The sequence below is a fragment of the Mauremys mutica genome, chromosome 2, assembly GCF_020497125.1.
Source record: "Mauremys mutica isolate MM-2020 ecotype Southern chromosome 2, ASM2049712v1, whole genome shotgun sequence".
Taxonomy (NCBI): Eukaryota; Metazoa; Chordata; order Testudines; family Geoemydidae; genus Mauremys; species Mauremys mutica.
This window is the reverse complement of record NC_059073.1, coordinates 284,572,895-284,861,252: the sequence shown is the minus strand read 5'-3', so window position 1 is coordinate 284,861,252 and position 288,358 is coordinate 284,572,895. Positions and strand designations below refer to the sequence as shown.

Genomic DNA, 288,358 nt, shown 5'->3' with positions numbered 1-288,358 from the left:
CATGGGCAATCCCATGTGAAAAGGCCTGTTAGCTAGAAGAGCTGAGTAGCATAGTCATAGATGAAGTTTTGCTGGGGGGCGGCGGGGCAGGGGGTTGTTACATTATTTGCTTATTTTTTAAAACAATTTATAGAATCCCGCAGAAGAGAAATCGTTTGGTTACATTCTATATTTTTAGACTAATTGTTACAGAATCCTATTGGTTTAATGTCTTGAAAATTCTATAGGACTATTCTATGGGGGGGTAGAACCCCATTTTCAAAGCTGGGCCCCTAGCTCAGTATTTAGACACACAAAATAGGGATTCGGGTGCCCAAGTTTAGGTGCTCAGGTTTGGAAATTGGCCCTTTAAGCTCTCGTGAGCATCCCTTTTTGCAGCAGTAAAATGGGGCTGCTTATATTTACAGACACTGTAGCTAAGCAATGTTTGTATGGACAGGATGTCAGTGCAATACCAATGGCAGCAGAATTTATGACTTCATATCTGCTAGGCCGGTACTTTATCAACTAGACCACCTGGCTTTTGGAAGGCCTGAGCCTCCATCTCCTCACTTTATCAAAATTCACACCTGACTGTTCAAGGCGTTCAGAGGTAGCTCAATTAGCAGGTCCCTGACTTGGCTGCAGGCCCTGATTCCTGACAGAGGGGGGCAGCTCTGAGGTCCATGCACCATATAAGTCCTACTTAAATCCTCAAAATACTGATCGAAGGAAATATGCTTTACTCAAAGCAGAATCAGCCTGCGGAACTCATAGTCACAAGAGATTGAAGCTAAGAGCTTAGCTGGATTCCAAAAAGAATTGGATATTTCTTTGGATAGCAAGAATATCCAGAGCGTAGGCAGATTATCCCATAACCATCTCCAACAAGTTTGTTTGCACCTGCCTCTAAAGCAACGGGTTCAGGCCACTGATGGGCACAAGAGATTGGCTAGAGATAACACTGGTCTGACCAGGTGTGACCATTCTTAGCATCTTAAGTGCCTAGTGCTGGTCCACTGGAGTCTTTATTTAGGTGACTTCCAGCCTTGGTATTGTTCAGTGCCTAGGAAATTAATGTTATTTTTAATATTAATTTGAGAAATAAATACGCGCTCAGCCTCACTCTGGGAAAGCTCCTTCCATCGCTCTTTTCTCTACAGTGTAGATTTTACTTCTAAAAACATGGAGCCAAATTTACCCTTGGGGCAACTCACCTGGAGTGGGGTGTGAATCATTTGGCCCATAGACGTTTCTGGTCTTTCTGTTGCAAGGAGTCACCTTCCCTCCCTAGACCGACGTTTCTGGGGTGCTACTGAGCCATAGGTCCCGCCTTGCAGAAATCACTTGCCACATTCATTAAAGGCAGCAGCAAAGATGTGAATTTTACCTCCCACTGTATCCCCTCCCTAGATCTCCAGAGCCCACAGGGAACTAGCTAATCCCCACAGGCTGTCACCCAGGGACTGGCTAGTTTTCTGAGGCTGGGTGGCCACTTGGCTGGGCTGTAGCAGGCAGAAGTGAGGACCTGGGATACTGAGAGGGAGCCCCAGGTACGGACTCTTGCCTGCAGTGCATATTGTCTGGTCGCATCTGCTCCTCCTTCCAGCCTATCTCCGTATTGTTCCCAGCATCCTCCCATGGCTGGGTCTTCTCCTGCTCAGCTGCCAAAAAGACGCAGTGGGTGGGCCACGTGCTTCAGCAGCAGCGGCTGGGCTTCCCAGAGTGGCTCTGTGGAGGAGCTGCCAGGACCACCATCAGATGAGTGCCCCGAGGAGCTGGAGAGGACTTTTGGACAACAGAGCCCTACACCCACACTGTGGTAGGAAGTAGCCCAGGGGAACCAGACTTTAGTCCAGTTCTGCTGCTGCAGAGGGAGTCAGCGTGTTTCGGGAGGATCCCTACTGACACAGTGGAGGACCCATCTGCCACTCTTAGGGCCCTGGACTAGGAGGGGACCTAGTGGAGTAGGGTGGGTCCAGGTCCCCCTAATTCCCCTGCCACTGACCCCACCCCTCGGGTGGCAGCCAAACCTCCTCTTTTTGGCCTGGGATGTGTTGTGGGCTTGCTCCCAGCCAGAAGGCTGGCTGTGGAGCCATAGACTATTTGTGCTCTGTCCCACGCAGAGGGCTGTAGTTTCCCCTATAGACTATTCCTTGCTGTCTGCCTGTAGTGAGGTGGAGTGGCCTCCCTCACCACTTGAGAGCGAGGAACCACTACAGATGCATACAAACATGGGGCTGTGGCATCCTTTGAATTAGAGCATAAAATATTACTGATGTGTCCTTATTAACCAATGGCTTCTCCATTCCTGTTCCTGGAGATCACACCTTCCAGGCTTTGCACCCTTCCCAGCAGCCTCAGGGTTTCCTCGCCATTTTCATCCCTATTCCCAGTTAGCCCGGTGTCACTTTCCCACTGAGACTGCTGCCCCGAAAGCCCGTGGCCTGTTCCACCACTGACGGTGTCGCAGACGTAGCATGTGAAACCGATTAGAAAGGAGCGGCTCTTCGAAGCGTCTGCAGAATTTTTCATTGCAGATTCCCAGCTGCACTTTCCTGCTAGCCTTGCATTCCTGCAGTGGCTGAGCAGCAAAGCGGGATGGAACGTTTGCACAGAAAATGTATTACACATCCTCCCAGCTACTCCCCCACGCCAGAAAATATTTCCTGCAGCCTTCCACCCAAAAAAGGCCAAAATCCAACTGTTGTTTTTCCATAATACAGAGTTAAACCTTTTGTGAACCGCTCTTCAAAGCTTGCATTTCATCGGCGAGTTTGTATCAGTCTTGAGTGGCTTGAGACAGCCCATACGATTATCAGTGAACATTTGCATTATGGTAGCACTCAGAGGCCTCAATCCAGTCAGGATCTCACTGTAAGAGGCACCGTACAGACACAGAGTAAACAACAGTCTCTGCCTCAAGGAGGTAAGAATCTAAACAACAAGATTGTAAAAAGCAGGCAGACAAACACGTGGCCCAGAATAGGGGGACAGCAGTAAGGACGGGATGTTTTAGCCCAGCCCAGCTGCGTAGCCAATCAGTAGCAGTGCCGTAACAAGGGCAAGGCAAGTGAGGCACTTGCCTCAGGTGCGCAAAGCGGAGGGGCGCAGCTCCCCCACCCAAGCAGGGCAGGGCAGGGGGGGGAAGCCACGATCGGCAGCAATTCGGCGGCAGGTCCCTCAGTCCCTCTCGGAGGGAAGGACCCGCCGCTGAATTGTCACCGCCGCTTCATTCATTCTTCGACGGCAATTCAGCGGCGGGTCCTTTCCTCCAAGAGGGACTGAGCGACCCGCCGCCGAATTGCTGCCGAAAAGCCTGGACCCGGCCCTTGCCTTGGGCGCAAAAATTCCTTGTTACAGCTCTGATCAGTAGCAATCCCAACTCATGCTCTGGCTAGACTTTGTCAGGTGGCTGTTTCCCTTAGGCATCATGAGAAAGGCAGTAGTTGAAGTAGATTGAAGGAGGAGTTCTCCCAGCCCCACCCATGGAGGGTGGGGAGATGTGCTGATGTAACCCACACACCTCCAGGGTGGGGTGTTCTGTCCCATCTAGTGGCACTGAGACCACTTAGCGAGATAAATGAGTCTGCTCTATAGCCTTAGCTAGCAACCATGTAGCTTTTTAGCTCATGCTCTAAGCTCCAGAGGTCCCAGGTTCAGTCCCACCTGCCGACAACCAGGGTCTATCAGCGTTACAGTTACCCAAAGGAGAGCCTGGACAGGGTGGTCTCCCTCTGCTTTCAGCTGTACTCCTCCTTACATTAAACTCTGGAGAGAGGCAACTTGCAAGGAAGGACTGAGAGGAGGATACAACTCCTCAAACGTCGGGCAGCTGCTGGGCTCAGTGACTGCCTGTCACACTGACCAATGTAATCTCATTAGAACAAAGGACTGGAAGGGACCTCCTGGGTCACTGAAACCAGTTCCCAGCAACCCCGGCATACAACCCCATTCATAAATGTAGCAAGCTCCATCTTCTAACTAGTCTGGCTTCTTGCCCCCACTACTGCTATTAGGAGGCTGTTCCAGAACATCTCACGCCTCTGATGGTTAGAAACCTTCTTCTAATTTCCAGTTTAGATTCACTCATGGCCTGTTTATTCCCATTTGCTCTTGTGCCAGATGTTTCCTGGTGCTCTCCAGGCTGCCTGCATCCAACTGTTGTGTCTTGTCTTATACTAAGATCACAAGCTCTTTGGGGCAGGGACCATCTGTTTAGTTTGTGTTTGTTCAGTGCCTATAGGATCCTGGTCCATGACTGGGACTCCTAGTCAGGTGTGGCTCCCGCACTACAAATGTTAAATGCTAATGATGAACTGGTGCCTTTACAGATATTGATGGGGAGGTTTTCTCATATATATTGGAGGGGTGTAGGAGAAAGTGCAACGTCTTAGCAGGAGAAACAAACAGGTGGGACAACGAAGCTGGAATTGCTGCAGGCCCCAGGCAGGAGTTGACATCATGATAAGAGAAGAAGATGGATGGATAGGGCAGGGCTGAGTTGAGAAGGGATTTGAAGGTTACAGGCTTCACTGATTTGCCGTGCCCTCCCCAAGTTGTAATCATACACTGATGTTCTATTGCACCCTCCATTCCAGTTAGAGCATGTTATGAACACGCATCCATTAACAGAGCCTCACAACACCCCCACGCTCTCGGGATAAGGCGGTGGTGGTATCCCCATTTTACATACCGGCAAGCTGAGGCCAGGTCTCCACTAGAAAAGGTTTGCCTGAATAGCTATGGCAGCAAATTCTCCTAGCGGAGACACAGCTTATACGGGTAAAAAACTGCTTTTGCTGATTTCGGTTATCCTGGTTCCCTGACTGAAATAAGCTGTTAGTACCGGGAGAAGATTCTGATGCATACCTGCCCTCAAATAAAGGGAAGTGACTTGCCCACAGTCATAGAACAAGTCAGCAGGGAATGGAAACCAGGGGCTTTGACAGTCATTTACACCAGTGCAAAATGTAAAATGGCCCTGACCCCCAATGACAAAGTCACGCAGCCCTGGTTTCATTGCAGAGTTGCCCCTAGCAGTTCAGACTCCACAGGGGCAATGCTGCCCACACTCTGGCCTGTTGCCTGCACGCAGCAACGGTGTCCCATTGCTAGTTCCTGCACTGAGTGCTGGCATTCCTTCAGCCCGGCTGAGTCACTCCTCTCGCTCGCTGCCCGTTGATATGCTCTTTAAATTCCTACGTGTTGTGAATAAACAGCAGATGGCCTAATGCACCGTGGGATGGATTCTTTACGGGCACAGGGCCACGGCATCCCACCCAGGCACACTGGCACTGGATCGTGGATGATGGTTAGTTGGCAGTACCGTGAGAGGCGCTCGGGTTAAAAGCTCTCCTGGAGAGGGGGCAGGTCGGGGAGAAGATTTGCTTCTCCCTTAAACTCAGCCCACTCCAACTACATGTAACCCACCGCCTCATACACATTGTGCCTGCGTTTGGCCCACCCTGGCTAACTGACACGCAGGGAATCTAAGCGGCTGTAATGTCCATGTCAAAGGGCCAGAAGAGAGGAAAACAACTAACAGGAGAATGCGAGGAAGGGTCACTTAGATTAAAGGGCAATCAGCCCCTACTCAATTTTCCCCTTCTTCCAGCTTCTTCGCACACAGCTTACAGTGTAGACTCATCTAAATTCAGTGCTCCACCCCCCGACCCCAGACAGGAGGTTGGGTGGGGAGGGACAGCTGACTTGAAGACGTCTTTGCACCTCCTCAGGGGGGACCACATCAATTCTTCATCCGCTCTATTTCCCCAACCCCCACATCTACCCCACTTCCTGACTTTGTAGCCTGCTTAGGCTTCTGTGCAGTGCCACGGGCACAGCCTTCCTAAAGTTACGGTATTCTTTTCTTCCTGGCTTATGCGCTACGTTCTTTGGGGCCGCACCAGCGCCCTCCGAATTTAAAGGCAGAATTCTGCATTGACCTCAATAGGAGCTGCTTTGTGAGGGCCCCATCCTGCAGTGTGTTGAGTGCTTTGCAATCCCCTTGAAATCAGTGGGAGTGAAGGGTACTTTGCTCCAGGCAGAGTCAAGCCCTTTGGCGTGACTGATCTCTCATTAATGCGTCCGTGCTCTCAGGGCTGAGAGCTATTTTGTGACACCGCACGCCAAACACAATGAAACAGAAAATGCAGTTGGATATGGGATGATGTCAATTAATGGTGGTGATGGCCTGAATACATAAAAAGTGTGCTTCACTCTGAAACTAAACTGATACTTAATTAAAAGATAAGACCAGTATTTTTTTTTAATCCCCAAATGATTTATAGTAAAGAACTAGCCTGCTTAGCAACTGCAGTCACTCTTCTAAATGACTGCACAGTTTCACACCAGCTGTAACCTCATCTGACAAGCCAGGGTGGGCCAGTGCTTGGATAGACTTACTAGGAGTCACAAGTGACTTCCCCCACTTCGGTACTTGGTCAGTGCCCCAGCATAGTTAGAAAGCGTTTGTGAAATGGTGCCATCTTTCCGATGAAATGTGAATTTACTACCCTGACTGTAATGTAAAGATCCTCTGGTACTGTCTTACTAGGGTACAGCTATCATCCTTAAGATCCTGGAGAGCATAGCTGCTACTTCCCCATCCCATGTACAGTGGGGAAGAACCCTGGTTTTGCCTCTTATGAACCAGCCAACAAAGCTGAGCTCCATATGGGATAGGGTACTAGTAATTTGCAGGTTACTTTCCCCAGGGAAGGGTCATGATATATGTAAACAGTCCTAAACAGCTACAAAAAAAACAGAAACAGGCTCCCACATAGCTTCAGTTCCAGCTTTGGCTCCCTTGTTTACCAGGGACTTTACACAGCAGACAGAGACTCCTAGTGGTTGACTAATAAACTGCAAGTAAACCTATATCATTGAAGGGAGCAAGGAAGGAAATTCTTACACAGGACTGTGCCACAAGACACGATCTAACCTCAGCCTGGACCAATCTACACGGGAGGTCCACTTCCTAGACACCACAGTGCAAATAAGTGATGGTCACATTAACACCACCCTATACTGAAAACCTACCGACCGCTATGCCTACCTTCATGCCTCCAGCTTCCATCTCGGGCACACCACACGATCCATTGTCTACAGCCAAGCACTGAGGTACAACCGCATCTGCTCTAACCCCTCAGACAGAGACCAACACCTACAAAATCTCCACCAAGCATTCTCAAAACTACAATACCCGCACGAGGAAATAAGGAAACAGATCAACAGAGCCAGACGTGTACCCAGAAGCATCCTACTGCAAGACAAACCCAAGAAAGAAACCAACAGGACTCCACTGGCCATCACATACAGTCCCCAGCTAAAACCCCTCCAACGCATCATCAGGGATCTACAACCCATCCTGGACAATGATCCCACACTTTCACAGGCCTTGGGTGGCAGGCCAGTCCTCGCCCACAGACAACCTGCCAACCTGAAGCATATTCTCACCAGCAACTGCACACCGCACCATAGTAACTCTAGCTCAGGAACCAATCCATGCAACAAACCTCGATGCCAACTCTGCCCACATATCTACACCAGCAACACCATCACAAGACCTAACCAGATCAGCCACACCATCACCGGTTCATTCACCTGCACATCCACCAATGTAATATACGCCATCATATGCCAGCAATGCGCCTCTGCTATGTACATCGGCCAAACTGGACAGTCTCTACGGAAAAGGATAAATGGACACAAATCAGATATTAGGAATGGCAATATACAAAAACCTGTAGGAGAACACTTCAACCTCCCTGGCCACACAATAGCAGATCTTAAGGTGGCCATCCTGCAGCAAAAAAACTTCAGGACCAGACTTCAAAGAGAAACTGCTGAGCTTCAGTTCATCTGCAAATTTGACACCATCAGCTCAGGATTAAACAAAGACTGTGAATGGCTTGCCAACTACAAAACCATTTTCTCCTCCCTTGGTTTTCACACCTCAGCTGCCAGAAGAGGGCCTCATCCTCCCTGATTGAACTAACCTCATTATCTCTAGCCTGCTTCTTGCTTGCATATATATACCTGCCCCTGTAAATTTCCACTACATGCATCCGATGAAGTGGGTATTCACCCACGAAAGCTCATGCTCCAAAACGTCTGTTAGTCTATAAGGTGCCACAGGACTCTTTGCTGCTTTTACAGATCCAGACTAACACGGCTACCCCTCTGATAATCTAACCCAAAGGCTTCTGAAGCAGGAAGTAATGAAATACAGTTAATTCCCCTCTCCTACTGCCTGAGCACTCTCTCCACTAACTTGAACTGAGCAGCATCTCATTTACACAAGTGTGAGAGGATACTCAGGCCCAGCAATGTAATTTTCCCTTGATAAGCCCAAAACTTCCCCTCCACTGGTTGACTCACTCAGGAAGCTGATGCCTCATTATCAAAATGTTGCTTCTCAGCTGAGGCATTTTATAGGCTGTTTTGCTGCATTCCAATCAAGTATTTGTAAGGCATCCCCACCAAACAGAAAACCTAAGTGGAAGGTTCCATAGTATAGTGATTATCCCAGCTCCTTTACACAGAAGGTCCTGGGTCCAAGCCCCAGTTAAACCAGCAACTTTCTGTTTATCAAGATTGGCTCTTTTTCTAAAAGATCTGCTCCAGAAATTATTTCAGGGCAGTTCTCTGGCCTGTGGTATTCAGAAGTTCAGACCTGATGATCACAGAGGCCCTTTTTGACCTATGAAAAACCTACGGCACAGCTACCGTATCCGGGTCTGATTCTCTTCTTGTCACCCTGATTGGACAGTGGTGCAATACCGTGGACTTAAATGGAATTACTCCTGATTTACACTGGTGCAACTAAATGGAGACTCGGGCCTTTTCTCTTTATGATCTCACCAGGCACAAGTGTCTGCAGGTTTCCGTTGCTTCTCCATGAGAAGTAAGGCTACTGCATGACACTGATTTGGGCTTTGCTGGGTACGGTCCTAAAAAAAAGACTCTGGTCATAAATATTATGTAACAAAATGGCCTGTGCTGTTTGACATATTCCTCTGTGATGAAAACGGCTGTATCTGCCCATGCAATTAATTGCACAGTGCAATATTGTGATACTTCATGGATCTGCATTATCAATTTATGGTTCAGCTGCAAGCTTGGGAATAGTAATTGTAACAGAATTTCACTGCTTAACATCATGTTTTTATGTATTTCATTACAGCTGTTCTAAAAGTCCAATTATTTTTTAAACATTTCCTTTCAGCTCCAAAAGTACATTGCAATAAATAGAATTTAGTTAGTAGAGAGGCTGTATTTTTTTCTTCTTCACTTGCAAATTTTTTAATACTTTTAATTAAGGACCTATCTGTCCTCAACTGTAAAGCTTTTATGGTATAGCAATAAAGAGAATTAGAATAGATATTCAAAGTTTATCAGCCCATGTGGATTTTTTTTTTACACCTTCTAGTTTGGAAATTAAAAGTCACACTATTTTATAAGATATATGGTTAAAAAACGCTTGGCTTAAGTGTGTCAGAAATTCCAAAGGGAAAAATTACAGAGCTGGGCTAAAAAGTCATAGGAAACATTTATAAAGTTATCTTCCTGAAAATGCTATAGATTTGATTTGGGACAATTATTTGCTGTGGGAGTCTTGTGGGGTTTTTTAAACTGAAAACACTAAGTTGTTTCCTTTGGGCCCCATTTTGCAATACTTGATTTTAATGGCAATGTGGCCTGAGCAAAGACTGCGAGATCAAGAGCTCTTAATTTTTTAAAATGATTTTAACAGAGGAATGTGTGGTTTTCAGAGGCAGCTGTGGTCTAGCGGTCTGTGTTTGGGGTGAGGCGCCAGAACTACTTGAGTTCTCAGCCTGGATTTACTGCTTACTTGCTGGAGGCCTTGGGCTAGTCGATCCTGAATTCCCTGCCTTTACAAAGTGGACAATCATTATTCCTAGCCCCCTGGGGAGGTGGTGTGGATTAGCTCGTGTTTGTACCTTGCTTTGGAAAAATAGCGGTGCTAAGTGTTATTTTTAGTTTTTAAAAAAATAGGTCAAACTCTGGTAACTTGACTGCTTCTGGGATTGTTTATAACCAAGCTTTTTCATGATGCGGCATGTTGTTAATCAGAAGGGAAACGCTGGAAGCTCTCATTCAGAATGAAGTTTACTACCAATTAAGAAATGGCTGACAGAGACAAATAAAGTCAACTGCCCAGGAGCCGGAGAGGTAACTTGGCTGTCCTGGGTGGCACTCAGAAAGCCAGATGGAGGACTAGGGTGGCCTTTTATTACCAATTACTTGGGGACAAAGATGGTACGATAGCGGCTAACGCTAAGGACTAAGCATCAACAGTGAAGTTGCTTGGCTCTACTCAAACTAAATGAGCTATTGACTTAGGGACTGATCCAAAACCCTCTGGAGTCCAGGCACTTTGGTCAGGCCCTCTCTATGATTGTGTTAGTCTGGCTCCTTGAATAGTTCTTCTGTCCATCTGGCCCAGGGAGAAGACTGCAGAAGAAAGGCAAGACAAAATTCCCCGAAACATGCTTCCTGATTCTTGGGTCTGGTCATGCTGGGGTCAGCTAAGGACCCAACAGGGGAATAAAGGAAGCTTTATGCTATCTTGGTTTTTCAATCCAGAGGCCAGCTAGAGGGTTGGATCAGCACTGGCTGAAATTAGAGCAGGCACAGGGTGGGATCCACAAAGAGAAAGGAAAAGGAAAGCATCTAGGGAATACAGAAGGACTTAAAGAGGAGGGCGTATCAGGCAACAGCAGGAAAGAGGGAACCATCAGAGAAGGGCTGGGTGGGTTTAAAATTTTAAATTGTCTATTTTTTTTAATTAGTAATTTAAGGAACAGATTTTTGGTCCCCAGATAGGCCTGCGGGCAAATACACACTAACCTGAACATGCACATGAATTCCTGATCCGTACGCACCCAGGGCTAGGTAGTTGTGTGCGTCTAGCCACGTGCATCCATAACTAGGGATTTGCAGACACACACAGGGGTGCAAAATGGGTGTGACCACCAGAGAGCTGAAAAGCAGGAGACATATGCACATTTACTAATAACGTGACACTGGACAGAAAAAAATCCCTGTGAACTATAAATTGCAACATTACCAACATTAAATACCAATCCCCTACTACAGTACGACTTTGGAGACATGCTTTATTAATAAACCGGCTTTTAAAACAGTCTGTGTGTTTTATGGCATGTCCCCTTTAAGAAAGCCCTGACAGCAGGCACTGTGACTAGGGAATGCTGGGATCATGGGTGTGGTGAGAGAGGACTGCAAGCGGAGCGCTCTTACTTTCTTCCCCCTCCCCCATGTTACCTACCAGGGAGCCTCACCTGCCCCAAAATAACCACTGACTCAGGAGGTGGGAAGCTAATTCTGTCAAGGCTCCGACTTCTCGGTGTAATGCCAATTTCTACTTCCCTGGTGACTGCCAACGAGCGATCGCACATTACTCTGGCTGTCAGAAAAAAATATCTTGTCCTTCTTCCAAACCATAGTCAGTTACCCCAGTGATTGTCCGGTAGTTTATAGAGTTTACATTTATGTGCCGGAGGGTGCTCCCCATGGCTCCGCCACAGGCTCCACCTCAATCCTGCCTCTTCCCGCCCCTGTTCCACCCCACACCCCACCTCTTCCTGTCCCCTCCTCCGAGCATGCCTGGCCTTCGCTCCTGCCCCGTTCCTCCTCCCAGCGCCTCCTGCACGCCGCAGAAGAGCTGATCACGGCGGGTGGGAGGTGCTGCGGGGAGGAGGAGGCACAGATAAGGGGGGCTGCCAGTGGAATGCTCCATGAATTCTTTCCCCATGAATGCTCCAGCACCCACGAAGTCAGCATCTATGCCTGTGGCCAATACCAAGCCTGGAGGGGGACAAAAAGAAGAGAGCCTGGCTCAGTTCAGGGCTGACTGGTGAGGAAGGAGGACAGAGCTCTGCCTCTCTGAGTGAAGGGAGCTTTGCTGGTGGAGAAACAGGTCTGTTAGCCAGGGCAGCCACTGGGAGAGAAGCACTCGGCCCCCAGGAGAGAGCGACACTCAACTAAGAAACTGTTCAGGAGACTGGGGATGACTTAGTAGGGAGCTGACTTTACTTTCTGGCTTGGGAACATTTTGGGGCTAAGCCCCTCCAGCCCCCTGCCCCTGAAGGGGTTAAGCCTGCAGGAACTGCATGCTGGACACATGAGACAGAGACTTCCCTCTCCCTACCCCCAGGAGCCCCACACCCATGCCAGGGTGCTGAGAAGGTCCACAAGGAGCCGCTACCCCAGCCATGCCATTACTATACATCACACACACATATATACACACGTATCAATCAACGTACCAGCCCCCCTTTAGGGCATTTATTGCGTATCCGTAACAGATCAGATCAGGTCACAGCTTGAGCATCCACGGACGCTCTAGCTATGTGGCATTAAGTGACTGCCTGAGCCATTTTGAAATGCTATTGTTACAATCGCTACGGCAGCCTTTAAACACACTTCTCAAGCCTTCTCAGTGCTGCCGCAGCTCTCACATGGAGCCCAGGGGACTGGTTCCATTTAGCAGGATTTTATGCATAAAGCAAGAGAGCGCTGTAGGGCAAAATGACAACAGAGCCCCTTCTCATTACCAGCCAGTGCGGGATGGGTCTCGGGAGATTTCCAGGCACATTTGTTTCAATGCCTTTGCAGCAGCCTCGTTTCAGGGAAGGAGATAGGGAGGGGAAGTTGTTAGTGTCTCATCGTATTACTTTGTAGAATGATTGCTTACAGCAGGTAGCTTAAAAAATGGCCAGGTAAACCCAGTAGGCAGAAGACAGATGAGGTGGTCACCATTAAAGAGACAATATTGCCCACAGTTACCTGATAATGGTACTTAAGGCCCTGATCATGCAAACAGGTCCATGGAGTCCCACTGAAGTCACTGATAGATTTTTTTAAGGCCTGAAGGGACCACGATTATCTCATCTGACCTCCTGCATAGCACAGGCCATAGAATTTCTCCCAATTACTCTTGCACTGAGCCCAGCAACCTGTGGTTGGACTGGAACATATCTTTCAGAAGGACATCCAGTCTTGATTTAAAGACTACATGTTAGAGAATTTATCCCATCTCCCAGTAATCTTCCAGTGGTGGATCAGCCTCATTGCATCTTATTTCTTTTGAGAACGTTGCTGACTTTAACTCTTGATAGGAGTCAATAGGACTTCCCGCAGCTACAGTGATCCATATTACTGGATCCCAAAGCCGAATCCAGGCCTAAATGATGGCAGTTTTCCCCCTCTGCGTTGAGCAGGAAGTTGCTGTGATATCTCAGATACTGCTCTGTGCTACGCCAAAACTTTTTAGTGGCAACTACTATAGATCCAGAAGATTAATGGCCGTGATTCTCCACTCCCTTGCATCTTGTGTTGTCATTGATAGCTGAGTTAAGTGATTGCAATGTGGGCATAAAATACGACCAAGCCAGAATGATTATATTTTAGATCCACTTTGCACAGATCAAAATAACTCCTCAGCATGGAAGGCCGTGGGGAGTCAGGCCATTAACAAAAAGGTTATATATTTATTTTAATTTTATTTATTTATTTTTGCAAAATGTTTTATTTCTATGCAGTTGGTTGTATTATATTTTCTATCAAAATAGAATTCGTATTTTAATTTTGTTATTGCATTTTATATCACTATACAAAACTTCAGGCAATTTTTCTATAGATGTTTTGTGAATCCTTCTGCGATTTCAGTTTGCCCATTTTCTCATTCCATCCGTGTTTCATATTTCAGTGTAATTTTGTGAACATGGTAATTTGGCTGCAAAAGCATACAAGATCAGAAAATGGTGCATGTTTTCGCAATGAAAACAATTTCACTCAAAAATGGACCCAGGTTGGTATCAAACCCTGAAAACAACTTTCAGGTGGTTTTGTGTTTCACAGTGAATGGATTGCACACGTTTGGTGAGCATGGGCTTGTCTACACATGGAGTTATTCCTGAATAGCTATTCCTGACTAACTCCAGGTGTGGACACTTTTACTCCAGAACATGCCTTGTTCCTGTTTAGCTTATCCTAGAAGAGTTGGTCAGGAAGAGTTAGAGTGCTTTAAACTCATTTCCTACCTTAATTGGCGTCAACTTTCAAATGTAGACAAGACCTTACCTCACTTTGGAAGCAGATTAACATAAAGTGGAGAAAGGCACCCTTATTCTGGAATAAGAATCCTCACAAGGAGTTATTTCAATAGCTAGTCCACTTTAAATTCACACCCTGCCTTAATCTGGAATGACTGTCGTGTAGACAAGCAATGATGTGATTCCCCAGGCAAGAGGCAAATAGAAGAGTGGTAGCAAAGACATTATCACTGAAATGATATTGGGATACTCCAAACATGCTCTACTATAAATATAGCCCCTTACCCTCACTGCATTGCTGGGGAGAAGGCCCTTTTGGTATAGCTGTTGTTAGGCTGGAATTGGCCAGTTTTAGGGGGCCAGTAAGTTTCCAGGAAGGCTATACTGATTAGCCAGCATTTGGTTGGTTTAGACTGCCGTGAGCATGCTCAGTAGAATAAGGATAAAAACCCATAGCTATTTTATTAAGGACAATTGCAGTTCTATTAGGCACATCCAGTGGGAGAATGTCTGCGTGTGATGGTCCATATCATGTGTACTGACAGTGCCAAACTTAGCAGTCCATGGTTGTTTGCTCAGCTGTCCCTATAAATACAATTGGCAAGAGATCTGCTGAGAGAAAGAAAGAAATTTAAAGCTATTTGTCTTATCTGCTTAAATGGCCCCCATTCCCATAGTATCTGAGCACCACAATCTCTAATGTAATCATCCTCACAGGTAGGGAGGTGCTATTATTCCCATTTGAAAGAAGAGAAATTGAGGCACGGATCAGCTAAGTGACTTGCCCAACATCATCTAGGAAATCAGGGGTGGAGCAAGGATTTGCTCCCATGTCTCCAAGTCCTAAACTAGTGGTCTGACCACTGGCCCAGCCCTCCTTCCTACAGGTTCACAAGTTTCAACCCATGGTGAAAGGGTAGACCACAGAAAAGCAACACATTTCCAGACTCAAAGGAAAATCTCCCACTGTTTCAGAGAGCACGAATCCCCACCCAAGCACAACATACGGATCTTCTCTTCCCTCTGGTACAAAGGCAGCTCCACTCAACTTCAGCTCTTTGGGTTCACTTCTATCAGAGCCCCAACCCGCCAAGACCTGCTAAAGCATGTTGATTGCAAAAAGCAAAGAAGCTGAGTGAAAACACTTGGTAGAAAAGCGACCCCGGTGGGGATGAGACGGCTTCTGCACAACTTCCCACATCAAATATTTATCTCGCTGCTTCAGATATTCTCCCTCTCACTCCCACTGCCAAATGGCAGCACAGCAGAGCTCGTACTGAGATAGGTGAACAGGAGGTTGAGGAAGGAGACATTCTGCATTGTCACAGCTCAACAGCATGAGGCACCGGTAGCATTGCAGCTATTGCACCCATATCATGTCATACCATAGGGCCATACTTCGGTATTGCCAGTGGGTTCAGCATGGCAAGTGAAGCCCATTTCATGGCAGTCTCTGACCTGAGGGTCTTGCAGCTAAAAGTCAGATGAGAAAGACAAGGTATGCTGGAAGAGGCAGAGAAGGAGCTACCAAAGGTCCTGATTCCGCAAAGCACTTAAGCATCTTACCAAGAGCTGACATGAGCCAGGTGCCCCACAGAGCAGGCTCAATTCAGGTTTCACAGAATACCAATTAACACTGAACTCAAAATACCCACCTGGGCATTAAAGTCCAGAACATAAGCAGCAGTTCTTACACAGGCAAGTACTGTCAAGGTTAGGCCCCGCAAGGCCCAGATTACTTGGGTTAAATCAGGGAGAGCCTTCCTTCCCTGTCCTGGCTTTGCCCACAGTTGGCCCTTAGCAAAAGCTACCAGGCCTTTTTATTTGGCCTGCTGGACCCTGATTGGCCTCAATCTGCTCCTGGCCCTTCTAGGCACTGGAGAACCAACTCTCACTGGTTCTGCTTGGAGCTGATCATGGGAGGCCTCTCTAGGCAAACCCTGGAGGTCCAAACTCACTAATCTGCCCTTCCCTCTTAGGGGGCAAGAAGGTGGCAGGGCCTCTGACACCAGGCAACAAATGCCTAATGCACACTTAACTTTAAACGTGTGTGTAAATCCCATTAAAATCAACAGGACCTAAAAATGTTCTGCAGAATAGGAGCCATCATTATTTTCCCCCTTCTAAAAAAGATCAACCAGCCCAATAGTAGCAGAAATTATTGCCTTTCATCTACAGTCATACTCCAGGCCAGAAGATATTACTGGTTTCCAAAGACAGTATATTGAGCCACTATTTTTATTGTGACCAAAAACCAACCCTTAGTGAAACACCAACATATTAGCCTGGGAACCCACAAGATTCCCTTCCAAGCAGGACATCTGCCCTTTGCCTCATATTTATGATAGGATAGGCATCAAAGTCAGACATGGGACCTACTTCAGCACTGGCTTTAGTAGATGCAGTCACCCTGGGAAATGCATGTACTTATTTGCTGAATTTGCTCCTTAATGTGAGCTCCCTCCCCAGGAGAATGCATCGTTCTTCTCCAGAAAATGGAGTTTGCTCTGGGACTGAGGAGCAGCGCATGACTCTCTTGTTAGCACTGTTTCTGGGCTTGGTATCATCCCCATCACTGTCACCTCTGTTGCTACACAGGGACACTGGGAACACCAGACCTTATGAGGGATGGCTGAAAGACCCCCCTGGAACAGGACACTGGGCCTTAGTGTGCTTGTTAGAGGCCTTGGGCCCTTTAAAATGGGGAGCTATAGCTGCAGGTCTGCGAAGGCATCTGCTCTCCCACAGGGGCCGCCTGGTAGTTAGGTGAGGGCAGGACAGGCAATTTTCTGTCTTGGCACCCCCTGTTGATAGCCACTCCGGCCCTGCAGTCCTTCTGTGACTCAGCCATTGGCTGGGTCACAAATAGGGTCCACCCATTCCAGGGTATGTAAAAAGTTCCACAAAGTTCCAGTGCTTGGCAGGGAGCTTTAGGCTTCACCTGCTCAAAGTCCCAGAAGCATGACTTTCTGGGATATGGGGTTTTCCTAGTCCTGAAACTCTGGTTATCAGGGTTAGGCTTTTTGCCTCCTGCCCCGTCAAGGGACAGCTAGGAGAACCCAGACTCACCCTCTCCACCAGGTTCCAATCCAGAGCCCAAAGGTAGGTGGATGAGTCCTGCACCCTGGGGTGTTATGTGGCTGCCTCCCTGGATCACTTCCTACCGGCCGCCCGACTCAAGAAGGACACCCCATCACAAGGTCACATGCTTGCGCCTAGTCCTGTGTGCTACAGGAAGGCTTCTGGCCTCTGAGGCACAGTAGTAGATGGAAGAGGGTCTGGGCTACCGAGGGATGGGGGTGTGGGACGGCCTTTCCCCAACCTGCTGGCTAAGAATCATAGGCTCATAGGACTGGAAGGGATCTCGAGAAGTCATCTAGTCCAGTCCCCTGCACTCATGGCAGGACTAACTATTATCTGGACCATCCCTGACAAGTGGTTGTCTAAACTGCTCTTAAAAATATTCAATGATGCAGGTTCCACAATCTCCCTGGGCAATTTATTCCAGTGCTTAACCACCCTGGCAGTTAGGAAGTTTTTCCGAATGTCCAACCTAACTCTTGCTGCAATTTAAGCCCATTGCTTCTTGTCCTACCCTGAGAGGTTATGGAGAACATTTTTTCTCCCTCCTCCCTGTAACAACCTTTTTATGTATTTGAAAACTGTTATCATGTCCACTCTCAGTCTTCTCTTTTCCAGACTAAACAAACCCAATTTTTTCAATCTTCCCTCATAGATCATGCTTTCTAGACTTTTAATCATTTTTGCTGCTCTTCTCTGGACTTTCTCCAATTTGTCCACATCTTTCCTGAAATGTGGGGCCCAGAAACGGACACAATACTCCAGTTGAGACTGTATCAGCGCAGAGTAGGGTGGAAGAATGACTTCTCATGCTTATTGTGACGATGCTGCCCTTGGGAGCCAGCTGAGGTCACTCAGTTAGGGTGAACTGCAAACAAAACGGGGCAGATAAACCCCAAAAGCTGGTGGATATTCCAATACTTAGATTTACCAAGCCAGCACAAACCAGCTCCTGTATTATCTCACTGGTTACTCAGAAGTCCAAACAACGCAGTTCCCTTAAAATGCCCAGCCTCAGGCCTCCATCCAGACACACATGTCCGATATGGTGATAATTACTGAAAATCTTATCTCATCATATAAAAGAAAAGGTTCTTCCAATCCCAAAGGATCAGCCACACACCCAGGTCCAATTATAACTTAGATCTTACCTTACCCAAAATACACACTTATAGCCAATTCTTATTACCTAAACTAAAATTTATTTAGAAAGAAAAGAGAGAGTGTGTTGGTTAAAAGATCAATATACATACAGACTTGAATTCAATTATTGAGGTTCAGGTACATAGCAGAGATCAGTTTGTAGTTGCTAAAAGTCCTTTTAGATATAGTCCATAGGTTATAGTCCAATGTCCATATTCAGGGTGACTCTAGTCAGTGACTGGGGACCTCAATCCTTGTGGTTTAAGGTTTCCCCCTCTTGAAACCCAAAGCAGATCTGAGATGAAGAAGGATTGTGTCCCAGGGTTTTTATACATTTCCTGCAGCCTTTTGGCCTGAGAAAACAATAGGCTTAACTTTCCTTCTCCTAAACATCATGGCAATTAGCACAGGATAATTTAACCATTAAACAGTTCAGCTACAGGGTACCACAACCTTCAAAGAGACATATAGACAATAAGACTATTTCACTCAAGTGTCTTCCTAAATGTTAATATTCCTTTTTTGATCTTTGAATCAAAGCTATAGCAATAGACAAGACTTGTTTGCTTACATCACAAGACCTGAGCAAACAGCTACCCTTCTGTCTCTAACAATGCAGACTTGCATCTCAAAACTGTACTAATTTACATATCTTCCTAAGCAGTCTCTAAAGTTTGGCCATGGGTCAGGTCCATCTGTGAGTTGATTAAATCTTTCTGGCCCTGTCACCTTTCAATGAGATATTATATTACACTCATAACGTCACATTTACAACACTCCTGCTAATACGTCCTAGAACGATGTTTGCTTTTTTTGCAACAGTGGAGTGAAGCTGCAAAAGTCTCTGGTGGTTGGGACCTATTACTCTTAGTGACTTTGTTTAGTCATTGCTAAAATAAAGCTAGTCTAGCAGAATGGGTTCTGGACTGGATGTTGTTGGGGATGTCTTCTACCTTTATGACTGGTGAGAAGAACAGAGAATATGGAAAATGAGCTATCCTGAAAAAGAATCTGGCATTTGTGGGCAATACAGGAGTGGAAAAGCATGAAGATCTAGATTGTCTCACTCTTCTCCTTACACACAGCAGGTTGTTTCTAAACACAGTTGGTTGTTTTTTTGATGCTGGCGGTGCTTAGTTGCTCCTAAGGTAGAAAAATGTGGATACCTTTGGATCAGTTTTGGGGTCTTCCTCAAAGTCTTGAGATATGCCCATCACTGCATAGTATGAATGTGTTTTTAATACAGATGTAACTAAACTATAACATTTATTCATGGGGACTTCGCCATACAGATGACGACCACATACAAATAAGGTGACATTCTGAAACAGCACAGAGTGAAACGCATTTCATATGTTGAATGCTCAATAGGAAATGGTTCCAAATGCCAGGGATAAGCATATTGCCCTTAGCTTACTGCAGGAGAGATGTGGGAGAGAAGAGACTGGAAATTTCCTGCATGAGTCACCACTGTAACCACCCTTAATTTATTAAATCTCCTTTAGTTTCACAGAGCAGCAGAAGACAACTAAAACCTCCTAATGTCCAACCACCATGCATAATGGCCACTTGCTTTGAAATTAGCATTTTCTGTTAAAGCCCTTATGTCCTTCATTAGCATTTCACAAGATTTCTTTGATGTTTTGCTTAATGACCTGGGTATACACTGCGTAAATGTTTGTTGTTACATTACAAGAACAGATAAGTGAAAACAATACAAGTACCACTCCACTAGTTCTCATTAAGTTTAAACATCTGAATACACACTTATCCATTACTCACTTTGATCTCTATTAATACACCAGTGAATTGGCCTTGGGTTCTGACCTGAGCTGGCACCCAGTTTGCCAGTGTCACAACGATCATTTCAGCGGATGTGTTTTAATTTCTTGGCACTTGTCCTCAGGGTTTAGCTTTATACCCCCATCGTGATCCGACACAGGACTGACAAGGAGGGTATCAGAGGCAGAGACATTGTAAGCCAGCCCCATGCAGGGAGCTACTATGTGGCATCAGGCCAAATCCTTTCATATAAAATGGCAGCGTGCCAGACGCCCTGCGAGCTCACAAGCCCTACCAGGGGTGTCATTTCCTGTGAAGCAAGGGGGAAGTCCCCCCCCCGACCTTGGCTGGTACACAGCCCCAACTTTTCATAGGTCGATATGCTCCACTTTGTGTCCTCCCTCCCCCACTTTTCAGGACACAATATAATCACATGTAGCATGACGGATGGTGACACAACTTCCCCACACCCCCAAATATTTCGAAATGATGCCCCCTGGGCCATAAAAACAACAGGCACCTCTAGCCCGTGCGGATTTCCTAATAAACACTCCCTAACACGTAGGAATAAGGGGATCGCCTAGGGCTGGCAGCAAGGAAAGGGGGCAAAGGCCCCATGTCCCCGTGGGGCAGGCCTGTAGGAGGCCGCAGGACTATCCTTGCCCTTCGAGGTATCGCCTGCCCGGCCTCCCTATGTGAAATAGCTCCCTCGAGCGCACTGGCGTACGGTTCAATTCAAATTCCCCTCTGTGCCGGAGAGCTGATCCCCAGCTGACATAGCCTCTGTATCACAGGCCTGGTCTATTCACCAGCCAACGAGACTCCTGCAATTCCTGCTCCTTTAAGGATCCTCCCAGCTCCTGGCCCCTTAAAGGGGATGCAGGGGGCTGTCCCTGCTCTAGAGCCCTGCCTCCCTTTTGCCTGCACCATTTGGCCCCGCCTCCCTTTTGCCTGCACCATTTGGCCCCGCCTCCTTTTTGCCTGCACCATTTGACTCTATCCTCTTGGACTTCTGTCCCCTGCCCTCCCAGCCTCTGCTCGGGCTGCCCTGTCCTCCAGCTGGTGCTGCCGTCCTCCCCTGGAGATTTGCGGTTCTTTATGCCTCCTGTGCCCCTCTTGCGGCTGTTCAGCTGCCTCAGCTCACAGGGTCACATTAGTCTGCTCCTTGGGTCTGTCTCAGCAAGGCCATGCGGCAGCACAGGTTGCTCCCTGCTAGACTGGTCTCATCTTCCCAGCTCTGCACTTGTCCAACTCACAGTCACTCCGCCCAGCTTTCAGGGCCTGCTCCTTCCACCCCAAACTTCCCCACAGTGTCCCCATACCGGGTCCTCAGTTCCTGCCCTCCCGTTGCAACCAGGTCTCAAACTTCTGCCTACGCAGCACCACTTTCATTTCCCTACTTGCTATGGGTCGCACACAGTGCCCTCTGTGGCCTAGGCCCTGGCCGGTGTCTCTGCCCCACCAGTGGCCCTGCCCCCACCCAATGGGTCATCCTGAAATGTGAGGAAGAGGAGAACAAAGCAGAGGACGTGCAGATTATTATGGCATTGTTCTAAATGGGACTGGAGCTGTCCACTGTGATGTGAGAGCTGCAAAGAAAGCATATAGTCCCCTTTATAGCATGATGTGGGCTAAGCGTAGGAGGAACCCAGTTTGGTGTGGCACCCGGGGCTCAGCAAGGCAGGCTGCTGGTGGCTGCTACCTGACAAGCACAGGCCTCTCCGCATGTAGCACTAGCTCCTATGTGTGCTCAGTAAACCAGTCTGCCTGCTCACTGCATCACTTATCGCTGACAAAACAACCCCTTGGTGGGCAAAATGCAAAGAGAGAAGCAGAGGTACAAATGCAGCTCCTGGGGGTATAGTTTCCTCCTGTGCAGCTCTCTCTCTACTCCTGGAGAGAAGAAAATGTTCCCTGCAATTATGGATACACCCAGAGGCTCAGCCAAGCAAGCTTAACACAGAATTAACAGCCAGCTGATCTCAAGCTGTCAGGACTCAAGCAGGAAAGGCAGGGAGGATATTTTTTCCCCTCCCAGTTCAGTGAGTAGGTTGACAGTGAGGCATCCTGTGTAAGGTGTCACATGCAAGTCACTTAACCCAAATGGCCTAAATACCCTCACTAAGATTATTTAAAAGGAAAAGATTCTTTGTAATCCAGCATTTTCAGTATAAATGAGACAGAGCAGCAAAGTTTGCATACAGATTGGAACTCCCTCAAGTCTTGGATATGGGAAATTTTGGTTTGGTCCAATATAGAGTTACACGCCACTCACATAGTTCAGATCCAGATCGGATCTGATTACAAAATGCCCCAGGGTTCAACAGACTTCAGATGGGGAGTTTTGGGTCAGGCCCACCCCTAATTTTGAAAGAAGAATATTAATGCTGTTAATTGCATCAGTTCCAGGAGTTATGCCAGCTCTAGGAAGCATCCAAGAAAGTGCCAAGCAGGATCTAGGACAAAAGCCAGACCGAAAAATTATAATGCTTATCTCTGCAATAATGACCACACAATGGTCATGTTAGGAACTGTCCAACAGCCATCAGCTTCAGATCACGGGGGTTCATGGCATCTTTTGTTTCCATTTGTGTGAGTTGACCTTAATTTTGCTTTGCATTTTGCATGCAAAAGAACCAAAAACTCAATGCAAAAATTCAACCCAAACTAGTTATTGGGAGAAAACAAGGCAAAATCACCTATTTTCCACCCAAAACCATAAATCATCATAGCCTTGTTCAAAGCTCAGTCCAGGCTCATTGAAAGCTTTGTGATATTCTGCAAAACATTCTGGAAACCTGGGTCAAGTTTCGTATTTGCATTAAAACAGGCAGGTTTCGCCTGGTTTCATTAACTAAGCTGCACACAATAATCATAATGAAGTATCATGAGTGTAGTTATGAAATCTCATTGCTTTTATTTTCAGCTACCAATTTTCCAATTCTAAGAACTCTGCTCGTGTGCATATGTAACCCTTCTGCCAGGCCGAATTGATAGCAGCAAGGGCTGGGTTCAGTACATAGGGGTTCCTTCCCTACAATGTAATGAAAAACCAGCTCGAGCCCCCACCCAGTGACCTGGGAAAATCCCCCCCGCCCCCCCTGGGTGCCTCAAAGAGGCAATACTTCCCCTCTTGCAAGCACAGAGTCTTGGTGTAGCAGAAAATGGTTAATAACATGAGATAAACAACATGAGTATTAAATTGGGAAAACACCTCAACTATAATTCATAGACCAAACCATGAGCAAAGACCCATCCCAGGAAATTGGGCCGTGTCCTTTTCCCTGGGCTCTTGAGTCCAGCAACCCCAAAATCACCCCAAGACTCCAAAGTCCAATATCCCAAATGTCCCTAGAGTCCGGCAACCCAAAAATCACCCACAGTCCCAAAAGTCCCGCAACCCAAAAGTCTCTGTCCTGGGTCAGTACAGCCCCAGAGTTCAAGAGTCTATCTGCAGGGTTCCGCCCCCTCCCCAGCCTGGGTAGAAAGGGGCACCTTACATGGTCCAGGGCCAACTACCCTGCCTCTCCGTGGGGTTCTGCTTCTGCCTTCTCCATGAACTGCTCTGCTCTACCAGCCACTTCGCTCTGCTCCTCCAGCCATCCCCACAAACTGCTCAGCTCCGCTCCGCCAGCTGCTCTGCTCCACCAGCCGTCCCGTGATCTGCTCCAGCCATCCTGCAAACTGCTCGGCTCTGCTCACTCCGTGGGCCGCTCCAACCGTCCCACCAACTGCTCTGCTCTGCAATATAGCTTCAGGCTCCCCCACTAGTTAGCACAGCACTCAGTGATCTCAGCTCAGTAATTTTAGCTCTTTAGTGATTTCAGCTCATAGTAGGGGAGCCCCAGTGCCAGCACACCATTAGCCCAAAGTGAGTTCAACTCAGTAACCTGTAACTAGATTCTTAATGGAATCAAAAATCAGCTCTGACATGCAACAGTAGAGGGGGGAGGAGGAGAAAGTGCAATTGGTGCTTCTGGCTCACACAAGGTGCCCACACCATCAGATACAGATATCTGCCCCCAGCCTCTCTCAATTCACTGGGTTTTGGAACCCATGTCCCTTGTCTAGCGAGTGCTACTTAGTTGATGGTGAGGCCCTCTGTCATAAAACAGTTTCATAGTTCCTCATTCACATAATCAGGGTGACAACACTTTATTCCTCCTGCCCCAATAACAGAGAAATTGGGGATCCCACAGCTGTCAAAGTGACCATCTTAGGCTGCCGTGGGCTATACTAGGTGGGGTGGGTGTGCCTATGCAAGCAAGATCAGCCTCTGAAATTCTTTTCCACACTCGTTATAATTCACCACCAGATGTCAGGGTAGAGCTCATCCTGACTATGCTTACACATACATAGCAGACAATTTGTTCTCTGAGTTCCTGGAGCCCATCAGAAAGCAGATACACGAGCACTGTGCAACCTCATGGAGACTTCAGTAAAGGAACAAGGAAGAACAAGATTCGTTTTCATTGTTATTTCCCTTAACCAAAAACAAAAGCTATTTGAGGCTAAACCTATATGGTTGGTTGTTGTCGCAGTGTTGCCAACACTTGCCTTTTTATTGCGTTTCATGATATTTGATGAGGCTTTTTATAGGATCAGCTCTTGGAGTCAAGGCAAATAATTCTCCCACGTACATTTATTATTTTAAAATCTTATGGCTTTTATGCCAATTTCATGATTTTTGGAGGGGTGCACTCATGATTTTTGAATGCTAGGATCTGATGATGCTGTCTGTACCTGACAAACGTAATGTGATGAACTTCCTTCACTGTGGTTTCTGAGCTCTGTAAAAAATGTTCATCTCACCAACTCTCTTCCTCTCTCCTTTAACTTCCTGTTCTCCTTCCTCCATTTCCTTTCTGAACCTTAGGGGGGATCCTGGGATATGTAGTTCCATGCTTGCTCTCTGTAATAAAGTAGCCATAACAGCACTCTTTTGAAGCAGAGGTCTGCAAAATGCAGATGTCAAACAATTCCCCTAAGAAGAGGGAAAGGAATTGACAGAGGCCATGATACCATTTGAAAAGCCCTTATGTTCAGTTCAGGCCTGGCAGTGGAATGTTAGCAATTCTCCGGCAGCGAGAAGCCACACAACCTTTATGAAAAAGCAGGGTATTTTTAGTATACTAAGTATACCTTATTCATATTGAAATACATTAAAATTATAGTAATTATGCCACCTTTTCATGAGGGATTTGAGGCTTGCTGGATTCTCACCTTTGGAGAAACTCATTTACAAAACAGAATTGCAATTTCCATGTTTTATTGATGAGATACTCTTGTACCATTAATATTTTATAAGTTAATAGAGGCCTCTGTTTCATATCATGCCGCTCATACTCAAGTGGCAGCAGCTCAGATCTCGCACGACCTGAGAGCGCAGATCAGCGCTGATGGCCTAGGCCCTTTTGGAAGATTTTGTTTCCATGCTCCTGGAATTGAGGGGTTGCACATTCAAATTAGGCCGACATCTTCCTCACATTGTTACATATTTAACTTTTGAATCATTGATATTTTCCTTGAAATGTTGCATTAAAGGTGAACAGCAAAGTGAAAGTTGACACTGAGTTCTGCCCAGATTCCTCTGCTGAATAGCCTAGTAATTAGGCAGTGACAGGAAGCGTTCAACAGAAAACAGAGCTGCTTCAAAAATACCAAGGGGTTTTTTTTTTGAGAAAAACCATTTTTTTCTACCAAAATCCAAAGAAGTCACATTTTTTTATTGAAAAAACAGGAAAATGTTGAATGAAACAAATATTTCCCATAAAAAAATTCCTGTTTAAAACCCCCTGTGTTATGGGGTATACAAACCCTGCACTGGACCAGAAGGGGTTAAAGGACAGCACTGATCCCAGGTAGCCATGCCCCTCCAGCTCTGCAGGAGAAGGGGTTGAAAAGGGAGCAACCCAGCTCAGAATGGGGAGGCTGGGGATGAGAGGAGGACAGATCTACTCTGAAGGCTCCTGAGAAGGATGCCGGAGAAGCCTCCCTGTGGGAGTGAGGCTGTATGCTGAGCCGGGTTGGGGTTCACAGTTTGACTGCCTTTTCTTTCTACGTTATACTGGACTGGAAGCTGGGAGAGAACAGCAGACAGTAGGAAGTGACCCAAAGTCCATCCAGCCCTTCCCAGGAAGTTTCGGGACCCCCTCTTGGGCAGAACATCCCGTTCATTTGCTGGATCAGACAGCAGGCCCTGCATCAGTTAACAAAGTATAGAAAAGGAGAATATTTGAGAGGAAAAAAAAGAATACATGGGGGGTGGGAGGGAGGACAGTATTAATTTAATTAAAGTAAATTTGAGAAAAACCAAGCGGCAATCAGATATCATAGTGACGATTGTGAGACAGATAGATTGATAGCTGTCACTCACATGAGAATTAACCCTGTTTGGAGCCACATCAATGTCCTAAGCATCAAAGCAAAGGTTAGTTTGGTTAAATAATTGTAAGGATCACAAAGATTTGAAGAGGTGACAGCAAATTTTTAGCCAGATGGGAAGGAATGAGCATCATTGTTTGTTTTGTGGTCAGGGAAAGCAAAGATGATCAGCAATGTTTAAATACTGAGAGGAGATAATGGCGCTGATTGAAAGGTGAGCCACCAAGGGCTGGAATGAGTCCCACACAATGGGCTAAATGGGAGGCAATTTGAGCAGAAATAAGTTTTAATTTGCCTTTGAGTGAAAGTCTCTTTGAAATTCTCCATGAATTTCTCCACCAGTTTTTCTGTGGTCATAAGATGCCCCAGAATCCCTCCTGCTGGAATCAAATCTGTGTTCTTGGGCCGAACCCATCGCCATGATGCCACGGTGCTTTATAAAGGTAGGGCTCAGCTGTGGCTTTCCCACTTGCCGGGAGTAAGGGGCATTCTGACAGCAATGGCAATTGCCTGCAATATCTTTGGGAGATCCCACTGCATTACGTTTCTGTCATATTGTGAGCCAAGGACTGTTTGTATTTCCACAGGGGAAAGTGACCACAGCCTTCCAGGAACTAAGACTAATGCCAGGTGATTAGGCAAATTCATTCATGCTGTACCGTCAGGAAAGGCTCACATACGTTGGATCAAACCGCATTCTCCAGCAGACAAAGAAAGGACTTGCCGATAATTAGCCTGAGTTTATTTCTTTCTCTTCTCCCTCTGCCCTATATATATATGTATATGCTGATTTCCATTAATACAAGCTGCATGGCCCATAAATTTCAATTGTGTAACTGACAGCTTGAACCTGGACACAAAGTGCAGCTGTTTGAACTCGACGGGTAACTGTTTCCAATGCTTAGCTGCACATCTGCCGGAGGAAGGAAATACTTTGTGTAACACTGGAAAAACAAAGCTGCCTGGATTTCCACCCCACCCCCTCCCGTCACAGGTGATGATGTTCGTCGTTCAGATGTTTGGGGGGAGAGGGGGGGTTCATTCTGGACACGAATGGCAATGTGGCCAGTGTTGCCGCTGCTCCTTCCCTCCAGCTGCTGGGCCAGCGCATTCAGCCACTGAAGTCAGTACAGGCAGAGGTGAAAGTAAGCCGGTACGCCCTGGTACGGCATACCAGCAAGAGACGGTGCACCATAGCAAGGCGAATCAGCTTCCCCGGCAGGAATTTAAATGGTCTGGGACTCCCAGCAGCGGCTGGAGCCCCGGGCCCTTTAAATAGCCACTGGAGCCCCGCCGCCACTACCCCAAAGCTACTGCAGCAGAACCCCGGGCCCTTTAAAGCTCCACCAGAGGCCTGGGCCCCCTCTGATGGTGATTTAAAGGGCCCAGGGCTCCACTGCAGTAGCAGCAGCTGGAGCCCCGGACCCTTTAAATCACCCCTGGGGCTCCCAACTGCCTCTGCAGCTGGTAACTCCAGAGGTGATTTAAAAGGCCTGGGGCTCTCAGCTGCTGCTACCACAGCCCCAGCCCCTTTAAATCCTGATTTAAGTGCCTGGGGATTTAAAGACCCCGCCTCTTCTGGTAGAGGCCACGCCTCTTCCAGTTGAGTCCCCACCCCCTCCTAAGGACTCCGGAGTACCAGTAAGTCCTTAAAGTTACTTTCACCCCTGAGTACAGGGTAGGGAAGTGTTCCTCTGAGTATGCCTGGTTCATCAGGTATCAGCCCACTGCCTAATTAAAAACTAGATGAGCAGCCGCCATCACTGAGTCTACACCCGGCCAGGCCAGTAGCTCTGAGTTAGAGCATATAAGCCACAGGGCAGATATTATGTATAGCAAGCAACGTGCGTTCCCATGCTGGGCCACGTTGTGCCCTTGGATGCTTGCTGTGGTAATGGGTACCTAGATAGGAGGCATGAGGCTCCCACTCACGTCCTATGTGGTCCTTGGGGTAGAATCTAGCCCAGTACTTAAAGCATAGGGTGACCAGACAGCAAATGTGAAAAATTGGGAAGAGGGTGGGAGGTAATAGGAGCCTATATAAGAAAAACATCCAAAAATCGGGACTGTCTCTATAAAATCGGGACATCTGGTAACCTTATTAAAGCATCACCGAGGAAGTGGCCAGATAAGGGTTAAAAAAGGTAGGTTGTGTTCTGGATCTCCCAACTCTTCAGGGTGAGCCTTATCACAGAGGGAAATGCTACCCATGGATGTGCTCCAGAGGGGTGTCTCTTTTTTCAGCCTTAGCTTCTGTTTCCTCCCCAGCCAGCAGCCCCTCCTCTTTGGGGATCCTGGAGGCGTGATGGGAGGGATGCAATCCACCCCATTTTTGTGACAGCAGCAGGGCCCCTGGCCAAATCTCCACGGGGTCCACTTCACCGAGCTTGAACATTCACACTCTCCAGCACTGTGCACCTCAGAGCGCATTGCCTGCCCCAAAGCACATGAGACGGACGCCAGTATTCAGCCACTGTTAGAGCCCAGCAGATCAGCGAAGGCTGTCTTCAGTGTGTGAGCTGCACATATACCTCCAAGAGCAGAATCTGGCTCTTGGCAAAGAAAACAGAGTCCTATTCTAAAGTGAGGCAGAGAAGGAAGGGGATGCGGGGGAGGATACTTTCCCCACTGTTTCACTGGCCTGAGTTTAAACAAATGCTAAAACTCAAAAGTGAAACTTCCAAGTTTTCCATGGCTCAGGGCCTGAACCATGCAAACCCGTTGGAGTGTTACGTGATTTCTACCCCAATCAGAGCTGATTCTCTCCAGGGCCTCAGCTGAACCTGCCCTGAAGTGTGACACAGCTTTCAGCCCCTGCAAAATCTACTGTGAAATGCAGTGGACAATACTGATTTGGTCCTTCCTATGGGCCTCGTGGGAGACCTGACCAAGCCACTGCTTTCTCTCATGCCAGGCTCTCGGCCCCAGAGTGGGAGATTTCATCAGAAATAGCTGAAATCGTTCATCTGTTTCTTCCCAGCTGAGAGGAGATTTCTGATCTAGGTTAAAACAATAAAACTTCTTTTACCAAATGTGCCCAAAGGTGACTGCTAACAACATGTTCTTGTAACTGGTTAACCAAAGGCGAAGAGCAATTCAGCCCACCCGAGCACATATTTGCACTTAATAATTGTGCACCTTGTGACCTCCCAAAGCGTGAATAGGCCTTTTACTTCCCTCCGTATTACTAATAAGTTTCATGTTGATTTTCCCTCTCACAATAGTTGTCATCGGGTCTAAAACCTTGTTCCCAATGGGCCTGATTTTCAGAATGAAACTGCTGTCTATTTTGTGGGCCTAATTTTGCACCCACTCTTGATTGCACCCACAGTGTTAGCAACTGCAAAACTAAGCACCTCGTTTCTGATTTTGGTTCAGAAACGTAATCCTTCTCGACGGGATACATCTACACGTTGGGTCGGATCCACTTTGGCAATTCTTACGTGGCTGACATTTTACAAGAACAGTTGGTCTCCTGAGATTTCCATCGCACAGGGCCAGCCTTGCCAAAGAAAGTCTGCTTGGCCAGATTTTCAAATGAGTTCAGCACCCAACTGCTCCCATTCCCGTTCTCAGTTGAAACTCCTGGATACTGAGCACTGCTTAAACTCTCACCATTCTCATAGGCTCCAACAAGGGCACTGAGTTCTTTTGAAAAGCTGGCTCCAGCTCTGACAGCTGAACATGCTGGCTTTAGGGGCGGAAATCTGACCGGGTCACCCTGTAATCGGTGCCGTATGATCAGAAGCCAACAGCTCACCTGGAGTCAGCCTCAAATCCACGCTCTGAACTCTAGTCTGAATTCAGTCTGGATCTACAGCCAAGCACTCTCTCTCCACCCCATCGCCGCTTCCAGGGAACACAGACGGCATGTGGGATATTCCCTTATTGTAGCAACTGGACAATCAGAATTGTTGTGTTTGGTCTCCTCTTCGCTCTCAGCAAAAATGAGTTTGCTTTCAACAGTGCAGAGTTGTATAATACATTTACAAGGGCTCCCCTGCCTGTCTCTTTCAGACGCTGAGCAGGGCTCAGAAAGACACAACGGGGGAAGGAGTGGAACTGTTTTAATGTGCTGACTGGTCTCATGGCCCACATGGCAAATTATTTATGTGTCTGTTTGTATCCTAGAGTAAAAATACACAAACAAAACCCTTTCTTTGACACAGAACCCTCAATTTAAGCACATGGCTGATGTAACCACCCTTTCAATCTATTTAGACGTCGCTGTGTCTGACCAATTGATCACTGATCACTTGATCATTACCTGTTAGGTTCACTCCCTCTGGGGCACCTGGCATTGGCCACTGTCGGCAGACAGGATACTGGGCTGGATGGACCTTTGGTCTGACCCAGTAGGGCCATTCTTATGTTCTTAATTCTCAAGTACTTAGGCATCAACTGTGATAGAGAGAAATATTATTATCCCTATTATTGCAGAGGGGGAACTGAGGCACAAAGACTATTCAACTTGCCTAAGGTCAAGAGACTATAGCGGGGCAGGAACTGAAACCAGCTTACCCAAGTCCTACGTTAGCGAATTAACCCCCAAAGCACCTTCCTATGGGTAGCCTGTATCCGTTTGTAGTGTCGAGACTGCAAGCTCACTGGAGCAGGGACTGTCTCTTGCAACATACTTGAAAAGAGCTGAGCACAGTGAGTCCCTGATCCTGAATGGGGTCACTAACTTGCTACCCCCCTGTAACGGGGGAAATTAGAGGTTGGTAGGAAGGGGTTAACTCTCCACCGTTGGCTAGAAGGCCCTCAGTGGTCTGCCATAAGTTTGAAAGGGCAGCAGACCCAGGCAAGTGGTAAGGCTGTAATTAATATCTCCTCACCCCAGCACAATATGCGAGGGACGTGCTGGGACCAGTGGGCTGAGTCTGGCCCCGGGGGCGGGATATTCCACAACTGAAAGGAGAACTAGGGCCCATCTTCTGCTCCTCCACTTCTCCACTGGACCTTGGCTGCAGGGAGCCCCACTTCAGACCTGTGCTTTGAACCTGGCTACCGGAAGCCCGGTGGTATTGCTGCTTGACTCTTAAAGGGCCAGGCCACCTTCTACACAGAGTTTTGCTTTTTAAATAAGAACCACCCCTGCAAAGGTGTTTAAGCTCTGGCTAGGAGGGCTGAATCCTCCTCTATTTTGGCTAGCTTGCCAGGCCTCAAGCCTGAGCACACATCAGGAGGTGTGTAGGTCTCTATTTAGGAGAGGGTGTGGGGTCTATGCTGACAAACGCAGGTTGGATGAGTGGGGAGGGGAGTTTTTCCCGGTGTTCCCTAATATGGATTACTCATAAACTCAATTAGGATAATGCAGTTTATTGGATGAGAAGACTTCAGATCTAATGGTAGCACTGCCGCACACAATCCTGCTGTAGTGCATAGGGGCACTTGACGTAAGTCTCTTCCTCAGAAAGCACACCTGCATTCCTGAATGAAGAAACCAAAGGACCTTTGGCTCCTGCACTATATCTTGGTCCCTCTGTCAATAGCCCCTTCATACCAAGTTACCTGTTGGTTCTGTACCCCACGAGGCTTGACAAGAATGCATGTTCTTTATTTTGCATTTCCAGTCCCTTCACTGTAATTGCCAAGATTAAATGGTGCATTAATTTCCCACAGGCATCAGCTCACAATTCAGCTCTGCATCAGCTAATCACCGTGCTATTTCTGTAATTCACAGAATGGCTTTCCATAGCTTTGCCGTTTCAGATCATTCTAGGCTGCACAGGTGAGGCTCGGGTCCTATAGCATCAAAGCCAGTTCCTATATAACTGTCAAAAAGTATTTTTATATATATAGTAAACAGGACTTACTGCAGAAAGAGTTTCCTGGGGAATCTGTCCCTGCTAATTGAGGTCGGCATGAAGGACTCCTAGTGCAGAAACAGAAACAAAGCTGCCCTAATGCCAGGCGATCAAGCCGATCCTTTATTGTGGGGGTCTCTCCAGTGCTGTAAAGTCATGACAGCCTCATCCCATTCTTGCACTTAGCCTAGGAGATGTGTCTGGAGAAAAGGGGTGTAGCGGGTATCCCTGCCCTTTGGCAATCCCCAGTTGCTGAAACAGCCCAGGGGGACTACTGTATGTGGTGGTGTTGTAGCCGTGTTGGTCCCAGGATATCAGAGACAAAGTGTGTGAGGTAATATCTTTTATTGGTCCCACTGGATTATTGGCAGCTGGCACAGTTTACAGCAGCGTTTAGGCTGCTATAAATTCCACCCAGAGTCCCACTCAGCACCTAGCAAGCCAAGTACCAGAGACCACTCAGGACCCAGAGCCACTTTCCCCCATCCCATCTCTGCTTTAAGAGTCAAGCATCAAAATTGTGAGAATTGGCAACCCTGGCGAGTCTCTTTTGCTGTCTCGCTTCCTCTTTTCCCGTGTCCAGATGCCCTGTCCTCTAAAGATACAGAACCGTTGATGAAATCTGACAGAGAATTGACCCAGTGTTTTATATGAATGGCTTTCCCTATACCTTGTAACCTACATTTTCTACCTGAGTTTCTCCTATTATGTTTCAGCCATAGTCACTGTAAATAGTGTCAAATAAATGCTACATTAGGTATATCCATGATGCCATTAGATTGCACTTCATTTCAAGGGAAATTCCCTCAAGACATTTCTTGAAGGCCTGCTACCAAAGTGTGCCTCACGTGGGCAGGTCTGATAGTTTCCCATAAGAGTACAAAGCCCCAGTGTGGACAAAATCCTCCTGTTTTAAGTTTCTGACAAACCGGTGAGTTTTGCAATGCTGTGTCTGATGGAGCACCTGCCCCACGCTGGGTTCTAAGGGGTGAATAGAGCCTTAGGGAGGCTCTGCAGGAGGCAGCCAATCAGAGAAGGGCTGAAGGGAGCAGCCAGTCAGGGCCAAGCAGGCCCATATGAAAAGGGAGCTGCAGGGCAGAGGAAGGCAGTTCTCTGCTGGGAGCTCAGGGAGGAAGGACTGTGTCTCTGGAGAGCTGAGAGAACTGCCAGCACCCTGGACAGAGCAGTGCTGCTAGCAGGGACTGGGGGAGGGAGAGACAGCTCCTGGCTGGCTGCTGGGGCTTGCAGGCAGAGGCCCTGAGGCAAAGGCAAAGAGGATACTGGGGCCACGAGGAAGTGGCCAGACAATTTGCTGCAGTAGCCGCTAAGGGAAGTGGCTGAACAGCGGAATGCAGGACCACCGGAAGGGGGGAGCAGAGTGTTGGCCATGGCCGGAGGGCTGTATTGTTGAAGAGGATGCTGAAGTCTTTGGAGAGACGTAGGTCCTAGAGCAGGAGTGACGGCAGTGAGGCACCACCTGAAGAGGGCGCACTAACACACAGCGCTAATTCCCAAGATAGCCAGCAGGAGGCACCAGAGTGGAGCACGCACCCCGTTACAGACATTGAAGTTTGTACCGCAGTGTAAGATTTCACGGTGCTTCCTAGGAGTGAACCCTGACCTGATACAAGACTGGGGCATTTGATTGAGAAGCCGGTGACACTCTTCCAGCATAGATCATCTTTGGAGTCTATAGCGCAGTCCAGCAAGTGCGCAGGAGGCTGCATCTGACTCCACATTGGTAGGGTGCTAATTGGGCCCGTATGTGAAGACTCTCTCTATGGCTGGATGGTAGCCAAGGACCTTCAGAATCAATATCTGGCTACTGGCATGGAACAAAAGTTTACAGGGCAAAAATGTACCATAAACGTTTTAAGCTTTTTGCCCCATGGACCATCTGTTTGTACAGCACCTAGCACAATGGGGTCCTGGTCCAGGACTAGTGCTTCCAGGTGCTACTGGAATACAAATAATACCAAATTGTTCATTGCTAAAACTCTACTAAGCTATGGGAAATGATCATAACAATTTCTGCCTTGGCAATGATGGGTGAGGGTCCAAAATTCTCCTTAAGACCATCAGGTCCCTGCCAGCTGATGACTCTGGCGAAGACCATTATGTCTCCTTTTCTGGACATGCCATCCTGGGCAGCAGCCACTGTTGTTGGCACCATGCCCCTGATGGGCAGGCTGTGGAGAAGGTGAAGATGGTCAATACTTGGCTACCTGCTGATCAGGATGGAGTTCACACGTTCACCATTTATAAAACCCATCTCCAGGCTGAGCAGAGGCTGCCAAGAACCACCACTTTTTTCTCTTTGGGATGTGCTATGGCTTTTCAAAATTTGTTCAAAGCATGTTGGGTGCCTGGTCCTTCTCGTAGTGCAGTTGCTTCCCAGAGATTTTGAAAGCAGATAATCTGGTACTAGCTCCTATAGGAGGATCTAGGAATTACAGTATCAGTGTAGACCAATGATTCACCTACTGAAAAACAAGAGGGTTCTGAAGCTAAATCTCTTTGTTCCTAACAAGGGTTAGTATCCACTGGCTTCAGCAGGTTACCATTAGAGGGTCCACCCCACTGATGTCATGTTTGAGCTGAGTATTAAACCATTTCCACCCATAAACACTTGAATGAATGAGAGGCTGCCATGACTATAACTCACAGGGCTCGACTGGCATTCAAGCAGGCAGCTGTCAGAACCCAAAGAACTCCCGTGGGTGGAAGTGAACCCGTTTGAACAGCTTGCTACCACCAGGAAGCCAGGCTGAGCGCAAAAAACATATGGCAGGATGTGTGAGCCCTCAGTTCACTCCTCTCAACAGCCGCTGGCTCATGGTTTAACCCCAGAATGTTGTAAAGCCTGACCTCCATTTATGGGTCTCAGACCTGGAAACTTGTCAGCACTGGGTATGGTCCATGGATAGCCTGAAGCACAAGGGAGAAATGCAAGTGATTGCTCCATGCACACTGTATCACACAGACCAGCTGCTGAGCCCCATCTCCAGCAGCAGGACTCAGAACGACACCATTTCTTCTCTGTCTTCAGCACCTGTCCCCGTTGAGTTCAATGAGCTACCTACTGTGCATAAAGTTATTCATATGCTTAAGTGTTTGCAGACTCCCTCAAAGAGAGAGAGCTCTCCCTGGACAAAAGGATTGACTGGCTGACCCTGTGGTTGTTGTGCTGAATTGCTTCTCTGTCTTACCGTAAGAGACATAAAATGTTAATTAATAACCCAAAGATACTCGCATAAGACATTATTTACAGCCTAGGGCTCTAGCCATTCAGAAGCAGATCTATCCTCATCTACCCAGATGCATATGCTCTCCCAAAAATATACATCATGGACCAGAGATTCAGACAAGCATCTCACGTTCAAAAGACATGAGTGCAACTGTGTGGCTAAGTTGCGTGCACAATTAGTGTAATTGCACATGCTGGCATGGCAACTGCACACACAAAGGGTCATTTGCATGCACAGCTGATGGCACGTAATTGTCAGGTTTGTGTACGCCACTGCAATAACAGCACAGGCAAATTAGCCATACAACTGCACAAGCAAACACACTCAGGCTTTGTTGAAAACCTGAGCCCGTAAGTGTAATATCTCAAAATGCCTTCAGTGCTTTTATTCATCTGTTCCTTCATACTGATTCAGCTGAATATTAATACAAGCATGTTCAGAGCCAGCTCTGCCTCCATGATTTTTTTGGGACTAATCCAACACTTTAATCCAGGCAGTGTAGGTACTGGGTACCAGGGATCAAAAGCATTTTGAAATAGTCTTGCTAACTGATCAACACTGATAGAGTAAATTAAGGCCTGCAGTCTTTCCTGCAGAGCAAGACAGCTCTACTGGGCCTGTCTTTAATGAGCAGATTCCTATCCCCTTAATATTCCCTAACACCTTCCAGAGGAAATGAACCTCAGGGAGAATTTTGGGGTGGAATGAAGAGAATGCAGATTGCTGGCTGCCTGCTGCTTTCGCAGCCCTGGGGCTAAATAGCCAGTGCTTTCCCTTGTAAGCTGATTACTCACTACTGACATGTTGTATGTCTAAGGGACAGTGGGTTTCTTGGAGTAGCAAATTCCTGCCAAACATCCCATGAGCATGACCTCTCCCTTGGCCAACATCCCAGCCAATGGCATTCATGTCAAGGAAGGCTTTTTGCTGACAAAGGCTGGGTTTATCCCTGTCCATGCTAGCTACCCCCTGGCATAATGTATTCATTGTCCAGGTATGTTTACTAGCACTCATCAGGGGGATGTGCAATACCCTCTGGATACAATTTAATGGCCTTGCTTAGAGTTTCAAGATAACTGCCAGGCTGTTTAAGCATTAACCAAAATCCCAGGGAGACTGCTTAAATATCTCTAGCTGGCGGTGAAGCTTGGTCCACCTTGGACCTGATTCTCCTCTCCCACCCGTGTAAATCAGAAGCAGCTCCACTGAAGCTCATGGAATTACTGTTGTGTCTTTGCTCTCTGCACAACATTAAGAACACGAGGCAACCACGCGGGCACAGCTGAATTCCATAACCCCAGTTATTGACATACCAGGCCCTGCCACAGAGCTACACTGCTGTTCTGTTGGGTTCTAGTGGCTACTGCAATAGAAGACATGGAAGTCCACTAGAGGGCTCCCAAACTATTTGAAGGGATACTACCCAGTTCCTACTCACTACAGTTACCCGGGCATGGATATAGCATGAGAGGTGAATTAAATCCTGCCATGGAATCTGATGACTGATCTGTATATTCAGTTTAGACATAGGGTTCCCAGGAAGCTATGGAAACAGAGGCAACTCTAAGCACATCAGGCTGTGAGCACCCTACTCTTCCCATGAGAACAAAGGAGTAAGAAGGAGAGAGGCAGATTTAAAAATCAAGAGTCCATGCGCTGGTGGGATCATGAGCCGAACGGCAACCAGCACAATTATTTCTGAAGACAGAACAAGCAGCACGTTCCACGAAGCCTCCATGACACACATTCCTCTCTGGCTGACAACAGAAATAAAACGAAATGTATGGGGGTTTTGTCCACAGGCAGCAAAGATGGCTATCGATTCCAGCAAGGCTCTTACATGCGAGTAATTCATAACCCTCTTCAGTTCTGAAGGCAAACTCTAATTTAATATCATTATGTCTTCATACCCTTACACATTCCAACTGTCTCATTCACTGAGCTTTTATTGGGCTCTGGATAATTTACGGCTAGATAGGCTGTCTTTTATCGGACCTATTTTTAGCTATTCTCGCTTTTTTACATATTTTTTTCTCTCCCATCACAACTGGCAATTAAAGTAAAAAGGTTTTTAAAAAAAAAATAAATCTTCACTATACGATGCCATCCTGCTTGCAAAGCTGCATTTAAAAGAGACATCAACCTTTATTTGTCCTCCTTAATGTACTGGGGGATGCATTTGTTATTGGCATGGCATTGAAAGAATGTGAGTTAATGATGAAAAATAACCCCCCCTCGGTTATACCCGTCTTTCTTCTCTATGTACACAGTAAAGTCACAGTCCCTCACCTGTGACCTTAAGCTCAAATCTGCTACAGCACAGAGTGAAGACTGCAAGGCCTGGTTTATTTCAATGCTGTGGGTCACCTGCAGCTTCCGCTGAAGTCGAGTGGAGCTTCAAGAATTCAGCACCTCTGCAAGTGAGGCCCACAGATCTTAGTGGGCCTGATCCCACAAGATTGTGAGTGCCCGCTAAAGTCAGCGTGATTTATAGGTGCTCAGCACCACTCAGGATTGGGCCCAATTTGTGTATGCTCTTTGGTCAGAGGAGAAGGTTGTACCTGTTAATGTTATGTGATACGGTAATGAGAGACCCTTACTGGACGTGTGCAAAGTGGAAGGGTCAAGGTTGCTCTGGGAATCTTACTTCTGAAGTTCCTGGTTTCTCGAGGGTTAAAATCTTAGCATGAGCACTTGCATGGTTTTTGCACTAGATAAGTGTGAGCCAAATCTTAGCTTGGCTTGTACCTTGTGCAAGCCCATTGAAAGCAACAGGCCTGCTTCTGATCTCCCTTATGCACCTGTAAATCCTGAGTAATTGCGTTCAAGTCAGTGTGATATGAGAATCGGGCTACTGTGGGTCACAGTGTGTGCAGTGAGTAGGTAGGTTAGAGAGAACACACAGGCCTATGCCAGGGCCACCCAGAGGGAGGGGCAAGTGGGGCAATTTGCCCCGGGCCCTGCAGGGGCCCCCATGAGAATATACTATTCTATAGTATTGCAACTTTTTCTTATGGAAGGGGCCCCCAGAATTGCTTTGCCCCAAGCCCCCTGAATCCTCTGGGCAGGCCTGGCCTATGCCACGGGCCTTATTCCACTCTGTAAGGTCCCAGGTTGATGTTGGTGTAACTATTAAAATCAGGGGAGTCACAGTGGTGTAGAACTAGAGTGAATCAGGCCCCATACTTGACTGTGGAGTCATTTGATAAATTAGGGACGCATGGGATACAATAACATTTGTCGTGAACCTTTGGCCATCTCTGCCACTACATTTTGCAGGGACACCTGCTAATGCTGCAAACACCTATGGCCTGTTTTCAGGTAGGCCATGGTTATTAAAAACCGAACACTATATATTGCTTCCCACCCCCACTCAAATCTAGAATTCCTCCCCCCCACCACCAAAAAATTAGACTGGGTCGCTTGTGCAGAACGAGCAAAGTTCAGTCCTGCATCCGTGACAAGTTTAAGGCGTGGGCTTTGGCATGCTATGAGGGTACAGACCATTAGATGGTGTAAATCAGTGGTGTTGTTCCACTGACTTCAATGCTGCTTTGCTCATTTATGCCGGCTGATGAGCCAGGAAATGTATCCCATTGGAAAGGAGTTAGGCTAGGCATCCCCCCTTTAATTGTTGAGTGAAATCAGTGCTCAAACTGGGCGTTTAGACCAACATTTAATTCTGTCATTTGAGGACCTGACATTGTTTCCAACACAGAAAATACCTTTGAGTTTCTTTAACTCCCTGCTAATGTTGAGTGTCTCCCTTACCCACAGGGCTAGACAGGGAGGTGTCAGTGTTTACTCCCTGGGGGTTTTACTTCTTGTGAAAGATCTGACAGCAGAGATAAATGAGGGCAAGAAATCTTATCTGCCATGGCTGCTGGCCATTCCCCGCCAAGGAGACTGATAAAAGCCCTCCAGACCTGAATTCCAGCCACAACAGGGGTTACAATTATACCTGGGCCAGGATGGGACTCATTCAGGGATTTCCTAGTCGGGGCCATAAATAGAGCTGAGCCAGCCCGGTTGGTGGGATTGATTTATGAGGGAAGATTAAAAGGCCTGATGGGGTTCACTGTTGTCACCCGTAAACTGAGAAGAGCTGCTAGCCCCGGGGGGAGTGCAGGGTTAACTGCCTCCACGCTGCAGTGAGGAGGATCCTCTGTTAAATGGAAGCCTTTGTCCGCGTTCCATGAAAGACACTCTGCCCTCAGTTACACCAGCGTGACACACCGGGCAATGCCACGCAAGGCAGCAGGAGCTGCAGGGTCAATGGTTTAGCTCTGGGCACCCTGAAGTAATGGAGGGCAGATCCTGGCTCTATGGAGTGTAAACAGGAAATCCTGTAGTTAAGGCACTTGGATGAGATTTAGGAGACGTGTCCAGTTCCCAGCTCAGCCAGACGGCCTGTGTGGCCTTGGGGCACATTGCTTTGTCTACGCTGTGCATCAGGTCCCCATCTATAAAGTGGGGGTGGTAGGTCCTTTACTCGCAGGGGTGCTGGGACGATAACACCCAGGAATGATTGTGAGGCACCCACATACTAGGGGGGGATGAACATGGTATAAAAACTTATATGGAATAAAAGAGAGGGCAGTCGTTTAAGGTCACTAAACAGGTACACTCTGACCAGACAGTCAATAACCCTATGAACTATTACTTTAAACTAGAGCCGGTCACATTTTTTGAATGAAAAATTTTCCGATTGGAAACTGGGGTTTTGTTGAAACTGAAATTTTCCACAGGGGCATGTTGAGTTTGACACTTTCCTGCAGGGGACATCTTGTCTTTTCGTGGTTTTGTTTTAGTTTTTGGAAACTTTTTTTTTTAAAACCTTTTCTGCCTTTTTTCCACTTCCAAAAATCAAAACGTTGAAACATTTCATTTCGACATTTCCAATTCTCAGTGTTTCTGAACTTTTTTTTTATTTGCAAGAAGTTTTATATTTCAACTTTCTGGCCTGACTTGGAACAAAAACAAACATTGAAAATCGACTTGTCCCATGGGATGAAAATTCCATTTTCTAACTCGCTGTTCTTATAACCATATTTTGTCCATAATTATTGGTTTGTCTCTATGTTGTATATTCAGGACCTAGCCTCCACTGTCTACTTCCTTGGTGCTTTCTTCTCCTGAACTCCTTCATTTTGCTTTACAGAGAAACTGAAGCAACCACCAAGGAAGTAGGCAGTGGAGGCTAGGTCCTGAATATACAACATAGAGACATTTGAAGCTCTTATGAGAGGTGGACCTGAAATGAATCTACCTTGGACTTATGAGACCTACGTTCAAATTCCCTGCTCTGACACAGACTTCCTGTATGACCTTGGGAAAGTCACTTAGCTTCTCTGTGCCTTAGTTCTCTATCTGTAATGGGGATCATAGCACTGCCCTGCCTCACAAGGATGCTGTGAGCATAACTATATTGAAGATTATGAGGCGTTCAGATACTACGGTAATGGTGGCCATAGATCTACTTTGGATGGAGGGATAGCTCAGTGGTTTGAGAATTGACCTGCTAAACCCAGGGTTGTGAGTTTAATCCTTGAGGAGACCACTTAGGGATCTGGGGCAAAAATTGGTCCTGCTAGTGAAGGCAGGGGGCTGGACTTGATGACCTTCAAGGTCCCTTCCAGTTCTAGGAGATTGGTATATCTCCAATTATTACCAAGACTTGCATTTGTATGAGGCGCCTGACCTTGTATACTGAGACCTGGCTGGGTGACTGCACCAGTCCCGCCATGACACAGCTTGCTTATGATTCTTGGTTCATCAGAAGGGGAAGGCAGGGGCAGTAGCCATGTTCTGTGCATCTGACCTGAGATGCAGAAAAGGTCTCCCATCAGTTTATACAAATAGGCAAGCCCTGGAACACCGCCAGTGTGGGATTCCTGCAGATAAACAGATGGCCGCATGGCTTTGTTTGCTGCCTGCCAGGGTTAACAGAGCTGCTGCCCAGACCTGGCAAAAGTGCCTCCAAATACATTCAGCTTGTGAAACTTCAATATAGGCAAGGGACCTACGTTCCATTTACACCAGCTGAGGATATGCCCTGTAACACCCATCACAATATTGCCTCCCTCAAGCATTCAAAAATCAAGCCTCAGGCCCCCCAAATCACGAGACCGGCTCAAAAAGTCACAAGGAGTTTTTAAAATAACAGATTGTGGGTTCTTTTCAATAGTTGAGCCTCAGAGCTCAGGTTTTCACGCTTTCTTCTGCAACCATGAGGGCTGGAAGCTGAGAGTCCCCACATCATCACAGGACACCGGGCGCTGGGTCTTTATGAAAAACACCAAATATCATAAGAGTGCATGACAGTGTCATGGAAGTTACAGACGTGTAGAAAGTGACACACAACTGAGCCCTTTCGTAAAAATAAATAAATAAATGAAAATCCTAATGCCAACGCTTTCATTTCATAATATTATAACATAAGGAAATTATGTGGCAACATCCTGTGGCTCAGCCTGCCTGTTTATTGTATTTACGTTCCCTCGTTGTGCTGTAGATTGCTCTGTGCATTGTGATAGGCCTGTGCCGAGAACCTTAGGAAATGCCTTTGATAGCTAGGATAGTCAGCAGAAACATCTTACATAAATAATGTGTTAAAAAAATACAGTCTTAAACTATCTGATGCCATCTGATTAAACCAAGCAGGAGCTGTACTTACAAATAGAAGTACTTTGCTGCAGGGAGAAAGGGGAACATCTCATTAAAAGAAAAAAATCCCTAGCAGTTTTCTCTTCCTAAAATAAATACATCAAGGCATCATGCATGTGCAAAGATTCATTTACCCCAGGATGCAGTAAAGAGCTGGTCAGTCCTTGTGTTAGATTGCTGGTTGGCTGAGAAGCCTGTGTCTGAAAACAGACATAACTAACAGCTGCCACTTAGGCTTTGTCTACACTGGACTTTCATCGGTAAAATTTTTGTCATTCAGGGATGTGAAAAAAAACACACACCACCGAACGGCAAAAGTTTTGCTGACAAAAAGCACTGGTGTGAACAGCGCTTTGTTGGCGGGAGAGCTCTCCTGCTGACAAAGCTACCGCCGCTGGTTGGGGCTGGAAGTTTTATGTCGGCGGGAGAGCTCTCTCCTGCCGACAAACAGCAGCTACACTGCGTGCCTTTCAGCGGCACGGCTGTAGCGGCACAGCCATGTTGCTAAAAAGTGCAGTGTAGAAATAGCCTTACTTAGGATATTTGGTCTGGGGGACTAGAAGTGACTTGGTCTTCAAAGATGCTGTGCACTTCCCAGTCCCAGTCAGTGGGATTTGTGAATGTTTTGTATTTCTGAAAATTAGGCCAGTTAAAATTTAGCAGCCTAACTATGGCCTGGGGAGCCTGACTTTAGGCAGTCAGGTTCAAGTGTGTTGCCCGCAGATCACAGTAGTCTGAAATAGGAGAGACAACTTATATCAAGTCCATCCCCTCTCTGTCTGTCTGACTTGGGCATTTATTCTGTGCTCATTGCTATGGCATCTTCCTCACACAACCCACAAGGACTCGATATATTCCCCCAATCAGAGAACCACAAGTGTTCTCACCACATCTTGTGTTTTATTACAGTTCATAAACCAACAGGATATTTTATACTTTGTAATTAAAAATGTGCTTGCCTGTAATGTCCCACGCACACCTATGACAGGTGTGACAAAGTTCCTCCTTTACCTTGGTGGGTCCTGTGCTTATTGGCGGATTTGCTCGCCTCACAGATTCGCCCTGTGGATCAGGAAAATAGCCCAGAGACCTTCCCCTCTGGTAGAAGTCACAGTCCAGGTCAATTCCTCCTGTGTCTGATCAGGAGTTGGGAGGTTTGGGGGGAACCCAGGCCCACCCTCTTCTCCGGGTTCCAGCCCAGGGCCCTATGGACTGCAGCTGCCTAGAGTGCCTCCTGGAACAGCTGCACGACAGCTACAACTCCCTGGGCTACTTCCCCATGGCCTCCTCCCAACACCTTCTTTATCCTCACCACCGGACCTTCCTCCTGATGTCTGGTAATGCTTGTACTCCTCAGTCCTCCAGCAGGATGCCTACTCGCTCTCAGCTTCTCGCACGCCTCTTGCTCCCAGTTCCTTGCACACACTTTCTCTCCTCTGGCTCCCTCTGGCCTGACTGGAGTGAGCCCTTTTATAGCATCAGAGGGGCCTTAATTAGAGTCAGGTGCTTAACAGCCTCACCTGACTCTTAGCAGGTTCATTGGAGTCAGGTGTTCTCATTAGCCTGGAGCAGCCCCTGCTCTGGTCACTCAAGGAACAGAAAACTGCTTATCCAGTGGCCAGTATATCTCCCTTCTACTACTCTGCTGTTCCCAACTGGCCTGCGTCTATCACACAGGGTATAAATAATATATACAAATAATAATTTATCAGCATGATGGGACTCAGCTGGTTTAGTATTAATCTCTCTTGAAAAACCCTTTTCTTAGAGATGAAAGGGAATATTTTCCTTACTTTCATGCGGGCTGTTAATTACTTTTAAAATAGATCAATATCAAATGGCCTAGCAAAATAACTCACTAGCAAGGTTTAAAGTCAAAGTACAATGTGATTTTCCTACAATGGGATGTTTTAGGTTCTATTCTCATCTCTAGGAGGGGGGTAATATACACCACAATATACCTCTACCCTGATATAACGCTGTCCTCGGGAGCCAGAAAATCTTACCGCATTATAGGTGAAACCGCATTATATCGAACTTGCTTTGATCTGCCGGAGTGCACAGCCCCGCCCCCCTGGAGCACTGCTTTACCGCGTTCTATCCGAATTCGTGTTATATCGGGTCGCATTATATCAGGGTAGAGGTGTAACTAATTTGGAATTTACACAGAACACTTTGTAATCCCTAATTTAAGCCTTATAGACCTTTGTGGGTAGATTGAGTGAGAGGAACATGTAGCATACCTTAATTGTCGTCTTGGGCGTTTATTAGTATTATTGATTTGTGCCATAGTAGCACTTAGAGGCTCAAACCCATTGTGCTAGCCCCAGTGCACACAGATAGCAAGAGCCCCAAAGAGCTCACTGTCTACACAGACAAGAGAAGCAAAGGAGGGGATTGGAAAGGACAGGGTGATGGTCACATCAGTAGCAGAGCTGGGGAGAGAACACAGCAACCCCCATGTCCTAAGCCAGTGCTTTACCACTGGACCACACTGCCTCTCTTTGTGTTTGTTTGTCTTGCTTTATGTAGGCCTCAGGGCTGCAATACCTGTGCACATGCTCAACTCTACAACCACCAGCAGTGCCACTGAGTTCAACCGAACTACTGGCGGGGGTAAGGTTAAGCACATGCGTTAATTGTTTGCAGGATCAGGGCCTTAGATTGTAGGCTTTTCAGGGCAGGGAATACTATCTGTGGCCTCAATCCTCAAAGACTCATGCACCTGCTTCACTCTAAGCACATGACTGACTCCAGTGGGTCCTCTCGTGTGTTTACTGTTATGTGCAAGTCTTTGCAGCATCTAGGCCTAAGTTTGTAAAGCACAGTATCAGTGCATGCTCCTATATGAGGACCTGACAATGGGAGAACTTCTATTGAGTACTCACTAGAGCAGGATCTGGTCCTAAATGGTTAAGAATAGCATTTCCCCAGCCACTTCTGTAAACAGCTACGCTGGTTGTTTAACACCACGTCAGCACTACATTGGAGCTGATGGAAGGAAGACGAATACCTTGTCTAAATGGAACTGCAGGGGAATGGAGATAGGTCGAATGTAATGATCCATGCTGGAATTTGGCCAGAACGCTGAAGTAGAATCAGTAAGGAGACATTAATTTACAAACAGGCACTGGATGGGGTCTGCTCCCCTTATGCACCGGGGCCTGTCTGGACCATGGCTGAGCTAGGAGGGTTTAGACTCAGCTTCCAGCTGAGAAAGCAGGAATTTAAGGACAGTGGTCAGTAGCAGCTGGGGCTTGTTAGCTTCCCTGAAACCCAGCCCGGAGCAGTTGTAAGGAAGAGGAGTCAGTTTATAGCAGCAGATAGAACAACACGCAAGGTCAAGGAGTCTGATGTGAGTTGTAAGTGTGTTTTGTTTGTCTTCCTTCTAGGACAAGAGGTCGGGGTTAGGGGAAGCTGACTTCCATAGATTTTAAGGCCAGAAGGGACAATTATGATTTCCTAGGCTGGCCTCTGTCATAAAACAGGCTGTAGATTTTCACCCAATAACTTCTGCACCAAGCCCAGAGCTTCTATTTGAGTGATAGCTTATCTTTTAGCAAGTTTTGATTTACAGGGCTGGAGAATCCATCAGATCCCTAGGTCAGTTGTTCCAATAGTTAATTACCCTCACTGTTAAAAGCTTGCACCGTATTTCTAGTCTGGGTTTGTCTAACTTCCGCTTTTAGCCATTTGCTCATGTTATACCTTTTTCCGCTAGATTAAAGAGCTGTCTGCTATCAGAAATGTCTCCCCTCAGGTAGACTGATTTAATCACCCCTTAACCATCTCTTGGTTAAATTCAATAGACTAGTATTCGTACGTCTCTATTTCTGTTCTAGAGCACAGAGGGGTTGACAGACTGTGCTTTGGTTCTGTCCAGGGACTGACCAGGTGTGTCCTTTAGCTTTGCTTATTTAGCCTGCCCAAGGGCGCAATGGTCTTCTTCAAGGTGAAGACCCAAGGGCCGTGGCCATTTTCCAGCCTATGAGGGCTTTAAATATCCTCCTTAAAGGAAGATACTTGGGGTTGTGACAAATGATTGTAATCTGTGCTGTAGCTGGGGCTGCCCCTACCAGCTGAGCATGTGGTGATTAGGGAAAGAGGAAGTTGTCTTGGGAGTACAGGAAGTTGGGAAGGGCAGACTACTGCTGTGTCCCAGGGCCTGAGATTAGAATACCAAGGCCCAGGCTCGGATGAATTTCCCTCCTTCCTCTGGTTTGGTGGAACCATGGGACGGCTCCCATCATGAGCGGTATGTCCAGTAGCATAATATCTTATAGCGCTGTGTGCGTGATTCAGCACTGACTCAGGGGGAAGAGTGCTACCTACTGGACTGCCTAGCCACTTCTTGAACTACGAGGGTGACCAGATGTTCCAATTTTATAGGGACAGACCTGATATTCAGGGCTTTGTATAAGTGTCTATTACCCCCTGTCCCAATTTTTCACACTTGCTGTCAGGTCACCCTATGCACGACCAAAGTTTTCCTTGAGATCTACCTTCAAATAGTAGTGTATTCTGAGCTTATGAAGGCGGGTCAGTTTCTGTTCTATGTAACGCAGCAGCAGGATATGTAACATACACAGCCAAGCAAACTCTTCTCCCTGCCTGGCTGAAACGCCAGGTCCGCTGTCCCTCAGTGAGTTGAGTTTTGCTTACAGCATCACTTGATCTCTTACACAACCAGCACTGTGATAACAGGTGGCAAATTCACAAACACAGCACTTGGACATTGCTTAGTGCTGTCTATGAACAGGCTACAAGCCCTTTGGACTGTGAAGAAGAGGCCTGTGTTGCTTGCGTGCCTTCTGTTTCTAAGCAGAGCAAAAAGTTCAGCCACAATTGCAAAATAGACGCTAAAGAGACCCCCATATTCTGGAACTATCTCTAGTTTCCAATGTCTGTGCCAGATTTTCTGCTGCTCTGCATCATGTGTGGTCACTGGCTCTTGTCTAGACTAGAATTGGTGCTCCCGCTGTGAATTCATTTGACAATGGAGTGAACTAGCACCTTTGTAAATGCTGATCTGGACACTCAGCAAACATTTGTTCCAGGACACGACTGTTTGTGGCTTATCGGAGTCTGAGCTGTAACGTACGAGGCAAATGTTTGCATCCCAGCAGTTACTGAAGCAGCTAGAGAGCTCTTCTAAACTATAACGTCTGCCAACAGCACCCCAGGAGCCACTCTGGAAAACAAGAATAACTGCGGTGCCAGCTGTGCCCTCCGCAATCAGACAGTAGCACGGAGGGTGGCATACCTTTTGGCAGGGGCGGCGCCAGGCACCAGCACGCCAAGCGTGTGCCTGGGGCGGCAAGCCGCGGGGGGCACTCTGCCAGTCGCCACGAGGGCGGCAGGCAGGTTGCCTTCAGCAGCATGCCTGCGGAGTGTCCACTGGTCCCGCGGCTTCGGCGGACCTCCCGCAGGCATGCTGCCGAATCCGCGGGACTGGGGACCTCCCGCAGGCAAGCCGCCGAAGGCAGCCTGCCTGCCGTGCTTGGGGCGGCAAAATACCTAGAGCCGCCCCTGCCTTTTGGGTATACAGGGACGGGCAGGCCTATGGGGGGGGTGTATATGTAGCCATCATGGTGACTCCACTCCATCTTAGAGTCTTCCTGGTGGGGGGACTTCCTCAAGAGGCTGGAATCACTTGATTTAAATCTGCTTTATGCCTGGAGACCTGCGCAAAGCAAACGGACTACACTGGAAGATCAGGGTGTTTGCCCAGCAAAAATGAGAGATGAGGCCCAAACTGTGGAGTTCAGAGGCAGAGACCAACTCTGAACTCTCTCAGAACTGGGGTTTGGCTTCAGATCTAGGGTTCTGGTTTGGGCTGACCTCTGGCAAAGACGTCAGGCATGTTGGGTAAAGACCCAGCTTACCTCTTTCATGTGCAATGATGCAGTCTGTCGAATCTGTAACTGACTACAGAGGCATGAGATTATTAACGTGATTTACTCTTTTCAGAAACGTGCACATAACCCCTGCCAGTTAGATAGAAGTTAGAAAGCTTTTAATACCTGCAGTGGGAGAATGAATTTAGTGGCCTTCTGATTACAAATTACCATAGCATAAATTGCAAATAATGGACGTTTAGACTTAACTCAGACAAGAGAAGGTGAAGTGAATTGCACGGGTTGCTACTGAGCACAAAGGACTCAGATTTGCGGGTATAGAAGGAACTGGCAGGCCCTGTGGCCCCATGAAGAGCATGGCAGCCTGGGAGTTAGGAGACCTGACTGCTATTCCCTGCCAAATGTAGTTCCTTTAAATGAAAGCAAGTTGCTAACTTCCTCATTTTATATCCACAATCTTAAAGGGGTGGAGTAGCCCAAAATAAAGACCTCCATTGCTCATTATATAATTTCTTAGAACATTTCAAAGGCAACATTTTCTTAGGCATTTCAAAGGGTAAATGAGGGCTGTCTGGGGCCAAGAGGCTCATGGATACTATGGTAGTTAGATACTCCAGCCCAGACACTGGGTAGTATTCCTGCCCTTTGTGCTGCATAAAGGGGCCAGAAAGCAGCTGGATTTAGCCAGATGAGAATTTTTCCCCCAGCATGGGGAAGCTCTCAAATACCGCAGAACTGGCAACCTGTCTGCTCTGCCAACTAATCTCTGACTCAGAGTGTATTAAGGGAAATGGCTAATCTCAGCTGGTATAAATTAGAGCAGCCCCCAGGCTGCTCTAACCCACACTGAGGTTTAGAACCGTGCAGATTCATTTTGAGAATGGGGAAAGATGTAACTGGCTGCCTGATTTGGAATGTGTGTGTCTGTAGCCCAAACCCTAGATGCAGTAAGGGCAGTAAGGGGGTACTTTAGAAATGCAAGTGGACAAAAGCAGATCTAATTACATAGGGAGGGAAAGCTTTGGGATCACTGGAATATTGGCCCAAAGTTTGCTTGAAGCTTTTTATTTTGACACTATTGTATCTTCATGTTCTTCAGCAGAGCTGTACAAAACACTTGATACACGGTGCAGCCACTTGGCATCCCAGTCTGCCAACCATACAGGGTCCATTACGTGCCTCTAAAAATCAAACATATGAATTTTGCATTTCAATTTATCCAAGAGCTGGATTTTTTTTATGGAACTGGACTTGAGAACATAAAAAGGCAGCAATTCTAAGCTCTGGCTAGGCTTTCCTGAACACCCCCTTTTAAAACCCAAATGCAAGAATGACAAATTGCAAGTGCAAGAGCCTGACGAGTGACGTTAGGGCTGGCTCCTGCCCCTCACCTCCCAGCATTTCCTTAAATGCAAGAGATTGTCCATTCTGGGGTAAAAATAACGGCTGGCTCAAGCAAAGTGCCATGCAGCCTAATGCAGAATGTAATATGCAACTCTGCAAAGGAAGAGGAAGACATATGATGTCTTGTTCTGCACATGAAGTCATTCCAAGTCAAAAACTGGCTTGGTAAACTGAGCCCCCTCTTTCAGATATCCTGGCTCTGAATCCATCTTGCTCCATCTGTTGTGTTTACTATTTTGTTGGGCACCACGACTGCTGTTGCTAGGAAATGTTCAAGGCAAAATTAAATATCCCTAGGGAAAGAGCAGCATAGGATGCTGCTTTATACAGGTTGATTGACTAGGACATCCACAAAGTGTATTGGTGATGTGACATGCAAACACAGAGTCCTTCACCTAGGTCCCTGGTTCCGATCTAGCCCATCTAGCTGGTGGCTTTTTGGTTGCCTGTGTGGAAAAAGGTTGGTGCTCAGTCCCGGTCCCAAAAGACAGCTGTCCACATCAAGAAAACCAGCACACCATGACCTATGATACCTGTGTTGGCGTACTCAGCAGAGAGGCTAAGGACTGAATGGGACATGAAGCCTTAATAGAGACAACAGTGATGGATGCCCACGATATGCCTAGACAGAGCAGCTCTCTTCATGGTATGGTTCAGGTGACACATTAGGCCAAAACAATGGTTGTAAGAGCTGCTGGAGTGCTAGGGTTAGGGGAACCGTCTCGCATGACAGCAGAGGGAGGAGACGCTATGTGAAAGGCATAATGCCTCCCGCGGTGCTGGGGAAATCTTAAAAGGCTTGTCCTGTGCTCCTCCCAGCACTGTACTGACAGCTCTTATCAGAGCATGAGTCAGTGAGACAGGTTCCTTCTGGGCGCAGTCAGACATGCCAGCAACACTAGCCAGCCCTCCCCCGAGGCATAGGGAGAGCTCCCTCAGACAACCTGTCTCTTCCCTGCCCAGGAGCACTGGGGGTTGGGGCATCTTCCCCAATGACTACCGCCGCGGTGCACACCCAGGCATCATCTGGCTGTGGCAGAGTTGCTGCCCCAACACACCCCTACTGGTTGGATATGGTGTTGCTGCACCTTTTGCTTCGGTTTCCTCCACAGGAGCAGCCAGGCCATTTTAGGGTCCAGGGCCTTAGGCTTTTACCAAAGTCCAACCAAACCTATGAAAACAAACAACCCTTCAGCCCAGCCAGGCTCAGCAGGCCCCTTCTACCTCACAGCCTCTATTCATAGAATCATAGAATCATAGAATTCAAGATCAGAAGGGACCATTATGATCATCTAGTCTGACCTCCTGCAAGATGCAGGCCACATAAGCCGATCCACCCACTCCTTTAGCAAGCGACCCCTGCCCCATGCTTCGGAGGAAGGCGAAAAACCTCCAGGGCCACTGCCAATCTACCCTGGAGGAAAATTCCTTCCCGACCCCAAATATGGCGGTCAGCTGAACCCCGAGCATGCGGGCAAGACTCTCCAGCCATACCCTCTGGAAAAAGGCTAACAATATCCTATCATTGACCCATTGTACTAATTACCAGTGTGGCACTTTCCTCATGCCTCCAACAACCCCCCAGTCCAGGGGCTGGGGCACTCTCCTGCTTTCTCAGGGGTCCCGGCAGGCTAGGGCTGCCAACTTTCTACTCGCACAAACCCCAGCACCCTTGCCCCGCACCTGCTCCGCCTCTCCTCCAAGACCCCGCCCCTTCTTCATCCCCCCTCCCTCTGTTGCTCAGTCTCCACACCCTCACTCACTCGCTCGTTTTCACCGGGCTGGCTCAGGAGGTTGGGGTGCAGGAGGGGGTCAGGGTTGCAGGCTCCAGGCGGCGTTTACCTCAAGCAGCTCCCACACAGAGGCACAGCTAGGCGGCTCTGCGTGTTGCCCCATCCACAGGCACCGCCCCCACAGCTCCGATTGGCCACGGTTCCCGGTCAATGGGAGCTGCGGATCTGGCACTTGGGGCAGGGGCAGCATGCGGAGCCCCCTAGCTGCCCCTACGTGTAAGAGCTGGAAGAGGGACATGCTGCTGCTTCTGGGAGCTGTGCGGAGGCACGGCAGGCAGGGAGCCTGCCTTAGCCCCACTGCGCCGCTGACAGGAATTTTAATGGCCCAGTCAGCGGTGCCAACTAGAGCCACCAGTGCCCAAAACCAAACACCTGACAACCCTTTGGCAGACTCCAGCTAGGCCTCCACCTTGCTCTGGGAGAAGTCTGTCTGGTCTTCTCCCCTTTCTTCAGGCTGTTTCTCCGAGAGAAGGAACTCCCCCTGCCCATCTCCTCCAGCTTTCCTGCTCTTTCTAGCCCCAGAGCGTGACTGCAGACTCTGTCCCTGCAATCTCTTTTCTTTCTCTCTCTCTCTCTCTCTCTCTCTCTTTTTTCTCATGGCAAAGCAGATTTGATCCTCCTTTCTGCTCTGAACTTCCCTCCTTTATAGTCACCGCCCAGCTCTTTTCCCAGCTGGCTTTTGTCATCAGTTAAGCATGAGCCCACTTTCCGCATGCAGCCAGGGAACATAACTGGCATCTCAGGCCCACATGTTCCAGCCTGTGTGGGGTACACACCTCATCCCACCATTGGCGGGAGCTGATTTGAGTGAGGGAACATTTGCATTGGAGGATACGTCTACATAGCCAGTGGCAGCCCATGGCAGTGAGCCCCTTCTCCGAGGCCCCCACCCTCCGTGAGGGCTCTGGCTGGGGCTGTGAGCTCTGGGGTGGGGTCCCGGAGGTGCTTATCTTGGCTCTGAGGAAGCAGCCGCCACGTCCCTTCGGCCTCTAGTTGAATGGGCGGCCAGGCAGCTCTGTGCAATGCCCGCAGGCATCACCCCCTGCAGCTCCCATTGGTCATGGTTCCCAGCCAATGGGAGCTGCAGAGCCGGTACTCGGGGCAGGGGCAGCATGTGGAGCCTCCCAGTTCCTGGCTGCCCCAGTGCCTGGCGGCCGCTTCCAGCAGCAATGCGGAGCTAGGGCAGGGAGGGAGCCTGCCTTAGCCCCAGGTCCCCACTGCGCCGCCAACTGGACTTTTAACGGCCCAGTCAGCAGTGCTAACCGGAGTTGCCAGGGTCCCTTTTTGACCGGGTGTTCTAGTCGAAAACCAGACACCTGGCAACCCTAGTTGACAGATGTGCAGCTCGCACTACTGCATTAATAAGAGCTGTGTAGACAGTGCTTTTAGGTTGCAGCTTGGGCTGGCGCTCGGGCTCTGAAGACGGGGGAGCAGGGTGGGCGTCAGAGCCCCATCTCCAGCCCAAGCCACAGCGTCTACACAGCTCTTCTTAGTACAGCAGCGTGAACCCGTGTCTGTTAACCTGGGCATGGAGGCTTGCTGCCAGGGGCTGCAGAGACATGCCCGCGGTGTCCATGCTGTACGTAAAGGGGCAAGGCCGGCCCCTGTACTGGCACAGAGTGCTGTGGGCACGAAGGGTGCGGAGGCTGCAGAGGAGTAGAGGGGGGCAGAGATGCCCATTGCCCCGCTTGGTGTCGTGGGGGCATGGAACTCACACAAGGGCTGGAGGAGCAGCTGCACTGTGGCCTTGCTAAAACACCGCCTCTAAATCCCAATCGCAGCCATAGGTCCCTGTGACCGAATTGGAAGGAAAACTTTGGATTCCCCAGCAGCAAGTCTCCATTACCTCATTAAGGCCCAATCCTGACTTCCACGGAGTCTGGCCTAAGTAAGGACACCAGGACAAGGCCCTATATTGGCATTATGGACCCAGACTGCCAAAGCCTCGTCTGGATTTTGAATGCTACAGAATTCCAAACTCTGAACCCAGGGCCTGTTTTGCTTGGACCTCTCTCCAATAACTAACTCGCGCCTGTGTTTATTGGAAGTAGTCAGGAGATGCCTTCCGCATAGAAGCCGAAGAGCTGTGCTTCCACGGGCTCAGCTACAGGTTTAGACGGCGAACATTTCTCGAGCAGACAAGTCTCTCCCTGCACCATAATCCTCAAGGTGAAAAAAACAAATGGCTATTGATAATAGCTGGTCCTATGACATGTATAATTTGCATAAGACCTTCGCTAGATAATCACTCGTCTAATGCGACCACTGAATTTAAAAGGGACTTGGCTCTTGTCTGTTGGTTTGATCTCAAAATGGCACACAGGGCAAATGACTGAGCATCTACATGAGCAAAACATTTTTTTTTAAACTCTATTCAGTTGGTCCCTTAGTTTGTCTTTAATACAGGGCTTGCTCATTATTAGTCACTTGCACGACTGTGCCAGATTTGAGACTAGCTCGCTGATATACGCAGCTCTCCCAAATTGATCACTACACTGCATCTGGACACCTGCGGCTGGCCCAGGCCAGCTGACTGTGGCTCCTGGGGCTCGGGCAAAGGGGCTGTTTAACTGTCGTGTAGATGGGACCCTCCCACCTCAGAAGGTGCCAGTCCAGACAAACACTAGGATTCCTGGTAGACATGGTACATTTGGGAGTGTTGAGACACTTAAGGCTTGCGTCTCCATTCTCTTGCACCCTGCAATCACTCACACCCATGCGGCATCGATGTAATAACAAAAAAGCTACCATTCAGCCGAGGCAATGTGTTATGCCCTCGTTGCACAGCTGTGAATGATACTAGACAGCGGAGAATGAGACTCCCTGGGATTCTGACTTTCCATGAGGTAACTTCCCCGTTCTTGTGTTAACATTTAGTGGGGGTAGTTAGCAGTCCCTTTACTGCAAAGCTGCACTGTGGCAGTCTGTATAGAAAAGCCCATGTTCCTTGACTACTTTGGGGGGCTTCTCTTCTATTGGATGCATATTTGGCTTGCGCTTTGGAAATGCTAAATCATGCACTTTGGGTTTTGGCCTGAGTAAAGCATATCTTCCAGAAAGTAATCCGTCTTCATTTGAAGACCTCCAGAGATGGAGACTCCATCACTTTCCTTGGCAGTTTGTTCCAGTGGTGAATCATCCTCGCTGTTAAAAATCAGTGCCTTATTTCTAATCTGAGTTTGCTGGGCTTCAGCTTCCAGCCATTGCTTTCTGGTATGTCTTTCTCAGCTAGGATTAAAGAGCCCTGTAAATAGTACCTTGTATTTTGTCCCTCTGAAAGTACTTAGACACTGTAATCAAGTCACGTCTCAATCTTCTTTTTGATAAACTAAACAGATTGAGCTCTTTGAAAGGTACATGAGAACGGCCATACTGGGTCAGACCAATGGTCCATCTAGCCCAGTATCCTGTCTTCCGACAGTGGCTAATGCCAGGTGCTGCAGAGGGAATGAACAGAACAGGTGATCATCAAGTGATCCAGCCGCTGTTGCCCCTTCCCAGCTTCTGGAAAACAGAGGCTAGGGGCACCATCCCTGTCCATCCTGGCTTAATAGTCATTGATGGACCTATGCTCCATGAACTTATCTAGTTCTTTTTTGAACCCTGTTATAGTCTTGGCCTTCCCAACATCCTCTGGCAAGGAGTTCCACAGGTTGACTGTGTGTTGTGTGAAGAAATACTTCCTTTTGCCCTTCTGCCTAATAATTTCATTTGGTGACCCCTAGTTCTTGTGTTATGTGAAGGAGTAAATAACACTTCCTTATTTACTTTCTCCACACCAGTCATGATTTTATAGACCTCTTATATCCCCCCTCAGTCATCTCTTTTCCCAACTGAAAAGTCCCCATCTTTTTACTCTCTCCTCATACCCCTAATCATTTTTGTTGCCCTTTTCTGAACCTTTTTCCATTTCCAATATATCTTTTTTGAGATGTGACCACCAGATCTGCAGGCAGTATTCACGGAGGTGTGATTGCAGCGCAGTTATGTCTACCTGAGCTAGCGTTATCTAGCTAGCACGGCTAGAGATAGCAGTGAAGATGCGGTGGCATGGGTTTCAGGGAAGGTTGTACAAGCCCGACTGGAGCCCTGGGTCTGTACTTGCATTTTACTAGTCCATGCCACTCTGTCTCCATTACTATTTTTAGCCATGCTAGCTAGATGAAAGCTAGCACAGGTATGTCTGCCCAACCTGCAATCACACCTCTAACTGCAGCACAGACATACTGACTGTAAGGCATTTTCTCTAGCCCTTCTATGATTGTTATGGCTCTGTTCTGCACACTCTTTAAATGTGGACACCAGAGCTGGATACAGTATTCTGGTATCGATCTCACCAATGCTGTATACACCTTTTAATCAGCTGGGTCACTTTCAGTGCAGGGTCAAGAGTGTGAATGTCTGGAACCAGGTTGGTCTTAGTGAATGGCCTGCTACCCTGGAATTCACATCCCTCCCCCATTGATCTAAGGATCAGGCTCTGTCAGAGCACATCTGTTTTCTCATGCTCTCTCCTGAGGGCCAGAGGAGTAGGTGTCTCATAGCCTTGGAAATTCTATCTAAGGCAGACGTTGGTTTTGTAGTTTGATTTCAAACCACGCAAATGCTCTGAGTGAATGCATGATGGGCACATTTTATGAATCTAAATATAACCCAATATATGTGCAACTAATTCTGCCTCACTTCTGACTCTGCAAAGGGGAGAGCTGGACCTAGGCCTCTTGAGGCTCACCAGAATCCATGCAGGGACAAATGTCTACGCCATAGTTTTCTGGGGATGGCAGAAGATATTCCAAGAATACAGCCTGGAGTGATTAGACATTTATAATGAGCATTGTGTTCTCACCAGCTCTGTTCTCTTTGTATCCCTTTGCAGTCAGTGGATTCCACCCAGGAATCAGACTAGACATGAAATCTTGCACGAGTCCTACAAGACATTCTGATGCAAACAGAGTAGAAAATGAACAAATGACACTCTGATTCTTGGCTTTCTTCTTCTACAAGAGTGGGGCGAAAAGTGCAATTATGAGCCATCTGTGGTGACAGCCTATCCCTCTTTTAGCATTCAGAAAGTGCTGCTTGCTGCTGTATGGGCACAGTCACAGTTTTCTGAACTTGGCGTCGTGCTGCATCATAACTTCACAAAAAAAATATTGGGGCTTGATTCTGCCTCCCTTACTCACACCGAACAGGCCCTTACTGCAAAAGTAGCCTCATTGAAATAAACGGTGCTACTTGGGGGGGGGGGAGGTGCTAATTGGTGTGAGGAGAGGTGGCGGACTGGCCCTAATGAACTCTACCGATCTTCATGCAAACAATCGCATTGTCCCCTGCACTGTACGTCTAATCGGAGATGACTTCCTCAGCCTCTAGGAAGACCAGTCCACTGTTGTACATGGGATTGCAAATGTGGGCAAGTTTGCATGGCTTTGCAGGGCACAGTGCTACTGCAATAGCAAAGTAGAAAACACTGGAGCTCCTTATTACGGATCAGGGCTTTTCCAGTGCTTTCCTAGCATGGGCCACACCTTCAGAGACTGTTTAATGGATACCTCACTTCTCATGAGTGACTGCATGAGCCACTTCCCCCATATGTCATGGGAGATCCCCAGGAAGCTGGCTTTGCGGCTGTCTTGCTCTGTCAGCAGCATCTGACGTTGAGGATCTAGCCCTTTACAATACAGTCAAAAGTGCTAAAGTTAAGTTGGGTGCTTTGGAGTAAACTGTTCTGTTACACCCGTGTAGATTGGGAATTTCCCCATTAACGTCTGTTGACTTACTACGGATTTACAATTATACACTGGGGGCCTCAAGACTGTGTAAAAAGTCGAAGCTGCTGCAGAAACTTGTCCAGAGTTTACACACTTCGGCTAAAGCTAATGGAACCAGAAAGGGAATATTTAAAAGCTGCCTTTTGTGCTACAATCAAGAAAACTACAGTGAAAGTGACAACAGTCAGGAAGTCATTGAAAATAAACCCAGCAGTAAAAACTCCTGTGGGTTTGGAATGCGTGTGGGAGTTGAAGGTTTACACCCAAGGAGTAACAGGCTCAGACATTTTCTAAAACCAAAATCCTCTCTCTCTTTATCGGTGGAGAGAGCATTCCAGATGCTGGGCTCCCAACAGGGAACAACACTGGCCTTTGCTGAGTCAGAGATGTGTCTGGAGAAATATTTCTCATTATTTTTAAGCACGTCTGTTGGCCTCATCAACATAGCCCCTGAATGTCTTACACATATTAACAGACAAGTCTTTGCACTTCCTTCTTTTTAGAGGACTGTTGTTAGCCACAATTCACTGATGGGGAAACTGAAGATGAAAGGTTAATTGACTTGCCCAAGGTCACCACAAGAATCATGGGGCAGATCTAGGAGGAGAACCCAGATCTGCTGTCTCTTGCAGCTGCTCCTTTACCAGCAAGATCAGCTCCTTTCTCTATTATCTTACTGGTTATAGATAAGAAGGCGAGGAGCTTAATTTAAGATCCTGAAAGAGGCTTTCCATAGCAGTTTGTGTGTATATATAATAGTATGGCATACTTGAGAGTATATCAAGCATATACTTGATAGTTTAATAGCTTTATTAGCATGAGTTTAAGATTGGGAAAGGTTGATTACTCACCAGTGGTAAAGCGAGAATAATGTGACTCACTCTAAACGAATGCTGATAAAAATCTTCTAGTCCCTGCTCTACGCATACCTAGTTGGAATTCTATTCCACTCCATCATGCGTTCTGCAAAGGCCACATGTTAAAGAAACTGTTTCAGGAATCTTTGAGGTTTTTAAAATCTTTTTTATTGGGACCATTAAAAAGCCAGATGCTTGAGTTACCATTCGTCCAACTGGACAAGGCTCAGAGGGAGCCTTATAAATCTCTAAAAATAACCCAAATCACTTTTCTAAAATTAAAATGGTCACCACTTTAAAGTCTAATATCTCAGGCCCTGCCCCACCCCCCTCACTCAGCTCAGTGGCTGCATGGTACTAATAGCCCTTAAGAGTTACTGGCCAGTGCATAAAATTCAGCTGTGTGATTGTTCATGCGCGTTAATGATAAACAGCTAAAATGCCACTCAGATAAATAAGACTCTCTCCAAGTATTCCTCCAGAACCAAAGTACTAGCCGGACAGTGGGCTCAGTCCTGAAGCACATACTTAGGAGTCATTGGGGGTCTTCCCTAAGACAAGCCAACCCCCATGTAGCCTCTCTCTGGATTTTCCTTACTGCTTCTGGAGGCAATCCCCATTGTGACCCCGTGTCCTTGTCTTTCTGGGACGTACACATGACATCTGCTATGTCCAGTTCAGTGATGGCGTTGCCAGCTCTCCTGATCTTATTGTGAGTCTTCGATAGTTGGTTTTCTTCAAGCTCCAGCCCCTGGAGGAGCACAATTATTCAAGAATCTCAGCCTTCACTCTTTAAAGTTTCTAGCTCCCCTGGCTGTGGAGAAAAGCCTGAAAACAAAAGAAGCCTAACGGCTCCAACTAGAATGCAAATGAAAAGAACCCCAAATTTTATTTGGCTTAAAAATCATGAGGTTTTGGTTCAGGGCCATTTCTAAATACAGCCCAGTATCATTATCTTCATTTGACAGATGGAGAAACTGAGGCACATGGCAGTGACGTGACTTGCCCAAGGTCACCAAGCAAGCCAGGGGCAGAGCTGGGAATAGACCCTAGGTCTCCTAGGTGTCAGTTGGGCACGATGGGCATAGTCTGCTCTCAGCTACACCTGTTCACCCCCTTGAAGTCAAAAGGGTATACGGGTGTAACTGAGCACACTGTTTGTCCCCCTTCTCTGTATCTTGTATCCTGCAATGACTTGTTCACTTTTAACGTGTAAATACTGGGACTGTCCTTTCTTGGCTGACGACACGTCTTGTAATGGTGCTCTAGAAGTGCAAAGTGTTACCAGAGCCCTGCTGCTAATTATGCTCGTCAACATTCTGCAGGAACCTCCCGCTACCTTATTACAGTGGTGTCCCTGAGCCTAGACACAATTCCTGATCCTGCGCTTAATTCATTCAGCACCCTTCAGGCTCAGGTCAAAGCCAGGCAGTTTTGGATCAGAGGATCCAAATGAATTTTTACATTTAATTTCAGCTTGTGTGGTTTCAGCAAACCATTGAGTTGTGCTATACCCCGGAAGCTTTATAAGCCACCAAATTTCACATTGCTTTATCTGAAAGCTAAAGATGGCCAATGTATCTTCAGTCTTTCACCAAAAAAAAATACTATTTTTCCCCCCTTTTCCCCATGTGTTTCCCAACCAGCTCTCTCTCAAGCTGGTCAAAATTTTTGAAACATGAGAAATGTTGGATTTCTTTTTCATTAAGCATTTAACAATTTTTTTTCATAAAAAGATGTTCCACCATTTCTGCTTGAAGTCTTACATCAGCAATGGGTCACAGAAAGATCCGTGAGGAACTATCCACCATTGATTGAACCTGGGCTGAATTTACAGTTTGTAATGAAACCCTGAAACAAGATGAGTTTCTCTTAGTCCTGTGCTTCGTGATGAAGGCTTTGTGCATCCCTGCTTTGAAACCAAATCACAGCTCTGACCCACCAGCCACTTTGTACATAGAATTCCCATCTAAGTCAATGGAGAGTTTTAATTATACAGCAAGCAGAACGTATCTCCACAAACTACGTTCAATGTGGCTGGAGGATTAGAGATATGGTTTGTACGTAGAAGTCCAATCAACCTCAACACGAGGTTCTAGATATGGAGTTGAAGAATCACTTATTTGTTATTGGCAGGCAGCTCAGCCCCATAGTTAAATGGACTACTAGTGGATAGTAAAATGAAAAGTGAAACTATCTCTCTCCACATGTTAAGAGGATATTATAGGTCTTTCCCCCATGTTTTGACAGGGTAGCAACTTCCTCTCATACAGCTACTATATTTGCAGAAGCAAAAAACCAGCAGAATAAGCCTCTATGGGCTTGTCTTCACTACAAAAAAGAAAAAATGTGTTCTTAACTTGAGTTAAAATCCTATGGAACACAAGGCAGTTGTAGTTTTAACATGAGTTAATATGTTGAGATAAACCCCTGGCTTCCCTATTGTTCTTGGCTAGGGCCTGGTCTACACTACAGAATTAGGTCAAGCAAGGCAGCTTATGTCAACCTATCTCTGTAAGCATCTACATTAAAATGTAGCTCCCACTGATGTAACTTGCCCACTACACCAACTTAATAATTCCACCTCTACGAGAGGTGTAGCACTTAGGTCGATGTAGTTAGGGCGATGCAGCGCCAGTGTAAACACTGCATTGCTTAAGTTGACTGTTGCTGGCTTTCAGAAGCCATCCCACAGTGCCCCACACTGACAGATAAATCAGTGCAAGGGCTCCTTTTGAGGACGCACACTGCCGACACAAGGGGCGTAGTGTGGACTTGCAAAAGCCATTTAATTTCTGTGGTGGGTGTACGTCGACGTACTTAGGTTGACATAATTTTGCAGTGCAAATATACCCTAGGTCTGGGGTAGTCAATAGGTGGACCACGGGCCAAATCCAGACCACCAGATGATTTTGGATGGACCACATTATTAACGGTTTTATTATTATCATTTTTGTTATTGTGGTGTGAAAAATGTTTCTCTGGAGTCCGGACCTTGACTATACCTTGACCAAGAAATGTGGACCTTGACAAAAAATAATTGACTACCCCTGCCTAGGTCTCCACTGCTGGAAAAAGGTGTTATTTTGCAGAAAGATAACTGGTGCATATTAGTTGGTCCACTAGGATTTTACAGTGAGCTAAGAAGCTGGTAGTTTTTACTGCAATGTTGCTAGGGGAGGTCAACACTATACACCACCTCACCTGCAACTGGCCTCCCTTAGTTATATCATGGTAAACTGCCCATGTCTTGTCTCCACTAGGATTTTACAGCAAGATAACTAAGGTGCATGAGCTGCCTCACTGTAAAAACACCACCTTTCTTAACAGTGACTACACAGCTTTTAACTTGGCCTGCTAACTCATGTTAAAACTACAAGTGTCTCATCTTAACTCGAGTTAAAATCCTAGTGAAGAACACCCCTTTTTTGTGATGAAGACAAGGCCTGTTTCCACAGAGGCTCTTTCAGAACAGCACACTGATCCCAATCCTAAACATGGGATTAAAGTTAAGACCCAGTCTGGGTCTGCTCGTAAGTTTAAAGTGATTTGTTGGATCAAGGCCACTCTTTCTGTGTGAGTGACAAATCCCTGTTTCCATAGATATTTAATTCATTTCTTTCACTGAAGGATTAGAAAACTTTCAAAAACCAATAAATTCCCACAGGTTTTCTATGAGAGGGGAAAAACAACCCCAACAGGCTATGCATCATTGCAACCCAGCACTAAGCAGTGTTTTATTGGTAACAGTATTGTGGGTCACCACTCCTGGATGGAAACAATTACAATTTACAGGAGCTACCAAAAACCAGATACCCTATGAGGTGCCTTAAGGAAAGCTTTCCTAGTCGTCTTGCTTTGGTCTTTAGCGCATGCAGCCAAAAAGGATGGTTGACTACATGAAGCAGAATTCCAAATTATGAGAGTTGAGCTAATGAAGCCCACAAATGAAATCCTACGGTCCTTACTCAAGCAAATGGTCATGGACTCAGTATCGCCAGTTTATGCGGGCGAAATTCCATTGACTGAGAACAGACTAAAAATTCAGGTTCTGATTCAGGAAGGGACATCTCTGTCTATCTCAGGTGCATTACTATACACTCCAAGTGCCTCCCACTCTTTAATCTTCATAGCACCTAATTTACTGATGGGGAACTGAGGCACAGACAGAGAGAGTAAGGCTCACATCCTCGAAGGTTCCCACTGAAGGAAATGAGGAGCCTAAATACCTTCGAGGATCTTGGCTTCAGTGACTTCCCCAAGGTCAGACACAGGGAGTTTGGAGCAAGAAGTTCAAGTAACTTGAGCTGCGTCACTGGACCCTCCTTCCTCAACCCACCCTTGCTCTTCAAGACAATGCTTAAGCACATCCCATTGGCTTAAATTTCCTTCTCTCTTGACTTTTTCGAAAATATTTGCCAGTGAATGGTTTAATGAAAAGTTGGCTAGCCATTTTCATATTAAGTTTGAAAACCTTCTTAAATTTTGGGGTTCATTTTGAATCTTAGTGAGCAAAAAAATTCAGAATGTTGAACATCTTATTCTAACCCATTCTGCTGTTGAGTGAACATTAGAGCCAGAGGTTAAACTGCAAAAAGTCTGGAGGTTATTCAGTCCATACTGGAGGCTGGAAACCAAGCCCCCCTGGCACATTTCTGGCTTGCTAGGCCCCTATCCCCAGCAGCCCAGTCCAGGCGGGGAGAGGAGAGAGCGGGCTGCCACCACCTCTGCAGCCTGGCTCTCTCTTTCAGGCAGAGAGGCAGTGACCCGGAGCAGCCACCTTCAGCCAATGTAAGAAGCGGTTCCATACTGCTCCCCGGCCGGGCCTGGATGCCCCTCATGGACACAGCTGCGTCTGCACTGAGAGTTACGTGGGCATATAGGCACCAACTCCATGGGTGCTCCAGGAGCACCCACCGGCAGCTCCCATATCAGCTCTCCCCTACCCCCCAGTGCCTCCTGCCCGCTGGCAGGCCCTGCATATCAGTGCCTCCACCCCCCTGCCCGCGCCTCCCGCCTGCCACAATCAGCTGTTTCACGGCATTAAGGAGGCTCGGGGGAGGGGAGGGGGAAGGAACACAGACAGCGCACTTGGGGGAGGGGGCGGAACTGGGCGGGAAGAGGCAGGGTGGGGCTGGAGCAGGAGTGGGAAGAGGCAGGGTGGAGTGGAGGCAGGGCCTGGAGCAGAGCCAGGGCTCAAGCACCCCTCCCCCCCAGCATTTTGGAAAGTTGGCGCCTGTGTGTGGGCACAGCTATGTTGGTTAAGGGCGTGGTTTATTCTGACATAGCTGTGCCAACAGAACTTTCAAATGTAGATCAAGGCTCGACGATTCTCTTTCCTGTCAGAGCTCTTGCTCAGAGCGTTGGCTACATCTAGGATGACCAGATAGCAAGTGTGGAAAATCAGGACAGGGGGTGGGGAGGTAATAGGGGCCTATATAAGAAAAAGCCCCAAAAATCGGGACTGTCCCTGTAAAACTGGGACCTCTGGTCACCGTAGCTACATCTACTGAACTGCCTAGTGACAGGAAGGCCCCTGCCCAGGACTCATTTGTGGAAGGTAGCACAAGTGGATGATGTGGAAAGAATTTAATGGCACACACCCAGAAATGGGACCCACAAGGAGGAGGGCCCATTGAGGTTCACTGCCAACACTTCTGTGAATGGAAGTTCCCAGAGGCAAACACGTTGCTTATCAGTTGAAATGGGCAGTTCCACCCTCTGCATCTGATATTCTCAGCTTATTCAAACCCCTTCAGTGCATGCCCGATACGAGTTTGGACATACACACAGAAGCTCAGTTACTTATAACTCTGCTGACTGTGCCAGACACAATTAGGAAGGCACTTAGCTCAGTCATTAGATGTTCCTGAGCATATGTAGTAGACACTCCTGTTTACATGCAAACTTCTGATCCTGGCCAGGGCACTGTATTACACACTTTAAACATGGATATTTCAGCATTTGCCGTCCCTCCTCTGCAATCTGCTGATTTGGAAACTGTTTGAAAATTCCAGCTTCCGAGACCCCATTGGTCTCCGCTTGTGTGTAAAGTGAGGTGTGCATAATCCACACAAAGCAGAAGTCCTCACATCTGTGGAGAGCTGACGGACCGTAGGATGCTGGCTCCCCTTCTTGGCTTCCAGCTGCCTCCATGGAGATCCAGCCTCTTCGTTGTGCGAATGGCAATTAAAAATATGTTAAATGCTTTCCTGACGTTCCTTTCAGACGCCAGCTATTGCTGGGGCTGGCGCAGGATGCTGTTGTGATTAATTATTTGCATTATGGTAGGGCCTAACAGCCTCCCCTGAGCTTAGTGCCCCAGTATGCTGGGCACTGCGCATTCACAAAGGAAGCAGCTACACGCTAAATAGAAAAGACAAAGGAAGTAGCACTGGTCCATTGTGCTCCCCTGTCTGCTTTACGTAGCCACCTCTTGTCTTTTCTCTTATGCTTAAACTGCAAGCTTTGTGGGACGTGGACCTTCCTGTGGTTGTACAGTGCCTAGCACAATGGGGCCCTGACGCAGGGCTGGGGTGACTAAGGGCTACTGTCATACAAACACTGTAATTATACCCATTTTATAGCTGGGGCATTGAGGAGCAGCCGTTCTATGGCAGAGACAAGAATTGAACTCAGTTCACTAAGGCCCAGACCAGCGTTTTAGTCACAAGATGAGCCTGCCTCTCTTTGAATTGCCAATGGGAGGGGAGGTGGGTGACACTCCTTGGGCTGGGGCTTTAAGGAAAAGGCCACATATCACAAGACGTGAAAAACAAAGCCTAAGCTCTGGCAGCGCTGAGATGGCCACGCAAAAATGACTGGCCTGACCACCAGTGCAATACGCATTCACGCCTGTTTTTGTCACACGCACTCTCTCTCCGTAAACATGAATTCCTCGGACAAGAACTCAGTCAAACAAACAGTCACAAATCCATTTGTTTGAATGGTATTTCCCCAGCTCTGCTCAAGACATTTTCCCAATACAGGGCCCTGGAAATGAAGGTCAGAGCTATTTGGTATCCTCTGATGTTGGCAAATGAAAGGGTGTCGCCTGCTGTGCCGTCCTCTAAAAATATCGTGCACATTCTGAGTGACTTAGCTTGACCGTGTGCAAGGATGCAGCATTGTAAATGATGGGAGGGGACTCTGAAGAGGGAAACCGCCAAGGAAAGGGGAGCGATATCCAACAGAGCATGGCCTTTTTTTAGGCACTGCGTGCACATTTCCTCCTCGACAGGCAGAGCTCTCAGCAATGAGGGAGAGTGTGTGTGTGTACACGGGGGAGGAGAGACACCTAGGAAAACTTTACAATCTATCGTTGGTAGAGTGCCCACAAGTTTCTGCAAGATGCAGTCCCTCAGAACAAAGCATGTGGGCCTGATTTGGGACTGTTTTCCAGCTGGAGGATCCGGTTGCAGATGGGAGGGTTGTGTGGCGTTCTGCAGGCCTTCCGTCCCGATTTATAATACACTGGCTTGGCACTGCTACTCTGTGGAAACTGGCATGCAATTAGAGAGCAGGCACCATGCCACTTTGACAGATGGTGGTTAGGGTTGGCGTGCTGGAGGAAGAGCATGCACATCTCCTTTGAGTGGGGAAGGAGGGGTCCAGTGGCTGTCCATGAATATCTAAACAGTAGCTTGCACCTCATGCCAAGGGGCTCCAGGCTTGAATAACTGCAAAGCTAAGAACAGCTTCCATCACCATGTCAGGAGAGTTTCTGGCTCTGTTGAGTCAAGCTTAGTATAGGGTCGTGGGGTGAATGCCTAGTGTGATGGGGTGTGTACCCCACGCAGGCGCTGGAGGGGTGAATGAGGGCCTGAGAGGCCAATTAACATACCTAGCAGCACCTGTGAGAGAAAAAGCCAGGCTCCACTGATAATGAAGACAAGCTGGGCCAGGGTTGGGTGGAAGTTTGTAGTAGAGTCTGTACTCACTCTCTGGGAGACAGAAGAGTAGGAAGAGGTCCAGGGAGGCAGTAAGGACTAGACCTTGGGGTCACTGGAGTGGAACCCAAAGGGCAAAGAAGGTCTGGGTTCCCTTACAGCCACTGAGGAATGTGAGGGAAGGGTTGTAAGGACCCCGGAGCCTAGAGAGAGATGGAAGACCTGCTGCAAGGTCATTGGACTATCGCTGGGTTGGAGTCTCCGTTACCCCAGAAGGGATGGTCTAAAGCATGACCCGGCTGGAGGGCCAAAGTGCAGGAAGAGAGACCACTGCAACGATGGAGTGACCATTGGCAGGGGGCATCATATATGGGTAGGCAGCTGCTGTGCCACCCCTGGGCACAAGGAAGTGCTCCTGTGGTAAGTGAACCCCTTTAGAGTGGGTGTTTCATTCCTGCTGGAGAGAGCCCATATCAAAGTGAAAGAAGGGGGTGATTTAGTTTTGGTTAACTCCTTCAGTGCTGAACAAGATGCTAGGCAGGGTCTGTGATGCAGGCTACTCTGTTGTGGCCAATCACATGATCTTGGCATCACCTTGTTCATTTGAATTCTGCAACTGTGTAGTTAGTGCGTAGCCAAGAATAAAATTTGGGCCATTGTCCGTACCTCTATCATTGGCTCTCTCCAGTGATATGTTTTCTCAAGGGGGAAGGATGGTCTTGTGGTTCAAGTGCTTCATGGGGAGGCAGATGATCTTTGGTAGTGCTGGGAACTGAACAGAGATTTCCCATATGACCTTGAATAAGTCACTTTACCTCTCTGTGCCTCAGTTCCCCATCTGTAAGAGGGATAATAGGATTCTTCCTTTGTCTCACATTTAGCTGAGGTCCTGGCCCAGTTTTTTCAAAGCTATGCCAGGGACAAGGCAGAACAAAATGAAAATACAATTCTGCGCAGGATGAACAGCAGAGAGAAAAGCAGTAAGAAGATGATGGCTGAGTCTTAGTCTCAACAGCTGAGACTGTAGCTGGTGGTTCCTGCAGAGCAGTCTTGTTATAAGAATATATGAGAGGCATCTGGCATGAAGGAATAATAAAGTACAGTGCCATGCTTACTGAGTGAGATCTAGGGAACGATATTGGTCACGGACATAAATCTCTGAGAAGGTGAAGGTAGTGAATGATGATGATGTTAAATAAGGTGAAGGTAAATCCGAATTCCTTTAATATGCCATTCCTCAGATGGGAGAGAGCAAGCCACATGATATATTTTGGAGGCAACTGATGCATGAGAGAGTAAGAGATTCTCCCATCCCCCCCTCATTTGAGGAGGCTGGAAAGCAAATTCACCATGGATTTTTAGATCCTCAACATGAGCAAAACAAAGAAGAGGAGAGTAAATGGTGTTATAAAAACGGCATGAGAGATCTGCTGTTTGTGTGTGTGTGTGTGTGTGTATTCTCCCGCCCCCCGCCGCCCCCCAGTGCCCTCCCAGAATACATTGTTTACCCACACCTTGGATGAACAAGTGCAAGCCATCTGGAGTGGTAGATCAAAGGTTTCTGAGAGCACATTCACTAGAATAAATCGGAGACTGACACACAGGCCGTGCCTACATGACAGTTTTGTTTACAAAAGTCAGGTTTCATCGACAAAACAGTGGGGGTGGGCACACAACAATGCTCCTACACTGACATCATAAAACCACTTTGACGTGCAGCATAAAGCTTTTTGTGACAAAGTTAGAGCAACACAATGTCCGTGTCAGCGTGCTTGTTTCTGTCACCCTAAGTAGCCTCCGGGAGGTGTCCCACAATGCCCATCATGTCACATGTCACATGATGTCACATGTCAGCAGTTTCTACTCTGCTGCCCTGCAGCCAGGTACACAGGCATGCACCCCTCCCCCTTTAAAGCCTTGGGAATTTTGGAAATTCCACTTTCTGTTTGCTCGGCATGGAAAGCTCACGTCACCTCTTCCCAGCTGACCATGCCAGCTTTCTGCAGCAAATTCCCTGTCTGCAATACACCGGAGTTGCTGGATCTGTTGGGTCTGTGGGGAGAGGAGGTGGCGTAGTCGCAGCTCCAATCCACCCGTAGGAACTTTGATACCTACGACCAGATTGCTCATGGCATAGAGGAGAAGGGGCACAAAAGGGACACGCAGCAGTGCCGTGCTAAGATCAAGGAGCTGAGGCAGGCATACTGGAAGGCAAGGGAGGCCAACAGTCTCTTTGGTGTGGCACCAAATGCATGCCGCTTCTACAAGGAACTGTATACCATCCTCGGCAACGACCCCACCTCTACCACCCAGAGCCCTGTGGATACTTCAGGGGGACTGGAGGCAGCAGCCAGCGGAGTCAACCCAGAGAATGAAGTGATGGACGAGGAGGTAGAGTTGGAGGAGGATGTGGGACAGGAAACAGGGACATCCGGTGGTGTGGCAAACCGGGACCTCTTTTTGACTCCGGAGGGGTCTAGCCAGTGCCAGCGCTCTGGCGTGCCTGAAGCGGGAAAGGGGGAACTTCGGTAAGTACTCGTTTTGCTTTGATACTACACGGTTACATGAGGTAGAAGTGTCCTTTATTTTGTTACATGGTGCATGTCGGAGAAGGGACAGAAACTAACAACACTAGTTACTGTTTTCAATAGACAGTGATTCTTTGTTTGTGACCTACATATGACAGTCGCAGCAAAAATTCATACACAGTGGCAATCGGCACATTTGCAGGCTACAATTAACGCTTAGACAGGAATTATTGCAGAGTCATTCAAGGTGGCAAGTAAACAATGTCTGGCTGAATGCTTTACAGAAAGATGCATTTCTGGGGCTCATTGTTAAAATGCTGCTTCAAAGCCTCTTTGATTTGAATAGCCCTGTCTTGAGTCCCTCTAATAGGCCTGGTGTCTGGCTGCTCAAAATCAGCCACCAGGTGATCCACCTCAATGCTCCATCCTGGGGAAACTTTTCCCCCTTGGCTTCACAAAAGTTACGCGGAGCACAGCAGGCTGCTATAACCCTGGGAATATTTTCCTCATTGGGGGTCTAGCCTGCCAAAAAGGCAGCGCCGGCGACACTTTAATCGCCAAACACACATTCTACGGTCATTCTGCACCTGCTGAGCTTGTTGTTGAAGCGAACCTTGCTGCTGTGAAGGTTTCTGTGTAAGGTTTCATGAACCACGGGAATAAGGGTTGGCGGAGTTTCCCAGGATCACTATGAGCATTTTCACATAACCTATTGGAATCTTCTCGTCTGGAAAGAAAGTCCCTGCGTGCAGCTTTCTATACAGGCCAGTGTTCCTGAAGATGCGTGCATTGTGCACCTTCCCTGACCATCCCACATTGATGTCAGTGAAATGACACCAGTGGTCTACCAGCAGCTGCAATAACATAGAGAAGTAGCCCTTTCTGTTGATGAACTCTACCACAAGATGGTCTGGGACCAAAACTGGGATAGGCATACCATCTATCGCCTCACTGCAGTTAATCCCATTGCCACAAAGCCATCCGCTGTTTCCTGAACATTGCCCAGAGTCACGGTCCTTCGTAGCAAGAGGCAATTAATGGCCCTTCACACTTGCATTACCACAACCCCCACAGTAGATTTCCTAACCCCAAACTGATTCATGACTGACTGGTAGCGGTCTGGAGTTGCCAGCTTCCACACAGCAATCGTCACATGCTTTTCCAGCATGAGGGAAGCTCTCATTTTGGTGTCCTTATGCCTCAGGTCGGAAGGGGGGAGATGCTCCACACACAGTTCAAGGTAGGTGGCCTTGCACATGTAACCCTTCTGACCATCTGACTTGGCAGCAACAGGGCCGGGTTCAGTATCCAGGGGTTCCGTTTCAATAACACAATGCAAAACCGGCTAGAGTCCCCACCCAGTGACCTGGGACAATTACTTACCACCCCCCGGGCATCTCTAGGAGGCAATACTTCCCCTCTGGCAAGCACGGAGCCTGAGTGTAGCAAAATCCTTTTAATAATGGAGGGAAACAACATGGCATTATGTTGGGGAAACACCACAAACAGGATTCATAACGCAAACCATGAGCAAAACACACACCCCCAAGTAAGTTTGGCAGTGTCCATTTCCCCTCGGGGTCTTAAGTCTAACCACCCAAAAGATCACCCCAAAGTCCCAAAAGTCCAACACCTCAAAAGTTTCTTGAGTCCAGCAACCCAAAAATCCCCCAAAAGTCCAACAACCCAAAAGTCTCTGTGTGCAGCCCCAGAGTTCAAAAGTTTATCTGTAGTTATACACCCCCGCCCCCCATCTGGGTGGAAATGGGGGGGAGAAAGGGGCACACGGGGTGTTAAGAGGCACCTTATGTGGTCCGAGGCCAACTGCCCCGCCTCTCCATGGGGTTCTGCTGCAGCCTTCACCACAAGCCACTCCACTCCACTAGCCATCCCGTGAGCTGCTCCAGCCATCCCACAAACTGCTCCGCACCACATCACTTCACTCCATTCACCATCCCATGGGCTGCTCCAACCAACCCACAAACTACTGCGCTCTGCCAGCTGCTTAGCAATATAGCTTCAGGCTCTCCCACTAGTTAACACAGCACTCAGTGATCTTAGCTCTTAGTGATTTCTGTTTGTAGTAGAGGAACCCCTGGTGCACCATTAGCCCATCGTGAATTCAGCACAACAACCTGTAACTAGACTCTTAATAGAAGCAAAAATTGCTTTGCTATTCAGCAGTGGAGAAAGTAGCATTAGTGGTTTCTAGCCCTCAAAGGTGGGCTCATGCCATCAGGTACAAATACCCATCCCCAACCTCCCTTAATTCACTGGGTTTTGGAACCCATGTCCCTTGTCTAGGGAGTCCTACTTAGTTTATGGTGAGACCCTCTGTCATAAAACAGTTTCATTGTCTTTGATTCACATAATCAGGGTAACAACACTTTATTCCTCCTGCCCCAATAACAGAGAAACTGGAGATCTCACAGCAGCCAAAGTGACCATTTTGGGCTGCTGTAGGCTCATGCTAGGCAGGGTGGGTGTGCCTATGCAAACAAGATCGGCCCCTGAAGTTCTTTTCCACAACTCGCCACAATTCACCACCAGATGTCAGGGTAGAGCTCATCCTGACTCTGCTTACACACATACAAAAGTTCTTCAGCCACTGCTCATCATCCCATACCTGCATCACAATTTGATCCCACCACTCAGTGCTTGTTTTCCAAGTCCAAAAGCAATGGTCCACCTCGGCAGTTGCTTCATGAATGCCAACATCAATCTTAAATTGTTTCTTTCCATGGCACACAGCAGGGCAGGCACCACTGATTCCTGTTCAGATTTGCAGCTCATGAAATACTACAGGATCAGCTGCATTGTGTTCATAATGGTCATCACAAGCTGGAAAGCAGCGCAGGATCCATGCTTTCAGGCAGAGATGGCAGGCACAAAGTTTACAGGGGCAGCTGAAAAACAGTGTGAAATATAGTTGGAAGCCCTTGGAATTATGGGACGGAGAAAACTGCATCATGGGGCAGTGAGCTCACCCCCATGATGCACTGCAATCCATTCCCAGAACTCCTAGCAGGAGAAGGTGGTGACGTGCACAGTGAATAGCTACCCATGGTGCACTGCTCTCTCTGTTCGTGCTAGAGCATCAACTGTGGATGCACTCTGCCGACACAAGGAGCGTTGGGTGAACATGCACAAGCGATGTAATTACAGGAGTGTATGAGCTTAACTCTGTAGTGTAGACATGCACTTATTCATAAAGAAACTGAACATCATTCACATACACCAGCCTAGGCGCTGACTTCGTGGGTGCTCCAGGGCTGAGCATCCACTGGCAGCCAAGCTCCCCCCTCTCCCTCCCCCGAGCACCTCCCCAACACTGGCAGCCCCACTGATCACTCTTCCCCCTCCCTCCCAGCACCTCCCGCTCACAGCAAATAGCTGTTTCGCAGTGTGCAGGTCGGCTCCGGGAGGGAGGGGGAGGAGCGGGGAGGAGGTGCATTCGGGGGTGATGGAAAGAGGTGGGGAAGAGGCGAGGTGGGAGCAGAGCAGGGGTGTGAAGAGGCGGGGCAGGGGCTTGGGGGAAGGGGTGGAGCTGGGGTGGGGAAGGGGTGGAGTAGAGGCAGGGCGAGGGCTTGGGGGAAGGGGTGGAGTGGGGGCAGGGTCCGGGGGGGGTCAAGCCCCCCCCCCGGTAAAGGGGAAGTCTGCGCCTATGTACACAAGGCCAGACTGCGGCTAATGACACAGACCCCTCTTTAAGGCACATGAAGTGCTCTGTATAAGAGCTAGGTATTCATTATTATTGTGAACCCCCTCTGAGCACGTCTGCCTGGAGCAGGGATCCAATGGGCCAACCTGCTCCCAGCCCCCTCTCTGCTAGGTAGGGAGACCAGACAGCAAGTGTGAAAAATCAGGACAGGGGGTGGGAGGTAATAGGAGCCTATATAAGAAAAAGACCCCAAAATCGGGACTGTCCCTATAAAATTGGGACTTCTGGTCACCCTACTGCTAGGGATGGAACCACAAGTAAGACCCTACTCCATTCACACCAGCTGAAATCTGGCCCAGAGCACTGTAGCCTGGTTCTAAATGGGGTTCCAAAGAATTTCCATCTCCCATTTGGAGTAAGCCAGGGTTTTTCAAAACTTCCCTGACTCGGTTTCTTTTAAAATCAAACAAAGAAATACATTTAGTTCTTTTTGGCCCATCTCCTACGTAGCGGGGCGGTAACCTAGACCGTGCCCTTGATCTGGATTCAGTCAGCCAGGAGAGCACCAGCAGCCAGTGAGAACTAGAGGACAGAATGAAAGGAAAGTGTGATTGATAACTGAAGGGTGTTGAACGTCGCGTGTTTTCCCCTTAATCTTTCACATCACAAACCATTTCCACGCTGTTTGAAAGATTTAAACAAAAGGAATAATGGGGGTGATGCAGAGCTGTGATTTTTTTCCTCTCCTCCTCGCTTCCCTCATCGGTGTTGTTACAAATAAGTGAAGAAGAAAGGCAGGGGAGACAGTAGATACCCAGACAGAGACTTTATATAGGTATGGGAGCCAAAGCCCTCTGAAAGCAATGAGAGAGTATTCACTGGGGTTTGGGTCTGGGCCATAGTGTGTTTTTATTAGCCAGCAGGAACTGTCTGGTTCTGGTTAGAAGACTGTACACAAGATCCCAATCCCTGGGCTCTGGGGACTCTTGGGTCCAGAGAGGGACTTGGCAAATTGGGCTTCCCTTTCTTTAAAAGGGCCAAACCAGACACACAAGCCAAAGAATAACTTTGGGAGAGTCGGAGGTCAGTCTTGAATCCATATGTTAGTCCTTGTTCATTTCCAGTTCTGATTTCAGAGCCCACTTGGTCACATAAACCAGAGTAAGACTTTTTGGTGGCATGATGGGGGGAGTTACATCCCACTGTGAATTCAGTTAGGCTGCCTTGGGGAGGATTATTCAGCACAGAGATGAATAGAACCCCCAGTCATGTACCAGGGAGCACCACAATTGGGCATCAGGGGACCTGAGTTCTATTCCTCTCTTCTCTACTGACTCACTTAAGTTTTGTGCCTCAGTTTCCCCATCTATAAATTGAGAGTAGCTATACTTATGAAACTATGTAAAGTTCTTTGAGATCTGCCATTGACAAGCATTATACAAGGGCTGAATGTGATTAAACACTGTAGGTGGATTCAACTGGATACACTTATGACCAGCAACAAAGCTATTTATTGTGGTATGTGCTAAGACACCAATGATCAAATATCATGCTTCAGGACATAAACTGAGAGCCAAAGAAGTCAGGCAGTAATTTTTTTTTAAATCTGCGCCCTGCATTATACAATTAATTGCTCAGCTATATTGTGGTGGATCTTCACCTTGAAACATCATGTACTGGCCACTTGCAAAGCAGGATACCTGACTTGATGGTCCAACAGTCTGGTCTACTTCACAAAACCCATCCTCTCATCAGACAGTATGTGCTGCTGGAAACCATTTCCTTACATTATGTACGGAAAAGAAAGCCAGCCGGAGGAGGAAATACAAGCCCTGCAGATAGAAATACATTTTACAATGAGCTGTGCGCACTTACAACACAAATACAAAAGCTTAATAATAATAATTAGTGGCAACATTAGGTTGGAATATGCACATGTCCCTCATATGGGTTATAGCTTTAAAATTAGGGTAATTTAGTGGATGGAGGACTACATGAGACATCCAGTGACGCCAGCATATGGGTTGCATGCATACCTCAGACCAGACCTGAGTATCACCCATGATGGGGGGCCCAGGTGCTCCTTGATTCAAAAGAGCCATTATAAAAATCAGAGCTGAAAAGCTGTTATAACGTGCAACCATAATGAAATTAAGGAGACTTTTACATGGCATTATCAATCATTACATTTGTCAGATCTCACCACTTAATGGTTCGAGATTAATGCTTTTCTTAGCTGTATTTCCAGTCATTGACTTGACATTTCAAGCACAAAGAAAGAAATTAAGTTAAAGATCTTTCAGGTGGGAATATTGTACCCTCCTGCCCTACATTTAAATGTGACTGGGCCATGGGAGAAGATGGAAATGCAGCAGGAATGTGGCTTTATGTGCACCAACTATTTTGGCCTTGATTCAATCAGAAGTTTGACTCCATGGTAGGGCAACCATCTCTCAGATGCCCATTGACTTCAATGGGGCCACTTGTGGTAGGGTTCGGGGTGGCTAACAATATCAGAGTCTGGCCCGTGGTTGGGGAAAAGCAAGCTGTACAATCCATTTCAATTCACCATGTAGTGTGAAGGCTTGTGTCAACCAGGCCTCAAGCGGAAACCTGAAGGCTTGTGATTCCTGATGATCTCACCGAGTAGGATGCGCTTCTCACATCTGAAGTTAATTGGTTAAGAAATACACCTCTCTGGCCTCCTCAAGATCCCAGCAGGAACAACTCCATGATCTTACTTCTGGGTTTACATCCTCCCCCTCCGGGAACACAACTCCCACCCCACATACATCAGCAGATCTTTCCTGAATGGAAGCTTGAGAAGCTTGGCTGCTATCAGCCGACAAAAGGAGCCAGCGTTTTGAGTCCTGGCTTGCCAGAACCCATAAGGTGTCCACCCACCCAAACACCCATGGACATTCCCTGGCATAGGAGCCCATCTGATTTTAATAGAAAGCCTTCTCTTCTCAGAGTGTGATTTCTGTGAGTCTTTCTGCCCTAGATACCCATAAAAATCATTAGCAAACCTGACCTAAATAGAATAACCATGTTTAGTTCTGAGGGACAGGGACTGTTACTCTATTTATTCAACACCTGGCACCATGGGGCCGTGCTCCAGATGCTGCTGCAATACACGTAATAACAAGTAAATAAAATAATAAGGGACCCCAACGCCTCACTTCCAGAAGGCCTGGGCACCTGCAGCTCTCACTACCTTCCATCTGGAGCTGCAGAATGATCAGGCCCAAGATTTCCCAGGCTGGGTGGCCCCCGACCAGAAAAAAAAAATATTGAATGATTAGGCACTTTTGGTCTAAGTGACTTGCCCAAGGTCACACAGAAAATCTAGGGTAGAGCAGGGACTTGATCCAAGGTCTCCAACAACACAAGCTAGTACATTCCCCATGGGGTTGCCCATTCTGCAATTGAGGCATGTACTCCTCTGGCTACATGTGTGTACATTTTCACTTTCCAAACCTGCAGGATGGCAATAAGTGACACATTTCCCAAGGGCTCAATCCTGCTCCCTTTGAAGTTAATGGGGATTTTGATATTGGCTGCATTGACAGCAGGAACAAGCCTGTCCAATTTCAACAATAAGAAACACATGAAAGTAAGAGGAAATCACCTTCATTTTTGCAATTACAAAGAGAAGTCTATGATCTATAGGCTTCTTTACTGCATGTCACTCCATTCCTGCAGGTGATGGCAATTTTTATGCCATTTCTGATTCACCATATGGGATTTTTTTTTATTACAATACTTCTTCTGAAAAGTTTCATTGTTTCCCAGAATCCTGATGTGGGGGACTATATAATTCAGATCACTTTCTCATAGAAGATGCAACGGATTATGCAATACCAATGTATATTAATATGCTAATGTAGCTTGGCAGTGCTGCCCTGTGAAAAGCAGGGAAAGAGCTATAGATATCATTACAGAGTTAGCTGCACTGGGCCACTGGAGAAGTACTTTATAAGAAGCCAAATAGTTTATCGTGTGGGGAGGAAGCAGCAGCTTTATTAGCCAAAATCTATAGAGCAGCGGGAGGGACCTTGCCATGGTTATTGACTTACTGAGTGAGTGTGACGGCATTTGGTTACCTTAATGCTTTTGGCATTCGTTGACATCAGGGAAGTTAACCAACAGCGGGCCAGATCCTGAGGCACATGCCCAGTCTTTACTGAGCCACAACACATACTGAGCCAGAGTCTCAGATGGTGTCTGTTGGTGTAACTCCACTGATTGTAATGCTGATCTATGCCACCTGGGAATCTGGTCCCATGGCACCATATAGCTTGATTAAGGGCCTCCAGACTTGGTCCAATACACTGTAACATGTAAAAAAATGACTTACGGTGGCCCACTAACCGCCCTTTTGCTGTGGGCTGCAGGTTGGTGAACATGCTGATCACAACAGGAGTGGAGCCCTCTGCTGGAGAGGCAGTAGCAAAGGGAATGGAATGGTTTGCCACTAAGCAAAAGGGGGCTGTGAGCAGACCCTTCCATCCCCACTGTGATGCAGCCATCTGACCTCAATATGCAAAACCGTGCTGGAGTCAGAGATTCAGCGCAGAGATGTCTGCACACATCTGGGGCTAGACAACCTCTCAGGTAACTGAAAATGCTATGCATTACTCACCTACAGGGTCAGAGCCAGCATGGCACTGCACCCATCACTCATTTTCCCAGCCTAAAGAAGTTGTTGGTCTTCCATGCAAGTGTTCAATACAAACCTGCCTTTACAATAGTGTGAGAGACTCCTTTTGAGCCCATGGAGCATTGGAGATACTTCTGTGTGAGAAACTGCAACACCTGGAACCCAGGCTGGCAACATCTTCAATGCATCAATCTGTCAGTACAGCTACCACCTAGATCCCAGTGTCACAGACAATCCCACCCCCCTCCTAGAGCAATAATCACAGATCCATTGGTACAGGTCAGAAACCTAGTTGGAGTATAACCCTGTCTCCAATCTCCCCCTTTAGGCAAAGTCTTAGAACACGTTGCAGTGAACAAACCCCCTTGTTACTTGTCTTCTGCCAGTGCCCTGAGTCCCTACCACTCAGCTTCTGGCACAGTCAGTGGGTCTTACACACTCCCAATGATAAGGGGCTGTGCTGACCCACACACCTCCCAGAACTCAATGGAGTGGAGCTAGGATGACTCCAAGCTCCTCCCCATAAGGGGGAACCCGAAGGATCATGACGGCCCTGCAAGCCACCCTCTGGCAGGGTAAGTCATTGGAACATGTTGACAGAACATTTCCTTTCCACATTATTTTATTTTAACCTGCTCCCAAAGCCAGCAAAGCTACGTGTACTCTCATGGGTTGTTCCAGACACTCTTCAGAGGAATCATTCTAGATATAGGGGGGGAAAGTTAGAAAATGCAACATAAGAAAATAGATTTACTTGCCTCTTCTTCTACAACGGGCTACCCAGATGGCCTCCCCCATTCTAGGTCTCTACCTAGTCTGTGGGAAGGGTATTTATATACCCCTCCGATTACCCCGCAGGCCTGGTCAAAAGTTATGACTAGAAAAATGGCTGCCCCCGTGGACTACAGTTCCCACCATGCTTTGCAGTCCTAGATCCAAGAGAAGCCAGCAGGGAACTACTAAGAGCCATATTTGGCTAACCCCTGAGGAGAGGTTGGAGTTCTAGTACATCATGACATTCAGTGTGCAGGCCTTTTACATTTGGAATTAGGAATATTTAATGCATAGTGTGTTTCTGCACAGAAGTACTCCAGTGTTGCCCATATGCTCTGTTATGTTAGTTCTTTCTATATAGCAGGCTCATTGTCTTAGCTGTGAAAAGGCAAGAAAAGCCTCTAGCAGGGTGTCCATTTCTCAAGTAGTTTGTTTTCCATCTAGTCTGATGGGACTTTGTTTGAATACAATATACTGTACAATGTATTCCAGACTCATCCTTACATAGTACTGCATAAGGTAGTTCTCTGAAAACATCCGCTCAGTGTGCAACGGCAGTCAAAAAAGCGAACAGAATGTTAGGAACAGTTAGGAAAGGGATAGATAAGACAGAAAAAATCATAATTACACAATATAAAGCCATGGTACACCCACATCTTGAATACTGCGTGCAGTTCTGGTCACCTTTTCCCAAGAGAGATATTAGAAATGGAAAAAGTACGGAGAAGGGCAGCAAAATTGTTTAGGGATATGGATCAGCTTCCATATGAGGAGAGGTTTAAAAGACTGGGATTTTTCAGCTTGGAAAAGAGATAAATAAGGGGGGAGGGAAGGGGATCTGATAGAGGTCTATAAAATCATGAATGGTGTGGAGAATGTGAATAAGGAAGTGTTATTTACCCCTCACATAACACAAGAACCAGAGGTCACACAATTAAATTAATAGGCAGCGGGTTTAAAACAAACAAAAGGAAGTCCTTGTTCACACAACACAATCACCCCACAGAACTCATTGCCAGGGGATGTTGTGAAGGCCAAAAGTATAACTGGATTCAAAAAAATTTAGATAAGTTCAAGGAGGATAGATCCATCAATGGCTATTAGCCAAAATGGTCAGGGATGCAACCCTGGATGTCCCTAAGCCTCTGACTGCCTGATGCTGAGACTGGATGACAGGGAATGAATCATTTGAGAATTGCCCTGTTCTATTCGTTCCCTCTGAAACATCTGGCATTGGCTACTGATGAAAGACAGAATACTGGACTAGATGGACCACTGCATGGCCATTCTTATGTTCTGTAGCAGGGATCACAACCTTTGGCATGCAGCCTGTCAGGGAACTCTGCTGGCGGGCTGGGACAGTTTGTTTACCTGCAGGATTTGCAGGTTCAGCTTATTGCAGCTCCCACTGGCCATGGTCCGCCTTTCCAGGCGAATGGGGGCTACGGGAAGCAGCGTGGGCTGAGGGATGTGCTGGCCTGGAACAGAAAACTGCGGCCAGTGGGAGCTGTGATCAGCTGATCCTGCAAACTCTGCAGGTAAACAAACTGTCCCAGCCAGCCAGCAGCTTTCCCTGACAGTCCGTGTGCCAAAGGTTGCCGATCCCTGTTCTACAGAAATATCATATGCATTTCTGTGACTTACCTGAATGATCAACTAACAGGTTAAACTTGGAGCTGTTTTTTACTTTTGTTTAATCAGTATTTTCTCCTATCTTCACTGCCAATTGAGTTGTTAGACCACTGCATAAGTTACTCCGTTGAATAAGCACATATTGATATACTTCTGTTAGATCAATGTATGCTAGCTGTAGCTGAAGTTGTAATGTTTGCCTTCAAGCTGATGTGTGATGTCTGATGTGTGATGTCTCCAGTATATGCCTTCTAAGATTGTCGCTACAAGTGACATCACCATAGCAGGGCACTCACTGTGAGACTCTTACATTAACCCTTTCATAAACACTACAAGCCTAAGGTGCAATATTTGGACCTGCAACTTTCTCAGAGTTTTGGTTCAGCCCGCTGTAGAGATGGGAGACCGCTGCAAAGTTCAGATCTATTATTACTTTCATAGATTCGAAGGCCAGAAGGGGCCATTTTGATTATCTAGTCTGACCTCCTGTGTAACACAGGCTGTAGAACTTCCCCAAAATAATTCCTGTAGCAGATCTTTTAGAAAAATATCCCATCTTGATTTAAAAATTGTCAATGATGGAAAATCCACCATTGTTCCAATGGTTAATTACTCTCATCATTAGAAATTTACACCTAATTTCCAGTCTGAATTTGTCTAGCTTCTACTTCCAGCCATTGGCTCATGTTATACCTTCCTCTGCCTATATTATTGTAGGGCCTATAGGCCCCAATTGAGATCATGGCACCACTGTGCTAGGCACTGTACAAACACATAGGAAGAGACAGTCCTTGCACAGAAAGGTTTATAAGCTAACTAGACAAGGGAAGTCTTATCATCCTCAGAGGGAACTGAGATACGGAGAGATGATGTGCCAGATTTTCCAAAGGTATTTAGGCACCTAAATATACAGATAGGTGCTTAATTGGCATTGAAATCAATGGGAGTTAGTCACCTAACTGGCTTTGGTGCTTTCGAAAATCCCACTATAGCCCAGATCCTCACAGGCATCTAACACCCATTGATGTTTAGATTTATTATTTCAATGGTAGTTAGGAACCTTTGAGGATCTGGGTCTGTCTGCATCGTGAGGCATCTAAAATCCCTTTGAAAATCTGGCACTGAATGACTTGCCTATGGTCATACAGGCAGTCGGTGGCAGAAACGGGACTTGAACACAGATCTCCTGAGTCCTGGTCCTGTGTGTTAATGACAAGGACAGCCTGTCTCAAACAGTTCTATCTGTGAGCCCCCACTATGTTATCTGAGCATCTGTATCCAGTGCCATAGCCAGTTCTGGATTCAGGCGATTCCAATACAGGGTTTTAGTTCTAGGCCCACCCATCGCTCCTTGTTTACTGCAGCAGCTGGCATTTGATCCTTCTCTAGTGGAAAAGCAGGGACAGAACAGTCTCGGTAACAGCAAAACTCTGAGCCTGAGCGTCTCGCCAGGAGCCTCTGCGCAGCACGCACGGTCCACAACCCGCAAGCTTTGCACGGCGCCTTTGTTCAGGCCCTGGCAAAACGTTCCCGTCTCAGGCCATCATCTCCAGTGTTTGCAGAAAGGATGCATGTTTCTGAAAACACTCAGAGCCTTGGAACGGAATGTCACATCGCGCCTAGCTGAAGAAAACTGCTCCAAGCATAATAGGGCTTCTGTTCGAGACTTCCTTTGCTATTTTTTTGTTCATTAAGTATAATGGGCCCTTTTTAAAAATTATTTTAAGGCACTAGAGACACACTGGCAACGGGCGGGAAGGGAAAAAAGCAGCACGGTGACTGAAAAAAATCCATCGCCCGTGGTGAATATTAGAGGAGTTATTTAGTCTTGCTACTGCAAACCACCTTGTACTGCCTACAGCCGGACAACCTCTGTGCTGGGTTTTAAAAAACAAACAAACCAGAAGTGGACGTGACTCAGAGGCGGATGAGGCAAAGGTTGCAAATGACCCCCATGGTCGAGCCTAGAGCACGGTGAGCGAGGACGGCTCTACTGTGACAATCTGCTGTTCTCATCAGGAACAGGTAGTTCAGCAGCGGCAAATTTATTTCCTCGCTTTGGAAGTGTTACTCTTTAGCCAGATATTACGTTAACTCTTCCCACCCACCCCCCTGCTAGGATGGAGGGGGCGGGGAGGTTGGCTTGTGCTATTGTTCAATGCTGATTCAGAGCTTCCCTCTGGATTTCAGGCCCTCCCAGGCTGGTTGTGAAAAGCACCAAAATAGCCTGCCCTCTGAACGCTCCATAAGGAGCTACGGAACCTTTTCATTATAAGGAGCCTGCTTCTTTTTGACCTTTTCCAGATTGCTCCTTTCCCTTATCAAGGTAGGATAAGGAGCAGGGGCTATATCGCAGCTTGGCCAGCATCCAATAGAGCCCCAAATCAGGTACCAAATCTGAAAATAGTGTTATTTTTTGTTAGCTTGCTTAATAATTGAGTAGAATCAGTTACAGTCACATCTTTCTTTCCAAAGGCATCGCTTCTACTCATCACTGGCATGCAGCCACCTCTGGGGCAGGATGCAGCAGCTGTTCAACGCTGCACAGGAATTCTTAAGCAACAACACTTAAAAGACAGAGGCCCTGATTTCCCCTTCCCATTGGTGTTACACTCCAGCGTAAAACCATTGTCTCCAGTGGAGTTACTCCTGATTCACATCAGCACGAGAGAAGTGCCAGGTCCAGGAAGTAAAAAAGAATACTATATGCAGGTGAATCTACAGGGAGAATTTAAGGAAGCAAGTAGGTAAACACCCATATTGAAATTTGGCCAGGATGCAGGGGCTAATATCTCTTCTCCCTCATTAAAAAACTGGGTAACGTTCTTTAATGACCCCCTTACAACAGGGTCCTATCCACACTACCACCCTTTTGCCAGTGGTGCATGTCCTCACCAGGAGCACTTCAACCAACTGAAGAGGGGTGGGGTGGGGGGGAGGGGGCTGAGAGCCCAGCCCCCAGCTCCCCACCTGGAGCCCGGCTGCTCCCCAAGGCTATTGGCTTCCTGCTCCCCACCTCCGGGAGACCAGCTATCCCCCCTGGGAGCCTCAGGGCAGCACGTGGGCTCCCAGCAGAGCTCAGGGCACAGCCTGGCTGGGAGCAGGAGGTGGGGAGCTGGGAGCGGGGAGCTCAGGCAGCAGCCAGGCTCGGGGAGCTGGCACCTGGGGGACAGACCAGCAGAGAGCAGGGAGCCCGGGGCAGCCAGGCTCTAGCTGGAGCCCTGCACCTGCACCAGGTGACAACCTGGCTTTCTTATCAACTGGAGGTGTAGCAGGACTCTTACATCGGCAGGAGCAAGTGTGTGCACTGACATCAAGTCAAAGTAAGCGGCCTTACATTGACCTAACACGCAGTGTAGACCAAGCCTCTGCCTCACATTAAGTTAGAACTGAACTGCAAGAATGTCAGCGTTTAATATTCCTCATGGCCGTGGTCACTCCACGGTAACAGCACCTTGCTACCATTTTGTTTGGATTGTAACCGCTGTGAGCATAAGCTCTGTGGGCCAGGGCGTTAGGGTGACAGTTGGGGGTTAGGTCTGTGTCCCAGGCTGATTGTGCGGAAGACATGTTGTGTTTCAGCCTCCATTTTGTGCGTAACAGTGATTGTGTCCTTCACTGTACTGTTATGGTTTAAACCCCATTGAAACTGGTTAGCAGCACAGCCCCCTTTCCATTCAGGCTAAATGAGGGTGCAGTTAAATGCCCCTTTCTTTAGTAAAAGCTGAAACAACGGAGTCCAGCATCCAAAATGCAGATCTCCTTGGCAAGGCTGAGCAAAAGCCAAGGCATTTCCCAGGGACTCAGACAGGAGCTAGGGCGTTGACTGGTGGAGCTATGTGTGCCCATGTGTTTGAGAGAAACAGGAGAAAACACCAGAGAGCAGAGGTGGAAAAGCCAAGGACGCAGTCAGAACAAGCACTAGGAACATGGCGCTGAGAAAAGCTAAGAAAGCTTTTGGGCTATGTGCTGACTGGAAAAGGGCTTGGCACTGTGAGCAAAGACACCATCTCTTGTTCGATTCCTGCTTTGCTCAGGGAAATGGGACTTTGTACATTCTGTGAGTAACTTTAGCACCCTCGTCGCCAAGATGGAGTCTGCTCTGCAGGCAGCTTTGGCCAAGAGACGGCGCGCGCAGGAATGCAGCAGGAGAAATCCCTTCCACCCCAGGGGCACCTGTTCCAAACCCCCCAGAGTGAACACACCCACCCACAGGAAAAGTACAATGGATGTAACAAAGGGAGATATTTATTTACTTTCTCCAACAAACCCCTCCGGTGCCTCTTCTGCCGCTCTCTGCAAAGCCCCACAGAGCGACCACCTCCCCACTTAACTAGCTACAGCCTCTCTCCTTATTCCCAGTGCAGAGTCACAAGCCCCAGTACTCACAGCCCCACGCAGCTCTGGGCAGCCGTGATACTGGGTCCAGCTCCGGCCTGTCCTTCTGGGGCGATTCCCCCCGGCACAGGGCTCCTCCTGGCTCCTGTCCTTGGGGGTCCCCGATCGGCCACCCCGTCCTTCCCAGGCTTCAGGCAGGTTCTCTGCTGCTTCCTTTGGGAGGTCCTGCGGGCTGCAGCCCCTCTCTCCCCCAGAGCCACACCCCCGAGTTTCCCTCCTTTCTTCCACTGCTCCCCCTCCTCCCTAGGAAAAAAGATTTGAAGGGGCCATGCTCTCTAAACCCCAAAGGGGTCACATGTGTAAACAAACAGAATTGCCTGACTCCATCACCGAGATGGGACCGAAGCTGGGGGTTGAGGCAGGGAGCTGGCGCCCCAGCACAGGGCCTGCAGCCAGAGTCAGCAGCAGGGGCCAGGAGCGGAGCTGGATGGCACTCCCTAGTCCCTCCCGACCCCCTGTGGGGGCTGGCCCGGCCCCAGCCGCACCCCCCCAAACAGTCCTCTGCATCCCCCTAGGAGGCGGTGCCCCACAGTTTGGGGACCTCTGTATTACAGGCTGCTTTTAAAAAGAGACATGCTCCCCAGCAAGGGGGGGCATACCATTGCCAGAAGGGCAACTGAACAGGAGGAGAGGAGACGGGACACTTTGAAGGACATTGCCCAAGACCTAACAGGCTCTCACAAGTGAGGAGGAAATGGAGGGAGGGGTTTGCATGTAGGTGTTCGTTGGTTTCTCCATAGATCTGTAACTCTCTGGTGCTTTTCTAGGAGTCAAATGTGTGTGTGTGTGTGTTTAAGAAGTTCCTTTTCAAAGCCTGCATCTTCCTGACTGTAACTGTTGTGTGGTTCCTAAAGGGTTAAACTAAACTGGCGTGCCCACAAGGGAGGGGCTCTGGGGACAGCATGCATAAGCTATTGGGGAGACTTGTGGGAGGGGGGTTTCAGCACTGGTTTTGGGGCCTAGGGCAGCTGGACCACAGGGTCCCACTGCCCGAGAAGGGGTACCAGACTAGGGAATTCGCAGCCTGGGAGCATGCCTGAGGGGTCAGACTTAGAGATAGCATCTAGACACTGCTGAGACCCAGAGAGCTCAGAAGCATGTGGGATCCAGAAGCTGGGATCCCACAAGGGGGAACTCAGGGCTTGTCGTCACTTACAGTGCAGCATCAGTGCAGCTGCACCGCTGTAGCACTTAGTGAAGACACTATCTACACCAAAGGAGAGCTTCTCCGTCAGCGTAGGTACTCAACCTCCCCGAGAGGCAGTAGCTATTATGTCAATGGGAGAAACTCTCCGGTTGACGTAGCACTGTCTACACCTGGAGTTCGGTCAGTATAAATGCATCACTGAGCGATGTAATTATACCTCTGTAAGTTTGTAGCGTAGACCAGGGCTCAGCCAGGGCTGTCACAAACCTTGCCTTCCTTCCATTTGTAGGGTGCCTCACACACTTCGGGCAATGAATAAATAATTATGAACATCTGTCTGTAACAACAGCACAGAAGGAAACGGCATTGCCACGGCATTGTCGGCTTAATTCTCTTGTGCTGTGAGGTCCGTTTCTTTGTAAGATCCCTCTGATGCCCTGTTAACCCAAGCACTAAAGGTCACTTACTCATTTCTGATGTCACTAGAATGGGTTCGTTGAAGTCAGTGCTGCAGAGTGATCATTCAAACAAACAAAACAGAGGTTTCAGCCCTCCCAGTGAGGGGTGTTTTGTGTGGGTTTAAACACAGTTCATGAAAGCAGCAAGCATCACACCCCCTGCAAGCTAAAATACTGTACTTACTTATACAGCATAGGCAGCTAAAAGCATATTTTCCCCACCAACCTATCCCATCTTAACCTGAAGGTACATTCAGACTAGAAATAGGGGGCACATTTTTAACCACTGGGACCATGACGCTGTCTGGACTGGTTCACGACAGTGAATGCCAATGTCAGGGCAGACTGTCAGAAAACAGGGCAGGAACCCCCAAACTGGGGTGTGTTCTATAATTAGATTTCACCAACCCTGTAACAAAGGTGAACTCCTGAAGCGCTATACCAGTCTTACCATGGAGTCACAGACAGTCCCCTTGGGCACTCCAGTCTATACTGCCACCCAGGCAAGCTGGACTTAGTGATACATGGTCACTTACACCAACGATAGCAAAACATTCAGGTTGCTTCCAATCCCAAGAGACCAGTCACTTACCCCAGATCAATTTGTGCCTTAAATCTCATACCAAAGACAATGCTGGTGGCCAATCCTATACTAAACTAACTAAGGCTTTACTAACTAAGACAAGAAATGAGAGAGATATTTACAGGTTAAAGCAAGCAAACATACACACAAAAAGGAGTTTACGGTCCACGGTTCCAAAAAATGACAGAGTTGTAGTAATCTGTCAGTTCAAAACGTCTTCCAAGGAGGACCCAGGGCTAACCCTGGGGATCTCTGCTTCAGTTTCGTGTCTCTGGCCCCGGGAGATTTCAAATAGCAAAGAGAGAACTATCTCTTCGTGTGAGCATCTATATATGCCCTTCCCCCAGAGTTCAAACCAATGGGGTGAGCACTTCTGCACATAACTTCCTCATGGGTGGATGGGGCAACCAACAACATTTTTGTCCTACAATGGCCCATTTAGTTTTGATAGTCCTTCTTGATGGGCGGGAGAACCACTCTTCCTGCCTAGGTTCACAAGTTCAGAGCAGGCACTTTTACAGTTATAAAGCAAACTTATATTTTACCTTGTAGCGTGGGATAGAGACATTACAAGTAAGATTAATGCATGCAGCATCTTCCAAACATTTTATAGAGTCTAAACACTAAACACAGTCTTACACGTCTAACACCTAGCTTGAACAATACTAATATACAGGTGAGCTTGTCTGGCTTCCAGCTATGAATTTGTCAGTGCTCAGCTGACATCTACATCCTTGGTTTGCCAATGTCACAGGGACACCATCCCAAGGGACATGGTGGATTCTCCATCACTTGAAGTCTTTAAATCAAAGATGTCTTATTAAAAGATATGCTGTAGCTCAAACAGAAGATAAGGCTTGATGCACGAATTACTGAATGAGGTTCTATGGCCTATGTTATCACAGAATCATAGAATCATAGGGTTAGAAGGGGCTGCAAGGGTTATCTACTGATCTAACCCCCAGGAGGTCAGACTAGTTGATCAATATGTCCCTTCTGGGCTTAAAAATCTATCATCTCCCTGTCTGTTCAGTCTTTGGGCTCTGTACCAGTTATGTTGTGGACATTACAGTATGTATCTGGGACTGGGCTGAGACCACCACTTCATTTCATGTAAGGTGAAATTCACACAGTGATGAGGGCATAGATCTCGAGTCCCACCAATGGTCACTAAGGGCCCTATGGTTCCCTGAACAAAACCCCATACACCTCTTAAGCCCTTTACCTAGTTTTAAATTGACACTTGGAAAGGTTTATTGCTTGTGCCATATGCTGGGTAATACCAGGAAAGGACTCCATGCCTGTAAAACCACATGGGCTCTTTGTTAAGAGAGCTGTTTACAGAGATGTCATAACTCCTGCTAACATTCCAGACCACGTGCACACAGACTGACTTCCTCCTGCCTCCTCAAACTTTTCCCTCCAAGTTCCATGCAGGTAGCTACATTGATTAAAGGAGTCTTCAATGGGCTTTGGACTGGACCGTACACACACGCTGGGGTCAGAGGGACCCAGGGGACTCCAGAAACATCTACTAGTGCATCAATACTTTACTCACCAACAATAGCCAAAGGCACCACTCCTCCCAAAACTTGCCAGATTTAGAATGTTTGGGGTTTATAGGCCAAGCCATTTCAGGAGATTAGAGCCAAGATGAAAGTAAATTAGGAAAATAGCCCAGAAGCCAAACCCAGCTGAATTTTTCAACCTCCATTATCTTCCTAATGCCTTGTTCAAGTTGCCCAGAATGTTTCAGAAAAATTATCCCCAAGGGTGAGACCCATCATGTGTAACTGCTGGCAGATTGGATGGGTTTTAGCAAAGGCCTGGGGAGCCAGCATTTGGTTTATAATGAGAACCTTATCTCAGTTACATCTGGTTTAAATCCAGGATAATTCCACTGCCGTTACACTGATGTCAAACTAAGATTAGAATCAGACCCAAGTGACAGTACATGTGTGAGCCGCACTAGTCCCCTGTGAGGGGACATCAGCATGAGGAGATTGAGAAGGGAGGTTGAGTGACTTGCCCAAAGAAATCTGTGCAGGGAGAAGAGCTCCCTTTCCTACCTCAGAGCTCTTGACCTTTTTTATAGATCTTCCTTCTTCTCTCGGGCTTTGTTCACTCAAAATCCCCCCCATCGCTCTCACATTCGAAGCACTATCTGCTCTGTCACTTTTACGCCACTATTGCTGTAATGGGAGTGCGGAGCCGGTGCTCGGGGCAGGGGGCAGTGCGCAGAGCCCTGTGCCCTCCCCGCCCCCACCTAGGAGCTGGACCTGCTGCCTGCTTCCAGGGCGCAGCGCGATGCCAGGACAGGTAGGGACTAGCCTGCCTTAGCGCCGCAGCTCCGCCGACTGGACCTTTAACGGTCTAGTCAGCGGTGCTGACTGGAGCTGGCAGGGTCCCTTTTCGACCGGGTGTTCCGGTCTAAACTGGACACCTGGTCTCCCTATGTTGCTGAGCTCTACTAACGCTCCTTTTGAAATTGTTTTTCTTGGCAGGACCCTCTCCTGCCCCCAAAACAAGAGTTTAACCTGACTAGGGCCAACGTGTGCTTATACAACCAACAATTCCCCAGGAGTGCCCCAGCCAAAGCGTTGTGGCTCACAAAGAGATACGATGCCTACCCAGTTATCTGCTGTCAATTCATTCCAGTGGCAGATCACTAGCCCCACTCCTGTGCTGCCTCCTGTGCCCCCCAACCCCATAGGCTCCACTCATTCATCTCTTCCCACTCTCCACCCACCTGTTCAGGGAGGTACCAATGGTGCAGGCCTTACTGACCCTGCCTCCAGCAGAGATATGGAGAGACCCTTATACCCCTGCACCACTGCACGATCTCATCCTAAGAGCATTCCTTCTTTCTGATGCAAATTTTGAAGAAAAAAAAATCTGCTTGTCTAGTCCTTTCCTCAGTGTTTTAAGAGAGTTTTGGGAATCAAATTCAAATCCACATCTTGCCAGCGGTCTTATTTCCCCCATCCCCACTTTGATGACCTAAACAAGAATGCAGATAAATCACTTTGATCTGATGTTAAACTCTAGGACTTGGAAGAGACATACTAAACATAAGGAAACAGCAGGTGAAGACATCATATTATTACAGTTAAATACCTAGGTCTTACATGTTGTTTGCAGTATTGTCATCGTTACGTTGGCCCCAGGCTATGAGAGAGACAAGGCGGGTGAGATCAAATCTTTCACTGGAACAACTTCTGTTGGTGGAAGAGACAGAGACAAAGTTTTGAGCTACACAGAGCTCTTCTTCAGGTCTGGGAAACGTACAAAGAGTCTCACATCTAGAAACAAGGTGGACATGGGCGGCGGGGATAATAGGCATGGGGTGGTTAGGGTGACCAGATGTCCCAATTTTATAGGGACAATCCCAATATTTGGGGCTTTTTCCTATATAGGCTCCTATTACCCCCACCCCGTCCTGATTTTTCACACTTGCTGTCTGGTCACCCTACCCCAAACCCAGGCCATGGCCCTGCCCACGCTCCACCTTGAGGTTCTGCCCTCACTCCCCCTCTCCCCCAATGCCAGCAGGGGCTCGGCTTGGGGCTCGGCTGGGTGGGGGCCCAGAGTGGCTGGGGCTGGCTGGCGGCCAGGGACAGCTGGGGACAGCCGGCGGCCCAGGGCTCAGGGCAGCTGGTGTCGGCAATCTGGGGCTTGAGGAGGCCAGCGCAGCTGGGACAGGCCAACCAGCAACCTGGGGCTTGGGGTGGCTGGGGCAGGCGGGCTGATGCTCAGGGCAGTTCAGCCAGGGCTCCTCCAGCTGTGGGGGCGGGGGGACTCAGGGTTCTGGCGAGATAGGGCCGGAAGGGGCGGGATAGGGGCGGGCCTCAGGCAGAAGAGTCTGGGATGCAGGGCTAGCCTCCCCGAAGGGGGGGGTTCATATGCTGCCCATGAAGGTGGAACAGATTGTTAAGCATAGGAGTTAACATGTGGTGCAAGGGAGCATTCAAAATGAATTTTCGTGACCTTTCCCAGACCTGAAGAATGAGGTCTATGTAAGATTGAAAGCTTGTCTCTGTGTCTGCCACCAAGAGATGCTAGTCCAGTAAAATACATGATCTCACCCACCTTGTCTAGCTCTTATGTAGTTCTCATCATCAGTAGATCTCAAAGCACTTTACAAGACGAGGTATTATTATTCCCAATTTACAGATAGTGAAACTGAGGCACAGAGCACAGAACCCACTTGCCAAATGTCTCACAGCAGCCTAGTGGCCAGGCCAGGAATAGCACCCACAAATAGCTCTCCTGAGTTCCAGCCCACTACTCTATCCACACTACACCACAAGTCTAAATGCAGGAGGTGGTAACATTGTGAAATCTGCAATGAGCAACACAGATTGCTTAGCGCAGGTGTTCCTTTCGTTTGATACATTCAGGCAACTGAGCTCCACTCACAAACAGTGCTTCCTGGCTTTTGAACAGGGCTGCTGATTATTTTTAATGAGTTTTAGTTTTCGTGCGGTTTGGTTTGTATTTATTGCGTGGGCAGTCTCAGAGCCACCGTCAGGGAGGAAGGTTTATGGTGGCCCATATGCTACCATCAGTCACCTGGCAGCGGAGAGAAGCAATTTATAGTGAGATACAGCAAACTCAGGAAATAAATGCCCTGCCCACGTTACAAATGGATCCAGTCCACTCCCAGCATCAGGCTTGAGTCACTGAGGAACCAGGGCTACAACGCCCTTAGAAAGAGGCCATCCAGTGCTCCCTCCACTCTTGTCCTGCTGACACTAGGCAATGCACAGGGCAGCGGCCCCGCTCCAGGAAGTCACAGGGCCTTTGGGGCATGTAGTGTTGCCTACCTCATCAGCTGGCCACAGCAAGATTATGGCTGCCTTTGGGGAGGGTCCATCCATTATGGTAAGCAGGAGAAGGGTCCCTTAGCCCTCTAATGTACCCCAATGGGCCAGCCTTAAATCTGTCCTTGCCAGCTCCCTAAGCTGCATTTGGGGCAGTATAGGCCTGATTAGGGTTGCCAGTTTTGGCTGGACATATTCCTGGAGGTTTCATCACATGACCATAATCTTTAATTAAAAATTAATCTTTAATCTCTGGAGACTCCGGGATAATCCTGGAGGGTTGGCAACCCCTAGGCCTGATCCAATGCCCACTGAAGTCAATGGAAAGGCTCCCATTGCTTTCCATAGTCACTGGATCAGGCCCTAACCACACAGGTAAATTTAACAGGATTTGAGCCTTACAGAAAAGCTCATAGTAATAGCCCAAGACCCTAAAGTAACAGTATTGGGTGACCCCACTTGGGGTTTGCCAGCTCCTGGAGCACCCGACCGAGCCCCTAGGGGGCAAAAGAACCATGGAGCCCGTCTCAGGTCAATAGGAGGTCATCTGGACGAGCAGTTCATGGGACCAATGACAAGCCACGGCTGCACTGCACCCAGGGAGGGGACGGGCTGCCTTCACAGAGAGGGGGAGCCGTTTCCATTTGGGAGAGAGGCAGCCTCACAGCGTCCCTGCTAAACTCCTACTCCCCCCACAGGGAGGTGTGGCCCTGCTGGGAGATCCAGCTGCGTGGACCAGGCAGCTCCAGCACGGCAGTGACCAGCGTGTAGAGAGGGAGAAAGCCGACCTGGCTCCAGATCGCAGCAGGACTGCAGACCTGGAGAACCAGAGTCACGAGAGGTCCCTGCCCCATCCGGGGGTGAAGATAAAGTCAAGGTGACTTTTGTTTAAGCTGGCTCGTGCCACAGAGCTGCAACGCTCCATCTCAGGCCACACAACCTCGGCCACGCCATCCGCCTTGGGGAGGTGCCAGGCAGGGAAGTGGGGTTGGAGGAGGTTGTGAGCATTGGGGGAGGGGGAATCGCTTATTAATTAATGGTTATTATTTATTGGTTAACCTTAACTCCTTCCTTCCCCAGATCCGATTCGCCTGGTCCCAATAAAGTCCCCCCTCTGTTATTTTGGATGTGTTGTTCCCTTGCTGGCGTATGCTTTATTTACATCATTGTCCCCCGTGCACTGGACTTTACACTCCCTGCCAGCTAGTAGAACTGATTTTCTCAAGCGACAGTACCTTTGTGTATCCCGCACAGTGAGGAGTCACCTTGGAGGGAGGCACCAGGTGCCAGAACAGAGCATAGGACCCAACTCATGCCAAAAGAGGGGAGCAGCAGCACCAGGGAGAGAGAAATGAAGAGGCTCAAGTCACACCACGGGAGAGGGGTTACTATTGCAAGCGGCCATAGCTCAGATCTCGTTGGAATACTGCAGTGCTTTATTTTATATGGGCCATTCCATACGATAGCTGTGTGATTCATTATTTCACTCCACGACTTAGTGAAAGGCTTTTAAATATTCTGAAGCACCGGCACACAGTGAATACCCCATTGAAGCCTGTTACACGTCTCTATTTCGCTTTACACTCGCTGCATTTACTTTTTCCTGATAAATTATTTAAACAGATGGCAGAGTTTGATATTAATACAAGTATTTCAACATTTGCATAGAGCATCTGTTATGAAAAGGGTTGGGGGGGGTTTTGTTTCTGGTTTTTGTTTTTTTTGTTTTTGCAGCCTCAGATCAAGTTCCAAGAACTCAAAAAGACGCAAACCACGTCCAAGAATGGATAAAGCCTTCATTTATATACTGCTAAGATGTCACTCTGCTAAAATGTCCTTCATTTGTCGATTTAGATGATCAGGGCAGGAGGGAGCATATAAATTACAGAGCTGGTCAAAAAACTGAAAATTTGAAATGAAAAAGGAACCGCTGAGGAAAATGTTCACTTTTTTGCTGCTGTAATAATTTAAGGCCAGATTCTTCCACTCTTACTCATATTAAGTAGTACCTTACTCCTCGAGTAACCCCACTGGGGAGAAGGACCTTACTACTAGAGTATCCTCTTACTTTGATTTACACTGGTGCAAGAGACTTTTGTAGCTAATACAAATAGAATCTGCATTCTGTATACAGCATCAGTCCGTGTACTTCCATCATGTGGCTGGAAGCCATTTATTATAAGGCAAGGCTTAGGCTCGTCTGCACTAGAATTTTAGGTTGACCCAGCTATGTCCCTCAGGGAGGCAGTTAAGCTGACCGCAGCCCTGGTGTAGACAGCACTTGGTCACCAGAAGAATTCTTCCATTGACGTAGTTACTGCCTCTTGGAGAAGTGGATTTACTACAGTGTTGGAGCAACCCCTTCTGTCACTTTAGTAAGTATCTACACCGCAGCACTACAGGGGTGCAGTTCATGGGCGGCAGGTATCGCAGGCTAGGGGAGGCTAACACCCCCACCCTGCCAGGAGTGGCCCCGCCCACGCTCCGCCCTGAGGCTCCCTCCTACTTCCCGCTCTTCCCCCGTGGCCCCAGCCCAGGCTGCTCCTCTTCCCCAAAGCAGGGGGGGGTTGGGGCTGGGGCTAGAGCAGGCCATCAGTCAGGAATGTCAGAAGCTCCCTAAAAGTGGAGGAGCCACCAGCGCATAAAACGTGGTGCTTTGCCCCCATGATGCCCCTGCTCCCTGAGGCCCCCTGTCGCCCCTTGCCCCCGAGTGTTACCAGCTTTGCCCGTTACTTTGGGGTACACTCATTTATTAGGGTTATTCTTCTGGGGAGGATTCTGCACTTCTATCAATGTACTGCTTGGGTCACTTGTGTTCTCATACGGAGCTCAACTTCTCCCTACTCCAAGTTCCTGCCCAATGGAGCTATCCTGCAGGACCTCGGTTCCTCAGGGCTGGGTTCTTCCAGCCCCAGAAGATGAACACACACACACACATTAACAGACCGTGTCTGAGAGGAGCAGGTTAATTAGCACTCCCAAGCTGACCCCTTATATGGCCCTTGGACTCAGTAGGCTGGGTCAAGCAGCACTTCCAAGCTGTCACCCTCATAACCCCGTGGACTCAGTAGGCTGGGTCGAGCAGCATCTCCAAGCTATCAAGCTACCACCCTCATATGCCATGGGCAACGCACATCTCTACCTTCACTTTCATTTTACAATTGTTCTGGTAGTAACCCACTTGACGAGCAAACCCCACAGGATTTTTCGGCGCCACAGGGATCTTTTAGCTTAGGTACGAGCAGGGCCGGCGCTTCCATTAGGCGACCCTAGGCGGTCGCCTAGGGCGCGAGGATTCAGGGGGGCGGCATTTTGTGCGCTCCCCAAAGGGCTCACAGGAGCTTCCAGTTCCGCTCCCGTCATGCCGCCGAAGAAGGACCTTCTGCCAACGTGCTGCGGAAAACAGCGGCAGGCAATTGAGCAGCTCAATAACTGCCGCTGTCGCCTGCGGCATTTCGGTGGAGAGTCCTTCTTCGGTGGTGCGATGGGAGTGGAACCAGAAGCTCTCGCACACCCCGTGGGGAGCGCACAAAATGCCGCCTCTCTAATTCTGCCTAGGGCGCCAGAAACTCTGGCGCCGCTCCTGGGTACGAGGAGCATTGCTGCAGAGCAAATGAGGAAACCAAAAAACACCCACGGAGTGGAGGAGGGGAGAGAGAGAGAGGGAGAGAGATGCAACTAGCTTAATCATGAAAGTTATTTATTGCCAGGTAATCATAGAATCATAGAAGGTTAGGGTTAGAGGAGACCTCAGGAGGTCACCTAGTCCAACCCCCTGCTCAAAGCAGGACCAACACCAACTAAATCATCCCAGCCAGGGCTTTGTCAAGCCGGGCCTTAAAAACCTCTAAGGATGGGATTCCACCACCTCCCCAGGTAACCCATTCCAGTGTTTCACCTCCCTCCTAGTGAAATAGTGTTTTCTAATATCCAACCTAGACCTCCCCCACTCAGGGCCGGCCCCAGGGTTTTTGCCGCCCCAAGCGTCGGGAAAAAAAAAGCTGCAATCGCGATCCGCAGCACGTCAGCAGCAGCTCCACCGCGCCGCTTTCTTCTTCGGCAGCACTTCGGCAGCAGGTTCTTCCCGAGGACTGAGGGACCCGCCGCCAAAATGCTGCAGAAGAGCTGGACATGCCGTCCCTTCCCCTTGGCTGCCCCAAGCACCTGCATGCTGCGCTGGTGCCTGGAGCTGGCCCTGCCCCCACTGCAACTTGAGACCACTGCTTCTTGTTCTGTCATCTAAGAACAGCCAAGCTCCATCCTCTTTGGAACCCCCCTTCAGGTAGTTGAAGGTTGCTATCAAAACCCCCCTCACTCTTCTCTTCTGCAGACTAAATAAGTCCAGTTCCCTCAGCCTCTCCTTGTAAGTCATGTGCCCTAACCCCCTGATCACTTTTGTTGCCCCACACTGGACTCTCTCCAATTTGTGCACATCCTTTCTGTAGTGGGAGGCCCAAAACTGGATGCAATACTCCAGGTGTGGCCTCACCAGTGCCAAATAGAGGGGAATAATCACTTCCCTCGATCTGCTGGCAATGCTCCTACTAATACAGCCCAATATGCCGTTAGCCTTCTTAGCAACAAGGGCACACTGCTGACTCATATCCAGCTTCTCATCCATTGTAATCCCCAGGTCCTTTTCTGCAGAACTGCTGCTTAGCCAGTCGGTCCCCAGCCTGTAGTGGTGCATGGCATTCTTCCATCCTAAGTGCAGGACTCTGCACTTGTCCTTGTTGAACCTCATCAGATTTCTTTTGGCCCAATCCTCCAATATGTCTAGGTCACCCTGGACCCTATCCCTACCCTCCAGCGTATCTACCTCTCCCCCGAGCTTAGTGTCGTCTGCGAACTTGCTAGGGCTGGAATCCATCCCATCATCCAGATCATTAACAAAGATGTTGAACAAAACTGGCCCCAGGACAGACCCCTGTGGCACTCCACTTGATGCCAACTGCTAGCTAGACATCGAGCCGTTGATCACTACCCATTAAGCCCAACAATCTAGCTAGCTTTCTAGTCACCTTATAGTCCATTCATCCAGTCCATACTTTTTTAACTTGCTGGCAAGAATACTGTGGGAGACCATATCAAAAGCTTTGCTTAAGTCAAGATATATCACGTCCACTGCTTTCCCCATATCCACAGAGCCAGTTATCTCATCATAGAAGGCAATCAGGTTGGTCAGGCATGACTTGCCGTTGGTGAATCCATGTTGACTGTTCCTGATCATCTTCCTCTCATCTAAGTGCTTCAAAATGGTTTCCTTGAGGACCTGCTCCATGTTTTTTCCAAGGACTGAGGTGAGGCTGACCGGTCTGTAGTTCCCCAGGTTCTCCTTCCTCCCTTTTTTAAAGATGGGCACTATATTTGCCTTTTTCCAATCATCTGGGATCTCCCCAGATAGCCATGAGTTTTCGAAGATAATGGCCAATGGCTCTGCAATCACATCAGCCAACTCCCTCAGCACCCTCAGATGCATTAGAACTGGACCCCTGGACTTGTGTATGTCCAACTTTTCTAAATAGTCCTTAACCTGTTCTTTCACCACTGAGGGCTGCTCACCTCCGCATCATACTGTGCTGCCCAGTGCAGCAGTCTGGGAGCTGATCTTGTCTGTGAAGACCAAGGCAAAAAACGCATTGAGTAGTTCAGCTTTTTCCACATTAGCTGTCACTAGGTTGCCTCCCCCATTCAGTAAGGGTTCCACACTTTCCCTGACCTTTTTGTTGTTGCTAACATACCTGTAGAAACCCTTCTTGTTACCCTTCACATTCCTTGATAGCTACAACTCCAGTTATGTTTTGGCCTTCCCGATTACACCTCTGCATGTTCTAGCAATATTTTGATACTCTTCCCTAGTCATCTGTCCAAGTTTCCACTTCTTGTAAGCTTCCTTTTTGTGTTTAAGCTCACCGAAGATTTCACTGTTAAGCCAAGATGGTCGCCTGCCATATTTGCCATTCTTTCTGCACATCGGGATGGTTTCTTCCTGCGCCCTCAATAAGGCTTCTTTAAAACACAGCCAGCTCTCCTGGACTCCTTTCCCCTCATATTAGCCTCCCAGGGGTAATAACCATAGGGGAGCCAAACAAACAAAACAGTTATCATAATAAATCTAATTTAAACTTGATTATTAAAGTCACGTTTAGAAAACTGGAACTGATCACACAAATTCAGGGTCAAAAGGCTACACCTGGAGAGAGAGAGAGAGAGATGGGTTCTCACCACTTCATGAAGCGTGAATTGATCAGGGGTCCCTGGTGGTGATGGTGGTGGCTGAGGGTCCGGAGCGCTGGAGACAGGCAAAGCCCCCAGCACGATCAGTCAGAAGAAGATGAAGTCCCAATGGAACTGATGCAGATTTTGGATCCAGGTATCCGAACACTTACTTGAGCGTGGGTAGGGGTTTTTGTAGAGAAGCAACAATGGTTCAAAGGAGGACACTAGATTTGTTTATGTGTAAACAAAGGGAGAATACCAAAGTTGTTTTGTTCAGGCTAGACATGGGAGCTGATGATTCCTGGCTATGGGCGGTGCTCCTTGGAGGGAGCTCATAATGCAATTAGGGAGCTTCACTATTTTGGATACCGGTAAAGGATTTATTACTAGAATTGGTCTAATAACTACTGAGCTGGTGTGTGCAGGTGTGGGTTCATTAACATCTGGAGCAGAGATCCCCCAGCATGCACTGCTTCCCTGCTTTTCTGGTCCCAGAGTTCCATGCAGAGTTCTTACATTGGAATCTCTGTTCTCCATTCTGTATGCTACTGGAGATGCCTCCCTGTCCCATCTTCCATGCAAATGAGGCTAGAGGAGTTTCCTTAATCCTGTCACCCTTATCCTAGGGGTGTAGGTGTGTCTCCCACTGCCTTTTCATTGCTTTTTGTAAGTCTTCCTTCTGATGCAGATTTGGTTCAAGCAGAGGCAGCAGTGGGGAAGGTCTTTCAGGAGTCAGACAGGCTGGGTACTGCACTCTAGTTCCCCAAGAACACAGAGCTGCTAGGTAACAGAGCCCCCGCCCCCACGCTGCCCCTTCCCCCAAGGTCCCATTCCCCACTCGCTCCTCTCCACTCCCTCTCCCCCGTCGCTTGCCCTTACGGATGGTAAAAAGCGGGAAAGCATAGGGCTCCCACTTTTAAAAGTGATGGGGCCATGGCCACCCTGGTCCAGCACCCCTGGCTGCAGTAGTGTTGCTTGTGTAGTCACAGCCCGACTGCATAGCACTAGCCTGAGGGCTTAGTGCAATGAGATGCTTGGGGCCTTCATGTGATAACAAAGGGTCTGTCTACACAGCAAAGAAAAACCTGTGTCTGGCCCATGCCAGCTGACTCAGGCTTAGGCTGCAGGGCTGTTTCATTTCTGTGTAGACTTCCGAGCTTGGGCTCGACCCCAGGTTCTAGGACCCTGTGAGGTGGGAGCCCAGAAGTCTACACTGCAGTAAAACAGCCCTGCAACCCCAAGTTGGCTGGCACTGGCCAGCCGCAGGTTTTTCTTTGCTGTGTAGACAGACCCTAAGGGCCCTGTGACTCTGTTCTCTCTTCCTTCTAGTTGTGCAGAGGTGCCTCTCAGCTTGACTGCTACTATGGAAATTAAAACAACCGAACACAAGACTACACATCTGTTTTTCAACTAGAGCTAATATAGCAAACACAGCCACGGAGGCCCCAGTCTCATGTCCCATCCCCTCTGCACCATGGTAACTCAATTTATCACTTGGAACAAACCCTACTGGAAGGGTTTCAGCTCAGCCGGGGTGATAAAACGTATCGCCAGAGCAGAGGCAATGCTAAAAATATTTGGCATAAATCACATCTTTCAGGGACACAGGTAACGAGGCTGTGATTTAGCTCCCCTTGCACATGGGGATTTTTTTTTCATAGTGTTTTCCTTTTTAATGACCCACTTAACCCATTTCTGAAGATTTAATTTATGGTTCCACATTCTTAACAGAGGGTTAGCGGTCTTGGCGCATCAGCTTCGGCGGCCTTATCGCTCGATTCATTCCACACGGTTTTGCATGACAGCACAAGGGCTCAGTGCGCTGACTGGTATGCAGATAAAACAGGGGAGAAAAGCTTTCACTCACAGCCAGGCACTCGCAGCAGCTGTGGAGTAGCTAAGCGGGTGTGTTTGGGGAAGCTGTGAATGGCTGAGCATGCTGTGATGGATGCGGCATCTCGGCTGCTTTGCTGGAGTCTCTGAATGAGAGTGAGATGGGTTTTCCTCACACCCAGTTTGAGCCTGGCGTTGTTGGAAATGAAGGGCCGGATTCCACCCAGAAGGCACCGACTGCAGGAAATCAGTGCCCTGGGGATGAGGACCGATGGGGTTATAGCCTGTTGCCTGTGCTTAGGGAAATCAGGCAGAAGACAGCTGTAAAGGCGCGAGCCTTTAGCCCAAGAGGCAGGATGGCCCAGTGGTTATGGGGCTAGCCCAGGCAGGGCCATCCCCATATGGTGTCCTACACCCTAGGCCTGTGTGTGGCCCCAGGCCTCCATGGGGGGCAGTGGGGGGGGGGGACTGGCCCCAGGCCTCCATAGGGGATGTGGGGAAAGGGGGGCTGTCCACTTCCTGCAGGAAGTGGAGTGACCTGACCCCAGCCTGCTCTGCTCCCCTGGCTCCCAGGCTTGGGGGGAGGAGGGATCCGCCCCCACAGCACTCGCCGGTGGCGCCACTGGGAGCCAGGGGAGCGGAGCAGGCTGGGGCCGGGTCTCTCCACTTACTGGTGAGTGCTGACCTGACCGCTTCTGGAGTCCTTAGGGGTGTGGGGGCGGAGTGGGGCGGGGGCGGGAAGAGGTGGGGTGGGGAAGACGCAGGGCAGTGCGGGGCAGAGCAGGGGCAGGGGCCCTGGGAAAGAGCCAGAGCAGGGGCTGGTGCAGCACGCAGCTGTGCAGGGCACCAGGAAATGCGGTGCCCCAAATTTCCTGGCGCCCTATGCAGCTGCGTACTTTGCGTATGGGTAAGGACAGCCCTGTGCCCAGGACTTGAGAGGCAGGAGTTCAATTCCCTGCTCCATCACAGACTTCTTGTGTGACACGGGATGAGTCACTGAGCGCTTCAGTTCCCCTGCTGTAAAATGGGGCTGACAGCACTGCTGGACCACACAGGGGTGTGTGAGGTGCTCAGATACCCTGGTAATGGGGGGCAGATAAATACCTAGGACAGATTCTGCTGCTTAGGTTGAAGCAACTTAGGTTGAAGCAACTCACTGAGCTGTGCCTCCTCCCAGCCAGCTCTGTCTACTTCGGGGGCGGGGTGCTAGGCCCATGCTCCCTGGGCTAGACAGGTTGCTGCCGTTTCTCACCATTGCAGCCTTCACCCTTCCTCAAACAGACTTTCCAGCCCCCCAGTTCTGTGCTGGCGGGAGCCACAGCTGACCCTGCTGTAAGTCATGGCCCCTGCCTAGGAAGGTGCAAGAAGAAGCCAGTTGGCTTTCCCTTCATCGGTGGCTGCAAAGTGAAAACATGCCTCCTCCTATTGTTTTTTGCGAGCGGGGGGGGGGAGGAAGAATTCCTGCCTACTTTGCCACGTTCCTCCGAACTGACTTCATTGAAATGCCATGTGCTATATTTAGATCTTGGAGATGAGAGGTAATGAGAGGTAGGGTTGACACAGCAAAGAGAACAGGATTGTTTCCAGCTGCAATGTATAATGTGGAGCAGAGAGACGGAGCTTTAGGACGACTGGTCTTGCTGCAGACTGATCCCGGGGGCACATCTCTTTGTGTGGGGAGGAATGTGATGGGTCAAGCTACATTCTCATGGGTAGGGCCCCACCAGTTTCACGGCCATGAAAATCGTGTCACGGACCAGGAAATCAGCCCTTCCCTGTGAAATCGGATCTCCCCATGCTGCTGGGTGCCAGGGGCTCCTAGCTGCTGCTCTGGCGGGTTGGGGAGGGACAGGAGTTGACCTTCCCCTGTATGGCAACTCTTGGTGGGGAGATCAGAGTCACCTCCAGAGGCACGTCCTCTTCTGCGCCACCCTAGAGCTGGGCTCCGGCCTTCCGCTCGCCCCCGCCCTCTGCAGCTCCTGCCATGGCTCCAAGTGCCAGGCTCAGCACTTCCACCCCAGTTTCCCCGCTTACCTTAGCACAGGGTATCTACATACCACTACAACTGGACTCTACCTCTGAGCTCCACCTGCCTGCTCTTTCTCCCACTCCTGAATCCTGGGGCTTCCTCCTTAATAGGACAGCCCACTAACCCCTAATGACAAACACCTGGCAGCAGTTAGCTGCTCTACACCTCCATGCACGGACCACAAGGCCCAGATGCTGTACTAGCGTTGCCAACTTTCTAACTGCTGAAAACCGGACCCACCTGCCCCGACTCTTCCCCCAAGGCCTCGCCCCTACCCTGCCTCTTGCCTCTAGGCCTCGCCCCCTACCCTGTCTCTTGCCTCTAGGCCTTGCCCCCTACCCTGTCTCTTGCCCTGAGGCCTCGCCCCTACCCTGCCTCTTGCCCTGAGGCCTCGCCCCCTACTCTGCCTCTTCCCTCTAGGCCTCGCCCCCTACCCTGCCTCTTGCCCCGAGGCCTCGCCCCCTACCCTGCCTCTTGCCCCGAGGCCTCGCCCCCTACCCTGTCTCTTGCCTCTAGGCCTCGCCCCCCTACCCTGCCTCTTGCCCCTAGCCCTCGCCCCCTACTCTGCCTCTTCCCTCTAGGTCTCACCCCCTACCCTGTCTCTTGCCCTGAGGCCTCGCCCCCTACCCTGCCTCTTGCCCCGAGGCCTCGCCCCCTACCCTGTCTCTTGCCCCGAAGCCTCGCCCCCTACCCTGCCCCTTGCCCCAAGGCCTCGCCCCCTACCCTGTCTCTTCCCCCTAGGCCTCACCCCTACCCTGTCTCTTGCCTCGAGGCCTCGCCCCCTACTCTGCCTCTTGCCCCGAGGCTTCACCCCCTGCCTCGCCTCCTCTTCCCCCTGCCTGCCCATCAGTCACTGCTCTCCACCTCCCTCCATCCCCCAACTGGGCTCTCTCTGCTCTAGGGCTGAGACAGGAGCTGCAGCCCCTGATGCAAAGCCTGACTGATCAGGGGCTGGTGCGGGTTGATGACCCGGTGCCTCCCCCCACCCCCATGCCCACGATAACCAAATTTTTGGTGTCTGGTCACTACATCTGGCCAGACACTGCACAGGTCCCCTTTTGACCAGACTTTCCTGTCAAAAACTGGACACTGGGAACCCTGTGCTCTACACTTTTACTCAACAGACGACAAGGATTGAAGACATATGCTTTAATCCAGCTCTGCTATCAGCCGATCATGTACCTTTCCTTCCCGAAGCCCTTATAAACAATGCAACGGAAAGGCCATAGCATGCACACACAGCTTTAATGCAGAGACAAGGTTTCGCACTGTTAATGTTTCCAACATGTCTGTGCAGGATCCATGTATTACAGCCCAGGTTAATGTGGAAGTCTCTGAGCTAACAGGAGCCCAAGAACGATTGCAATTGAGAAGGAAGTTTGGTTCATCAGGGAGCTCAAGCAGTGGGGGTGCTCCCCCCCTCCCCCCAAATGACAGATGCTGCAATTTAGCACAGCGGGCACTGCAGGCAGAGTGTCCTGGATTTCAAAGAATATCACATCTGTGCACTAAACCATGTGCTTTTTCCAGCCCTTATGAATATTCTAAAGCAGGTGCAGGCTGGTGAGACAGCGCAGTGCTGAATCCTATTGTGATAACTGACAAGGTACTGAAGGAGCTACGGTAGCTTTTATGCATCTGAATGAGAGACAGGCCTAGACTAGAAAGTCAGATCGGAGCACTCCCAGGGTACGGCTGGTGGCTATAGCCCATCTCTGAGCTGCACGTAAAGAATCCCCAGCTCATCACATCGAATTCAGCGAGTTCTCCAAAAGGGCATGGCGAGATTCAGGAAGTGGTGGCAGTCTCCAGATGCAGAGTGGTCGACAGTGAGTTGAGTGCGTGGGAGCACGGAGGAGTGATGGGGAAAAGGAAGCAGAGTGGTTATGTCAAGGGAGGCAACATGGGAGAGGTACCTGGATATATGAGTCCATTCTTCAGACTCATTCAATCCTTGGCCTCTGAGACGCCAGCGAGGCTACGAGACTTCTTAGTGCCACAGCACCCTGCAAGCGGCTTCTGTGCCGCCCGACCCAGGGCTTCAGTTCAGTTCTCTCCGGCAGAGGACAGAGCTGCCTCTTCAAGGGGCGGATGGGGCAGAGAGTGAGTCAAAGTTGCTGACTGTCTCGCCAAAGTAACGGCAGCGTGGCATGACAGCTGTCTCACAGGGTGAACTCCATTTTACATGGCCACCTCCATCTCGGATTGAGTCCTTCATTTAATAGGTGGGATTATAGCATCCGTTCTGGACAGGCTCCTGGCAGCTCGTGGAATGACTGTAGCTGAGAAGCCATCATGGAGCCATCTCCGGCCATCGACTCGGATTGTCTCTCAACTACCGGCCCATCGCCATGAAACTAGGGACTCTCCACTGCACCTGGCTGAAGGGAGGGACGGGAATTTCTCAGCTGGGACACGTGGGCAAAAAAGGGACAGAGACTGTATTTAAGAGGAGGTTTCTCTGAGCGTGAGGCCCTCCACTGCCACATGCCAGAAGCCCAGGCGGAAGAGAGAGAGAGGGACTTTGCCTGGCCTGAAACACTCACCAGACCCCAGACTCACAGAAGGGGCCGTATCAAACTCAGAGGGGTTTGGCAGGGGCGAGACACTGGTTTCGGGCTCTAAGGCAGCCAGACTGCGGAGTCCCATGTCCTAAGGAAAGAGGCAGACACGAGGTCTGCCCCTGGGAGTGTGCCTTGGAGATCCAAAGCTAGGGACACTGGCTGGGCTCTACCCAGACCCAAGGGGCTGAGAAGCCTGTAGGATGCAGCAGTTGGTTCCACTCACAACAGACTAGTGTCCATCCAGAGAGGAAGGCTGGTCTAGTTGTGACATAAGGGACAATGGCACCTTCGTACTCAGCATATCTGCATCTCCAAGTCATATCTGGTTACCTCGCTGTGACCACAACCAGGTTTTTAGTCCTGGTAGCTGCAGCTGGGCAGGGGTGCGAGGAGGAGGTGGAGGAGGAGACAGGGCTGCAGCCAATCCCCTCTCCATTCCCAAGCACTCGCCCTGCATGCTGGGAGCTCCAGAAGTGATTGTACTTCAGGAGGCCCAATGCTACCCTGCAATATTTGCCTTGGCAATACAGCGCCTCACCGCTCCCAGCTAGAAGCCTGGGTCTGTCTGGCCCAACCGGGCTCTTAGCGATTGTTTCTCTCAGTATTTGTTCTACTCAGTAGGAGAGGAGAGGTAGGGGTTGGAACTCAGGAAGGACTGATCCCTACTGGGTGATAACTGCCATTAAAGAGTTGCCAGACTCTCATTTTAGGAAGACTCGTATCACCTTTGGTTCCTCCCAGCCCATCTTCTGGTGCCACCACAGTCCTATAACTGTTCAGTATTAACTGGCATTAGTTTGGTCAGTTAGCCCGTTCCTTTCACAACGATCTAGGACCTATGATTTCTATACTGGCAGTTGGTTTGTGTTAAGATTTTCAAGCATTCCCTTATTTGATCTTTATCACTTCCAGACCATATAAACTTACTCCGTTTTTCTTACTGAAGACAGATTTAAAAAAAAAACAAAAACCCTTCAGTATCTCAATGAACATTGCCCTTCCATGACCCTAAATTCTCCCTGTCCTTTGTGTTACCCCCTGGAAGGGTATGTGGAGGTTTATTCCGCTCCACACCCCTGTGGCTGTCCATTAGCAAAGCTATATGTATTTATCTCTTCCTCAGAAGTCAGTCGCTCCGGCTACCCAGTCACCATAGCTGGATTCACTTGTCACACTTCACTTCGGCATTTCTCCTGGATGGAGATGTTATTTATTGCCTATTGCACGCTAGCTACACGGGAAGCTGCCTGTCCCCAGATTCACTGCACAACTCGACAGTTAAAGTCTCTCCGCTTTCCATACTCAGTTGTGAACCACTGTTGCCAATTAAGTTAATTTCAAGTGGCCAGTCCTCAGCGGAGATGAGCTATGATCACAAATCAAGCAGAATCTGCAATGTTTAGCCGTCTCTCCTCCGGAGACCTAGCACTGAAATAGTGTAAGGGAGAGTCTGAATCACGCCGCACACCAAGCAGGAGGTCAAGATTGATGTTAATTACTGGAAGTGCAGTAGTGCAGGGGGAGCTTGCACTGCAGCAGTTAACAATAAAGCTGGGAATAGCTCATGGATTCATTTCCAAAGGCTGCTAGCAGCTCCCTGATTTCCACTCAGAATCTCCTGAAGTTCCTTATGTGGCTAGATATGGCAGAGAGTTACCGGGGATTTGTAGGGCAAGGGTCTTGTCAGGAGTGTGACAGCTAGAATAGGATCACATGGAAAATCTCTCCCTCCTCTCCTTTGCTTCTTCTCTCTCCTCTTTTCTTCTCTGCTGTTTTGGATTTTGTCAATGCAAGAGCTGAATGGAAGGCAGCGGGTAAAGCCCCAGCCCCATTGAAGCTAATGGGAGTTTTGCCACTGACATCAATGAGGCCAAGATTTCCCCCTGTCAGATTTGCGGGTGATGGTAATCGTTGGCAGGAGTGAGAGCCAAAGCACTGGTCCCTTTGCCCAGAATGTCCCGCTTCCCCCTCTCACGCGCTCCGCTCTTGAGTTGGCGAGCGCCGTCCTGGTGAGGAACATGGGTGATCGGGTGAGGCTGGTTGCCTCCATGGAAGATCTTGCAGAATAACGCCAAGACACTGCATTTGGCCTGGTCTTGTATAGGGAGGCAGAGCAGGGGCTAATGGAAGCTTTGTTTTTAAAGTGCTCATCCCTATGCACAGTGAATTGGTGCATCCCGGCTCAAAGGTCACAAAGACAAAAGCCAGCATGGCCAGTTCCATGTTCATTAAGATGAGGGGTGCAGTCTTCTGCCTCGCTGGAGGTGAAAGAACGGTAGCTTTTGGTGTTGCCACGTGCCTAACAGGAGCAGGAAGCTTTAGGTTATGGATCAGCCTGTCAACATGGGAGCAGCCCCCTTAGATGGAGAACAAGGCAACGGGGATTCAAAGCGCTTCCCATCTTCCCACCAAGATCGGCTCTTTCCTCCCCGGGTTCATCACCAGCCAGCTGCCTTGTTTTCGGGGGCTGCTCTGGATGCTCTGTGCCAAAGGTAGAGGGGTTAGTGAATAACAGCAGCCAGTTTGAAAAAGAACTGGAGGTTTATTTGCTACGAAGTATTCAAACCCTTGCAAACAAGTAGACCGCGGCCTCTTAGCGGGTAATCCGCAGACAGGACGAAGGGCTAAATCTCTCAGAAAGCACCATTCAACCAGCTCTACAAGCTGCCTAGCTTTTAGGAGCTCCCAGTAACCAGTGACACGGCCATGTTTTAAGGAGGTGCTAACTCTTGTGACTGGGTGGGGCAGGCATGGACTTTTGGGCAGGGCCGGCTCTAGGGGTTTTGCCGCCCCAAGTGGCAGGAAAAAAAAAAAAGCCGCGATTGGCGGCACTTCAGCGGAAGCTCCACCACGCTGCTTCCTTCTTCTGCGGCATTTCGGTGGCAGGTCCTTCCCTCTGAGAGGGACCAAGGGACACGCCGCCAAATTGCCGCCGAAGAGCCAGACATGCCACCCCTTCCCCTTGGCCACCCCAAGCACCTGCTTGCTGCGCTGGTGCCTGGAACCAGCCCTGCTTTTGGGCTCTCACCCCTGATGTCTCTCAGATGCAGAGAGGAGACACCACTGTCCCACAGAGCAGCCTCACAGCTGTGTTTCCTGCCATTTCAAGATAGTTCCTCCAGCACATTGGAAACTGCTCAGAGCTACTGATTGCCTCCAAACAGCCTTCGGAAAGTGTCATTGGCTGGCTTCTCAGCTCTTCTCCACTCACTGACTACATCCCAGGACAGGGCAGCGGGGAGAATAAGGAGGCAGCAGTGCAGGACAGTGGCTCAGCACCGCAACGCGGAGAGGTTTGGCTGTAGTAGGGAAGTATGGCAATTTGAGGCCACTCCCACACATTGTAGAAAGAAGATTTGGAAATTTGAATGTGACTTTGGATTCAGATTTTGCAGCTGGACCCAGTGGCTCTCCTGGACTGGTTCAAACCCCTCGATGTTCCAAACCCAGATCTAACCCCTCTCTAGGTGTGGCACATGAGACTGTGGCTGTCCCTAAAATAGAGATTTCCTACTGGAACTTGTATACTAGCACCTCACGTGAACATGTTTAGTTTTTTCCAGTATTATCAGGGGAAAATATCATCCTGGAGGCATAATTATATCTCAGGTTCTCCTTTTCATGGGGCTTTTTAAGCAATTGTTTTGTTTCATTCTTCTCCTTTTCTATTTTCAGATTACAGCATGTGCAGAAACAGGAGGAAGATGACAGTTAACACAAGAGAAAAGCTGTGGGTGTTTGAGCTCCTCTGTGTGTGTGTGAAATGAACACTCCAGAAGAAAGCAGCACAGATCCAGCTTCAGGATGTTAATATCAGTACTGGCTTTCAAGGAGGTGTTTCCTAATCTCTGATTACATTAGGTACAGGGATATAGGATTAATTCAGATGGATGGGGCCATTGGGTCCTGTAATGGGACTTTTGGGTGCTCAAGGAGCCCCAGATTGGGTTTTCAGGCCCAAATTCTCCAACATGATCTCCTAAGTTGGGAGCCTCCATTTTTTGGGTGCCCATCTCGAAGCATCTACAAGGACCTGGTGCTTCACAGCAGCAACTCCAGTCAAATCAATGGGATCTGTGGGGGTTCAACATTTCTGAAAACTGGGCCTACAGGTGTCAAGTTGGGCACCCAGCACTTGAAGCACCCAAATTAGCCTTATCGACCTATCAAGATTCGCTCATACCCCATCACAGTAGCCTCCGAGTACCCGCCCCCCAACATTAATAGTTACTAGTTGATTAATCAGTAATCATTAATTAGTAGACACTTGAAATTTGTGGCTTTAGACTATTATTTGACAGACATATCTCTACTGCTACAATGATCAGCACCCCCCACAGCACACCTTACAAGATCCGTGGGTCCTACACATGCCTATCACAATATGAGGTGTATCTCATCCTGTGCACTAAATGTCCTGATAACAGCTATGTGTGTGAAACCAGACAATCACTGCGCTCTCAAACAGGGGTGGCTCTAGGCATTTTGCCGCCCCAAGCACGGCAGGCAGGCTGCCTTGGGCGGCATGCCTGCGGAGGGTCCGCCGAAGCCACGGGACCTCGCGGCGACCGGCAGAGCACCCCCGGTGGCTTGCTGCCCCAAGCACGCGCTTGGCGTGCTGGTGCCTGGAGCCGCCCCTGCTCTCAAAGGAACTCACACAGAAAAATGATAAAAGACAAAAACACCACATCACCTGTGGGTGAACACTTTTCACAAAGGGATCACTAGATCTGACCTCTTGGTTCTCATCCTCAAAGGGAACCTGTAGAACACCTTCAAAAGATACACCTGGGAACTTCAATTCATAACTTTGCTAGACACTAAAAATCATGAACTTCATAAAGACACTGGATTTATGGTTTATTACAACAATGTGTAACTGACTAACTCCCCTGCTTGTTTTGACTGATGACTGCAGAGGTGTTAGCTGGCCACTTCACTGTGAATGGTCTCCTACAATATGTGTTAACTTCTTGTGCTAAGGAATCTGTTCCACCTCCTATTTAGCTGTGACGCTCTGAGTACATTTCCCAGACCTGAAGAAGAGCTCTGTGTTAGCTCAAAAGCTTCTCTCTCTCACCAACAGAAGTTGGTCTAATAAAACATATTACCTCGCCCACTTTGTCTCTCTTATATTAAACGTCTACATTTAAGACCCTCCTCCATCCCTGATCAAAATTTAAAGGGTCCGTTCAAATTAGCTCCCCAATTTAGGGTGCGTCAAAACAAAATGTTACAAAATCTCTTACTATTTGAAAAGGGCCCGATCCTGACCCCAGTGAAGTCAGTGTGTCACCTTCCATCGCAGATCTTCAGCTTGGGGTAGATTGTCATGGCTCTGTGGAAGTCAGTAGAATTATGACAATTTACCCCAGCTCGGATTCTTCCCCAAGGTGTTTGACCAGTAAGTAGGCAGCCAGATGAAATGTTGATTCGATTTAAAAAAATTTTTTGGTGTTAATAACCGGTGGTGGTGTGATAACAGCATTGCAAACCTCAAGCCTTCAAAAATCATGGATCAGGCCCCTGAAAGGCATCAGACTGAGTGAAAAATCAGGAGATTTTAAAATATAACTACTTCGGAGTACTTCTTTAGCTTGTGATTTCAGAGCCTTTAAGGTCCTTTTAGGGTGATGTCTGCAAGCTTTTCTCTAAAACTATGAGGGCTAGAAACGTAGGCTATGTCTACACTGCACACCTTACAACGGTGCCATTGTGCCGCTGCAGCTGCTCCGTTGAAAGGTGTGCTGTGTAGCCGCTCACAAAACCAAACCACCTCCAATGAGGGACGGTAGCTTCGTCACCGGGAGCAAGGCACCTGCCAACGAAGTGCTGACACACCCCTGAGCGATAAAAGTTTTAATAAAAAGAACAGGAGTACTTGTGGCACCTTAGAGACTAACAAATTTAATGACAAACGTACCAGTGTAGACATAGTCTTCCTATTTTAAAAAAAGAAAAAGCTGAGATTTTCACGCAAGCACCTCCTGATTCCAGCAGCTGGGGATTTAAGAAAAAACACTAAATTTTGCAAGGCTTATGGTTAAATCATAAGAGGTGGCAACACTGTTCTCCGTAACATAAGGGATTGGATGCTACTCTTCTTAAGCTGACAGTGTCCCTAAAGCACATCCTCTCACACAAGATTTCAGCCAATTGAAGCTAATAGACAGGCTCCCTTGATTTGAATGGACTTTGGTTCACATCCACAGCACGCAGAATATATTTCCTTGTGAGGCCTGGTCTACACTACAGGGTTAGGCCGAATTTAGCTGCATTAGGTCGATTTAAAAATGAATGCGTCCACACGACCAACCCCATTCCGTCAACCTAAAGGGCTCTTAAAATGAACTTCTGTACTCCTCCCCGGCGAGGGGAATAGTGCTAAAATCGATTTTTCTGGGTCGAATTTGGGGTAGTGTGGACGCAAATCGATGGTATTGGCCTCCAGCAGCTATCACAGAGTGCTCCATTGTGACCGCTTTGGACAGCACTTTGAACTCTGATGCACTAGTCAGGTACACAGGAAAAGCCCTGGGAACTTTTGAATTTCATTTCCTGTTTGGTCAGCGTGATGAACTCAGCAGCACAGGTGACCATGCAGTCCCCCTAGAATCGTAGAGCATAGAATGTTTCTACACTCTCCCTATCATCTCCGGCCCTGAGGTTACCACAGATTAGAAGGCAAAAAAACCACACTCGTGATTACATGATTTCCGAGCTCATGCAGTCCTCCTGCACTGGTAGGGCACAGCTTAATGCATGGAGGCATTCAGTGGCAGAGGCCAAGAAAGAATTAAGTGAGTGCAAAAAGCAGAGGCAGGATGTGATGCTGAGGCTAATCGGGGAGCAAACGGACATGATGAAGTGTCTGTTGGAGCTGCAGGAAAGCCAACAAGAGCACAGACCCCCACTGAATCCACTGTATAACCCCTACCCTCCTCCCCATGTTCCATAGCCTCCTCACCCAGATGCCCAAGAACGAGGGAGGGTGAGGCTCCGGGCACCCAGCCACTCCACTCCAGAGGATGGCCCAAGCAACAGAAGGCTGTCATTCAAACAGTTTGATTTTTAGTGTGGCTACAATAAGCAATGTGGCCTTGTCCTTCCGTCCTCCCCCACCCCACCCGGGCTACTTGTCCGTTATTTTTTTTTAATTAATAAAGAAAGAATTCATTGTTTCAAAACAATTGTTACTTTATTTCGAAGGGAGGAGGGTGGTTGGCTTACAGGGAATTAAAATCAACAAAGGGGGCAGATTGCATCAAGGAGAAACACACACAACTGTCACACCGAAGCCTGGCCAGTCATGAAACTGGTTTTCAAAACCTCTCTGATGTGCAGCGCGTCTTGGTGTGCTCTTCTAATCGCCCTGGTGTCTGGCTGCTCAAAATCGGATGCTAGGCCATTTGCCTCAACCTCCCACCCCACCATAAACGTCTCCCCCTTACTCTCACAGATATCGTGGAGCACACTGCAAGCAGCAATAACAATGGGAATGTTGGTTGCACTGAGGTCTGACCAACAGCGCCAGCGAGCTTTTAAACGTCCAAAGGCACATTCTACCACCCTTCTGCACTTGCTCAGCCTATAGTTGAACTCCTCTTTACTACTGTCCAGGCTTCATGAATGGATCCCCTGAGCTCATTGCTGGGGAGCAGGAGAGCAGAGTTGCAGGGGAAGTGATGGAGCTATACACAGTGCCCTGGAGGTTGCTAGGCGCGGGGCAGGGAAGACGTTCCCAGAATCCCCGGCCAAGCTACATGTCCGATGAGGACGATTATCAGTCCTACTGCACAGTCTGCTGCCAGCAGCACCCAGGAGGACCAGTACGGATTCCCGAGCTCGTCACTGGGGAGCAGGAGAGCAGAGTTGCAGAGGAAGTGGTGGATGACGATGGTTAGCAGTCCTACTACACCGTCTGCTGCGAAGGCAAGGAGCCGCTTCTGTGTAGCAATGCCAGCTGCTGCAGGTGCTTCTGTGTCGAATGCTTGGAGGTCTGGGTAGGGCAAGGTACCTCGGCCAAGGCAGAAGAGCAAGAGCCCTGGAGCTGCTACATGTGTCAACCACAGAAGTGCTATGGGGTGTTACAGCGCCAACCGGACTGGAATGTACAGCTGCCAGACTTCCTCACCAGCGACAAAGGACAGGTATATGATGTACCTAAAATCTAAAAAGGACTGCACATTTCCCAGAGTCACTACCCTTGATAACAGAACGTCAGTGATTGCATTGGCTACTTGGATCACAGCAGCTCCCACAGTAGACTTGCCCACAACAGCAGCGGTGACGTTGAGATGAGCGGGTTCCGTGCTTGCCGTGGTATGGCATCTGTATGGGTAACCCAGGGAAAAAGGCGCGAAACGATTCTCTGCCATTGCTTTCACAGAGGGAGGGGCAACTGACTACACGTACCCAAAACCACCCGTGACAATGTTTTTGCCCCATCAGGCATTGGGAGCTTAACCCAGTATTCCAATGGGAGGCGGAGACTGCGGGAACTGTGGGATAGCTACCACAATGCACCGCTCCGTACGTCGATGCTAGACACGGTGGTGAGGCCACACTCCGCCGCCTTAATGCGCTTAGTGTGGACATACGCAATCGACTGTATAAAATCGATTTCTAAAAATCGACTTCTATAAAATCGACCTAATTTCGTAGTGTAGAGATACCCTGAGACTCCATTCATAAAGTCAGTTGTCAAATTCATGTGCAAAAAAAAAAATGCCAAAAAGATCAGTGTAGGTGCCCAAGAAGGAGATTTGTTTAACTCTAGGGACCATCCTTAAAGAGATACCATAAATACTGAACTATTGCATATGGGCAAATACCACTAGTCAGACATACCTGATCTGACTTGTGAATACTTGTGATTAATGTAGCAATTCTTTCCCTCCTGTTTTCTCTACCACTGTCCCATTAGGATCCAGGCAGCAGTCAAAGTAGTAAAAGTGAGACAGTTATGAGCTGGAATTTAAACAAACCATTAATTACCAACAGATGATGATGCTAACCATACTTATCATCAGACGCTTCATCAAGGCATCTGCTCTTCCATGTAAGAAGAGATAATGATCTTGGCGAAACTGCTATGAGAAAATAATTAAAAGCCATATAACAAGATGTTTTATTAATGACACACATTACGACGTTGTTCGAAGAAAAATTGGACAATCTGCTCATACGCCACAGCTTTCCACTGGGGGATTATATTTGCCATTGTTTTAATAATAATTTATTAAGCCCCTATCTATACCCCTGGTTTTAGCTTCGTATAAGGAAAAATAAATAAATCCCTACCCAAAGTCATGCACAGATGATCTTTTATTTATCAAAGCCAACCCATGGAGAGCCATTTCCATGGAACAATGAGGAGTATTAAAAGCACAGAGTAGGACACAGATGCAAAGAGGATTATCCTGGAATACTCAGTTATTTGATTGCATCTAATCCCATGGGTGGCAGGTATCGAAGGCTAAACCTCTCCAAACCCAGGTCATGGCCCCATCCACGCTTCACCCCAAGATCCTGCCCATGCTCCCCATCACCCCTGCAGCTGGTGGGGGGCTCAGCTTCAGCTGGAGGCCTGGAGCTCGGGGCTTGGGCTGGTGGCCAGGGGTTGCGGTGGCCAGGCAGCTTGGGCCAGTGCTCAGGCCGGCCCAGGGGCCTGGTCAATGTCTCAGGGTGATTTGGGCCAGCTAGGGGGGAGGGGGGGCAGGGGCTCAGGCAGGCCAGCCAGGGTTCCTGCAGCCACAGGGGGAGGGGCCTCATGCTGCAGGGGAGGCACTTGATGCTCCAGCAGGCGGAGGGGCGAGGCCTCAGACAGAGGGGCCGGGGGCTAGGAGGTTCACCCGCCAGCCAGGTCTAACCCATAGATCTAGGGTGCTTGCTTTCCTCCTTCCCCCAGCAAGGCAACAATAAATAAATATCCCTTGAAGGGATTCACCTGCAGAAGAAATAGCAAAAAGATTCTCTTTTCAAACATAAAGAGCTTATGGCTGTACCGCTTTCATTACGGGCCTGATTCTGCTCTCAATGGAGTCAATGAGGAAACTCCCACTGATTTCCATTGGGAGCAAAATCAGGCCCAAAATGGAACATATCAGGCCCAGTAGACGTGTGGTGTAATCCTGTTTACATAAACTGGATCGTTATCAATTTTAAGCAGTGGAACTGAGTGCAGAGTTTGGCCCAAGGTGTCCAATGTTTTTAGCCATGGGAGTCAGGCCTCTTTGGTCCTGGTCCTCGCCCATTGGGATACTTTGGGTGAGTTACTCAGACTCACTTTATCCAATTCCAAATTTTGGGCTGCAACCCAAAAGCTTTCTGGTTTTGTCTTTCTCAGCAAAAAATTAACGTTTTCCCTGGAAAGTAGACACTTCTTGGGGAAAATGTCGTGTAGTTGATAACCCATTTTTCTGTTCAAAATCAGTTTTGGTGGAAATTTTCTGACTGGCCCTAATAATATTTACCTGTTATGTGAGGATTTGCTACCTGGTGTTTCTGAATGTGCTAGAGAAGTGAAAAATATTTAGAATAATAATAAATGGTGGTTAACCACATATATGCTCACTGATCTGTATTATTATCTCTCTGCACATAGCTCAAGTGGGATACAATATCCTTGTTTTGGTAGCAATGCAATGCACCTTTAGAGTAAAGAATTGCTCTTTTTGTGTAGAGCACTGGCTTGGGGCTCAGGAAATCTACAGTCAAGTCGCTGCTCTGCTACAGACTTCCTGTGTGACCTTGGGCAAGTCACTTAGTCCTCTTGCCCTGGAAATTAGGAGCCTAAATATCTTTGAGAGGCTGGGCCTCAGATCCTCATTTTACAGGTGGGGAACGTAATGTACGTCCATTCTCCCATCATTTGTCTGTTTCAGTTGTAAGCTCTTTGGGGCATGATCTGTCTCTTCCTAGGTGTCTGTACAGCGCCTAGCACAATACTAATACCTAGCTCTTATACAGTGCTTTCCATGAGTAAATCTGAAAGCACTTTACAAAGACAGGTAAGTATAATTTACAATGGGGCCCTGATCTTGGTTGGGGCCTCTAGGTGGCGCAATACATTTGCTCCTTAAAAGATGGGCGGGCTGATGCAAGGGTCTATGTAGAGAGTGTGACACACCAGGTCCTCCTTTGGGACAAGTAGGCCTGGCCCAGGACTTATGTATTTGCTTTGTTTCTGGTAGCCAATGTATTTTCTTTTTGAACTTGGGAGTCTGAGTTTGTTGCCCGGCTTAAGGTCGGAGGATGACCATGATAACCAACAGCCCCTTGCCTGGTTCCTTGGAGAGGAGGCTGCCTGCAACAAGCCTGTGTGGGTTAGACCCTACCAAAGCCCATGTAATAATGTGTTATGAGACCTGAAGTGGACTGTCAAAGCTTCACTTTACAGATGGGGAAACTGAGGCACAGTGAGGTCATGTAACTTTCCGAGTGTCACACAGAAGTCAAGAATAGAACTGAGCTCTCCCATGGTTTGGCCATAACAGAATCTTCTTCTCCCATACTACTAGTAGTAGACAATATTCCGAGTATGACTGTGCACAAAGGTCCCAGCTGAGATCAGAGGACCCTTGTGGTGGTCACTCTCCAGACATAGAGAACAGACGAGCCCTGCCCAGGATCTAAAAGGCACAAACCAGACAAAGTGTAGAGGCCACAAATAAATTAGAAAGTTAAATTAGTAGAAAATAAGCTTTTGGAGGAAAAAAAAAAAGATTTGTTTCTGTCCGCTGTTCTCTGGGTCAGGCTGAGCATGGAACTCAAGAACTATCTATTAGTCTGTTAAGGGCTCTGGCTTATTAAGAAACTGAAGATGCCGTGTTGCTCTCCAGTTGGTGTCTGGTAATAAAATGTGACTACTGAGAATGTGTACCATGGAAGACGATGAGTTGTCATGGTGATGAGCTCTACCCATTGGGTGGTGTTTGGAGCAGAGACTATCACCGATGACACATTTGTACAGAGCCTAGCGTAATGGGGCACCAACGTGGGCGCAGCCTCTCACCGCTACCATGATATAAGTGTTAAATATTGATGATATACAAATATGAGAGAGATACTAATGACCTTACCCTAGCACCCACAAGCTTCCATTGGGAGCAGGGCCCCCTGCACTTTCAGGTGTTCTTCTTCACTTCCTGTTCTAAACCATCCTCTGCTATCCAACAGCGGCCAGGTACCCCCGCCAGTGGTGGCAGCATTAGTGTGGTGGGTGAAGAGATTCAGACAAGTGGCATGAAGAGCTCACTCTGTTGAGCCTGTCAGAAAGAAGAACAAAAGCTGCAGAAGTGCCCCATGAGGTGAATACACTGGGCACCAAAGGGCACTTGAATCTAGCAGGGAAAGGCAGAATGAGAACCAATGGCTGGAAGCTGAAGCCAGATAAATTCAAATTAGAAGTTAGGCGCAGATTTTTAACAGGGAATACGACCATGGTGGATTCTCTATGTTATGACGTCTGCAGATCAGTCCGGATGCCTTTCTGGAGGATGCTATGCTGGGGCAGGGCAGGGCTGGTCCCCAGCCTGACAAGCATACACGGCCACACCCAATCTCCTTTAAGTAGGTTTATTACCCAAACATAAGCAAATAAAGAGACAAAACAATCCCTTCACTCACCCTTTGGCCAAGGCTTTTACAGCCTTCCCGCCCAGGGGTCTGTGGTAATAATCCTACTTCCTGCAGTTTGCCAGTACCATTCAGCCAGCTCTGTTGCTCTTCTGGAACTGCAGGTCCAGGGCAGCCTTCCCCGTCTTTTGCTCCGGGGGCCCACCATGCAAGGTAGCTCCACCCCTCCACCATTCCTCTTTCCCAGGCGCAGCCCCCAATCACTCCTCCTCTTCCTGCCCTCTGACAGGCCTTTATAGCCCCGTGGTTGTCCTGCCTCCTTGAACTGGATCAACAAAGACCGTTGGCCATAATCACAGGATGGGGGAACTCTCTCTCCTGGGAAGCAGTGACTCTGAAAAAGATTTGGAGGCCATGGTGGATAATCAGCTGAACAAGAGCACCCAGTGTGAAGCTGTGGCCGAAAGGGCTAGTGCAGTCCTTGGATGCATAAACAGGGACTCTCAAGTGGGAATAGAGAGGTTACTTTACCTCTGTATTTGGCACTGGTGTGACCACTGCTGGAATCCTGTGTCCAGTTCTGGTGCCCACGGTTCAAGAAGGAAGTTGATACATTGGAGAGGGTTCAGAGAAGAGCCACAAGAATGATTAAAGGATTAGAAAACCTGCCTCAGACTCAAGGACTCCATTACTCTGTCTATTTAAGTTAACAAAGAGACGGTTAAGGGGTGACTTGATTGGACTATAAGTACCTCCCTGGGGAACAAATATTTCAGCCTAGCACAGAAAGGCAATCCAGCGGCTGGAAGCTGAAGCGAGACAAATTCAGACTGGAAATAAGGTATAAACTTATAACGGGGGGGTAATTAACCATTGGAACAAATTACCAAGGGTTGTGGTGGATTCTCCATCACTGACCATTTTTAAATCAAGATCAGATGTTTTTCTAAAAGTTCTGCTCTAGGAATTATTTGGGGGAGATTCTCTGGCCTGTGTTAGACAGGAGGTCAAATCAGATGATTTCAATGGTCCCTTCTATTCTAGCCTTGGAATCTATGAGGCTGTGAACTGGGCACATCTGCTCTGATGTGCAGAGCTGGAGCTGCTCTGCTTACAGCGACCAGCTATCCCGTGCCATGTGCCTTAGCCAGACACAAGTTACTGTGCTCCATACAGGCTAACTGGATGAAATTCCATGGCCTGTAGCATACAAGAGGTCAGACTAGATCCCTAAGTGATCTACTGGTCCCTTTGGGGCATGAAAGTCTATGAATACCCCTTACCTACCTCGCAGGGTGTTCTGTGTGGTTTCATTCATTCATTTGTGTTTGCAAGGGACTTTACAATCCTCCGCTGAGGCACTATAAAAGGGCAAATGATTTATATGGATGATGATGTTTATTGCATTACAGGGAAAATTTAATAAAGTTAATAACCAAACAAACGAGATGTGTGAGAACTGTAAAGCACTTCTTGCATTTCATTCGTGTCACCTTACAAGATAAGCTGCTCCACAGCACAGCACCATGCTCTTATGGGGCCAGCGCCAGTGGTCAGTTACACAACACAGAATCCATATCCGCTGGGACTATTAGGCCCCCTGAAGAGGCACAGGTTGTGCTGTATGTTGACCTACGTGAAATGCAGCGAGAAATTTGTGGTGCTGGTTTAACGGCACCATACTCACACCTGGGTTTTTTAATTGTATTTACTTTTCCAGTGTGGCAATAAGCATCCTCATTATGAATCATTTGTACTTCTAAAGGGTGAAAGTCACCACTGCGTGTGCTCACCCTTGATGTCCTATTTTCAGAGCTTTTCAGTGGTGTTTGTGTTAGTCCTCGGCGCAGGGCTGAATTTTACTTGTTGGGGCTCTTACTGGAGCATGTCAAAACATATCATAAACGCTAATCAATTACGCCTCACAGCACCCCTGTAACACTGCCACGCATTAAGAACTTCAGTGCAATTATTCCTGCTTCACATCAGTGTGACAGAGCGGAAATTATCCCTACATGTCCAAATTCTCCACTGTTCCCATTTGGGAGCCAGTTCAAAGAATAAAAGAGCACTCCTGAATTTTTGCCCAGAACTAAATCAAACCCAGCATTATTCTTGGGGAGGGGGGTTGACGTTATTCTCCGATCTGCACTCACGAGAGCTTTCCCAGGTTCGGTGATGTAGATTCTCTCTTAGACCAGAAGTGCAATACTACCAGAAAGGATCTTCAACGTAGGGATTCCTTCTACTCTGTTTTTGTTCAGGGTCTAGCATGATGCGACCTTGACCTTGTTGAGAGACAGCAGGGGCTACGGTAAGTAAAATAATAGTTAGGTACGGCTAGGCTTGGAGCGAATGCGATCCCTTGGGTGAATAACTCCTCCCCATTGAGAATAAAGGGGGTCATAATCTGGCTCAGAATGGCTGCTTCCATGATATTTTGAGCCAATGGTGCAGGCATAGAGATGAGATCCTGGCCCTTGAAAAGTCAGTGGGAGTTTTGCAATTGACCTTAAAGTCAAGACTTTGCCCAGAGATGTTTGGCCAAGCAGGAACACAGCTCCAGAAATGCTAGAAGGTTCCATCCCACCCCCGTCTTCAAGCCCTTGTACTTATCTGCAGACAGAGAGAGAAGCTCGGTCTCTCGGGCTGTCATTCTGGCGCCCCTCACCCGCGCTAAATCCCACATAAAACTAGACCAAGTGGACCTATTCGTTCTAGACAGGGGTGTTACATTCATCCCTGCTCCTGACAACCTGTTCACTGGTCCCTCCGTTGAACAACAAGCCGGATTCTCAGGGCCAAACTCAACATGCTAGGCAGGAGCTAAAGGAACTGGAGGGGCACACCCTGACAGTCACATCCTGCACTGGAATGTCGGCTACTGGGGCAACAGTCAACCCAGATGGGAAAAAGCTCAGCAATTCTGTCTGCATTTCTGTGACTGGGGGTGGAGGGGGGGGCATTAGGATACTATCTGTGAAATACAATACCCAGTACCGCTAGATGAATTGCCAGTAGCACCATTGAACTGGGGACCTCTGGATCTAAAGGCATAAGCTTTTTGAAATGGGTTTCTGTAACTTAAAGGCTGTAGATGACTCCATAAATCCCTAGAGGGAGACAGCGAGCCTACTAGAATGAAAGCATGGGCTCTGTCTGGAGCAGTGATTTCTTGGGATGAAGCACCTCCAGAGGCCACAACAGATTCGGAGCTCGATTGTGACCTAACAACCTGCCCTGAGTTAGGGGTGGGGTGTAGCAATGCTGCCCCAGGAGAAGAGCTGGGAATGAGCTGCGACAAGACCCGCTGTGGTTTCCCTATTGCTCCAGCGGGGAAAGTAATTTGCTACTGGATTATCCCCAAGAGCAGGTAACTTCCCATTCTGCACTAGCTCAGCTCTTCTGGCTGGTGCATTGAGAGGGGTGGGTGTGAAACAAAGGGTCCCTACCCCCACATGCTTCCCACTCACACCACATGGAAGGTGGGGAGAGAAGCTCTGCGGCGGCTGCTCTGCTTCCCGTGCTGTGAATGACCCCAGTGAGGCAGATTATACCCTCTCGCTGCCCTCTCTTACTGTCTTGAATGGGCACATAAAGCAAGAGACAATCATGCCCTGAATTCTCCATGGACTTTGTTCTTCCAGCAAAGAGAGCTCGTATTTAAACATTGCATAACACAGCAGCAAGAGACTGCTCTAAGCTCCAGCCTGCAGCTCACTGACTCTGCGGTCTGGAGCCCCACCTTCCAACATGGCAGGTAACCCCTTTAATCCATGTACCGACACCCCACATTCTTCCTCAACATCAGCTGCCCCATGCAAACTGCATGGGTGATATCCTCAGCTGATGTAAACTGGCCTAGCTGTGTGGATCTGGCCCTATCAGTGTTAATAGTGTACGGCAGATCCATTGTTTTCTAGCAATGTTCGTGATACGAAAAAGTCTGTGCACAGCTCTGCCCATCCAGGCATCAATGCATAACTTATTAGTGGATTTTCTTAATGGATTGTTTTGTTCAAGTGCCAGTATCTGGGAGAAGCCAAAAAAAATTGTAATAAATTAATCAAATTATATAAGATAAGAACAACTTCTCTATCAATTGATGTAGCGTATCTAGGGGTTAGAGGGAATCAGGACTCCTGGGTCCCATTCTCAGATCTGCCACTAATCCACTGCCTGACCTGGGGCAAGTCAATTAATCTGTGTCTGTGATGGGGCACGTCCCCCATCCCAATCAGGAGAAGGCTAACGAGCCCCTCTGGGCTCATTCCCTACCAAATAGACTCATGGGCAGAGCCTGCTCCAGGAGGAGGAAGCAAGCTTAAAAAGGCAAGATGGTCCGAGGAAGGGGCAGCAAACAGGAGGAAAGCTGCTGCTGCTGCTCCTTGGAAGGGGCTGACTCTTGTTACAGAGTTGCGGAGAGGGAAACTGCTCACAAGCCTCTGCTGCCCGCAAAGACTAACCAAAAACCCAGAAAGATCTTTGAAAGGGTGAAAGCCCTTCAAACCGCCTGAGTGTGGCCGCCGAGAAGGGCCCGCCTATCAGAGTGTCTCATTTTCACCTGCCTGAAAAGAAGAGCAAATTCTTCCCTAGCTCACAGGGCTATTGTGAGACTTAATTGCAAGGGGCTTTGTGATCGTCAGGCGGAAGGTGTTATAGATATGAAGAGGCTAGTTACTGTGTGATAAGGGTGAGACTGAAACCCAGCACAACAAGAATTTCAAGCAAAAGCTGATTTGCTACCACCGTAGCATTCTGCTGCAATGAACAGGCAGTGGGCATGCCCATTGCTGCCCTCTCCTGACTGGCGTCAGAACTGTTCAGCTGTGTGTCATACAGCCTATACAGCTGTCTATTAAAGGAGATTCTCTTTAAGTTCAAGTGGCAGCGCCTGTGTTTTCGAAGCAGTCAGATCTCTTGTCATCATAATGTTCCAACAGGGTATGATGTGCCTTATCGTGAAATTCCTATGTGGGCTCAGGTTTGTCAAAGTACTTTATATATGCACCTATAGAGCCGATCCTCAGCTGGGGTAAGTTAGTGTAGTGCCATAGAGATCAATGGAGCTGTGTTGATTTACCTCAGCTGAGGATGTGACCTTTGTAATGTAAATTACTCGCACATGAATGGATCCTCTGGTGTCTGTATTTATACATTTACCAGCTGCATGTAAGTGAATCACTCCTTCTCTCCTGATTTTACTCCTCTCTCCACCAGGGAGCTATCTCCAGGTGGGAGGGGAGAAAGAGGAGCTCTCGCCGGAGACCCACCTCCAAATGCACCTGCCTCTCAGCCAGACCTCCACATCTGCACTGAAAAAGCCGCAGCAACCTCTTTGTACCACTTTTGCTGTTTGTTTGCTTTAGGCCATTTCTGCCTGAAAAATAACTAGAGCTGAGCCAAACACCTCGTCTCCGTCCCACAGGAAATTCCAATATTTCAACGTCTGGTTGTGGCCCATAGTGTGTCAGTTCAACAAAATGAAATATTCTGATATGATTCGAACTGACTGGAAATAAAAGATTTCATTTTGATTTTCCCAACCAAATAAATAAATAAATAAATAAATAAAACTCAATCACATTGGGCAAAACTGAGTTTTGTTTTGTTTTTTCTTTTTCCCCATGGAAAACTTTGATGTTGGCAAAACTGCATTTTCCATTGGAAAATTCCCAAGCTATAGAATTAACGCTAAGATGGTCAATTTCATCTTCAGTTTATAGTCAGTTTCACTGTCTGGGTCTCAGGCACTAGCCCAGAGTGCTGCTGGGGTGCCTACATGGGAGGGGAATGTCCACCTCACAGGAATGCTGCGGAAGGTAGGCTCCCAGGTGCCCCTTGTTAAAATTCTGCCACCACATTGATGGGAGGGTTGGGATGATTTCCCTGCCTTTTCCAGATTCCTCACTCCCTGCAAGGGGGCACAAGACTTATCACAGGCTAAGACTGAAAGCATCCCGGGAGCCCCTTGTTAACATATACGCAGCATGTCATTGGCTTAAATCCAGGCACAAGACTCTTCATTAAAACGTATTTTAAAACAGCCATGAAACCATTACTGTGAATATTAGTCCTGTTCCGTCTGCCAGAATCTATATTTTGTGCATAAACTATTTAAGAGTGGGTCTGATTCTTCTGTCACCTACACTGCTGTAAATAAAGAATAAACACATTTAAGCTGATCAGGGATTTGCTGTTGTAAACACACGTAAACAAGAGGAGAATCAAACCCCTTGCCCCTGTGATGCAGAATTTCAAAGGAGCCCAGGGCCAGATTTACAAGTGCTCAGCACCCACAAGTGGGACTGGATTTTCATGAGCACTACGAGCAGCTTCCAGTGTGACCCTCATGGTCAGATTTTCAAGACAGCTCAGTAACCCAGCATGCTGAGCCCTCTTGAAAATCTGGACACAGTGGTCCCTAGAGAGGCCTCCTGTGACTGTACACAACACATAACAACGGCAGGAGGAGGAATTGCTGGTGTCTACAATATATCACTCTTTTGGTCAGAAGGTATCTTCATCCTTCCGTCACCTCCCCTGTAATCACTGTGAATTTGAGGCTGGTGATTATTCTCCTTGCACTGGGGAAACACATCATTCCAGATTGCAATGCAGGTGTGCACCAGGCTAGGCAGCGAGTGCTTTGTGCCAGCTGTTATACAGTCTGCCCAGAAGAGAGGAATACGTTATGTCAGCAGCGTCCACACGGCTTTTTTATCTCGATGGGAAAGATTCACATGGACTTGCAGAACTGACTGAAAAGGGGGGTGACTGAAAAGTCCCCCTCCCAGACTGCCTGAAAGGTGTTATGGAGAGTGTGTGACACAGGTCAACTCTGGTAGCATAGTAAAGTTGCAAATGCTGCTGCCACCGTTTCCTATTATGCATGATCCCTCTACACCAACTGTGCCTACCAGCCTATCTGTAACTGGTACTGATAGATTGTATTTATATAGCTCCTTTCTTCCTCAAGGATCCCAAAGCACTTTACATATTATGGACTAATGCATCACTCCTCTTCCATGAGTGGGTGGGACCAAAAAGAAGCCGGTCTCGATAGAGGTGAGAGCGTGGAAAGAGGCAGTCCAAGCTCCCCTGACCTCATGGAAGCTCCTTCCTGGGTCCCCTGTGCAGTCCTGGTTTCATAATAGAGACTGAAAGTCTGGGGGCAGGGGCAGGGCCAGTGAAGGACACGTGGTTTCCTTGGAGTTCTCCTTCTCTCAATACCATTGGGATTCCTGGGTGGCTTGGGTCAGGGAGACATCTCAACACAGGGAGCTCATAAGAGCACATTTCTGTGCAGAGCCAGGCTCTCACAGGAGCAGGAGGACAAGAGGAGCTATGTGGAGGCACAAAGCCCCTGCATTACAGGGCTCGGGGCTCCAGAAGGGTCTCCCAAGATCCATGTGTTTTTGGGACCCAAATTCACACCACAGAGAGGAGGGAGGGAAACGCAGGCTCCTCAAAGGAGTCAGAAACTCCAGAGCTGCCTGGACGTAGTCTGAGTGGGGCTCTTGAGTGGAAGGCAGAACACTCAACCAAACCCTTTGTTCTACACAAAGTGCTATGGGAGAATTGGTGTTGAGCCAGCGGAGACAGCCATGGCCTGATGTCCCCACCCCCAGCACACACAATAATGAGAATAGGCAAGACGTTGGCGGGATTTTCAAAAGCACCTATGGGATTTAGCAGCACAAAGGCCCATCAACTTTCAACGGGAGTTGGGCTCTTTAAGTGCTTTATGTGCTAAGTGGATAATATACACTGCATGTTTGCCAGTGGAATACAGCATCACAGAATAGTCAGGGGCATTATTTGCTATGGGGAAGGCTAAGATTTTGTCAGGGATATTTTTAGTAAAAGTCAGGGACAGATCACGGGCAAAAAAGAAAAATTCATGGAAGACGTGACCTGTCTGTGACTTTTACTAAAAATATCCCTGACAAAATGGGGATCTGTGGGTCCCCACAAGGCGCCTGTGCAGGGGCTAGGAGCTGCCTGTAGCTCCGGGAGGTTCCCCTGGTAGCCGGGAGCTCAGGGTTCCCCTGTTGCCCTGGCAGCCGAGAGCTCAGGGTTCCCACTTGGGGTTCCCCTGCTACCCCATCTGTGGCAGCCGGGAGTTTGGGGTTCCCCCACCACTGGCAGCTCCGGTGGTCCTCGCCACCCATAGAGGATGGGAGATCAGGGATTTCCCTGCTGCCTGGGGGGGGCCAGGAGCTTCAGGGACCACCAGAGGCAGTGGGGTACCCTGCAGCTCCCAACCACCACAGGCTGAAGTCCTGGAGGTCGCTGGAAGTCACAGATTCTGTGACTGCCGTGACCTCCATGACTAAATTGTAGCCTTAGCTATGGGGCAAGTGGGGCATCCCACCCCCTGACTTTTCATAGGTCTATTTGCTCCATTATATCGTCCATTCCACCCCCGCTGACTTTGCAGGATATAATATCATCACACAGAATGTTCTATACGCTGACAGAACTTTGCCCCACTCCTCTGAATTTTTCTGAAACGACTCCCGTGAGGATACTGGGTTTACTTCTTCAGCCTAGGGACTTAGTTTGAAGGTGAAAGGTGCGCTGGTCACGTGACAATAATCTGCCATGCTGTTGTCACATGACAATGTTCCACTGTACCGTGATCTTATTCCTGTTGTATCAAGTGATCACTGCGGATGCAGCACCCTTGCCTGATGAACCCGAGCGCGGCTGTAGACCGGCATCAGCTCACTTTACAAGTGTTGAATAACTGTCTTCAGGCAGAGGCATACGGACTCCAGCCATTCAGAGACTAGTAAAGAATCCAGTCCCGAAGGGGTGAGAGGAACAAGCAAATGCATTTCTAAGTAATTATCCAGCATTCCAGAGGTAGCGTCACAAGGCAAAAGAGTAAAGGTCAAATGACCGTACCCATCTGAGGTGTGGTAAAGTCTCTGCCTTGAATGGAATGTCCATTTGCTCTGGAATGCACAAGACAAACAAATCTGTCGGACGTCCATTGCCTCTGTGGGCATGGGTTTAAGACTGGCCACATCTAATCAGAGGAAAAACTCCACTTTTTGTCCCAAGGCCTAACAGCCTGATCCAAAGCCCACTGAAGTCAGTGGAAAGACTCACCCCAGTTTTGAATCATATCCTATGAGAACATATTCTTAGAGCTATTTTGTCCTGCCATTATCATTAAGGTTAAGGTTTTGTCACCGTTATTTTTAGTAAAAGTCACAGACAGGTGGTGGGCATTGGGCAATAAACAAAAATTCACAGAAGCCCGTGATCTGTCTGTGACTTTTACTAAATATGGGCGTGGGAGGGGACTGACTGCTGGGGGTCTGTGTGTGTGTGAAATGACGGCTCCAGCCCCTGTCACCCATGGTGGTGGCTTACAGCTGCAGAGCTCCCTTCCCCAGTGGCTGACAGCTCTGGGGACCCTGCCGCCCATGTGGCTCAGAGCTCCGGGGCCCGTGGCTGACAGCTCTGGGTAGGGTGACCATATTTCCCTATACTGAATACGGGACACCTGGTAAAATGACTCGTATTCAAGTGAGTTCAACGGCAGTCAATCGTACAAACAGTCAAATTAACATTAAGCTGACTGAGCCCCTCTTTAAAAAGAAATCCTGGTAGTTGGATTCTTTTTATGTACCTTCTTATCTTTAAGGCTTTAGGGTTCTCATGGGAAGGGGTGACACACAGACACACACTCTCACACACCTCTCTGGGGTGTCTGACCAACCCAACCCAACCCTCCTTGCCTGGGGCTCTTCGCTCACCATGCCTGGCTGGGCCCCTGGAACAGACCCACCTCTCCTGGTACCTGGCACTGTGTCTTCCGGAGGCAACACATGGGCGGGGGGCATGCAGGGTCACATGCCCTCCCCCACCCCAGATTTCTGCCAGGGTTCACACCAGAATGTGGCCAGCAGCAGCATTTCGGCACCGTGTGGGAGGGAAGGGACAGGAGCTGCTTCCAGCTTCAGGGGAGGAGGAGGGGGGAAGGGATGGCCTGGCCCATGTCTTTGCAGAGCTCATCTCTTTCCCCCTCCTCCCCCCAGTGTGGCTGGAAGCAGCTTGTTCCTTCCTGTCCGCACAGTGTCGAAATGCAGCTAACACCTCCTGGCTGCTGCTGGCCGCTGACATAACCCAGCCTCCTCCTGTCCCCTGGCTACAGCATGGGCAGGAAGGGGTTAAGCCCTAAGGATGCCTTGTGCACCAGGGCCCAGGGCACCTGACTGCAGGGACTTCAGCAAGCCCAGCCAGAGAGGTGGCTCAGCAAGGGAGGGTGCCTAGGGGATGGAGCAGCCCCGCGCTCCCTGGGGGCAGGAATCAGGGTGTGCGGGGGAGGTGTGGGTGAAGAGGGCGCTACGCCCCCCTGGCCACTCCAGAGCTTAGCCGAGGGGCGGAGAGGCTTCCCCCTGCCAGCGCTGTGCGGGGCTTTGGCACATGCAGGGCTCGGCTCCTCCTGGCCAGCGCCCCGGGCCAGAGGGTCTTGGGCTTTCCCAGGGCACTAGCCCAGCCAGAGGTGGTGGGGGAAGGAAGGAGCCGGCCAGGCTGTTGGTGAGCTGAGCGCTCCGACCAGGGGCTGGTTCTCCAGTCCACACAGTGTTGGGAGTGGGACGTGCCCCGCCAGGGGATGGGAATATGGAGGAGCAGCAGGGCTGGGGTTGGGGTGAAGGAGAAAAGCAGGGAGAGGACAGCAAGAGCGGGAGCACGTAAAGGGCCAATGGGCAGGCAGCAGAGGTGACACGTAACCGGCCGTCGCCTGGCTCCTGCCCGCACTCACCAGCCACCGCAGCATCCAGCCAGTGCCAGAGGCAAACAGGGCAAGGAGCAGGGCCCTGCATCCAAGCCCTCAGTTACCACCTACCAGGCCATCTTTGTTTTTCCATTGAATTCATACGGCACCAGCTTGTACCCGTATGGCCGGCTCTTGCTCCTGTGGAAGGCAATTGGATTTTTTTCATGGCAGCAAGCCTCAATCCTTAGGCTGAGATAAAGCCATTTAGGGGACACCTCAATGGGCATCCAAATCCCGGGGGGGGCTTTGAAGACCTCCACCTTAGGCTGCATTTTTTATTTTCCCTTTGTGGGAAGGGAAGCTCATATTCATTGACACAAATCACCAAACCCTGATCTCGTTTATGCCAGTGTAAATATGGAAGTGACTCCATGGACTTCCTTGGAATGAGTCCATTGAAGTAAAGGGACTTTCTCCAGTTTATAAGCGGGTAAGTGAGATTAAAGTTTGCCCCATTCTCTCCTACGCCTCGTGCACTTAGGGCACTAGGCAAATAAATAGTTATAATGTAAAATAGGAAAATAACAACTCCAGGGAATAAGTCATTGCCAACAGTTAAGGGCCAGTTAGTTTAAAAGGGTGGTAAAAGTTCTAAGAGGCTGTGTGACAAGGCTCTTAACTGTATGTCAAGTGGCTGAGAGAATTATTGCATTTACACATAGGTCAATTATTTGCTCATAAATTTCTCTGTTTAATTTCCTTGTAGTCTACTTCCTCCCTGACATATTCTTAATCATCTTCCTCCCATGTTCTCCTCCTACAGCTACTAATTATTCTCTCTCTCTCTACAGTAACCGCATATCCTTCTGTGCCATATACATGGTGAATATTAATTTCCATGTAGCCAGGATTTTTAATTAGAAGAATGTTCTTTAGAAAGACGTTTCATCATCAATTAAATGTAACAAATACTAAAAAGTCGCTGAACAAGAATGCCAATCAAGGCACTGGGCTACAATTCAAGAGGCATCAATCATGCTTTCACTGTTTGGAGGGCTGGTATAATCAATTCAGGGTCTGTGGGTTTTCTGCCTGGCACCCAGATATACACTTTATCCTCTGTTTCTGAAGTAGATGCGTTTGCCATCTCAGAACCTGATGCAGTCAACCAGCATCTCCACTGCTCTGAAAAGACACTGAAAAGGAGTAGCTTTGTGCAACGTGCTTCCACCAAGCCAATAAAGCAAGAACCTCCTGTATGGTGTCTCCACTTAACAGTAGGAATAGGGTGTGTCTTGCCTTTGCTAGTGAGCTAAGCTAAGCAGTGAGTCTTCATTCATGTTCAAACTCCAACACAGAAGACTCAGCTCTTCTTCCTTCTATACTAGATAAGCTGAGTGCCCTGTGTGCAGGTTTCCCATGAACCCTGTAACTGGGTCTACAGGACTTTTAAGGCTTATGATGCTCCTGGGCCTGAACGTCCCCATTCCAGGTTTGCCGCTTAAGAAAAATGTCTGAGGGACAAGGGTCATTGAGCTGGTGGAAGTGGCCTAAGGGAAGCAGTCTATAGTTTGACACAGTCCATGCTGTAGGGGCTGGGGCTAGTGTTCCATGAGTAGGTTGGGTTGAAATTCTCTTTTCTTCCTCTGTAATGAGGGAAAAAGCTTGCTCAGGATAGTTCCCACCTCACCTCTCTCTGAGATCCAGGGGAGCAGGATTGTTGGGAAACGTAGTTCCCAGGGCAGCTAGGATGTAGTCCTAGTCTGGGACAAGACGTGCTGGGAAATAAAGGGGCCGATAAACCCTGCCCTTCCACAGATGCAGAGAGAACTAGGAGGAGTCAGGCCTTTCCTGACATTTATAAGCAAATGAAGCTACTTTTCATTGTTTGGTTGTTTCCTTTTACAGTGGTTTTGAGGCAGACGTCTCTGAGGAGCATCTTAATCAGCTTGAAAGAGATATTTTGTACTGCTTTGTTCAGCAGGTTGAATTAAAGTCCCTGACAGAGGTGGGCCATCTCTTTTCTGTTTACAAGACGACAGAATGGATGTGCCTTTTCTCTGTTTGGGCTGCCATGAATGCTTAAACTGAGGTCCTGTCTGCTTCATGGATATTATTCTGGGCACACGTGGCTTGGTTACTCACCAACGCAGGAGGAGCTGCATTTTCAGCAGCAAATGAGCAGTCTCTATAACTGCTAACACACCTTGGGATCACTTCACAGGATACACTCTGGGCTTAATTTTTTCAGAATTGCTACTGAGAACCCAGATTCACAACTGAAGTGACCGGGAGCTCAAGTTTTCTCAACAGCAGGCCCTATACATACTGCAATATTCTTGAAGTCACTGGGCATTTGCTGAGTACGGGCCAAATAAAAACTGAGTAGAGAGTGTAGCCCTGAGGATTAATCTGTTGGTCTGTATAAAATGTCTTTTAGGCTGCATAGATTAATAGGAATTTGCAATACTGTAACGCAAGATACCTAGAAACTTCTAAGCCAGACATCCTGGCCTATTTCCTCTGTGATGCTGAAAGCAACCTTTAAGACCCTTACTCAGAAAAGTAATAATAGGAGACAAACCTACGCAAATTGTCTAGGGACTTTTTGAATATCTGCTAACCTTTCACCTAGTTAGGTGCAAAAGGAGGGTATTTCTGCCCACAAAATCTAACAAGTACACCACAAGATACGTAAATAGTTGTCATCCATACGCACATAAAAGGTCAACCTATGAAAACAGGTACCCTCACCTTTCCATGGGGGAAAGATAAATTTGGGCATAGGAGGAAGGATTTCTCCCTATAAAAAGGGTGGTAATCCTCCATTAGGGCAGACGATACATCCAGCTATTTCCCATCGTCTCACCCCGTCTCCCCTTTGAAGGCTGTCAACTACTGATGGTATTTCTTTTCACAGCTGTAAGTATAAAGTTCTAAGTTCTGCTTTGCTTTTAAAGCATCTAATCTTATAGACTTATACTCAGTTTTTTTATTATTTCCTTTTAAAATAACACCTACGTTCAGAGTGAATTAGAACTGTGTAATATCATATCATATCTCTTAAAGAACTGTGATATTTTGTAACTTTGTAATCTCATACTGCTTTTAACATTTTACCTTTACTTCTTGTTTCATTGATTTTAAATAAAAGGTCTTGTTTGACTAATTCTGTCTCAGTAAAAGCAACAAAGAATCCTGTGGCACCTTATAGACTAACAGACGTTTTGCAGCATGTATTCACCCACGAAAGCTCATGCTGCAAAACGTCTCTTAGTCTATAAGGTGCCACAGGATTCTTTGTTGCTTTTACAGATCCAGACTAACACGGCTACCCCTCTGATACTCTGTCTCAGTATAGTTTTTCTGCCACATACACCAATCTCCTTGTATAAATTCTGTGAAGCCTGATTCAAGACGAACTTTATCTTCTGATCACACATATTGGCGAGCCATATCCATATTATTAATCTTTATCAATTATTATTAACATTCTTAATTAATTAGAAAATTAATTATTAAATAAAACTAAATTAAGTGGATAAATTCCACTGTCCCTACTAACCCTCCCCAAATCAGGCTACAAGACCTCAGGACTTATCCCAGAGACAAGGCAGAACAGTCTTGTTAATTCATCTGGCCCAGGAGTTCTTAGCCAGTGGGGTCCAGCCTGTTCTTGTGTCAACACAAGGTTCTGGAGCAAGCAGAAAATACTATTGGCCTGATTTCCACAGAGAGAGAGATCATGTGGCGAGATGCTTGCACACTAGGGGTCATGTGAACATAAGAACATAAGAATGGCCATACTGGGTCAGACCAAAGGTCCATCTAGCCCAGTATCCTGTCTTCCAACAGTGTCCAGTGCCAGGTGCCCCAGAGGGAATGAACAGAACAGGTAATCATCAAGTGATCCATGCCCTGTCGCCCATTCCCAGCTTCTGGGAAACAGAGGCTAGGGACACCATCCCTGACCATCCTGGCTAATAGCCATTGATGGACCTATCCTCCATGAATTCATCTAGTTCTTTTTTGAACCCTGTTATAGTCTTGGCCTTCATAACATTCTCTGGCAAGGAGTTCCACAGGTTGACTGTGCATTGTGTGAAAAAATACTTCCTTTTGTTTGTTTTAAACTTGCTGCCTATTAATTTCATTTGGTGACCCCTAGTTCTTGTGTTATGAGAAGGAGTAAATAACACTTCCTTATTTACTTTCTCCACATCAGTCATGATTTTATAGACCTCTACCATATCTCCCCTTAGTCATCTCTTTTCCAAGCTGAAAAGTCAGTCTTATTAATCTCTCCTCATTTGGCAGCCGTTCCATATCCCCAATCATTTTTGTTGCCCTTTTCTGAACCTTTTCCAATTCCAATATATCTTTTTTGAGATGGGGCGACCACATCTGCACACAGTATTCAAGATATGGGCATACCATGGATCTATATAGAGGCATTATGATATTTTCTGTCTCATTATCTATCCCTTTCTTGATGATTCCCAACATTCTGTTCGCTTTTTTGACTGCCGCTGCACATTGAGTGGATGTTTTCAGAGAACTATCCACAATGACTCCCGAATCTCTTTCTTGAGTGGTAACAGCTAATTTAGACCCCACCATTTTATATGTATAGTTGGGATTATGTTTTCCAGTGTGCATTACTTTGCATTTATCAACATTGAATTTCATCTGCCATTTTGTTGCGCAGTCACCCAGTTTTAAGAGATCCTTTTGTAGTTCTTCGCAGTCTGCCTGGGACTTAACTATCTTGAGTAGTTTTGTATCCTCTGCAGGTTTTGCCACCTCACTGTTCACCCCTTTTTCCAGATCATTTATCAATATGTTAAATAGGACTGGGCCCAGTACAGATCCCTGGGGTACACCATTATTTACCTCTCTCCATTCTGAAAACGGACCATTTATTCCTACCCTTTGTTTCCTATCTTTTAACCAGTTACCAGTCCGTGAGAGAACCTTCCCTCTTATCCCATGACTGCTTACTTTGCTTAAGAGCCTTTGATGAGGGACCTTGTCAAACGCTTTCTGAAAATCTAATACACTTTATCCACTGGATCCCCTTGTCCACCTGCTTGTTGACCCCCTGAAAGAATTCTAGTAGATTGGTGAGGCATGATTTCCCTTTACAAAAACCATGATGACTATTCCCCAACAAATTATGTTCATCTATGTGTCTGACAATTTTGTTCTTTACTATAGTTTCAACCAGTTTGCCCAGTACTGAAGTCAGGCTTACTGGCCTGTAATTGCCTGGGTCACCTTTGGAGCCCTTTTTAAAAATTGGCATAACATTAGCTATCCTCCAGTCATTTAAATAATAGGTTACAGACTACAGTTAGTAGTCCTGCAATTTCACATTTGAGTTCCTTCAGAACTCTTGGGTGAATAACATCTGGTCGTGGTGACTTATTACTGTTTAGTTTATCAATTTGTCCAAAACCTCTTCTAATGACACCTCAATCTGGGACAGTTCCTCAGATTTGTGACCTAAAAAAGAATGGCTCAGGTTTGGGAATCACCCTCACATCCTCAACCATGAAGACCAATGCAAAGAATTCATTTAGTTTCTCCACAATGGCCTTATCATTCTTGAGTGCTTCTTTAGCATATCGATCGTCCAGCGGCCCCACTGGTTATTTAGCAGGCTTCCTGCTTCTGATGTACTTAAAAAATCATTCGTTATTACTTTTTGAATCTTTGAATCAAATTCTGTTTTGGCCTTCTTAATTATATTTTTACACTTCATTTGCCAGAGTTTATGCTCCTTTCTATTTTCCTCACTAGGATTTAACTTCCTCTTTTTAAAGGATGCCTTTTTGCCTTTTACTGCTTCTTTTACTTTGTTGTTTAGCCACGGTGGCTCTTTTTTGGTTCTGTTACTGTGTTTTTTAATTTGGGGTATACATTTAAGTTGAGCATCTATTATGGTGTCTTTAAAAAGTTGCCATGCAGCTTGCAGGGATTTTACATTTGGTGCTGAACCTTTTAATTTCTGTTTAAATAAACTCCTCATTTTTGTGTAATTCCTCTTTCTGAAATTAAATGCTACAGTGTTGGGCCATTGTGGTGTTAACAGGGATGTTAAATTTAATTATATTATGGTCACTATTACCAAGTCGTCCAGCTATATTCACCTCTTGGACCTGATCCTATTTTCCACTTAGGACTAAATCAAGAATTGCCTCTCCTCCTGTGGGTTCCAGGACTAGCTACTCCCAGAAGCAGTCATTTAAGATGTCAAGAAACTTTATCTCTGCATCTCGTCCTGAGATGATATGTACCCAATGAATATGAAATCCCCCATTATTATTGAGTTTTTTATTTTAATAGCCTTGCTAATCTCCCTGAGCATTTCACTGTCACTATCACCATCCTGCTCAGGCGGTCAGTAATATATCCCTACTGCTATATTCTTATTATTAGAGCATGACATTACTATCCATAGAGATTCTATAGTACAGTTTAGTTCATTTAAGATTTTTACTTCATTTGAGTCAATGCTTTCTTTCACATATAGTGCCACTCCCCCACCAGCATGACCTGTTCTGCCCTTCTGATATATTTTGTACCCTGGTATTACTGTGTCCCATTGACTATCCTCATTCCACCAAGTTTCTTTGATGCCTCTTATATCAATATCCTCATTTAATACGAGTCACTCTAGTTCACCCATCTTATCATTTAGACTCCCAGCACTGGTATATCAGCACTTTAAAAACTTGTCACTTTTTAGCTGTCTCCCATTACATGATGTAACCGAATGAGACTTTTTTTCATTTGACTGTTTCTCATCAGATCCTACCTGTTGAACTAGTCTAGAGGAATGTCCCCCTACCCACATCTATCATCAGGGTTTGTTGTTAGCCCCTTAAAAAAAAAAGGTAAGCCAAGAAGGATGTGTGGGTGTAAAGAACCAAGATATTTATTAAACCATCAACAATCCTGAACAAGGTAAACCAGAGGTAAACCAAATGAATAGGAACACAGGTAAAACAAGGACCCCCACAACAGGTGATACAAAGGTCAGTAGAGGACCGGCAGTATGCTGACTGTGCCTGAGGATAAGTTCCCTCCTGTAGGACAGGACCCAGGTAAGAGGATGGAGGATCAATGGACCGGTACCATATCTTGAAGCTCTGAAGACCCTCATGATGACAGGACAGCTCCGGACTCCGTCCAGGTAGATGGAACCTACAGGTAAGGAGTGGACCTCTGGATCAGACAATGACTTAGTTTGTACTCCCCCTGAGACATCATGGGTGTGTGTTTGTCCTCAGTGGAAGAGTTTCAGCTGATGACTCTGTATGCAAGTGAGAACTACCATCCCGCAACCAGATGAATGAGTGCGGTGTTCAGCATACTCCTTTGAGGCAATCTAGAGAGCTGAGATATCTGCTGTGCTTTCCAACAGTTGCAGCAGCAGCACCTCCAGACTCTGCCACTCAGAAAGGCAGCCACTTCCTTCTGACATGCTAGCTGTTATATGCCCTGCTGTTACTGGGCAGGTCACAGGTCACCTGGTTTGCTTGGTTTCCCACCTTTCGGTAGAAAGGGAGGGAAACTATATCTGAGGAGGGGGAAGAAGGGCAGCTAAGATGGATTCCTAGTTGTTGTTCGGGCATTGCAAGATGGTGCACCTCTGATGTTAAGCACCAACGTTTTTCCCCTACACTACCTGTATATTATCTTCCATACTCTCTTACCTGTATATTATCTTCCATACTCTCCTCCTTACTTGAACATAGAGAATCTCCATTAGTAGATCCTCCCCTAAGGGATGTGTCTGTCCGAACCACATGCTCCTCCACACCTGTTGGCTTTCCCCAAGCCCTTAGTTTAAAAACTGCTTTATGACCTTTTTAATTTTAAGTACCAGCAATCTGCTTCCATTTTGGTTTAGGTGGAGCCCATCCTTCCTGTATATGCTCCCCCTTTCCCAAAAGTTTCCCCAACCCCTAATAAATCTAAACCCCCTTCCCTACACCATCGTCTCATCCATGCATTGAGACCCTGCAGTTCTGCCAGTCTAACTGGCCCTGCGCATGGAACTGGAAGCATTTCAGAGAATGCTACCATGGAGGTCCTGGACTTCAATCTCTTACCTAGCAGCCTAAATTTGGCTCCCAGAATCTCTCTCCTATCCTTCCCAGTGTCACTGATACCTCCATGTACCACGGCCACCGGCTCCTCCCCAGCACAACACACAAGTCTATCTAGATGTCTCAAGAGATCCACAACCTTCGCACCAGGCAGGCAAGTCACCATGTGGTTCTCCTGGTCACTGCAAACCCAGCTATCTTTGTTTCTAATGATCGAATCGCCCATTACTAATACCTGTCTCTTCCTAATAACTGGAGTTCCCTCTTCCAGAGAGGTATCCTCAATGAGAAAGGATACCACATCATCATCTGGGAGGAGGGTCCCAACTATGGGATCGTTTCTCTTTCCTCTGATGTTCTCCTTCCCTGAGACTTTCATCCTCCTCAACAGCACAGTGGATGTCAGACTGGGGGTGGGACTATTCTACTGTGTCCCAGAAAGTCTCATCTATGTACCTCTCTGTCTCTCTCAGCTCCTCCAGCGCAGCCACTCTGTTCTCCAAAGCCCATACATGGTCTCTGAGGGCCAGGAACTCCTTGCACCGAATGCACACATACACCACCTGCCCATAGGGCAGGTAATTATACATGCTACATTGGGTGCAATAAATTGGGTGGCCCCCACTCTGTTGCTGGACTTCTGCCTGCATTCTCTTTTTTACTCCTGCAGCTGGCTCCTTTGTTGTTTGTTTTTATTAGGGGGTGTGTAAACGTGTGGGTCCGGGGCTCAACCCTCCACGGGGAGGAGGGGAGCCACACCTGCCCCTTACAGGGTGTTTTTTGGCTTAAGTTTAAAGACGTTTAAGGAATGTTAAGTGTATGTACCCCCACACACACTCCACGCAAAACTCCCTTGCAAAACTCCCCTGTTAGCCGCTCCTGTTCACTAGCTCCTCTGGTCTCTTAAGAGTGGGATGTGGTATGTGACTGGGGGCTGGGATGAAGAGGAGAGAGAAAAAAGTAATGGGAGACTAGAGGAGTTGCATTACTAGTCTGTTTCTCTTAAGATATATGGGCCAGATGCTCAAGGAGTGTAAATTAGCATAGCTCCATTGACTCCAGTTGATTGGCTGGTTGCATTCTGTGGCATTATGCCAATTTGTACCAGCTGAGATTCTACTCCATTAAATTTAAGCAACTCAGGTTTCTCTGTGGGCTGGATTTTTTTCTTACTACTTTCTCTTTCCGCTGTTCTTCCCTTTTCCCTCCAGTCCTACAACAGACCTGGCTGAAATGTTTCAGACGAAACATTTTTTGATGAAAAACTGCTTTTGTCCAAAAAATGGAAACTTCCGCAGGGAATGTCCGTTTTCAGTTAAACTTTGGGAGTGTTTTGCTGCAAAACTGGTTGAACATTTTCAGTGTATTTTTGAGGGTTTTCAATGAAAACCCAAAAAAACGTTCTAGGGTTTTTGTGGTTTGTTTGTTTTTTGGCAGGGAGTGGGCAGGTCGTGAAGATTTCCCTGGAGGAGAAAACCCACATTTCCTGCCCAGCTCTACCCTGCAGCTCTAGATGGTCTGTTCCCATCTCCTCTCAGCTACCCAGATTTAAAGGTCTGGAGGCAGGGAGAGACCAAGACAAGCTGGTGGAAGGGGAGCAGGGCAGGAAGGAGAAGGGAAAGGAAAGGTGGTTGATCTGTAGATGGAGCCTTTTCTTCCTCCTCTTTTTCTCTTTCCCTCCCCCTCACTCAATGTGGCTGATGCCTCAGCCTGTAATCTGATGGGAAAAAACCCAGAGCAAGCTGTGACTCCTCTGCACCAGCCGTTGCTGATTGTGGGATCCAGTGATGTGAAATCTTGTGCTTATTTTTCTAATCTTGAGCATTGACTTGCATGTAAAAATGGACTGATTTACGGTAATGTGGAAGTACATCAGAGGAAACAACAGTCACTGCTGCCCCAAAAATGTGATGCTAAGGGAGATGAATCGGGTACTGAAAGGTCTTGTACAGTAAAAATATGGTCCCATCAAATGTCACAAGTTACACACATGGGATAAGAGACTGAATCTCTTATCTCTTATCTCAAAGTGGAACCAGACTGCTGGCACTAAACATTAAAAAGGTTGTAGAGCAGTTTTTAAACTAGGAGATGGGGGAAAGCCGACTACTGCAGAGGAGCGTGTGGATCGGACACAGACTTCTCTTAGGGTAGAGTCTGATGATAGAGAATCTCCAGGTTATAGTCAGGAGCAGAGGAATGAGAAATATAATGTAAGGGCCGGATCAGATGATGAACAGTCACATAAAAAAGAATCTGGCACATCAGAAAAAGGTAGGCTAATAAACAGGGACAAGTTTTTAAAGTGCTTGTACACAAATGCCAGAAGTCTAAATAATAAGATGGGTGAACTAGAGTGCCTTGTGATAAAGGAGGATATTGATATAATAGGCATCACAGAAACCTGGTGGACTGAGAGCAATCAATGGGACACAATCATTCCGGGGTACAAAATATATCGGAAGGACAGAACAGGCCGTGCAGGGGGAGGAGTGGCACTATATGTTAAAGAGAGTGTAGATTCAAATGAAGTAAAAATCTTAAGTGAATCCACAGGTTCCATAGAGTCTCTATGGATAGAAATTTCATGCTCTAGTAAAAATATAACAGTAGGGATCTATTATCGACCACCTGACCAGGACAGTAATAGTGATGATGAAATGCTAAGGGAAATTAGAGAGGCTATCAAAATTAAGAGCCCAATAATAGTGGGGGATTTCAATTATCCCCATATTGACTGGGAACATTTCACTTCAGGACGAAATGCAGAGATAAAATTTCTCGATACTTTAAATGACTGCTTCATGGAGCAGCTGGTATGAGAACCCACAAGGGGAGAGGCGACTCTAGATTTAATCCTGAGTGGAGCGCAGGAGCTGGTCCAAGAGGTAACTATAGCAGGACCGCTTGGAAATAGTGACCATAATACAATAGCATTCAACATCCCTGTGGTGGGAAGAACATCTCAACTGCCCAACACTGTGGCCTTTAATTTCAAAAGGGGGAACTATACAAAAATGAGGGGGTTAGTTAGACAAAAGTTAAAAGGTACAGTGACGAAAGTGAAATCCCTGCAAGTTGCATGGGCCCTTTTTAAAGACACCATAATAGAGGCCCAACTTCAATGTATATCCCAAATTAAGAAAAACAGTAAAAGAACTAAAAAAGAGCCACCGTGGCTTAACCACCATGTAAAAGAAGCAGTGAAAGATAAAAAGACTTCCTTTAAAAAGTGGAAGTCAAATCCTAGTGAGGCAAATAGAAAGGAGCACAAACACTGCCAACTTAAGTGCAAGAGTGTAATAAGAAAAGCCAAAGAGGAGTTTGAAGAACGGCTAGCCAAAAACTCCAAAGGTAATAACAAAATGTTTTTTAAGTACATCAGAAGCAGGAAGCCTGCTAAGCAACCAGTGGGGCCCCTTGACGATGAAAATACAAAAGGAGCGCTTAAAGATGATAAAGTCATTGCGGAGAAACTAAATGGATTCTTTGCTTCAGTCTTCATGGCTGAGGATGTTAGGGAGATTCCCAAACCTGAGCTGGCTTTTGTAGGTGACAAATCTGAGGAACTGTCACAGATTGAAGTATCAGTAGAGGAGGTTTTGGAATTAATTGATAAACTCAACATTAACAAGTCACCGGGACCAGATGGCATTCACCCAAGAGTTCTGAAAGAACTCAAATGTGAAGTTGCGGAACTATTAACTAAGGTTTGTAACCTGTCCTTTAAATCGGCTTCGGTACCCAATGACTGGAAGTTAGCTAATGTAACGCCAATATTTAAAAAGGGCTCTAGGGGTGATCCCGGCAATTACAGACCAGTAAGTCTAACGTCGGTACCGGGCAAATTAGTTGAAACAATAGTAAAGAATAAAATTGTCAGACACATAGAAAAACATAAACTGTTGAGCAATAGTCAACATGGTTTCTGTAAAGGGAAATCGTGTCTTACTAATCTATTAGAATTCTTTGAAGGGGTCAACAAACATGTGGACAAGGGGGATCCGGTGGACATAGTGTACTTAGATTTCCAGAAAGCCTTTGACAAGGTCCCTCACCAAAGGCTCTTACGTAAATTAAGCTGTCATGGGATAAAAGGAAAGGTCCTTTCATGGATTGAGAACTGGTTAAAGGACAGGGAACAAAGGGTAGGAATTAATGGTAAATTCTCAGAATGGAGAGGGGTAACTAGTGGTGTTCCCCAAGGGTCAGTCCTAGGACCAATCCTATTCAATTTATTCATAAATGATCTGGAGAAAGGGGTAAACAGTGAGGTGCAAAGTTTGCAGATGATACTAAACTACTCAAGATAGTTAAGACCAAAGCAGATTGTGAAGAACTTCAAAAAGATCTCTAAAAACTAAGTGATTGGGCAACAAAATGGCAAATGAAATTTAATGTGGATAAATGTAAAGTAATGCACATTGGAAAAAATAACCCCAACTATACATACAACATGATGGGGGCTAATTTAGCTACAACGAGTCAGGAAAAAGATCTTGGAGTTATCGTGGATAGTTCTCTGAAGATGTCCACGCAGTGTGCAGAGGCGGTCAAAAAAGCAAACAGGATGTTAGGAATCATTAAAAAGGGGATAGAGAATAAGACTGAGAATATATTATTGCCCTTATATAAATCCATGGTACGCCCACATCTCGAATACTGTGTACAGATGTGGTCTCCTCACCTCAAAAAAGATATTCTAGCACTAGAAAAGGTTCAGAAAAGAGCAACTAAGATGATTAGGGGTTTAGAGAAGGTCCCATATGAGGAAAGATTAAAGAGGCTAGGACTCTTCAGTTTGGAAAAGAGAAGACTAAGGGGGGACATGATAGAGGTATATAAAATCATGAGTGATATTGAGAAAGTGGATAAGGAAAAGTTATTTACTTATTCCCATAATACAAGAACTAGGGGTCACCAAATGAAATTAATAGGCAGCAGGTTTAAAACAAATAAAAGGAAGTTCTTCTTCACGTAGTGCACAGTCAACTTGTGGAACTCCTTACCTGAGGAGGTTGTGAAGGCTAGGACTATAACAATGTTTAAAAGGGGACTGGATAAATTCATGGTGGCTAAGTCCATAAATGGCTATTAGCCAGGATGGGTAAGAATGGTGTCCCTAGCCTCTGTTCGTCAGAGGATGGAGATGGATGGCAGGAGAGAGATCACTTGATCATTGCCTGTTAGGTTCACTCCCTCAGGGGCACCTGGCATTGGCCACTGTCGGTAGACAGATACTGGGCTAGATGGACCTTTGGTCTGACCCGGTACGGCCTTTCTTATGTTCTTATGTTCTTATGAATCCAGATCACGAAAGTCATAACAGAGCTCTATTTCAGTGTAAGTTGGGTACCTAAATCCCTTAGACAATCTCAGCCAAAGCATATTGGACAGTGAGAGCATGAAGCCACCAAATTCCAAGATATTTTGGGACAGATTCTGCCAACCTTACTCATGTTGAGTAATCCCATGCTCTGGAAATAGTGCCTGTTTCTTCAGTGGGCTCATTTTAGGAGTAAAATACCCCCCAATCGATATAATGGTGGCAGAATCTGGCCCTGAGAAAGCCAACATAGTATGAAGATAAAGATCAGTTGATGTGACAATGTTCCAACCCCACAATGGAGAGGCGAGGGTTAAACTGCTCTGGGCCCACGAAGCCACGCCCCCTTGTCCCTGCTGGGCATGCTCCCAGTGGAGGGAGCATTCAAAAGGGACTGAGGAGGGGAGTGGCTGGGTGCTGCAGTCTCCTGCTGGGACGTGAAAGCCAGCGGGGTCGAGCCTCCTGTCTGCACCAGAAGAAGCCAGTCAACCAAAGGAGCCAAAGAGGACCACTCGCTGTTGCCAGCGGAGCAGACTCTGGAGAAGAATCGGAGGGAACACAAGAGGGACCCCATGTCCAACCCTGAGTCAACGCTGGAGTGGCTGGAACGAAGGTCGAAAGCAACCCAGGGAACGCGCTTGGGAGTATTGGGACCTGAACCCTGTGTCAGGGTTCACTGTTTCAGAACCTGGTGGAGTATGGCAGGCCCAGGTTCCTCTACCTTCCCCTCTCTCGCTACTCAGCAACGCTACCCCTGAACTGTAGCCACTACATGGAGCAGCTTTGGGACGCCTGCCAGTGGGTGACACTACCCTGGAATATTGCCACTAGGCAAAGCTGCCTTTGGACTCTCACTCCTAAGCAGTATATCCCGAAGTGTCACCATTAGGCAGCACTGCCGGCCTGGAGCACTCAACCAGCCCTCAACAGTTGAATATTTCTAGAAGAACATCCCTTGCCCTCCCAAAAAAATATCAGTTTTGGAAAGAAAAGCAAGGTCTAACTTCATTCATTTCTGCTTCTGGAAACACAATACCAGCTTCTTCTTTGGCACCGTACAGAACTGCAAAATGTAAGATGCCTCCTATGACTGAGGGGAAGTCGATGCTACCAGCTACTATTATCACTTGTAGAGAATTACTTGGGGATTCTATTGCAAATAATTGATGTCATGTGTGCTCCACTTCCCAGTGAACTGGGGAAGTGTGTTTCATAGTACACAGAAAAACTGATGAGAGAGCTGAAGATTTTAAGCTTCAGTTGATAGGTTGAATCATAGAATCATAGAATATCAGGGTTGGAAGGAACCTCAGGAAGTCATCTAGTGCAACCCCCTGCTCAAAGCAGGACCAATCCCCAACTAAATCATCCCAGCCAGGGCTTTGTCAAGCCAGGCCTTAATAACCTCTAAGGAAGGAGATTCCACCACCTCCCTAGGTAACCCATTCCAGTGCTTCACCACTCTCCTAGTGAAAAAGTTTTTCCTAATGTCCAACGTAAACCTCCCCCACTGCAACTTGAGACCATTGCTCCTTGTTCTGTCATCTGCTACCACTGAGAACAGTCTAGATCCAGCCTCTTTGGAACCCCCTTTCAGGTAGTTGAAAGCAGCTATCAAATCCCCCCTCATTCTTCTCTTCTGCAGACTAAAGAATCTCAGTTCCCTCAGCTTCTCCTCATAAGTCATGTGCTCCAGACCCCTAATCATTTTTGTTGCCCTTCGCTGGACTCTTTCCAATTTATCCACATCCTTCTTGTAGTGTGGGGCCCAAAACTGGACACAGTACTCCAGATGAGGCCTCACCAATGCCAAACAGAGGGGAATGATCATGTCCCTCAATCTCCTGGCGATGCTCCTATTTATACAGCCCAAAATGCCGTTAGCCTTCTTCACAACAAGGGCACACTGTTGACTCATATCCAGCTTCTCATCCACTGTAATCCCTATGTCCTTTTCTGCAGAACTGCTGCCTAGCCACTCGGTCCCTAGTCTGTAGCAGTGCATGGGATTCTTCTGTCCTAAGTGAAGGACTCTGCACTTGTCCTTGCTGAACCTTATCAGGTTTCTTTTGGCCCAATCCTCTAATTTGTCTAGGTCCCTCTGTATCCTATCCCTACCCTCCAGCGTATCTACCACTCCTCCCAGTTTAGTGTCATCCTGCAAACTTGCTGATGGTGCAATCCATGCTATCCTCCAGATCAGAGTATAAACCTTGCAATGTCATGCTATTTTATTGATTTCAGAGTAGCAGCCATGTTAGTCTGTATCCGCAAAAAGAACAGGAGTACTTGTGGCACCTTAGAGACTAACAAATGTATAAGCTTTCGTGGGCTACTGCTCACTTCATCAGATGCATGTAGCCCACGAAACCTTATGCTCAAATAAATTTGTTAGTCTCTAAGGTGCCACAAGTACTCCTGTTTATTTTATTGGTGTACATCTCAGGATAGTTAATGTATATTGGTTAACCAATGGTAATACGTCTTCTTTTTTTTAGCAGTGGACACAAAGCCACAGACACCACCAAGTACATACTGGAGCAATCAATGTAGTGGGGTTGCCATTTTTTTGTAGTGGAAAGCACTAGCCTGTATGCTGGACTGCATGGTGTCCCAAAGACAGCACGTAAAGCTATAAGCCAAAATCCACCCTGGTTGAATAACAGTATTGGTCAAACTAAAAATCCAAGCAAACCAGCAGGACTACTTGTAGAGAAAGGTACCACCCAACAGAAGGGTGGGTTCTAACTAGCTGATTCCAAATAATTTCAACAAATATTTCAGACTGGCTCATTAGAGAGCTATTTCTGAGCTGTTCGTTTAGTTTATGGCCTATGTTTGGTCACATGTCATTTGCTGCTCCCTGATAGGATGACTGAAACTCTTAACAGGAGAACGATGAATGCCCAATAATAAACAATGTGTTTCCAGTGCAAACTCCCCAAAATTCCAGGACTCAAAGATAAACCAAGTTCCTTCCCCTGACCCAGAGTCTTCTGCAGGTTCCACTCTTTGACTAAGCTGCTTGCTGAACTTTTACATGAGGACCAGGTGACCAGCAGGCTGTCACCTGATCCATCACATGGGAGACAGCTCATTAGTTATAGGTGGGGGCTTAAGCCCAACTCCCTTAAAGGGCCATCCCACCCAGTGATGCAAACACGTTTACAAATACCACTGGTCACATGAATAGTTGCAAATAATGAACAGCACAACCACACAAACAGCAGCAAACTGAACCAGTCATTTATCTGCCAACTGATTGGCCAACGTGTTCTCTTCATTATTAACCAGCTCTAGTAAAAGCTAGTGCACTTAAGTGGTGCACAGGTCTTGGGATAGGCTTCTGGCCAGGGGTGAATTTCACCCAGAATGCTACACAGTTAAAGTCTATTGTGCATAGAAACGGGAGCCAAGTACGTTACACATCTGCTATGCCCAGAAGTAAGCAAATTAACAAGCGGCAAAATGTTGCAAACCTTGATTGAACCAGGACATTGCAACACAGTCTTCCAGTTTAATTACATTCTTTGAAGACAAGTTCTACTTGTACCTAGTGGCATATTTTCTCCTCCAAATAAGCTTAATGCAAGCATGCAGGGGAAACTGCTTCTCCGTCTCTGGCCATGGGGGAAAATATATATTTGTATATTGATTGTCAAGAAAAAAACTAGTCTCGTGGAGGGAAAAGTAGGCTGAAAATGTCAGGCCCACATGTTTCCTATCACAGCAGAGTGTTCCAAAGAAAATAATTTGTGGCGCGCTTTACAGATGACAGACAGGCAGGATCTGATTGGGTTGGGACACCTATATTTCATGTTTCAGAGTAGCAGCCGTGTTAGTCTGTATCCGCAAAAAAAACAGGAGTACTTGTGGCACCTTAAAGACTAACAAATTTATTGTAGCATGAGCTTTCGCATCCGAAGAAGTGAGCTTTAGCTCACGAAAGCTCTTGCTATATTTCATGTGTTGATCTTGCCACAGAGCCGAAGACCCAATTAATTGAATTAACGTGTGATACCAGCCTCAAAAGCCAGCTCAACACTGTTCCATTGTTTGAATTTTGGAGTTCTGACAGGACTGCATAACCATCTCTAGCTAATAAGGCCATGATCTACTTACTTCCATTTACAACCATGTGTCTTTGTGCGCTGGAAATCTTAGCAATGACAGCCATTAAGTTGGAGGCTTGGAACGGGCTTTTGGTTGGAAAAGGCTCAGTTACGCCCTGCTGTGATGCGATCGTCAAAACAAACAGGCACAGATTTCTCACTGATTGAATGCACCAGTTACGTTTTACAATTGGTACTTTATTAAGTGCTGAGTTTATTATTTCATTACAATGCACTTGCCTGATGACAATAGAATACACACCAAGCCTGTTTTGTGTATATTCATAATACTGTTTGAGTTCCAATACTTATATTTGTGACAGATAAATCGTAAAACTGGAAATCATGGATCTAGTCCATCCTCTGGCTAGCAGGGCAGGATTTTTCCCACAGGACTTTTTCCTGTGCCTTGACTGGGTTAATGGTTTAATCCCATTTGAGAAAGGAAGGATAGCACCAGACTGGGACTCAGGAAAGATGGGTTTAGTTCCTATCCATGTCACAGACTCCCTGTGTGACCAAGGGCAAATCACTTAATCTCTCTGGGCCTCAGGTCTCCATCTGTAAAATGGGGATAATATTTCCTTTCTCCCAACTTTGGTTTGTCTTTCAGGATACGGACTGCTTCTTACTATGTGTTTTGTACCTCACTGAGCACAGGGGGGTCCTGATCTTAGCTGAGACCTCTAGATGCTGCTGCATCATAATAATTAATACTAATCACACAATCAAAGTGTTTCTTGGCATTTAATCTGAATTGCCCTGATATTTAACCTAAACTGCCCTTTTATTAATTTCATTCCACTCCTATTTATACATCCCTTTGTACAGCCCTATATAATACATTTCCTTGATGTTTAGTCCCTCTAGATATTTATAGATACATATTATCAGGGCCGGCTCCAGGCACCAGCCGACCAAGCATGTGCTTGGGGCGGCACCTTGGGACGGGGCGGAGCTCAGGTTTTTGTTTTTGTTTTGGTTCAGCCAGGCGGCGCTGGAGGGTTTTGTTTGTTTGTTTTTGTTTTGGCGGCACAGCGCTCTGGGGAGGCGGGGACTTGGGCGGCGCAGCATTCGGAGGGGCGGGGGCTTGGGCGGCGCTCGGGGGGGTGGGGGATTGGGCGGCACGGCGCTCAGAGGGGCGGGAGCTTGGGCAGCGCGGTGCTCGGGAAGGCAGGGGCTTGGGCGGCGTGGCGCAGCGCAGCGCTCAGGGGGGCGGGGGCTTGGGCGGCCCCTTCCATAAAAAAAAGTTGCAATACTATAGAATAGTATATTCTCATGGGGGCCCCTGCAGGGCCTGGGGCAAATTGCCCCACTTGCCCCCACCTCTGGGCGGCCCTGCATTAGTGCCTGTCTGGTCAGTGATGGCTGCTCCTATTTTCCAACTAAAAGGCCAGCTGTGGGCATTCCCAACCTCACCACATATTTCAGTAACACACATAGCAACACTTCACAATTTCACATACAGCAATAGTACATACAGTTCAACAGGCTATTGCGGTTCAACAGATCAAGACTTTTTAAATGATGCCTCACAAGGAGTACGTTGTACAAAATATATCATAGTCATATGACAGTGGTGAATGTGGGGGTTCCAGGGTGCTACTTTGAGGTACCAAGCGTCACAAGGACACAATTGTGCCCATGCCTTATTGTTTTTGTTGTGTACAGAGCAAAATAAAGAATTGGCAAGGAGGATGGGAATCCTCCTATACACTATATTATCAAACTCATTTAGTTTTCCCTCATAGTCCCAGCCCCTTTAGCGGTGCTTAATTTGTGCCAGGGCTTGTAGAAAAATTGCTTGAGCCGCAGCATCCAATTTCTTGAGCCCCAGCATCTCTTTCATTACAAATTAAGCACTGCCCGTTAGTCATTTTGTTGCTCCACTCAAAACTCCACCTACTTTATCGGCATTTTTCCAGCAACCAGGTGCTGAGGACTGTCTCACCAGAAACCTATAGAAACAGATGCTACTTTGATAGTGAATCCTTCTGAGTGTGAGTGAGTGCCTAGACTGAAATGATGAGGTTTCTATAATCACCTCTCTCCCATTCCTCTACTTGGCCTCATCACTCTTTTCTCCCCTCCCCCATCACACCCTTTTTCTCCCTCCAAGCCACAGCATCTAATTCACACCTGCTCAGGGCTGTCTCTCTTTCCGTGGATTCTACCCCCTCAGTCTTCTTCCCACTTCGTTCCCTTCCACCCACCAAGGAAGAGTCCTCTTCCTCTACCTTCTGCCCTATAAGCCCTCCCAACGTGGGTGGGTACTCACGAATTCACAAAAGCATTCATGACACTGTCCTGTTTCACGAACGTCCCGCAAATAAAACTTCCCTTGCATGAATGCTCCCGAAAAGGCAAAGAAAAGTGGATTACAAATACCGTCAAAGGGAATTCATTTCTTCTATTTCAAATATTTTTGCAGTATTCATCCATCTCTAGTTAATAGACATAGCATCATCCTCAGCCAATCGAATCACTTCATTTTTCAAAAGCCATCACATAATTAAGCAATAAGGCCTGATAGGCTGTGAATTATGATGTAGTAATGTGTTCTCAGGTTTTGGCATAGTGCCTAGAAAATCACCTAAGTGCTATCTACACAATTTGAAATGAATTGGTATAGAATAATGCACTGGCTAGAATTCTCGCTGCAAATCTTAAGTGTTTTGATTTTATTTTTCTGATACTCAGCATGATTTTCTTCTGAGAACCACTCTTTTTAATTAGATACCTATCCACTATGAATAATAGTCTGCTCAAAGAGTAGCACAAAATAATACATTAAAGAGATCTTCAGTATGGGGGTTTTCTAACTCTCTTTTCAACCTAAAGACCAAAATTATATGAAATTGCATTACCCTGGTTGCACTGAGTTTTCCTCCATTTCACAAGTCACCTTATTGGTTTCAGTGGAATGGTGCCCTGAGGAAGGTACTACGTAATGTGTGCAGAATCTACCTGAAGTCCTTATTCAAGGCCCCACCTGACCTCTGATCCCTCTGAATGCAGATCTCCTCCTTCCCACAGATTCCCTATACCATGTAGCAAGGAGGTTTATCCACCTCTCAGTAGCATGCTCCTTTCCCCCAGACCTCATACTTCCTGCTCCATCAGGACTCAGTATGTTTAACTTAAAAACAAAACCTTGTAATTAACAAGCCATGTGCCTCTCATCGCCCTGGTTACTCTAGCCCTGATCCGGCTTGGAAACTTAAAATGTGCCTGCCCTTAATAATGAGTAGCCCCACTTCTATGGGGCAATTCACTTAAGTGCTTTAAGTTAGGTATGTGCTTAAGTACATTGTTGAATCCAGGTCTCTGTTTGTATTTCACATCCACTTCCCCACCCTTCATCTGTCTTTTAGATTGTAAGTGGTCCCAGGCAGGGACCGTCACCCTGTATGTTTGGAAAGCACTTTGCACATTTTGGGTGCTCACCATAATCTAAATCAATAGTAAGAATAATGAGGAGCCCTTGTGGCATCTTAGGGACTAACAAATATATTTGGGCTTTCATGGGCTAAAACCCACTTCATCGGATGCATGAAGTGCAAAATACAGTAGGAAGATATATATACACAGAGAACATGAAAAAATGGATGTTGCCATACCAACTTTAACGAGACTAATCAATTAAGGTGGCTGTTATCAGCAGGAGAAAAAAAAACTTTTGTAGTGATAATCAGGATGGCCCATTTCAAACAGTTGACAATATCTTAGAGCTTGGCTGTAGACAATGGATTGTGTGATGTGGTCTGGATACACCTGTTGCTGAAGTGGAACAGGTCTGTGCTGAATATTGTAGGTTCACACCCTGCTGTGTGTGAAAACACATAGGTATGAAAGTTACTGTAACAATCCTAGAGTAATTGTTGGAATTATTTTATATTGCTAAATATTGTATTTGGATGTTGTGCTGATACTTATTTTACTTTTGCATTTTAATCATTTGTACTGGGTTTCTAGGAGTGGTTTATGATAGTGGTTGGCTGCATCCATACAGTAGTTATTTCTAGAGCATGTATATCTACCCATCCTGGTTCTTGTATTGCTCTCCATCACCATAGTTAAAAAAGATATAGCATCTCTCTCTCTTCCATCTCTGCAGAGAGGAGTAAATGTTGGTTTGAATTAAGGTTTGTTTGTGTGCATCCTTTTTTACACTCAAATAAGAATATCCAGCATTATAATTAATAACAAAATTCTGAAGAGGATGTAAACCTCAAGCTTCAAGATTTAAACCAACCTCTAAGCATTAGAGACCAAGATGAGGCCTAATCTGGGGACGACAGATTATCTCACATCTACCTACTGCAGGGTTCTTACATGTTCCTTTGAAGCGTCTGGCACTGGCCACTTTCAGAGACAGGATCCTGGCCTAGGTGGTGGACCTTGGGTGTGATTCACCTTAGCAAGTCCCAAGTTCCTAGATGTAGAAGGTGCTCTAACCTATGTCTTCCGTGCAAAAAAAGGTAGGGGTTTTTTTTTCACATCCAGGTAGCTGTCTCAATGTAAAATTGTAGTGGAAACAAGACACTGTAGTTTTGTTGTCAATACAGCTAGTCAAAGACAACACTAAACCTGAGGTTTTCCTTGATTAGCTCCATGGATGTAATAACTAAAGTACCTTGACTTGTGTCATAAACAGATAGTTAAGGGTTAAGGTCTCTTTTACCTGTAAACGGTTAACATGCAGTACCTGATGACCACCTGACCAGAGGACCAATCAAGGGACAGGATAATTTCAAATCTCTGTGGAGGGAAGCCTTTGTCTGTGTTCCTTGTTGGCTCTGAGTTCTCTTTTTGGATCTAAGAGAGGCCAGACATGTCTCCAAGTTCTCCTGGAGTAGTTCCTACTATTCAATAGTGAGTATTAATTAGAAAGGCGGATTAGTCTTATAATTTGATTTCTACATTTGCAATTGTGTGTTTGCTGAAGGAAATTCTTTATTCCTGTTTGCTGTTACTTTGATTTTACTGAGAAAGAAAGGGGGGCGGATTCTCTCCAGAGATTAATAAGTTTAGACCCTGTGTATTGTTCCATCTTGGATTACAGAGACAAGTTACTTTCTTTTTATTTTTTAATAAATCTTTTCTGTTAAGAACTTGGTTGATCTTTCCTTGGGTGGATTCTCAGGGAAAGGGGAGGAGGGAGGCATCCCTCTGTAGTTGGATCCCGGTATCTCTCCTAGGAAAAGGGAGCGGGGAGGAAGCAGGGGGGAATGGTTTATTTCTCCTAGGTGTAAGAACTCCATGGATTTGGGGCTCTTGGGATCCCCAAGGATTTTGGGGAAGGACTGTGTCCCAATACACGTACCTTATTGGGTGGTGGCAGCTTTTACCAGATCTAAACTAGGATTTAAGTTTAGATAAATCCATGCAGGTCCCCATATTGGAACCCAACAGCTCCAAGTGGGGGTGAGACCTATGACAACTTGGTTAGTGTCAATGTGAAAAACACACCTTTTTTGCAGTGAAGACATAATCTGGCCGTGGAAAACGGCTCTGGCAATCCCCAGAGTGTTAACCACTGTGGCTTGGTCTTCACTAGGGAGAAAAAGGTATTTTAATACATTTACTAACCCATGTTACACACCTACTGAAGACAAGGCAGATGTAATTTTACTTTAGCTGGTTGACGAAATTCCTATTTTAATTAATGTGGGTTAATTCCTATGGATTTACTTAATACTGATTAAAAATATATTTTTTTCCCTAGGGAAGACGCAGCCTGTGCTATCTAGACTCGCTCTGAACAGGGTTAGATGTAGATCGTTCAAATGTCAGCAACCAGACATCACACTAGACTTCACGGAGAGGGTACCAGTGGAGTTGCAGCAGTAGTGGGAAATAAGGCTAATATAGACAGCCTCTTGATGTATGTGAGAGACAAACACTTGGTATGGGAAAACCAGCTAGAAGAAATGAGTATTATATTTAGTTCTAGATGCAGAGAGATTTGTGGCCAGTCTTATTATGGCCTTTTGTAGAAAATGAAGAGGGCAGGTCCTGTTCTGAGGAGCTTGACATCTACAAGAGAGGCATTCCTGGTTCCTAGGCAGATGTACTTAAATATTCAGGGCTTTATTTAATACTCAGCGCGAGCATATTCCTTTAGAGTCAATGCATGTTTAAAACATTTCACAGCATGCCCGAGAGTTACTGCGTACATCTCAATGCACTAAAGTCCTTCAAAAGAGAGATTTGTCTTCTCTCATAAAGCCAGCATTTACCAAGCAACACTGCATATAGAGGTACCAGTACTTCACGCGTATATGGCTTGTATTTGGAGCTCCCCTCTCCTATTTTAATGAGGAGCCTTTAAACCAAGAGCTAGTGCTACGCTACTGCTTGCCTCCCATCTGACTGTGCAAGTTTCAACCTGCAACACAGCTTTGGCATCCCAAAAAACGCATCTTGCAACTGCAGAAAGCTCATTACAGGTTAGGACAGGAACAGATGAATCGGTGTGGTGTGTACGAGCTGTTATAAATCAAGCAGTTGCCCAGAAAAGTTGGTAACCACTGCTCTAAGCATTATTCAGCTTTATCACCGTGCTGGTTATGTTGCAATCCTTCGAGTACTTCATCTCTCACCCTCCCAAGCACTGAGGGCATTTTTAATGATCTAAAAGGCTGGTCTAGGCACATACTTCCCCTGAAATAACTAATTCATTCATGCCTTCTGTTATTTTGGTGCTAGGTTGGGCGTGGACACTTGTTTTGAAATAAAAGTGTCTACACACAGACTTCCAATGCAAGTTTATGTGTAAACCAGTCCGAAAACAAATCCGTTCCTATACATCCAGAGGGCAATTACAATGGATGCCAGGAGGATATCAGCTATACATTTTGGTTGGAGAAATATTTCTCCCATTGGCAAATATAAGGGGAAATAAATATCTTGTCCATTTAAGATCATGAGCTGAAATTGGGCAAATAAATCAGAGATTCACCTGGATGCGGCGGGGGGAGGGGTGTTGGGTGTTGGTGCTGCAAAGCTCCAGACCAAAACTAATTTATTTACTTATTTATCTTAATTTGGTACCAGTCCTTGAAGTAATTGTATCTTGGGTCAGGAAAAGAACTTTCATAGCATCATGGATGAAATGCTGGAATCTCTTACTGGAATAGGGTAAAGCACGCAGACATGGCCCTGGGGGAATACACTCAATTAAATGGGGTTTCCCTATCAGCACAGAGCTGCTTGAGTCACCCTAGGCTGCCAGCCTTTGGGATAAGGTATGGAGAGGAGATATGTGAGTAGCAAGCAGAGATAGAGAAAGTACATGCGCTTTGGCTGTCTTTAGGGGCCCATGGGAAGCAGAATGAGACTTTAAGCAGAGGTGGGGCAGGCAGTCCAACAATTTGGGAAGTGTTTAAAATTGCCTTTGACCACTGGCCCCACATCCTCCAGTCCCTCTCCCATTCCTGTGCTGAGTTCAGGGCCATGTAACAGAATTAGGGACAATATATTGGTTTCCAACTTTGCTCTTAAAATACTCTTAAATTTACATAGCACCTTTTATCCAAGGATCTCCTGTGCTTTACAATAATTAATTAAGCCTCAGGACAACCTGGTATACCAGGTGGGTAGTACTATCTCCATTTTATGGGAAGATGGGAAGACTGAGGGTACATCTACACTACCTGCCGGATCGGCAGGTAGCAATCGATCCCTGATCGCTCTCCCGTCGACTGCTGAACTCCAGCAGTGTGAGAGGCGGAAGCAAAGTCGATGGGGGAGCCGCGGCCATTGATCCAGCGCCGCGAAGACGTGAAGTAAGTAATTTAAATTCGATCTAAGATACGTCAACTTCAGCTACGCTATTCTCATAGCTGAAGTTGCGTATCTTAGATTGATCCACCCCCCTCCCCCGCAGTGTAGACCAGGCCTTAGGCACAGAGATGCTAGGTAACTTTTGCTCAAGATCAGAGATCAAGTCACTGGCAGAAGCAGCTCTTTTCCCTAACTTCCAATCATGAGGTCTTGGCACTAGATCATGTCCCTTTCAATTCCATGGGATGTTTTCAAATGGGAAAAAACTTGTTTTGTAGCAAAGTGTTCTATGTTAAAAAGGAAGCATTTGCTTTTGCTGCTATCAGCTCAATGAGGGCCTATCCTACCCCTGCTGGAGGAATTTTACACTTGACTTCCATGAGGGAAGGATTAAGATCCCGTGGTACTATTGTAAGGAAAGGAAAATACTGCAGTTTATCTCATTAACATAAATGCTGTGAAGTTATTGTAAACTACAGTATTCTTGCAATAAATGGCTTGATAGATTGATTAAATGTCTCAACTTCACTTCAGCTATTAATCAGTTACAGCAGCTGTTTATTGCTTTGTATACTTCAAAGGAACAGAGATTATCCCTTAATTATCTCATTGCAATTCATTCATTGTTTCCTAAATAGTGCCATTACAATGGCAGATTATAGTAGTGAAACTGTGTCAATATAAAGTTACAACGTCCTTATTTTATGATGCTTCCATGGTATAACTGTGATGTAGTTGAAATACAATTGTAATTTCAGTGCAGCTGCTTGAAAACCCCACTCTGATACCTTACCAGAGATTATGATGAGAAAACATCTTAATGCAAGTCTATGGGGGCCCTGTTCTCACCAAAGCAAAACAGAGTATAATTCTCCTTTGAAATATATGGACATACAAGAATCAGGACATGTTAAACCAGGAGATATTTGATCACTTCCCACTTTATTGCATGGATGTGAGTTCCAAACATTCTGTGCCTTTGGGCATGTCTATACTACAATCTTAAATCAACCTATGTTAGGTCAATTTACAGCCAACACAGTAATTACTCCAGTGGCTGATGTCCACACTACCCTCGATGGTGCTCGTCCTCACCAGGAGCACTTCCACGGACTGAAAAGGGGCAGTGGAGAGGGGACAGGGTGAGAGCCAGGACTCCCAGCTCTGCACAGCTCCCCACCAGGAGCCCAGCTGCCCCCAGGCTTCTTGCCTCCCCGCTCCCAGCCGAAAGCAGTGGGGCAGCCTCCCAGGGCTTCTCGCCTCCAACGGAGAGATCCACACTCGGAGTCCAGTCGGCTGCCATTCTCTGAGCAGGCAGTAGGGCGCTGGGACCCCAGGGGGCAGTAGGGCTCCTTGTGGGGAACAGGGAGCCCAGGCTGAGTGGCAGCCCGGCTTGGAGCAGAGACCCAGCAGCATCCCAGCTGAAGAGCTGGGAGCTGGCCTTCTTGTCAATTTCCAGGGCTCTTGACAAGACAGCCAACAACCCATGTAAGGAATGCAGTGTCTACACAGACAATGCGTTGCCCTAACTATGCCAACATAAGCCCTATGCCTCTTGTAGAGGTGGCGTTATTATGATGGTGTAGCCGGGCACTTACATCATCGGGAGCAAGGCCGTAGTGTACAAACTGACATAGTTAGATTGACATAAGTTGCATTATGTCGACCTAACTGTAGTGTAGACCAAGTCTTTGACTACACTGTCTCGGGCCATGTCTATATGTACAGTGCTGCAGTGGCGTAGCTGTACCAATACAGCTGAGCCACTGCATCACATCTGCTGAAGACGCTCTATGCTGATGGAAGACACCTCTCCCGTTGGCATAAAGAAACTACGTCCACGAGCAGTATAAGTTATGTTGGCAGAAGAAGCTCTCCCACCAACATAGCACATATGTCGGTGCAACTTATGTCGCTTTGGGGTGGTGGAATATTCACACCCCTGAGCAACATAAGTTTTGCTGACACAGGCTGTAGTGTAGACATAGTCTTATCTTCTATGTCACAGTCAGAGGAAAGTGGGAAATGGGGCAGGGAGGGGGCCCAAACAAAACAACAAACAAAACGAATACAGTCCCTCTGAAGGTGTCCGATTATTTTATTTCAGAAAGCATAAGAAGGTATAAAAATGATGGCCATCTTTACTTACTGTTATAGGCAGAGCTGGCAGCAAGGCTGCTTAACACTTTGCATTCTAAGACCCTGTTTTCAGTGACTTATAACTTGATCAAACTTCAATCGTTTGGGTTCAAATTTTCCATGGCAGTTGTCTGCCTCAGGCCGAGTCGTTTTGAAAAATTTCACAGTAATGCTGACCCCCAACATTCAAAAATCATTCGTTTGACCTCCCAAAATCATGAAATTTGTTTTTAAAAACAGATTATGTCACGTTTTTGGTCTGGCATCTGACTTTTTAACTCCCCCTGCTCACTCCCAGTGTGTATTTGACAATTACAGTGTTACCAACTCTTTCTAATGTACTGTAGTGGGGCAGTAGTACCACTATAGTTAAGACTGAGACTAGCTTATTGTTTAACAGCAGATTAGTCTATGTGCTCTGAAAGCCACATGTTTACTTGGAGTGTCTTAAAAATCACTGTGCCTTGCGGGAGTCTAGTGTAAGACTAGTGGTCCAAATTTGAGGTCATTTGAGCAAGGGGTTCCTGAGATTTAGCCTCCTCCCCCACTTGTCATGTGACATTAACATTTTATGGTTCTTTTAATTTTTTTAAGTTAATAAGGCAACATTAGTGTTAGGTAAAAAGCAAGTCCTACTCACCTCTCCAGCACCCGAGTTTGTGCGGAGTTGGTATAGGGCTCAGAAATCTGTCAGAGACCAGACACCAATTCGTTGATCAACGGGCTCACACTATCCTTAGCTTAAGAGCCAAGCTTTGGAGGAGTGTGGCAAGTTTATTAGGGGTGAGCATCAATGTTTATACACAGAAGTAAACAAAGTGATTAACAGATCATAATGGTCATGCATAATTAATCAAGATTCTACAGGATAAAACAGGTTAAAATGCAAATTAGAAAAGACAAAAGAAGAGATGGCTACTTATTGGGAGGGGGGAGGTGTCATGAGTAGTTCGCAGGTCAAAACTTTTGATTAAAAGTTTCAGACAGAGACATGTAGTCTGAGTTAAGTTTCAGTGCATAAAGAGTTCAGACTCAACATTCCCCCATTTGTAGCTTTGGGATAATTATTTACCAAACGCTACACCCCATTTTAAGGAGCCAAGGGCCGCTTGGCAATTTCAGCCTGGGCCAACTTGAAGAGAGTAAGGCCTTTGGCTGAAGTAGGAAAAGAATAAACTGACCCACATGAGTTTATGAGGGAGGGGACACACTGGATACAGCAACACAGTATTATAAGGATTACTATGGCCCCAACAATACCCACCAAGAGTTTTTTAACCCACCCAAATCCAGGCAACCAATTTCATAAGGCTCCCCACCAATCATAAGGTGGCTGGCCAGAGGAGTAGTTCTTAGCCATTTCCCTTAGATGTTTGGTACGTTGAAAAGTGTCAGGGTAGGTGTTGTTTACAAAAACACAGCATTTTTCATAAGCAGAAAATAAAATAAAAAGGCATAATAAAAAACATACAGTTGTCAGAATAAAAGGTCCTCTCATTTTTTTGAGTCAATTTAAGTCTGATGTCTGAAAGAGGTAAGCTGGTCCACTAGTTAGAGGCAGTATCCTTAGTGGTGGCAAGAGCTGCTGGTTCGTCACTGTGGTCCACTACGGCTGGCTTGACGTGGGAGTGGTGGATCCAGGATTTGCGTCCTTCCAGGAACACTGCAGTCTGGGTTGTTAAAAGAACCTGGTGGGGTCCAGTAAACCTCGGCTGGAGGGCGTCGCCACGAACGAACTTTTTGGCCCAGACGAAGTCCCCTGGTTGGAACGGGTGGATCGCTTTCCAAAGGGTACGGAGGCGAGCCTGTAGGGAGAGAAACTGGCACGCGGTCATATGATCCCCTCCCAATAGTGAAACATCAGCACGTGGTAGCGCCCCGCCTTTGAAAGGGGGATGTCCATAGAGCAGTTCAAAGGGGGATAATCCCAATACACGGGTTGGGCGAGTGCGAAGGTGAAACAGGACCAAGGGAAGTACCTGAGGCCAGTTTAACCCTGTTTCCTGACAGTATTTAGCCAATGTAAGCTTAAGCTCCCTATTGTCAGAGGGCAAACCAAAACAAGGAGGTGTTTTTTTCCAAAAGCCTTTGGCATATCTGCAAAGTCAATTTGAAGATGTTGAAATGGAGCAGCAGGTGGCGGTCTTCCACCCTTAATTTTGTTAAGAGGCGGAGCAGGTCCATTTCGCTGACATGTGCTGCATGCTTTCACTATTGACAGGCAGTAGGGTTGAATGCCTGGAGCATACCAAAAGCGAGCGATGGTGTCCACAAGGGCGTGCGTGCCGTAGTGACCCCCCCTTATCATGGTGCCAGCGAACTGCCACGGGGTATGTGGAGCGAGGGAGGCAGGCTCGGCCATCCGGCATAAGCCAGGTCCCTTTGACCAGAGTGGCTCCGAGGCTCTCCCACGACTGTAGTTCAGCGGGTACTGGTACGGGGTAAAAGCATACTTGCTATCAGTAAAAATGGTAACGGTCTTACCAGCGGCCAACTGGCAAGCTCGGGCCAGGGCGTAGAGTTCGGCGGCTTGGGCTCCCCAGTTGCCTGGCAGTGAGGCGGCCTCTTGAATGTCCCATTCAGAGGTGACTGCATAACCGGTGAAACGCTTGCCATCAACATAGAAGGAGCTTCCGTCCGAGAAGAGGATGCAATCAGGGTTGTCCAGTGGCACGTCAAACAGGTTGTTCCTTATCTGTAAGATGCTATGAACTACTTCCACACAGTCGTGCTGATCCTGGAGGACTGGCAGATCAGGAAGCAAGGTAGCTGGATTAAGGGGCCCACACCTTTCAAAAATTAGGTTAGTGTCTTCTAGGAGTTCGGCCTCTAGCTGCTGCTGACGATGGGCCGAAAAGACTTGGGTCGTGCCCTTACGCAGAAGGGCTGACAAGGCATGAGAGGTCCAGACCGTGGTAAAATGACCCAGGGTCAGGCTCTTTGCCTTTGTGATCAGCAGGGCAGCTGCTGCCAGAGTCCGGGTGCAGGATGGGGTTCCCTGATCGACAGGGTCGATCTGCTGGGAGTAAAAAGCAAGCGGGAAATGGTGGGGCCCGCTCAGCTGGGTAAGGACGCCACTAGCAATTCCGCCCCTCTCGTGGACAAAAAGGTGAAAGGGTTTGCTGTAATTGGGGGGGCGGAGAGACATGGAGGAGGCCACACTGTCCTTGAGTAACTGAAAGGCTTGAATCGTGTCTGGGGACCACTGCAAAGGGTCAGGAGCAAGGTTAGCAGTCAGTCGGTGGAGCGGTTTGCTCAACTCCCCGCAGGACGGCAAGCAAGGTCGACAGAAGCCAATTAATCCTAAGAAACCTCGAAGTTGTTTCTTGGTGTTTGGCAGAGGGCAGTTTTGGATAGTCTTTATGCGGACTGGGTCCATTTGTCTCCCCTCTGGGGTTAACAGGAAACCCAGATATTGAACCTTCTGTGAGACCCACTGAATCTTGTTAGGGTCTACCTTGTGGCCTCTGGTGTGTAGGTATAATAAAAGTGCCTTACCATTGATGCGGAGGGCGGCTTCTTCGCGGTTACCTAGTAGGATGTCATCTACGTATAGGACTAACGTGGATCCCTGCGGACTGGTGAAGCCTTCCAAGTCGTGGCGGAGGCATTGGCTGAAAATCGTGGGGCTGTCTCTGTAGCCTTGAGGAAGTCGTTGCCAGACATAACTTTGTCCCTTCCAGGTGAAACCAAAGAGATATTGAGAGTCTGGGTGCACAGGAATGCTGAAAAAGGCTGATTTTAAGTCAATAACAGTGAACCATTCAGCATCCCAGGGGATTTGGCTGATGATAGTAGCTGGATCAGGAACTACTGCATGAAGAGGGACCACATACTGATTAATAACCCGTAGATCCTGTACAAAGCGCCAACGAATAGGGTCTCCATTCTTTTTAGGAGGCTTTTTGACAGGCAGTATAGGGGTATTACAGGGAGTGCGCTGAGGGCGGACTAGCTTTTGTGCAATGAATCCCTCGACAATGGGGCGGATGCCCTCCCGGGCTTCCAGCGACAGGGGGTATTGGGGGACTGACGGGGGGGCTAAGGAGGGCTTCACTTGAATCCTTACTGGCTCTGCTGAAAGGAGCAGGCCAACATCAGTGTCAGAAATTCCCCAGAGGGTTAAAGGCAAGTCAGTGAGGTCAGGGGAGAGAGAGGGGGGGGTTTCCCAATTACCCTGAGTTAGGGCCGAATCTCCTAACACTGTCATTAATAATCCTACCCCTTCAGGAGTGCAGGTTAAAGTAGCCTCAAGCTTACAGAGTAAATCCCGGCCCATCAAAGGGATCGGACAAGCTGGGGAAAAAAGAAAACGGTGAGAAAAACATTTATCAGCATAAATAACATTTAGAGGCAAAGTGAGTCCCAGAGACTGTGGATTGCCTTCCACCCCAGTTGCAGTTTTAACCTCAGAGGATAGCCAGGGAGAGGGGGCATGATTTAAAAGAGAGAAAGTAGCTCCAGTATCAATGAGGAAACAGACAGGCAGTCCCTGGACTGAAAGGGTTAGATGAGGCTCTTTGCTGGGAGGGGAGAAAGTGAGGAAGGAGCCGGCTAAAGACATTAAGGAAATAAGACCATCACATTGTTTGCCTTCGCCCCCAGGGTACCGTCATTGAGAAGGCTGAGTTTGCTGCAGCTGCTGCTTTTGCCCGTAGTTGATCCAGGCCTGAGGAACGGGCTGGGCTGGTGGTGCAGGAGTGTATTCGTCCCTGGTGTAAGTATCTGCGGATGCGACCGGACCCTCTGGGCGTCCCCAGGGGCATTCACGTTTAAAGTGACCGGGTTGTCCGCACTGAAAACAATTTCCTGGTGGCTGGGGTTGCCAGGACCCTCTTCCCCGAGCACCCTGAAATCCCCTGCCACGGCCACGGCTTCTGCCTCGAATACCACCGCGAAAAGCTAAAGCCATCAACTTATATTCTTCCTTTTCTCTTTCTTTTTACTACTTTCCCTTTCTCCCATGCAAAACTCCTCCCGAGGTGTGCCCCTCCATTTCCTCCTTATCCCTCTGCAGAGATTCCAATCTGGAGTCCTGCAGATTCCCCTCTGCACTCTGGAGAGAGTCCCCTTGCGGAGGAATAGGGGCAGGTGCAGTGGGGACCAACTGACGAGTTAAAACACGCCGTGGTTTACACCCTTCATCGAAATAACATGGAGGGGGTTCACTCTCGGAAGAATACCTGACTGCCATAATTTTTAAAGATTTCCACAGCTCTGCTGCTGTGTCCCAACAAAACCAGTAACATAACTGTCCCGGATGGTCTTTTTCGATCTGGCTCCTTACTCCTCTTAAGGCAGCCTGTTCGAAAGAGCCATACGAAGGCCACCTCATCTCCGGGTCGGCCAATACCGCGGTATACCCAGTCCAATTCCTTACACACAGTGTGTACAACTTCCTCCTAGACATTCCTGTCTGTACTGGGAGTTTCCCTTCATTCCATAACTTATTTACAATCCCCAGCGGACTCTCAAGAGGCACGCTAGTCCCTTGACCCATGGTGTCTGACAGGAGCCCTCCAACTGGCGTTTATCCTGCTGTCCAGTACACGACCCCTCAATATTGAATTGGCTGGGAGAAATCTCCCGTGGCGCCTGCCAATTCGTATATGAGTGGTCTGACCACTGGACAGAGGCACCGCACCAGAAGGAATCCCGGACGAGCCCCCAAATTGTTAGGTAAAAAGCAAGTCCTACTCACCTCTCCAGCACCCGAGTTTGTGCGGAGTTGGTATAGGGCTCAGAAATCTGTCAGAGACCAGACACCAATTCGTTGATCAACGGGCTCACACTATCCTTAGCTTAAGAGCCAAGCTTTGGAGGAGTGTGGCAAGTTTATTAGGGGTGAGCATCAATGTTTATACACAGAAGTAAACAAAGTGATTAACAGATCATAATGGTCATGCATAATTAATCAAGATTCTACAGGATAAAACAGGTTAAAATGCAAATTAGAAAAGACAAAAGAAGAGATGGCTACTTATTGGGAGGGGGGAGGTGTCATGAGTAGTTCGCAGGTCAAAACTTTTGATTAAAAGTTTCAGACAGAGACATGTAGTCTGAGTTAAGTTTCAGTGCATAAAGAGTTCAGACTCAACATTAGCACCTGCTATAGGAGCTCTCACTAGACCCAACCAAGATGGGGGCCCCATTGTGTCAGGCACTGTACAAACACAGAATAAGAGACAGTCCCTATCCAGAGGAGCTCACAAAGTAGTATAAAGCTTGGCAATGAGTTTGTGATCTGGGACTCAGGCCCATTTCATATATATATCACATGGGAACAATTTGTAATCCTTGCTGAATTAGGCTCAGAGGATAGCCTCTGTCTCTTACTTCTGTAGCTGCCACCTGGCCCTTTCGTGTCAGCCCCATCTTCTTATGTGGGTTAGCCTCTGCCACTCATTTGGGTTAGCCTCACCCTGTCTCCGTCTTCTAAGAATTCCCTGTCTGTGAGCTGTGTTAGTTCTGCCCATGCAAGCCACCCAGCAACACTGCCAGCCTCACTCTCTCATGTGTTTAGCTTGTACCTGTACAACTTTCCCTGTTAGCCTCAACTTCATTGTTAGCCCCTCCCACTCCTGGGCATTAGACCCACCCTCTGGCTATTAGCCCTTCCCCTCCTGTTCCACAATGTGGATGTCAGTATCCCACCCCTGTGGACTAGCTGTGTCCCTCTGGAATAAGGTAGCCTCCTCCATCACATTTGTATGGGTTCCCAGTCTGAGGTAGCCCTTCCACCCCAGAATTATCCCCTCTCCTTCCTATGTTAGCACCCCCCACTCCTCTCAGGGATCTTCCCACACTTCAAATGTGATAGCTTTGGTTACTGCCTATGGGATGCCCCCTCCCATCTGTAGCACACTCCACTGGATAGCCGCACTATTAATGTGTATTAGCGTTCCCCCCCCTTATCACACAACCCTTCCTACTTCTATGTGTTAGCCCCTCCCCTTGTGGGATGGCCCTCCCCTCATCTATGTCAGTTCTGCCTCCTACAGAATAACCACTCCCACTTTTGAAGGTTACCCCTCCCTTTGTGTGAGAGGGTTGGTCCCTATGAAATGGCACAGCCCAATTTTGGAATTGACTCTTGTGGGATAGCCCCTCCCCCTCAGGTGTTAGTGCCCCCAGTGAATGACCACCCCCGCTTTTGAAGTTGACTGGTCCCTTGTGTGTAAGGTGACCAGAGAGCAAGTGTGAAAAATCAGGATGGGGGTGGGGGTAATAGGAGCCTATATAAGAAAAATCCCCCAAAATCAGGACTGTTCCTATAAAATCAGGACATCTGGTCACCCTATTTCTGAGCTAGTTCCTCCTCCTGTGTCTCCCCATCCTAGGGTGACAAGATGTCCCAATAAAATTGGGACCGTCCCGATATTTAGGTGCTTGTCACACGTCCCGACTGATCTTTGGTTGGGATGCAATTTGTCCCACTATTTCCCTGGCAGAACTCGCCTTTTTTGTGTGCTCCGTTGGCAGCATTCGACACCCCCCCCCTCTCCCCCCATGTGTCCTGATATTTCCTCCCTCTCATCTGGTCAGCCTATCCCATCCCCTAAGGAATAACCACTCCCACTTTTGAGGTTGACCCTGCCCATTGTGGGATAGCCCCAGCCTCGTGTTAGCCCCGCCCCTAAGGAATAACCACACCCACTTTTGAGGTTGACCCGCTCATTCTGGGACAGCTCCACCCCGTCTTGTGGGTTACCCTGCCCCCTAAGGAGTAACCACGCCCACTTTTAAAGTTGACCCCGCCCATTGCGTGATACGCCTCTCCCTGGCGTGCTAGCCCCGCCCCAATGAACAACCACGCCCATTTCTGGACGTCGCCTGCCCCCTCAACCACACCTCCTGTGCCAGCCCCGCCCCTCGGGGCTGGTCCCGCCCCCCGAGCGGCCGGAGCGGGGCGTTTCCCGCCGGGCGGCGGAGGCCCCGCCCCGTTGTTTACCGCTCGCTCGCTCGGCCGGCCGGGCTGCTGCCACCGCCTCCATCTCCATGTTGGAGCGTCCCGCTGCTGGCGGCGCGGCGGGGAAGCAGCGGGCGGGGGAGGCGCCTGTGGCCTGGCTGTGAGGGGCGGGAGGCGGGGCGCGCTGCGCTGTGCTGCGAGCGCACTGACAGGCTCTGAGCGCGGCGGCGGCGGGCAGCGGTGGCGCAGCGCGGAGACCCGGACTGGAGCCCGGCCCGGCCCCCCCCAACCCCGGTTCTTCCTCCTCCTCCTCCTCGCAGGGCGGCGGTGGCGGCTCCTGCCCCTGGAGCTGGTGTCTCGGCGGAGCCCGCAACGCTGCCGCGGGGGGCGGGCGGGGGCCTGGGCTGGGGGAGCGCCCCGGGGGCGGGTTCTGGCTCCGGCTCCGGGCGTTGGGGGGGCATGTAGCGATTGCGTGTGGGCGGGGGTCTTACAGGTTTCTTAGGGAGAGGGGCACTCGGGCGGGGGCTGAGGGAGGGGCGAGGGTAGCTGGGGGCTGGGTAGGATCAAACCGTTTTGAGGGGCTGGGTTGGTTTGGGGGTGATACGGGTTAGGAGGAGGGGGATCCGTTTATTACTGGGGGCTGGGTTGGTTTGGGGGTGATACGGGTTAGGAGGAGGGGGATCCGCTTATTATTGGGGCTGGGTTGATTTGGGGGTGATACGGGTTAGGAGGAGGGGGATCCGCTTATTATTGGGGCTGGGTTGATTTGGGGGTGATACGGGTTAGGAGGAGGGGGATCCGCTTATTACTGGGGGCTGGGTTGATTTGGGGGTGATACAGGCTGGGAAGGAGGAGAGTTACTTAGGGGGTAGGTAGGCTCAGATAGTCATTGGGGGCTGGGCTGATTTGGGGGTGATACAGGTTAGGGAGGGTTGGTACATATTTCTGGGTGGTACAGGGATTTAGGGGGTGGAGAGGTTTCCTAGGCAGGCTGTTTTTGGGGGTGATATATTTTGGGCGTTCTAGGGGTGGTGATTCGGGGAGGGGAAGTGATACGGGATTTTTGTTTTGGTGGGGGGTGATATTTCCCTTCTTTCCCCTCCCCCCTCCCCCCACTGGGAATTACTACTGGAGGAGGCGGCACTATAGGAGGGGTCCCCTGTGCGCGCGGTTTTTTTTTTTTTTTTTTTTTTTCTGGCTGGCTTCGTTCCTGAAGGAGTTTTGAGAGAGAAATCTGCCTATCGATCCCTAAAAACAAACGCACACAAACCTGCCTCCGGGAGGGAAATAGCCAGGTGAAATCGCACTCTGTTTCCATGGACAACCCGTCCATTATCACCCAGGTGACTAACCCCAAAGAGGAGGAAATACTGTCCTGCACTCAGGATAAAGGTAAGCGTTCCTTTCAGATTATACTAAAGTGATGGGCGCTGTAAAGATGCATGAAATAATATATGCTCCACAGATAGTAAAAATATCCTTCCAAGGCACTGGGACTAGAGGCGTGTTTGGTGGTTTACAGGGTGTAGGTTGAAGCCAGTGTTTGTGTGATGGCTTCTGACACTGCTTGTCTAGATAATTCATACAATTATTTGAATTTAGCATTAACTAGATTTTATTTAAATAAAATATGTTGTGTCTCCAGAGGGTCCTTTATTGTAACTTCTGCAACCTTGTTTTTGTCACCCTGGAGGCTCTCTAGGAAGAAACACTTCTGTCTGGCTTGTTAGAAAATTTTGAAATTTCATTCTGGGGCAAGGAGATGCTTTGGGGGGAAAGAGGATTGTGACTCTCCCAATCCTAATTAAAACAGAAAATTTATCTTCAGATCTTGTTGAAGGATTATGCCTTGACCCTGCAAAAGAAACCAAGACTACTTAGCATCTGAAAGTGATCAAGCAAAACTGATCTGGCTAAGTGTCTGTCTGTTGTGATACAGAGGTAGGCACTACAGGATGAATAAAAGACAGTCTTTAACAGACAGAGTCCAGGGTCCCTGGAATTTTTTTGAGAGCATTACAGATCTTGAAAGTTATTGTGTGTATAAATGTGTGGGGTTTTTTTTGGTACAGTAGGTAAAAACAAGGCAAAAGGAACAGAAATGTGCATATATGAAAGAAACATCTGTTAATAGATTCAGCACTATTCCTTTTTATTAAATAACTCAGTATTCCCTTTCCCTGTGATCAATATCCATTGTTTTCTGGTGTCCTGCAGCACTCTTCCTCTTTTTGCTAAGTGTGAAGGTTCTTGTAATGGTAAGGAATTCTGAATAGCTAGAGGGCTCAGTCCCTGTTTCATTATAACAGTGTTTTAGAGCAAAACACTCCACACCCAACCACTGATATGGGATGACAATTTGTAAGAAAGTACAGTGATATATAAAAAAATAATCCATGCCATCAGAGGTGGTTGTTATAAGGAGCATTTTCTCCTTTGGAATACGAATGCTACAATCACTGGTTTCTCATTCAACCAATTGTGAAATGACACATTTACTATGAGGTCTTGTGTATTCAGACTTCTAATATTTCCCACTGGTGGTAGCAGTGATTGGTTTGGGGTGTGCAACTGTATACGAGGCACTTGTCACTGACATTTTATACAGGGTCTCACAGACATCTTTGGAGTAGGGTTAGGTGATACAGTAGTTAAAACATCAGTGACACCCAGAGGCCTGTTTATATTGGAGCTCCCATTATTGCTATTATTACTGGTGAAGGTGTACTGGTGTTATCCTCCAGTTAGAATTTTAGAGTAGACAGAATAGTGGAGACACAGTTGATAGATTACAACTTGACAGCTTGTGGTAAATACATGCATTTGCAATAAACATAAGTGTCTTCAGATTCATTATTCTGTGTTTGATTATATATTATCTGTGGTATGTATTTGCATGTTATATATTCATATATTACTCATTCTAGTCTATCTTAAAGTAAAAATCATGGAAAATTAGCCAGTGTGCACTGGCATAGTAGTGTTTTTTTAATCCTGGGAATTTTTACAATTTTAGAAAAATAAAACCCAGAATTACCTAACTTTCAGTATAGGTTACTGGTCTTTAAAACTTCATTTTTAATGGATTTTTGTTAGGTAAAAATGTAGAGAAGCATTTTAAATAAGTGAATTTTAGACTGAATTTGTTTCAAAATTTGTAACAAAATGATATATGCTCTGAGGTTTTGTCAAGTGTCATTCCTATGCAAACTGTTAAGGTAAAGAGTTGTAAATTGCCTGTCTGCTGGGTTTTGTAATGGAAATGCTGGCCATCCTTAAAATCTAGGTATGGTTAGAGGATTTTCTATTTTTCGGGGTTTGTAGGTTGTCTTAAGGTTATTTGCATATCTCACTTTAGTGACTTCAGGTTATGGTAAGGCTTCTTTGTAACTTGGGGATTCCTTAGAGTTCAAGCAAAGCTTTAAGATGGTATATACTAAAGCAGAGCCTAAACCTAAGGTGCAGTATACATGGGGCTGTGGGGAACTCGAACTTTTAGTGGGAGGCAACCCAGCTGTATAAATCAATGCATCAGGGTTAATCTTCAGTAACTTGTTTGTGTTAAATTGACGTGTATACAGTGGTTCTCTAACATGTATGTTTTTAATATATGCTGATTTATCTTTTGAAGCAATCAGTTCCAGAATTTGTTTTTAGTACTTCTACTGAAATTGTTCTGTAATTATAAAAGCACTGTTTCTGTTGCTTCAGTTTACTCTGTCCACTTCCTGTATGATTTTAGGCTTTGGCGGTGAAAATGTGCTATAACTTGTCGTATAGGGTTTTCAGGAGTAATTTGTTAGCAATTTAGTATACAATATCTATGCTCAAACTCTGAAAATGTTTAATATCTATATATTTTACCATTGCAAGGTGCCATGATGCAGGCTAGCAAAATAAAGACCTACCTAATAGGCACTGGGGGAAGTTCTCTTCATGTAAACGTTATGCTTTAAAAAAATCAAAATATTTTCTTGCTAGTTCAAAGTGCGTAAAAAAAATCCTTAAAAAAATTCCATTCTGTGGTAATGGAACTTCCCATTAAAGTTTAACGATCAGTATTACAGTGGCACAGTTAACAAATATTTAATTCTAATAATTGGATCAAAACCATGAAAAACGTTGACTTTTTAATATGAGTTATTCAATGACTGACTGCCACATGATGGTGCACTACATTTAGGTCTGACAGTCAAAATGAAGGCCAACTACTGAAAGTTGTAACAACTACATTTTTAATGATTTCATTTAACATTTGTCCTGAAATAGTTTCTTTTCTAGAAGTTGTTACACTTTCAGCTAATTTTGGTATTTGCTGATGTAAGTGTAAATAAATTGATGCTTGGAATTATAAATCTCTTGTGCAAATTTAAAAGATTGGATGGCTATTTAAAAATATTTTTAAGCAGAAAGCTAACAAACTGTTTGATAGACTTTCAGTAAGCTAAAGTGTTCCCCTTTGCTGAAAACTCTGGAGCTTGTCATATCTGCCTTTTGTAAACTCAAAACAGCAACAAAAGCTGTAGCTAGCAATTAAAATGGAAATACTTATAAGAATAAGAAAAGTAAAATTTCTTGTTTCTGGGTGACAAATTTTATCTTAGTTTTTATTCAAAATTTAGATCTTCATGTTACAGATGAAAAGTAGACACTTATATTAACTGAATTATTTATATTTATGTACTGATCAGTTACTTCTTGATATACTAGTTAAATGCTTCATGTCTTGAAAAGAGAGCAGTGATGATAGATTTTAGCATTGAATATTGTGTAGGCAGACAAGCTAATTGATAGGTATTGTGTAACTAGGCCAAATAAGTGTATCGCCTTTATTTTGCATCTGTGAATTTCTTTTTAATCTTCATCAATGCAGAGATTTTAGGCTGTTTAAATAGTCATAAATTAACATGTATGTAGCAGTGGCATGACATTCTAGTCCAGTTAAGTACACTGCTGTCCAGATTCTCTTTGATGTTTGGTTGATTTTCTCAGTTCAGACACATCTTTCCTAACTTGTTCTAAAATTTGACCATAATCAAAGCTCCCATTCAGTAATTTGGAATTATTGCAGGTTGTCTTTATGAATGTCTTCTGTTGTATGTGTAAAAGCAATTATTTTTTGGAATATTTCAGACCTGGAACATAAAACCAGTAATCGTATTTTGTATAAAGTATAACCTTTAGTACTTTATGAAAATATAAAAGTCTTGAGAAGCTTCATTTTCCTCCTTTTTTTACAAAGAGTGTTCATTGTCATTTGAGGCAATATGTTTGCAGTACCATTGTAGCTGTGTTTGGCCCAGGATATGAAAGAGAGACAAGGTAGGTGAGGTAATATATATTTTTTGGACCAACTTCTGTTGGTGGAAGGTACAAGCTTTTGAGCTACACAGAGCTCTTCTTCAGGTCTTTTTTTATTTGAAGTAATAAACATTTCAAAAGATCTTCACCTAAAAGCTCACATTTGGAGTAGAACTGAAGTACAGTGTTCTTGAATTTTAATGTTAACATGATTTAATCACAACTTAAGTAGCTGATATTTGGAATATTTTATTTCCTTTTTATCATTGTGGTTTCAATAGGATTTTAGTGCTTCATGAACATTTGAACACATGCTGTTTTAAAATAAAGTATCGATGTAACAATTTTTTTTATATTCACCAAAACACACTAAATAACATGAAGTAGAAAGTAACATTAAGAAGAAAATGTAGAAGTCGTCTCTGGCTCTGCATTGGAATGTGGTTCATTACAGAGGGTAATTTTAAAATGTTAACTAGTGATGTAATTGTTATGAAACCAGAGCAACCACACTAAGTTTTACGTTCTAGATACACTGTAATAACATGTGGTAACCTAAGATTTGGTTTAAAGTTGCAGTTAAAACTCAACAAACTGGGATGATGATGATGATGATTATTTTTGGTGATCTGAATGATAGTTTATACAAATATCTGGTACTCAAGCCATATCTGAGGGCTGTGAAACTGTCATTTTATTTAATGGTGGGCTCTTTGAATTCAGACTTGTCTTAATGTGGTGATTTAACTTAAGCTTTCAGAAATTAGTGTGCCTTAAAAAACAGCAAGACTATATTTTGTCAATCTGGCATTCAGAAATGCAAATTGAAACACATTTCTAATGAGTCAATAAAACACAGTGTGATCTGTCATGCACTATATTTTAGCCTTCTCAATTTAATCTGTGCTGAGATTCACACTAATAAACATCATAAATACGTTTCCAAGTAATTTGTGTGTGCATGGAAATTGCTCATCACATTTAGTGCTAACACTAATCTGAATGATAAAAATATATGAAATATGAAGCTGTAAATTCTCATTGAGGAGTTTGTGATTTGTTTGGTTTATGGGTGGGGCGAAAGTTCACTGTAAAAATCACTTGAGTCTGCTCAATAGGCATCTGAGATTTTTTGTGTGAAACCTGATGACGCTGTTCCCATTTAATGACATTACTATATACTTTCTCCTTACCTGGCACAGGCTGACCTGGAGGCTCGAACAGAGTCAAATGAGGGAGGGGAAAAAAAAGCCCTTTTTGCTGCTTTGTCCCACATAAAGAACCCTGAGATACTTTTAAGAAAACCATAAACTTGTTTTACTTTGGAGATATCAGGAATACAAATCTTGTATTTTCCACTTTTGCTGGAGGAATCCTTGGAGGATCAGAGAACTGTAGCGGTGGGAGAAATATCTCAGTTTTCAGATGGAAGACTTGGGCTGTAGAAAAATTCACAAAAATGCTTTCAGCCACTTATTTGTCAGGAGTTAGTTAAATAGTTGCAAACAAAAAGTAGTCTGAACCTCTTTCCCATGTTAGTTGCTTAGGTTTTAGTTTCTTATACGTTTCTCGATGACCTAAGATTTTTATCTGTGCAGTTTTAACATTGCATGGCAATAGTTTTTGCAGGTACTAAAATCTGTTTGTTACAGGAAAAACCAAAATATTTGCAGATCAGAATGAATGCTAAATCTGTGTCTTTCAGTACCAGTTAGTATAGAGTAATGTAATATTAATGTTTATAGTGAAATTTCCAGTTTCGCTCAGATGGGGAGGAAAAACCATGTTCATGATGTCAGGACTAGTCTGTTCTTAGGCCTTATTCAATATTTTATCAAAGTAGCTTTTACATGAATGCAATAGAGTGTCTAGTATTTTAGCACAGTTCATACTACTGCAGTGTTTTTTTTGGTTTTTTTTAGGGTTCTTAAGAGTAATAGATTGACAGCACTGGAAACTGATGTCTTTTATCTACAGAACAGATGCAATAAAATGCATCTTTAAGTTTACCACATAATTAAATGCTTTACATAGAGGGTGAATCAAAAGTGAGATAATTCTTTTAAAGCAAGACCGTTTCCTCAGTTTTTAAAAAACAAACAAGCCTGAAGAGCCACCGCCTCTTTCCTAAAAATTACAAAGTCTTTATAAGTAGATTTGAAGGCCAGAAATCGTCATCTAGTCTACCTTCTGCATAACACAGGGATGACCCACCCTCGGGTGAAAAATGTCCAATGTGCCAAAATTTACTAAATGTATACTTTCTTAAAGGGTAAACTGAAACTTCTGGAAGAGGTACGTAGGAGATGAAGTAGCAGCTAATATGGTGTACAAAAGATACATTATGTATATTCCATATTCTTTCATCTTGGAGGTCTTGTCCAGCTACTGACCAGACCATTTTGCTATGCCTGTGAGATCTGACATGGCTCCAGCTCATGGCAGTATTGGTGCTGCTGATTGCTTGCGTTCCCAAGGCTTCAGCGAGCGATAGGAGCAGGAATGAAACTCAGTATCTTACATAACACTATAGAGCCCTACAGATGGCGTAACTGGAAAAACAATATAGATACAGATATATTATTTAAAAAAATGTTCAAAACAAAACCTTAGTAATGTGTATCTGTAAGCCACAAAGTTGAGACCCTGTATTTGCATGGTAAAACTGAACATGTTTCAGATGACTGTCATGGTGGTTCAGGAGCTTATTAATAGCACCTGTGAAACTGATTACTCTTGTCAGTTTCATTCTGCTGCTGCTCCTTCAGAGGCTCTTCCACTTTCTGGGGAGAGTGACTCAACAGTGGAGGATTGTCTCTCCCCCCTCCCCCCCTTGTGCTTCTTCAGAGTTCCCAGAAGCAGCACAATGAAACTTGATAGCAATCTTTCAGTTTCATGACTGCTGTTCCTAGCTATTAATCAGCAGCGAAACTGTAAATAGTGTTTTTGTTATGATGGTGCGAGGCAAAGCTGTGATCTCCCCCTCACTTCCAACAGCCAGGAGAGGGGAGCTGTACAACAGGGGGAAGGAGAGAATTTTGTCAAGGGCATAGGAGTAAATACCTAATCTTACTAAAAGTGCCATGGGATCTTTATTGTGCTGAGAAGATGGATCTCAGTTTAAGGTCTCATAGTTGTCAGTGAACATAAGAATGGCCATACTGCATCAGACCAAGGGTCCATCCAGCCCAACATGCTGTCTGCTGACAGTGGCCGATGCCAGGTGCCCCAGAGGGAGTGAACCTAACAGGCAATAATCAAGTGATCTCTCTCCTGCCATCCAGCTCTACCCTCTGACAAACAGAGGCTAGGGACAAGGCCGGCTTTAGGCCGATTCGCCCAATTCCTGGGAATTGGGCCCCGCGCCTAAGAGGGCCCCACGCCTTAAGCGCCTTTTTTATTTTTTTTTACTTACCCCGGCTGCGGTCTGCTCCGGGGTCTTCTGTGGCCCCACTCCCCTGACCAAAGCGCCCGCGGGAGCGCGGCTGCCCCACAGCCCCACTCTCCCGGCTGGAGCTCTGGCTGGAGCGCGGCAAGCCCCGCGGCCCCGCTCTCCCGGATGGAGCTCCGGCTGGAGCGCGGCTAGCCCCGCGGCCCTGTCTGGAGCTCCGGCCGGAGCGTGGCAAGCCCTACCCTGCAGCCCCACTCTCCCAGCTGGAGCTCCGGGCCGGAACGTGGCAAGCCCTACCCTGCAGCCCCACTCTCCCAGCTGGAGCTCCGGGCCCTTTAAATAGCCCCCAGAGCCCTGAGGTAGCGGGGGGCTCCGGGGGCTATTTAAAGGGCTGGGGCTCCAGCTGCCTCTGCCACCCCGGTCCTTTAAATAGCCGCCGGAGCCCTGTCGCCCCCATGCATTCCCCAGAGCTCCCGCGGCTATTTAAAAGGTCTGGGGCGGGGTAGAAGCAGGGGAGCCCCGGGCCCTTTAAATAGCCCCAGAGCCCTGTTATAGCGGGAGGGCTTGGGGGATATTTAAAAGGCCGGGGCTCCAGCTGCCTCTGCTGCACCCCGTGGCCACAGCCAGCCCCTGCCAAACCCCCTGTCCTGTCTTCAGCCAACCCCTGCCACACTCCCCTGCGGCCGTGCCCAAAGCCAGCCAGCCCCCCACACACCCCTGCCTGCACACCCAGCCCCGCACCCCCTGCCCTGTCTCCAGCCAACCCCTGCTGCACCTCCCTGCCTGAAGCCGGCCAGTCCCGCACTCCTCTGTCTCCAGCCCTGCCAACCCCTGCTGCATCCCCCTGCGGCCCTGCCTGAAGCCAGCCCGCCCCACACACCCCTGTCTCCAGCCAGCCCCGCACCCATTGCCCTGCCTGCAGCCAGACCCTACCTCCAGTCAGCCCCTGCCCTGCCTCCAACCAGCCCCATGTCCACTGCTGCCCTGCAGTTCCCAGGGCAGTAACCCTGCACACCTGCTTCAATGAGGGGGGCAGGGAGCAGCTGGGACTCACACATGTGCATACCCCCAGGGAGTGGCGGGGACCCACACATGTGAAATGGCGCTCATTAATAACCAATCAACAGCATATATGATGCAATGTACATAATATATAAATTTATTATTTATATAGCTATGGAAAGTAAATAATACATGGAAGAAATGAAAGGCTTTTTTTTTACACTTTTTTTTTAGTCATCCCTGCCAGGGCCCCCCGAAAATGTTCGAATTGGGCCCCGCACTTCCTAAAGCCAGCCCTGGCTAGGGACACCATTCCTTACCTATCCTGGCTAATAGCCATTAATGGACTTAACCTCCATGAATTTATCTAGTTCTCTTTTAAACCCTGTTATAGTCCTAGCCTTCACAACCTCCTCAGGCAAGGAGTTCCACAGGTTGCGCTTTGTGAAGAAGAACTTCCTTTTATTTGTTTTAAACCTGCTGCCTATTAATTTAATTTGATGGCCCCTAGTCCTTATATTATGGGAACAAATAAATAACACTTTCTCCACGCCACTCACGATTTTATATACCTCTATCATATCCCCCCTTAGTCTCCTCTTTTCAAAGCTGAAAAGTCCTAGCCTCTTCAATCTCACCTCATATGGGACCTGTTCCAAACCCCTAATCATTTTAGTTGCCCTTCTCTGAACGTTTTCTAATACCAGTATAACTTTTTTGAGATGAGGAGACTACATCTGTATGCAATATTCAAGATGTGGCATACCATGGATTTATATAAGGGCAATAAGATACTTTCCATCTTATTCTCTATCCCTTTCTAATGATTCCTCGCATCCTGTTTGCTTTTTTGACTGTCGCTGCGCGCTGTGTGGACGTCTTCAGAGAACTATCTATGATGGCTCCAAGATCTCTTTCCTGATTAGTTGTAGCTCAATTAGCCCCCATCATATTGTATGTATAGTTGGGGTTATTTTTTCCAGTGTGCATTACTTTACATTTATCCATGTTAAATTTCATTTGCCATTTTGTTGCCCAATCACTTAGTATTGTGAGATCTTTTTGAAGTTCTTCACAGTCTGCTTTGGTCTTAACGATCTTGAGCAGTTTAGTATCATCTGCAAACTTTGCCACTTCACTGTTTACCCCTTTCTCCTGATCATTTATGAATACGTTGAATAGGATTGGTCCTAGGGCTGACTCTTGGGGTGCACCACTAGTTACCCCTCTCCATTCTGAACATTTACCATTTATTCCTACCCTTTGTTCCCTGTCTTTTAACCAGTTCTCAATCCATGAAAGGATCTTCCCTCTTATCCCATGACAGCTTAATTTACATAAGCGCCTTTGGTGAGGGACCTTGTCAAAGGCTTTCTGGAAATCTAAGTATACTATGTCCACTAGATCCCCCTTATCCACATGTTTGTTGACCCCTTCAAAGAACTCTAATAGTTTAGTAAGACATGATTTCCCTTAACAGAAACCATGTTGACTTTTGCCCAACAATTTATGTCCTATGTGTCTGACAATTTTATTTTTTTACTATTGTTTCAACTAATTTGCCCGGTACTGATGTTAGACTTACCGGTCTGTAATTGCCGGGATCACCTCTAGAGCCCTTTTTAAATATTGGCGTTACATTAGCTATCTTCCAGTCATTGGGTACAGAAGCTGATTTAAAGGACAGGTTACAAACCATAGTTAATAGTTCCACAATTTCACATGCGAGTTCTTTTAGAACTCTTGGGAGAATGCCATCTGGTCCCGGTGACTTGTTACTGTTAAGCTTATCAATTAATTCCAAAACCTTCTCTAATGACACCTCAATCTGTGACAATTCCTCAGATTTGTCACCTACGAAGGATGGCTCAGGTTTGGGAATCTCCCTAACATCCTCAGCAGTGAAGACTGAAGTAAAGAATTCATTTAGTTTCTCTGCAATGACTTTATCAACTTTAAGTACTCCTTTTGTATTTCGATCGTCCAGGGTTGTTTAGCAGGCTTCTTGCTTCTGATGTACTTAAAAAAAATTCTGTTATTACCTTTTCAGTTTTTGGCTATCTGTTCTTCAAACTCCTTTTTGGCTTTTCTTATTACATTTTTACACTTAATTTGGCAGTGTTTATGCTCCTTTCTATGTACCTCACTAGGATTTGACTTTCATTTTTTAAACAATGCCTTTTTATCTCACTGCTTCTTTTACATGGTTGTTAAGCCACGATGGCTCTTTTTTAGTTCTTTTACTGTGTTTTTTAATTTGGGGTATACATTGAAGTTGGGCCTCTATTATGGTGTCTTTGAAAAGTGTCCATTGCAGGGAAAAGCTTGCAGGGATTTCACTCTAGTCACTGTACCTTTTAATTTCTGTTTAACTAACCTCCTCATTTTTGCATAGTTCTGAAATTAAATGCTACAGTGTTGGGCTGTTGAGGTGCTGTTAGTGTCATGACTCTGCCATGTCATTTGCTATAGTAAAAGAACCAGGATAGACAAATATGACTTCTGTGAAAGTAAATGGTGAAGAATTTTCACAAGCATGAATCTATGGAATGCAATAAGTGCACATAGGGTTTGTGGACACACAGATCAGACTTGCATTTGCATATCAGAGTATCTGCACACTTACAATGGGTATGCAGAAATGCACATGCATGAGCATTTGGGATCCCATTTTTCTAACCAGTTAAAATACTGTGGAATAGTAAATGTAGTGGATAAAAGAATAGTGAAGGACATAGTTTCAGTTTTTGAAAAACACTTTTTGAGGATGAATGATGAAGACCATCATGGATTTTTAAAGCTGTCCATGAGATAGGAAATGGTTATGGCCAATTTTTCTAGTGAAGAGAAGTTAATAGTATGGTGTCCCAAGTATTAGTACTGTGTCCAGTGGTGGTCAGAATGGGCTTGGCCCTTGAAGGCACTCAGCATTTTAATTCCTGATACTGCAGGATGCTTTGCTGTGTCATGCCAACCACTTGGAGGGACGGGTGAATGGGTGAGGTAGCAAAACTTGCTAAGAGTACAGCTACCTACATTAAAGGGAAAGGAGGTTTGAGAGACATTTTATGGAAGCAACCAACAAAACTGAGGAATTGGTAGAGGGTATGTAGCAATGGTAGATAATTTAATGTAGGTAAGTGTACTGTATTGCATATTGGAAGGAACAGTTAAACTCACTCATTACATACCAGTGGTTTCTCGATTAGTTGAGGCCTCTTTGTGGACAGCTCAGTGAAGATATCTTAAGGTATAGCAGCAATCCAAAAAGCAGATAGTACATTGGATTAAATTAGGAAGTGAATAATGCAGAAAATAAGGTAATACTATCATAAAATCCAATGATTAGTCCATTCCTCAAACAATGTGGGAAGTTTTGGTCCTTTCATTTTAAGAAAGACAAGACATAATGGAAATAGAAGAGGTTTAAAAAACAACAAAATGATTAAAAGCCTGGAAATAATTCTGTTTGAGATTAAAGCCTAAGAAAGGAAAGGAGAAAAATAAGAGGAGATATCATTGAGGCACAAAATAACAATTGGTATAGAAGAGGCCAAGCAGGGCCTCTTGTTAGTTTTTCCCATAATACAACAAGGCATTTAGAATTAAAAGGCAACATGTTTGGAATAGGTAAAAGGAAGTATAGTTTTATGCAGCATACAATTAACCTGTGTAAATCAGTGCCAGAGCATAACATTGCAAAACATCGCTAGGTATTGTTAAAAAGAATTGATGTTTATGAATGTCTGCAGTTACACTAACTAGGATGAAATGACCAGGTTATATTAATCATACTTCAAGGAATAAATCAATCATCATCTGGAGTCAGGCAAAAATGTCTCCCTTTGGTGTAGTGCACAGTTGGGTGCATTGTATTTTCCCCTGAAGCCTCTGCAATGGCCTACAGTTTTATCAGAAAAATTATTGGTTGGATCCATTGAAATATCAGCGTTCCTAGAAGTTCAGTCTCTATGCTAAATCAGTTATAGGCCTCTGCTGAAATTGCCAGCCTGGTATGCTGTTTGTGCTGATTATTTTTGTGTTGTGGACACTGATTTTCTGAGAACTGAACCTCAGGCTATTTGACGGAAGCTATTAATAGTCATTAGCTGAAAATGACTGTTCATTTTAGACATGGGGTAAGGAATGAAAAGTTCCGTTTCCAGTTACCAATCTCCTGTGCTATTCATTTCACTCATGCTAGTTAAATTTGTTAACCTATTTTGTAAATCCCCAGAAGGGGGTTTACAAAATTTTATACAGAATCAGTTGTTTTACAGTTAAAATGTAAACAGCTTCCTAACATAGGTCTGAGGGTTTTTAGTTTCCATTTAAACTCAGATTTAACCTGAGTACAAGGTTGTGGGAATCCTGCATTTTCTCAGCATTTCCCAATTTCCTCTATTTTTCAAATTATTACTCTAATTTTGCATTGAATTTAAAAATGGCTAGGGAGCCTGTATAGAGGGATGTCATAAAGAGGGTGAGGGAGTGAGAAACATAGGACGAGAATGACCTGCTTAATTGTAGGATGGAGATTATACTTGTGTGGTTTTGTTTCCAGTTAATGGTGTTAACTAAATTGATAGTTAAATGCAACCTGTCCCCTGAAATTCTATAGACTTGTCTTTCACTTTGAAAGTGTGACAAAAATTTAAACACCTAAGTTGGCCTATATTTAAGACAGCTTCTTTTAAAAAGACAGTAGTAATTTAAAATTTCCTAGTGTTAAAAATAACTTGTCAGATTACTAAAAGTGAAAGATCATAGAAAATGTTGTTCCTGTATTTTTTTTTCAGGTTTTTTTGGTGCATTAGACTCACTTAGGTCTGGTCTACACTTAAAAATTTTGCTGGCATAGCTGTGTTGGTTAAGAGTATGGAAAAAATCAGACCTGTAACCAACATAACTGTGCCAGCAACAGCCCCAGTGTAGATGCAATTAAGGACTTTTATTGTAAGGGGAACTTGCATAACCCACGCCAGCAAAGAACTCTCGTGTATCAACTGTATTCCCATTAGAACGGTTTACCAGTATAGTATTACCAGCAAACCCTTCATAGTGTAGACAAGGCCTTAGTGTCTAGTGGCTTTCATGGTTTCCCTTGAATCTCTGTTCTGTTTTTCTGTTTTGCTTGTGTGTGTCTTTCATATGGCAATAAGATAGAGAATAAACATTAAAACAAAATAGGAAATTGTGATTGTAAAACTGCAAAAATCAACAGGGCAGGAGTAATTGTACCTAAAAACCCCCACTTCTAACTCCCTTTAAAAAAAAAAAAAAGAGCTTGACTATGTCACTTTGAGAATAATACTGGCGAGTATGTGTGCTCGGATACCACTTGCTTATTGGGAGCTTCACCTCCTAAAGAATCACATTTAGTAGTGAAGTACTATCCATAGTTAATATATTGAAACTGTATGATCAGAAAAGGAAAATTCAGAAGTTGTTAAAAAATAAAAACCAACCCACTCCCACCCTTGATAATACATAGTACTTTTTTTTCACTACTCCCCAAGGACCTAATGCCTTTGAAACCAGTGGCAAGAGATTGTGGTCAATAACTCCAAGGTTGGTGCTCCATACTACAGGATCAGGTACAAGCAAACAGGAGGAGAAGAGACTAACAGGTAGCTGTCCTTTAGCATTTCCATTCCAAGTGTCCTTCCTGAAAAGGTGTGTTAAATTTAGAAAAATAAAATAAAATCAAACAGTATCATGTTAAGGTTGTGATATGTGCTGTACTAGAAGTGCAGGAAATGCAATGCTAAAAAATGACCTGACCATTCATTTGTTTGTTTCTCAGTTAGATGTGAGTTTGGATACTTTTAGTGATGTCCTTGAATTTTTGTTGTGTTTATTTTTTGTCAAAACTGTTTAACAGTGCTTCTGATGATTTTGCTAGTTCACTAAACTGTTTTTTAATTTGCTTATTCAGCTAGCACTTAAACTGTGTAGTTAAACAGTTTATATGTTCAGGGGGATCATGTAAGGAAATTACAACATAATGAGATCAGTTTTTTTTTTTAAAATAAGTACACCTTTTTTAACAGGACAACATTAACAAGAAGATAGGCTGTTAAAAAGGAAATTAACAAATCTCCACAAAGTACTGGAAGGAAAAAGATCTAAATAAATAGTAAATAATTACCACTCAGGGAGAGAGTAGTAATGGAAAAGTTTGGATATATAGTTTTGCATTCCAGTCACACACAAGAAAATAAATACACAAATTTCATAACAGAATGATAAAGGAAGGTGCCATAGTATAGGGAACCATGTTCTTATAATCTGATAGTATCCTAGATTAAAAGGTGTCAGGGCTGATGTATGTTTCATTTTGGAAATGTCTTGACTTGGTTCAGTGGCCTTACAATGACAGAAAATATGGATCAAAATGTAGTTAAGCTGCATCATGGCCAAATACATTAAGGCAAAAACTTTGTAATAACCTTAGATAGATAAATACGTGAGGCCACCTGAAATGTAATAGTAAAATACTGATTTTTTAAAATTTAATTTGGTCTTAAACATTTTGAAAAAATAAAGAGGACGAGTGCTTTACATCTTCTAAATATTTTACAAACAAGATATATAAAACATGCGAATTATCCAGATATCCATCGTATTAAACACCTACTGATTCCTAGAAGACTCCTTTTCTCTCTCTCTCTCTCTCTCTCTCTCTCTCCAGGGTTGTAATAAAATAAAATATTTTTGGCATGATCTTGCCCCTAAAGTGAAATGAGAATCGAATCATTCACCATGGATGGTTCCCGTCTGTTTCTTAAAACTACTTGTTGTTGTTAGGTTTTGAAAGCTAAAGTTTCTCTCATTTTGTACAACAACCTTCACAGAGGCAATCCTGGCAATTACAGGCCAGTAAGCCTAACTTCAGTACCAGGCAAATTGGTTGAAACTGTAGTGTAGAACAGAATTATCAAATACATAGATGAACACTTTTTGTTGGGGAAGAGTCAACATAGCTTTTGTAAAGGGAAATCATGCCTCGCTAAACTATTAGAATTCTTTGAACGGGGTCTACAAACATGTGGACAAGGATGATCCAGTGGATACAGTGTACTTGGACATTCAGAAAGCCTTTAACAAGGTCCCTCACCACAGCCTCTTAAGCGAAGTAAGCAGTCATGAGGTAAGAGAAGGTTCTCTCATGTATCAGTAACTGATAGGACAGATAGGGTAGGAATAAATGGTCAATTTTCAGAATGGAGAGAGGTAAATTTCTCCAAGGATCTGTATTGGGACCAGCACTGTTCAACATATTCATGAATGATCTGGAAAAAATGGTAAACAGTGATGTGGTAAAATTTGCAGATGATACAAAAGTACTCATGGTAGTTAAGTCCAAAGATGACTGCGAAGAGTTACAAAGGGAACTCACAAAACTGGGTGACTTGGCAACAAAATGGCAGGTGAAATTCAATGTTGATAAATACAAAGTAATAAACTGTGGAAAAAATAATCCCAACCATATTCACAAAATGGTGGTGTCTTAATTAGCTGTTACCACTCAAAAAAGAGATCTTAGGTTTATTGTGGGTAGTTGTCTGAAAACATCCGTTCAGTGTGTAGTCAAAAAAGCTAACAGAAAATATCATAATGCCATTATATAAATCCATTCTATGCTCACACCCTGAATACTGTGTGTAGTTCTGGTGACCCCATCTCAAAAAAGATATATTGGAATCAGAAAAGGTACAGAGAAGGGCAACAAAAACGATGAAGGGTTCAGCTTCCATATGAGGAGAGATTAAAAAGACTGGTACTTTTCAGCTTGGAAAAGAGATAACTAAATTGGGGAATATTATAGAGGTCTGTAAAATCATGAATGGTATGGAAAAAGTGAATAAGGAAGTGTTATTTACTCCTTCATATAACATTGAAATTAATAGGCAGCAGGTTTAAAACAAATAAAAGGAAATACTTCTTCACACAAAGCGCTGTCAATCTGTGGAACACATTGCTGGAGGATGTTGTGAAGGCCAAAACTATAATGGGGCTCAAAAAAGAATTAGATCAGTTTGTTGAGGATAGGTCTCTCAACGGCTGTTAGCCAATATGGTCAGGGATACAACACCAGGTTCTGGGTGCCTCTAGCCTTTAACTGCCAGAAGCTTGGACTGGACAACGGGGTGGATCATTCGATAATTGCCCTGTTTTGTCATTCCCTCTGAAGCACCTGTCATTAGCCACTGTTGGAACACAGAATATTGGACTAGATCAGTGGTTCCCAAACTTTAACAACCTGTGAACCCCTTTAAAATGTCAAGTCTCGTGAACCTCCTCCTAAAAATGAATAATTCCAGGGATTTTCTCCTTTACCTGAGTATAAATTATAAAAGCAGTGATCTGGGAAATACACAATTTGTTTTTATGACATGCTTATTATACATTATTTATTATTAATTATTATTTATCATGACAGTATTTTTATTACATTATGAGAACTGCAACACTCTTCCAAGAGCTCACTTTCGTAGCTCGTATCATTTTGAATAAGCCCGTTATAAGACAAGGCTGCTATGTTTCATCAAGGAGTATCAGATGTGAAACAGCATGAAGGTATTTAAGAAGCCGATTCAAAGAGTTCCTCCTACACAAGCATTCAGGTCTTGAGCAGTCCAGGCAAACAACGCACGTTACAACAAAGCTTAAACTTGTTCTTCATAATAATTTTAAAAACAATACTAGCTGCCTATTTAATTTTAAAAACAGCAAAAAATATCCACCTCCCTTTCCATTTCTTATAAGGAGTCTTGAAGTTTAAATCTCCTCAGTGTGATAGATACGGTTGCTTTGATCTGCTTAGCTCTTGGAAGTCCAGGGGCTCCAGGCTGCTGGCCCCGTGCTGTCTGGGGTCCCTAGGGACAGCTCTGTCTGCCATTAGGGAATTTTTTCCTGAGAACCCCCTGTAACATTTCGCGAACCACAGTTTGGGGACCACTGATCTGACCCAATGTGGCTGTTCTTATGTTCATAAACTGAGGCAGCATGAGTAGGGTAGGCAAACTTAAATCCGCAAAACTTTCCTTATGAAACTAATTTATTAGCCCCTGTAATGAGTTTTCCTAGTTTGGTAGTCTCTCATTCCGTGTACACATACATACAGAACTTCACTGTCATTCTCTGGGATCCTACATTTTAAATTATCAGTTAAATAGCTAGTTAAAACCACTTTATGGATTCCATATTTCTCTTTCCATGTAGAGTGGGTGCCTTAGAAAAGCAGCTTGTTGTTTTAATTTCATCATGTAAGGCAACCTAACATTTATTTTATACCTTTGAAAGCCTCCTACTCTAAGATAATTATCAATTAAACTTTTTTCTAGGCCTGACAAAATGACCTGCTGATAACTATACTGTACTTGCAATGTTCAGAGTCTGGGTTTTGAAAAACAAGGCACAGATCTATAATAGGTGGCAAGAGATCCATAAGCATGTATGTTGTCTTTACAAAATCTGTCTGGGACAACTTCTCTTCAAACCACTGTCTTTGGTTACAGGCATCATAGTAAAAACAATCATTAGACCAGAGTTTTAAATATGGCATGCACTGCATTATATGTTGCCACCCAATGCGTGCCATAAACTTTAGTTTGGGATGGCTCACCCAGTAAATCCTGAATCTTTCAGTTTATTATTATTTGGGAGAATATTTAAAACAGAAAATACTTGTCAGAGTTTGATATTTTTACAAATAAGAAACTGCATTATGAGCATGAGAGCATATGAACTAACCTGGAGGCATTGCTAAGCAACTTTATAGTGGGATTTAACTTTGACAAATGTCCATTAACACTTTCTTCTGTATTGCTCATAATTTTAGCCAAATTACTTCCAAGAGGTTAAATGCAGTCATCTTAACTGGTTGCAAGTTAAAAGGGTTAGCTTTTTTGTACGGTACTTTCCCTCCCCCCCAACTATGTACATGCATCAGCGCTAACCACTTTTGTATCGGCACATCTTGAGAAAGCATGGCCAGCTATCCTGTAGTGTTTCAGTAGAGGATAGCATGCCTAGAGTAGATGCACAAAGTGGCATCAGCCGTGGGCAGTATATTCTGGAATGTCCTAATGCACAAAGAGTTTTACAAATATGGTTAGGGAGTCTGTCCACACTGCAAAAAAAAAAAATGTGCTGAACCAGTTGCAGGTTGTCAGCTGTGGTCTAGAAGTGACAGAACATCGCCTCGAGAGTTGCTGACAGAGTTTTAGCCCTGTGGTGACACTAACCAAGTTTAGAGCCAGCTATACTCTAAGGGAGATATCTACAATGGGATTATTTTGTCCAAAAATTCCCATAGTTGCTACCACGAGTGCATCTTCACTGGGAATAGCAAAAGGGACAATGCTCTGGGCAGCCACTAGCACAGGGTTGGGCAAACTTGTTGGCCCTAAGGCCACATCTGGGTATGGAAATTGTACAGCAGGCCATGAATGCTCACAAAATTGGGGGTGAGGGCTCCAGCTTGGGGTGCGGTCTCTGGGATAGGGCTGGGGTTGGGGGTGCAGGAAGGTGCTCTGGGCTGGGACCGAGGGGTTCGAGGGCAGGAGGGGGATAAGGGCTAGGGCAGGGGGTGGGGATATGGGAGGGGGTCAGGAGTGCATGCTCCAGGTGGCACTTACCTCAAGCAGCTCCCAGAAGCAGCGGCATGTCCCCCATCCAGCTCCTATGTGGAAGTGCAGCCAGGCAGCTCTGCGCGCCGCCCCCTCGGCGCCGCTCCTGCAGGTCCCATTGGCCCTGGTTCCCGGCCAGTGGGAGCTGCGGGGGCCGCACATAGGGTAGAGGCAGCGTGCGGAGCCACCTAGCTGCCCCTGCACATAGTAACCGGAGCAGGGACATGCTGCTGCTTCCAGGAGCCTTGCGGAGTGGGGCAAGCCTCCGACCCCACTCCCCGGCTGGAGCTTGGGAGCAGGGCAAACCCCGTTCCACGGTGGGAACTTAAGGGCAGGATTAAAATGTCTGGAGGGCCGGATGCGGCCCCCGGTCCGTAGCTTGCCCACCCTTGCATTAGCATTTTAAGTACTGTCATCACTCCCTGCTTTAAAGGACATGATGCTTAAAAACCTGGTAGATTCTGGTCCTTTGTGCATTCTAGAGTTCTCACTGCTGGAACTGAATTGATGGTAGCAACAAGTAGAAACGTATTTTAAAAAGTTAGTGCTAACGTGTGGACAGGACCATAATGAATATTTGGAACAATAGTCTGTGTCAAGTGAGTGCCAATGAAAATTTCACTCTGTATTTCTTTCATCTGCAGTGATTGCCAACAACTGTAGAGATGAGCATATTTTCATCTATTTACTTGTTAATCTCATAGGCCAAAGTATCCAGCATTTCATTAGCTGTAGTTCTTGACTATGTGGCCCATTACATTTTCATACTGAACTATGGAAAGAGATTCTTTTGAATGGCATAAAAAGCAAATTTGCCAAAAGTATGCAAAAGGCTACAAGACAAAAAGTGACACTGTAGCGCTTAAAACTGTTTTGACTAGTAAAATAATCTTAGCTCTCCAGAGTCTTGCTGTCTTTACAAAGTAGCACTTTTAAAATTCTGTCATCAGTAAAGATTTCTTTCCCATGGATTCTACAGATCAGACATGTAACTTTTATATTTAGCCATGCTGAATTGCAGCTTGAGAATATAAAGCCACGGAGTTCAAAAGTTCTCCTTAGCCTTGTCTAGAGTGGGGGAAATTTGACATAAATGTCCCAAAGTTGTTGGCACTGGTTCGTCTCAAACAGATTAAGCAGTATTGGGGGCTCAAGTGCCAGTGGGCTGCTGCTGTTTTAAGCACTGTGTTGACACTGCTCTGAGCAGGATTAGATGACATGGTATTTAAAATATTGGTAACCTGTGTACACTGAGAATATATCTACAGTGCAATTAGACTTCCACAGCTGACTCGTGTCAACTGGCTTGGGTTGAGGGGCTGTTTAACTGTGGAGTAGACATTTGAGGTCCGGCTGCAGCCCAAGCTCTTGCAGGGTCCTAAAGCTTGAGCTTGTGCCCGAACCCAAACATCTTCATTGCAGTTAAACAGTCCCTTACTCTAAGCCCCAGGAGCCTGAGTCAGCTGGCACAGGCCAGACATGGGTTTTTAATTGCAGTGCAGTCATACCCTAGGACTCCCAAGGTTGCTGGACCAATGGTTAGCAAGAAACCTACCTTTTAACCTCCAGCATCCCACTTGTTTGTTTACACTCTTTGATTAGCACCTTTTCTTTATTTGTGTCTTTCTCTCTGATCGCACGTGTCATTATTTGTGAGATACTTGGCACGCACTTGTACACTGTTATATAATTACCTTGTATATGATATGCTGTTTTACTGCTTGCCTACAAAACAATTAAAAATCTTTAATGCTATATAGTTAGTAACTGAAAGGATATTTAACATATTTGACTAAGCCTTATAGTTAAAGCTAACACAAATGTAAGAGAAACCTCTCCTTTCATCCAAATTGTTACACTTTGAAGCTGTGAATTACTTTACCTGTGGGAAAGAGAATAGCTGTAACATTCCCTGTAAAATTGGTATTTAACTACTGTTGGTATATATTTAGGGCTTGTCTTCACTACCCAGGTAAGTCAACCTAAATTAAGCTACTCACATAGCTGGAGTTGACTTAGCTTAGATCGACTTACTCGGGTGTCTTCACCGGTCTGCGTTGCCGGGAGACGCTCTCCGGTCGACTTACCTTACTCTTCTTGGGGAGCTGGAGTACCAGAGTCAACCGGAGAGCACTTTGCCATCTATTTAGCAGGTCTTCATTAGACCCGCTAAATTGACACCAGCTGCATCGATTGCAGCAGCGTCAATCTCCCTGGTAGTGAAGACAAGTCCTTAATGTGTATGTTTGTATACATCTTAAGCGATTGTTCTTGACTTTCACTTCAGCCGCTTAGGTCCTGTCTTCCCATTTGCTAACATCATTTTGGCTTCACTGTTGACAGCAACACTAAGATCTCTAGTGTAGCTGGGCCACCAGCTGTTGTCAGAAGCTTTGAAATAGTGTCATGTAACCCTGTTCAAAGGAGGTAGTCTGGATGATACTGTGATTAAAATGCTGATGCTCTTCTATGTTAGAGCTCCCACTGTTGCTAACTGATGGAGCTTAACCTTAAATATTATACATTTTAGGATAGAAATTCCTAGCATAGATAAAGTTAGAAAATTCCTACGCAGGTGAAATCTGAATGTCCATTCTTTTAAAAAAGCTTTTCAAGCCTCCTCATAAAGAAGTGAGAAAGGTTCGACCCATTTATTTTTTTCTTTGAAGGCCACTTCCAGGTTTAATAGCAAGGACAACTACAAAAATAGTTTACACTTGTAAACCGCAGCAACGTTGGCTTTATATTTCTATGAAACCTTCTTTAATAAGATTAAGGACTGAAGTAACTGTTCAGGTTGTAATGTTTTGGAATATTGGCTCACTTTTTGCTAGTATACATGATTTGATAACTGATAGTTAAGGATTTAGTGCCTGTATATAAGCTTAAAAAGTAAGCTCAAGATAATAAAATATTTAATACCGTATAGGCACTTGCTACTACACAGTGGAATGTACAGTTTACTAAAATTTCACTGTCTACCATTTCAAACTGTACTTCAGAGTATTGTAAGTAAAATAGATGACTGCAGGATGAAAACCTAACCATAAATACAACCATGTGCTAACACTTGTGAATGATTAAATAAACATAACTTATATACTGTAATACTTTGATACATCTTTGCCTACTGTCAAATCAATACAATACAAGATAAATGAAGGATGAGGTGTGCAGCTAGCTTAGAAAATAGAGCGCATTTAGCAAATTTCTAAAGTTAATGTACCCTTCCCCCTTTCTCTGTGGCAAAGACATGTCCCCTGATTAACCATTGGTTACTGCTTGGTATGGCACTCTGTTGTTGATGGTGTACCCTGAAGGTGATTGAAGTGGCTGCAGTGTCTGAATATCAAGAGCCTGGAAAAAGGAGACTTGCTGATACTGTGATGGTAAGTACAAAATAAAAAAAGATGAGTAAAATAACTAAACTAAAAATCTGGAGGACAAACTCCCTTAAACTTGAAAATCTAGTCAATTTAAAAAAAACTTTTCACATGCTACACCTGCCCCTGAATCCACTTGTCAGTTTTTATGGTTTGGCAACCACACTGTCCTAGTTTTAAAATAACTTTTTAAAAAAGTTTCTCTCCTCTGATGCTGTGTAAAGAAACATAAAAGGGAGAATGACAGTACAGAAGAGGGTGTCAAATGAATATTAAAAAAAAAAAGTTTTTTGCTCTGCTTTAATAATGAATTAAATTTCAGATGTAGGAATTGTTGTTAAAAGTTGCTTTTCTTTAACCTCTTAAGGTATTTCAACACTTGTAAATACTAGCAGATAATTTTTAAAATTAACAGTGTGTTGGTGGCCTTAATACAGCATGTGTTCCCATATAAATAAGTATAGGTATGTAAAATTTGCTGAACATATTTACATAGTTGCATTTTAACTAATATTTTGGATATTGTTTGGCTATGTCTTTCTGCTTTATAGTAACTATATTAAGATTTGAGCGTGATGAATCTGCTTAAAACAATTATGAAAAATTCGTCCTAGTTGAGAGTTCGCTTGAACATTTTTCTTTTAAAAAACCAACAACTTTTTTTAAAGTGTGCGCATTAATCTGCACATTTATTTTTGTTTTTTCCACACAAGGTCATATTTGTTTCCTGAACTGCCTTTAAAAATCGGTAGCTATAGACGTTGTGCATTGGGAACGAAAGGGATTTTGTTAGAGCTTTGAACGTAATATGTTGACTTGGATTTCCTCAGTGGTTTAATGGAGGCCAGATTTGGCTTGTTAGATGTATTTGGATGATAATTTTACGTGAGCTCTGCATACACATTTTCAAAAGCACCTAGGTATTATTTTCAAAAGAGACTTAAGAACCGAAGTCAGTGAAATTAGAGTCTAGGCGTGTAAATCTCTTCCGAAAATATTGCCCCTCTTCTGTTTTTCAGTGTTGTTTCGTTAGTGGAATTTGACATTCTAGCTCCTGAGACAATGTAAGGTTGGTGTTCTGATCAAGTTTGTCATTAGATTGTTATAGATTTAGTTTTCTCCTAATGACTGATTCAGGAAACAGCTTGAAAAAATTAAATAAATGGTAAGGGTGAAGACAAGACAAGGACAGATGCAGAAGCATAAACTTACGAGACTGCTATTGCTGTGCTGGATGATGATGGTATAAGCCCAGGCAGTATGAAAACATGTTCCCTCAGGACAGGGTGGAGGAAGTGAACTTAAATAATAATAGGGTTGATAAAGAGAACAGTCATTGACTTGTCATTTGCTTAAGAGCTACAGCATGTGGATTTTGAACACTTTATCACTTATTACATGACAGGAAGCAGCACCACAGATTAGCTGGCATTGCTTAATACCTATAGTTGGAGTTCAGGTAGTATTTAAAAAAAAAAAAAGAATATAAATGAAAATAGTCATGAATTGTCCCAAATCCATCCATTAAGGGTGATGTGCATTGGGACACTAACTGGGCATCTGTGTCCTTCTTTTGCTGCTTTATAGTCTATGTTAATATATTCTCTTTCAGTCCTGGTTGACAAATTTAGCCCCAAAAATGCATTGTCTATCCTTTTCTTCCCACATCGGACGGCTATCAGTTAAAAACTAATCTGTGTTTATATTATATTCCATCTTTAAGTTGAAATGTAAGCACTACCTGAAAATTGCTGCTTTCACCACTGAAACACAGTTCTCTCTGGAATGAAATATAGTAGCTTTTTTGACAGCAGTTTTACACAGTATCCTAGAATATCAGGGTTGGAAGGGACCTCAGGAGGTCATCCATCCTCTTTGGAATCCTCTTTCAGGTAGTTGAAAGTAGCTATCAAATCCCCCCTCATTCTTGTAGTTTAAGACATGGAAAGAAAAAACATTCTGTTGAAACTACAGAATTTAAATAGGCAGCAATTACAGTGTTGTACTTAGATGAGAGAGTTAAAATTGGCCAGGATGTCAGAGTTAATACCACTGCCCTTGAAAAAATTCCCTTGGATTCATGATGACCTCTGTTTGAACTTCTCCAAAAGACAGTAGCAGAGTGACCCTCTAACACCATGCTGAAGCATTGGTTCAGCTGTGATTCAGATTAATGAATTGCTGTCATACCACTTTGTGCATTATCTAGATGTTTTTTAAGGTCTTCCATCCATGCATAGATTGCGATCCAGCCTTACTTAGCATGAGAGATCTGACAGTATCACAGTACAAAACGGTATTTATGTGGGCTTGAAGTTTGTCCTTTTGCCTATTTTTCTACATGTACTTTTTATGGTAGGTAATTTTAAAAAGACTCATGGTATAATATCTCAGGACTAAGGTAATTTGGGGTATTTTAATGTAAGGTGTTCTTTAACCCCACAATCTCTTTATCATTTTTCTTTTTAGTCACCCCGTTTTACATTGTCAAAGAGTCACGTGCTCCCAAAAAGGCATGGAGCAACATCTTTCAAGAATGACTTTAATTTTATTTCTTGGACTAACAGCATGAGGATATTTTGTCATTGACATCATAATTACTGTGTTATTTACGTTGTGCTTCCCTTCTACCTACTTTCCTCACCCAAAAAAGTTAATTAGCAACATAATCTTAACTGAATGGTAGTGAAAATTAGGAGGTTAAAGGTAAATGTTGTCGAAGAAAAACTCAGTTCTCGCTTTTTGTTTGGGTGCAGCAAAATCAAATTCTTTATTATTTCTCCAGTAATTACCATGGAGGGAGAGAGTGCCATAGGACACAGGGTCACCCCAGTCCTGGACAGGTCTCTCAACTGGTAAACAATTACATCAAGCCTTTATACCGTTGTTTCAGACAATTTCTAGCAATAATACAGACAGTAAAAAGCAACAAATACATTTTGTTTATACATAAGCTTTTCTGCTATCTCACTAGAAAAACAAGACTGCAAGACTGCATATTGCAAGGTCGTAATAACTTACACACAATTCACTCTGTCTTACATTATCTTGCTTCCTCACGTCACCAGGGTCACAGTTAACCTAACTCATGCTAACTAACATTCATTAAGATCTCTTCAAAACCTTGTTAATTATTTACTGGCTTCCACAATGTTTTCTCCTACCTCAATCCATTAGTTGCAAATTGTCATCCAGAGGTTGCAGAAACAATTGTTCAAATAAAATCTTGTGGGTATGGATTTTAAGCATTATTGTTGGTATAAGAGCTAATGCGTTAAAGATGTTAAAGTTGTGACAGCAGAGTCAGTATTTTTGCTATTCTACGCATTTTCTTACAAGTCTATCAACTCCTAAACCAAAAACCTCACAAGAATACAGACCCCCTACATTTTTATTTATCTTATACTTAGTGTTTCAATAGTAATTTTCAAAGTAGAAGTTCCCAGATATGACAGATGTCCTCTTTTTTTTAAAGATTTCCTTACCTGTTTAAGACAATGGTCAAAAGTATTTATTCAAACATCTATAGAGACGTAGATAATTTACCTTCCTGACAAAGTGCTGATAAAACTTTTATTCTTTTGGACCTAAATTTACAGTCCCCTATTGCAGTGTCCTTCATTTTATTACTGCAATACTAATGAATTCTTAAGAAGACAATGCTCTGGCTAAACTGCATTACTACAGCTAGTTACAAAAAACTAGCACCACACATAGCTTACCGGTTGGCAGACCGATACATACATGCATACACACTCTCTCTCACTCCTTTCTTCAAAGCATTTTTATAAAACATCTATGGTACTCCATAAATCAGCAATGTTTAATTGCAAAATGTTTGCAGGGAGGATTTTCTGATTTACTAAGGAATTTTTAGTGCACTTCTGCAATATATTATGCTTGGTCACCCACGTATAATTAAAATTACTTAACCAAATCGGGTTGTTGTGTTGGTCATCTTTAAAAAACAAAAAAAACCCTGTTTTAGTAGGCAAGCTCAGCAAACTAGCATTTTGGAGTGTGTCTGCCATATCAGTAAGCTTTCTGATATGGTAATGAAGACTTTTATCCAGTTAATGCTGCTACTTAGTTTTCAGTGTTGATTCAGGGGGAGCTCTTTGCTGGAAAACCATTGTCACTAATTGTTTTGTGGTGGCAAAAATGATGATTAAAATTCCTGTTGATGAATCATTGAGAAGTGCTCAGTGTAAATCTCCTTTAAAATGTTAAGTAGAGAGAGTCCTTTCGAAAGAACTTTAAAGTATGTGATGTGAGTTGGCTGAGCAAGTCTAATCTGTTTCCTAGTATATACATGGCTCTGCTATGGACACAATTTAAACCAGGGATCAAATTGGAATTGGGAGAAAATAGTGGTATTTATTTTCTCAAGCTCCCTCAGTAAATCCACCTCTACCCACGTGAGGCTCCAAAATGAGATGCTACTCGGAGTAGATCATGCAGATCTTCTAATTATAATTCTCCCAGTTCCTTGTGTGCAATCCTCGGCGAAAGTGGTTAATGTATTCCCAGACCAGTGATCGGGGTGGGCCAGACATTGGGCCAAATTCTGACAGGCACTGCATAAACCCATCTAGCAACAGGTTCATAGTGTAGAAGTGTTCTACTCTAGATTACTTCAAAATTGAATGATTAGCTGTTCTTCAAGAGTTTGCAGAGAGGCATTTTGGCATGGAATGTGTGTCAGGATGTAGTCCACATATTTATGCTCCTTGACCTGCCAGTGGCTATGACGAATGACTGCTTAGTGCAGATTTTTTGCTCCTGGAGGGAGTAATTTGCTTGGGGTATGTGTTGGGCTGATACTGGCAAATACCAATACATATAAAAGACTGCTTTTTTCAGCTTACAAGTGTACACATTTTGAGAATTTTTCTGGTTCCGGCAATGTTCCCTTTAAATTTTCTTTGTACTGAACAGGCTACAGACTCCACTGAGCATTACATTTTTGTCCTTGGGCAAGTTTACACTTGCCCAGGACAAAATGAGTGAGGGGAGTTGTGGGGGGTGGGAGGGATGTATACAGAGGGGGTTTTCACTCTCTTCCTTACAAGCTGTGGGTGTTCAGAGGCTAGGGGTGAGTGGATGGATGTGTGTATGTGTAGGCCTGAGTGGTGTGTAGGGAGTGTCCCAGGGCTGCTGCCACCTCCTCATTGGGCTGAGCATGTCCCTGAAACCAGCAGCATTCCCACTCCCCCTGCAGTGAGGAGGCAGGGCTGCATGTGCCCTGTCATGAAAGGTGGTCGGTGAGGAGGATACAGCAGGTGTTTAAACGGCACCCCATATACCTGCTGGGGCTGCACAGAGAGGATTAGTGGCACAGTTTCTTACCTGGGCAGCATATATAAGATTGAGGTTTGGCCATGCACTTTATAGGGAACATTAGGTTCATATTTTTTGCGCTAAAGTTTTATGTTGTTAAAAATGACCCTGAATTGCAACTGTGTGTCAATTTCTTACACAATTAGGGATTTTTTAAATTCATCTCCTGGAAGAATGAGGAATATGGCTCTTAGCGATTTTCTCCACAAATAGAGAGGAAACTCGGATCTTTGAGGAAAGTCAGTGGACTTTTTCTTTTGTATCTGGATAGTGTGTCACTAGAGATCCTTCCAAATCCCTGGAATCCTCCAAGTAACAGTATTTTATGATTCATGCTCCTATTTCTTCCTCCTCCTCCTCCTTTCATTCTTTCTTGACTTACTGAGTTACTTGTGGAAGAGAGTGCAAAAGGCAGCAAATGTATTGGTTGACACCCCCATTTTCAAGAGGATCTACATTGAGCAGTGGTGGTATGTGTATCAAGAGCCTATCTAATGAACCATAATTAGGGCCCCACCAAATTCATGGTCTGTTTTGGTCAATTTCATGGTCATAGGGTTTTAAAAATAGTAAATTTCATGATTTCAGCTATTTAAATTTGAAATTTTATGGTGGTGTAATTTTAGGGGTCCTGACCCCAAAAAGAGTTATGTGGGGGAGTTTGCAGTACTGCTACCTTTACTTCTGCACTGCTGCTGGTGGTGGCACTGCCTTCAGAGCTGGGCAGCTGGAGAGCGGCGGCTGCTGGCTGGGAGCCCAGCTCTGAAGGCAGAGCCAGCAGCAGTGCAGAAATAAGGATGGCATAGTATGGTATTACCGCCCTTACTTCTGCGCTGCTGCTGGCGGGGTGCTGCCTTCAGAGCGGGGTGCCCAACCAACAGCCACCGATCTCTGGCCATCCAGCTCTGATTGCAACACAGAAGTAAGAGTGGCAATACCGCAATCCCCCTAAAATAATCTTGTGACCTCCCCCCCTTCAACTCCTTTTTGCACCAAGACCCCCAATTTGAGAAATGCTGGGTCTCCACTGATTTCTCAATGGTTTGAGCACTGGCCTGCTAAATCCAGGGTTGTGAGTTCAATCTTTGAGGGGGCCATTTAGGGAACTGGGATTTAAAAAAAACCTGTCTGGGGATTTGTCCTGCTTTGAGCAGGGGATTGGACTAGATGACCTCCTGAGGTCCATTCCATCCCTGATATTCTATGATTTCTATTATATGAATATGTAGATGTGTTCTGAGTAATTTTATATAACATTTGTTAAAATGCTGGTGTCAGCCTAGTGCTCTGCCTACATTTGCGTTACCACTAGTGGAGCTGCTGCAGTGGGGAAATTTTAGAGAAATGTATGTAGAGAAGGTCACTGAATTATGAACTATTCCACCAGTATGGGCCTCAATTGTATTTTGAGTAAGGTGCCAATTTGACTTCGGAGATGTGTTGAGCAACAAAATTGCATTATATATTTTTTTCTGGACTCTTGATTCTCATGTCTCTCGGCCCAGAAAACACTGAAGTTAAGGAGCTGCTGAGAGTCCTTTGTGGTTGGACACGTGGAAATATTTGGCTCCAATGACATTGACTCCCTGAAGGATGTTGCTCTGCTTTGCCTCTTCAGGGACTTAGAATTGAGACACTCTGTGTAGCCAGTATAGTTAGATACAGGGGAAGTGTCAGGGCAAGCAAGCCTCTTCTTGAGGCACTCATGTCAGAATGTGACAATTAGAGAGAAAATCCTTAAGGCCTTATCAACATTACAGAGTTAAGTTGACTGAAGTCATGTCAACGATCATATGCCGTTTTAATTACATCGGCTGTGCATGTCCACACAATGCACCTTATGTCAACAGTGTGCATCCACAGTCGGTGTTCTTGCGTCAACAGAGAGAGCATTGCATCATGGGTAGCTATCCCACTGTGCAGTTCTCCACCCTCTGCCACTCATTGATCTGGGAACAGATTGTAGTGCATCATAGGAGTGTGCTCACTGTCCCATGAGGCCGTTCTTTCTATCTCTTCATTCCCATGGCTTCTGACTTCATTTCGTGCCTTTTTGAACAGCCCGTGTAAACTGTGCTTCCGCTGTCTCTGCCTGAAAACATGGATCCTGAACTGCTAACTCATCTAGTGATGAGTATTATGAACGCAACATGGCTGGTACTGTAGTATTTCATGAGCTGGGAAACAGAAAGTGAGCTCGGAAACATGGTGGACCATCTGTACTGGACTCAGTAAACAAGCGTTGAGTGGTGGGATCACATCATGATGCGTGTATGGGATGATTAGCAGTGTCTGCAGAATTTTCGGATGCGCAAAGCCACCTTCCTGGAATCGTGTGTGGTGCTCGCCCCGCCCTGCGGCTCAAGGACACCAGAGTGAGAGCTGCCCTCACAGGGAAAAGGGAGTGGTGATTGCTGTGCAGAAGCTGGCGACTCCAGACTGCTGCCGGTCAGTCGAATCAGTTTGGAGTTGGAAAGTCCACCGCAGGAGGGGTGGGGGTGGGGGTTGGGGAGTTGCGGTGATGCAAGTGTGCAGGGCTGTTCATCACCTCCTGCTACAAAGGACTGTGAATCTGGGTAATGTGCAAGAAATAACTGGCTTTATGGCAATGGTAATACAAATAACAATAAAAACTCATCAGTCCTCTGAAGGCCAGAATAGCTGAAACCTGAACTTAGGAAGGGAAATTTCAAACCCCTCTATTTAACCTAGTTAAAATCAACTCAAACATCTTGTAAGAAACAACTTCTGAAGTGTTATGCCTGAACATATACAAATTAGGAAAGGTCATCCAGACCAGCAAGTAAGCTTCTTAATTGAGAGCTTGTGGCTGCTAGCCAATGTACTTGCAGCCTTATAGGCAAAACCTTCCTCTATGGGTATGTCTACACAGCAAAGAAAAACCCACAGCTTGCCTGTGCCAGCTGACTTGGGCTTGCAGGCTTGGGCTGCTGGGCTGTTTCACTGGCTGGTGCCCAGGATCTAGGACCCTCCAGCCTGGGCCTGGAATTCTACACAGCAGTGAAGCAGCCCAAGTCCCATGAACCTGAGTCAGTTAGCACAGGTATGACATCCCCCAGGGTACAGTCTGGACTATTGAACCACTGTGTCCCCTTAACTCTTCAGCCCAGGGTGCCTCTTACACACTGCTTTGCTAGTGAAAAGTAGCCTCTCCAGGCTCTGCACTCACAGCCATTGGCATGGTAAAGGCACACCCAGCAAAGTTACGTGATGCTCTTTCAGCCACTCATGAACTAAATACAAGGTGTAATGCCTACAAATTCTTGGCCCCAGTCTTGCACCCCAGAAGTGTGCTTTTTGCACTGTCCAGCACACTACTGCACAGAGCAAGCTTTGTCATTTTATCAAAGAAAATTATTATGCTCTAGCCTTTGTTAACCTGAGTGGAGATTGCCCAAACACTTCAACCAAAACACACTGGTTTAGATAAGACAATAAAACAAGTTTATTAACTATAGAAAGATAGAATTTAAATTATAAGTGGCTAAGGCATAAAAGTCAGTATTGGTTACAAAGAAATAAAAGACAAAACTGCAATCTAATTCCTAAACATTACCAAGCTAACTACCATTATAAAGCAAAAAGGGGTGTCTCACCCAAAAACTTGCATGCTAATTGGAAAGCCTTCCAGTTAGGACTAGTCCTCCCAGTTCAATGATGGTTCTTAGTTTGAAAGACAATCTTGCTACAATTTGGAGAGATGAGGGACGGAGAGGTGGCCAGAGGTCTTTTTTTTCCCTCCTCCTTATATCCTGACCCTTTTCATTGGAAAAGTCCTTGCTGGGTCATGGGATCGTGCAGTTCCATGGTGTTCATTCTCTGAAAACTGTCCTTCATATGAATTGTAAATTCTTTTGTCTATACCTTCCCTCTTTCTGTTGAATGTCCAATTAAACAGGTAATGGATCTAATACTTTGCTGGTGAGCCAGAATGCCTTTGTCTCTGAGAAATTGGCTTGTAGGTTTTATCCAGAATTACAACACATTTCAGTAACAATCATATAGCAAAATCTCATTACTCCATATACAAAGTTGATACACACTAACAGGACAGTGATGTTACCCCGACTCCCCCGAGCCTCTGCACTGCTTTTGAGGGGTGCTGTAATTCAAATGAATTATTATTCAAAGTTCTGTATTCATATGCCTAGTAAGAGCAGCAAAGAATCCTGTGGCACCTTATAGACTAACAGACGTTTTGCAGCATGAGCTTTCGTGGGTGAATACCCACTTCTTCGGATGCCTAGTAAGGCATTTGTCAAAAAACATTTCCTGAATCTTTTTTTTTTTGTCTGTATTGTTGCAGACATACTTGCTGACAGGTATTTTGAAATAAATAACCAAAGTAATTAAAACTGATGTGATTATATTGTGTTATTTTGACAAATAAAATATGCAGAATTTTAAAATATTGCGGATAGAATTTTTTATTTTTTGGCATAGAATTCCCCCAGGACTAGAATTTGGGGGCATGGGGTGTTATATGGGATACAGTGTGTCACAATGGGCCAGTTGCGGTGTGTTTTTGGTTTTTTTGGTTTGTGGTTTTTTTGTAGACATACCCTTTGTTATCTTCTAGGGCATAAGGTTCAGGAAGATGGAATTGAGGAAGGGGGAGCTTGGCTTTGGAGAAAAACAAGTGTGATTGGGAGAATATATAAATGCTACACTGCAAGAACTTGAAGCTTGGCGGGCAGGGTTGTGAGGACACTATATAGGGGCAATCAGGGTAGTAACAGGCCTGTCCAATCTGATTTAAAATAGGTCCAGAAGACAGAGGGAAGAGATAATCAGACTTTCTCCCAATCCCATCTGTGGCATCCTGCCAAGGGTTTAGAGGTTGGATAGCAGATTCTGGGGACTGGCATGGAATCTGAAGGTAAACCAATTCACGGAGGGAATTCCCCATCAATGGCTGAGGGAAAGGAGACTTGTTAGTGCAAATGCTAGAATAAAGGAATGGAAGGCCAAACTCTGGAATCCACTCTTCTTCTTTGGCTTTGTCTAATTAACTAAAGCCACACATTGACACAACTGAAAAACAGAGAAGCTATAGAACCGTCTGTTGCTTAGTCAACATGCTAATCCATTATACAAAGGCCACAGGTGGAATCCACAACAGGAAGGAAGATGTTGTAACATGGAATACAATCTTGAATTCTTCCTGCCCTTCTAGTATTTAAAATTGAAGATCCAGCTTTCTAGACCAAATTTGTTTGCAAATAGGTTGTCATAGATTGTTCCATCAAAATGGTGGAACACTGTGAAAGTAAAATCATGCAAAACCAAGGCAATAGAATCAAGGATCTGCTATCCTATTCAGACAGTTTAGCGTGAGTCAAGAATGTTAGTACATTCAGATTGGTTTGGTCAAATAATTGTGCTAGGGTAGGTGCTGAGAAAGCAAATAAGTTGTAAAAATGTGTCTAAGAGCAGATGCAAAAGAATATTAGGCCCAACTTAGTGAATAGACTGGGGCCTCGGTTATTGTGGTGTTGTGTTTTACATGCAGAATAGAAAGCAATTCACTTTGAGCAATGTTTGTCTCTTTATGCTTGATGTTTGATTGTTGAGTGATTTTTGTTCAACGTTTTTCATCCTTCTCTCCTCCTCCCCCCCTCAGGAAAAATGTGGTGGGTTTTTTCTTTTTTTCCCCCCTCTTCTTCCTGGGGAGAGATTAAGTAGCTGGGGGAGGGGTGGGGAAAACTTGCTACTACTCTGTTTATTAGCCACATGATAATTCCATTGGGATTCTGTAATACTGTTCGACCTGCATAATCAGAGACTTTTTAATCTCCTCCTAAAGTCAGTATTGAAATTCATAAGCAATTGCAGTACCAACAGAAGCAAAAACTAGATTATCTGCTGTGAGAATACTTTTTGTAGTGATAGCTGTAATAGAGCAGAACTGAATGTTCAGGATTAAATTTGAGGCCCTGACTTCCTGTGTAGGGGAAACAGAGCATTTATGAACATTGTAGACTTGCCAAAAGGAAAAAAAGAGTAATTGGACAAACATAGAATATTCAGTTTACTCTGGCATCTGCCAGCAACTGCTGAGTGGACTTCCTGCCTTGGGATAAGGCTGACATTTTGGGCAGTCTCTATCTGTGTGAAGTTGCCCTTTAACTACACAGAAAACAGCTGTTGTTTAGATGACAAAGGCCAGTTAATAAAATTGTTTGGCAGTTTATCATGATTTTAACAGTTCCAAAAGCAATCTGCTTTTACATCTTAAAAAGGAGTTGAGCAAGAGAGCTGCTTATATGATAGTTCATTAAAAAGTTCTGTTAATTCTTTGTGTAAAATCATTATTCTAATTTAGGAAAATACTTGAAATGTAGGAAAATGGATGTTACTGAAAAAATCAGGGCTTTGGAGTGGAGTGGAGCACGGAGCAACTCTGGAGCAGTGGAGCTACAGGTTTTTGCCTGGAGCTGGAGTGGAGCCGGAGCGCAGCTCCAAAGCCCTGGAAAAAATGAAATAAGGAATGGTGGGTGGCTTTTAGTTTGAGAACTATAAGCTTTCTTGCCATTTTTCCCTGAATTGATGAATCACAGGGTGATTTGATTTAAATCAAATTGATTTAAATCACTAGGCAGGAAGACTCGATTTAATCATGGATTTCTACATAAAAGTGCATTCTTGTTGGTTGTTATAACCTTAATGCATATTCTTCACAACTCAGAGATAGATGTTGGTTTCATTTTTAGAAGGGACACACTATACATTTTTAAAGTGATTTATTTTGAAAACTTTTCAGATTACTTTTACAGCTATATCAGAAAAAGAATGATTGTTTGGTTATTTCAAGGTAATTGAAGCAGATATTTATGAAGTCATTGGGAGGTGAACTATCTCCAATTCAACAGGTTAATCATTAATATTTGGAGGATTTTCTTGCCATGCTGTATTAGGAGAACATCACCAGACAGACATTTAAATTGTTTTATTTTACTAAAACAACAACGTTATTGAGTTATGGATTTTTTTCTTTAACAGCAAACATATAACATTTTAACAAAACAAGCATATACATTTTTGAATTTAGTTAAACATTCAAGTATTTTAATATCAGGTTTGTTTTTGTTAAAATTGTTTTTAACTAAAATAGTTAAATGAAATACATATATTTTTAAAAACAAAAATTAAATCAACTATGTCAGCCAGGTCAACATGAGAAACTTAAAATATTGGCTTCTGCAGCTAACTCGGTTGCCTTCATCTTAATTTTCCTGTTTGTTCATAATCTGGAAAAGAAAAACAAGCTTTCCTGCTTTTTCAGGTCCCAAACGATTTCTCAATTTGGAATGAATTAGTCCAAAGGAAGAAAATATTCTTTCTACACCGGCTGAAGAAGCTACTGCTGTTAAAAGTGAGATTATCACTTCAACAGTCTCTGAATCCAAGTACTTAAGTGACTTCCACCAGTTCACTGGTGTGACTTTCTTTAAAACATCATCAGCAAACATATTTATTGAATGGTTCACCTTTAGCTCTGAAGTTTATTATAGTTGGCATTAAGGAGGGATGATTGCTGGATGTCCATGTCATAGCCAACTCCTCTTCTTCAGCAGTTAAGGTTTGACCCTGGTACCAAGTATTGAGATTATTTGCAACAAAATGAGCTGGAGATAGTGCTTGTCCCATTCGTTTTTTTAATGCTTGTAATTAAACTCTGTCATTGCATATTTCTCTTCTTAAGATCTCACTCAGTTCCTTCCAAATTTCAACAGTGTCAGCAATAAAACAGCTATTTCCCTGCATTTTGTTCAAGGTGACAGAAATAGGAGGCACGGTACTCTGCATGTGCTCAACATTTCTCTTAAGCCCAACGTTGAGAACTTTGGCTGTGACAGTGCCATCTATTTTTTCAATGATCAGCAAATCATGAGTTTTCAAATTATACCTTATACAGTGTATTTTGTACAAAATTTAAGTCTTGTAAAAGGGGTGAATATAGTGGTACAGACTGTCACAGTGCTGAGCAAATATTCAAAATGGAACATAGCACAGTGTAAAACTTTAGTATGTAATACAGTGATCGAAATGGAGTGCATGTCTTTGGAAATGGGAAGGGCATATATCTTTATAATGTTAGCTTAGCAGTGGTATGTTAAATGGGGAAATGTATCACCTATGATACTTGTAGCCCCTGCCAGCTCCACAATGAAGTTTGAGGAAAAAGACCCCTCCTGACCAGTGGAGACATGGAATCATTGTCAAAATACCCTAAAAGGATAATCTTACTGTAACAACTGGAGAAAAGTTACATTATTCTCTGTAGGGAAAGCTCTCTTCAGTATGGTACTATACAGGATGATACTCCATATCTGATCTCTGTCCTCATCCTCAAAGGACACCTGCACAACACATTCAAAAGATGAGCTTGGGAGCTCAAATTCATAACGTTGCTAGACACGAAAAATCATGGCCTTAATAAAGACACTGGATTTATGGTTTAGTACAACAATCTGTAACTCGCTAACACCCCATTTTTGTCCTGTGACTGCAGAGATGTTAACAGGCCACTTCACCGTGAATGGTTTCTTACAGTATGTGTTAATGACTTTTGCTAAACAATCTGTTCCACCTTGTATTCATCTGTGACACTCTGATTATCTTTCCCAGACCTGAAGAAGAGCTCTGGGTAAGCTCAAAAGCTTGTTTCTTTCAGCCACAGAAGTTGGGCCAATAAAAGATATTACCTGACCCACCTTGTCTCTCTCAGGTTGAAAGGAGGCAGTGGATGCAAAGCTTAGATAGGATACGTTTACACTTAACTCTACAGAGATGCAGCTGCAGCCCTTCAGTGTAGACACTACCTATGCTAACAGGAGGGCTGCTCCCATTGGCATGCATAATCTATCTCCCTGAGAGACAGTAGCATTGACAGAAGAATGCTCTTTCATTGACCTAGCACTGGCTGTGCTGGGGGATAGGTCAGTATAGATTCATCTCTTGGGTGTAAATTTTTCACACCCCTTAAAGATGTAACTAAACCAATATAAATTCCTAGTTTAGACCAGGCATTAAAGAAGAACAATTAAAGAATTTGTGACAGGGTCAGGCCAGATGGCTACAAGAGAGTGGTCGAAGGTAGAAACATTAGCTCCAGGTTAAGCAGGTCCCTTTTCCCTGGGTAAGATAACGGACTATTCCAGAACACTCAGGAACTTTCTAGAACTAATTAAAGCAAGCAGGCAGGCTAACTAGGACACCTGTAGCCAATTGGGAAGTTACTAGAATTAATTAAGGCTAATCAGGACACGTGGTATAAAAGGCTCACTCCAGTTAGTGAGGTGCGTGTAAGGAGCTGGGAGTGAGAGGATGTGCTGCTGGAGGACTGAGGAGTACAAGTGTTAACAGACATCAGGAGGAAAGTCCTGTGGTGAGGACAAAGAAGATGTTGGAAGGAGCCCATGGGGAAGTAGCTCAGGGAATAGTAGCTGTCGTGTAGCTGTTCCAGAAGGCACTCTAGACAGCTGGAGTCCACAGGGCCCTGGGTTGGAACCCTGGGTAGAGGGCGGGCCTGGGTTCCCCCCAAAACCTCCCAACTCCTGATCCAACACAGGAAGATCTCTGAGGCTAGCAAAATCCGCCAATAAGCGCAGGACCCACCAAGGTAGAGTCAGAACTTTATCACAAATTGAATCAAGCCCAAGGGTCCTGTGTTGATCAGATATTCACAATATGGACCATCATAGAAGAATGTATTATATGGCAAGCTCGTCTCCATCAATTCCATTGGTTTTTCAAAAGACGTTTGACAGTCTGCCCAGATATACTTTGTGGAATATTCTTCAATCCTATGGAATCCCAGCTAAAGTCACCATCAAGGCTATGTACATAAATATGAAGTGATATGTAAGGGTGAACAGCCAGACACCAGAGTGGCTCAGTGTGGACACACATGAAACAGGGTTGCATTTTACCTCCTCCATTGTTTGCTGCTGCCAGAGACTGGATAATGAAGTGTATTAGCAACACAAACTCCAGTACAGGATAGGTAGATGGTAAATGCCTAGAACACCTAGACTTTGCTGATGATATTGCATTACTGAGGGACACTCTTAACAAGCTGCAAACAAAGACAGGTGACTTGGTAAAAATAGCAAACCAAGTGGAGCTCACAATTAGTTATGCTAAAACAAACTTCCTTGAAAACTCAGATGTCAAGCAATAACATCAAGTTAGAAGGTAAAAATATCAAGAGTAGAATAGTTCATCTACCTGGACAGCACCATATTAGCCAACGGAGACCTCAAGGAGGAGATGACATCAAGAATAGAAAATGCATCCTCAGCACTTAGTAAATTCAATCATGTATGGAAACACACACACACCCCCTGAGAATTTTCAATTCAAACATAATCTTGATGCTAACATCTGACTGCAAGAGCTACTCCTGAGGAAATTCTGCACCAAAAAATTAAAAATTCTGCATGTATTGTGTTAAAATTCTGCATGTTTTGTCAAAATAACAATATAATCACATCGCTTTCAATTATTTTGGTAATTTATTTCCAAATACCTGTCAGCAGCTATGTCGCTAACAATATAGACAAAAAACATTCCCCCAGGAGCAGAGAGTTAAACGTACTCTGTCCCCTTTCCCCCAGAGCCCAACCATGGGGCCAGACACCCACACCCCTCCCGCCCAGATCCCAACCTCGGGGCGCCCCCCAGCCCAGACACCCACAACCCTCCTCCCCAGAGCCAGTGAAGAGATCTGAGAAATAACTGACCAGCAGCTCATTTTCACCAGTATGAAAAGGAGGTGCTGGATATGTGCTCCAGATGCTAACACCCAGACTGCCAAGTCAAGTAGTGAAGAGGAAACCAACTTGTGGGAGGAACCAAGGACACTGAAGAGAAACCTTAAGAGCCACCCTTAGCAGAGAGAGAAGAATAGTCTCTCTCAGTGGTTCTCAACCTGTGGCATGCAGGCCGCTTGCGGCCCAGTCAGCATACAGCTGCAGCCCTTGTGACATCCTCAGGGCCACACAGGTAATATATGTATTGTGTGGATGTGGCCCACTTAACACACAGAGAGCTGCATATGTGGCTCACCATGGTAAATAGGTTGAAAACCACTGGTCTATGTCAACACCACAGAGCAAATGACAGAGAGGAATGGAAGAGATTGGTTTCAGATCTGTGCACCTACATTGGCGTGGAATGGATGTTAAAAATGAAAAGTGTGCATTCACAGCAGAATTGTATAATTTTAGACTTTCAGTTTTACCCTTAAAGTATTCAAATGGCTACCTGAATCTTTTCTGGAGTATTCTGGCACATACTGTACTGTTTCTGATTGCTTGAAAAATAAAATTTCTGCCCTTTATTTTAATACATTATTAAAATGGATTCATGGAAGGAAGACAAAGCTGAAAGCTTTTTTTAAAACAGAAATGAAGGAGGCAAATATTTTGTTTATATGGATGTTGCAAAAATATTTTATTTGTACTCTTAAAGATACCTCTTATTGAATGTTTGTACCATTGGTAGTCGCTCAAGTTGGAGAATATGGAATTTCTTTGGAAAAAAATGTGTGATTTGAGCAATGAATGATGTATATAATCGCTCTCTATAATTAAATACTGTACTTGTTAGGATTTCAGTTCTGCAGGAGAGCTGGATAGTCTTGTCTTGCCTGCTAAACCCAGGGTTGTGAGTTCAATCCTTGAGGGGGCCACTTAGGGATCTGGGGCAAAATCAGTACTTGGTCCTGCTAGTGAAGGCAGGGGGCTGGACTCGATGACCTTTCGGAGTCCCTTCCAGTTCTATGAGATAGGTATATCGCCATATATTTTTATTTTTATTGTTTAGAATGCGCTTTGATGAAAGGAAGTAACCTATCCCATTAATGAAATTGCTTAAAATTTCATGACTGACCCTGGATTACCTTTCCTTTGTTTGCATACACGATTGGGGCAGATAAATAATTTTTCCCTTGTTTGCCAAATTTCTGAAAATTATTTTTGCTAGCATCAGAGCCTGTTAAAATAAGTGGAGATCATGTATGAAATTGTCATTTGCTCCTTTTTTCAGATGGTTTTCTAGCTTGTCATTCAGAAAATTCTTTCAAGCTATTTAGTGTTTTATGTAGAAAGGAAAGTAAAATTCATTTTTAAAATTTGTTTTAAACCAGGTGCATGCAGTCTGCTAGTCATGCTAGTTTGCAGTTTACCTATGATGAAGGTAAAACAGAACAGATATTCTGAATATCCTGTTCAGCTGTGCTTTCCATGTTAAATTCATCTGTCATTTCACTTAGATTACATTTGATTCAGTTGCCTGAACTTACTCAAGAAAAAATGGAACGTTGCATGCACAGGGAAGTAGACTTCAAGACATTTAGAGTAGCTGACTGGAAAATATTGTGTAAGAGTGAAGTTTCTTACTGGGAGAGAACAAGTAACTAGTAATGCACAAGAGTGTTAAAAACATCAATGGATTGTGGAAACATTACCTAAACCCTTGCTTTTATTTATTCTTAAATATAAGTAGCTCATCACAGCAGTAGCTCCTATACTCTTAGTTCAGTGAGGGAACTGCAGTACATTGGAGAAAACATTGCTCGGTAAATCCCATAGTTAATTGGTCAGTGTTAACGGGGAAAAAGCAAGTATATTCTATTTTAGGTACTTGTACTACAGTAAGGGGCTGCCATATTTGAGCACCTCACCATTTTCAATGCATCTGTCCTCTACACTCCTGTCAGGTAGGGAGGTTGAACTGGGGCACAGAGAGGCTGTCCCCAAGGCAGCTAGGAAGTCTGTGGGAGAGCAGGGAGTTGAACTCAGGTCTCCCAAGTCCCGAGATAACACTTTAACCACTGATCTTGCCTTTCTCTTTGTTCTTCTATCTGTGTAAAGTCTTGAAAAGAACAATGCACAAGTCCATTTTCTCATTTGACCCTAAAATTTTCAACAAAGAAAGAACTTTAGTTCTGTGTCTTGGTTGTCCTCAGCTCAGAGCAGTAAGTATCATCTGGCATTATCTGTCGGAGTTTTGTATTTCCACTGATCACTCTAGTATCTGAGCATCTTCTGCATCAAATAGATTGGCAATAGCTAAGGCTCAGATTTTCAAAGGTATATAGGCTCCACTGGAAGTTAGGTACCTAAATACCTTTTGAGGATCTGCGTCCAAGTCCCTAAGGGATTTCATGGAGTCTCTGGCTCTTTGTTTTGTTCATTTCAAAGTACATCATTTTCAGGGCATGCATCGCCCAATTATATGGGTAATATTGAAACATTCAAATGACATTATAAACAAACAGCAGTCTCTTTGGCTGCTATAAGCAATACAAAAGGTAGAATTTCAGTGTGGGTTTGTAGAACTGACTGTCATTGCATGGCCTTAATTTATGAAAAGCTGTTAATTAGGGGAACACAGCTTCATATTCTGGGCTTGATCTGAAGACTTAAAGCATGTTGGGGATTAAACAACTTCATCAGTGCTCTGTGCTCTCTATTATATAGTCATTGACTGACTTTGTAAAGACCTTAGAACAGTTCATTATTGCTCAGTTAAGAATCAAACAGCCTCAAGGATCTTGGGTCCCAAATTAGCTTAAACATCACATGACTTCCAAGTGTTTCTCTGAAGCCTTGTCTACACAGGAAAGTGTATTTTAGAATATTTTTCTACAAAAATTAATGCAGAATAACATAACAAAAGAGGGCATCAACATATGTTTTGTATTTTGGCTTAAGCTACTTCTCTGGTAAATCATTGCAATGGCACAGCCCTGCACTCTCTCAAACTAGCTCCACAGCATTTTGGGCAGATAGCCCATGGTGCAGGGTTCCTCTGCTAAGATCGATGAACTCTTAGATTCTTCTGTGGAGGACTGTGGGATGCCTGCTAGAATTTGGGGAGAAGCTAAACTCCTGCGATTCCTTTCCTGGCATCCCATAATTAATTTGTCTTTTGTAGATCAGAACCATTTTTGAATGGGTGTAAGGCACCTTGATCTTGGCCCTTGATCCTCGTGTGGAGGTTGTTCCACATGTATTGGCGGTGATGCACCCGGTGTCATGACCCCACAGGGTTCCCAGTGGACTGTCACCACCATGCTCTTGCCCAGTGGCTCCCTACCAATCAACTGGGTGGAGGGACCATGAAATCTGAAGCTACATCAGGGAGGTTTCTCTTGGGCCCTGATTGGAGGAACACCAGGACTTCTGATTGGTCAGGGCTTCCTATTTAAGAGGCACAGCATGTTGTCCACACAACCAGGCACTACCTGGCTTCTGCCTGGACCCCTCACTTGGTGCTACAGTCTCTGACCTGCCTGATTCCCGGTATCCTGACTTTGGCCTGATTCCTGGTGCCCCGAATAGTGCCTGACCCTGTCCGGATTACCTCGACTGGTCTGATTCCCGGTAGCTTGAACATGACTCTTCTGAAACAGATCATTAATGACACAGCCACCTATGTCCTGGCCCGGACACCTGGTTTGCTTTGGATGACAGCTGCAGCAATACAGGTGGAGAAAGAGGAGGAGGAGGAGGATGAAATCAAGCCGTTTCTTGTGAATGGCCCTTTCCTGGAGCAGCTTCACTTGGAGTGCCACTTCTGGTCTTAACCACCTAGCACTGACTTGTGAGAAAGGATAGTGATGCAGACCTGAGATGACTAAGGCCACTTTCCTAGACATCACTGCAGAACTCACCCCACAGCTGCAGTGGCATAACACCAACATGAGTCCCCCTCAGCATTACTATCTGGAAGTTTACCACCCCGATTGCTACTGATTAATACCAAACTAATCTGGTGTTGGTAATTTAACTGTTGAGGCTGTTCTCATGAAGTTGTGTGCTGGTATTGATAGGGTGATGCTGGGCTGAGTCACAAAGCTTGGAGGTTATTGATGAATTTGTGTGGATGGGGTTCATGAATTGTATTGGGGCTAGTGATGGGACCCATGTACCTATTCTTTGTCCAAAGGGGTATTTTTCTATGGTGTGGCAAGGTTGATTATCATGGAAGATTCATCAATATTACTGTGGAGTGGTCTAGAAAGGTCCATGATGCCAGGATCTGTAGGAATTTGCCCCTATTTACTGCAATAAAAAAGAGAACTTTTGCTCCCAGGACCTCTGTGAACATTAAATGGTGGTGTGATTACTCCTGTCATCAGAGAAACCCAGTTTACCCTCTGCTGCCATAGCATATGAAGCCTTTAACAGGATGTTTGCACAGGACAAAGGATAGTTTCACTATACCATGAATAGCTGCAGAATGACAGTGGGTGTTTGGAAAACTGAAGGAAAGGTGGAGGTGTCTCATGACATGACAAGATGAATATGAGCAATATCTGCCTCATGGGATAGGTGCTTGTTGTGTTTTGTATAGCGTCTGTGAGAACAAGGGAGAGATAATCACTAATGACTGGGACGTAGAGATGGAGAGACTTTATGTATGTTATGAACAGCAAGAGAGGGTGCATCTACAAGGTGCCCCAGCTGATCAAGGAAAGACTGCAGTGGATATAAAATGAATAAACTAGCCAAGAAAATGAGTGAAATGTGTATGTATAAATATTTTATTAGAAATAGATGATGATGTGGAGGGCAGAGGAGTAGAACTTCAATGATGTTTCTCAGCCAAGTTTTTCATAATAAAAACTTGTGTTGATTCAGTGTAACAGTACAATTTTAAAACCTCTGGAACAGTGTCAGAACATTCCTGAAGTGCTCGCATATCTGTATACTATAGATGGACTCTCAAGTGTGCAGAGATAGTGGAGATTAAAACTCTTCTTGTTCTGGGGACAGTGTGGCATAGGAAGAGTCTAACATTTGAGGTTAAAAAATGGATTTCATCCTGAAATTTTTAGGACTAAAGTAAGGGTCTCAGTACCTTGTGTTTTCCACAGGGTGTAGGACATGACTCGATTGGAGTGGTCATCGTGAGCTTTTCTCCATGTCCTCTTCTGAGTCCAGGCACTTCCTTAAAGGCTGCTCAGACTGCTGCAAGAATCCTTTCCTCTGCTATTCTGTTTCCTGGGCCCTGTGCTGAGATGTACTAACATCTCCTTCCTCGGCCTTCCACTTCATCCAGAGATTTTTAAGAGGCATAGCAGATGATAACCTTCCTATTTACAATGGTTGTGGCATTTCAGGTGCCAAGAGAACCAACAAACAGCACAAGTTTTATTGTTGCAATAGTAGTCTCCATGCCAACAGTGATGAAAAGTTTTGGTTTTGTTTTGTTTTTTTTAATTTTGGAATGCTCTTCTATAGGACCACTGTACCAATGCTGGCTGGGGCACTGGTTATTGGACTGGGTGCGGGAGAGGAGTAGCAGGGGGCAGGTTAGTAATTCCAGTGCACCTATGCAGCCTGTCCATGCTTTGGAGGCCGTCATTCTGCAGCATGTCCCCAAGAGGCAGAGAAAGCAGTAGAAAAACTGGGAAGATATACATAGTTACTATTTACCAGGGTGTGCACCCCCCTTTCCCTCCCCCCATCCCTCTCAGCTTGTGCAGAGTGGGAAGGGAGCTGCCCTGGGAAAGCAGCCTTTCAACATGCATGCCAAAATAGTGCCATCTTTGCAATAAAGTCTCTTTAAAACTCCTCCAGATCAACACAAAATGCACTACAAAATAGACTTTTTCAGAAGTGGCTTGAACCCAAGGCATTAACAATGTTCACAAGCTGATTAAAAATAGACACACATGCCTCATCTCTATGCATTTTGAAATGTCTGTGTAGCCTAACTTAGGCAATTTACCTCATAAAGTGTAAAGGTAGCTAACAGCTTGGAGCACTGATCAAACTGCAAGCTCTTTCTGTTGCTCTCCTTCTGTATCTTTCCTTACAGTAAATATGCCTATATTGCAATGTGTTTGATTTTTAACCCCTGTGATGCTACCATCTTGAACCGGCAGTTGACAGGCAGGGAGAGGAAGTATCATGAGGCATGGAGTGTTGGTGGCAGGGGCACACATTTAGCCAATGGTTGTGGGATTTGATACTTCAGGGAAATAAACCCTTTAGCGCTTAAAGGGTATGCCTACACTACTGCCGGATTGGTGGGTAGTGATCGATCTGTGGGAGATCGCTGTATCACGTCTTGTCTAGACGTGATACGTCGATCCCCGAACACGCTCCCCGTCGACTCCGGAACTCCACCAGGGCGAGAGGTGGAAATGGAGTCGACGGGGGAGTGGCAGCTGTTGACCCTGCGCCGTGAGGATGCGAAGTCAATCTAAGTCGATCTAAGATACATTGACTTCAGCTACGCTATTCTCGTAGCTGAAGCTGTGTATCTTAGATCGATTTCCCCCTCCCCACAAGTGTAGACCAGGCCAAAGTCTCTGACACAGATGCCATTTTGAGAATACTAAGGTGGGAAGCTGAGCGGACGGTAAGAGGCTTCGCCTCAAATGGGGTGCTCAGACAGTATCCACCCAGAACAAAGTGAAATCCCTCTACACCAGTAGTCCTCAAACTTATTTGATCAGCCCCCCTTCTTTGTCTGTAGTCGTTTATGCCCTCCAAGTACATATTCTGCCATCCAGCTCTGAAGGCAAAGTGGAGAGCAGTGGCTGCTGGTTGAGCGCCCAGCATTGAAGGCAACGCTGTGCCAGCAGCATCACAGAAGTAAGAGTGGCAACGTGAAAAGTGATATTTGTCAATATCAATTTTCACAGCAGAGTTAGCGCCCCATTGCCACCCTTACTTCTGTGCTTCCACTGCCACCATGGGGCTGACAGCTGGAGCATCGCTGCTTCTAGGGGTGGGGGAGGGGAAGAGCCTGAGCAGCAGGACTCCAGTTGTCTCCTTTATCCCCGCTTCCCGGATGTGCATGGCCCTTCTGCATGAGTCCCAGCCACCCGGGGCTGACAGCCAGAGCTCTTTAAAAAACCAAAAAGACACACAACTGGCACCTCCTTGGGAGACCACCTCCATCGTTGAGAACTGCTGCTCTATACATAGGTATTGTAATACAGCACATAATACTTACAAGCAGTGCTCCCGTCAGGCTGAGAGAGCTTTTCAGATCTATAAGGATAGAAAAAATGTATAGCTGTGGAGGGTGGGTTAAAGCTACTGACCTGTAATTTTTGTTTCTCAGTGAAGGTTTTGATGTATACACTCAATACTCCTTGTGCTGCAATACTATTTTCAGTTCAAAATAATTTCATCATCTCACTTGGATCTTGTTTACCAATTGGATTTTGTGTGACCTACATTGCATGTTAAGTCTTTGTGGTATGAACACCTGCTAAAAAACTGAAGTAGAATCTTAACTGCAAACTGGAAAGTTTGATTCTGTTATCAAAATGCAATATGGGAAACATTAAATAATTTAAGTGGGTTATTGTAATCAAATAATGACTGCTGTACTATAATGCCATAGATCAAAATTTTCAAAATAAGAATTTAAAGTTAGGGTCAGGGATAGCTCAGTGGTTTGAGCATTGACCTGCTAAACCCAGGGTTGTGAGTTCAGTCCTTGAGAGGGCCACATAGGGATCTGGGGCAAAAATCTGTCTGGGGATTGGCCCTGCTTTGAGCAGGGGGGTTGGACTAGATGATCTCCTGAGGTCCCTTCCAACCCTGATATTCTATGAATATGACCTTTAAATTAGTGGCCTAAAATCCAAAAATGCCTGAGCACCAACAGCAGCTCCTAGTGACTTCCTGAGCAGAGAAGGAGCAAAGTGCCCTGGTTCAGAGTCATATGTGGCTAGATTCTCACCTTCATGTGCTGATGGAACCCTTGTCTCCTGAGCATGGTCAGGATCTTTGCTGCCAGCAATGACGGTAGTAAGACATACAGAGCTTCCCTCTGCAATGGATGAAGCTATGCTATACTTCTGTGCTAGAGCTGGCTTTTTGATGCCATGAATGAAAGGATAGTACCAGCTTCTTCATGAATAGTAGAAATCCAGTTCTGTGTAATATTGTAAAAAAGATTGAATTTGGCACTCATTGATACAGGGACCACTTGTGGTCTGGTACTAAGTCTGCAATTCTCTGCTGCCTTAGTGGTGAGCAGGAATATTTTGTGGGGCAGAGCCCATTCCCACATCATCAGGGCTTTCTAACACAGGAGATATGGTGTGGTGGCTCTTTACTTAGGGTATGGCTACACTGGCGAGTTGCAGCGCTGGAAAGCCTCCACCAGCGCTGTAATTAGTAAGTGGCCACACCTGCAGGGCACTTCCAGCGCTGCAACTCCCTGGCTGCAGCGCTGGCTGTACACCTCACTCAGCATGGAGAATAAGGATTCCAGCGCTGGTCATCAAGTGTGGCCACACACCAGCGCTGTGATTGGCCTCCAGGGCATAAGGATGTATCCCAGAATGCTTTAATAAATTACTCTTTGTTTTGTTATGCAGCCTCTCTTTGTTTTGTTATGAACGAGCTCCGTTGCCGCTGCTGCTTATCTAAAAAACAAACAGAGCTCCTGTTTGCTGTGATCATCTGTACCTGGCTGTAAACAATCAAATGAGAGGCAGGCGGGGAGCAAATGAAACAGCGGGGAGTCGTGTTGGCTGCAGGCTGTTTGCAATTAAGAGTTAAGACTAAGGGGTCGGAAACATGTTCTGATTTTTGAAGGCAGGAAGCTAAACACACAGTGTTGGCTCCAAAAATCCCCTCTCTCTCTCCCCCCGCTCCCTGTCACACTAGACCCCACTCCACCCCCCTCTTTTGAAAAGCACGTTGTGGCAACTTGAACACTGGGATAGCTGCCCATAATGCATCACTCCCAACAGCGCTGCAAATGCTGCAAATGTGGCCACACACCAGCGCTGGTAGCTGTGAGTGTGGCCACACACCAGCGCTGGCCCTGCACAGCTGGATGACCAGCGCTGCAAACCGTAAGTGTAGCCATACCCTTAGTTCATGTGGTGGATTTATAGAAAGCTTGAGACCCACTACTGGGAATTCTCTGAGGATGGTAACTTTAAGGCAAGTATAGTTCCTGTTGTATAATGTCTTTTCAGTATTTTATGAACTTCATTAGTCTTATTTTCACTGATAATTTGTACATTAATGAATTAGAGATCTTGCCTCATCTTTAGTAGTAGAAATTTCAGATAAATGCTGGATTTTGTTAAAAAGTTGCTTTGGTAATGGTACGATAATACTGGTTGCAGTGACCTACAGACTTAATTGGTAAGTGTTACGATATTAGATTTTAAGGAACATTAATGTAATGACACACCGCAAAAGTCATGTGGGTGATGATTTGAGATTCGCCCTTTAGATCAGATAGTATTTTCTCCTTCATTTACTCCACTTTTGGTGACATTGACATATCTGTAACCAAATATATTTTCCTTTTTTCTGCACTAAGATAAACTTTCTGTTGATGCATGGGTATTTTTTTTATTTAAATGTGGTTACTTTTAAGTTAAAATGCTGCATCTTTTATATACTATTGATTGTTCCTGTACAGAATTAAGCAGAATGGGATGTTTTCATTCAGAGCTACAGTGTTGGTGGCAACAATTATTATTTAATTTAATTAACAAGAAAAGCAAGCAATGATATTGTACGTAGTTGTGAATAAAACAGTATTTTCTTATTAAGTGGCTAACCTCCTGCATTACTTGTCACCCAGTAGAAGCTTGAGTTCTGGTATTAAATCTTCTGTAGTCCTCTGAGGCCAAAGTTGAGGATATTTCTAACAGGTCAGAAGAGCTTGATGTGCTGGGTGTCTTGGAGAAACACAATTAGGCATGTTTTGCAGCTGTTCTTGCCTGCAACTGAATTGTCAGTGTAACAAAAACAGCTGTGTACTAAAGGAAGCGTTTTGATGCCTTGAACAGCTTCACTGAAGTCAGATTTCCCTCCCCCCGCCTTTTGACTGTATAATGAAAACAATTTTTTCTCCCTCATATGTGGTTGTCTGAATTTATCAGGAATTATTAATACATACATATTCCTTCCAGTTTGGAAAAGGATTCCTAAAAGTTATGTAAATCTTGTTCTTTATCATGCCAAATGCAACCTCCTGTCCTGCATGTTGATTCAGTTTTGACAGTATCCTCTTGACATTCACTGTATAACCCGTTCTGTATTGAGAATGCTGCAAGTCCAAGGATGTTGAAAGGGATTGGGTATTCTTTAATCCCAAGCATCCAGAGTCAGAAGATCTGGGAATTAACATTCTGGAAGTTTCCTCTTAGGGGCCAGCTGAAAAGGTTTGACAGTTGCTGAAAAAAGTACTAAATATTAAGCAAATTTTACCTTCTGTTATGTTTAGGTTGGAAGTGCTGCTGTCACTGATTGTAGATAAAGTTAATGTAGGTTAATTAGAGATGTGAGGTTATGTATTTTGATATAAAGCAATATCATATAGAATGTTTTACTGTGGAGAGTTCTTGGGATTTATGGAATGCAGCAAGTCAACTGAGCACTTTATCTGAGTTTATTTTGGTATTTTGCCCTTATTGTGCTTTGCTGCTGCTTACACAACTGACCAGGGACAAAAGAAAAATCTCTAAATCAAAATATTAATCACAATTTTGAAATGTTAGACATATTTCTGTTTTTTTCTCTTCTTCCATGAACAGTTACTTGAGTAGTGATTACAATAGATGATGATAAACATTTAGGTGTGTTAAACTTTAAAATGGGCTTATTACATCTGCCATTCAAAAATGACATTACATAACCTACTGGGCCTTTAAATCACATCCTGTGGAAAGGGAGTTTTGAAAGCATGAGGGAGAGGCCTCCTGATTCAACAGCATATTTGCTATGTATCTTAGCAGATCACTAAAACATGCCCTGCTGCGCTGTACTGCTATTTTGGCATAGGCCAGATCTACACTATAAACTTATATCGGTATAACTACGTCACTCGCGTTTGAAAAATCCACACTCCTGATCTAAGCAGTTATACTGACCTAACCCTCCAGTGTAGACAGCCCTCCCATCAACATAGCTACTAACTCTCACAGAGGTGGATTAACTACGCTGATGGGGAGAAGCTCTCTTGTCAGCATAGTAGCATCTTTGCTGAAGTGCTGTGGAGGCGCAGCTGCAGTGTTTGAAGTGTAGACCTGCTCTCATTCTTAACTTTGAGTACAACAATAAAGAGGGCTCTGTGTATCTTGCTACAATATACAGCCTAAAATCCTCATCAGAGCCCACTGGCCTCTGCTGCACAGCAATGTTAAGTTTTGCACCAAACTGAAAAATTTGCAACACTAGTAGGAGTATTTGTTATAAAATAATTCAGAATATGAGATTTTAATGAAATTTAAAAATTCATCACTTAGTATACAGGTTTATTTGGGGTGGATGAAAATCATGGAAAAATATTTTTAAAATTGGATTATTTAAATCAGACTTGATTTAAATAATTCTTTTGATTGACATTAAATCCTTTTGAAAATATATTTAAAATTGAAACTAAGGCCTAAATTTACTATAATCTACTAAAATAATTTAAATTAAATAAAAAAATTAAAGCAATACATCTGAACTGGTGGAAGTTGCTGGGTAGGATCCTGGAACCAAAGTTTGTTGAGGTACTAAACCAGTTTTTGCACACAGAAGCTGCTTCTGCAGGTGCAGAAATAGTATTTTTTTTATTTCAGTTTATTCAGCTAGATCAGTTCAGTAGCTGGTTCATTCAAAGTTGAGAAACTGGGAGTTGAAAAAGCAAAAGAGCTTGTTTTCCTCTTCCAATCTGTGACTTAAAACACGGTGTGAGGATGAGATCTGCTAGTTCTAAAATCTTCAGGGACATGGTAATCAGAAACAATTAGTTCAGTTCACTAGTTTAATAAATCTGTCAGTTTTAAATGCAAAACATTTTAAATACTTTTTTCATATATCCAGCAGTTTTAAATTTTAAAATGTTGTTTTTGTGCATTTTAATCGCCAATTTCCATCCAAATGCATGTAAAATTATTCTAGTAAATAAAAATGCAATTAATAATTTTATAATTTAATAAAAATGTAATAATTAAGAATATGAAATGTTAAGCTATATAATTCCTTAAGTGTGTGTGTGTAGTGTACCTTTCTGCAGAAGGCAGAAAATAGTATCAAATTTAGTGAAAAGCTTATATTTAATTGCAAATCATGTTTTTACTGGTTACCAACCAATGAGAATCTTCATTTAGGAAAATAACTAAAACAAACAAATACAAAACAAAATTAAAATCTATGATTTAAATCATTCTACCCTGAATTTAATACTTTCTCTGTAGACAGAATTGCCAAATCTTGTGACATTTTTGGGTGCCATGATTTTGTGCCATTAGACTTGACTCGTAATCTTATGAGACTTACCTGACAGTGCAGGATTTCTGCGTGAACTGTAAAGGTTGCTGTAATTCTGACTGCAGGCATCAGAGGTTGCTGTTGGGAGACCAGGTTTCAGGCTTTGATCCCATTTCCAGCTGCCACCAGCAGAGACTGCTGCTTTACTAGGTGTCTTGCTGCTCCCTTGCCTGTGCTGCCTGTACTGTCCATGGGAATGTTAGCCTGTGCTTCAAGTGGAGAAGCATGGAGCTGGCTCAAGTCTGCACTTACCTGTCCCCTCTCTCTGTGCAGCACTAAGTGGCGATGAGAGAAAGAAAAGTGAGCAGGAAGATGGGGGCAGGTGGACTGGAACGCGGGGGCCAGGATGCCATGGCCCCATCACCTTTTACCAGCTGTAAGGGCGAGCGATGGGGGGAAGGAGCGGAGAGGAGCAAGCGGGAGGCAGGGGCAGCGTGGCGGAAAGGCCTTGGGAGAAGGGACGGCACAGAGGGGCGGGACCACAATTCGGGCTTCAATGCTCTTCTCCTCCCCTCCCCCCCCACACACTTTTAGGGAGCTTTTGCCACTCCTGGGTGGGGGTGAAAAGGAACCCTCATCAAAAGACAGTGTGAGTTAGGCTTAAAATAAGTTTTTTGTTTTTAAACCCATGATTTTTTGAACTCATGAATGTGGCAGTACAGTAAGGAGGATACCAAGTGATTACACTGTCAGACTGCTCTGACTTGTGCTGTAGCAGAGGAATCCCACCTGATGTGTAGATGGGCTAAAAAAAAGCTCCCTTTTGATTGCTCATTCCTGAAATGTGTAGTGATAATGGCAGTGTTTTGCAGGCTACATATCAGGTTTGAGGAAAGCCTCGGAAAAACATGAAGTCTGTATCCCAATAAAATAGACAGCAGAGAGAACCGCATGGAAAAGTGAACATTTATAGCTAGGAAAGCTTTTGGGGGAAAATATATAAAGTAGTAATGTAGTACAAGGGAAGTTTAAAAAATGTTAATTTCATGCTATTGCATGGGAAAGCCATGAGCACTAGGAAAAGCAATCACTGAGGGATGTGGAGCCAAAAAAAGGGGTTGAGGTAGGGCAATTGAGATACATTCCTTGCTGCAGTCAGGGAAATCTCCTTCCCTCCTGCAGTTAAAGGGGTTATGACACCTCACATTTATCAGGCACTTATTATCCAAAAGTTGGTATGGGAGGCACAGCATTCCACAGTCCAGCATTCCACAGCCCCAGTGAAGTCTTAACACTCATTCCAGCCTTCACTGTTGGTGTCACAGAGAGCTGGGATTCTTAAAATGATGTCCCCCCTGGGCCTTTCTGGTAGGCTGTTCATTTCCCACCCCCTCCAAAAATCTTTCATATCTACTTCTGTTTAGTACATATTCAATACATGTTCTTTTTTCCCAAGGCCTGGGCTTGAGTTTTTAAAATTAAGCATACCAGTTACTTTGTGTTGGTCTGTGTCTCATCTAACAGCTCTTGACATAGAATCATAGAATTCAAGATCAGAAGGGACCATTATGATCATCTAGTCCGACCTCCTGCAAGATGCAGGCCACATAAGCCGATCCACCCACTCCTTTAGCAAGCGACCCCTGCCCCATGCTTCGGAGGAAGGTGAAAAACCTCCAGGGCCACTGCCAATCTACCCTGGAGGAAAATTCCTTCCCGACCCCAAATATGGCGGTCAGCTGAACCCCGAGCATGCGGGCAAGACTCTCCAGCCATACCCTCTGGAAAAAGGTTAAGAATATCATATCATTGACCCATTGTACTATTTACCAGTGTGGCACTTAATTGACCTATTGACTAAGCCCGTTATCCTATCATACCATCTCCTCCATAAACTTATCTAGCTTAATCTTAAAGTCATGGAGGTCCTTCGCCCCCACTGTTTCCCTCGGTAGGCTGTTCCAGTATTGCACTCCCCGATGGTTAGAAACCTTCGTCTAATTTCAAGCCTAAATTTCCTGACTGACAATTTATATCCGTTTGTCCTCGTGTCCACATTAGCACTGAGCTGAAATAATTCCTCTCCTTCCCTGGTATTTATCCCTCTGATATATTTAAAGAGTGCAATCATATCTCCTCTTATCCTTCTTTTGGTTAAGGAAAACAAACCGAGCTCCTCAAGTCTCCTTTCATACGACAGGCCTTCCATTCCTCGGATCATTCTAGTGGCCCTTCTTTGTACCCGTTCCAGTTTGAATTCATCCTTCTTAAACATGGGAGACCAAAACTGCACACAATACTCCAAATGAGGTCTCACCAACGCCTTATATAATGGGACTAGCACCTCCTTATCCCTACTAGAAATACCTCGCCTAATGCATCCCAAGACCGCATTAGCTTTTTTAACGGCCACATCACATTGCCTACTCATAGTCATCCTACGATCAACCAGGACTCCTAGGTCCTTCTCCTCCTCCGTTACTTCCAACTGGTGCGTCCCTAGCTTATAACTAAAATTCTTATTAGTCATCCCTAAATGCATAACCTTACACTTCTCACTATTGAATTTCATCCTGTTACTAATACTCCAGTTTACAAGGTCATCCAAATCTCCCTGGAGGATATCCCGATCCTTTTCCGAGTTGGCAATACCTCCCAACTTGGTGTCATCCGCAAACTTTATCAGCCCACTCCTACTCTTGGTTCCCAGGTCAGCAATAAATAGATTGAATAAAATCGGACCCAAAACCGAACCTTGAGGAACTCCACTGGTAACCCCCCTCCAACCCGACAGTTCCCCCTTCAATACTACCCTCTGCAGTCTCCCCTTTAACCAGCTCCTTATCCACCTCTGGATTTTCATTTCGATCCCCATCTTTTCCAATTTAACCAGTAATTCCTCATGCGGTACCGTATCAAACGCCTTACTGAAATCCAGATATATTAGATCCACCGCATTTCCCTTGTCTAAAAAATCTGTTACTTTCTCAAAGAAGGAGATCAGGTTGGTTTGGCAGGATCTACCTTTCGTAAATCCATGCTGTAATCTATCCCAGTTGCCATCGGCCTCATGCTCCGTAACCACTCTCTCTTTTAAAAATGTTTCCATCATTTTGCATACTACAGATGTTAAACTAACTGGCCTGTAGTTACCCGGGTCACTTTTTTTCCCCTTCTTGAATATAGGAACTACATTAGCTAATCTCCAGTCAAACAGTACAATCCCCAAATTTAGAGATTTATTAAAAATCATCGCTAACGGGCTAGCAATATCACTCGCCAATTCTCTTAATATTCTAGGATGAAGATTATCCGGGCCCCCCGATTTACTTCCGTTAAGCTGTTCAAGTTTGGCTTCTACCTCAGATACCGTAATGTCTACCCCCATATCTTCATTCCCATCGGTCCCTCTATCACTATTCCTTAGCCCTTCATTAGCCTCATTAAAGACCGAGGCAAAATATTCGTTCAGATATTGTGCCATTCCAAGATTATCCCTAATCTCCACTCCGTTTAAAGTTTTAAGCGGTCCCACTTCTTCTTTCTTGGTTTTCTTCCTATTTATATGGCTAAGAAACCTTTTGCTATTGGTTTTAATCCCCTTCGCTAGGTCCATCTCCACCCGTCGCTTTGCCTTTCTCACTGCTTCCCTACACCCTCTGACCTCAATAAGGTAGGTTTCTTTGCTGATCCCTCCCATTTTCCACTCCTGGTACGCTTTCTGTTTTTTCTTAATGACCCCTCTAAGACGCTTGCTCATCCAGCTCGGTCTAAAACTGCTACCTATGAGCCGTTTTCCCTTTCTCGGGATACATGCCTCTGACAACTCCTGCAACTTCAACCTGAAGTAACCCCAGGAGTCATCTGCCTTTAGATCCCTAAATATGTTAGTCCAGTCCACTTCCCTAACTAGTCGCCTTAATTTAGTAAAGTTAGCCCTTTTGAAATCGTAAACCCTAGTCTCAGATGCAATATTGATTATCCTCCCATTTATTTTGAAACGAATTAGCTCATGATCACTCGAGCCAAGGTTGTCCCCTACAACTATTTCCTCAAGAAGGTCCTCATTACTCACCAAAATCAGATCTAAAATGGCATCCCCCCTCGTCGGTTCAGCAACCACTTGATGAAGGAATTCATCAGCTATCATGTCTAGGAAAAGCTGAGCCCTATTATTATTACTAGCATTTGTTTCCCAATCTATATCCGGGAAGTTAAAGTCCCCCATGATCAAGCAGTTCCTATTAGTATTTACCTCCTTAAAAACATTAAAGAGCTCTCTATCCGTCTCCAAGCTAGATCCCGGCGGTCTATAGCACACCCCAATCACTATCCCAGGTGAGGCTCTGGTAGTTTTCTTCCCCAATGTGACCATTGCCCAGACAGACTCCATATTATCCATTGCATTGTTAGTTATTTCATTACATTTCACCTCATTATTGATATACAATGCTACTCCCCCACCTTTACCTTTGCATCGGTCTTTCCTAAACAGCACATAACCTTCCATACCTGTACTCCAGTCATGGCTACCGTTCCACCATGTTTCGGTTATTCCTACGATATCCGGTTTCAATTCTCGGACCAGGAGCTCCAGTTCCTCCATTTTATTACCTAAGCTTCTCGCATTGGTGAACAAACATCCTAATTTTTGCTGATGGGCTCCTCTCACTCTTTTCACCCAACTCGGTAGGGACACAGTACTACCAGTATGACCTGTAGATCTAGTATCCGTCCCCCCCTCTTCCTTACACCTAACCGTCCCCCTCTGGCTATATCTGTTATCTTGTTGTTCTCACTCCCAATGTATAAATTTGGCGTGGAGAGCACCAGGACCTCTCCCAACCGTCTCCCCCCAGTGTCTAGTTTAAAGCTCTTTTAATCAGATGAGCCAGCCTCCCTCCTAGAAGTCTACTTCCTTCCCTACTCAGGTGGAGCCCATCCCGTGAGAACAGTTGTCTGTCCCCAAAAGCCTCCCAGTGCCCATACATCCCAAAGCCCTCCTTGTAACACCACTCCCTCAGCCAACTATTAATCGTCACGATCCTCTCACCCTTTGGCGTCCTTCCCTAGGAACAGGTAGGATCCCACTGAAGATCACCTGAGTCTCAATTTCCTTAAGCGTCTTACCCAACCTGGCATAGTCTCCCTTGATCCTTTCTAGCGAGAATCTAGCAGTGTCATTCGTTCCTACATGAAGGATAACCAAGGGGTTCTTACCTGCTCCTCTTAGGATCCTTTTCAACCTCAGGTCCACATCCCGTATTTTAGCGCCCGGTAGACAGCACACCCTTCTGTTCTCCGGATCGGCCCTGGTCACAGGCCTGTCCAACCTTCTCAGTATGGAATCCCCAATCACGTAGACCTGCCTTTGCCTGGGGATAATGCAGTCCTCTAACCTATCCCCCGTTCCCCCTGGTTGCAAGCTCCTTCCATTCCTATCATCCCTTGTGGTTCCCCTTAAGCCATCCTGTATCCTCCCTGGGCCCAAACTTGGTGCTGCCTCCATAGACTCCTCCCCTCTTTCTATGGGACTGGCCGCTCGTCTCTTTTTCCTTGGCCTCCCACAGTCAGCTACCATCTGCTTTACCCCTTCCTAAGCTGTCCTGTCTTCTTGCAGTCTGAGACAGCTAGGTTTACTCTGTTCTGCCAGCAGATAGAATATACTCATTCCCCCAGTCTATACATGCTATTTCCTTGCACATCTTCTGGACTTAGAGCAGCCTTTCAATAGGGGAACAGCCTCTTCTTGGTTTTTTAATCACACTGGATTTTATTTTAGCCTTTTCTTTATTGTAATCTTGTATTCCAACACCTGAATAAGATGGCCTTCGCTGATGTCTGAATGTTGTCTTTTTGGGATAGGTCCTTACTTAGCATAGGGGAATAATAAACAATTGTTCTCTCTTTCAATGATTATTTTTTAAATAAAACACCTTTTAAAAGCAGGTCAGAATAGAGGGTTTTAAAATGTTTGCTATTTGCTTTATAAAATGCACTCAATTACATGTCCGAGTGCCTGTGTATAATTTTAAAACATATATATGCACAGACAAAAAGGGACAAACCCCAAAGAGAACTATCGTCTACCCTTCTGAGGCAAAAGTTAAAGAAGAGATGGCTCTTGCAATACTCCCTGAAGTCAGGCTCTATCAGAACAGATAAACTAATTTGTGTTACCCTCCTTAAGAATGCCACACAATTAAATATGTAAAGACTTTTAAGTGTCCAACTAACTTCACTTCCTCTGGCAGCTCACAGCAAAAGTTGCAATCTCTCAGCCAGGACCCAGATCATTTATGATGTTACAGATTGAAATCAAACACCTTGATTTGTTCTCTAAAAATATGGAAATCCAGAGTAGTTGTCAAAGAACTGATGTAATGCATTTTTCCTAGCTAATACCATCCTCATTCTGCATCAGCAGCAACTTCTGAGTGGTTTTCAGAGGTAATACTGCGTAGAGCACATTACAGCAATCTAATATAGAAGTCACAAAGGCATGAATCACAATGGCAACACCTACAGCGGTTACAGACATTTAAATTCATGGTATCCTCTGAGTGGGTGTCCTCTGGCTCTTTAGGAGTGGAGTGTGGGGGTATGTGACAAGGAGAGAGAGAGAAGAGAAGAGAAAATCTTTCAGATCAGAATATTTACTCTGTAAGAAATGTAGCTCTATTCTTGAAGTTAGACTTGTGAAATTAGATTGTAAGATATTTAGAGAAAGGAACACTAGTTGCTATCTGTACAGCTCTATGCGTGTTTCTGCCTTTGTATAAAACTGAGATGTTCTTCGAAGATGATATCATAACAAGGATAAGTTGATGGGCATCACCAAACAGAAAACATGTTACTTTAAACATTTTTTTGGACCTACGCCTCGCTGCAAAGCAAACCAAACTAGTTATTTCATGAGAAGAAGCTGTAGGGATATAGAGGAAGATTAACTATAATGCTGCTGAGATGTGCTAGGGCCTAACAATTTAAAAAAAATCCAATAACCCTGAATTCTAACTGGAGCTTGGTTAGGGCCTTTTAGGATGCCTACCTCTGGGCTGGTCTACACTACGGGGGGAAATCGATTTAAGATACGCAACTTCAGCTACGTGAATAACGTAGCTGAAGTCGAAGTATCTTATATCGAATTACCTACCGTCATCACGGTGCGGGATCGACGTCCGCAGCTCCCCATGTCGACTCCGCTACCGCCGTTCGGGTTGGTGGAGTTCCGGAGTCGACAGGAGCTCATTCGGGGATCGATTGCTACCCGCCGATACGGCGGGTAGTGAAGACGTAGCCTCTATGTCCCTGTTTGACCTCTGTTCTATAAATGGAAGTTTTTAGTAGAGCAGTGTCATTCCTTTCAGAACAGAACTGTAGAGGATTGACCAATTTAATATCAGGTGATTATAGCATCACGTTAGGGATCTGAACTCCTAAATTTTCCACTGAAGAGTCTTTCCAAAATGAGGGCTTCTCATCTTTGGCTTGTCCCAAAATATCCTCTGGAGACAGACTGAGAGAACAGTAAGTCTGGGTGGAGAAACTTAATCTTCCTTGATAAAGGGAATTTTGCAGCAGTGAAGCACCTTTGCTCTAGCAAATATCAGATTGGAAAAGGAGATATTCTGTCCTTCAGTCCAGGATTATCCTCTAAAAAGAGAGGAAAGGAGTGGGAAAGTTAATAGTTCTTAAATGTTTTAACTTTGGTATCCCCCATCAGAGGATTGTAATTCATCGCCAAGTAGAGCTGAACTACCATCATAACCTCTCTGTTTATATGGCAGTGTACCTTATTGCTATATTCAGGACAAATAAATTAAAGCTTGTATGTTTGAGGAGTGGAATAAGTATTTGGGGAGGGGCAGTTGGAGGGAAAGGAGGGTAAGGAGGGTATCTCCTCTCAGATCAGGTGGCCTTGACCACTGGTATGGAATTGTTCAAGCTGAGAAGTGGGTGCTAAATGCTGTTCAGATGAGTAAACTACTTGTATATTTGCTATGTGAGATGGAAAGAACTCAGCTTGACTTTCAGAGCCTTGTCTGTGTTTGTGGGTTTGGCAGTTAAGAAATTAAATTTGTTCAGTTTATCAGAAAATATGTTATGAAAATCTGTAAGTGAATGCAGAACCCCATGCTGCCGTTTTTAGTTTTTTTTAAAAGCTAGAACTGCACTTCCAGCATGCAGCCTCATCAGCTGAGTAAAAATATTTAAGACACTTGGGCTAGTATAATGGTTTAAACATTGCACAATGTTTATGGAATGGAGGGGAGAGATATTTTATAGTATTTCGACATCTTTGTACCAGTTCGCAGCATAGCTAATTAAGGCAAATGTATTGTGGAGGAAATACATACATAGCTATTAATGTGTAGACATATATAAAACATGACTAAATATTTTATGAGTGCTGATGGTTCTAGTTTCTTTCACCCTTGTGTCTAGTCAGAATTGTATTAAAGACTCCTCAGTCTAAAAACAAAACAAAGTACAAATTAAATTTCAAAAGAGGTGTGTGGGAGAAGAGTTCTGGCTAGCCTGGTTGTGCAGCCACTTCAAAGTCACCTTTCTATTGCAGAGTATATTTTTACCACTTTAGAGTTGAGCTAGGAGTTAGCTCTCATTTCCTTTTCTTTGCCACAGTCTTTCATTTAAATCAGATGTAAAGCAGTGCAAATCAGATACATATTTTTGTTCTATAAATACATGTTTAAACATTTGTTTCACTGCCATTCTGAGCATGCTCTGACTTTCTCTAATCCCATTCCAGTGGTGCAGGGTGTCAGCGCTGACTCAACACATTGGTATTTTGACCCTGTGTACTACTCATTCCCATTTATTTATTTTTGCTTCATCTGTCCTCTCAAGTAGTTAACAAATTATTATTTAATTTGTTCCAGAAGTTAAGAAACCAATTTAGAGGCAGTTTGAAAGAGAAAGTAACTTGAACATTTGGTCCATGTATCTCATTCTGTTCCTTACTGTGCACTTAAGAAACAGACAAAATCCAGAACTTGTATGCTGCTCCTTCTTGAGAGTACTGAGTAAAATCTGAGTAAACCTCAGTGTTCATAGAAAGTTTTCATTTTTCTTACTATTTTTGTACTGCCAAGTTTTTCTTACAAGCTGTATTTGATTGTGGCAGTCTCTACTAGTATTTGACAAATCATTATAGAAGGGTCTGTAAAGACACCTTTATAGTTAATGTATGGGAGAAGGCCCTGAGGAGACGTACAAATGAGGTTTTTGCATCATGAAGAAAGTAGTCTTTACTGACTTAGCATCTGAAAATGGTGATGCTTCTTTGACATTGCAAATACATTGAATTCTTTTTCTCAACAGAAAAGGATGTTTGGATTCATAGACCACATCTGCTGTTGAACTTTGTGCAGTCTGTCTTTTTTTTTTTAAACTAGAAGAGAGGTTTGTTTGTTGGCCACTCTCTCAGGGCAGGAAAGGAATGTAATGCATGCACAGACTGCACAGTATTTCCTGTTAAACTCCCGTTCCAAACCACTGTGCTGGGAAGAATTCCAAACAGGGCAACTAAATCCTTGTTCTAAAATGAAGGAATGATGCGTCTATTGAAATATTTAGATTTTATAGGAAATGAAAAAAAAATTCACACTCCTTCATTATTTACAACCATAGGCTCCATGAAGTATCATATATATCATCTGGCCCTTTACAGATTACACATTGATTCCCCAGTAAATGACACAAAAACATTACTAACTTGTTACTACTGGTACGTAGCTTAGTACTCAAATGTTAACATAATAGTATAATGATGGGGCTATGTTATGTTAGTTCTATGGCAAAAATACATCTAAATAATATTTCCTGTTCACATAGTTAGTTCTCACATAGCTCATTTTCCCATCATTTAGCACAGAGGTGGGCAAACTACAGCCCGCGGGACCATCCTGCCCAACCCAGGAGGCTAGCCCTCGGCCTCTCTCCCCTCCCCGGCAGCCACGCGGGCAGCGCTCTGGGCTGCGGGGTTGCACGCTCCTGCCGAGCAGCAAGGCAGCGTGTCTGGCTCTGGCCAGGCGGTCCCAGGGGCTGTGGGGGTCCCGGGGGGCAGTTGGGACAGGGAGCATGGGGGCAGTTGGATGGGGCAGAGGTTCCGGGGGGCGGTCAGGGGACGGGGGAGGGTTGGATAAGCATGGGAGTCCCGGGGGGCCTGTGAGGGTAAGGGTGTAGATAGGGGTCAGAGCAGTCAGGAGACAGGGAGCAGGGGGATTGGGTGGGGTCCTTGGGGTGGTTAGGGATGGGGGATCCTGGGAGGGGGCAGTTAGGGGACAAGGAGCGGGGGGAGGAGGGTTGGATGGGTTGGGAGTTCTGAGGGGGGCAGTCGGGGGCGGGAAATGGGAGGGGTCGGATAGGGGACGGGGGCCAGGCTGTTTGGGGAGGTGCAGCCTTCTCTACCCGTTCCTCCATACAGTTTTGCAACCCCAATGTGGCCCTCGGGCCAAAAAGTTTGCCAACCCCTGATTTAGCAGCATGGAGATTTGAATGGGACAGAGAACCAATAAACTGCCATTTAGAAGGGGGAAAAATCTGGCATTTGACACTAACAAGGCACTTATTTTGTTTTGCTAGAATTATCTTGCATTATTCACTTTTTCTTTATTAAGCCCTCAACTGTTTTAAAGTGTCAATTTTGTATTGTAAATATTTCACTTAAATTATGTGTCAATTTTAAATCAGTATAGCAAAATTTAAAAGACCAGCTGTAGATCCTGGAGTATCTGCAAGAGGGTCCTAATTTCCAAAGATGGAACTTCTAGTTCGTGTGTGCTGTGAAACTGTGATGATGAGGAAACTTTCACCCACAGTATTATTCTGAGACATGATCTTCAACCCAATGTACATGTGAGAACTGTACTATGGCCCTTGATTTTCCAGCTGATTATCTTTTGCAGTGACATAGGGAATGGAATAAGTTGACCATGGTCTTTTCTATGTCTAATTTCTGTGAGCGAGAGCTTGTTTCCACAGGCTGTTTGGGAGTAATGTATTGTGGTAGCAGCACCTGTATCTTGTAGAAAGAAGAGGTTGAGATAATTCCACTACTTAGACACAAGCTAAAAGGGTATTGTATAATCGCATCTCATTCATGGATGGATACATACTTGTGAGTTCTCAAGAATGGCATCAATATTATTTTCTGTGTTTTGGCTTTCTTCCTGGGGCATTTCTAATCCACTGAAGAAGAAACCTCCCAGACGGTGAGGCAGTGTTGTGAACAAAAAAATCTCAAACAAATTAGGAACAGACAATGATTTTGGTCTACCTCCCTTTTTCAGGAGTAGGTTGATTGTGTCCAGCAGATAACAAGTCTTGGGCTGCCACTTATTTAGAGAACTAGTAGATTTGTTTAAACCCTTCTTTTTTTAATTTTTCATCTTGGCACTTATCTAGCCCTATGGCTGGCCAATTAGTAAGTTAGGATACCAAAGGACCTTTTATAGTTAATGAAGTTTATCTACACCTGACAGTACACTGGAGGAAGATAGGAAGATGGATTACTCCAAAGAGAAGCAGGCTACTGTCCAAAAATGCTTCAGTGTTTCTAAAATACTGCAAGAGTAATTAAGAGATTGTCCAAGGGCTGACAAAACCTGGCACTCATTTCTGCGGAAATTCTCTTCTCAGGATGAAATGGAGGTGCATACTGCCAATGGGAAGATAAAAAAGAGTGTTTCCCTACACTAAAACGAGCTAATCCTGCAGACTCTTACTTAGGGCTAGTCTACACTTACCAGCCGGGTCGACGCGGTGAGTTCGACTTCTCGGAGTTCGAACTATCGCGTCTAATCTGGACGCGATAGTTCGAACTCCGGAAGCGCCGGGGTCGACTTCGGTACTCCACCACTGCAAAAGGCGGTGGCAGAGTCGACCTTGGAGCCGCGGACTTCGATTCCGCGGCGTCTGGACGGGTGAGTAGTTCGAACTAGGGTACTTCGAATTCAGCTACGCTATTCACGTAGCTGAACTTGCGTACCCTAGTTCGACCCCCGCTCTTAGTGTAGACCTGCCCTTAGTTAAATTCAAAAGCACCTGAAGCCAAGAGAAGCTGTACTGCTGCAGGCCTGTCTGCACAGGAGAGGGAAATACCTGAAATGAATCCTATTGTGAAGTGTATGTAAATTTCCAAATATTTAAGGTTTTAAAAGAGAACATACCTGAGATCCTTTCTTCAGTGATGTATAAGAGGGATGTGAGCATATATAGGACTGTCCCTGAATTCCAGAATATCTATTTCTGGGAGTCATCTCTCTCTATGGCATTGTTTTCAGAGCTTCAGTCCAGCTCATAGACTTGTAGATTGAGGAGGAAAGAAAGCAGGAGCGTAAGAAGATGTTTCAAGCAGTATCAGCCATCTCACCTTTGGTATATTCCTAAATAACCATTTTCCTTGGTGCATCAAAAGTTTTAACACTTCATTATTATAAGTTAAATACTGTAATTCCACCACTAGGTGCCTTTATCAGTTTTACAGACAACGTTTTTGTCTTAGTAGAGCTGCCTTCAGAGCTCAGCCAACCTAAATTGGATTGTAAGCCCCTAGAATTCAAAAGCGGTAAGCTTGCATGTTAAAGGTGAGGGTACTCTGTGAACTAGTCTCCTCATTTTTCAGCCAGGTCTACTCAAAATCAGTGGTGAAGAATAGAGTAAACATGAGATTGGCAGGATAGGCTGCTTGCAGAGGTCTTAAAGATTTTGTTTAACACCCTAATTTATAGTGTCAACCTTATATGATCCTTAGCCTAAGAAACTTCCTTGAAGGCCAGGCTTAGCCCTCCTTCTTTTAGCTCTGTTCTGGGAAACAGACATCAGTGCAGCCCATAACCAGCCATGTTTCAGTGTCTCCTATAGCTTGTCAGGAACTCAACCTGTTCAGTTAGTGGTTCATCTGCAGGTACTCTTCCAAGTACTCAGCCAAAGAAGATGGTACAGAAGATCCCTCAAGTAATCAGTGGTGTGCTGGAGTGCCGCCAGATCTGAGAAACTTAGTGTCTTCTAATATTCTCTCTCTCTCTCTCTCTCTCTCTCTCTCTCTCTCTCTTTTTTATACTATATTGTGGGCCTCTTCTCTTCCCATTCTTCCACTCCTACACCTTCCGTGTGGCAACTATTGTTTAGTATTAGGTGTGGTGGATGCTAGTTCCCTCCTGGATCAAAAATGGAATAATAATCCACTGGAGATGGAGGGCTGTTATACACCTTGTTCTTTGACCTTGAAAATGCTATTCGAAGGTACAAGCTCATGAGACTGAATTGTAACAGTGCAGCCTTCATGACTTGTAAAACAGCAAAAAGCTGTAAGGAGCAAGCAAAGCTGTATGCCAGTTAACAGAAGCATAATGATCGACTTGAAGGTAGTCCATTTCTTAGAGTAGTTGAACCCAAGGGCCTTTTGGTTCAGTATTGACACCAGATCAATCAGATTGTAGGAACTGAATTTCAGAGTTTCAGCTACTTTGCCAAATGGTGACCACCCTGAATAGATTGATCTGTCATGTTAAAGAACCACAAGCTCAGTGGATACAGAGAAGATTGGGCCCTTGATGGATGTATTCACTAGTAAGATTGGTATTTAATACTCCTCTACCTTGATATAATGCTGTCCTTGGGAGCCAAAAAATCTTATCGCGTTATAGGTGAAACTGTGTTATATTGAACTTGCTTTGATCCACCGGAGTGCGCAGCCCCCCCCCAGAGCACTGCTTTACCGCGTTATATCCAAATTTGTGTTATATCGGGTGGCTTTATATTGAGGTAGCGGTGTATATGCATTTCCATCTTGATTACAAATAATGACATGTGGTATAGGATGGCATTGATAGCCCGCAGGTAGCCAACAAAAAGTTTGTGAGCTGGTGCCACTCATAGTGGAAAATTCAATGTCACTACCTCTTAGAAGGACTTTGTCCAACTGAGGTTGAGCTTTTTGTCCTTATGTGTAGTGTCTTTACTAAAGCTTAGTTAAGTAATGTTGACTGCTTTGAAAATGAAAAAATATATATGTGCTATGTGTGGCTGATATGTGTGTGCAGTGTTACTATCCTCTTCTCCTTCGCTTTCCTATTTTAAGTTCACCTTTTTCCACAATTCTTCAAATGTTGTTTTAAAAATACACCTCTACCCTGATATAACGCTGCCCTTGGGAGCCAAAAAATCTTCCGTGTTATAGGTGAAATCGCATTATATCGAACTTATTTTGATCCGCCGGAGTGTGCAGCCCTGCCCCCCTGGAGCACTGCTTTACCGCGTTATATTTGAATTTGTGTTATATCGGGTCGCGTTATATTGGGGTAAAAGTGTATTAAATAAAAAAGGACTTAACCATTTATGTACCAACTTTCTTTTTGGATGAGGCAAATAGTTGCCACATTTTCATAGAATCATAGGACTGGAAGGGACCTTGAGAGGTCATCTAGTCCAGTCACCTGCATTCATGGTAGGACTAAGTATTATACAGACCATCCCTGACAGGTGTTTTTCTAACCTGCTCTTAAAAATTTCTGTGATGGAGATTCCACAATCTCCCTAGGTAATTTATTCCAGTGCTGACAGGAAGTTTTTCCTAATGTCCAATTTAAACCACCCTTGCTAAGCCCATCCTCAGAGGTTATGCAGAACAGTTTTTCTCCCTCCTCCTTGTAACAACCTTTTATGTACTTGAAAAGTTTTATCATGTTCCCCCACAGTCTTCTGTTCTCCGGGCTAAACAAACACAATTCTTTCAATCTTTCCTCATAGTCATGTTTTCTAAACTTTCAATAATTTTTGTTGCTCTTCTCTGGACTTTCTCCAATTGATCCACACCTTTCCTGAAATGTGGCACCCAGAACTGGACACACTATTATTATTATTATTATTTATTATTATTATTATTTGCAACAGTGTTATACTGTTGACTCATATTTAGCTTGTCATCCATTATGACCCCCCAGATCCCTTTCTGCAGTGCTCCTTCCTACACAGTCACTTCCCATTTTGTATGTGTACAACTGATTGTTCCTTCCTGAGTGGAGTACTTTGCATTTGTCCCTGTTGAATTTCATCCTGTTTACTTCAGACCATTTCTCCAGTTTGTCTGGAGCATTTTGAATGTTAATCCTATCCTCAGACACTTGCAACGCCTCCCAGCTTGGTATCATCCACAAACTTTATCAGTGTACTCTCTATTCCATTATCTAAATCATTGATGAAGGTATTGAACAGAACCAGGCCCAGAACTGATCCCTGCAGAACCCCACTCAGTATGCTCTTCCAGCTTGATTGTGAACTACTGATAACTACGCTCTGGGATTGGTTTTCCAACCAGTTCTGCGCCCACCTTACAGTAGCTTTCTGTTATTTTGTGTCACAGGGTAGCTGGTCTCCATGGATAGACTGAGCCTAGGGCCCCTGGCCTGAAGCAGTTGAGCCCAATCCAGCTAGTTAAAGAGGGCTGGGCTGTACCTGGGCCTATAAAGGGCTGCTAGTAGGCAGCTTGTGGGGAGAAAGGACTGGAGCAGGCTGAGCCCTGGGGAGGAAAAGCCACAGTGGAGTAGAGCTAACTCCAGTAAAAGCTGGATTATCTGGCACTTCACCAACCGGAAAGCTCTGTAAACCGGCATTTATGATCTTCATTGAAATTCCAGTTTATAATCCAGTTGGCGTGAGGCTGGCAGGAGGTTGGGGTGCGGGAGGTGGTGTAGAGCATGGGCTCTAGGAGAGAGTTTGGGTGCAGGAGGGGGCTTGGGAAGGGGTGCATGGTGCCAGATCCAGGGGCCGCTCACCTCAGGGGTTTCCCCACAAGTGGTGACCTGTCTTGGCTGCTTCAAGGCAGAGGTGCAGCAGGCAGCTCTGCCCACTGCCCCCACTTGGCCCTGCATGCTAGCAATGCAGCTGTCATTGGCTGGGAACCGCGGCCAATGAGAGCTGCGGGTGCAGCACCTGCAGCCGGAGCAGCATGCAGAGCTGCCTACCACACCTCCGCCTAGGAGCAGCCAGGACAGGTTGCAGCTTGCACCCCCTCCCAAGCCCCTTCCTGCACCCAAACTCTCTCCTAGAGCCCGCACTCCATTCCTCCAACATGCTGGATAAAACAGCTTTTACTGTACCGTGGTGGGTCCCTGGGCCAGGGGCTCAAGGAAGGCAGCAGAGCTGGCTGAGGCTGGGAGGCTGCCAGGAGTTGGAGTGCCAGAGACCCCTGAGAGGGGAGGCTGTGAAACCTGGGGTCAAGGATCAAGTTAAGACTGTTCTGTTTGTTTAACCTCTGTTGTGAAAATAAACCTCCTTGATTGAGAGTGGGTGTGATAGCACAGGCTTTAGAGCCAGGGGAGAAGTGATGGCCTGGTGACAGTTGGACACACTTTTAAGCCCATATTTTCCCCCGAATGATGCATATGTTGTTAAAACACATCATTGTATGCAGTAGTGTTGTAGCCACGTTTGTCCCAGGGTATTAGAGAGGAAAGGTGGGTGAGGTAATATCTTTTATTGGACCAATTTCTGTTGGTCAGAGAGAAGCTTTTGAGCTTGCCCAGAGCTCTTCTTCTTTTCTTCAGTTTGCCTCTCTAATATACGACATTGCTGTTCATATTTTATGTTTACCAAGCTCCTAATAGACATGCATCTGAATGGAGGATAGAGAAAAGGGATATAAAATAAACTGCAAAATATGTGCCAAGTTCACCTCAATCACTTTTAACAGTATCCCTCTACTTCTTAATCTGCTTCATCTTGATCAAGCCATGCCCGTCAAAATTAGTACCTTTCTTTCCCATATCCCATTACCAGGGATGGAGCATGAAGGAAATATGATATGAGGGAATTAAAGCACAAAGTAACTGGCTGGCTGATGAGAAGATGCCCTCTAAGTTTCTGGGTAGCTCCAGCTGTTTCCTGTGTGCTCCAGTATGGTGTTTAGAAAATTTTAGGGCATGGATGAAATGCAAATGGGGATTTTTGCCTCTTAGGAACCAGCCTGTGAACATTCCCATTTGATTTTTGGATTGAATTTTGTTTTCTTTATTTTGAAAGTTCATTTAGGTAGGATTTGTTGTTTACTTATTACTATTTGTTCCAGAGTTGGAAATACTGCTCTGGAATGCATCATACTGAGCTTAAGCAAGTCAGTATGTGGTTTGTTAGTTTGGCCTCCACCTGCTGCTTGGAGGGTTTAACTTAGCCCCAGACTTTTGCAGAGGAACTGAGAGGTCTGTTTTATGGGCAAGGGAGATTGCTTTTTTTTAAAAAAGTGCTGAGCTCTGAAAGGTTCACATGATGAGATGCACTTAGTAATTATAAACTAAGGTGACCTGATGAGATGAAGAAAATATCGGGACACAATTGGGCGGGGTGCGGGGGGGAGGAGAGTGCTGCCGGCGGAGGGGAAAAAAACAGAGCTGCTGGCGGAGCGAAATATCGGGACAAATTGCGTCCCGACCAAAGATCGGTCGGGACGCGGGACAACCACCCAAATATCGGGACGTCTGGTCACCCTATTATAAACTGTGACTTATATTAAAAATTCCATTATTTTAAGTAGGAATTGATGTTGTAAACCAGTTTCTGCCTTTTTAATATTAGTGTAATCATCACAATCAAATAAAAGGCCAGAGTGTCCATTTTTCTTCAATATACCTATTTCCAGCTTGAATCCTGTCATGTTTAAAGTGGCGTTTTTCTAGTAAGATCACACAGTGCTGTCGACAGGATTAATTTAGAAATTGTATAACTCTAGTGATGTAGCATCAACATTGAAAAGCTGTGTTTACCTTTAGAGGAACATTTTGACAGTAATTTTTTAGTAATTTTTTTCATTGTTCCATTTGAATTATGAATCGTTCATTTTAAAATATCCTTTCTTAAATGGAACTCTGGGTAATCTGGTGCTTTTTATTTTTGCAAATATCTAAGTATATTTTCAGTTTCTTTCATTGCTTGAGTTACATGATTCAGAGTATTTAGGAAGATTGGCTGTTGGGCTAGTTTATTAGAGAATGTCCAATTGTAATTAGATCACATCTCAGATAATACAGAGGAATGGACTAGATTTACTAACTATCCTTTCGAAACCAAATAAGTCTGTGAATTATTTGGCAGCTTGTACTGTACTACCATCTGTGTATTACCTAAGTTGTTCTGCTTTTGGAAACAAATGATTTATTTGCATAGACTCTCCTTTAAAAGCAGCAAGCTAACCACCTTTCCTTCTCTAAAAGAAGATGATAGTTTGGATGTCCCATTATAGAAAGTAGCTTTAAGAATGTACAGTAAAGCAATTGCTTATGTGCTTATTTGCTTGTTTTCTTTCTGTTCCTTTTTTAACAGTCGCCATTGCTGTGTCTCTTCTGTTAGTTGTGATGGGGTATACAAACTCCACAATGAGCAACCAAGGGGCTAAAGGGTTAAAGAACTGCTTTGGGCTCAGCCAGCCCTGCCCCACCACACCTATAGAAAATGCTCCAACTGGAGGAGCTGTAAAAGGGCAGGGGAACAGTTCTTTTGGTAGCAGACTAGGGAAGAAAGCAGACCTGCTCCATCAAAGGAAAGCTGAGGAAAAGGCAGAATCTCTCCCCACAACAGCTGCCCAAAGGTCAGGAGAGGACCTGCTACAGACACAGCCTAAGGGTATGTCTACACTACGGGATTATTCTGATTTTACAGAAACCGGTTTTTTAAAACAGATTGTATAAAGTCGAGTGCACGCGGCGACGCTAAGCACATTAATTCGTTGGTGTGCGTCCATGTACCGAGGCTAGTGTTGATTTCCGGAGCGTTGCACTGTGGGTAGCTATCCAGTAGCTATCCCATAGTTCCTGCAGTCTCCCCCGCCCATTGGAATTCTGGGTTGAGATCCCAATGCATGATGGGGCAAAAACAGTGTCGTGGGTGATTCAGGGTAAATGTCGTCACTCAATCCTTCCTCCGTGAAAGCAACGGCAGACAATCATTTCGTGCCCTTTTTCACCTGGATTGCCCTGGCAGACGCCATAGCATGGCAACCATGGAGCCTGTTTTGCCGTTTGTCACTGTCACCGTATGTGTACTGGATGCTGCTGACAGAGGCGGTACTGCAGTGCTACACAGCAGCATTCATTTGCCTTTGCAAGGTAGCAGAGACGATTACCATCCCTATTGTACCATCTGCCATTGTAAATTGGCGATGAGATGATGGTTATCAGTCATTTTGCACTGTTTGCATTTGGAAATTGGCAGTGATGGTTATCAATCCTTTTGTACTGTCTGCTGCTGTCATGGGTGCTCCTGGCTGAGGTCGGCCGGGGGCGCATGGACAAAAATGGGAATGACTCCCTGGGTCATTCCCTTCTTTGTTTTGTCTAAAAATAGAGTCAGTCCTGCCTAGAATATGGGGCAAGTGTACTAGAGAACCAGAGAGCACAGCCGCTCCGTGTCAGAGCCCCAGAGATCCCAGAGAAATGATGAGCTGCATGCCATTCTAGGGGGTGCCCCTGCAACAGCCCCACCTGTTGCTTCCCTCCTCCCCCAGCCCTCCTGGGCTACCGTGGCAGTGTCCCCCCATTTGTGTGATGAAGTAATAAAGAATGCAGGAATAAGAAACACTGACTTTTAGTGAGATAAAATGAGGGGGAGGCAGGACATTAAAGGGTGGCGGGGGAGAGGAGCGCAGCCTCCCACTGCTATGATAGTCCAGGCAGTACAGAATCTTTTCTTTAGACATGAAAGGGGGGGCTGATGGAGCTCAGCCTCCAGCTGCTATGATGAGGATGGTTACCAAGCCTTTTGTACCATCTGCCGGGAATGACCAGGAGTCATTCCTATTTTTACCCAGGAGCCCCCGGCCGACCTCACCAAGGCCAGCCAGAAGCACTCACGGGCTGATGATGACAATGGATAGCAGTCATATTGTACCGTCTGCCACCGGGAAGGGGATGCTGGTGTTCAGCGCTGCAGCACCCCATCTACCAGTGGCATGCAGTAGACATAGGGTGACATTGAAAAAAGGCGAGAAATGATTTTTTCCCTTTTCTTTCGGGGGGGGGGAGGGGAACGGTGTAAATTGACGACATACACCCTGAAACACCCGGGAAAATGTTTTTGACCCTTCAGGCATTTGGAGCTCAGCCAAGAATGCAAATGCTTTTCGGAGACTGCGGGGACTGTGGGATAGCTGGAGTCCTCAGTACCCCCTCCCTCCCTCCCTCCCTCCATGAGCGTCCATTTGATTCTTTGGCTTTCCGTTACGCTTCTCACACAGCACTGTGCTGAGTCCCTGCTGTGGCCTCTGTCTATCATAGCCTGGAGATTTTTTCAAATGCTTTGTCATTTCGTCTTCTGTAACAGAGCTCTGATACAACAGATTTGTCTCCCCATACAGCGATCAGATCCAGTATCTCCCGTACGATCCATGCTGGAGCTCTTTTTGGATTTGGGACTGCATCGCCACCCGTGCTGATCAGAGCTCCACGCTGGGCGAACAGGAAATGAAATTCAAAAGTTTGTGGGGCTTTTCCTGTCTACCTGGCCAGTGCATCCGAGTTCAGATTGCTTTCCAGAGCGGTCACAATGGTCCACTGTGGGATACCACCCGGAGGCCAATACCGTCGATTTGCGGCCACACTAACTCTAATCCGACATGGCAATACCGATTTCAGCGCTACTCCTCTCGTCGGGAAGGAGTACAGAAATCGGTTTAAAGAGCCCTTTATATCGATATAAAGGGCCTCATTGTGTGGACGAGTGCAGGGTTAAATCGGTTTAACACTGCTATGTTTAAACGCGTAGTGTAGACCAGGCCTAAGAGAAACATTCCCCCCCTCTCTCATATAGACTCCTAGTTTTGTTAATTCCCCTTTATTTTGTTTGGACGACTCCCGCGGAGGAAAGCCCTAGGACTGATCTAGCCCAGAAGGGTGGGCTATGCCATAGAAAGACAGTTGCTGCCCAAGGGAGAAAGCACTACCACACTACACACAGAAGGTGTCTTGTGATGAGCAGACATCCTTCATGCTACTTTAGCTCAGGTGGCTACTTTGAGACAGTCACAAAGGGAGTAATAGGAAGTGGCCCAGGGAGGGCAGCCTTAATCATCCCTGGTTGTCAGATCACTTGTAGCCCTCAAAGGGCCCTGAGTCAGAGTTCTGTGGAGTGGAAGGGCCCGGGCTCCCATTCCAACAATCGCCCTGCAGAGCAGAGGCCTGAATCCTGACCACTAGGCTATGCTACCCTATCAACCAATCCCTGAGCGAGGAGCATTGCATAACTTACATGTATATTTCCTTTTTCCTTTGTTTTAATATTAAGCATTTTGTCTCCCATCAAGATATCTTTCTACCTTGCTACAAAAAGCATGGCAATAGAGACATTCTCTCTGAAGGATAGAAGTTATTGATATTGTAGTCGTAGTTATTGGGTTTTTCAAAATTCACATTTAGTACTTCATTCTTCTTTGCTTTGCTTCTGATGCCATCTGTGCTAATTTTTTCCCCTATTTTGTTTTAATATCAGTTGAAAAGAGTAATGAACATAGGGGGTGGCTTTCAACAAACTTGTATGTCATTGAGAGTTATAATTAACTTACTGCATGTACATGTAGAACACAGGCAGTGTGTGCTTTTCTTAATTATTCTTCCAGTTACCTCCTCCACACTGGGGATTTGCAATACGAAATATTAACTTTATTCTTTTTGAGCAATCTCTTTCTCTGCCCTTTCCCTGATGCATGGTATTTTTTCATATAGCCAAACAAACTTAATCCCAGGATAATTCACTGCAGGTTTTAGGCAGGTAGGTCTTCCACACCCCTCACTGATCTAATTTTAATTATATATGTTTATATTTATGCTCTCATTTTAAAATAACTGCATATTCATGCCAAAGAAAACTATACAAAACTTTAAAATGTTGTCGCATGACCACATAAATTGCCTTCACTCCTCAGCATATAAATTGATCACCAGCATAATCCTAATTGAATACCATATGGCACACCATCCAGAAATCCATAATAATAATAATAATACCTAGCTTTGAGATCGAACAATGAAAAGCACTGTTAGAGCTCTTTTCAAAGGAGGTCAGTATCAGTATCCCCATTTTACAGATGGGGCAATTGAGGCTAACAGAGGTCAAGTGACTTGTCCAAGGTCACCCAGCAGCCCAGTGGGAGAGCCAGGAAATAGAATCCATGTCTCCCAAGTCCCAGTCTTGTGCTCTGTCAACTGATGATTTCCTGAAATTGGAAAAACACTTCTCTAAAGTCCACATGCTGAGAGCTGCTTCTAACCTTATTATTTAGAGCATTGAGCTTATATTACTAATGACCTGTTTTCTTTGCTAATCTGATCTATTTGCTTTAAAAGAAGCCAAAGCAAGTTGTCCTCCTCCTTTCTTTAAAATAAGAGCCAGCACCATAATAAACAAATTATAAGTCTTGGGGAAATGTTGACACTGAGTCAGTCCCAAAGTTTTTTATCTGTTCCACAAATGTAACCTAAGCACTTTACACAAAAACAAATGAAGCAGACAGCTGGAATACTGTGCCATATGAATTTGATCAAGTATAACTCCAGCAGCGAAAGTACTTCCTTTGAAGCGAAAGTCTGCCATTGGGGTCTCAAGCAAACTGTCCCCTCTAGTGAAACCAGGTGTACCCACAATGTAGAAGACTAATACAGGCACTATAGATATATGTACTTATTTGTAGAATTACCATCTCTGTTTACATGTAAGACAGCCAAAAGAAATAGCTTTCACTCATAAAATCCCATAAAAAACAAATAAGGATATAAGGAATAAAATCCCTATGAATAGCATATAAATTAGTGAATGTATATGTTTGGAGAACAGTTGCGTTACAAATCGCCAAACTATTATGACACAGAGGATGATTACAATTATCTCTAATGCGCATCTGAGGGAACTTGACCTTTAAAGGACAAACCATTCAGCTTCTAACAACTTGGGGTTTGAAATGTTGTCAACTCTTGTGATTTTCGCATACTATTTGGTAAAGTAGAACCTCAGAGTTATGAACACCTCAGGAATGGAGGTTGTCCGTAACTCTGAAATGTTCCCAACTCTGAACAAAACGTCATGGTTGTTCTTTCAAAAGTTTACAACTGAACGCTGACTTAAAACAGCTTTGAAACTTTACTATGTAGAAGAAAAATGCTGCTTTCCCTTTATTTTTTAGTAGTTTGCGTTTAACACAGTACCGTACCGTGTTTGCTTTTTTTTTGCCTCTGCTGCTGCCTGATTGTGTACTTCCAGTTTCAAATGAGGTGTATGGTTGACTGATCAGTTCATAATTCTGGTGTACGTAGCTCTGAAGGTCTGCTGTATTTGTCTTAAAGTCTGATTTCTGGAATCAAGAGATTACATGAGATCTCTACTTTCATTGAAAAAAAAAAAGCAATTTTCTAGCTCTTACAATTGCAGAGAAAAGCTTACAGATGTGATGGGAGTGTACCCTGAAAGCCTAGAAACCAGGAGATAAAAAAAAATTTGGGTTCATTTTATTTAAAAACCTCAGGATTTTTAGGCTAACCTCATGATTTTTGGGACCTAACTTGATTTTTTTAAGCGTTTGGGACTGTTAATGCTTAGTTTTGTACCCTGTCATTTTTTAGAATGAGCAAATCATGTGGTTTCTTGGTAGAGAACACTATGCTTGAGGTGACGTCTGGGCTTTCAATACTATCTCCTATTTACTGTTGCTTATAACACTTCGAAAATATTCACCCTTTTGGCTGAAAATACCCTGTTTTTTTTCTCAGTCAAAAGATGATTTTTTTGGTAAAGTTTGAACAAAATCTGTTCACCCATTTTTCAGGTGAGATGTAGAAAATGTTCTTGTTGTAAAATGAAGACTCTTGTTAAGTGTAAATCAAAGGGCAGAACTCAAATCTGAAACTTTGGGTAAGTACTTGTCTCTTGAGGGTTGCTCTCCAGGTCAGTGTTTGGGTGCATTTGATGGTAGAATTGGGCTTACTGTATGCAGTGTGGGTCAGATTAGGGTTATTGTGAGAGAGCTATATTTTTCACTTGGTGGTTTCTGAATGTGTTTAATGGTAGCAGTGTTAGTTTTTATATTGAATAGGATAGTGGTAAACAAACATCATTATCTGCAATAGAAAATTAACATTAGTTTCCATGTAGAGCTCAGTATGCAAGAATAGGTCACGTGCCTCCTGGGAAATTAAAAGAAAATACTGTCAGAGGCTACTAATAGTTAAAATATATGGCTGCTCTGGGAACTTAAGGTCTAAATTTTCAAAAGTGACTAGTGATTTTGGGAGCCTCAGAGGTCTGATTTTCAGAGGAATGATGCTCAGCACTTTCTAAACACTCAAAATTACTAGTCTCACTTGAAAATGTAGGTCTTAAATATTCACTGGCACTCCAGTCCATCTGCTGTCAAGCAAAGTCTGTATTATTACTAATATGAAAGAAATTTCCTGTACGTCATACTTCTGTATTCAAGTGCTAGCAATTACCTAGGGGTAACTCTGGGATAAACAAGACACTAGAAGATCTGATAAATCATCAGAGGGTCAAGTATTCCACGTTGTTCTTCTGGCATGCACCTTATTTTTAAAGTTTATTTATTACAGAGGCAATTCTAGCTCTGTCACTTGCAGTCATGTTTTCTATGTCAGCTCATTGTGAGTACCTGAATTAGTGTTGTGCAGAGATTTCCTCTCTCTCTCCCTCCCTTCTCCCCCCATATTTCAGGTGCAGGGCTTGTCTTCAATGCCACAGTTAGCTCAAGTTATTCCACTTGAGTGAGAGAGAGACTGGATTGGGAGTTGATGAGTTGTACCAATTCAAACTCTAGCCTGTAGCTGCACCCCCACTGCATTGCTAGCTTGAGCATCAGTGGCATTCAAGCTTCAAGCCATGCATCCTGACAGGTCAGCTAGCTCATGTGCAAACCACCACTGAGCTCAAGCTAGAGATTTTTGTGTGAGCAAAGGAGTCAGGTTAGGGGCAACACTCAATTTGTATCTTGAGCTAACACTGCAGCGAAGGACAATCCTGGTCCATGACTGGGGCTCCAAGGTGCTACCATAACACACATAATAGATAATAATAATTATCAGAACCATGACTGAATGCGCAGTTTTTGGTGTCTGAGACTCAAGGACTAAAGTGCTGTAGCACAGATGATGAAAATTTTGCCACATTAATAGCTCCTTTATATTTAATCATGGGCAGCGGGTGAACCCCACCTTTGGGGAGGCTAACCCACCTTCCCTGCACGCCGGAGCCCTGGGGGCCCCCCCCACACACATACACACTGGTCTGAGGAGCCTCAAGACACACACATGCGAGTGCGCGCGCACACACACACACACTGGCCTGACCCAGGCCGGCCGAAGCACCGTCCCTGACAGCCGGCAGGCCCAGGCTCCAGGCTGCCAGCTGGAGCCGAGCCCCCACTGGCTTCAGGGTAGTGGGGGAGGGAGGGCGAAGCCTCCTGGCAGAACATTGGCAAGGCCATGGCTTGGGTCAGGGCAGGCTTAGTCCTGCATTCAGTAAACTCATAGAGTAAGCTCAATGACTGTATAACTTTTTCTGTTTTTAAACAGCAAGAGAAGCTAATTAACAAACACTTATATAGCGCCTTACATTTGTGTCATGCTTTTTAGAGATTGTCACTGCCCTGAGGAGTTTACATCAAAAGGCTCCAATCTTGCAAATATTTATGCATATCTGTAACTTTATATGCACAGATGCATTAACTTCAAATGGGGACTATTCACATACATCATTGTTTGCAGGATCATGATCTACCTGAAATAACCATGGAGCACACAGACAGGAAAGATGTAATAAAGGAAGTGTTTAAACAAATACGTGTCCCTTTACGTAACAAGCTAATCATGTAAATTTTCAGATTTTTAAATAGAGGCTGAGATTGGGGAGTGTGAACAGACAGCAAAGGAGTGCAAGTAAACAATAGAAAACTAAGTTGAAATGGGCTTTTAGGAGGGATTTGGAGGAAAGTGAAGAACTAAGTAAGTATTTCAGATTTACATAGGTGTAGCTAAGATCAGCATTTGACCTCCAAATCAAGATTTATAAAATCAAAGACGAGAAAGTAAAATGAACGAAACGCAAGGTGGACAATGTTCACGACGCTGAGTGTAAGAGGGTAGCATGTAAGGGACTGTAAACTACCTTTAGTCCCCATACAGATTTGATACTTGTTTGATATTTAAATGTATGGAAAGTGAGGTTTGTATTAAGACAAAGAAGAGTTCTCGTGATTGGTAACTTAATAGAAAAGCAAGATTAAGTGTTTTACATTTGCTGACACTGTGTTTTCCTAGGAATCTGCTTTGGGAGAAAAAAATACATTTCAGAAATGTCCATTTTAATAAACATTACCCCAAATGTCCAAAAGCGCACATGTAGAAATCCTTCAAGTGTTAGTGTGTCTGCATGCAAATTCATGACATTCATGAAGGCATGAGTAAGGCCCTGCCAAATTGACAGCCATGAAAAAGGCATCATGGACCATGAAATTTGGTCTCCCTGTGTGAAATCTGGTATTTTGTGTGCTTTTACTCTATGCTATACAGATTTCACAGGGGAAACCAGCGTTTTCTCAAATTGGGGTTCTGACCCAAAAGGGAGTTGCAGGGGGGTCCCCAGATTATTTTAGGGCAGTCATGATATTGCCACCCTTACTTCTGCGCTGACTTCAGAGCTGGGCAGCTGGAGAGCGGCGGTGGCTGGCTGAGCACCCAGCTCTGAAGGTAGCATCCTGCCAGCATCAGCGCAGAAGTAAGGGTGGTAATACCATACCATACCATGCCATCCTTACATCTACGCTGCTGCTGGTGGTGGCTCTACCTTCGGATCTGGGCTCCCGGCCTGCAGCCGCCACTTTCCAGCTGCTCAGCTCTGAAGGCAATACTGCCACCAGCAGCAGCGTAGAAGTAAGTACTGCAACCCTCCCTACAATAACCTTGCTCCTCCCCACCCCCACCTCTCTCCCACACACTCCTTTTTGGATCAGGACCCGTACAATTACAAGACCATGAAATTTCAGATTTAAATAGCTAAAAGCATGAAATTTACGATGTTTAAAATCTTATGACTGTGAAATTGACCAAAATGGACCTTGAATTTGGTAGGGCCCTAGGCCGGAGGCATTGTATATGTGAAAATTGGGTGCAACCAGAAATGTTCACACAGTTTTGAGAATGTGGTCCTTCATTTATAGTTGTGGTTCTTAATATGTCAAAAGCATTTAGAACGTTGTTAATGTAGATATCAAAGTAAATAAATAAAATGGATTTTATACAAAGAAACGTTTCATTGTATGAACTTTAGAGTACTGCCTTAAGCAACATAAGTTCAGTTTCTCTTAATGTAAAATTTCCCATGTTAGCTAAACATAACCTGGATTTAAGAGAATATACATGTACAAATCTATTTGCTTTCAGATACTGTGACTGTTTCCACTTTGTGGCAATAAACCAAAAGTAACCATGTTGAGTTCCGCTGCTGGTTTTTTAAAAGGGAGAAAATGTTTACCAAATGAAATATTGGGGAAAGAAATATTACTCTTTGACCTGTACTAGAATTTTGCAAATGATAGGGAGGAGAAAATGTTATGAAAACATAATTTATATGATGACTGTTCAACATTAAAAGAATTATTTTATTTTCACACAGCAATTAATTTATTTAAAAGACCATTCAATTCTACGATGGGTGTAGTGTGATGTTTTATCTCTCTCCACTATTGTGTGTTTGTGCCCTGTGTGTTAGATAAAGTGTTATGTTGCTCCTTTTTAGTGTGGATTAATATTATTGTATCTTTCTGAAGGATTTTAATTTTCCAGATCTGTTGCTTTGATCAGATTTAAAACTTTGACGTATGAGGAGAAAAAATGTCAGAGATACGTTAGACAGTATTTTTGAGGGGGGGGAAATGAATGAAGTGAAATGTAGTTTTATTAATGCATCCTTATGAAATTGTCAGGAAAATAGACCACCAGCCGAGCCACAAAAAACTACTTCCCACACTTGACCATGGTGATAAATAAAATGTCTAGTTTATTTCATTGTTACTTTTTTAAAAAAAAATCACTTTTAGTAGTCAATTAGAATTTTGCAAGGCTGATCTAATCTGTTTAGAAAAGAGAGACTGTAAAAATTGAAATCTAAGATGTTGATTGCTCTTCTGGATCTGGGTGGTGGTTGTGTATACATTGCCTTCAGTAGTCCTGCACCTGTGAAAGGGCAGAGGAAATAGAGAGAAATAGCTTAACGACTTTTTTCATTCCATCTGTCACAGCAAAATGTTTAGGAGCCAATGAAATCCTTAAGTCAGCAGCTTCTGATTGAAGTGTTTCTCTGTGCCTTTAATTTAAATCTGTATTATAATTGAAAAGAGGGTAGGTATAAAATGGTTGCTTGCTCAGACTTTGTTTAAAAGATTATTTTTATTAAATTACAACAGGATCAAAAAGTGAGGGTAATTAGTCCTTTGCTTATTGGGACCCCGTCTGCTCCATGTAATGGGAAGGGCAAGGTGGTCTTGCCCCCCCAGGGTGTGATCCCATATAATGTAGGGTTTACTCTTCTCAAGTGATTTTAAGGTAATATACTCTGGGTCTCATGTCTCACAACAGCATCCAAAATATGCAAGTGTCTAGTAGTAATCTTGTCATATTTTTATTCTTACGTGCTATATAAATATCCTCTGATTGCATTAATGTTAGTAGCTATATTAGAGCTTTGTTTTTACCTAAAAATGCACATAATATTTTAGATTTACTTTATATTACCATGTTATATGTTCAGTGTCACTAAGAATTGTGCAGTGAAATAGATAAGATTGTTTGAGAGTCCTATGAGGTATTTTTCCAGGAGAGGTAATATAGATTGTATTGATCCAGATCTCAAGTACACCTCTACCCTGATATAACGCAACCCGATATAACACGCATTTGGATATAACGCGGTAAAGCAGCGCTCCAGGGTGGGGCGGGGCTGCGTGCTCTGGCAGATCAAAGCAAGTTCGATATAACGCAGTTTCACCTATAACACGGTAAGATTTTTTGGCTCCCGAGGACAGCGTTATATCAGGATAGAGGTGTAGTAATAAAATTAAATATTTCTAAATACGTATTTTCATCAGGATTAGTCCTGAGGAAATTCAGAAAATGGTTGCTTTTCTAACTTGTATCTGATAACCTGGCACTGAAGATTGTAGTGGATATTTGGATAACAGTTGTCCTACTCCCTGAAAAGGAGTAATAGTAGAAGGTAGTTGCTAAAACTATGGGCTGAAAGCATTTGGGCTTACTGGAGGTCCTTTGTGTACCTCATGAGTGATAGCTCATAGTCTGTATGTTTTATTATATCTTTCAAAAATGTTTCTCTGCCTCCCTTATGCTGCAACTTCAGTTACCCTGGTTCAGCACACAGGGCCATGTAAATCTGTACCACATTAGGAATGGCAGCCTTACTTTCTGACATTTCATTTAATTCTCTGTGCTATAAGAATTGTTTGTTATGCTTTTTCATGTTCTATAACATAGCTGTCAAGGCATAAGCAGCAGGAGAATAAAAAACAAAAACTATGTGGAATGAGTTTGTGTCTCAAACAGGAAAGTGTTTTGCCCAAAATATGCCCAGGGATCAGTTGACTTCTCCTGATGACATTCTGTTTTAGAGCAGAGTCCCATTTCAGAGTCAGATTTTGCCAGCAAATTACTGGCTATAGGTCACAGTATCTGTTTTAGGTATTTCTAGAGCATCTATCAAAGTAAGATCTCAGGCCACGTCTATACTTACCCGCCGGGTCGACGCGGCGAGTTCGACTTCTCGGAGTTTGAACTATCGCGTCTGATCTAGATGCGATAGTTCGAACTCCGGAAGCGCCGCGGTCGACTCCGGTACTCCACCGCGGCAGGAGGAGTTGCCGGAGTCGACCTTGGAGCCGCGGAGTTCGCTTCCGCGGAGTCTGGACGGTAAGTCATTCGAACTAGGGTAGTTCGAATTCAGCTACGTTATTCACGTAGCTGAATTCGCGTACCCTAGTTCGAACCAGGGGCTGTGTGTAGACCAGGGCTCAGTATGGTATCACAAGAGCTTGGATTGTGTGGAGAGCCAAACCGAATATGTATATACAGACCTCTGTGTGTAAGTTTGACAGTGAAGGATATGGTGTAAAGTGTGAAGGTAAAGTTGATGAACATCAGGAATTTTCAAATAATATATAACCATTTTATATCTGGAAAACTTAAAGCATGATTTCTTTTCCCCCATTTTATAGTGTCCCAATGTAATATCAGCTTGAAGAAGCAAAGGAGTCGAAGTATCTTTAGCACCTTATTCTGCTGTTTTCGTGACTACAATGGGGAACCACCATCTACCAATAGCACTAGTACTCTTCCTCCATTGGTGGAGGAGAATGGAGGACTTCAGAAGGTCAGTGACTTGTACCATTTTTTTTGGTCTTTAGATCCTTATAAATAAATTGGCAGTCTCAAATTACATGGTATGTTTCCCATGTGAAAGGCTCAATTTTATTGTAACTCAAATAGTGTGAACGTCCTGAAAAAGTACTAAATAGCACCCGTCGAGACACCAATTTAAAATATTTTCATTTTTCTTTAAAAAGGTAATCATAATTTAAGACAAGGGTCTAGTACTGCAGCTCTGAAGAAAATAACTGTATATGCAAACAGTGTGGACATATCTGCACTACAGTTGCTATGGGCTGCAGCTGTGTTCCTGTAGCAGTGTAATGTAGACACTTTCTCCGTCAATGGAAGAGGTTTTTCCAGTGATAAAGTTAATCCATTTCTCCAAGAGGCAGCAGCGAGGTCAACAGAAGAATTCTTTTGTCAATCTAGCTGCCTCTACACCGGGGGCTAGGTCGACCTTACTGCAACACTCAGAATGTGAAAATTTTCACAGCCCTAAGCTACGTAGACAAATCAGATAATTTTTAAGTGTGGACCAGGCCTGTATAAAACTTCAAGGAACCCAAAAATCTAGACTTGTGTTGTCATAGGAAAAGGACTTTCACTTTTCCTTCCCCCAATCCACCTCCTTTACCCCCATTGTTGATCTCCAACTAAAGAGGGTTTGATATTGTTCCTTCTGGAGCCAATTAGCACTACTTTGAGCTGCAGTTGAAATAGCTTTTTGAGTGATATGAGGCATTCCTAGCATGGGGTAGGGCAAGGGAGCGATTCACATTCTGATTCTTTCAATCCCACCTCACCTCATAGGTATTGTGCTGCCATGAGACCACCCCAGAGATGTCAATTTTGAGTGATTATTTTCCCAGGTTGCAGGCTATGTTGTGCTAGCTTATTTTGAGGTTTAAAATAGTAATTGAACAGTGGGTAATTTAAATTGAATAAGCCCTTAAAATTTCTCATCTTTAAATGAAAAAAAGGAGTGGCTATGAAATCCAGTGGGTTACATATCCATAAAACTATAACATATAATGATAACTTTGTACATATTTTAAACTGATAACATGGAGGCAAGTTGCCTTGCATGACCAAAGACTTGGTTTGGCATGGGGATCAGAGGCATCCTATCTTTTTCCCAAAGCCATGCTATATTTTCAGAACTCTCCATGGCAGAATTGTATTATACTGTTATCCAGAGCAACTTCCCATCTGTTCCTTTCGGCATGGGAGCCTCAGAAGAATAGGGGTGAGCCTTTGCTGCTGCTGTGGGCAAGAGTAGTAGAAGTAAAGGAATTCCTTCCTCCCACTTCTCACACAGCTCCAGTTCAGAATCTTGACACGGTTCATGTCAGTTTCATGTCACTTTTCTGCTTTTGTAAATGCCTCTTGGATTCTGAAATGCTGGAGCAGTGGCACAGGAGCTATCCAGGGGAAGGAAGAAAGGATAAGCAGATCACGATGGCAGGGAAACTAAGTGGAGGGTTGGAGTGTTGAATTGGAATAGTGCACACTAGTCTGAGACTGAATTTGGTCCATTGCCCATAGGGCCAGTAGGTTAGGTGCACTGCAGTGTGTATGCTGTACCCAGAGAAGAGGTGGAATTGCATCTCTGTCCAGTAGACCTCTTTGCCTAGCTGCAGCTGCATTATTGACTAACTGTGGAGTGAGCAAAATCTAGTCTTCCATGAAAAAGGGAGAGTCTCAAACTTCCAGTCTACTGCAGGGAGTGTGTGCAAAAACGTAGTAATATGGGAGGAACGGGGAATTAACAAAGCTCTGTCCCTTACAAAATAACAGGATGTGGGAAGGATGCAGGGAGAGAAGATTATTGGCAAAATAAGGGGTGAAAAAAAAGAATAAATTCCAGAGGAAGAAAAAGATCCAGAGAAAAGAGATAAAAAGTAAAATATTTGAGTGTTAGCAGTGGTATTGTATTGGGAGACCAAACTAATAAAATGATCAAGTTCTTTGGACTGATGGCCAAAAACTTCAAAATGTAAACTACCCCTAAATATTTTGTAATTATCTCACTTTTTAATATATGTGGTATCCTCAGATCTCTAGAAAATATCTTATAATTCAATTTTTATGGGATAGAATAATTACTTAGTCTAATTATCCAAAATAGAAATGTTCATAAGGCATAAATATTATACAGATAACTCTGACAGATGTACATTATGTCTTGAGGGACCCACTAAATATGCTATGTAAATATTACAAATTAACATGAGGACAATATCTATTAATATTAAACAGTTGACTCCAATTTGTAAAATTCAGAAATGAATGTTCATCCAAATTCAGATAGTCAGAAACAAATGTCACAAGGTTCACATTTTAAAATTAGACAGTTTTCAGTGAATTCAGTAGGAGTATTCAGAGACTAATTAACAATCAAAAGAATGCTTAGGAAGGATTAAATTTTTCATAACTGTGAATAGACTAAAGAGTGAGGCAAATATATTTTAATGTGTAAAAAGGCAAGTTTCAACAAAGCTTTAGAATACTTGGTAGTAAAAAGTGTCAATTCCTTAAACCACTTAACTAAGCCTGTAAAGTTATTGAAAGGAGATGGAGGTCTTGAACCTTGATGAAAATAAGTGAAAGCTATATGAATGTGTCGTAGATACGAGCTTAGTTGCAGTGACAATATATATGCTGCCTTTATTTTAAATTTGAAATAACACTGTTAGAGAATTTAAAGTTGATAACTGCATAAATGATTTGGAATGATAAATAATTGAACACTCAGTGTCACATTGTATGAGATAATGCAGTTTTTCAGAAAATGCTTTGAATTTGCAGCTCTCAAGTCATATTTTATCAGGCAAGAGCTTTTCTGACCTGACTATTTCCCTGAAAAATAGAGGAAAGGCGTTAAGCAATCATGAAGTTAGTCCCGTTCAGGAGCTGTAGTATAAAATGGTCTGTGTATTTCACCTTCTGTCTTTTAGGGTTGTTGCTATATGGATGCTAATGATAAAGATAAGAAAAACAAATTAATAGAAGGAAGTAGACATGGGGAAAGCACATTGTGATTTTATAGCAATTTAGTGTAAGCAGTTCTAAAACTATTAAAGAATATTCTTGAAATTGACCTAGTAGGTTTAGTTTTGATTGGTTTAAGAATTAGTTTTTAATCCGTTTCAGCATTAACAGCTTGTTGTTAAGCAAAATGGAGAGCAACAACTAAATTTTTGTAAAAAAGTCTCCAAAACTAAGTGAAATAAGACAGATCTGCTAACATTCTTGTGTTAAATAATTCTGTTGCTATTTAATATTTTTGGTTTACTCTGAAAAATATTTTTTAGACCATACAGCAAATGTGGTTGCATTTTACCAAGCATTGCAATCTGGCATTGTTCAGCTGTGATTGGCTACCTGCGTGACCCTTTACTGGTTCATAGGGTTGGATGAAGTGCAGAGCTGAGAATATTGAATAACCACAATTTTATAGCAGTGATTACTATTCCATTTTAATAAAAAAAAAAAACCTTTAAAAATCAGATACTCTCTAAAAAATATGAAGCTATTTTTAAAAATACTGCTCAGAACAGTCTCTTTGCAATGTGTGCCTTATACATTGAGTTCTGATCAGTCCATTCTGAAAATAGTTAATTTTCAGTACAGCTGAAACTACTGACATTACTGAAATTATAATGCAAGCTTTTTTCTGTTATTTCTCCATATAGCTACAGTGCCACTTAATGCAGAACAAACCTTTGTGCTATGGCCCACAGATCTGTTACAATGGGTACATCATTCTGCTTGCACCTTGGGTGTTGAACCAGACCTGTCAGTATGGCAGCAAGAGAATGCCATTCCTCTTGAATTCCCTCCATTTTTTCTTTCTCCCCAATGGCGAACAGACTCAACCACTCCTCCCAGCTGTAGAGGCAAAAGGAAGGTTCTTTTGAATGTTCCCCCCTTATCAACTGTGTCATTGGGGAGTTCAGCTGACTCTGACTAGAGTGCAGTTTCAGTCACAGTGCAATATCCCATTTGCCTTGACCCCTTCTCCCAGACAAGGTAAGAGAGGCCAGCTGTGCTGGGCAAGATGAAGTCCAGACAAGCCTAAGCCCCCTCCCCTGGCAGGAAAGGATGTGTGCAGAATTGGAGAAGACCAGGTTCTGGGACAAGCAGCCCCTCACCCCAATCTTCATGAATGGAGGTGAAGCCAGAAGGGCAGCATACCCCAGATGGAGATTTACTCCTTGGGGAATTCTGTGCCAAATAAATTAAAAATTCTGCACACAATATTTAAAAATTCTGCAAATTTTATTTGTCAAAATAACACTATATAATTACACCAGTTTCAATTATTTTGGTAATTTATTTCAAAATACCTGTCAGCAAGTATGTCTGTAACAATACAGACACAACAACAAAAAATTCCCCCAGGAGTAGAGTTAAAGAAACCCCTCTGACAACCCAGTTCCTGTTTCTCTGTCCCCTTTCTTTCAGAACCCAGTCGGGAGGCCAGACATTCATAGCCCCCTCACCCTCAGAGTCCAGCCATGGTGCTCCCCCAGCCCAGACACTCACACTCCTTCTCCCCCGCCCCCAGAGTCCAGCCACGGGCCCCCCAAGCCAAGATGCTGCCGCCTCCTTCCTTCAGGGAGTGCTGGGAACTGCAGCTGCTGGGAACCCTCCAGTTCCCTCCCACTCGCCTTGTCTTCAGTTTGCAAACTGGGCTCTGCTGGTTCCAGTGGCCTCTAGAGATGGCCAACATCTCTGCAGCCTATTCGAGGGGAAAGGGGGAATTGTGTGCACATACAACATTGATTTTTGCAAAATTCTTCATTGTGCAGTGTCACAGAATTCCCCAGGAGTAAAGATTGCTCCTGAGTCCCTGTAGCCTGCACCATCAGCCATGCCCCGGATTGTGGAACTCAGCCACCTCCTCCACTTCCACTATCCCAGGAGTCATGGGTGGAGGGCACTTATCACAACACAGATGCTGCTAATGCCGGAGAGAGCTCCCTCCCCCTGCTATAACAGCCTTCCTTCCCCAGAACTTCTCATATCACAGGCTGATACCTCCAGGGGAAACAGATTAGTTTGGTCCATGTAGATCCCATGCAATAGAGAGGGGACAGCTTCTGGTGAGCCCATCCTTGAGCCTCAAGCCAGTACCTTCCTTCAGAGACCCAGAAAGGGTTCATACGAGGGAGGGGAGAAAAACAAACCCAACGTTTTATAGGACAGAGAGATCACTAGCCATGTGAATTATTTTCGGAGCAATCCCTGAGCACAGTTTCACTCCCCTTTTTGAAACAGGTTTAAGGGACAAATTCCCAAAGGGGAAATAAATGAATAACCAGTGCTGTTTCCCCTGCTCTCCTTCACAGAGTGTAGTAGCGCGGATTCTCCTGGACACCTTCATGAAGTGCATCATAGGAATTTATCATCCGTGTTGGGTTCCCCTACGCACCCTTACAGAGTGCAGCTTGGCAGATCAGGGCAGAAAAGATCAGGCCATTGCTTCATAGATACCAAGGCCAGAAGGGACTATTGTGATTATCTAGTCTGACTTCCAGTAGAACATAGACCATAGAACTTCCCCCAAATAATTCCTTAGATCATTTAAAAATTCAGTGAAGGTGAATCCACCACAACCCTTTGTAAAGTGTTCCAATGGTTCATTACTCTCACTGTTAAAAATTTACGGCTTATTTCCATTCTGAATTTGGCTTCAAGTTCCAGCCATTGGATCATGGTAGACCTTTCTCTGCTAGATTGAAGAGCCCATTATTAAATATTTGCTCCGCAGGGAGGTACTTAGACTATAATCAAGTCACCCCTTAGTCTTCTCTTTGTTGAGCTAAATAGACTGAACTCCTTGACTCTGTCAGTATAAGTCATGTCTTCTAATCCGTGGCTCTTCTCTGAACTCTCTCCAATTTATCCACATCCTTCTGGAATTGTGGACACCACAACAGAACACTGTACTCCTGCAGCAGTGACACCAGTGCCAAATATAGAGATGAAATAACTTCTCTACTCCTACTCGAGATTTCCTGTTTATGCATCCAAGGATCACATTAGTCCTCCTAACTACAGCATTGTACTAGGAGCTCATGTTCAGCTGACTTATCCACCTTGACCCCCAAATCTTTTTTTAGAATCATTGCTTTTTATGATAGCTCCCCATCCTGTAACTATAGCCTGCATTCTTTGTTTCTACATTTACACTTAATCATATTAAAATGCATATGGTTTGCTTGCACCCAGTTTACCAAGCAATCCAGATTGCTCTGAATCAGCGACTTCTCTTCAGTATACTCCCCCAATTTTGTGTCATCTATAAACTTTATCAGTGATGATTTGATGTTTTCTTCCAGGTCATAGGTAAAAATGTTAAATATGTGCTGATTCCTCAAGGCAATCCCTCAAAGGGAATTCTTATTCCTTAGTGGAGGAAGGCCAGCAATCCAAATCAGAGCTAAAAAATCGAGTAGTAAAACATATATTTAAAAAAAAAAAAAGGCAAAAAAGTACTCAGTATTGTGAAACTACACTTAGGAAGTCTGCAGTTGCCCTAGACAAGCTGTGGCTGTATATCTGTTCTCCTGCACCCTATGAAGGTGTGTTAGAAGGATAGAGATTTCCTGCCACACCTTAAAAATTGGGAAAGTGTTGCTTTTTTGATCCCAGCTGCCATTGTAGGTTGCCGTGCCTGGCCTTGCCTTCATCTCCTCCCTCCAGAAGCTGGCTATAATATAGAGTGTTGAGGAATAACCCGAAACACACACACAGTGATACATGGGCTGCCTGGTGTGTCTGTGTTTTTGTCCTGAATTCAAAATACATGATTCCAGGAGAGTCAGTCATAGCCCTGGGCTGAGGATGAATACTGTGAGATACAAAGTCTCATGTGAGAGGAAGATTAACCGACTATGAAGATGGTCGTAATGAAAAACAAGTGGTGTCATAAACAAAAATTCAGTTCTTATTGGAGCCTATTAGGAATTGTGATCTAATTCACAGGCATGCTTAAGTGATGCACAGTTCACAGAATACACAATTGGTATACCCCTCTGCGCCTCACCAATCTCATTAATTGGCAGAGTTCTTGCTCCAGTTGTACATTCTCTGCTTTGATAGGTGACGAATGCAGCAAATCAGATTTTTTTTTTTTCAGGGCTTTTCCTGATTCAGATCAGGGAATGAAAAAGAGGTGGAACACAGTGATTCATTGAGGTCTCAGAGCACTGCTTATTCAATGGATAACAGACCTGTTCTTGTGTCAGTCAACATGTCTGATAGAGTTTTAAGAATAACTATGAAGAACATGATCAGCCCCATGCCCAAGAGAAATTCTCCTATGCTGGGCAGAGCAACGTTTCTTATCTCTATGTGCACTGCTCTCCAAGGAGATGAAACGCCAAGATTTACATGGCAGAAGTCAGTTTAGCAAAGTTGTGGTTGCATCCAGAAATATCTTAATCAGCATGAGTCAGTTTGTTGGGCTGGTGATTGATCTCTTTGCATCTGGAACCAGTAAATAAAGTAACTTGCAGTCTGGACTCAGTGAGGTCTTCGTGCAAAGTTGGGTAGGGTTCATGCTATAGATCTTTCCACGCTTTACAAAAAAAATAGGAGCTAGGGTGTAGTTATGATTCTGTTTTGTACTGCTAGCTGAAGAAGCTATGGATCTCAGAATTGATTAACCTAGCATTGGCTTTTGGGATGTCTGTCTCAGAGGGGATCTGCTATTGTGAGACCAATCCGCTATCTTGGCCCAGACAGATTTAAAATGAATACCTGGATGAAGTAATTGCTGCTCTCAAGGATCCCAGAACAGAAGTCAAGAAATAGAACTGATTCTACTGATGCAAAGTTCATAGTTTTAACTACCACGTTCAACCAGTGAAACATAGCCTTGAGTTCTCCTAGTATGACTTTATTGTGACCTATAAAAGTGCCCAAGCAAAAAGGTCAAGTGTGTGTAGTGCAATGTTCTCAACATGTTAAAGGCAAGGAAGTTTTGTACACAGCTTCCAACATTAAATGCATCTTTGGGGCGTCAACCTTATTCCAACCCTGCACAGTCATGGAGGACAACCTTGGAAACTCATTCTGCTCCTTACAGCATTACCCAGATTGAACCCGAGAAGTAAGTGGTGGTATACTTCCTACCAATTAGGGTAGGGCTCCCAAAGGCTTACATATTCAATCAGATGAGTTATTTGAAATTGAGAGCTTTCTCTGAGATCTAGCATTGTACTTTTAATTAAGACAGGTAGTCCTCAGAACTGTCATGGCATTCAAAAAATATTCCTCCTTTGGTTAGGCATTGTAGCCCAATCCTTAGGAGCACTGACAGTTTCAGGGCAAAGTAGTCATGTCTCCTGTAACTGAGATCTGCTAGGAGGCCTACTTCACCAAATTCTGCCTATTGGTCATTATGCCATTTCCTTCTTTTAGCAGAAGTATTCTCCATGCCTTAATGCCCAAGGGATGATAGAAGAAATATTTATATATAATCTATTTCATTTTGGCTGTCCATATTTAAATGATGATCCTGCTTCCCACCCTGGATACACATTGCTATGAAAATCTCATTGTAACCAATCTATGGACCTAAGGGCAAAGAAGAATAGGAAAATTTTATTTATGCTACCTGAAAATTTCCTTTCTTCAAGCAATCAGGTCCGCACACATCAGGATCATCCTGGAGACAGATGGCTCATCTAGAATAGAGATGGAAATTGACACCCAAGAGTGTAGGTTTGTGAGGTGAAATTTACCATGCTCTGCAGTAGGAGAAATTCTTGTTCCTTAAACTATATTTAACACAATCTGTAATTTAGGAAAGTTGTTTTGAATGAACCTGGTTCTGAAAGTCACCTCAGCTGGAGGGAAATTCAGGAGGCAGGGCATTCCACTGCTGCCAGTGACTGACAAGTCTGTCCTGCCCAGAAGCTTCAATCAGACTGGTGTACTCATTGTAACTAATCTGTGGACTTTATTATTTGAAGAAAGGAAATCTTGAAGTGAACATGGATACATTTTCCTACTTCCTCTTATTAATTAAAGCATGGGATTTATCGGTTTATGGTCTAAAACAATCACTAATGCTGTGTTATACTAACCAATCATTTTAGCAGCTAAAATGCAAGGACCTGTTTGAATATTTTTTGTTGAGTTCTTGAATACTTGGAGCTTTTTTGTTAAAATATTTGAGTGCCAAATTTACTGTCTCAGATCTTTCTGTTCCACCCTTTCAAAAGCCCTTACAATGATATTTTTTTTCTTTTCCCCCAGGGTGACCAGATGCAGGTCATTCCCATACCAAGTGTATGTATTTTTATCCCTTTTATTTTAATAATTTTCATAGTTTTTGCTTTGGTTCATTTTATATTATGTTGGAGTTGACTGGATCTGCTCTGTGTTGCATGTTATAAGACTTTTTTTTGTTTTCTAATCTGTAAGGTTGTATAAAGTTGTGAGGTAAATTACCTTAAATGTGCCTATAAGGTATACAGATAAAACTAATTAATAGGAATAAAAGGACAGTCCAGCTCTGTAAAGCTGTCATCTGCATTTATCCATCATGTAACTTAACGCTGATTTTTGTCACTGTGAAAATGTATAAAGAGGTACTCAAAAGCCAACACACTGAAGTTATTTAACAGTCATATTGGGGACAACAGGCAACTCACTGGTACTAAATGGGCAGGGATCTGAGTCAACAAATCCTGTATCTTGGCAGGGGGTTAAACTACATGACCCTTGTGGTCCCTTCTAACCCTATGATTCTATTAACTTTACTTCTTCTATTTCCACATGCCCCAATTATTTAAGCTCGTCTGTTGGAGATTAGATCCTGTAAAATGAGGCTTTAGTTTTCTTGGTGCAAGCTACTCAAAGAGTATTACAGCAACCCCAATCATGCTATTGTAGTTGTTTAAGGTGGTTTTGTTATGAATCATAGTTTTCTGGGCTTAGTAGCTCTGTTTATGTCACCTGGTTCAAACTTGGAATACAAGTTGTCAGGTTGGAGTTATTCAAAACCAAATAAAAACATTTGACGCTCTTTGACCTAGGGATTTTAAAAGTTGTTCAGACTTAAGCTGTTGTGCCAAAGAATTGATAATTCTCAGACTACTTTAATATGGACTTGGGGTATTTTTTAATGTTTTTTAAATTGCAGATATACTTTTTAGCACGGTATGTGCCAGTACTCCTTCACCATTTACAGTATCTTATTGAGATTTGCCAGAGCAAAGTTCTTAAAGCAATGTCAGTGCAAGTCTGTGAGGGCACTGATATATTCCCCCTCCTGCAGGTGTCCTAAATCTCTGAAGATCGGACTATTTCTCTGACGATTCCCCTATTTTTCTTTTATACTCCCCAGCTCCTTAAGGCCCAACATTGAAACCAATGTCTTTTTGGACCCCGTTAATGCTGCAGCTTAATAGTGTTGAGATTAGTATTTCAGCCACACAGATCTCTTCTTTTAATCACCATTTTTCCTTGGAGATGAAAATTGTTGGAAATTATACTTGTTCCAGGACCGTTGCTTCCTATTTGGTAGTCCTGGACCAGTGCCAAAAAGCATTGCCCTGAAGGACCAGTGACAGTTTTAAAATTTGATATTTCTCAGATCATCAGGGCTAGAAGCCAAAGGTGTATATCACTAGAAACCTGAAAATATCAACTTTTAGTGGCGTGCAACATTCACTACTAGATTACTATCTTGCTTTCCCATCCCTTCCAACTTCAGTTCTCATCATTTTAGCAGCACTGACAACCACTATAGCTAGAAACCAGTGCTGTAGCTGTCTTACCATGTCAAAGCATGGCACCCAGCTGTAAATGGAATAAAGCATTAACAGTTTAAGATGAGATATTACTATTAGTAAAATATAACCACAACACTGCAAATGACAGAGGAATGCAGTAAAGCTTGGCTGTTAACTGGCGGCTATGAACTCATTCAGTACACTCATTCCAAATATAAACATTGGTGGACCGATCCTCCATGAACTTATCTAGTTCTTTTTTTAACCGTGTTATACTTTTGACCTTCACAACATCCCCAGGCAAAGAGTTCCACAGGTTGACTGTGCATTGTGTGAAGAAGTACTTCCTTTGGTTTGTTTAAAATATGGTGCATATTAATTTCATTTGGTGGCCCCTGGTTCATGTATTATGTAAAGGGGGTAAATAGCACTTTCTTATTTACTTTCTCCACACCAGTCATGATTTTATAGACCTCTATCATATCCCCCCTTAGTCGGCTCTTTTACAAGCTGAAAAGTCTGTCTCTTTAATCTCTCCTCATACAGAAGCTGTTCCATACACCTAAACGTTTTGTTGCCCTTCTCTGTACCTTTTCCAATTCTAATATATCTTTTTTGAGCTGGGGTGACAAGATGTGCACAAGATGTGGGTGTACCATCAATTTATATAGAGCAGAGGTTCTCAAACCTCATTGCACCGTGGCTCCCTTCTGACAACAAAAATGACTACATGATCCCAAGAGAAGGGGACAGAAGCCTGAGCCCTCCCGAGCCACACCACCCCGGGCAGGGAGGCCAAAGCCAAAACCGAGCCCTATCACCCAACGCTGAAGTCCTTGGGCTTCGGCCCCAGGCCATGGGTCTCGAGCTTTGGCCCGGGACCATGGGGCTTGGGCTTCGGCCCTGGGCTCCAGCAAGTCTAATGCCAGCCCTGGCGACCCCATTACAATGGGATCGTGACTCACTTTGGTGTCCCGTCCCACAGTTTGAGAACCGCTGATGTAGAGGCATTGATATTTTCTTTCTTATCTATCCATTTCCTAATGATTCCCAACATTGTTAGCTTTTTTGACTGCCGCTGCACATTGAGTGGATGTTTTCAGAGAACTATCCACAATGACGCCAAGATCTTTCTTGTCACATCCCTCCTCGGTCTTCTCTTCTCCAGACTAAACAAACCCAATTTTTTCAATCTTTCCTCCTAGGTCATGTTTTCATTTTTGTTGCTCTCCTCTTGACTGTCTCCAATTTGTCCACATCTTTCCTGAGATGTGAAGCCCAGAACTGAACACAGTACTCCCACTGAGTGAGACCTTATCAGTGCAGAATAGAGTGAAAGAATTACTTCTAGTGTCTTACAACACTTAGCTTAACAAGATGTGAATTCCATTGAATTTCACTTTTAACCTCGTCATTTTGTGGAGGCTTAGTTGTTGCTTTATATAGTGAAAAATGGTTGCTTGCCATTTGTTGACACTTCAAATAGAAAACCAGAATTCCTGCTTACTCTGTCAAAGAATGTAGTATTTCTTCAACTCACTTGAGAGACTTTTGATCGATCATTGCTTTTTGAAGGCTGTTATGCTAATTAACATGGAAACCTGAGATGAATGCATAAGCCCTGAACAGTGACTAGTTTAATAACTTCTAAAGATGCAATGTCTACTGTAATATGCATAAAGTTTTCATCTTGACTAAACAAAAGGCTCACCAAGTACTTGTGGTGCTTATATTTAAAAAGTCAACATTTGATCCACAGTGTCCACACAGTGATGTCTGAGGCCCAGTTATTTTTCTACTTTGTTCTAGGGAAATACTGCAGTATTTCAGATATTGCTGTGTAGTAAGTGTGAATCACTGTTGATTTTATTAATGGTGACTACTGTTTGTTACACTTTCTAATGACTAAAAAGCTTGATTTAAAATAAAATAAAAAGAAAACAGGTAAAGAGCTTGAGATCTCATTTTAATCACCATAAATATTTTACCTTCTTTGACTAACTATGAAATATCTACTAATTATGACTTTTCTAGGCAATTTCTCCAGTGTTTTCATTTAGATCTATTGGAATGGATTTAAAAATTGATACTACAGTAATTAACGTTCCCTATTCCTTGATATAAGCTTTACTACAATTGGGTAGAAAGTGCTCCAGTTAGAAGGCTTGGATGTCAGCATAAATGAGTTACTGTCAGATATACACATCCCTTACATTTCTTAAACCACCTAGGTGTCACCCTTACACTAAATTCCTACTCAAGATATTTAGTTTCCACATGAATTGTGAAACCTTTTCCTTCGTAATTCATATTTTCCATGCCCCTTCAGATCTGCAGGAGAGAAAAGCCTTCGCATGCTAGATGTCCGCACAGAAATGGCATTGCATGTGAAGAACTAATGAACTAGGAACCAAAAGCCAGTTGCTCGTTTCTTCTGATCTTCAGACATGCAAACTATTGAGAATGTTTGGTGTTTAGCATGGGGTCCCTTTAGGTATTCTACTTTTCAGGCAGGATCAGATTAATTATGCCTTGTGGCAGGGACCTAAATGGCAAGTCCTAGGACCCTGTCTGAGAATGCAACACTTTTATTGAGTCACCATTCACTCAGATGCTGGAACTCTGAAGATATAGTATATCTACTGCTGCATCATACTAGCAAGTTGGTTCCAATTAACATCAACTAGGGAACAGGAGAGGCCGGAGTCTTTCTCTGAAGAGGAAACTAGGGGCTGAGACAGAGGGGATCCTTCAAGGAAAACCCTAGATAAAGGCAAACTTTGGGAAAGCTTAGTCTCAGATTTGTGTGTAGCGAATCTTGAGTTAAGGCAAAACTCCAGGTAGCAGGAGATTTCTGGATGTTAACCAGGTATGTGACTATACTGAGTGGGAAGAGAAGGATGGAGATGCACTAGTTCCTTTCATAACTGCTGCTTAGTGAAAGCAAAGCTTCAAATGGAGAGAGAAGGGAATATAATACTACTTGGCTCACAGTCAAAGGCAGTTGGCTTCTTTCAGTCTAAGGCCCTTGAGTCCTGTAATATTTTCAGAGATGTTCATTCCCTTCCTGGTTTTGGTTTGATCAGCTGCCAGGGAGCAGTTATTGGTTCTGGGTGATAATGCAAATTGTACAGCCAGTCTTGTCCTGGATTTTTTTATCATGCCATTAATGTGCCATACATAGCAATGTCTGTCTTTGTAACAATCCCTGGTTTGTTTTTAGTCTGCAGTAGTTACCTCAGCTGTTCCAAATTCCACCTGAATAATATATTCATTCAGTACTACTCATTACTAAGGGTCAGGGAATGCTATTAGCATATATTTTTCCTAAGATATTTAATTTTGAAAAAAACACAGTGCATTCTTTTCATGACTTTTTTCCTGGTGGTCCTCTATAGATAGATAGCGCTATCTGTCTCTCTGTCTCTCTATCTACCTATCTTAAAAAAATATTTAAAAATTAGATCCTGTTTCATGTATAATGGAACACTTGATGGTGGCATCATGTTATTTATATCTTAATGGTGCTTTTGGATCCTTTACACTGTTAGTAAAAACACTCTTCATGTAGCAGAAGAAATTGCTATGTAGTTAATGTTACCATGTAACCTCGTAACCAAGGTTGTTACAAGGAGAAGGGAGAAAAATTGTTGTTCTTAACCACTGAGGATGGGACAAGAAGCAATGGGCTCAAATTGCAGCAAGGGAGGTTTTGGTTGGACATCAGGAAAAACTTCCTAACTCTCAGGGTGATTAAGCACTGGAATAAATTGCTTAGGGAGGTTATGGAATCTCCATCATTGGAGATTTTTAAAAGCAGGTTAGACAAACTCCTGTCAGGGATGGTCTAGATAATACTTAGTCCTGCCATGAGTGCAGGGGACTGGACTAGATGACCTCTTGAGGTCCCTTCCAGTCCTATGGTGATGCACTTTGAACTGCTTATACACATAGTGCTACTGTTAAATGAAAAAAATACACTAACATTCCTTAAAATGAAAAAATGTACTACTTTGAGAGGCAGGATGGTCTTGTAGCTAAGATACTGAATCTCTGTGCCTCAGTTCCCCATTTGTAAAATGGGGATAATACTTTTTCCTTCCCTGTCTTGTCTATTTAGATTGTAAGCTGTTTGGAGTAAGGACTGTCATTCTGTGTTTGTACAGTGCCTAGTAACCTTGGGCCCTGGCTTAGCCTCTGGGTGTTTCTGTCATACAAATAATACATATATCCCCAGCAGTAAAGTAACGTTTTACTATACGCTTAACTGTCGTCCTTGTGTTTGGGGATTGTCAAATCCGATGTATAACATCTAGTCTGACAGCCCACACGCTGTGCGGGCCTTATCAGCTACAATGCAATGCTTTATCATGGTTTCACTCAGCACTAATCTAAGGATCAAATAGAATTACAAAGAAAATAAGAGATTAGTAGATGATTAAGTGGTTTTCAATTTTGATATATCAAGAAACTGTCATTGATTTCCATAGAATCAGAGTTAGATCAACACTGAGGACTTTTGAAAATCCTACCCAGGATACATAAAGTAGCTGAAGATTGTCATATTATTTAAATCTGAAAAGGATTTCTTTTAACAACACTTAGTTAATGAATTAAAATTAAAATTTACTGGGGAGAATTTGCACACATTTTTCCAAATTTGGGCTTCTTACAGAGGTTGCACTTAAGTGTTTGACTTCATGACTTAAAATTGCATAGCCTAGCTTGGGAATTATTTTTCATTTGTCCATTGGTAAATTTAGCGTGGGTTCTTTGTGAGCTTGGGAACCTTTTTCCTACATATATGAGAAATGCTCTGATAGAAATAAAATGTGGTAAGAAAATAGAATTATTTTTCATATTTCTAATTGATGGTTATAAACAATATTTTAAAAATTATGGAAAATATTTTGCCACACTCCGGCAAACACCAGAAATAAAGCAGTGATTCATACAGAATACTTTACTCTTTTTATTATAGTGCACACAGATGTAATCTCATTCAGATAGCCATCCTATTCTAGTGTGCAATATGGTGGCTTCGCAGGTTTCTGAGGCTACCTCCATAAAAGACTATTTACTTAGTATTGCCAGAGAGCTTTGGAGCCCTAGTAATAGACCAGAATCTCATTGTGCTAGGTGCTTTACCAACATGAACAAAAAGACTGTCCCTGTCCCATAAACTTACAATCTAGATCAGGGGTAGGCACCCTATGGCATGCATGCCGAAGGTGGCACGCGAGCTGATTTTCAGTGGCACTCACGCTGCCCGGTTCCTGGCCACCGGTCCGGGGGGCTTTGCATTTTAATTTTAAATGAAGATTCTTAAACATTTTTAAAACCTTATTTACTTTACATACAACGATAGTTTAATTATATATTCTAGACTTATAGAAAGAGACCTTCTAAAAATGTTAAAATGTATGACTGGCACCCGAAACCTTAACTTAGAGTGAATAAATGAAGACGTGGCACACCACTTCTGAAAGGTTGCTGATCCCTGATCTAGATAGACAAAGTATATGCAAAAGGAGAGGAAAGTTAAAACACTGGCGCTGGTGGCATCCCCCCTCTCCCCCATCCTATTGTGATTTCAATATTGTTTTTAACTCCCTACCCATGGGCTTTAACCCATTACATATTTTAATTTCCTATCCATATTGAACATCTCACTTTGTACCCAACCCCAATTTTCCCTCCCATTCAGAACTAACCCATTTATTTAAACACTAAAGACGCTATTAAGAGTGTGGCATCATAGCAGTATCTCAGCTTCTTTAAGCATCCAAAAGATGCATCCTCCCCTTCAAGTTCCTTCATAGTGCTGCTGTGGTAAATGATGACACCTGGCACCAAAGTCAAAGAAGAATACAATGAATGTTGCAACTCAGGATGCTAGGTCAGGCAGTGGGCCCCAAAACTGTGCCTCTCTACCTTCTCCTCCCCCAGCTGAAGTCTGTGTTTCCCAAGATATTGCACCATTTATAGACTGCTGCAGGAGGAAGTTTGTGGAGCTCCCCATTATATTTTGAGTCCCACCTTTGTAATGGGCACTGGCTATAACAGAGCTAAGTTTGATGGAACTTTCATTTTTATTCTTGTGATTCTGAACATATAATCCATGCAAAAGCATTAATTCAGCCCTTGACTAGAAGTAGTTCAGAGCCCTGTTCTGGAAATGACCATCACTGTAATCTCATTTGACTTCAGAATTGGGGCTTGCCATTCAGTTACTTCATCTCAGTGTGCATTGTGGCAAATGGAAGCATTGATTTATGTAAGTTTCACAGTCATCCTTGCATGCTGTGGCCAGAAGTTTGCTTCCAGTTGCTGCTTTGGACTCTGAAATGGAGAGCAAGATGAGACTGCAGCTGTCTAGCCCATATTCTGAGGCATGAAAAAGCAGGCCAGTAAAGAGTCTTACTAATTGTGTCCTATTTCTACCACTGATTTTAGCTACCAAAATTGTTTTGCTACATTCATCTATATTGCTTATATTCATCTCCAAACATTTGATATTCTTTCAAGAAATAAAAATACAGAAAGCAGTTTGTGTATTGCATGAGAGCTTTCATTTCCAGCTGTGTATTGTAAACTGGCAGGAAAAAACCTATTCAACCTTATGACTTATACATATGTGACTTCCTGTTGCTAACTGCTAGTGAGTAGTGCTGTGCATCTCTGGTTAATGTGCAGAAATTTACATTTTTCATTGTGCTGTTTTTTTCTTTAGCCACCAGCTAAATACCTCCTGCCAGAACTGACAGTACTGGACTATGGGAAGAAATGTGTGGTCATTGATTTAGATGAAACATTAGTACACAGTTCATTTAAGGTAAATATACTCTCAAGTGGTCTTTGCTACTTGATCATATAAATGTTAGTGAACATGATATAGACAGTAATCTTCTTAATATATTAACTAGTTTTACAAGCCACCCATGAATGTTCTGATAACTGGATCGTTTTCTTGATTCCATATAGACCGCTCTTCATAGAAAAAAGGTGCCCCAATAGACCATTTCCTTATTAGGATGTTGTTGTTGTTTTTTTGTTCTCCTCCCCCCCCCCCCCAAATGGATAGACCTTGAAAAGAGCCTTTTCAGTCCTCTCCATCACTATGCATTGTTGCAAGAAAGTTTTCAAAGTTAGTTTGTCATTCCGGATAAACCTTTTGTGTAATCTCTCTCTTCTCCAGAGACGACAAATACACTGCCTCCTTTGGGAGCTGTTCCATCGTCCAGTTCCTATAATTATTTTCCTGTTCTTTTTGGTTGTGGTGAGGGACAAGGAGGATAGAATGACCAATGATAAAGTAATGAATACTTCTTGTTGCAAGAGAAAGGAACAAGAAATAAGACATTAACTGAATGATCACTCAGTCCTGTCACTTCAGTAGCTAAATATTCCAGCAGGGTTCAGTATTTAACATATGTAGAACTTGCTGTCCTGAAAAACTGACTTTCTGAAATGTAAATTCTGCTGCAGTTGAGTCTAGAAATCATAGCTGTGGAAAATGGAATTTCATGGCCTCTGTGTGCTAGGTGGGTGTATAATTATGCTAGAAGAGATTGTGAATATTATATTAATAAATCCTTGGTGCCTGTAAAAACTGCGTTTTGTGCCAGAAAAGATTGCTCCCAATGTCATGGGGTTAAGTAAATAAGTTTGTCACCATCTCTACTCTAGTCAGCACATTAAGTATTCCGCCTCCATTACAGGAAGATGGGTGGTGTACGGCTATTGCTGGTGAGTCAGTCATTTTGAAGCAAATTTTGAAGAGCTTTAAAAATTTCTGTCCTGGAGTGTGTTTATTGTTCATGTAGGATGTAGCATTAGAACAGGAGCAGTGACCGTTTCAAATTGGCTCAGAAATGAGATCATCCTTCATGTTCTGCAAATCTGAGGCATTATAAAACATCTTGCTTTTATAGGAAGATCTTTAAGCACCACTGGTATGTTTCCTTACCAGGAGCAAGTGCCAGTAACTTTGTAGTACTTCTAATTTTGGTTATACTATATTTTTCATTACAAACATAAATCTTTTATTTTAATCCTAGTAAATATTCAGTTGCCAGACACTTGATGTTGTAAACCATAGTTCATTAGTGGTCTGAATCTGGAAACAATTTTTCTTGGTTGACTTTAAAAAGACCTTATATGGATATATGGTTATGCATACACTCATGATACAAAGTCAGGCTGAAATTGTAGGATTGTATAGATTTATAAACTGTAACAGACTTCAGTGCCAAATCCCTGACTTTTGTAGTCACTCCTGAAGTTATACTTGGGGAATTTTCTTAATGTTCTATCAAGGTAGAAGCTCATTTGGGCTCTTAAAGGAAAAAATACTCATTTTTTGTACAGCTATTAAATTATTTACAGATAATTTAGGCCAAAATAGCAAGGGGGGAGGGGCACGGGCAGGATGAAGAATATTCAAGAAAGGATGCACGGCATCCACAAAAGTAGCAGGAAATCAGTATCAATCCACAATGTGAAAAATCAGTGTTAACCAAATGCTCCCTAAATTGTGAGTGCTGTGGTTCCTTAGTGAAAATAAAATGTATATCTCTTCAGGTTATTCTAGCCAATTAATTTAAAATCATTTGAAAGAGTGTATCATCTCCTCAACAATTGACATCAATCGTTTGATCAATCAAACAATTGACAAATCCCTTGTCCAGAGCAGAGGTTTGCACATACTGAAAAGGTTTCGTGCTCCCTTGCATTCATTTTCATAGTTGACAGTGGGAGTCTGTAAGGGGAAAACCAAATGCTAAAGTAAATGACTGTAGTTATTCTGTAGCTGGCACTCTTTCCAGTGCATCTCAGTGGTACTGGTGAGCTTTGTGCTGCCTTTCATCTGAGATGAGACCTTTGCCTGCTTCTGGTCACTAAAGAGCTCGTGATAATTTTCACAAGGGTTGAGTTAACAACTTCTGTATGTCCAAGCCAACTACCTGTTTGAATAATTGAATTCTAACTACTTAAATTCCTCCTGCAGTTTCCTTTAGTTGTGGTATTCTTCACTAAAATGCTCTGTGGTCATGTGCTCTGTTTCACAAATATTCTACCCCAGGAGTTGGCTACTTTTAAGTGGGGAGGTTGTGTGTGACAGCATAAAAATACGTTGAGGCCCTTCAATATGAAAGACTTTACATAAAAGGCATTAATATACTTTAAAAATACATAACAGTAATTTTGCAATGAAATAGCTGCAGATGCTTGTGTTTAGCAGCAACTAGAGATAAGGGGTGTGTGTGTGTGTGTGTGTGTGTGTGTGTGTGTGCGCGCGTGCGCTCCTTTTTTAAGACAGCTTCCTGAGGGAATATTTCTCATTTTCCCTGTTTACTTCCTCAGCATATCTGAGCAGAGTGAACACCTGAAGGATGAGGGAAGGGAAGGGTGTTTTAGAATGAGGGGGAGAGCATCATCAGAAATGGTAATTCAGTAGTGTAATGACAAATCCCCATCATGAGACAATAGAAACAAATATTAAAATCAAACTATTGAATCCGGGACATACTTTGCATTCTCTCACCATCCTTATGTAAAACAATCCCAGGCCCTATGCAAAATCTGAGTTTAGGCATATTGAAAAATTGCTGTGAAGTGTATTATTCAATCTATGCTCTATGAAATTTTTACTTTTTAATATCAAAATAGGCAATTTTTCCAGCTTTTTATATTCACTGTGGGGGAAAGATTTCCAAAGGCTCATATTTGGAGTTTTAGTGGAAATTAGGAACCTGACTGCTGTTGGTGCCTTTGAAAAGCTCCCCCTGTAATGGTATTTACACTTGTTTTTTGAAAATATTATCTTACTTTGTTGTCATTCTTTCTAGCCAATTAGTAATGCTGACTTCATTGTTCCTGTTGAAATTGATGGAACCATACATCAGGTAAGCATTGCTGTTAAATTGGGCTCTAATTTGTTCATAGATTCGTAGAGATTAAGGCCAGAAGGGACTTGTATGTCACAGGCCAATATCTTGTGCGCTCTGACCCCTTGATTTTTTGAGTCACTCTTTTCCAGGATGTAGTTCCCCGTTCTGTAGGAATGGCCTTATTCTCTGTTCCTAGATGTATAACTTTGCATTTGGCTGAATTAATGCACAGTACTGATCGCTCTGTATGACTGTGTCCTCATCTTATTTAATACTCTGCCAGTCTTGGTCATCTGCAGATTCTGTCAGCAGTTATGTTATATTTACTTTGTACTGCATACAGTTGCTCAGTGTTTTGACAAACAGGAACTTACACATCAAAAATTAGTTAAATATAACTCTTTTGCTTATTTTAAAAGCTAAAAATAATCTGACTTTAAGCACATTATTCAGTAACCAATAATATCCTTAAACTGAAATTTAGCAAGTATTTTGGAATGACTAATTCCAGAGGGAATTGATACAGCCAAACTTTGGCTAAAATAAAAGATGAATTACTGTGTGCAAAGGATATGTTCTCGCTTCTACATAGAATAAAGCTGCTGTCTGCTTTGTCAGTTGCTCACAACACACCTGAAGCTTGTAAGAAGCAGGATTGCAACTCACATTCTTGTTTTATGTGGCATTGCTTTGAGTAAATGTGTGTTGTTCTGTAATAGCACTAATACAGTTCAGTTATAACTCCAGAAAAAAGTCACTTTAAGCTTTTTGGGTGACACGCTGCATTACATTGTAGCCCTGGTGTTTTGGACTTTGATTTCTGCGTATTGGACTATTTCCTCAATTTTAGTTTTTATTCATTTATTACTGTCAGTTCTTAATTTTAAAGGATTTCAGAGATATGGGAATATTTTAATACAAAAAAAGATGATGATTTTCAGTTATTTTACATAGTTTTAGTTGCCAAAATGGAGGTTTTCATCTTCTCAGGCTGGTTAATGGCCTACCTGATAAGTTGTGTCTAACTGCCAGTGTCCCTCTAACTGCTTCAAAACTCTTTCTAGAATCTTCTCCTCAGGACTTTGATATCAATTTCTGACTCCTCTTGTGGATTCTAAGCTTCTCCAAGCATGAAGTGATCTAACGTCTTATTTACAAACATTGTCTGTCCAGGTAACACCTATTTCTAAGACATTTATCATTCCCTAAAAGCACAGACCAACAGAATCAGATTATAAATTGTAAAAACACTAAACTATGCAAAATAGAATTAAAGCTGTATGCCAAGCATTCATGCTTTTATATTCCTTCCTCTCGCCATTCACCTTTGGTCTGTATTTAGATTTTAAGCCCTTCAAGTCAGGTTCCTTGTAGTCTCCTATGTCTTTCAAGTGCCTAGTCCATTTAGGATAATATGGACAACATTTTCAAAAGTGACTAGTGATTTTTGTACCTCCGTTTTTGGGACTTCTACTTCAGACACCTTAAGTGAGATTGATTTTCAAAACATGGTGAACATGTACTTTCTGAAAATCAGGCCCCTTTAAAGGTATCTCAGATTGGGCATCCAAAAACGGAGGCACTCAGAATCACTTTTGAAAATCTTGGCCCACATAAATAATAGTCATAAGTTTCTCCCTCCAGACAAGCTCAAATATTGCAGTTTTTATTAAAACTAGCCTGCACTAGGTACTATAAACTTGGATCCTAATATTCTGATGAATTGAGCCTGCTAATTGGTTAAAATACCTTTTGTTGGTTAGAGTAGGTTATATGCTAGATTGTAAAAATAACTAATTACATTTCTTAGCTGTGTATAATTTAGTTGTGTGTGTATATAAGTATAATTCAACCTGAAGAGCTCTGTGTAGCTCAAAAGCTCATCTCTTTCACCAGCAGAATTTGGTCCAATAAAAGATATTACCTCACCCACCTTGGTCCCAGGATAGTAGAGACAACATGGTTACAACACCACTGCAAGCAGTCTTGAGTAATCAGTTTAGTTATTGCCTGCACAAATATTGTTGTGTCACTACTTATCTGAAGACTGTTCAGTAGCCTGTAAAATAAGGTGGTAATCTTAGTCTGATTCCTGAAATGAAAATGTATACATTGCAAAAATTATCCACACAAATGTCACCATTTGACACACTTGTTAAACTTCTTAGAGGCCAAAGATTAAATGACTGAAATATCCTTTAGAATGGTGGTCCCTCTGCCAGCAGTGATTGTATGCCTGTTCTGTGGTGGAGAGCTTCAGTTTTTAGGATTATTAATCTTTCATCAGCACACTTACAAGGGACAGGAGTATGTATATTTATTATTTTCTGGGTTTTTTTATTTTTTTTTGTGTGTTGTGATCATGTCCAAAGGCCCACATAAGGATTAGGATTTCATTGTGCCAGGAGCTGTACAAATACACAGGTAGACAGCTGCCCCAAGAGTATACAGTCTAATTTTGAAGCAAGATGTCAGGAGTGAATGTGACAAACAATAGGCGGAAACATAGTAGGTTAACAATAAGATCAGAGTCTCATACATTGCACAATTTGATGGCACTACATATGTATGTATCCATTATATCAATTAATATTACATACCAAAACACAAACTACATTAAAAGAATGTTAAGTTTGAAAATCAAACACTCAGAAATAAAGAAATACAAGAATTAAAGGTGCCTGTTCAGTCCCCATCTTCATTCACTACAGACCTTCCAACTTCTGCAATAGCTTACTGCAGTTAAGCACTAAGATCTGGTGAATGCATGTGCAGTTCTGAAAAACTGCGTCCAGAGGGTGGAGGTTTTTTTTCATGTGTATGATAAATAATATGAAGGGTAATTGTCCCTTCCGGAGACTTCCTGTTATATTGGGCAAGTAATTTTAAACACTGTGAATTTCCATTTCTTCATTTGTAAGATGGGGATAATACTTCCATTCTTAACAGATTGTTTAAAAAATGAATTGTAAAGCATTTGAGATCTGGGGGGAGGGGAGAGCCACCTACTTGCCTCAATGGGGAGGGTGAACTTGATGGGGCTAGCAGTGGAAGGAGACACCCTAGCAGTCTATCTAGTAATATTGGGGGGGGGGATCAGATTAATAGATGTCAAGGCTGGATGAGAGGGACTTTTATGATCTAGTGTGACCTCTTGCATAGCACAGGCCATAGAATTTCCCCATGTGGTTCCTTAGTTATTTGTCCGAATCGGCCATCCTTGTATTATGTATAAACTCCTTAAAACAGAAAGATCATTGAACAATTGAGAAGTATTTTATACCCATTTTAAATAAGACAGAAGCTCTGAAATGTTATGAAGTTATACAAACAATAGTTAAATCTGCTGTGTCAGAAAGCAGTTGAACTTTGTAAAGCAGCAGGTTGTCTGAAAAAGCCTGAGCTTACACTCAAGGGCTCTGTTTTAGGTAGCATCTACACTGCGAAGAAAAACCCACAGCACCAAGTCTGAAAGCCTGGGCTCAGGCTATGGGGCTAAAAATAGCAGTGTAGATGGTCCTGCTTGGGCTGGAGCCTGGAAAGGGGAGAGGGTCTTGGGAGTCTGAGCTCCGGCCTAAATGGGAACATCTACACTGCTGTTTTTAGCCCCGCAGCCTGAGCCCACAAGTCCAAGTGAGTTGCCCCGGGCTCTAAGATGCTGTGCTGCTGTTTTTTCATTGCAATGTAAACAAGAAAAGGGTATGTGTACACTGCAATTAAACACCCACAGCTGGACTTCGTTAGCTGACTCGGGTTCATGGGGCTCTGGCTGCCGGGCTATAAAACTGCAGTGTAGAGGTTCAGGCTCAGTCTGGAGCCTGACCTAGGGGACCCTATGATGGAAGAGGGTATGTCTACATTGCAATTAAAAACCTGAGGCTGGCCCCTGCCAGCTGACTCAGGTTTGCGGAATTTGGGCTAAGTGACTGTTTCACTGCAGGGTAGACTTCTGGGCTCAGACTGGAGGCCAGGGTCTAGGACTCTTTGAGGTGGGAGGTCCCCAGAACTCAGGCTGCAGCGCAAGCCTGGAAGTCTACCCTGCAATGAAACAGCCCCTTAGCCCAAGCCCGGCAAGCCCGAGTCAGCTGGCAGGGGCCAGCTGCGAATTATTAATTGTAGTTTAAACATACGCAGAGGGTCCCAGAGCTAGGGCCCAAGCCTAAGCATCTGCACTGCAATTTTATAGCCCAAGTTAGCTGTCACGGGCCAGCCACAGGTGTTTAACTGCAGTGTAGACATACCCAAAGTTGCATTTTTGTGCTGTAATTTTCTGAAGTCCTGACATTTCGCTCCACTGGCAGCGCTTGGCTTTCCCCCCACCCCTCCTCCAGCGGACATTCCCTCTCTCCCCCTGATATTTGTCCTGATATTTTCTTCATCTCATCTGGTCACCCTATCATTAAGTTTGTTTTGAGGAGGTTTATCAAGGCTTGAGATGGGCCCACACAATACAATAAATCGTTGTTTCTCAACCTTTTCCATACTGCAACTTTGACATTTTCCATACCAGGACCATCTCTCTCTGTAACTCACTTCCGGTTTAATAGCATGGGAAGGACCAGGTGGTTGTGACACCAAGGTTGAGAAGCCATGCATTAGAAGGTTTAAATTCTAGTGCCCAAGAGCATCAGTAGGCTCTACTCAGTTGGCTAGTAAAAGGTAGATAACATTTTAAATGAAGTGACTCAGAAGTTTGGACTTGCTCTTTGGAATGTTCTGTGTGCTTGACAATACTGTATGGTAGCTTTTGATAACTTACTTTATACACTCTCTGTAGAAGAAACTGTTGACACTGACACAGCCCCTTATACGCATCCCCCCATATGATGAGTATAAGGATCCTTAGTATAGGTAGTTCTTTGTCCATTATCCAGGTTGCCTTACCTAACTTGATTCATGTCTTACACTTGAGTGTTTAGGATCAGAAAGGGCAGCAAGCAACAGTTTGATTTGGCCTGGTTTTGGACTGAGTTCTTGTTCCTTACTAGGACTTTGATCTAAAGTTGCCATACTTTGTAGTGAACAAGGCTATTGGTTGTTCCGTGTTTTAACAGTATATTAATAAAGAAAAAATAATTTTTAGCCAATGAAAATAAGAAGTGTTTTGGAAGTTTATTTAGAATACTGTATGTGATTTTTTTTTCAGTGGGGAACAACTTTAAATACAGACTTTCTCTTCGTAAAGGACTGAGTTCCTCAATTATTCTCCTGGAAAAGGCTGTGACCTGGTTCAAGTAATCCAGGATAGGCTGTGTACAATCTAATTGGCCTATTCTTGGTTACTTGCACTGGGAGGCAACCATGACAAAGTGGACCAGATATGTGAAGACTCAAGAATCCACATTATTTTCCCCCCTTTCTGTTAATAGGAAATGCATACCCAGTGAAATGAAGATTACCGGTGCTTGAGTTGTCTTGGTCAGAGTGTTCTGCTATTGCATGAAGATTCCAAAATTCTAAACCTAATGTTTTAAAAACTTACTTTATGGTCCTATTTCTGCATTACAATGAAGCTTGCTCTTCTGTTTACAAATATTTTATTCTTCAAAATTGATACTTTCATATGACAGAGAAAACTTATCTGTAAATATACTCTAAAACAGTTGTACTTAATTTGGGTTATGCCACGTATAACAGTTCTAAACTAAAAACTGACAAATATATGCAGTATTGTAAGACCTTGCCTAAAGCCTGGAAATACCTTTTAAATGTTAATATCCAAGTGAAGGTTAATAAAAAGTGATGATATTCCTTTAAACAGTTACCAGAATAGAGTGGTAATTAGCAAAACATGCAGCTCAAGAAGTACAGATATGAAAGAAATGTTTTTTTCCCTCCCCTGAAGACAGTATGTAAATCTGAGAGAAAAGCCAGGAGTCAGTCAGTCTAGAGACTTGAACTGAAGACATCATATAACAGAAAAAAGCCAAGCCACAAATAAGCATGCAGCATTGCGATTCAAGTCCAGTAACTAATGAAGCAAAGAAAATAACACACTAAATGAGAATGTGAGGAGGCAGAGAGAAAAGAACTGCACTGTCAAATGGAGAAAAGGTTTATGTGAAGTAGACCAAGGGATTTTGTAGAGGATTACCAACATACTTGCAGTTGCTACCAACACCTGATAGGGTTGCCAGCTTTCTAATGGCACAAAATTGAATACCCTAGCCCTGTCCCTTCCATGAGGCCCCACCCCCCTCACTATATTCCCCCCTCCCTCGGTGGCTCGCTCTCCCCTACCCTCTCTCACTTTCACTGGGCTGGGGCAGGCACTTGGGGTAAAGGAGGGGTTGAGGGCTCCAGCTGGAGGTGCAGGCTCGGGGGGGGGGGGGCTGAGGATGAGGGGTTTGGGATGCAGGAGGGGGCTGCGGGTTGAGGCAAGGGGTGAGGGGTTCAGGAAGGGGTGAGGGGTTCAGGGTGTGGGAGGGGATCTGGGCTGCAGGTGCAAGCTCTGGGTTGGGGCCAGAGATGAGGGCTTTAGCGTGCAGGAGGGGGCTCTGGGTTTGGGGGAGATCAGGGCAGGGGGTTGGGGCTCAGGGCTGGGTTGTGGGCTTATCTTGGGGCTCCCGGTCAGCGGCGCAGTAGGGGGGCTAAGGCAGGCTACTTGCCTGTCCTGACACCGCATTGTGCATGCCTCGGAAGCGGCCAGTGGGTCCGACACTAATAGGCAGGGAGGGCAGGAGGTTTGCTCTTGCCCACTGCAGGCACCCCTCCCCCCAGCTCCCATTGGCCGGGAACCGGTGCTTGGGGCAGGGGCAGCATGCAGAGCTCCATGGCCCTCTGCTCCTTCCCCCCACCTAGGAGCAGAACTTGCTGGCCACTTCCGGAGCACAGCACGGTGCCAGGACAGGTAGGGACTAGCCTGCCTTAGCACCGCAGCACCACTGACCAGACCTTTAACGGCAGGGGCGGCTCCAGGCCCCAGCACACCAAGAATGTGCTTGGAGCGGCATGCCGCGGGGGGCGCTCTGCCGGTCGTCAGGAAGGCGGCAGGCGGCTCCGGTGGACTTCCTGCAGGCGTCCCTGCGGAGGGTCCGCTGGTCCCGCGGCTTTGGTGGAGCATCCGCAGGCATGTGCCGCCGTGCTTGGGGCGGCGAAATGGCTACAGCCGCCCCTGTTTAATGGCCCAGTCGGTGGTGCTGACCAGAGCCGCCTGGATCCCTTTTCGACGGGTGTTCTGATTGAAACTGGACAGCTGGTCACCCTAACACCTGGTGGCAACTTTTCAGAAAGCATCTTCTATAGGGGAATGCCTCCTCTCCCCCAGCCCCCTCCCCGCGAAGCACTCAGAAACCTTGTTTAGAAAAACATTCCACTGTTGGAGGAAGTGTGCGTGTGCAAGCAGGAAACGGGTAGGCCTTATCCAGAAATTAGAAGTGGTTCTGTAGCATGTACTAAGAACCTCACACACATAAACAGGCATCTGAATTAGTGATGAGGAGAAAATCTAGCGGCAGGTGCCCAGGTGGCATAAAAAAGAGAAGAAACTGAACTAGGGAGGCATGAGAAGGCCTGGAGTCCCGTGTCATAATGTGATGCTGCTTCACTTAGAGTGACACTGCCTTGTTCCAGTTCAGGTCAACTACCTGCTGACTGCCACAGAAGCCCTGCAAAGGAAACATAAAAGAACTGATTTCAAACTGTATTTCTATTTCAACCAACCTTTATCTGTGAGTTTGTATACAAGAAATGCAGTTTTACTGTAGGTTAGATTCATAGATTCATAGACTTAAGGTCAGAAGGGACCATTATGGTCATCCAGTCTAATCTGCACAACGCAGGTCACAGAATCTCACTCACCCACTCCTGTAACAAACCCCTAACCTATGTCTGAGTTATTGAAGTCCTTAAATTGTGGTTTAAAGACCTCAAGGTGCAGAGAATCCTCCAGCAAGTGACCCGTGCCCCATGCTGCAGCGGAAGGCGAAAAACCTCCAGGGCCTCTGCCAATCTTTCTTGGAGGAAAATTCCTTCCTCACCCCAAATATGGCGATCAGTTAAACCCTGAGCATGTGGGCAAGACTCACCAGCCAGCACCCAGGGAAGAATTCTCTGTAGTAACTCAAATCCCACCCCATCTAACAACCCATCACAGACCATTGGGCCTATTTACCTGCTAATAATCAAAGATGAATTAATTGCCAAAATTAGGCTATCCCATCATAACATCCCTTCCATAAACTTATCAAGCTTAGTCTTGAAGCCAGATATGTCTTTTGCCCCCACTACTCCCCTTGGAAGGCTGTTCCAGAACTTCACTCCTCTAATGGTTAGAAACCTTCATCTAATTTCAAGTCTAAATTTCCTAGTGTCTGGTTTATATCCATTTGTTCTTGTGTCCACATTGGTACTAAGCTTAAATAATTCCTCTCCCTCCCTGATATTTATCCCTCTGATATATTTATAAAGAGCAATCATATCCCCCCCATAACCTTCTTTTGGTTAGGCTAAACAGGCCAAGCTCTTTGAGTCTCCTTTTATAAGACAGGTTTTCCATTCCTCGGATCATCCTAGTAGCCCTTCTCTGTACCTGTTCCAGTTTGAATTCATCCTTCTTAAACATGGGAGACCAGAACTGCACACAGTATTCCAGATGAGGTCTCACCAGTGCCTTGTATAACGGTATTAACACCTCCTTATCTTTGCTGGAAATACCTCGCCTGATGCATCCTAAAACCGCATTAGGTTTTTTAACGGCCATATCACATTGGCGGCTCATAGTCATCCTGTGATCAACCAATACTCCGAGGTCCTTCTCCTCCTCTGTTACTTCCAACTGATGTGTCCCCAATTTATAACTAAAATTCTTGTTATTAATCCCTAAATGCATGACCTTGCACTTTTCACTATTAAATTTCATCCTATTTCTATTACTCTAGTTTACAAGGTCATCCAGATCTTCCTGTGTGATATCCCGGTCCTTCTCTGTGTTAGCAATATCTCCCAGCTTTGTGTCATCCGCAGACTTTTAGCACACTCCCACTTTTTGTGCCAAGGTCAGTAATAAAAAGATTAAATAAGATTGGTCCCAAAACCAATCCCTGAGGAACTCCACTAGTAACCTCCTTCCAGCCTGACAGTTCACCTTTCAGTATGACCCGTAGTAGTCTCCCCTTTAACCAGTTCCTTATCCACCTTTCAATTTTCATATTGATCCCCATCTTTTCCAATTTCACTAATAATTCCCCATGTGGAACCGTATCAAATGCCTTTCTGAAATCAAGGTAAATTAGATCCACTGCATTTCCTTTGTCTAAAAAATCTGTTACCTTCTCAAAGAAGGAGATCAGGTTGGTTTGGCATGATCTACCTTTTATAAAACCATGTTGTATTTTGTCCCAATTACCATTGACCTCAATGTCCTTAACTACTTTCTCCTTCAAAATTTTTTCCAAGACCTTGCATACTACAGATGTTAAGCTAACAGGCCTATAGTTACTCAGATCACTTTTTTTTCCCTTTCTTAAAAATAGGAACTGTATTAGCAATTCTCCAGTCGTACGGTACAACCCGAGTTTACTGATTCATTAAAAATTCTTGCTAATGGGCTTGCAATTTCATGTGCCAGTTCTTTTAATATTCTTGGATGAAGATTATCTGGGCCCTCCCGATTTCATCCCATTAAGCTGTTCGAGTTTAGCTTCTACCTCGGATGTGGTAATATCTACCTCCATATCCTCATTCCCATTTGTCATCCTACCATTCTCCCTAAGCTCCTCATTAGCCTCGTTAAAGACTGAGGCCAAATATTTGTTTAGATATTGGGCCATGCCTAGATTATCCTTAACCTCCACTCCATCCTCAGTGTTTAGCAGTCCCACTTCTTTGTTTTCTTATTTATATGGCTATAGAACCTTTTACTATTGGTTTTAATTCCCTTTGCAAGGTCCAGCTCCACATGGGTTTTGGCCTTTCTCACTTTATCCCTACATGTTCTGACCTCAATAAGGTAGCTTTCCTTGCTGATCCCTCCTATCTTCCACTCCTTGTAGGCTTTCTGCTTTTTCTATGGCTGCTTTGGCATACGGGAGAACATGTTATATTGCAGGTACCCACAGTTTAAATGCCTGGGTTGGATTTCGTAATCATAGTCCACAGGAGGAAACACTTTTGTAACCTAGTGAGCGGAGATGGGGGATTCTTTGTGTTGTGACTGTTAAAAAGAAAAGGCACTAACAAGGCACACAATGTCTCATCTGTGGATACAGTAGAACCTCAGAATTACAGACACCTCAGGAATGGAGGGTGTCTGTAACTCTGAAATGTTCCTAACTCTGAACAAAGCACAGTTCGGGCTCCAGATCCAGCAGCTGATACTCTAGGCCAGTATTCAGCAGCAGCTGAGCTCCCTACTCAGCCCTGACATGAGTTTGCAAGCTTGTCCTCCTCCTGGTGTGGGTGTGTGTATGTGTGAGAGAGAGAGAAATGGGGAAGGGTATGTGTTCCCCTCTCAGCGGAGGGGGTGTGTGGCAATGAAAGCTGCGCAGACCCCAGCGCTGCTCCTGCTCTGCTGTGGCTGCCATGGGGGTGGGGACAAGCAGCCCAGATGTGCCTACCTATAAGAGGCAATGCAGGCACAGTGCAGTACTTGACACCTCCCCTTTTTGGCGGGCGTGTCTTTGCTGCTGTCTGATTGGTTACTTCCAATTTCACATGGTGTCGGGTTGACTGGTCAGTAACTCTGGTGTTTGTATCTTTGAGGTTCTACTGTAGATGGTTTCAGTACACTGAGAAGGGAATTCTCACATATTTGGGGCTGTTGTGTAGCTAAGGGAGGAGGATGATATAAAGCTAAAGAATTTAGAGCTTGAATGTTTACAAACAGTTGATGAGTAATGTGCCTTGCTATTTTCTATTTCTTTTGTTTGGCCTTAACTGATTTACTGTCCTGAAGACCAGAAGCAAAGGAATAAACTTAAATTGATGGAGTGCTTCTCCCACTGTTGCCACACTTAGTTGTGTATGGTTTCTTGGGTCAACAGAAGGGAAGCAAATTGTTAAAAGATGCATTATGAATGATTGAGTTTGTGAAGCTGCACTTCTTACCTCTGTGTTGTAAAAGTTGCATTTGGAAGGTAAACCCTAGTCCATAAACCCTAGTCAAAGTATCTCTCAGTGAGTCCAGCTTTTAATGAAAAACTAATGGTTATCGTAAAAGGGGAGAGAGACTTATTTGCCACACTCCTATCGAAATCCAAGAAACTATAGTGCAGTTACCTGGGAAAAGAGAGCAACAGTTTAATAAACCTGTTTCTAATATAATCTATTGTACACTTAATTTGCCACGGTAATATTAAAAAATAGGGCATCAAAATGAAAACCAGGCTACAAATTGTCCTCCACTTCCAAGTGTGAATGTACTGAGAGTCAGCTCAGGTGGCAAAAGTAAAGTTCAGTTCCGATGTAATAAGAATAATAATCTAATCCAGCAAACTGGTTTGAGGTCCATGTACACTTCTACCTCGATATAATGCTGTCCTTGGGAGCCAAAAAATCTTACCGTGTTACAGGTGAAACCGTGTTATATTGAACTTGCTTTGACCCACCGGAGTGCGCAGCCCTGCCCGCCCGGAGCACTGCCCTTCCCAAACAGCCTGGCCCCCGCCCCCTCTCATTTCCCACCCCCCCGACTGCCCCCTCAGAACTCCTGACCCATCCAAACCCCCCTCCCGCTCTTTGTCCCCTGACTGCCCCCTCCCGGGACCCCCCCCACCCCTAACAGCCTCCCCAGGACCCCATCCAATCCAATCCCCCCCACTCCCTGTCCCCTGACTGCCCTGACCCAGTCCACACCCCTGCCCCCTTACAGCCCCCCCCACCCCTCGGGACTCCCATGCCTATCCAATTGCACCTGTTCCCGGTCCCCTGACTGTCCCCCAGGACCTCCCAGTAGCACATTCCTACGTGGAGCAATTTAATACACTACACCTGCCCTCCATACACTTTTGGAACCCCGATGTGGCCCTCAGGCCAAAAAGTTTGTCCACCCCTTGTTTAAGCCTTTATGATGCAATGTCCCTTCTTTTCCCTTACTAACTGCTTTTAATTTTTACATTATGAAGTTCCAACTGGTGTTTCCATAGCTTTCTCTTTCACTGTGTATATGTATGGGCTCACTGCACTTTTTTGCCTTTTAATATCACTGTTAACCTAATGAAAATAATATATTAGCCAGTAAAACTCCCTTAAATAACACACAAGGCATTAAACCAGTTCAGTTTTGCTTGTTTTATCTTATGATAGAGAAACCTATTTAATTTACCAGGCTTTTGTATTTAAGAGTATTTCAGCATTGTAGATTTCTTCTTAAAGTGGGAATTGCTAATTCAGTTCCATCAAGAACCTTTATCAAATGGTAGCAAGCAAGATAAATAACATAATTGTTTAAAGTAAACATTTAACTCTCCCCTCCCCCGCATCCTGCTAATTTGTTATTGTTTTTACCCTATTGTAAACTTCCTGGATAGGGACTGGCTTTATCTAGGTATTTTATATGAACACCAAGCACATTGTCGGTGCTTAACCAATTTAGTAGCCATATCAGTTGCAATAAACAACTGGTTCTTGCTGCAAAATGACAGCATGGCTCCTTTGCTGGAGCTACTGCTGCCTGAAAGGAGGAAAACCCAGAAGATTTACTGTATTTATGACACAGCCTCAGCTGAAGGGTTTTTACATGCCCAGTACAACTCAAAATATACACTGGAAACTCATTTCTCCATTGAAGAGGCAAACGCTTGTATTTTATTAATGGGTTTGGAAAATCAATAAAAAGCAGCCAGGGCCGGCTTTAGGAAGCGCGGGGCCCGATTTGAACAGTTTCGACGGGGCCCTGGCAGGGATGACTAAAAAAAAAACACATGGCGCTTGTATTCACCGGGTGGTGCTCCAAGTCTTCGGCGGCGGGTCCTTTACTCGCGCCAGGTTTTCGGTGTCACTGAAGGACCTGCCGCCGAAGTGCTGCTGAAGACCTGGAGCGAGTGAAGGACCCCCCGCCGAAGACCAGAGCCCTGCCAGGTGAGTAAAAATTTAAAAGGAGCCTCTAGCCAGGGAAGGGATTCTCGGGCACTTGTCCCCCCTCCCCCCCGGCGGCTCTGCCACTGGGCGCGGGGCCCTCTTAGGCGCAGGGCCCGATTCGGGGGAATTGGTGGAATTGGCCTAAAGCCGGCCCTGCAAGCAGCAATAGAGTATGTTGTTTAACTTCCAGAAACAACATTTGAAGAGAAGTATTTTATTTACAGAAGAAAAGGAAGAAGTCAGTACATTTCAAAACTCCTCCCAACACAAGATAAAACTTTCCCTCAGATGTTGTTTCCTCTCAAGAATTCAAGAAATGTTCAAGAATTGAAGAAACATAAGCATCAAAGAGGCATGCTACTTACCGGCGCTCAGGCCCAGATTTTTAAAGTTATTCAGGAGTTGCTATGATCAGCAATGCCTAACTGATTTAGGAGCCTAGGTCTCATTTTCAAAAGGGATTTAGGTACTTATGAACCTAAATCTAATCAACTGTCAATGGGATTTTTGCTCCCAAGTGCCTAAATCTCTTTTGAAAATGAGATTTAGTCTCCTAAATTAGACAGATGTAACACTGAGCCTAGCAATGTCTAAATATCTTTAAAAATGGGGGACACAGTTCTTATTGCTTTGGTGCCCCATTACATATCTGTCTTTTCAGTTTTAAGGGGGGAGGGATAGCTCGGTGGTTTGAGCATTGGCCTGTTAAACCCAGGGTTGTAAATCCTTGAGGGGGCCATTTAGGGATTTGGGGCAAAAATCTGTCTGGGGATTGGTCCTGCTTTGAGCAGGGGGTTGGACTAGATCTCCTGAGGTCCCTGCCAACCCTGATATTCTGTGATTCAATGTATCTTTCCAGCAGGACACAGTATTACCAGTGTGCAGTCAGCATGGAGCTATCAAGTACATATGTTCAAATATTTCATTATTTAATATTATGCTTTGTCTTATATCAGCCTTTTCCTTCACCTGAGCCTCCTGTGTCACATATTAGTTCTGCCTACCAATTTTAGGCTAACTCCAGACCTTTTGGCTTAAGCTTCATTTCACCTAAACACTTACTGTCATTTCAGGTCTATGTATTGAAACGACCACATGTGGATGAGTTTCTCCAGAGGATGGGAGAGCTCTTTGAGTGTGTACTCTTCACAGCCAGTCTAGCCAAGGTTTGTCGTCGCCTCTTCCTTCTCTTTAGTATTTTTAATGCTGGTTAGTGGACATTTTGGTTGGGTTTTCTGTGGATGATTGTTTTCCTCACTCGGTATGATCTTAATTTTTCCCCTTTTCTGCTTCTTTGCCTGACAGTGTGTACTTTGTCTGCTAGTGTGTGGGTAAGTGTTTCCATGGTAACAATATCACATATGGGCTTGTCTCATAATGTAGCCTCCATGCATTGCTCATGATGCCAATATGAAAGGCTTACAAGTTACCATGGTTATAGTGGGAAATTAGAACAAATAGTGTACTACATGAAGCAGTATATTAAAGCTGGGCATGAAATAAGGTATGCTATATCTTAGCTGTGTAATCAGCCAATAGTTCAGAAAGTACTTTGGTGCAGAAAACGTAGGACACAGATGTCTGAGATGTGACTGTGCAGTTATAATTTTGGTTGAGACTATTACATGCTCTTCATAAAGCTTGATCTATTTAGCATCTGAAAAGCAATATTTTGTGCCTTTTTAGCTTTGGTGAAATAGCATCTTATGTAAGTAGTTTTGTAGTGGACAGTGCAGCTTTAGTTCTTCAATATTTCCGGTGGATTTGTATTTGTGGTTTTGATTTTGAAGTGAAATCAGTTGATTGGTAATTTTTTAAAATTAATTTTATTTAAATATCTTTGGTTTAGTAACGTAAGTTAAATTCTAAACTTTTTGTGGCTTTCCATAGACTCTAGAAGTGGGAAAGACCTGTTAAATCATCTAGTTCATCTCCTTGTCAGTGCAGGATTGTGTGTTTTTCCAATATTGTGTCCAGTCAAGTTCTAAAAGCCCCAAAGCAGGGGATTTGCACTAGTTCTCTTGAAACAGCCTTAATAAAAGGAAAGATTTATTGACAGCAAGATCTATTTTGCTTGTTGTTCAATTTAGAAAAGTCCCATCAAATGATCACTCATATCTTTCAAAGAAGTTGTGCTAATTGTAATTGTCAAGGATATCCGGTCTTACAGTTTGGTTTCCTATCTAGGTGACTCTCCCCTCCCACCCTTTTGGGCCATTACTATCAATTCTTGAGTCAAAATTCTTGCCATCATGTGCTATGATACTTGCATTATCTGTGAGGTGTGATATCTGTGCTGGCATTATTCAAAGGAATGTTACAAATGGATATTTTTATTAGATATTTTTGCCTATCCGCTCATGGCTGGAGTGTGCATGTTTTGGGGATCTTCAGATCCCTTGCTGACATCACACGTCAACATGCATTATTGACAAAGGCACATCATAAATTAGGCAAAGTCAGATGCCTCCACCATTATCCTTGACTTCACAGGTACATGGAATTGAACTCGGTACGAGTAGCTGCAGAAGTGGCATCGTGTGCTCTAGGTTTACCATTACTTTTTCATGCATTTTTACAGTAGTGTTAAGTGAGATCTCTGAACTCATCAGCTTGTAGGTGTTAAAGGACAAATGTAAAGAGCCCGTATTGAGATGTGTTAAGATAATTAGTAAATCATAGCAAGCTTTACAGTGCAAGTTACTTTCTTTCTGAAAGATAACTGTACTGCAGTCCAGTTACCAATTTATTACCAATTGTAGCTTTGCTAGCACATAACATTAATGTTAAGGAAAAAAAGATGAAGCAAAGCAGATTGTAGTTCTATAATTGTCCCTTTTATTTGTCCTTAATGTTTAGTTCTAGGAAACATTGCTGTACCTACAGGCATGAAATTTCAGTTTTTTTAACTTCTGAATCATATTAACTTCTGTCTTTAAGTATGCGGATCCAGTAGCAGACTTGTTGGATCGCTGGGGTGTGTTCAGGGCAAGACTCTTCAGAGAATCCTGTGTTTTCCACAGAGGAAATTATGTGAAGGATCTGAGTCGACTGGGAAGAGAGCTGAGTAAAGTTATTATAGTGGATAACTCTCCTGCGTCTTACATCTTCCATCCTGAAAATGCAGTAAGTAGTCCCAAGGTATAACTTTCTCTCTTTGGTCTTCCATGGTCAAGATTCCACATTCAAACAATATTAAGTACTCAAATTTATTTTCGAAGTGTTAACTAGCGTCAACAGCATCATCCTTCTCTGAAATGTTAAGTAGAAGATCAGGTTCTAGTGCTAGCTGTCACATAGTTAGATATAAGCCAGGCTTCTCCACACTACTCTGCCAATTCATCTTTCTCATGTCCAGCTTTCCTTCAATTTTTAGCTTTGGGCATCTTCTGAAGAGACTGCTAATTGTGCAGAAAAACACCAAACTGTGTGATGTCCTTATAACCGCTCCCGGTACAGGCTGTTAGAAGGAGGATATTCACCCAAAAACCTTAAAACTATGTTTGTTTGTTTAATGGTGATTACAGTAAGAGGGGCTTATTTGAACTGCTGTGGGTACTCTGACTTGGTTTCATATGAGTGAAGTTATTTTAATAGACAAGCTAATAACTATTTTTACTGGCACAAGTTGAATACCTGTCTTTGTGTTTTTTATTCATATGTTTTCCTTTATTGTGAATTAAGATTGTATTTGGGGAGAATTGGCAGACCTGATGCGGCTTCCTAACCCTCCTTTCCTTATCTGCTAATTAGAATTTCTGTTATGGATCATTCTGTGATTAGGAATACTAGTCAACCAGCTTGTCCAACTTTAGAAATAAAGCAAAGGGAAAAGAGTGGGTTTTGGTGGTAGTATAAATGCCAGTAATACAGATATTTCTCACTCAAGGAATTTCTTCATATTTCCCTTTGGAGATTGAGAGTAGAGATCCTTGCTCTTGGGATGTGCAATTCACATGAAGCCTGGAACCCATTGGAAAGCTTTTGCAGTTGGGAGTTGCACAAACAGAAACCTCTTCATCAACCACCACTCACACGCATACACTTCACTTGCTAGTCACCTAGCAATCTGGGGCTCCCTCTAGTTCCCTTGAAACATTAAGTTGCTCATCAGGCATTTTCTTTGTTTTTGAGGATTATTTTTTTGTCAGTTGTTAGATTTAGTGTAGCTTTTAGCTGATATGGTAAAAAGTGAAGGTTTAAGGAAAGCTTCTTAAAACATCGAATTTCTGAACTCAGGCCCTCAAATCCTGATGCTTGAGTGAGAGACCGTACCTGTTTAGTGCCACATCAGGCTTCAGTTTACCAGCTCTGCATGCAAGGATCAGAAGCCTCAAATCTAATCCATGCTAATGGTTAAAAATCAAAGCCAGCTCCAGACCACTTTTTGATGTTATAAAATCCAGTGCTAAAAAGTTATCTGAGTCATTAAGTCCTGTGTGGAAAAGCACTATAAGCTAGTGGCAATTCCAGTCTCTGAAGGACCAGAGAATGAGACTAGCTCCAAAGCAGACTCTAATGCATTACTTCAGTAAGATCCCATAGTGGTAATACACAAAATGCTTCCCTAGATCCCACTCTACACCTTTATGGAGCATTATTCTCTGAACCTTTCCTCAAAATCTGATGTACAGTACAGAACAGCTGGGTATTTATTGTTCAAATATTTCCTCCTCAATTACACTTCCATAAGGGTTTCTTGATCCATGCATAGGCATCTATATTGACAGTACTCTAAGGAGAAAGAAGAGAGACTCACCTGTAATTGGAGTTTTTCGAACTAGATTATCGGTGCAGAGTCATAGTCTGCACCCTACTTCAGGCTATTCTGGATTCTAAGGAGGCAGAAGACATGTAACCTTGCTTGGAACATTCCACATCTGGAAAGAGTCTGCAATTAGCTTTCCAGCGGTTCCAGTCTTGATGTGGGTGTGCAAGTTTATCTTAAGGAATGTGGGTCTGAACTGGCAATGTACTTGAACCTCAGTTACAGGTGAGTAACTTTTTCTTTATCATGGTCATTAGCTGCAGGTAGGATGCCTGCCAGTAGGTGCTGTAAGCTAATATTCTGAGGTAGATGGAAATTGTGCATGTGTTCTTGATATAGCAAAGCCTCTTCTATTCTTTTCTTTCTCCGTTTCAGGTGCCTGTGCAGTCCTGGTTTGATGACATGACGGACACAGAGCTGCTAGATCTTATTCCTTTCTTTGAAGGACTAAGCAGAGAGGAAGAAGTTTACAGTATGCTTCACAAACTTTGCAACAGGTAGCCCTTAAATCTGACTGCTGCTGGTTGATAGCAGTTGCTACAGACTCTTTCTCCATCTCTCACAACTCTTTCAAACTAAGCTCTGAGGAGGCTGCTCCTGTCAGAAGTGCTACTCTTGATCTTCCTGTTACATTGTACACGAAGGACAATCATGAGTGATGCTAGTAAGCCTTCAGAAGCCTGACATCCTAAGGTCACGTGTTCAGACTACTTTTTTAAAAAAGAAAAAAAGAAGCTATTTTAAATGGGACTCTTTTAATGACTTTCGTAAGTGGACACGTTTTCCTGGATCAGCTTTTCTTAAAACATGCCAAAAAAAGAAGCTTGTTGTATTTCAGCAGTCAAATTTCTCCCCCTCCCACTATGCAGACAGTTCCACCCTCTGCTTAGAGCAGTTGACCTGACTCTGAATTTTTTTCTTACAGAATGAAGTGCCTTTTTGAATGTTATTTTAAGATAAAAATTCATTTTGTATGAGGTGTATTTCCAGACATCTTTTAGTCTTGTATTGTCTAAACGCTTTAAAAAGGAAAAAGGAATTTTTTATAGAGCACTGTAATATATGGTAACAAAGGAAAAAGTTGAAACAAATATGCTGGGGTCCTGTCTCCATGGTGATGTTAAGTTGTATTAATTACATTTTGTCATGCTCAGAAGGTTTAGGAGTTTGGGGAGGGGTGATTTTGGTTACAGGTTTGTGTTACTATGGTCTTACTCATTTTGGACATGGTTTGAACATATCTGCAGTTGTTTGGGTATTAGGGTATGATAGAATTGGGAAAATGTGGTGGGAAATAGATCTCAAGCACCTTTTATGTTAGATGGATCAAGTTCTATTATCTCTGCTAGCGCACAACTGCCATGCTGTCCAATTTTTTAAAACATCATAATGAGAAACCCATTATATTGGGGGGAAAGGAGGGAGAATCTATTTATTGATCTAAATTCTTACAAAAACCCATCTGGGTAAGCTGGATGCATGCTGAGCTGTTAAGAGTATTTTTTCTCTTAATTGTTGCTACTGTATACTCACCAAATGGAGTTGACCATCGGCTGTTATACTGTTCTTTGCCACTGTGCCTGCGCTACAAAAACATTTGCTGTAAGCTGCAAATTTGGGCAATAAATGAAATGCAGGTGATATACCCCACCCTTATGTAGTAAACTTGTGGTATATGACATACCAGATAACTCAGTTAAAGGTGACCTGCAAAGGACTTTGCAAAATGCCTTTTGCTCCTTTATGCACCATAAAGAAGCAAATGGAGGTATGAGCCCAGTTTATTTTAAAGTGGGGGCTTTTTTTTTTTCCTGCTTGTGTTTTTCCTTAGAAATGTCAGGAATGTTAACTGGTCTTTCCTGGTTTTTGCTGAACACTTGTTGAGAGTCTCAGATGCAGATTGGGAGCCATATCACCCCTGCTGGAGATGTGTTTAACTCAGAATTCCTTTCTCTAACGTACTCTTCAGGCTTTGGAGTTAAATAGGTGTTTAACTTCGCATGTTAAAAACAATATAAAAATCTCACTAAAAATCCTGTCTTCTCAGTTCACTTGGTTTTCATTCATTTGTGATGTCATAATTACACTAGTTCTTCATCCAGGGTAGAAAGTCCTGAATTTCTGATGTTAAAAACACATGTAACTTTTTTCTTTTTAAGCCTTTTGAAGCAAAAAGGCACAGCCCTTTTTTTCCTTTCCCGGGTCACCTTTTAACCATTTTTGCACCAGTAGAAATCTAGTCAGACAAATTAGCCATATTTGGCAGGCATCAAGCAAAGTTAAACTAATAATTTGGTGCTCTAATTAGCCTACTGTCAAATGCCGCAGGATAGATACAAGTTGCCTTTTTACAGGTATGGCCAATAGGAATTACAAGAAGCTGACCTGGATTGTCATCCTTGGCTAAAACATTTACTAAGCATCTTAATAAATTGATTCCTAAAAGGGTGGGCCAGCCTACACAGGCCTGGAATAGATTATCACAGGGGCAGTATAAGACTGAGAGAGGATTTGTCTCTTTGCAGTGCAGCTTTGCACTGTGCTCACAGTGTTTCTCAGTGAGGGTGTTCTAAGCAGTACCATGACATTTGAGTCTGTACGGCATCACTTTTTTGTTCTCTTACCAGTTGTCATTACCTTAGTACTGTATGTTTTTATGCCAGAACTAAATTCTGACCATTTAAAAAAAAAATCTGGATGGTTTTGAAGGACGTATGGATTCTGGTTAGTCCATTAAATTTGCGTTCAATTTAAGATCTTTAGTTTTGTTTTTTAATACAGAGTAATGAAACCATAAACTGCCAAAAAGTTGTTCTCTGAGCAGTATTTTTAACTGTATTTGTGATCTCTGTGCCTCAGATACAGTCTGCAGGGAAGTATTCAGGTTGTAGTTTATTGTGCAGGTGTGATGAGAATGGCTGAAAAAAATTCAAAGATTTTCATACAAGTATTAGACCAAACAGTCTTACCAATTAGACAGTGAATAACCCCTTCATGAGACATTACCATTTAGACAGTTGTGATCTGTTATAGATAAGACAAACCATGTCATTAGCTGTTCACATTTATAAAAGCAGTGATTTCATGAACCCAGTTGCCTTAAATGTCTGTGAATGAATGTTGATATTAAAGTGACTTGTATTGTTTTGAAATCAACATGTAATGGACAACTGAACTTCTGTTCCCACATCTGAAACCATTTTAACGACTAATACTACACAATCACTGTCTTTATGTTGTTTCTGTACAGTTTTAATGCTGTTTGGGCTTTTGTAATCCAAAAAGTTCCAGAAAAAATTGGCTTTATAATTTCAACTGATAAAGCATACAAAATAACACGCAGCTCTCAAAAATGACAAAATCAGGGGTATAACATAGTAATATTTCTGATCCATGCTAATATTGTAAGTGCATTTTATATATGATTTTTGTTTGAGTTCTAATCATGGTAAATTTCACTCTAGAATGTGAGAATATTTTTGGATAATACCTGATTCCTTCTGACATCAAATGGGGTGGTTGTTTAAGATCAAGTTTTGGGTTTCCTAAGTGTTTGGATTTTTTATAGTATGTGAGCAACTATCATATATACCTTTTTTGCACTTTATTTTCCCACACTTAAAAAATCCAGATTTTTATGAGATCTTTTGGTTTATATATAGCTATATATATTTGAAGCACCTAGATTTTAACAAAGCAATATAGTTCTAAACATAATGCCAGAAGAAGTAGTAGAATGTTTGTAAAAATTGCAATATGATTATTTTGGTTTTTACTTTAATTAAAGAGATTTTGAAAATCAAAACAAAATCAAATTATTTCCCAAAGTTCTTCCATATTTACAAGTGCAGTAGTGCATGCTGCATGTGGGTCACCATGACTGTTATAAACCCTATCTTTCAATTATAATTCCCAGATATTATTGCAATACTATTAAAAAGTCTTTCCCAGTGGATCATTCAGTTCAGCTAAAAAAATGCTACCTGACCCGAAGTTCCGTTGTCCTTTCTGTGTTGGATTAAAAAAAAGTTTATTTGCCTGCATAGGGATATATATATAGATAGATAGATAGATATATATTTTAATTTAAAAAGTAAGGCAGAGTGCCATAAATTCTTGAAATTCAACTAAAATGTTATGATTAAATTGCCATCTGTAAACTAGGGCTGTGCGCAGAATATTTGTTAAACACCAGGAAGTTTTGAATGGAAGATTTTAGCAAATGTACAATACTACTGTATTCATTTAGGTAGCTTTGGGGAAAAAAACCAACTGTTTCTTGTTTTTACCTTTAATTTCTTTTTTTAAAAACAGTGAAGTTATACATGGAAGAAACCTGTCGCCTGAAGAGCTTGGTTATCAGTGTGTTCAATCACTTTATCACGGCATGATTTTGATTAGAGTGGTCGGGGGACAATAAAATCTCTAAATTACACTCGCTTGTACTGGGTTTGCCGCTTTGAAATTTCAATGTAAAAAGTCTGTAGCGATATAATTTACAAACACACACAATCCTATGTTTTACAGAATTTTTTTACTAATAAAACACAGAACCGCACAGCCCTATTGTAAAAGAAAAAAATGTTTGTGCCTCTGATTTCAAAGGTGCTGTGATGTAGGCCTTTGTGTGGTGAGGAGGGCAGGTGAGACTTGGGTTGGGGAATTGCTTGAAATTCTATAGGCTAACTATGCAAAATGAGCTGTTAGTTTTCTGTTCACATTTTATTGTAACAATCCAGCTGTCTGGCTTTTTGTTAAAACTCTTCTGGGAACTTAAGAATAGTAAGCAATGGACATGTTGCTTGTTTGTCTAATAATGGAGCTGTTTACACTTTAATGCAATGAACAATCCAGCAATACTTGAGAAACACTACATATACAGTGTGAGTGTTTTGAGGCGAGAGAAGTGTTGTCAATCAGGTATTGAATGGTTTCTTTACTGTCACAAATAAAAGTTTTTAACAATTTAGATACTTGTGCATGTAATACTTCTCTGAGAAAAATTCTGTCCTCTTATTGCCACTTCCCCTTCAGTACTGATCATTTTTCTCTTCTGTCAGGGTCTTTATTCCTCTGAGTGTGGTTTCTCTGTAGATTGGTAGAATCATTCACCACCGTTTCGCTCCCCCCCCTTTTTTTTTTAAAGCATGTATAGTAGTTCTTACAGAATACCCTGACACCTGCTTGTGCAGACAAGAGCTGATGAACTCTACTGAATAAATTGCTGATGACTCCGGCAGATGTTCCTGCTATTTAGATCTCTTGGATGAGATCATACTATAACTTGTTCAGGTCTTAAAGATGTAACTTATTTTTGGAGGACTCTCAATTCGGCTGCCTGAATAATTCGGCTGTTTTATAATATTTGCCATAGTTTAAGAAAAATCTCATTAAATTATGTA

The 288,358-nt window shown here is 44.7% G+C and overlaps 1 protein-coding gene and 1 long non-coding RNA gene across 3 annotated transcripts; both read left to right on the top strand.

Moving 5' to 3' along the window:
* The first annotated feature begins 119,290 nt into the window (after nucleotides 1–119,290).
* On the top strand, nucleotides 119,291–121,242 carry LOC123364807. Its single transcript, XR_006577284.1, has 2 exons — nucleotides 119,291–119,421; nucleotides 120,882–121,242. It is a non-coding gene; the product is annotated as an uncharacterized LOC123364807 (long non-coding RNA).
* A 41,416-nt stretch (nucleotides 121,243–162,658) lies between these two features.
* Nucleotides 162,659–287,925, top strand: CTDSPL (CTD small phosphatase like). Of its 2 annotated transcripts, XM_045005458.1 has the most exons (8): nucleotides 162,663–163,182; nucleotides 244,371–244,525; nucleotides 253,798–253,830; nucleotides 262,012–262,113; nucleotides 265,130–265,186; nucleotides 279,262–279,354; nucleotides 281,129–281,314; nucleotides 283,332–287,925. In XM_045005458.1, exons 1-8 carry the CDS (start codon nucleotides 163,107–163,109, stop codon nucleotides 283,455–283,457), a joined length of 828 nt encoding a protein of 275 aa, XP_044861393.1. In that variant the 5' UTR covers nucleotides 162,663–163,106; the 3' UTR covers nucleotides 283,458–287,925. The 2 variants fall into 2 exon arrangements, with proteins under 2 accessions (XP_044861394.1, XP_044861393.1); XM_045005459.1 differs by lacking the exon at nucleotides 253,798–253,830 and having other exon boundaries at nucleotides 162,659–163,182.
* Nucleotides 287,926–288,358: the final 433 nt, after the last annotated feature.

Coding starts and splice junctions, on each gene's coding strand:
- CTDSPL (XM_045005458.1), top strand. CDS start 163,107: ATGGACAACCCGTCCATTATCACCCAGGTGACTAACCCCAAAGAGGAG. Junction 163,183..244,370: donor GTCCTGCACTCAGGATAAAG/GTAAGCGTTCCT, acceptor CCCATTTTATAG/TGTCCCAATGTAATATCAGC. Junction 244,526..253,797: donor AGAATGGAGGACTTCAGAAG/GTCAGTGACTTG, acceptor CTTTTCCCCCAG/GGTGACCAGATGCAGGTCAT.